Source organism: Streptopelia decaocto, assembly GCF_964273445.1.
Source record: "Streptopelia decaocto genome assembly, chromosome: 6".
NCBI classification, from domain to species: Eukaryota; Metazoa; Chordata; class Aves; order Columbiformes; family Columbidae; genus Streptopelia; species Streptopelia decaocto.
This window is the reverse complement of record NC_138660.1, coordinates 30,095,460-30,302,355: the sequence shown is the minus strand read 5'-3', so window position 1 is coordinate 30,302,355 and position 206,896 is coordinate 30,095,460. Positions and strand designations below refer to the sequence as shown.

General features: G+C 42.0%; 6 protein-coding genes across 25 annotated transcripts; 3 read left to right on the top strand and 3 right to left on the bottom strand.

The window, feature by feature from the left end:
- Positions 1–9,997: 9,997 nt before the first annotated feature.
- CYP20A1 (cytochrome P450 family 20 subfamily A member 1) lies at positions 9,998–23,711 on the bottom strand. The gene is made up of 13 exons (XM_082057126.1): positions 23,567–23,711; positions 22,917–22,966; positions 22,663–22,829; positions 18,295–18,440; positions 17,456–17,623; positions 16,715–16,793; positions 15,921–16,036; positions 15,472–15,526; positions 14,126–14,246; positions 13,174–13,285; positions 12,470–12,534; positions 10,517–10,606; positions 9,998–10,351 (listed from the first exon to the last, which is right to left on the bottom strand). Exons 1-13 carry the CDS (start codon positions 23,636–23,638, stop codon positions 10,201–10,203), a joined length of 1,392 nt encoding a protein of 463 aa, XP_081913252.1. The 5' UTR covers positions 23,639–23,711; the 3' UTR covers positions 9,998–10,200.
- On the top strand, positions 23,655–31,976 carry LOC309441889 (alpha-aspartyl dipeptidase-like). Its single transcript, XM_082057127.1, has 8 exons — positions 23,655–23,813; positions 23,896–23,984; positions 25,180–25,254; positions 25,843–25,922; positions 27,319–27,492; positions 28,926–28,985; positions 31,010–31,092; positions 31,476–31,976. Exons 1-8 carry the CDS (start codon positions 23,713–23,715, stop codon positions 31,552–31,554), a joined length of 741 nt encoding a protein of 246 aa, XP_081913253.1. The 5' UTR covers positions 23,655–23,712; the 3' UTR covers positions 31,555–31,976.
- On the bottom strand, positions 31,965–116,302 carry NBEAL1 (neurobeachin like 1). Of its 9 annotated transcripts, XM_082057125.1 has the most exons (56): positions 115,464–115,554; positions 114,633–114,935; positions 101,894–101,985; positions 97,058–97,219; positions 95,702–95,783; positions 95,382–95,509; positions 93,305–93,387; positions 90,937–91,022; positions 89,115–89,421; positions 88,035–88,141; positions 85,362–85,448; positions 83,807–83,890; positions 82,928–83,026; positions 82,240–82,820; positions 80,428–80,560; positions 79,704–79,823; positions 78,480–78,783; positions 77,520–77,605; positions 77,126–77,215; positions 75,269–75,437; positions 74,103–74,236; positions 72,374–72,533; positions 72,175–72,277; positions 70,234–70,390; positions 69,508–69,666; positions 68,996–69,155; positions 68,611–68,699; positions 66,765–67,346; positions 66,075–66,250; positions 65,563–65,716; positions 63,566–63,694; positions 62,038–62,343; positions 61,791–61,940; positions 60,622–60,779; positions 59,912–60,036; positions 58,225–58,351; positions 57,527–57,675; positions 56,532–56,665; positions 55,637–55,738; positions 54,882–54,977; positions 54,656–54,780; positions 53,282–53,422; positions 53,055–53,185; positions 51,729–51,838; positions 51,036–51,153; positions 50,245–50,342; positions 49,792–49,908; positions 49,203–49,292; positions 48,027–48,136; positions 47,235–47,407; positions 46,695–46,789; positions 44,665–44,781; positions 43,025–43,186; positions 41,781–41,929; positions 40,965–41,100; positions 31,965–38,443 (listed from the first exon to the last, which is right to left on the bottom strand). In XM_082057125.1, the coding sequence occupies exons 2-56, from the start codon at positions 114,681–114,683 to the stop codon at positions 38,342–38,344; spliced, it is 8,175 nt and encodes a 2,724-aa protein (XP_081913251.1). In that variant the 5' UTR covers positions 114,684–114,935; positions 115,464–115,554; the 3' UTR covers positions 31,965–38,341. The 9 variants fall into 9 exon arrangements, with proteins under 9 accessions (XP_081913251.1, XP_081913244.1, XP_081913243.1 ...); XM_082057118.1 differs by lacking the exons at positions 85,362–85,448; positions 115,464–115,554 and adding an exon at positions 116,204–116,302 and having other exon boundaries at positions 40,871–41,100; XM_082057117.1 differs by lacking the exon at positions 85,362–85,448 and having other exon boundaries at positions 40,871–41,100.
- A 453-nt stretch (positions 116,303–116,755) lies between these two features.
- LOC309441161 (uncharacterized protein) lies at positions 116,756–125,581 on the top strand. Of its 2 annotated transcripts, XM_082055647.1 has the most exons (9): positions 116,756–116,941; positions 117,043–117,146; positions 118,387–118,562; positions 118,824–118,886; positions 119,488–119,582; positions 120,391–120,659; positions 121,278–123,158; positions 124,337–124,454; positions 125,247–125,581. In XM_082055647.1, the coding sequence occupies exons 2-9, from the start codon at positions 117,065–117,067 to the stop codon at positions 125,449–125,451; spliced, it is 2,889 nt and encodes a 962-aa protein (XP_081911773.1). In that variant the 5' UTR covers positions 116,756–116,941; positions 117,043–117,064; the 3' UTR covers positions 125,452–125,581. The 2 variants fall into 2 exon arrangements, with proteins under 2 accessions (XP_081911773.1, XP_081911772.1); XM_082055646.1 differs by having other exon boundaries at positions 116,756–117,146.
- A 1,952-nt stretch (positions 125,582–127,533) lies between these two features.
- Positions 127,534–141,137, bottom strand: IDH1 (isocitrate dehydrogenase (NADP(+)) 1). Its single transcript, XM_082055650.1, has 9 exons — positions 141,004–141,137; positions 138,349–138,476; positions 136,443–136,734; positions 135,022–135,127; positions 132,283–132,460; positions 131,646–131,797; positions 130,423–130,563; positions 129,488–129,650; positions 127,534–129,005 (listed from the first exon to the last, which is right to left on the bottom strand). The coding sequence occupies exons 2-9, from the start codon at positions 138,468–138,470 to the stop codon at positions 128,912–128,914; spliced, it is 1,248 nt and encodes a 415-aa protein (XP_081911776.1). The 5' UTR covers positions 138,471–138,476; positions 141,004–141,137; the 3' UTR covers positions 127,534–128,911.
- Positions 141,138–141,198: 61 nt separating this feature from the next.
- Positions 141,199–203,830, top strand: PIKFYVE (phosphoinositide kinase, FYVE-type zinc finger containing; the record flags this gene model as incomplete). 11 transcript variants are annotated; one of them, XM_082055630.1, is made up of 43 exons in its annotated part: positions 141,199–141,333; positions 144,751–144,932; positions 146,428–146,607; positions 152,608–152,726; positions 155,077–155,248; positions 155,978–156,185; positions 157,947–158,036; positions 161,263–161,401; positions 163,648–163,805; positions 164,587–164,698; positions 166,398–166,545; positions 167,035–167,202; positions 172,496–172,558; positions 174,497–174,626; positions 174,964–175,144; positions 176,462–176,536; positions 177,184–177,291; positions 178,408–178,548; positions 178,809–178,935; positions 180,081–181,267; positions 182,603–182,703; positions 183,861–183,932; positions 185,507–185,678; positions 187,035–187,213; positions 187,693–187,806; positions 188,695–188,803; positions 188,916–189,070; positions 189,599–189,689; positions 190,497–190,557; positions 191,116–191,259; positions 191,422–191,542; positions 192,221–192,280; positions 192,648–192,743; positions 193,457–193,540; positions 194,019–194,110; positions 194,754–194,918; positions 195,500–195,559; positions 195,949–196,125; positions 196,813–196,916; positions 197,142–197,270; positions 198,545–198,806; positions 200,112–200,186; positions 201,133–203,830. In XM_082055630.1, exons 2-43 carry the CDS (start codon positions 144,761–144,763, stop codon positions 201,246–201,248), a joined length of 6,417 nt encoding a protein of 2,138 aa, XP_081911756.1. In that variant the 5' UTR covers positions 141,199–141,333; positions 144,751–144,760. The 11 variants fall into 11 exon arrangements, with proteins under 11 accessions (XP_081911756.1, XP_081911758.1, XP_081911757.1 ...); XM_082055632.1 differs by lacking the exon at positions 192,221–192,280 and adding an exon at positions 191,927–191,965; XM_082055631.1 differs by lacking the exon at positions 192,221–192,280 and adding an exon at positions 191,927–191,971.
- Between the last annotated feature and the right edge of the window lie 3,066 nt (positions 203,831–206,896).

Sequence of the window (206,896 nt, the reverse complement as noted above, 5' to 3'; positions counted from 1 at the left end):
ATCCTGTCCTGTTTGTAATCATACTTTTATCACACAAACCACTTCAAAAAGTTTGCATATTCTTAGGAGCCACCAAACAAATGTGTGTTGTTCCTGGAATTAGCATAACTCTCTTGCATGACATCTGTGAAGTCATCTTTCCTCCTTCCATCATGCATCCAGTCAAGTAATCCCCTTTCACGAGGCTACGAAGGCTGCTCCTGTTTGCACAGCTTTTGTTCACTATCACAGTTTGCATCTCTCTCCTCCTAACTGCTCTGTCCCCCCACTTGGCTAACACATGGGAGCATTTCAGCCCTTTCTCTCCCCCACAGCTATTTTTGACAGTATGGTACCAGCACAAATCTCAGCGATGCAGTGCTGCCCAACAGGAGATGGAGGCTGATGGTCACATTGGTCACAGCAGCTTGACCACCTCAGCCTGAGTCTGGTTGGACTGAACATTTATGCGCAGCCAGGCCTCCTGCACTGTCTCCTCTGAGACGGAGCTGAAAGGTCTCATTTATTTCAAAGGCAAAGACATCTCTGAACCCTATGAGTGAGCTTTTAGTGGGAAAGAAAGCCTAAGCTGTACCCATCCTGCTACAAACCAAAGTCACAACCTCTACACCCTGGAATATAAGACAGGACCTAAATGACCAACTATCATGTCAGCAAACAAGGTTTGATCTGTCTCATGCAGGCATCAGGATTTATTTTTCCATCTTTGTCTCGTTAGGACTGGGCTTTTGAGGGAACATGACAGAGCGAGCTGTTCACACCCCTGAATTCAAATGGGGCAGGATATTTAACCTACAAGGTGTTTCAAAAAGATGGAACCAATTTGAAATCACTATATCGCTGCAACCACGAACTGCCTGTGAGCAAGGGAACATAAAGCATTTCTAAAAATATTACTAAAACTTGATAACTCATTAAACCATTTGTAATTTTTTGTGTAATTGTAATATGTTGCCATCATTAAATATACTGCTTTGAAGTTGTGTTGATATTTGAAGTTGTGTCGATATTTGAAGTTGTGTCGATATTTGAAATTGGGTCCATCTTTGAAACTGGGTCCATCTTTGAAACTGGGTCCATTTTTTTGAAACACCCTCTATTTTGCAGATGCCAACCTGAACTAACAAGCTTCTGGTGGGCTGGGGCTCAGCTGGGTGTACAGCAGCTTGTGACACAGGTTTCAAAAGCCCTTGTCAGCCTTTTGCTTCCCCAGCTGGGGAATGGGATTGCTGTGGGAGACAACGGTGCAAGACATTGGTCACCCTTCACTGAATGGGGGCTGAGGTTGGGCCATTACCCATAGATTAATAAAACGGAGCTCTGCTGTTCAAAGTAATCATACAAGTCTGTGCAGATCTCTGGCCTCACATAGCGATTTATTTGACTCAAACACCAAGGCAATTCATCCTCTCTGAAGAGCCTTATTCCCTGCTCTGTGTGCTCACTACCCATGGAGCCCAGCTACGCATTAGTTCCCTTCCTTCCCTCTCTGTGCTTCTCTGCAGCATGTATTCGCTAAATATAACCTGACAGCTTACTTTCTCAGGTCCACAGCCTCAACACCCATGCATTTCTTCTCTGTGCCGAAGCTCTGTTTTACAAGTCAAGCTGTAGTCTCCCTCCCAGCTCATCTTGCATGACGGATGAGCACATCCTTGTGTCCTCTCCTTTCTCACACCCATCACTGTTGCTGGAAGGGGCTCGCACAGCCAAAATCTAGCAGCCTCAGAGCCAGGCAACCAAGAGTTAACTGTTGTGGTTGTTTTGCAAATGCCAGCTAGCCCTCAGCTCTCATCAGTTTGTCCGCTTCCACTGCTTCCAGTTTTGGCTTAATTCTAAGTCTCTTTGAAGCCACCATATATGTATCATTTCATTGCACAAGGGAGTTCTCATATCCAAGTAGTATCTTACTGCTCCTCAATAACTTTCGGCCTTACCAACTTCAAAAAGGGCCGTATGTGCACTCACTGAAATGTCATTGAAATCTGCCTTCTAATTGTATTGCCTGACCTATTGCACACCAAATCTCAAGGGCCGATTATTTATTCCAGAAAAATCTGGTCCTTGCCAGTATATGGGCCACTTCCAACCCAAGGGCTCATTTAGCCACTTGCTAGCTGTACTCCTTGATTCAGGAATCCAGAGTTCACTGGGCTATTGAGCATTGTTTAAGTACATACATCACTAGGATAAAGAGATTATTTCAGGGCACAGACTGGCTATCATCTCTAATATGTAGGAAGAGGAGCAAATATATACAGCTGGTGTGCTTTTGTTCTTCTACCGCCGATCTGATTTTCCAAGCTATTTTTATACAAATGAAAAAGGAGAATGGATAAATCCTTATTTTAAAAAAATGGCTGGCAGCTCAGCAAATACAGCAGCTCTAAGGATAAAATATCCGCAGTAGCCTTCCCCCTCCCCTGCCTCCTCAGGAACCTGCAGTATTTCTCCCAGCTTTCCATTAACTACTTTTATTATCTGAACGTCTGCCCACATGAGTAATTGAGTGAGTCACATCAGCAAAAGACTTGGTGGAGTTTTATGGGGAAGCTGCACTGTAAAATTTTTTTAAATCACAGTTTAATTGACAGAATGAGGATTTTTTCGCTGTGGTGACAATTTAAAGACCAGTGCTGCAGTAGTGGGAGAAAGAAACACAGAGGTGATAAAGATTTCCAGTTCTTGAGGGTAACTGAGAAAATGTGATTGCTCAGCTCAGTTTACCACACTGGAATAGTAAGGCTACAAAATATATAAAGGCTAGTGCAGGATGTATGTTGGCAGTATTTTTACCTTTACGGTGTAAAAGTTGCCATCAAGCTTTCTCAGGCACAAAAGAGGTTCACTACGAACTACGGTGTATATATAGCAACAAGCCCTAGCTAGTTATCACTGCTGGGATATGAAACTGGAGGCCTGATCCAGCAAACCCTCTACATCATTTTCTATCTCTTTGCATTATGGCAACACTAGACTTACAAAGACATCTAGGCATTTGAATAGTCAAGTAGATGCCTAATGCAATATTCAAATTCCAAACACCCAAACAGCTTCAAAAATTTGGTTTCTAATGATTGAAAGCCACCATCAAGATTTATGTGCAACTGTGCTAGGCCAATCTGTGAAAGTCAGTGGTATTCAAAGCAATCACACAACATAAATAATAGTCAGAGTCATACAAAGGTTTGCAGTCCCAGGCCCACGCCTGAGGTTAATTTAGAGCAGTATGTTAGCAAGCAATTTGCTCCTTCTTTTTACGAGAACAATACCATCAAATCGTGGCACAGGCTCCAGCAAGTTTAATACACATTCTGCACAGTGGAAGGACTAAGTGCTTCACACACCCTCTGTTCCTGACTATCTTGCTCACCAGTGAATGTGGGGCGGCTGCAACCATTCCTCCAGTTGGTTTTCCATCATATGTGATGGTGTATTCTTGCAGGCATGCTTGTCAAGTCCCATTAACTCACACAGCTCGCTCCTCTTCTCCCAAGGCACCTTTCCCCCATTCAGACTCCTGGAATAGCTTGCAAAAGCAGGACAGCCAGCTCAGAGATAGGGCATGCTCAGAAACTAATCTGCCACACAGTGGGCAACCTCCTTTCTCCCCACACTGGACAGTGGCAGGTGGTCGCCAAGCTCCCAGAAGCTTTTTGGCCAGGAAACTATTTGCGGAAGCTTAGAGCTGTGTGAGAATGCTCATACATGCTGCAGCAAGGCAGCAGTTCTTCAGTCCCCCGCACAGCAGCACTCCAGTTACTGCCAACACCCATGGTGCCCCGAATCCCATCCTTGTACCAGGCTGACTCACAAGAACCTGAGGACGCAGCAGGAATCAGCTTGTGACATATTGGATACTGAAGGCTGCTGAGCAGGGGTTGAAGTTGCTGCATTTCTGTTATTTAGGTGTTGTGGAGTTCCTGCATCTCCAGCTGTAAGGCAAATGCATGGAGTTACAGCATCAGCGCGTAGCACAATATCATCAATAACTCACAGCTAACAAGTCCTGCATGAGTAAGTCAGTTGCTTTTCAGTCCAAGAGACTACAAAGCCAGAGGACGCATTTTCATGTTAGTGCTGACATCAGGGCATGAGTATTATTCCCAGAATTAAAAATAAAATATCCAACAACAGTGAATTCCAATGGAAGATCCAACAGTGCCAGGAAAAGTGCAGTTTTTTTCCGTGCTGCCAGTAGGCTTTATCAATGAAGATGCAGGGAAGTTGCCAAGGGTAATGAAGTCACCTTAGCTAGAACTGAGCTTTGCTTATTCTGTTTCAGTGTCTCGACCAATTTAAAGCAATGCTACCAAGTGCCAATTTCCACACTCTGACAATATGAACTTTGCTTTTTTAGACACCCTTATTTGATTACATTCCCTCACCCCAAAAGATAAATTGCCAAATATGACAATGTTTTTCTCTTACTGTTCCAGTAGATTTTTGTTTCTTTCCTGGATTCACAGCCTAGGGAGATGTGGTCAGGGCAAGAGCCTTAATGGGTGAATAGCACATGGTTTAGTGCCAGGGTTAGGTTAATGGTTGGACTCAATGATCTTGAGGGTCTTTTCCAACCAAAATGATTCTATGATTCTATATATGACTATTAATTTCCTTCCAGCCTCCCGTCCGCAATGCTTCTGAACACAAAGTACTTGTAGGGGTCATCTAGTGTATCGCTGAAACACAGCCCATAAGCCAGCAGGTACACAGCACTGCTGGAGCATCTCCCTCCATCAGATAAATTAAAGAACTCAATCCAAGTGATGGCTGGGGCCAGCAAGCTCTCTTTTAGAGAGGACACCCAGGGCCTTCAGCTGTAAAGCTCTGAAGGGGAAGATGATCATTTACCCTTGCTGCAGTGTCTGAGTCATTACTGAGCTGGAAGCGACTGTTAAAAAAAAAACAACAAAACCTTTTTTGGTGAGACTAGAAAGTTGGCAGCCAAGCAGGCACAGCATTGGATGTCTCAGTGCCAGGCTGGTGACAGAGCTGACCTGCCCGGGTGCCAGCAGGGATGGGGAGCAGAGCAGAGCGTGCCAGCGCCCGGGAGCTGCTCAGCACTGCAGAGGCTGGAGCAGAGCAGCTTCAGAGAGGTTCAGAGGTGGCCCCAGCACTGACAGCCTCCATAAGGAGCAAACATTTCCTGCCTAATAGTATCCCTGGAGCATCACTTCACCACCTACAGTAATGCTTCACTGTTGTTGAGGTATCTGAGACACTCGCCAGGGACGTATTTTACCTGCTTCCTCTGCCCTTGCAGTTCTGCATCCTCTCCTCTTTGGCCAAGGCAAAAGGCCTCAGCTACCTTACCACCACTACTATCACTTATCTGTATGTCAATTATAATTAAGATTTTGGTCCAAGTTACATTGGTTTTAATCTGGAATCCTGCAAGATTTGTCCTTGTGACTTCTTACTGGCCTGGTATTGATCTATTTAAACCATGTTTACCATTAGAGAGATAATCAAGCGCTTGTGCCAAAGATGTTGGTGCAGATACAGAACTATGACTGATGCTTTTTGCCTCCTGGAAGGAAGGCTTTTCTTTACAGGAGCATGAACACCAGAGCAATTGCACGTACTTCATTTATCTTGGGCTCAGGCTCCTCTGTAAAAAAAATAAGAATGACCTGAAAAGTAGGGGAAAAATTCTTTCCACTCCAGCCCTCCCTCAAATCTTTTTGTGGAAAACACAACTGTGTTTTGAATGCTAAAATTCACACAGATTTAAAAATACTTATCTTCAAGGAATGTTGCCATGGAAACCCCTATCTTCTCTCCTTCCCCACCCTCCATATGTGAGGAACATTTTCTTCATCTTTTTTTTTTTCCCTGCATGTGGTAGTTCCTCTTCCCCGTCTGCTACCGCCAAAAACCTGGCACTGAATCCTAAGAGATGTCAAACACGCCTTTTGTTTAGTTGAAAAGTAATTGCTAAAAACCAGTCCTGAGCTCAACTAGAGAGGGATGCCAAGATGGGTATATACTCTCAGGCTCCAGAGAAAGATGCCTGGAATATTTTCCAGCAATTCCTGCTTCGGACAGGTGGAAAGAAGCAGCAAGAGTTGCCACAGTCATTACAACAGTTCCGCTTCTTGGTGGCATAACTCACAAGTGATGAAGATTTTCCTTCTCATTAGAAGCCTTTTTTCTCCTTACCTGTCGCTTTTGATAAAAAGGGCAGGGAAATGGGTGAAGTCCCATATGCTCAAAGAGCTTTCCTGAAGGTAATGCTCCACCCCATCATTTTGCCCCACAGTTACAAGAGGATCTGAGCACAAAAAGGAAGCCAATAAACTGCAGACAACACTCTGCTGATCAGGATATAACTACATCTAAGGGCCAGCGTCAGGGTGCCCCTTCTGTAGCATTAGCAGAAACCTTGGGAAGGTCATATATGGCCCTGCTGAGGGGTGAGACTCCACAGGTATCTCCTGCTGTCAATGAGAAATGTGCACACCATATGGAGACAGAGTGAGAAGGCAATGCTATTTACCTGTGAGCTGAGCAGTACCAAAATGTTCAGAAGCTACGCAGGTGAGACACATACGGTTTTCCCAGTTGGATTGCCAAGCAGCCCCATAGAACTGTACAGCTAATGGGGAGCTGGCACGAGAGCTGCCCAAGGTATTTTAAATCAGCGAGCGTCCACTCTGCTCAACAACCAACATTTGTGTTTGCAGCAAGTAGGACAGAACTTGCCAAGATCATCCTTTCCATTTAATGATGGAAAATAAAACCTACAGCCCTCAACTCTTGTGCTGCATGCCACAGCCATTACCAGCAAGTCCTTGAACTGCTGGGAACAGAAGGATATTACTAATTTGCAATAAAGGCCCTATGTGCAGCTGAGGTTAATTAAAATCTATTAAACACCATTCATGGATATTTTGGAGGTAGTGGGGGTTTGGCTCAATAAGCTGTCTGCTGTGCTCAAAGTTTTGTTAACAACTGTCTCACTAGTTGCGACCAGTTCAAGAAGCAAAAGCAAATGGCTTTGTCAGCCAGAAACAGCCGTGACAATCCATTAGCGATGGCCTGACCACTGCCAGCACCTGTGCTGGCTGCCTGCTCGGAGAGCAGCAGGTTGCATAGGCACAGAAATAGATTTAGCCTCTCATATTCTGGGAGTTTATAGCCCACTGTAGAAGCTACAGTAAGAGTCCAAGAAATGAAACAACTGCTTTTCTGTGTGCTTTTCAAAACCTTCTTGTGGAATTTGTGAAGCAGCCTTCTGGTGTAGCGCAGGAATACGAAGCACAAAAGCAATAATGCCCTATAATACAGAAGCAACCTCCTCCTCTTGGCTTTGTTTCTAGACTAAGGTATTTTTCTCCGCAGGCTGCAATGCTTGTCTGCACCCCCATGTTACAGGCAGAAGGGATATTTGGGCTTTAGCTGTGTCCTCAGTGCGTGGGGCTGAGCAGCAGCACTGACAAAACTGTTCTCTATTGAGAATTGAGATTTCAAACCCCAACCCCTGTCAATGCAGCTGATTTGGCCCAAGGGCTCAGAAGTTTCTTCTTGTGAGAAGGGGAAAGGGAAAATAGCCAAACGTAAGTGGGGAGTGGGGCATGCTCTACCAACACAAGTCTGCCTTAGGAAGTCAGGCCAAACAAGAACCAGCTGACAGTGAGGGGAGAAACGGGACAAAGCTGGTATTTCAAGCTTCCAATTCAAATAGATGAAAACTTCACCAGAAAGCTCTGACCCATGAATATTCCCATACAAAATGGGGGTTTGGTGCACAAGAAAAGGATCCACAGCTGGGCTGGTGAGTGCTGCAATGATTCTTGCTGGTTAGGCTGTGTGAAATGTCTGATACACAGAGTGCGGAATGGAAAATTACAGACTTCAGCAAACAATGTGGCTGTGACCTCAGTGTCACTCCAAGCAGCACATAACAAATGCTTGAGAGCACCTTGCCCCCCTCCTTCCCCTCCATGCTCAACACATTTCCTTAACTGATGAGTCAGGGTGTTTTCTTGACAGCAGTTTTGAGCAAACACAAAGTAATTGTTGACTTTCTCCAGCACTTTGGGCCACATTCTTCTCCCGTTTCAGTCACAAGTTCCTGTAGCATGCTTGGTTACTGGCCTGGACTGAGAGCACATTCTTACGGGATGCAATACCTGCACAGGCTGACAGAAAATTGGTAACAAATTATATGGAATTATTCCAATTTTTGTTTCCTGTAACTGGGGAAGTGCTGTTGTGAGGCAGTTGGCCTGTACAGCTCCAGCAAGGCAGAGAAAAGCTGTAAGAGAAGTTTGGACTATGACACTTGGGAAGCTTTTCTGGTGTCTGAAAGCTTCACTCCTACATGGCTACTAGAAAGCAGATCTTCACCACTCAATTATATGACAGTGAGCTATTCTTTGTCCAGTTCCTAGCGTGGACAGTGATATCCTACCATTTTTCCCCAAGAAGGCAATAACTTAGCCTCCATTTTGCCTCCTCTGCACACCAGGGATCTTTAAACTAAAATCCTTTACCACACTGCTTTGTTCAGTTTGAGGAAACGTCTACAACCTTCAAGAAAAACAAGCCTTTTTGCATAAGCAGCGAAGCAAAGCCTAACATGAATTGCCATCTGGGGACACAACTAACCTTCAGTTAAATGGAGGTGAGATTAGCAAGAGCTTTCTTGCAGTTCATTATAAAAATCAATGCAAGAGAGGCAGCAGGCTGGACTGCACAAGCCTCCTTTTTCTGCCCAGTAGACAAGAAACAGTAGAACAGCATTTCTGTCTCACCTCTTCCCCAACACAAACTGCACTGGGGGATGATGTGGATCTCTACAGCTCCACCAAAAGCCGAGCTGACACGTTAAACCCAAGAGCAGAATTTTCGTTGTCTCCTGCCCGCAGAGGCAGGCATCCATTGTTAACTCCATAGGAGCTGACAGGACTGTGTTCAGGCTGGAACTCGGCAGCGATACAAGAGCCAAAACATTTTGATGAGAGCAGCAGATTTTCTGACCTGGAAGGTGCCAACAAAAGGAATGATGACTCTAGAAATGGGATTTGCAGCTACCAGGTAAGTGTCCCCTATGTGAAGTGTGCCCTGTATGCAGAGGCAATCAAAAGTAGCCCTGTTGAGAGGGCTTGCAAGCCCTTCAGTGGGGCTCTGAAAAATCCTTCAGGAGCTGGCGTATGATGGCCAAAAGAGAAAGAAAGAAGCAGGTGAAAAGCAGGGGAACATGTGGCATGCAATGCTGCTTCGGCTGGCACCCGTTTTGGAGACGGAAAAGGACTCTTTGAAAGGCTTTTAAGTTCTTAAGTACAACATTAATCCCTATAAAATCAGCACTCTCTTTCCAGTATTTGAATGACCAGTTTCAGGCTGCCCCAGTGCTGAATGAATCATATCTGTCCATTGCTGATGCTGATTAGATTAGACACTGCCCTCAGAACTGCCAGCATAGAGTATCCCCTTCTCAGGGCTTTGTTCTGTGGTTTTATTTCATTTCATTATATTATTCCTGATGCTTCTGTTTTCTCAGGGGCCAAATCAATGTTATTGCTCTTGGTTTACTAGCATTTCTCAGTCATCCTCCTCTTGCAACCCCACAGCATGGCAAGATTACACAGCAAGAGAACCAGTGCTGTAATTCCCACCCCACTTTTATTTCTCTCTTTCTTTCACACACACTCACACATACTTCACACCAGATATATCTGCTTTTCTTGACAGTTATAGCTATAGCTGAAGGGAAGGAAAGACACTTTGAATAAAAATACCTATATATAAAGGCTTTGTCCTTGAGTCTCCAAGGTCTTATCTAGCTAGGATCCATGAAGAGGCATTCCACTGGATAAGAGAGGTGCTTTGATCCAGCTCTGGCTGCTGTTGCAAAGGGGTTGGATTAACCAGAGCTCTGGTCTTTGACTAGCTGGCACCCAACCCTTCATACATACATCACTGAAAGGTTTTTTGCTTCCTTTGCAATTATTTGGCTAGAGGTCCAAAAGCCAATGTGAAAAAGGCATACAGATTAAATCTACTTTAATACGACTACTGGTTGAGTTAGAAAAAGTACCCAAGAGAGGTATGTGGTTAAGAATGTGGAAGGTAACAAAATCGAGATGTAAAATTCCTTGGCTGAGTCAGTGTGGCACCAGTATGGTTCCCCCTAAGACTCTTGCTCAGAACTTCACTGCTGGCACATTCAGCGCCTTGTTTTGCTTGCTCTTAGCTTCTCTTAGATACCGTTATCCAGGCTTCCTCCTTTGGTGAGGTTACCAGCTCATATTTGGTCTCCATGACTTGTCCTTTCACTGGGTGGAGATGTAGTTTCCTTACCAGGACGCTCAGCAGAATTGTAGCCACCATATAGGCAAACCTGAGGGAAGAGATAGGAGAAAAGAATAAAACCTTGCTGTGATGTAAATCTGCCAAAGGACGACTGCCAGCTTGGACAGATTGTCCCAGCAGTAATAGGAAAGGGCTGAAACCACCTTCTCTTCTGTCTGTCACAGAGACACACAAAGACCTTCCCTATGCTCACCTCAACTCTGGGCACTCCTGGCTCCCCGAAAAACCCAACAGGGAGAGGTTTTTCATGGCAGATTCCTCATTGAATCTCTCTGGGTCAAACCTGTGAAAGACAAAATACACTGAGCCTTTCTGTGTAAGCACAGGATCCTTTCCCCAGACACATGTGTGTGCACACACGTGAGTAAGAAACTGGCAACCAAATACAGAATTTCACTAATTCGCTGTCTATAAATCATGCTGAGTAATTCCACACAGATACGTGACGGCAGTTGTGCATCCACTCCATCTATGTTCCCAAGTGGTCAGCTGTGTCTAGGCTTGGTCAAAATGCTGATAAATCGAGTTAGTGTGACATGGGGCTGGAACTAATGTGCATTACCTCTCAGCAGTGGGTATTTAGCTTGAGTACACAGCTGAGCTAATGCTGCTACCTGCCCTCTGTTCCCCTCCAGGGCACACACCATCTGTTGTGTCTCCCCCTCTCTCTTCCCCCGTGTCCCTTCCTCTCTCACATCCAAAGTTATTTCCCTTTTCTCCTCGCACCTCACCCTTTTCTTCAAGCAGCTGGTGTGTGTATGTGAGGGGGAGGGAAGCTGGTGACTCATTCGAGTGAGAAAAGTGGTTTCCAGCATTAGGATGGTGGAGGCTGTGAGAAAACTATTATCCAGGACTGGCATGAGTTAAAACAAGATTCCCATAATCAACTAGCCACAGGGAGACTAATAAAATATCATCCAATTTAAGTATAAAAAAATAAACAGGAATTTTGATGGATGGAAGGCAGTTCTCTTTTACTTGCTGCTAAATATTTCTGCTTATACTTCAAACCTTTGGCACCCTGCCTAAACATGCAAGCTCTGCTTCTACCAAGGTGAAAAAGCATGTGGGTGCTGACCCTCAGTAAAAGCAGCATCAAACTTGCATTCCTCCTGAAACGGCAAATTACAGATGTTGGAATAGGAAAGAAAATGCAGCTGCGCAGCAAAAAAATAGGGAGGGAAAAGAGCTGCACACAGTGTTTTTGTACAGTGTGCAGGTGAAAGGATCATAAAGAGCTGATCCTCTAACTCCATCACCAAAATACATATCCACCTTGGGCTAATTCTCAACCTCCTTCCTCTTGGAATAAAGACAAGGTGTTCATAGCAGTCCTCCCTGTCCCTCCCACGAGGCCTCAGCAAACCCTTCCCCAACAGTGCGTGTCCTCCTCTGGTTGGCAATCCCTGCCAAGATGCTCGTAGATCAGTGCATCAATGCTTGACACTTTTGTAAGAGCTACACCTGCGGAAGAGGGCAAATGCTGTTCTAAAGGCACTGTTCTTTCTCCTAAATCTCAGCTCCTTGTTCTGTCTGTCTAGAATAACTGACCCAGATTTTTTCCCAGCCCAAGTGAAGTAAGTCAGATACATGTTAGTATTTGCCACCTGGAGGCCACAGGACGCTACAGCAATTTTTTTTTCTTTATCCTCTGAAACACTGGCTTGGATCCAGTTTTGTTTTCACAGATAGAAGTAATGAGGTATTAATTTCCTTCCCCCTGAGAAAAACCAAAACTTCAGACTGACATTTCCTCCTTTGCATCATTGTTTCATGATGACAAGCAGTGATTCCAAAGCCATTCAAATCACTGTTTCTCTCTCACAGAAAACCTTAAAAAGAATTTACCATCATTTGCCAGGGAAGCCCTGTGTGTGCACAATAAAAATTATTATTAAGCTCTAACACATATGCACAGACTGGAGCAGGGGAGGATCATGACTTGATTTGCCCCCAAATCCCACCCATGGAGACAAACAACCCAAGACCTTCATAAACTGCCTGTCTTATAGGCTCCCTTTCATCTCCAAAATCTGCTTAAAGCAGTCCCTGCAGCCAAACAGGCTGTGCTGTATGTAAGATCTAAAGAATATTAATTTAAAAAAGGAAAGGAATTCATTGCAATAAAAGTCTTGATTCTACATACTTGTATGGTGATGGCCATGATGAACTATCCTGCAGCATCACACCAAGAGCATAAAGCACAAGTGTCTGCAAAGAAAATTAGGAGATATATGTCAGAGCAGAAAGAAATACACAATTAAAGACATCTCTGGACAGCCGTGCTGGATGATGATTATTCTGTAGACTACTCGTCTTCATTAGGTGGATTAAAAAGATAATATGCTATATTCATCTACAGATTTCCATAATCCATGCCCAGATGTTAGGATTTTAACTTCTAAGGCCAATACCACAACAGCTGGTGGTTAGAGAGGGCCTGATCCTGCTCATTTCCTCTTCCTGGCATATATGTATGGACTATTCGTTCTCTGCAACGGAAGGTACCATTCTGGGAAATTTGGGTGATACGATCAGGCCTGAAATCATGCTCTGTTATGCACAACTGAACCCGTAAGCCCCTTCAAAAGACGATTCACCCCTGGTGGACCCAGAACTGGAAGCAAATCTGCTCAGGAAGAGACCATGAATTCCCAGAGCCTCTGCCACAGAGGAACTACAGGGCGAACTTCGAGCTAAGCTGTACTTTGAGATGCCAGAGAAGCTGCTCGGGTTCAACAGCGTCAGAAGACATGGTCTTCCCACCTCACCACCCTGCAGGAAGAAGAGGAAACGGCAAATTCCCCTCCAGGAAAGGAACGTGCTCTGGTGCTCCCAGTACTGCCCTACCTCTTTGGGGATGGTATGTTGGTCGACTCGTCCCTCCAGCTCCTGCAGCTGTGCAGCAATGGGAGTGAGCTTTGCCGTTCGCACTGTCTCACACAGGACTTGCCGACAGTACCTGCAACCGTAAGACTTGGTCAGTTTAACCCTCCCAGAGAGAAGTTTGTCCACGTCCTTGTGGTGGCACCTGCTGCACTGGGGCCACAGTCTGCTCCTGGAGCTCTCTCAAGCCACACCGAGGCACTTCATTGTCGTTTTTCTGGCAAAGAATCCCAGCATCTTCGCAAGAAGCATTGAATCTCATTATCAGCTTTTAGGGAAGGTTACTGAAATCTCTCTTCACCACACTTTTTTCTGATTTTAAGCCAAACTGACTCTGCTTAAAAGCATAAACACACCAGTCCTTATCCTGAACCTCTCACCCATACAAGAAGGGGCAAGAAACCCACACACTCAATACTCCCTTACTGAAACTCTGACATTAGTCCAAATACAAAACGTACCCAGTTGCACCAACAGATGCATGAAAAATAAAGGCACACTGTTGACCAGTCATCATCCTAGTTCTGTGGCCCTTTTGAAAGAAGATTACTCCATGCTTTCTCTCTAGATATGTCTAAAATGAATCCAACCATTAAAATGACTGATAACTTTTGGAAAACCAGGAGAGAAACCAAACAAAACAATAAGCAAAAAAATTTCGGCCTGGCAGCCCGGGCACTGATTCTGTGCTCTGCCAATGAACCTAAAGGGTTTCTTATAGACACCCTGAAGACAGCAGCTTGGTCCCCATGTCTGGAGCCCTATGGCAGATGTGGTTTGATCACTTCCAGAAAAAAAGAACAGAGTAGCTCTGGGATGCCTTCTCCTGTCCCAGTGTAGGCTGGGCATCAGGTCCAGTACATGAAGCCCCTATCCCCACACAACCTTCCTCCGCAGTTCCTTCCATAGGACCCACCTGAGCTGCTCGATTTTCTCATGTGTAATTGGTCCCTTCCCCAGAACGCCGTCCATCTCCTTGTAGAGATTCTGCTGAACATCTTCGGAGGTTGTCAGGAAATAGACTGCCCAGGTACACACTGGGGAAGAAATCAATATAAGACTGGACCCAGAAAATTCAATCCTTTACAAACTGAATTCAGTTTTCTTACCTCTTGTATTTGCAACATTACTTTTTGGCACAGAAAAGGATGACCCTCTGGTCACGGCAGGCTGGGGAAGGGACCACACAGCCCAGCAAACCCTGGGGAACCAGGGTTTTAGGCCAGCCACGCAAATGAAAGGCTGGTTTGTCCAAAGCATCAGAAAATTCCCTTATTTAGGGGGCTTCCCCAGCACATCTCAGGTGGGTACTCCAGACAGCCAGCGTCTGGGGCTCCTGACTGGGAGCAAGAAGAGCAGCAGAGCTCCCTGCAGCAGGCTGGCCAGCACTTGTCTCCCTCACATCTACAGCTATTTTGTGAGGTATTCAAGAGATATTTTCAATAGCAGAGTGAAACAGAAACCTTGCATAAGAAATAACTGTGTAGGATACAGTTTTCCTAAAGCTACAAGTAAATGTTCCTACCACTCCAACCTGTCTATTCATTAGAACAATCTGGAATCCCTGAGGAGTCGAGCCCCTTAAAATTGGAGAGGATATTCTCTGGGAGGAGCATTATCATATTTGCCAAATTTACTTTCCACATTCTTTAACACCCAGCTGCACCTGGGAGGTTTCCTTTGGAGTTCCAGCCCATTGGCTGAGATACATGGCCTGATAACCATCCCCCATCATAGAAGATTTTACACAGCTCCAACTTATTTATATCCATATTTTTTTTTCCATAATCTTTGCACAAATCACAAAGTAGCTTATTTGAAAGCCTTCCATACACAGAGCACACCTATCCTCCAGAAATTCAAACCAGCCAGTCAAATCCAGCACTCTGCTCTAATTTCCTTCCCACGTGCCAGAGCCCATTTTACAACATGATCTTTGTGGCTGACATCTTTTGGTGCTTTTTCACGAAATTTAGCATCACTTGGCTGAGTTGAGAGTGCAAGCGAAAAACAATGGGAAGAAAATCTAAGGTTCACCAAAAGACTGGGAAGGTTGTCAAACACAGCTTAGTTTCAAATCACTAGCTGTGAGGCTGTGTCAAGAGTCCGCTGTAAAATTAGCGTGTCCTACACATCTGTAGCTCAGGAGAAACAGAATGATTACTATAATTTTTTGTTAGCCTAGAATAAACCTCATGTCATCACACAGAGCTTCAGACAGCTGAATCTGAGGATGGAAAGTTACTTACAATCTGTACTTACAGTTAGCAGTGATTATGCATCCTGCCAAGGAGAAGATCATGGTATCTTCCAGAATCTAGGAAATAAAATCTACTTCAGAGAATGAAGCTCATGAGACTGTAAAGATAAAAAAGAAGTGGCACATTCTCCATTCAAGCGCATGAAATCCCTTTAGTGCAGAGAGCAGGAAATACATCTAAAAGACACGGAGTGAACTCTCCACAGACCTTGCACTGGGATGGCACGAGCCATGCATAATGCTAACATACTTCTGGCTTATAAAAATAGCAATGAAGCGGTGGCAAGGAAGCTACCGAAGCCTAAAGCAATTAAACATTGTGGGGACGGAAGAAGAACAAGAAACTCTGCTTTAGTAAGGAATCTGATCTAAGATGCAAAAGCTTAAATTAATCAAAGGCTACAATGTAATGAGCAAGTCCATTAGTGTGTAATGACTTAGCTGCACAGACCTGCTGGTCACTCAGGCTCCCCTGCAGCAAGGTGTCTATAAAGACGTGTCTGTTGAATGATCTCCCTCGGCGCTCCTTTGTAACTTTCCTTAAGGTGGATTCCATCTCCATCAGAGCTTTGGAAGAAAAAAAAATGTTTATTTTAAAACCTGGTCATTCTGAGTGCTGCAGAGAAGCAAATCCATCTCCCCAAGCAGATTTTCAGACCAGCTGTCCCTGCTGGGCTCACTTACAGAAGCAGCCTCTGTTACATGTTGCTGTCAATTTGGAAGGCAATATCTCCAATTTAGTTGAAAAGGTAGGAACGAAGCAAGACAGGTTGCCTATAAAAAGCCAACCTTACAGGTATAACTGAGACATGTACTCAATGAGCTGAAATCAGCAACAGCTAAACACCAACCTGCACTACCTGGAGTTTGTGAAATTGTGTCCTAATGCATCATACTGCTACAACTCAGCAACAGGCCTGAACAAGTGCCCATGAGAAAAGCCCATTTTAATGGGACGGTAGTTGTCCTCAGGTTCTGAAACCCAAAGAACTAACAACAAAAAAATGGAAACACTGGGTTTGGAGGACTAACAAGCAAATCCTTAGTTCTGGATACAAACTGCTTTTAACATCTTCTCAATCAATACTGAAAGGCTTTAACTATTTGTGACAAAAAAGACAGGACAACTGAGAAATAAAGTAACTTACTGTGAAATATATGAGAAATAAAAGCACTGCCATAACAGGCTTGAAAATCAGTATCAATCAGAGTGGAAGGAAGACTCCAATTTTGGGAGGTACCTACCATCTTCGTAAAGCTTTTTCCTGGCCATGTTTTTGTCAAGAGACCCATCCAAGAAACCTTTCCCAATCTCTGACCAGATCTGAAAGGACAGAGAGAAGAGCAAGCTGAGACCCTTCTATTCTTCCCCTATTCAGTAATACGAAAACACCAAATCAAATGAAGACTTCCCGTGAATACAAGACTGGTCTCCTCTCTAGGACATTCCAGATATTATGATAGCTGAAACTGAGTTGAAATGAAACAACTGTAATGACAACTGTAGGAAAAAAAGCATGGGAATCTTTAATGGGAGATTAACTATTTCTTTCCTACCCTATCACCAGCAGATTTAACATCCCCAGATGAGGACACAGCTTGGGACCTTCTCCGATTTTCCTGTCTCCACAATGTCCCAGAGCCTTCAGAAGATCTTTGAAAAGCGGAAGTGCCATTAGCATTCCCAGTAGAGTTTAACTCACTTATGTACCAAACACCTTTCAATTGCCATTGGATCTGGGCTCCTGATCCCCATAGATCCTTTAGAAACGTCTTAGACTAATGACAACAGGATGAGCAGTAGGATCTTTCTGACAGTTTCAGCTTGGGATAACTGAGGCAGAGCCCTCGGGCTCTTAAACTTAATGTTAACTTAATGTTCAAGTCTCAGCAGTAGCTTGTACTAAACTGTACACAGACACAAGCTGTGTGCTGCTGGCGTGGAAAAAGATAACAGGAGATTTCCTGGCTCTTTGTGACACTTACTGCATCGTGGTGCCTGCGGAATCGGATAACTTCCCGGTCATCTTCAAAGCTGCTGCCCATAGCTGTCTGCGTGACAGCCTTCATGGCAAAGCCCAGCATGTGCTGGCAGAGGGGCACGTGTTGCGCCTCAGGCAGAGACAGCCATTTGGCTAGCAACTCTTCTGACAGCTGGAGAGGGAAGGAACCATTAGTTGGCAGTAATATCAGCAGCCTATTTACCAAACATACCCTGGAGACATTCCCACCCAGTTCCTAGGGCAGACCACATTTTCATGGCTATGACATGAAGCTACACTCTTTCCAGGGTTTCCTTCCATTAACTTACAAACAGTAACATTTTAGCCTCAAATCTTGTGCCCCTTCCCAAGGTTTCCCAACAAGGTAGCCCTGTCCTCCTCTCCTGCTCCCTCTATCACAACAGAAGCCTTACAACCTTTAATGTTAGTAGCTCCAGACTGAGAAAACAGATCAAATTCGGGCTGCTGGACTTAGTCAACAGAACAGTTCTTCACCTGTTTGTGATCCCAAGAGCTGGTTCCTTGCTCCCCCCTCCTGTCCTGGGAAATAAATCTAGAATCCAGATGCTCCAGTATGTTTAACTGCATCTGGTATCTTGGCATAAAAAGCCATCAAGCTGAGCCTTACCCCTAACCCACTGGAGCTAAGAGAAACCAAATATTCACACCATGCTTGAATGGGCAGAGGCTGTTTGCTGTCTCAGACGCTTATAGTTCCAGCACTAATGTGAACACAGCTCCTTTATCCTAGTGATGATTCTCACTAAACGTTCCCCTGTGAGCCACACAGGGCTTCTCTGCTGTACAAAGGCAGTTACGCACTTTCTGGATGAGAGCAAAGTTACTTTGCAAGGCCTTGTTGACGCCATTTTCATACAGCTTTCTCCTCATGTGGCTCTCTCCTGTATCCGCATTCAGGCTGGACTGGTACCTCAAGAGCGACTTCAGCATTGTCTCAAAAGGATCCGCTGAAAGCAAAAAAGGAAACGCCATTCAAAAGTCAGGCAGTCATACCACACAGAGATGATGAAAACAGCAACCTCTTTAATCAGGCACTGTTACTTGTGCACCTCTTTGGGCCTTCCATCTTCTCGTGCTCAGTGGGCTGGGACCTCATAAGGTCTCTTCTCAGGCAGAGCACCATCCTGTGATCAGCAACCCCTGCAGAGGGGGCCTGTTGGCTCTGCCAAGGAACTCTTTAGCAGTAACACCTCAGAAGCTTGTTTCCAGCTTTCCAGTTCCCAGCTGGTGGTGTCACTGACGTGGTGACACCAGTGAGCGTGGTGTGCTCCTCTCCCTCCTCCTCCAGCCTGACCTGCAGCCCCTCTAGCACATTCCCTCTTGACACCTGGTGCACTCTCCTGCCCTGACCATGTGTGCTGTGTGCTCAACACAGATCAGCTCCCACCAGAGACTGGGCCAAAGGTTGCTCTGTGTGCTCCTCACCTTGCTTCACGGCCCAGCAAACCTCAGCTGACACCCTACTGCTCCTGCATGATTTCTCTTGCATTTACCGAGTTCCCTGCTGATGAGCTCTTCCCAAACTAACACCCACCTTTCTCAGTCAAGGGCTGCCTCCAGCAGAGCTCAGACAGAAAACAGTGCCCCACGAAGCTACAGAATACTTTGTACTTCTAATTGCCTTACTTCCCATCTTCCTTCTGCACAGACGCTTGCAATGGTGTAGAAACTAGACAAAACCACACATCCTCCATCTTTCATATCCACAGCTCACTTCAGTTAGATTTTTAACTCTGAATTTCACCACCAGGGGCCTTTACTTAATAAATTTGCTAAGGTACATTAGATGTCAAGTCAAAACTATACAATAAAGAATGGCATATACTTTTCCCTTTCTGTAAACTTTTCTGTGGGCCTTGCAAAACTGGCAGAATCTTTAAGGAACTACTTAGAAGCAGCAATCAGGGGGTTTTCAAGAGGGATATTTTATGAGAGTTTGTTATTTCTCCCAGATGGAAAATGAAACCTCTGAGGCATCAGAAAACATCAAGGCTGAGCTAGACACATATGACTTTACCAATTGTGGCTGTATTTAGGATTCCCAGCAGAGATCAGAGCCTCATTGCACTACTAGACAAACATACAAGACAATTCCCACCTGCAGAGGTCTTACTACCTAATGACATGGAGGTAGCTAATGAGGCCATGAATATGGTAAAATTTCCTAAATACTTTTCTCTCATATCATTTCCCTTCCAATGTTTTTAAGCTCTGCATCTCACCCTCTTTCCCACTTTGAATGACAAGGAGTACGTGTGTGTGTCTTTCGGCAGAGCAGATGGTACCGGTGGCTCTCCATGTGGAGCAGGCTGTTATGTGACTCTAGCTGCTGCTGCCAATTCCTCCTCCGAGCTACTTTGCCATGGATGGGCTGCTGCTATTCGTGCCACAATCGCCCGCTAACTGGTCCTGGCAGAGCGAGGTACAGTGCTGGGGTAGCCAGAAAGACACATGGTTGGTGGTGAAGCCCACACGGCAAATCTGGCAAGCAGATGCATTGGGAGAGGCCAGAGGATGCTTAGCACCACCACCTGCACAAACTGCAAAATTCTCCTGGTGCAGATGAAAGAAAACTGCTGGAGCAAGCACAGGCTCTTTTTGTCTCCCCTGTCTCTGGTGCAAAATGGCAGTGCCATGCCACTGACCCAGCCCGTGCTGTGCGCTCAGCACTGCAGAGCCCATGCTGCCCTTTGCTGAGGGCTGGCCCTGCCTCGCAGCATTTGGGAAACGGCTGTTTCTCCACAGGGACTCCACAAGGCACAAACAGTCTCTCAGAGATAGAGCTCTGTCCTGCGTCAGCTTTCACGGACTCCTTCCTTTGTCCTTGTCTTGAAAACATCTTAAGGCTACATTTTCAGTCCTCTCAGTGAAGCATATAAAAATTTTAAATGTTCCTTCCACTTACAAGGAAATCACCCTCATTCCATGAGCCTCAGAGTGTTGTCCTGGACATCATTATAAGTGAATGTGGGGAAAAGATCTAACCCTAGACAGTCGAAACAAATGCCAAGCAGAACTGAGTATCACAAATGGAAAGGACCTCTGAACCTGCAGAGAACAAATGCACACAGAACAGCAATAAAGCAGTCCTTAAAGTAGTCCTGCTCAAACAGGCCAGGACCCATAGCTCCATCTCCAGCACTCAATGTGCATCAGGTTCATTGTCCCAACCCAAAAGGTGACATCAGCTCATGGGAGTTTTCCAAGTGGGTCTCTGAACACACTGGTCCTGGCAATCCTGAGCTAGTCCACCCTTTTTACACCCACACCCTTCGCAGTCCTGCTTCCCCGGAACATCTCACAGGAACTGCCAGTCCCAGCAGCAAAGTTTTACTTCCTTTGAATTCTCCTTGCAAACTAATCTCAACAAAGCTCTAAGAGGCCACGAAAATGTACCAACTTCAAACACTGCCTTAAACATAAGGAAAAAAAGTCTCCTGGCACTAGGAACCTATTAATAACTGTGAATGCAATTAGTCCAACTTCAAGGCTAGCAGCCTGCCTTTGCACTTTCTTTATTCAAAATTGCTGAATGCAGGGGCCAGAGCCATACACAGGATTCCAGGTCTGGCTCATGTTTCATCATCCTTTCCTCTCTCTACAGAAAATACATGCACTCTTTTCTTTTTTTCCGTGGCCATGTCATCCCGCAGGCCATTAATCCAGCTCTTGTTCCTCCCCTTCCTGTTGCTGCTGCCCCAGCCCCAGGGGTATGTGTTTCCTTGCCCTGACACTCTGCTTCCCTGCGCTGGCAAGGGGTCCCAGTGTGACGCCATCAGGACAGGCTGCCAACCTAACTGGGAGTATTTAACCTCCCCAACACAATCCAGCCTTGCTCCCACTTTTCATATCCCTTTGCCTCCACCTTCAGTGATAATCCAAGCGGTGTCCAAGCAAATTCTGAACTGAAATTCTGACAGAAACACAGTTCTATCACTTTCCTTGTCTAGAAGTCCAATTATCAAAGGAGTACAGCATGCATTTCCTATTTATCCCCATGCTTAACAAACCTGTTTAGCCCTTGGGCATAGCAGGATGCCTGGGTCACTTCATTACCTGTATTTTAAGTCCAGGCACTGTATTTGTTTTTTTTCCAGTATGTGGGTACTCCAAAATTCAGTACATTTCTGAGAACTTCCCTGCTCAAGTGCCTGTCACCACTTCTCTGAGTGTGGAGAAAGTGACTGTCTGCTCAATTTCCCAAAGACACACAAGTGCATTCAGCTCCTTCAGAGTGGGTTTCCACCTTCTGGAGTGTCATTGCTATCTACTGTGTCTTGCTGACCTTTGCTAACTCCCACACCTTCCCCAGATTGTCACCGTTTTTTTTTGAGTCCATCATGCAATTGCACAAAAAGCTTACCCGTCATGACCCCAGCACAAAGCGATGCTGAGATATGTGCCTGTGCCTATGGACAGCTTACAGTGTCAGGTCAGAGCTGTGCAACCAGCACCTTATTCAACCTTATAGGATGAAAACTGGAAAAACAAGAGGTTAAAGCCAAACGTCAACTGAGTTAACTTATTGTCTGGCATCACCTTAGGAAGAAAAGCACCCACTTAAGAGGCTTACACCATAAATTCAAATACCCTCCCAGGACTAAGATGGTGAACTCAGCTACCAGCACCACTGATCACTTCCAAGTCTGGAAGATCATTTGAAGCTTTCAGCACAAAGTTCCACACACCAAAGGAAAATGGAAGTTAAAGCACTTCAAATACTACTTTAAAAACCTCCACACTGAACCACACAAGCGAGCTACCACAATCTAGCACAGCTGTTTTCAGACTTAATTTAGCAAAGTTCCTTCTCTTATCTTGTATTTCAAGCTGTTTTTAAAATGTTTTCCAAATGGCTCCAGGATCTTCACCTTGCAGTTTCAAGTTACTAATGAGCATTACGTTTTCCATCAACATTTGCTTGTAGGGAGATGGTAAAAGAGACAAGCATGCTAATTTCTTGATGGCCATTGGACAGCAGCAACTCTTGGTCACTGATGCTCAATTCCAATAAGAAGGACCAAAGACATACCTGACCCACCATGACAGCTACAAACTAAGTCTCATTTTCTTTCTACTTAGAATGAAGCCCCAGCTTCCTTTGACATAGGATGCCAAGCAAGGCCAGAAGGAACAAATGGACTCAAAGACAAAGCAAAGGACACTTACACAACCGGTTGGGGTTGATATGTTGTTTCAGGAGATCAATGGAGCCAAGGCTGACAACAAGACGCCTTCCAAACCAGAAAGAGACCAGTGGGCCATATTTTTCATGAAGGTTCACCAGGAACTCATGCAAACTGCTGCTGGCAATGATGTCTGGCAAGTTGCCATCCCTGAGGAACACAAAGAGGGTGTCTGGTCATGAGCAGCATCCTCTGCCAATGCTGAACTTGATCGATACAAAGACAGAAAGCACTTACTTTTCATCAGTTGGAGCCAGCCCAGGGATACCTGATGCTTGCCTAGATGCCTAGAGAGTAAAAGGAAATGGATCAATCTCCTTGAATTTAAGATTTTAAGATTAAGCTCTCCAGCAGGAGAGCTGGATTTTCCACATCAATACTGCTGCATAACTTACAAACATTAAACAAAAGCTGGATAAGCCGCATCTTCAGGCCTCAAACCTACTAAGGCTTCTGAAGCAAATCAATTGTGTGTGCCTGGTCTCACTGGCTAAACCATGATTATATACCTAGTTGAAAGATTCCTGCGTAAAAATTTTAACGTTCAGGTTTGTGATGTAGATCTTACACCTGGATTTTGCCGTGGACAGCAGCATACGTGCAAAACTCCAAGGTGTGAATCCCTTTGTAAGCGGGATTGAGCGGGGCACGTAGAACACGCGGTGTGCCGCAGCCTGCGGCCGGGAACGCCCTGCGCAACGAGCGCTCCCGGGGGCGCCGGCCACGTCCCGCCGGCCCCGGGGCAGCGAGCCCGGCACCGCCCGAGCGCAGAGGCCGCGGGAAGGGAAGGGCCGGGGCCGCACGGGGCGACTCAGCCCCACAGCCGCTCGCTCCCTGCGCGCCGGGCCGGGCCGTGCGCCCCCTTCCCCCGCCGCCGGCAGCATTACCGGGTAGAGGTAGAGCACGGCGCCCACCAGGATGAGCAGGAAAGTGACGGCGAAGATGGCGAAGTCCAGCATGGCCGGGCCGGTGGGAGCGGCGGCGGCGGCTCGGCCCCACCCCGGCGGGGCAGGAAGGGGCGGGCCGGGCCGGCATGGGGGGCCCGCGGCGCCTGCTGCTGGTGTCCAACTCCACCCTGCACGGAGGGGGGTACCTGGGACACTGCCAGCAGCACATCAAGAGCTTCCTGGGCGAGTAAGCGCTGCGGAGGGGCTGCGGGACCCTGACCGGGCCCTCCCCCGCCGCGCTAAGCGCTCTCTCCCCTCTCTTCTCCCAGGAAGGTGAAGCGGGTGCTGTTCGTTCCCTACGCCCTGCACGACCGAGATGCCTACGCCCGGACCGCCAGGGAGAAGTTTGAAAGCCTGGGTAAGGCTGGAGCGCCCCGGCGCAGAGTCCCGCGGGCAGCTGGCGCGGAAACGGCGCCTTGGCCGAGGGAGCGGCCGTGCCGGGCTCCGGCCGTGCCGGGGGCAGCCGTGTCGGGCTCCGGCCGTGCCCGGGACCGGCCTCGCCAGCCGCTCCTGTAAGAGGAGCCGGGGTGGTGAACGCCCCTGGGCATCAACGCTGCCACAGTCCGTTTTCCTGGGGTCCGAACGGGGGTGGTGCTGCAGAGAGGGGTTTGGCCGGCTCTGCTGTAACTGGAGGGACTGCAGCACGGAGCTGTTTGCCGACTTGTGCCTAGAAGTCCATGCTTTAGAGGCCTCCGGAAGAAATCTTGTTGCAAACACTTTGTAACTACTTCAGGGAGGAAGTTTTGGTTCCTGAATACTAAGTGGCATCTTTTTATCCTCCTTAATCACATAAGGGAATGTTTCTTCCCATGCATCTTAAACCTCTGCTCAAGCCGTGCAGCTACTGGGGTTAAGTGAAGACTATAATGCATTTCAACCAGCCAGATATTTCCATGATGAACAGCAACTTCGAGCAAAGATCTTTTCAGAGCAGCCTGCAGCAACACCTCCGTCTAATATCTATCACCTTTCAGGATAACTTTGGACCTGTTACTGTAGTAATAAGCAGTACTCACTTCCTTGGGCAGCACACCTTGCTCCTTATCTTGCAGAGGTTGCTGCTATCAGATGTCCCATGTTCTTCTGGCTCTCCTGGTACTTCCTGCACTTAGTGAACCCCAGCAAGGCAAATCTGTCAAAGCCAGACATTTTAACTGTTACCGAAAAACAAATTACAAAGATCAGATATTTGTAGTAATGCTACACATCACAGACTCAGAATCAAGCTGAACACTGACAGCTTTTTCCTTCTCATTTTCTAGTGAGCCGGTAATGCTCAGGGGGACTTTGTACCTCAGGTGGCACCTGCTGAGTGAAGTGCTCTGCTCTTAGACACTGAGCATGTGTATCCATAAAGCAAAGGTTTGCTTCATAAGCCCTGCACTAACATAGGACATATACAGTTTTGTGGTGTAGAGTTCTCCAAAGTTTCCCTGGTTGTCTGGTGAGATGTTTGTCTTGAGTGGGGTATGGGGAGAAGGCAGAAGGGGTCTGAACATACCACATTCTTCTTCCAAACTGGAGTGGCAAAAGTGAATACTTTTTCATTTAAGGGTATGGGCTGGACAGCATTCATGAATCCTGTGATCCAGTGGAAGCTGTAAGAAAATCTGAAGCAATATTTATTGGTAAGTTTTACTTTTTGCTCCCTGATGAGGGTTTATAAAGGGCACTGGATTAGTCCTGCTCAGAGCTGGCACTGTAGAGACAACAATGAAAAAGCTGGGCCTAGTGATTACTAGAAACTACAGAAAACAGTGCTTTAATTGGGAACAGTAAGACCCTGAATTTAGTGGTGGAGGGGGAAGCAGGAGAAATTTATCAATGGAACTTCATCTCCAGTAAGTTTTAAGTTATTAATTTGAACAGTACTTCAGGGTTTAAAACGTGATCACAGCAGCTGTATGAACCTTACGAAGTCTGGAAGATGCAGGTCCACCGTGCTTAAACTGCGCAGAGTCCTAATGCCACGCTCCTCGTATCAGAACAGTATCTGCTGCCAAACAGCCAGCGTTGGTGTTACAAGGACAACTCAGGGCACAAGCCCATGGCCTGCTCAGTGACCATTTGTCTGAAGCTTCTGGTTTTAGTGCTGCTCAAATCAGGATAATAGCCTGAACAGAGCATAGAAATCACTGGGTCTGCCTAGTTTATAAAGGCTTCAATTAAAACTGTTGGTGAAAGCATGTTAAATAAGCTGGACTTTCTTTCTGCAGGAGGTGGGAACACATTCCGTCTCCTGAAAGCTCTCTATGACAACAGCCTGATACAGGAGATCAGGAAAAGAGTTCTTGAGGTAAAAACTACAGGGTTTGGGCCAAGTCTGAAAGGCAGGATCTCATGTACAAGCTCTTGTTCAGACAAATACGAGTTGATTCCACATATTTATTTTTAATATACTTCAAATATTGAGCCATCTCATGCAGCCTGACGAACTGAAATCTGTGGCCAAATAAGGCTGTCATTAATCCTTGAAGCCTGAAAAGAAGGTCAGCAATCTGTCTGTCTAGAGCAGTTTCCCACATGTGGAACTGTAAAACCTTAGGATCAACAATGCTGCACAGCACCTTAGAAGGAAGCCCATCAACTTTAAATACTAACGAAGGATTTAATCTATGTCCAGAAACTCTGGTTTTCAGCTTGAGATATCCACTTTGTATCTTGTTAATAGATACAGATGTGTTCAAGTTACAGGTTGTCTGCTAATAAACCAGCAATAAAGCTGGATCCATATCTGCCTTCTAGACAACACCCTGTTGATGTTGAAAGTGGTGTAATTACCTTGAGTACCTCTTTGACCTGGAATTGAGAGGTACGAGTGCCATTGAGCCCTTCTGGTCAGCAGCCCCGTTCTGGCTGGTGAATCTCATAAGGCACAGCAAAGAGATGCCGTCCATGGAGGAGAACAGAAGCAAGGTGTTCCTGTAGCACTGTGGAACAGCAAATGACTTCAGGCAGATTTATGCAAGCGCAGTATCTGAAAAGGCCAGCTGCCAAGAAGAAAGGTTAGCCAGGCTGTCTTAATATACAGAAGCTCAGTGCCTGTTGTGGGCAGAAAAACCATAAAATGTTGGGCCCCCAGTGAAATCTAGATAGGTATTTGGTTATATTCACACCAGTTCTCTCCAGGTAGCTTATTCTTACAAATTGTTTAGCATTATCCATACGCTTGTATGTTTGTGTGGAATCCTTCCAGGTACAGCATAGTACATACTACTATGTACATAGTGCTATGTACATAATAGTAATACCTAAAGCGGTCATAGTACTGGTAAGTTGATGCTGTGGCAACATTGTACTCAGCTTCAGGTGGCCCAGTCTCCTCAGAAGGTAGTTAAAACCTAGTTCAGATATTTCCTCTAACTGCAATGTAGACAAGTTTCTCCTCTCTTAATAGCAAAGTCTAATATATGCACTGACTACCTTATAAGTTCTCTCTTGTGATGGGGTCACAGAGCTGCAAGTGCAGGACATTCAATAGCTAATTCTCCAGCAATCACAACATATACAAACTATTGCACACCTCAAAAATCTGAATTCTTGTTTGTCTGCTTTTCACTTATGAAGTCAGCAGTGAAGTGAGCTAAAGTACTAAATCTGATCTGATCGCTGAGTCTCTGAGATTGATGGATGCTATAAAATGCAATTCCTAGTTGCGATACTGCATACTAATCATTGCTTTTGTCTTCCAGGATGGGATTCCTTACGTGGGATCCAGTGCAGGAACCAATGTTGCTACAATCAGCATCAATACTACCAATGACATGCCAATTGTTTATCCACCTTCCCTGCAGGCCCTAGGCTTAGTGCCTTTTAATATTAACCCCCACTACCTGGACCCAGATGTGAAGAGCACTCACATGGGTGTAAGTAAATCATGCCAGAGCTAATGCAGTAACCAGGGTGCAGCGGTGTAACAACAGTCTGAATTTGTGAGGCCTTACAAAGCTATGTAACTCTAACAGCTGCTCTCTAGAGCAGCTGGAAATGTGAGTGGGGCAATGCCAGTGAGGCAGTAACATTGTACTCCTTCCTAAAGCTTTCCTGTGAGTGGGAAGAGGAGTTGGCAATAGTATTAGTAAGGTGGAACAGTGTTTCTCACTGATACTTTGCAATGTCTGAAATACTGTTGCTTCATACCTGGTGTGAAATTTGGGGCAGGGCAGGGAGAGAGAAATTTGAAATGTTAAGGTGCAATGCATAGTGTTTCTGGAAAGTTCTGCCATAGGCTGTCTTACCTGCTGCTTCAGAAGACATAACTTATACGTTAAAAGGCTTAAATATCTGAAGGACCCATCAGAACAGGGAGATCTTGAGATTGCATGCAAACCTGTTGTGTGAGAAAATACTCAGGCGCCAGTGTCCTTGCAGAGAGCACCCCCTGTCACATCCATCACTGAGCACGCAGGTGTACTGGTGTGGCTGAAAGAAAAACACTTTAACCATCAAGGAGCCGATTATTGAGGAGCCTGCCAGGAGCTAATTCCTCAGGGAACAGTTTCTATGGTGTGTCTTTTAACAGGCCAAATGCTTATAATCAAATTTCTTCGTGGGTAGAGGAAGTATTAAGAATTAGGGGACACTAAAGAGATGGAGGATCAGGGTGTGCTTCTAGAATTTAGATTAAGTTATAGGTACTCAATTATCACTAGATAAGCAGGCAGTCTTTTCCCTATAAAAAGCTTTTGCTGTTTCTCCCGGAGGAGGCTAGAAGCTCTATGCTGTACCAAGTCCCTGCTGTGTTCCTGTGTTTCCTTACCAACAAATCCTTCTCGTTTGATTTAACTACTGTTGCTCAGTTCAGCAGCAAACCCTCAGAAAACACGGCAGAGCTGTTCACAGCACGAAACTCTTCAGTGCATTACCTACTGAGGACAAAACAAGCAGATATGTAATCAGTGGAAATCCATACCCTCTTTCACAAAGGTTGGCATCACAGGCGTTTGCTTCCACCACTGTCTCAGTGCTCTTGTTCTGAGAGTGATCATGAAGAGATAGCATTAAAAAAAATAGAGCTGGATGAATTGAGTGGAAGTAAAATTTAAGGCTCTTCAGGCTAGGGATTGTGTTAGTTCTGTTTGATCAATCTACAGCAATTGCTGCTAGTGAAGAAGGGTAAAATATGTATCTATTAAAGTAAATCCTGCCACTACCTTCAATACATTAGTCTAATGAAAGCATTCTGCTTGAGGGGAAGTGCCTGATTTGTTTAATGTTATGAAATTGCTTTGTGTCATGCTACTTGGATAGCTCCAAGTCCTACCTTACTGCCTGGGCAGCTCATCTACACTCATTGCAGGAGACAAGAGAGGAAAGAATTCGCCAGTATCATGAAGAACCAAACACCCCTCCGGTTCTGGTGAGTAGTAGTTCCCAGTCAGGAAGTTCATATCTGTAGCACAGTAAATATTTTAAATGCATGCTTGCTAGCTTGCAGTGGAGATTGCCCTGCCTGACAAGCCTTACAGAACTGGGGCACAGAAAGCTAAGAGCTTCAACCTTGGGTTTTGCTTACGTGCAGAAGATGTGTTAGAACAAATGAAATGCATTCTGGTGATTAAATGTGTGGAGTCCTGTTGCCAAACACATTTTAGGCAGCTCTGATCTTTCCAATCACTGGCCAGTCATATGGTGTATGTTGGGGGTGATATGCATACAGATTGTAAGATACCTGCCCTGAATCTTATTGCAGATATTCTTAACTTTACATGATGTTTTATTCTCTGGAGGTTCTGAATTTGCTCATTCAGTAGTAATTACAGTACATCTGCCTGGGGAAATGGGACCTCTGGGTTTCCTGTCCCTGTGCTTCAGCTTGGAGTATAAAGTTTGTGCTCTAACAAACCCAGCTGGCTGGTGCTTGGCCCAAAGTGCATCTAAGAATGGTGGCAGCACAAGTTCAGGGTGTTTCAAAAAGATGGACCCAATCTGAAATCACAACACAAGGTGTTTTGGGGTCTGTCTTTCTGAAACACCCTGTAACTGGTGTAAAAAAAAATAGTAACTGTCCCGTCCCAACAGTTGGGATGAGTTAACTCTAGACACGACATGCGCCCTGACTCAACAGATGAGAACAGGTGTGAGTTAACTCTGGGTTAATTCTGTGCGTTTATGTGAAGTGAATGACAGACAATCACCTCCGGGGTCCAATTCAATTGTGAGTTTTACTAAAAGTTCTTGTTGGAATATTGGTTACAGTGAATGGTGACTTGGCAAAAGTATAACACAACTTATCAACACATTAACAGCGAAAATCCTACTGCAAGCGATATGTTGGCAACCATCAGTAGCTATAATATGAAATTTAATCAAAAGTCAACAGCAGAGCTTAAAGATGGTGTTATCCTTATATGTTCAAAAGGGAAAGGGAGAAAGAGACTACTGAAGGAGAGACAAATAAATGGGGGTATAGAAAAAAGGAGAGAAGGAAAGAGCAGAGAGAAAGGAAGAAAGAAAAGAGTGAGTGATCCAGTCTCTTACGGCCCCACAGTGTGGATGACAGGACTTGTACGATGATGTGTAGCCTTGGTGTTCCACGGTGAGGATGCCGGGGTCAGGAGCGCAGCGTCCTGCCATGTTTGGTTCAGAGTGAGGGTCCTCAGCGTGCTGGTATTGGTGAGGCCAAGCTGGTATTCCCTTTGCTGAGACTGGTAGACTGGTATTCCCTTGGCAAGGCCGAGCTGGTATTCCCCAAACCGTGCTGTTTTAGTTGAGCTTTTTATAGCTCCCAGAGTAGAGGAAAGTCTTGGGGCAGGGGGGAAAGTGGTGATTGTGAAAGAGGGACAAGTCTGGACAAGTCCTGGGCCACACTGAGGGTCTATGGCTTGCCCCTTTTGTGTCATGCAGAAATCAGGGGGAAGTGGTGATTGCAAAAGATGAACAAGCTTCGACAAGCCCCGGGCTATGTTAAAGGGTCTCAACTTTTCCCCTTTGTTTGCCAAGCTGGACATATAACAAGATGGGGCTATGTGCCCTCCAGCACATCGTCCATCTCTGGTCGGTCAACCGGCCTGACCTGTGGCTCCTCAGCTCGTCATTGATGTGTAGATCGCAGTTTCCCCTGCTCTGAATGTGTCTTCTGGCTGAACTAGTTTTGTCACAATGTTTTCAGCCATGATCCTTATCAATGCTCAACAACTGGAAAAACACATTTTCTTTTTCTCCTTAATGGTTTGTCCTTCTTTAAAAGGGAAAAATAAGCAAGAAAAGCAGCTTCTAAAACAAGATAACTCACCTAAATTTGTCTTGGCAACTTTGTTAGAAATAAATGAGTGAGAAAGTCTTGTTGGTAGTCATGGCGAGCTGCACTAAAACTGCTTGTGACAAGCATTCTAGCCTTTCAAATAGCTTGAAAATAATATTAAATGTTTACACCTACATTAGGGCTTGCGGGAAGGTGCGATGCTGCTAGTGGAAGGAGACAAAGCCACCTTGCAAGGAGTGACAGGAGCACGTCTGTTTTTGAGGTAAATGCTTCATTTGAATTGAAATGGATATCCTCCTTCAGACAGATAGGAAGAGAGACTTCTGTTAGACTCCTTGTCCACGCTGCCTGCTCCTCACATCAGAAATTAATCCCTTGTTTCCCTTTCCCATTCTCTTTTTGAAGGCCAGAGGAATGCCAGTTGGCCCTAACGTGTTCAACTCTAGAACACGGGAACTCATGTCTTTAGTCATATGAACGTTTACCAAGAAATCTAATATATCTTTCCCGTGACACAGGCAAGGAAGAGAGTCAAAACTCTGCTTGTTATGAATAAGGATGCTTTGTTCTATCCCTCGTAACAGATGGAAGCACAGTTGTCCTAGCTCCTGTTAAAGCTCACAACATGTTTTGTCTCGTTTACAGGGGTAAGAAACCAACTGAACATGAGCCTGGAACAGATTTCAGTTTCCTCCTGATTGACAGTAATCTCCAGAATCTGTAGCCTTGCATATTCTGCAGCAAAAGTCACTTTATGGGAATGCAATGAGGAGGAAGCAGAGAGATGCTTCTAGTTCCAGGGTGGGTGGAGAACCTTATCTTTATAAATAAATATGCATTAGTGGGCTCTTCTCCCCAACCTAACTCATGTCTTGGACAACTCTACCAGCAAAAAGTCAAATTTTATTGCAATACTTGAGTAATCATAGCTATTCTTAGTCTGAAAGTGTCTGTACCTCCATGTATCCACTTTGATTACTTCCCCACCAGAAGAAAGTTATTTCAACACAACCAAGACTGGATAGCAAGTCAGCTCTTCCTGCTGCCCAGCTTTACCTGCCAAATGAAATAATTGTTCCTTTAGTGTACTCCACACCATTAGTTTCATTTTTGCGCTGTTAATAAAGGGAGAAGTTATGCATTCAATTACTTTTATTTGCTTCAGACTCATGTTAAATATATACAATACTAATTATGTACAAAAGTGTGCATGTTAAAAATTGTCAGGTTACAAACTTGCAAATTCTAGAAAAGTGCAAAATTTTGAAACATCTTCCACCATGCTGTACAGAAAGAAAATCCATCGTTAGCCAATATACACACTCTTAAAACATACTGATCGAAACAAAATAAGACATATAGTATACTCTTAAAGCACCCAGAAGGGAAAAAGATATTGCACAGAAGACTGTCAGCAAGTTCATTACAGTGCCTGAAGGCTCATTTTGAAAGTAGATATTTACAACACTCCCCACTACCTAACATTTAACTCTTAAAAAAGGCATTTTTTTGGCATTTAAAAATCCATTTATAATTGCACAATCTGTAAGAATTATCAGAAAATATGGTTAACCGCTGCTGTAAGGCCTTTGTTTCCACTCTCTCCTTAGCTTTAGTAAAAATCCATCAAGCAAGCTGAGCAGCATCACAGCTTCCACCAAAGCACTGACTGAAGGGAGGCAAATCTTAATGAGCAGCGTTTCTCTAATCTTAGATTAAGCTGCTTCTGTGAAGAGTTGAATCGGAACACGTATCGCAAGTTTTCCTTGATTTTTTTCCCCTCATGGCTTTCTTCAAGCAATAGCTCACAGCTACATATGACTAAAGCAGCACTGTCAGGTGCAACACTAAGTTTATTTTTAAAAGTTACTACTTCAAGGCAAAAAATATGGCTCACCCAAGAGGAAAATACTGACTGAGACAGGAAGCTAAATAAACAAGTGGCCTGTAAATTCAGTTAGGTCTCTGATATAGATGGCTGGATGTTTTATATTTCAATCTCAAAACACCTTAGCAGCTTTAAACCATAATCTTTACTGACAATCATGCTTCTGGGACAGAAGACATGTTTTAAAACTGTGTCTGTGCTGAGTATAATCACAGACCTAAGCTCCTGCCAAACTTCCCAGCCCAGCAGATGAAAATAAAAAGAATACACAACTGGAGGAACGCTCTCCTGAAGAAAAGCAGTGCAACATCTATTTTATGTGTGCTATTTGGGTAAATGGTAACTCAAAGAAACACACACGAGTTTTCTTCCACAGATGCACAGTGAAAAGGTGAATTAAAACCAAAGGGTACCTTTGAATTAACGCTACAAGCAGTTCCTCGCATCTGGGGTGTTCAAGCCTGCCGTAAGATGACCAGCACTCGGCTCAGGCTCTGCACAACATGCTGTGCTGCCTTCGGAGGTGTTTCTGCATTCAGGCATCTGATGGCTATTTTAAACCGTAGCTTTTCAGAAAACCCTTGCTTCCTATGACAGTATGTGCCAACAATGGCAATCAGTAATAAGAAGGAGAATTTGGCTCCTTGGGATGGAAGGAAAGACATCTTCCCAATGCTTCAGTTGAGTCTAACGTTGGTGTACAGTGAACCCAGATGCATATGACTGCGCAAAAACTATTTCCGCCAAAGGAGACCGCTAACAAGTGTCTTTACAGCTGGAACTGACACAGTCTTTTAAACCAAAAAGCATGAAAAGCTCATTCTAGAAAGCACTGAAGCACACGCTTGAATTTCCACCCAATTAAATATAACCCTATGTTGTGCTTTCATCTAACAGTATTTAATATATCAGGCCTTAGGTTCACATTAGGATATGCATTCATATGTTGTTTTTTAAAATAGATTCCTTGACAGGAAATAAAAGTATTCACAGCACGTAGCCTCAGCATCTAAGCCAGCTATCAAGGTGCCGCTAGCGGTGGAACAGAGGAGTCCCTTCAGGTGACAACACAGAGCATGTGTCTACACAGACTCAATGCAGGAGCAGAAGGGCTGACATCTCCTCTACTGCCCTCCCCAGCTCTAAAGCTCCCTACCATACCATAATTCCTACAGAGATACACATTTTCAACTAAATACAGATACACAGTAAAAGCTCGGTGAAGCATCTGGCTGCTGTGCGTGTATTTGGTAATGATTTTGTTAACTGAGATTGGGAAAGACAGAGGAAACAGGGAGGAGGGAGCCATGGTCTAGGGAAGTGAGCCTTACAGCTCCCATTGATTAGGGCATGAGTTAAAAGACCTACCTAATTATTGTGCATTACAAATAAATTCATAATTCCTGCAGACTACCTTAAAGCAGACTGATGTAGGACTGTTATCAGTTGCATATAGAATTTTTACAGTGCAGAAACTCAGTTCTTTGCACTTAAAGGACGCAGAAATACAACTTTAAAGAGGATCCTTATGAAGCAGCCAATTGACAAGACTATTTAAAGCCTCTAAAGACTTTGATAAACCTCTTTTGTGGTAACATTCATGATCTAAGGTATAACAGCGGGAAAAATGTTTCTTTATATCAATGTTGCAGATGAGCAAAGCAACTGTAATGTGTGTGTTAGTGCCTTTTCTTCTTTTCTTTTTAAAAGAAAACAGGCTTCCTAAAACCTGATTTCCACAATGTGTATTAACCATGAAGAGAAGTGGAGTTAGTTTAAGATTGGGAATATTATTTTTTTGTTGGTGTTGGTAAAGTACATGGATAATAGAAAAGCTGGTTTTTAGATATCCTATTAGTGAGTATTAGATAACAAGTAAATTGATATAGAATAATTGGCTTAAGTCAGATGCTAACTTGAACAGCAAATATTCTGCTTTCTGAATGCTCGTATAGTAGAAAAACTGCACAGACTAGATAAGATTCTTCACTATAGATGAAAAGACAACTAAAATACTACTAAGAATTACAAGTGAATTGATAAAGAGAAATTTAACAAACATTTTACTTGAAATAAAGGAGAGATGTCTTCTAAATATCATCCTTTGGTATGCAAGTTCAGAACTGTGCTAAGGAGAAGTGACTCAATGCTGCAAGCTACTTGTTCTCATCTATATGCAGCTATGAAAAGAGTCAGTTTGCAGTTTCTTTTAGATATCCATATTACACTCCTACTTGCTCAGCTTTGAATGTAAGCATATCTTAAGCTTTTATAAATATCATTAGGGTTGTTCCAAAAAGCAAAAGAAGGAAGATACCACCAAGAAGATCTTGACAAGTGTAGTGTTAGGAAACAACTGTCGCTTCAGATTATTTTATTCTGAATTCCTGATCAGAATGCTCTCATCTCACAGCTTTAATTTTTACAATTAAATAAATCTTGTTTCAAAAGCAAAGGAAAATCTTATTTCACCAATCCTACATGAAGAACAAAATGCGATCCTAAGCTTTAATGACTTGAGGAAATCAAAGAATCATGAAAGTCAGTTCACTAATTCACAGTGCACTGCATAACAGACTGCAATTCAACCAACGTGAACAGCTGATCAGAAAAATCACTTTCTACTTTTAAAAAGACTTACACAAATACGTTAAAACTGAAAGAAACAACACACCAGCTCATGCTCATTTACCACCTATATCTTTCAATTAGAGCTGGGTTTAGATAAAAGCAAAGTGCAGACCTTCAAACCTACAGGGGTCTTTCCAGAGAGGCTCTGGCAAGAGCTGGTGTGCACCTCCCATCCTCGAGGAGCAGATAACAGATCCAAAGGTGATGGCTGTTGCTGTTGTGCGTAGAGCACAAGGCAGCTCCGAGCTCACCCGTCCCCTCTTCATTCTGCTGCTTCGTGCAGAGCACAAACCAGGCTCAAGTCTGAGCCTGAGAACTCTCCACATTCAAACCCATCCCAGGTATTTGTGAAGACCACCTAACACTTGTGATGCACTAAAACGATGGTATTCAAATGTCAAAGCTCTTCACCATTAACTCTTTCATCCCCAATTATTGCAACTACATGATATTTTACTTAAACTGACAGAGTGTATTCAGTATTCTTTAATATTAAACTACTAACAACATTAATTCAACTGTTGTATAAACATACCTAAACCACTGTAGGACGTTTTCAAACCCTCTCTGTGCAAGTCACAAAAAAACCCTGATGCTCTCACCAAACCTATCGTCTCAGTTTTTCCACTTGATTCTACCAGCCTGAAACGTCATCATTTCCTGCCCCCTTCCCCTGCAAGTAAACACTTAAACTCATCTACGCGTTTAAACAGAACATATATGCATTCTTCTAAAACCCACCAACTCAATGCCCCAAATGAGTTGTTTTCAGCTTCCCATAATACAGGAAAATCTCCGAGCTGAACTGAAATTCTTCTCAACTGCTCCCGAAAGAGCTTCCCTGAAATTCTTTCTTCATGAAATCAAAATGGACAGACAGACGTCACATTCTCATATACACACTTAATACTTTCATAGTATCCTTAGTATTCTTACTGGATAGGTAATTGATTAAAAATAGTATTTTTCACTTCTCTATAGCTTATTTGAAAATAGGGGATGTGGGTTTTTTACGTACATCGAGCCTCAAAATAACCACACCACTCTATTTCTTGAAACTTAATGCTCTCTCGTCAAGTGACTCAGGGAAAAAATTCTTATTTTCTCCTAACTTTCCAGACAATCCAGTCTCTCACAGTGATTAATCAGAATATTGCAACTATGCATAGACCCCACTTGCTCACTAGTCTGATTTATTATCTCATTTAGAAAAGTTAAGAAGCAGCAACGCAACTTTCTTTACACAGCACAGTAATCAGTCATTAAGAGGGATTTCTTTTTCCAGTAAAGAAATTGAGGAGAAGAAAACAGTTTGAATGAGACTAACAGAACTTGTGAAGGTTCTCCTTTTGCTGGGTAAGGAGGTATTACTATTTCTACAAAGTTAATAAATATTGTGCTAAAAGTTAATGAAATGAGATTATACCCTATGGAGTTCCTCAGGTAGTTCAACAGCTCCCCAGACACAGGGAGTATCTGGTAACATTTATAGGAGATACAACACACATTCATTTCCATAAATAAATAAAAATGACAAGAAAAGTGATGGTAGGGGGAAGAAAGCAATAGCCAAAAGGGAACATACTAGCCAACAATCACTTATAGTTTTGTCTTATATCTATATGCCCCTTACCCCATGATATTTTCTCCTTTTAATAGACATACATACATGTATATACATATATACACACAAACATACACACATCTATACACATGCACACATACTTTCGTACGCCGATCCAAAAATTCCTATTTTTCCCTCAGTACTAGGGTTTTCTAACAGTATGGGGTTTATCATTGTAATCAACACTATAAAAATGTCAGAATGACAAGGAAATACACACCCTTCTATCACAATGTATTGCTAAACCAAAAAACCCACCAGTAATGGCTTCTCCAAAATACAGCATAAAATCCATAGCTATTTTGTTGGATATAGTGCACATAAGGATCTGATATTTTCTGCTCCCAGGTCTTAAACACATCTTGAAAATGGATACGTTGTTGCCCTGCTTTGTTTTACAGAAAAAAAAAATACGGCTAAGAACTAGTTTGCTGAACATCAGGCCAAGAAACAAAAAGGTGCCATTTAACTAAATTGTGCTGCAATGTTGTCGAAATGATTTTGCAGTGGAAATTCATCTTTTGTTGGTACGAGTTGCCTTACTAATGAAGCAGATTGATCTTTGACCAATACAGATACTGATTCTTTCTCTGTATTTTTTCAAGATATTAAATATATTACGGTATTTCTTGGTGTATTTCTTAGTCTACTTAACAACATAAATAATTTCCAGCAGCAAGTATTTCCTACCTCCTTTAGCTCCTTCACCACCTTCAATTCCTTTGAAGTTATTCATGGCTGTGCTTTAACCAATTTCTGATAATCAAGTAGTGCAACACAAGTGTTCCTTGCAGAACAGCCTAAGACTGGAGCTACAAAAAAGATAGCAATAGCCATTTACAGGAACAAATTGCAATAAATTGTTCATTGGGCTAAAAACATATTGAAAAGGTTGTAACTGTCACCTATCTCAATTCTGAATCTGACCACTGCAACTGCCAGAATTTTAATTTACTGCTGGGGAATTACAATGCTGTCAAAGCAAAGCCAAATACCCTCTTTGTGATCAAGGAACATCTGGCCCTATGCAGCTTTACATCAAATGCTACTTATCTTAAATTCAATTAGCAAGCTTGGGTTTGGAGGTTTGGGTGTCTTTGTTTTTGTTTTATTTTCTTTCATTTTTCTTCTGAAACACAGTTATAGCAGCCTTTTAGAGAGGGATTGTGCTGTGAGCAAGTCAACACCGTTAAGGAAAAATATGCAAGCAAGCTAACTTGCATGAGTACATATGCTTATTACTGTACCTCTACCATTGGTTCATCTTCAACAGATTTAAGAATCAAGCCCCTGAAAGTTGAGATACACATTTAAAGTGACCAAAAGATTAGACATGTTTCTGGAATCCACAAGAGAAGGTAGCAGCAATCACTTGGAATCTTGAGTGTTATATTCAGTCTCTCCTGATGAAATCTGGCTGAGCCGTTTGCTTGATCCCCACAGCTTTCGGGAAAGCTGACCTGAGCGCATCTGTTTAAAAGTAATTCAGAGAAACAAAAGGAGGGGGAAGGGATAAGGTGGATAAATTAAAAAGGAATTCAGACACTGATTCTGGTGAAATGCAGACACTACAATGTACTGCATAAACAAAATTAGACCAACAGAAATTATTTGAAAACAAACCAAAAGTTACACATAGGGATGATTCTTGGGACTGACAAAAAACAACAGACAAAACACTGATCAAAGTCTTCTCTGATTTTGAACGGTTAATGGGTTATTACCAAGTAATGCAGACTTATTACTTATCCTATTTCAAATGGCTTAGAAACAGTGTTTCGATTGCTATTTTGATAGGAAGGAAAAGAGGTGAATGTGAAGCAAAAAAGAACCAAAGTAGAAGAAAGGACATTTTATTTTAGAGATTTCAAACAGAAATTGCTAGAAGTGAAAAGGAAAAGATAAGCAAAATGCAAGGCAGTGACAGCAGAATGAAGGAAAGAGAGAAAGGTTATCTCCTGGTGTCAGATTTATACAGTCTTCCAAAGATCCTGGGTGAAGGGCCCAGAGTAAAATTTAAACCAGAAGTAATTCATATGGAGTAAGTATACAGAAGTATAGACAGATAACAAGCAACCAGAGGCCACGTTAAACCCAGCACCTGGTAGGTTTGCAATCTGACAACAATTTGTAAGAAACTGTTTTAATTTCTTTCTTAAATATAAGGCTTAAGATTGGCCAGTAGCGATTAGCCTGGCAGCTAATTAGGTTGTGAAATCCCTCACAGTCCAACAAACAAGGTGCGTGTCTGAAGAGCACAGCTTTGAGAATGGCTCCCAGCACTCGGAACTACAAGTTAAGCTTGCTCAACAATGGTGTCATTGCAGCAGCAGCCGGCTAGAAAAGGCACAGGGATCGGCACGGACGGGTGAGCATCCCCCAGACCGCTGCAGCGTCCCAAACAGCCAAGTCATTGTTAAAAATACAACAACATTTGTTATACTTCGCTTCGTACTGGATACTGTCAATGCAGAAACACTAAAGGCCAATCTTAATACCAAGCAGCATTTCACCATATGGACAATAAAGTTGGTCTCTCCCTTTATCCCAAGGATCAGCATCACCACTAAAAGCCAGAACTACAACACTGTCTTCTGTATAAGGATAAAATTCTAGTAATTAATATATTCCTTCCAAACTACAAATAATTCAAAGAAATACCCCACATACATATACTTTTCAAATATATTGATTGATGGCATTATAGAAAACTAGAAAATCTGGGACATAATATTGTTCCTTTAAAAAAAAAAAAATCTATTCACATAGATATTAAGCTTGCAGATCATCTGAATTATAAACAGATTATCCTGAAAAAGAATTCATATAAGGAATCCAGTCTTTGGAACAACACTTTCTCCATAGTTAGAAAAATAGATGTGATTAACAGCTGAAAGAAAAAAAGCCTTCAGTCTAATGATATACATACATTTCAGCCTACAAAAGATCTTTGCTAAGGAACAGGATGCTGAGAAATGACAGTGACATTAAAACTGTCATTACAAATGTACGTTTAACCCCATCAGAAGCACCTCTCTGTCAATTGTGCAGTAGGACAAAGTACAGCTGCAGGTCAGTGGGAACCTCCCTCCCCATCTGCTGCAAACAAAGTCAGGCTAACATTGTGGGAAGCCTGGTTCAAATATTAAACCATGTATCTCCTACCTAAACACTTTAAACTACCAGCAAATAAAGTCGCTCTGTTTTCACAATTAAAATATAAAATTAAATTAAGACACTTTTCTGGCATTTACTAAAGGTCATGCAAAAGTGGTAATCACATGTTCAAATAAATACACTGCAGCACAATGGAGATTGGGTTATAAAGAGAAGCAGGTTTAAACTAACCCAAGTACTTTGAAAATCATGACAAGAAGTACTTAAAGCAAAATCGTTCTGCACAAGCAAAATTGGGCACAGCTATTTGACAGATGGATGCTCTGTATTTGATATTGCATACGCAGTACCAACAAGTTTATATTCACCATATGGAGCACAGAGCATATTGGAAACCTACACAAGTGATTCTTTGTGCACTGTAATTAGAGACTCTGAACAGAAAGCAGTAATATTTTTTTTCCCCAGTGTCAATCAATGCGTATCAAAAGATCTGACAGAAAGCATGAGAAATAAAGTAGCTTGCTCTCTTTCGCTTCCAATTTTCTTCTGGAAAATTATTTCATCAAGAAGTGGCTGACAACACTATCACGTTCAGAAAAAGTTAGCTACTATGACTTTGCTTATTCAGATACGAGTGATAAAGTTTGCAAGTTAGTCCAGCTGAGCTTCCCATCTGTGATCCCTATAAACCTTTGATTCCTAATGAGAAATTTCAGTAGAGCAGTCTCAAAAGTTATTTTTTTCCCACTGAAAACTGAAACTTGCTCTTAAATTTACCCTGCCATAGAGGAGACCTCTTGCTCAACTGGAAAGCAGATATAAGTGAGCTTCCCACTGTTCGGTAGAAAAAGTTCTTGATGGTGGGTTTTACCTCTGCGGGCTTGCCAACACCGACGATAATCAACTTGCCATCCTCCAAGCCAACAAGGATGTGGCTGTACTCTTTGGTGACAGAAATGCAGTGAATTGGCAGTCGCATGGCTAAGGGGGAGATGCTCAGGCTCAGGCTGCAATGATCAAAAACCACACAGACAAAGCTCATCACGTATTTGTTTGCACATACTGCAAAGAATCACGCTGCAGTTGAAATTGTTGTCTGTGGGATGCACTATAAAACACAGCTTCTCGATATCCAGTTCGCTATTTCAATTATTGTAAACTGCTATGGAATTACCTAGTCATACTCCAGAATGGAGTTCAAATAACAAGAACAGGCATAGATGTGTCAGTAAATTAAGACATTTTCACTGAAGAACAGTAACATTACGCCCACAACTGCCTAAATGACAAAGATCCCTCCCATTCTGAGGAGCAATGGAGCTCTACAGAGTGCAGCAGTAAGGAGAGTTTGAAACTCAGTGCAGAACTACATGAGACGTGACCCTGCAATTGCTGAGCTCCCAGTGACTAATCAGACATGGGAACAATCACAGCTCGCAGATGTCAGACACAGCTCTTCCCAAATTCTGTCAGTTCTAGGTGCATAATTGGGACAAATGCCTGGTATAAACTCCCATTTTTCTTTTTTCCTTATCTTAGTTCCCTCATAGAAGAGTTCTTTCAGGAATACAGAAAAAAGCAATGGTTACCACCTACAGCACCAACCAAAGCCCACATTACACGGCCATTTCTCAATAAATCTTTATATTTGCATCTCGATAATAAACTGCTGATGCTGGTACACTACCTGTAGAGATCCCGTATGGAAAGAAATCCCTGTAAGCTGCCCATCACTATATACTCGCCAGTCACACACATATCTGATACTTCCTCCTTCAGAGTCTCAGAACCCAAATATTTTCCATTGACAGAATAGAGATGTAATGCATTCTTATCCTGAAAAGATCAAAAAGGATCCAGTCAGTTCTCTGTGACATTTAAGATGGTATTATTTGTGTCTTTAGCTCACTAACAGGAGCTAACTTGGGTAATAACCCACAGATAAAACTGATGACAACAGTTTCCTTGTCAAATGATACAGGACTACCGAGCCTATACGCAATGTGTATGTACACCAGGTGCTGTATGGAAATTTTTGAAGTTATTTCTCATCACCTGTTGATGTAACATGGTAACGTCTTACCTATCCATCTAATCAATTCCAAATTTTCTGAAAACATTCACGGATTTAATGGACATGTCCCTATTTTATAAGGGTTTTTATTAAGGAAGAAGAAAGGAAAAGAGCACTCTTACTGTCAGCCCCGCTGCCACCCTCCCTCCCCCAACCCAAACTGAAAAGCAGGAGGAAATAGGTATATTTCCACAGAGCTACATCTAGAAGTACTTTCTGGACAACGCGATGAATTACTGATTGATTAAAGACATAGCTAACATGACCATCTGAAGTTCTTTCAGCCTGACAATACCTTGGTCTCTTCTGTCCCCATCTTCCCATAGCAGCTAGCATGCCTACATCCAATAAACTTGTCTTCAAGAAATTTTCCATGTTCATAACACCTCTACCCTTATTAAAGCAACTACACAGCTACTCAATGGACAGAATAAGCTACACTGTGAACCTTAGAGCTCTCCCTCTAAAACTAAAAAACCTCAGTGTCGTCACTAAGCATCTTACACCCCGAACCTACTGCTCCCCTTGCAAACTTCAGTTTCTCTGCACAGTGGAACTTGTTTCCCCTAGTTTTCAACTTCAAAGCAGCTCTCCCACGAAGATTCATTAGGACATGCTTGGGCATCTTCCTTGCAGGTATTGGGAGATTTTAATTAAACTTACAGGTGCACAGTGTGTCTGTGACTTAACCTTTAATCCAATTTCACTCACACAGACTAGCAAAATAAAAAAAATATGGAAAAAGACACAGGATGCTCAAAAAGTCTTATTACTTTAGAAAATAAGGATAAAGTTAACAACATTTCTGACTAATGTCTTCAGAGAAAGAGAGAGAGGTATTCCATGAACCTAAGTACCTTAAGAGTGGTCTTTCCTTCTATGCTGGTGTGGACAACTATGTGGCCTTCCCAGGACACAGCCAGATTGGGAACAGACAGCAGGAGAGAACTCTCACATGGTGGTCGCAAAGTCCTCACGTACTGACCTTTCCGAATAGTGTGGACAATAACAGTTCCATCCTGCAGTCAAATTTAGGTAAGTGGTTACTCAGCAGGTAAGTTACCGCAACACACAGAAAGAATATTTAAATAGAGAGGGAATATTATGAAAGCACTTAAATCCTTAACTGGAGATCGAGACTCCTGAGCATTAGGAACGCTACACAAAGAAACCTTCCCCTCAAGGCAACGTACTACAGGCACATGAAAAAACAAATGCAAATAGGGCAAGAGGGGAAGGATAGGCAGCAAATCAGCCATTTCATAGGTCACATATATGAGTAAGAATTAAGTGCAGGATAGAGTCAGAGTTCAGCAGCCTGTCAGAGTCATACAGTAAGGTAGAATCCCAGAATGTCAGGGATCAGAAGGGACCTCAAAAGATCATCTAGTTGAATCCCCCCGCCGGAGCAGGAACACTTACATGAGGTTACACAGGAAGGTGTCCAGGTGCGTTTGAATGTCTCCAGAGAAGGAGACTCCACAACTGCCCTAGGAAGCCTGTTCCAGGCTCTGGCATCCTCACTGAGAAGAAGTTTCTTCTCAAATTTAAGTGGAACCCCAGTTCCAGTTTGCACCCATTGCCCCTTGTCCTACCATTTGTTGTCACCAAGAAAAGCCTGGCTCCATCCTCCTGACACTCACCCTTTATAAACAGATAAACTTTGAAGAGATCACCCCTCAGTCTCCTCCAAGCTCCAGAGCCCCAGCTCCCTCAGCCTTTCCTCACACGGGAGATGCTCCACTCCCTTCAGCATCTTTGTTGCCCTGCGCTGGACTCTCTCCAGCAGTTCCCTGTCCTGCTGGAACTGAGGGGCCACAACTGGACACAATATTCCAGGTGTGGTCTCCCCAGGGCAGAGCAGAGGGGCAGGAGAACCTCTCTGACCTACTGACCACCCCCTTCTAACCCACCCCAGGTACCATTGGCCTTCCTGGCCACAAGGGCCCAGTGCTGGCTCACAGTCACCCTGCTGTCCCCAGGACCCCCAGGTCCCTTTCTCCTACACTGCCCTCCAACAGGTCATTCCCCAACTTATACTGGAACCTGGAGTTGTTCCTGCCCAGATGACAGACTCTACACTTGCCCTTTTTATATTTCATTAAATTTTTCCCTGCCCAACTCTCCAGCCTGTCCAGGTCTTGCTGGAACATAAATAAGCTGCACAGAACCTTCAAGGTTAAGGAAGCAGGCATGAAACTATCACAGAATTGTTCCTATGAGAAGCTTAAGATCTCCAAATAAGTGCACACTCGTTAAAGCTCATCTGTGCAGAATAACACAACATGGTAGCTGAGGCCCATGCTGTGCAGAGCAGTTTGAGACAGCCCAGTTTAAGCAGGCAGCAAGGGAGAGGATGCATAGCATCTTGATGTCCAAGGCTGAAGAAAACATCATGAAACAGCCACATTTTTATATTATTCTTCATCAACTTCAAACATGCTGTATGGTTTGAGTAAAGAAAAGGCGAAGAAGGGAAAAGTATGACAATGCTTACCCTGGATCCTGACACTGCCATATCCAGCTCAGTGCTGATGCCAACACTCGAAACTTCATCAGTATGCCCGTAAAGGATCTGTAACGGCTTAGGTGCTAGACCTACAGGCACTCCTCCCTGAGAGTAACAAAAAGTGCAATGACACATTCTCTTGCAGCTGAAGGACAAACAAAAAATAAATTTCTGGTATCTTCACTATCAGTTGTGGGAGATGTATATTTGACATAAACCAAAAGCGAAGGCATAACTCATCTGTTCCAATTCCAATTTTTTGCCTTTTATGTCAGCAGTGCTATTTACTGACATCACAAGAATGAACGAAGGACATGTGAAAGACAGAGTTTTTTAGTTGCCTTGTTTATATCCCTTCAGATGTCCAGGTTACACCACAGTTAGCAATCCTAATAGGAGTTAGGATCCACTCATCTACCCACTTTTTCTTCATCTGTGTATCAGGGCTTGTTCAGTTCTTACAGTTTACGTTGCAATTAAGCACTATGTTCACAGCCATGCTTAAAGAACTTGAAAGTTATTTTCCTTAAAATTACAGCAACTTTGTTCGATCTTCTAAGGAAGAGCTAATATTCTTTCTCAGTGACTACCAGTAGTACAATATACAAAGGAAATACTGTAATAATGTTCATTAAAAACAGTAATTTTCCCACATGACTGCAGGGTGTAAAAAAATCATTTAGTACTTTTGTTCCAATGAGTATCAGCATATACAGACATCCTCAGACCAGTCCTACGGCAAGACCTGTGCTTAGTGAGAGGGTATTAGTAAATAGTTCCAAGAGGACTCTTTATTGTCACTTCTGTGATAGAAATTTGACAGCCAACCAAGGCCAGGGAGCCTGAAGAATGCAGGAATGCAGAACAAGTATCAAAATACAGAGCTGGGAAAAAATGCAGAGCAGACAAGTAGAATGGACGTGACAGCATGCAGTCATTGCTGCCACTCTGTAAAGACCAAGGGAAAATTCTCACAAGAAGAATTTACAACACATACAAGATATTTAGATATACATTAAATAATAATAAAAAAATACATGAGAAGTCTTAAGAAAAAGCAATTCTAAACAAATATCATCTCCAAAGGATGACTTATTTAACTCACACTAAGATAAACTAAAAAATGCTCAACATTTATCCTCACTTGAGACAAAAAAATACTGTTGTGAGCACTAAGGTCTCATCTTTTTGACCAAACACTATTGCTACAAAGTACTTCTTGAAAGAATTCTAAATGTTCCCACCAAAAAGACGGCTTCCACAAAAAGACATCCACAAAAAGACACGCCACTCTACTGGTTTTATGTGCTGACTTCAGTTCAATTATAACAAGGTGATCTGACAAAATGTACTGTCCATAATATGACAGCTCCCCCTGCAGTTAATCCTACTCATGTTACCTGTAATGCAGCAATCAGAAATGAACATTTAAATGCTTAACAATGGAAACGGCCTCACGTTTTGTGTGTGAGTACACACATGCATCACACAACCGCTTTCATTGTGTGAAAGCACAAGACCAATATTAAAGAATTCTGAAATGCCAGCATAAACCCAGGTCACAGACTAGTGTTGGCTTTGCTAACTCCTAGTGTACTCGTTCAACAGTGCAAACAATATGCTAAAATGCAAGTAGTACACAGAACAGCAGCCTAGAAATGTAAAAATCCCCAACTATAAACACTGTTCTAACAAATTTAGGTAGTCTCAAGTACCGTCTCTTTTTTGTTCTTCTATCTGTACAACAGGGAATAATATTTGCCTACCCTGAAAATAATCTATGACATCTTTAAGAGTGCCTCTGAAATACTGTACTTCAGCTGTAAAGTAACTAACGTGTATAGTGAATATTTCAAATACAGAAGACAATGGGAGTAGTAAAATTAGTAAGCTAATCAATTTTAGTGGACTGTCTTCCCTGCCAACCTGAAAGGAAATCAATAAGCCATCACAGCAAGACAGAGGAGCACAAAAAAGCATTCAGAAACTGCTTCTCAGAGTATGCCTAAATAACCTACCTGCTGAACTATTTGCCATATCATGCAGGTAGTGTCTCTGGAGCCTGAAATTAAATGAATTCCACAGTAGTCTATTGCCAAGCAGGTCACAATATCTAGATAAAGGAAAGAAAACACAAGGTTATCATCACATAAATATTTAAAACTGATTTCCCACAGAGTGACAATGTGCATGTAATAGACCAACAACGTATCCTGATTTGCAGTCAGTTCACTGTGATAAGGGCTGATGAGACTATATTAAACAACGAAGTCTTGTACAGGTGTACCAACCTGATTTAATCACCTTTGCTACCTAAAACCAGCAGTCAAGCCTTCTTTTGAAACGACATTAAACCATCACTCCAATGACTAAAAAGTCATGCTGAAGTATTTATGTATAATCATGGTTCAAATGTTCTTCTGTTCTTATGTTTCCATTCCTTTATAACAGCTGGGCTTGTCCACTCGAGTGCACTGGCTACAATTATTTCCAAGAAGACCAAACATCAAGGCACAATAAGTAAAACCTTTCATTTCACGATATAAACGATTACTAACCCAAGTGCCTGATGTGCTGTCCAACCAGCTTGCCTTTCGTAAGAGATGTCACTCTGATGCTGTTGTCCCAGTGTCCTCCACTAAAGAGCAGCTTTGCATCATGGGACACTGCAAACAACTTGGAGGTGATCTCCAGCCCCGGTGCAAAGGGACCACTCACATTGCGTTGGGTTCTGCAGGCAAATGATGAGCAGTTAAGGGTAGCTTTAGTTCAGACCAATGTATTTTGCACTTCCTATATCCTTAAAAATTAACAAGAAATTCCATCTATAGAGGAGGCTATATCTAAAAAAATAATTGGTGAAATTCTGGCACCCTGATATCCAGGGCAATACTCTCACTACCAGCAGCAAGTGGAAGCAAGATTTCACCTTAGATCTTTTCAGTCTTTCATGCAATTTGATCCTGTATGAATAACTCATGTCCCTACTAAGTATTGTTACAATAAAGAAAAAAAAGAATATTCTAAAAACTGAAGAAGCAAACCCACCACATATACCTGCACTATAGCGTAAGGAAGTATGAAGACTGACCATCTCAGATTCAAAGATGAGTATTTATTTTTAAAAGTTAGAAGTACATCTAAGAATGGAGAACCTTGAAGTACTACTTAAATAACTCTTTACTAGAACAGTATTACAGATTAGAGGTAATATTCTTGAACATCAGGAGATGCATTCTTATGTGAAAACTCAGCCAATGAAAACAGTATAACCCACGGACTGTTGAACAATTACTGTGTTTTATTAGTGTAGATGCATTCATCTGCACCTCGCCTCATCACATGCTTACTTGGGATTTGTCACTGTGGTATCTCTGATGAATGTAAAATAGTTGGAGATATTTTTATCATAAGGCAGCCAACCATGAGTTCCAATAACACAGTTCAGACTTGCTGTTACCTAAAAAAGTTTGAAAGGAAAATCTGTGAAACGCAGAGGTATATTTTCTGCTTGCCTTTGATGGCAATGGAGCTTGCACAAAATACAGCATGGCCTATTACACTTCCATCTACAAATCAAAAGAAAAGTCCAGCTGAGGTGAGTTAATGCACATGTGGTACATATTACCAAATTAGAATAGTGTGTGTTCTGGATACATCAGAGAAGTTGAAAGCAGGGAGAGGGAACATGTAGCAAGGAGGTAAAATACAAAACACCCAGAAAGCTGCTGCTTCTCTTATTTGAAATAGCAATCATTAAACGTTAACATATTAACACAGGAAGATGATTTTTTTAAAAAATTGTACTACAGTTCTATTTCTGAGAAATAAGAAAGGAATGTCGAGGATATTTTCATTAGTTATTTAGAAACAATAAAATGAGAATTTTAGACGCGTCCAAATTCTAAATTATATATGCACATACCACACTAAGCCAGGACAGTACATTTGACCTACAAAGTAGGAATATTGGAAAATATTCTTTCCTGCAAAACCAAGGTATTATAGCACAGGGCCCGTATGCAGACCATACATACAGATGTAAATACAAAACCACCCTCCTCTTTTCATCATTTGGCCATCTGCCATAGTGTAAGCACAGAAGTTAATTTCAGCAACAGTGCCAGCCTTTGAAGTATGTATATGTGGCATACAGTATAGTTTAATATATGGGTCAGAAAGTAACGATAAACATAATGGTGCCATGAAAAACTGTCATTTTCAAGCTGGGCTGCACTGCATTAGGGAGTTGATTGCTATTATGGAAGTGGATTGAGTGGGCAACTTACACCACACCTCACAACAACTGACGCTCATGTCTCATCAGTTCTTAAATGCCATTCAACAAATCAGCCTGGTTTCTCTACAGAAGACAAACGTTTAACTTATAGCTGACATTCAGTATGGGTTAAAGGAACACATTTGAACAGGAACAGTTAAGAAGTGTTTCTCTACAAGTTGTATGAAACACACACACCTATTTGACTGTCTGCAGTCTAAGAATAGTATTGACACATGCAACTCACCAAGATCTCTGGGCTTCCCTGAGAAATAAAGGAACGTGCCTGATTCCTGGGGACAACAGCTTTGATGATGGGCACACCATCACTGATTCCCTAAGAGAAAGGACACAGTTTTGGTTTGATTTTATATAAGAGCTAAAGGACAAATCTGGTATCTGTGGAGAGTAAAACCCAAAGGCTCTGGAGTAACGTCAGACATGTAGAGTCCTCTAAGGCACCGGAACACACATATCCAGTTCTATCAGGGATGCTTTGTTGCAGACACCAGAATGAAACCCTGGCTCTGTCCTAAATCAGGGAGTTTAGCTCCCATGTTCAGTGAGTCCTCAGGTGCCACCAGTGATGTTCTTAGTTTTCTTAGCATCTTAAGACTCAAAAAACACCCACACAAGCAGCCAGAAGATACAAATTTAGGGGATTCAACCTCTATGAAACTAATTAAGAAGACAGAGCTCATTTTAGACACATTTGCATTTTAAAACCGTTTTCTTTAAATAAGAAGCATGTTTATTTTCATCTAGGTTGTGACCTTTTGTTTCAAGTACGTCAGAAATTTCAGATCAGATTTTACAAAATTTCAAGTAACATCTACCTCGATGAAGAATGACTTCAGTTCAGTGAGGTGCTGAAAGAGATTCAGAGTGGAGGTGTCACTTTTAGTCAGTCTTTGCACCACCTCTTCTGCTGACAGCCTCTGGGGATGGGGCTCCTAGGAGACAATATTTGAAGGATTATCAGGTTACACAAATTTATTCATTTGTTCAAGTCACATGATACTCAGAAACTTATTGATAATCAATGGGAAAATAGACTCTTGAGCACCTAATTTCCCTTGGTAAAGTATATTAATTTCTTTCGAAAATGGTATGTTAAATTTCCATCAGTGTGACCTTTAGCAGTGGTAATGTAGCAAAGACTTAAAATTCCTAAAATTACACACTGTTCTCTTAGAAACCATCATCTTTTCATTCTTTTTCCAAAGTCCTTTGTTACTCAGTTGGATTTAACCACAAAGGTCTCATTGAGAGGGAACAAAGAGCATTACCTTTAACAGCTGACATGGAGTTTGCCCAAAATTGTTTATCATCCCTTCTAAAGCTTTCCTTTCTTTCTCATCTGTTAAAGCATCCAAATCCACAGCCCCTAGATCACAAACAGAATGATGAAGGGTAGAAAAATGGAAAAAGAACATGATCCAGACAACTTATTGAGAACTGATAATGGTCAACAAATGTTGTGAAACTTAGTTTAATTGCAGTGTTATCACATTTTACTCCAGAAAAGCCTTCAAACAATGCCCTCATGTTAAAGATAATCTGAAAACTCCACTCAGTAAGTGGAATTTTAAGTGTATCTGTAAGTGCAAGAATTGCAGGCTTTTTTCTTATCAAACAAATTTAATATACATCATGCATGCAACACATTGCATATAAAAGCCACTCAAAATTCAGCTTTGGAATTAACAGTCTATCATTTATCTTCAATATTTGTTGTTTTTAACCAACTTGCCTTGTCTCCTAAACCACAAGAAACCTCTTCCCACAAATGCTTTTAAGCAAGCAAGCAACAAAACCCCCCAAGCACTTTAAGAAACAAAATACAAGTGACAGGAACAGCTGCCCTTTGAAAAGCCACCTTTATTAAAATTTCAGGTTTGCAACTTCTGAATCAGATATTCTGGTGGTTTGATGATAAACTGCGAGTTATGCTTCATCTATAATTCTGTTGCCTTACCATAGGCTACTATATGGCATGCTCACAAATCAAGTGTTTTCTGTCTAATACTGAAAATCCCCAAGTCTGATGACAATGACAAGAGAGCATACTGCTTTGTACCTTCATAAGTACAATAATAGAAGACATTGAGTGCCTCCACTGCAGCTGGTCCCCTCTGCTTGTAGCCAAAAATCAGATCTATCCATTCATGAAGATGAGCAGAAACATACTCAGATTCCTAGAACAGAAAAATACTCTTGTAAGAATAAGAACTGCTGCTTTCTTGAAATATTTATTATTTTCTGTGAAAGAGATTTAATTCCAAAAGATATTTAATTCCAAAACTAGGTATACACCAATATATAGGGCAGAAGTCTAAGAATATCCATGTACGTTAAGGGTAGTAACCGCCAGTAAGAGGGAATATTAATCCAGCACAGCAGCACATCTAGACTATTGAAATGCAAATATGCAATGGAAGGTAAGCTGCTAGCTCTCTAGAACCATAAAGCATAATCTTTAAAAAGCAAGGGAAGCCTTATCACCTAAACTCACCTAATTCTGCATTCTATGTCTTAGGGCAGCAAACTCCCACATGATTCGTATCTTCAAGCTCTTCCCTTCTTTTTTTTTTTGAGCATTTTATGGACATACATAGCGCTTTTAACTGAAAGTTCTAATGGTACTTGTAATGTCAAATGCAACCACCACCCTAGTTCAAATGTAGCCTCAGTAGTTCACACTTAAGCCACAGTGACGATGTGTAGGTGTACCTGCTTTATCATTATTTCACACATATAAACCCCATCTTACCAGAGCCTTCCTGTGTTTATAAATGAAGTCTTCTGGGGAGTGAGCCCATTTGGGGAGAACAACATCATTTACCACCTCTTTGGATATTTGAAGCTGACCTAAGTTAAAACCTAGTGAAGAATTTGGAGAATTTTAAGAGTTACTACAAAATATTTCAAGTATCTTGATACCTCAATAAAAATTGAAAAGCATTACTATCTCAATACAAGGGAAGGATATTGAACAATTCTTAATGTATATTTCCAGCAACGCTACCACCAAGGGCAAGTTCTTCCTGAATGTTTAAAAAGTTAAATAATGCAGGATAACAATTGTCCGAAGTACCTAAATTATTCCAAAGCTGAAGTCCCAACCTTAAAAGTAGCATTAATCATTTACACAGCTACCTGTGAACAGATTGGCATTTGTTTTCTTTGAGCAGGACTAAGAGTCCAAAGCATTTCAATGAGGTTATTCATAAGAATGAAGTTACTTTCAGGTTTAAATGGTTGTAGTATCAAGGCTTCAAGAAGCCTTAAATCCCACCAGGTTTCACTAGAACGACTCTAAATACTTAAATCACTTTTGAAAGTGTGACCTGGATGTTTCCAATTTTTATAACTTAGAACTTTTGTAGATTGTAGCTAGCAGAATAAATTAGCAGCAACACACATACAAATCCATTTTTAAATTGTGTAATAAGTAGAAAACCCATTCACTATGCAATAAATGTGAATTAAAAACTGGCTAGGAGTCTCACATCAGAATGCAGGATGCTGTCTTTGCAATCAGCATTATGAGTCATTTTTTTTTACTTGTTATGGGCACCGAAACCTTACAAGGCTCTAAAATCAGGTGATTTAACATTACATTGAAAGGTAACTGTAGCAAGCAGAAAATACGTTGGTTGCCTAGAGCAAATAAAAGATCTCACATGTTTGAAGATGTCCAAACTCTATCATCCAATGAACCCAGTAAAAAGAATACTAATTAGCCTATATTAAAATTTGCTAATTATTTAATCAGTATTAACTGCTGTAATTTTTTTTCTTTTTCAAACATCCAAATGATCATCTCTGGTATTTTACATTAGGTAAACAACAGTATTTTTAGCCATCCTTAAGTCCCTAGTCTGAATTTATCAACAACATTGAGGCTGTTGCTTAACACAACTGATGTCTTCATTAAACAATCTGAAGCCAGCATGATAATTAAAGTAATTTCTACAAGCACACTATAAAGTTTACATAGGAAGTGTTCCACAGCATTCACAAATGGTTGTAACAATTCTTCTCTGAAGAACACTACAACAGCTTTCTATGAGAATATTTGGCGTAGTCAGTTTACCATTTTGATTCTCCAGGAACTCTGGAAAGTAGAAGAACTCTGGGATAAGTTCCTTGACATCATTGGGGTTGTCCATGAGCGCCTGCCATGTAGCAGGAATAGAGTGGAACTGCCTGTCAGCACAGTCAAACCTGCAGATCAGAAATCCCAGGTTAGGCTTGGTTCATTCCCTCAGTAAACTGGTAATGAAGAAAAATGAGGGTGCTGCTCATTTGCTCACAGTATACCTGCCACTTTGAAGCTGGATATGAAGTGTTGTGAAAGGTTCTACTCGAATGAGGTAATGCATGACACCAGCAGCATTTGAGTAGTGTGTCCCATAGTGAAATTTGTCAATCATACCCAGGGGATCCTCGAAATTCTCATATCTAAAACAAAATATTTATAAATGCAACTGAGCACTACAGTTGATTGACATGTGGATTATACTTATAGGAGGCAAGGATTCAAAAGAAATGATCACAGCATTCTATAAGAGAAAAATACATTGTGTTTTGTTAAACATGAGGACTTCAATTCTGACTTCGAAAGTCCCTAAGAAAAGACTTCTGAAAGACAGAAATGTACACCAGATGAAGCCTTTGCATACCTGTTCTTATACTCTTCCCTAGGCATTTGCTATCAGCTGTCAGAAACTGCATCAAGGGCAAGACAGGACTGATTTAGTATGACTTAATACAACAGACAACCCCCCCTACATCACTAAGCTGTACAGATATTATTGAAGGGACTTGTCACAGTTTCTTGCAAGATTTAAGAAAAAAAATAGAAGATAAAAAGATTGTGTGTGTGACTGTGTCGAGATGCAGAAAAGAGATTTAATTGACACTTTTCTACAGGCAACCTCACTGTACATTGCCCCGCCACCATCTGGCTGATATATTGCTCAGTGGCACAAGGCTGGTAAGAGAAATTGGTTCTCCAGCAGTACGACTAACTACAATTTCAATACAGTCAAGGGCAGAGCCTAATCATTCAAAGAGTATTCTCCACGTTCCAAGTTTTCTGAAGAAAGCTGGTTTTGGAAGCTGTCTGACGGGTGCAATGTGGTATGACGGACGGCACACTCACTCCCCACACTAGCAAAAAAAGAAGGATTGCTACACAGATGTGTGGGTGTAAGTAAGTACTTGTCATTCCTACCTACAGAGGAGTTGCTGGAAGTCACTGAGTTATATTTTATTTCAAAGATAATAATCTATGCTTGAAAAAAAGAGCAGGAAGCACAGACTCTGGTTCAATGTTACCTCTCAGCACAGGCAGCTCAACTCACAGTATGATTTTGCATTCCTTATCTTGAAGCAGACATGGGACATAGTATTCTCTCTGCAAGCTGCTGGGTCTTTAAGTGTTTCTCCAGCCTTTTAGTGTTTTTATCTCCACATCTCAGAAACAATTGAAAATTTGTCCTTTCAGTGCCATCTAAGCTAACTAATCTGAATACAGTAGGAACAACAAATCACAACCTTTGCAAATGCACCTGTGATGTTATAAAACTAGTTTTTAAAACTTTCACTGTCACAACTTTATTTTTGAAATATGTTATTAGCCTGAAGGCTCAGAAAACATAGAGAAATAGAACAGAGTGTTCTGGTACATACTTCTCTTTCACAGCCTTGGCATTCTTTTCATTTACCACCCCTATGGGTTTGGACAGATCTCTAAAGACTGCAGGATTGTTCAGGTCCAGTTCTTCTGAAGTATAATCTCGTAAAATCCAAGGGAACTATAAAAGAGTCAAAGATAAAATTGAGATTAAAAATCCATCTTTCAAAATAGAAAAAATACATCTGGCAAAACCCCCAAAAAATATTCTTTTTTAATTACCACAGGATATTGAGCAAGGTCATTGTAAGTTCGTCCTGCCATTGTGTTCAGCTGAATAAGGTAGTCAAAGTTGGATATTTCTCTATTCACCCATTTCTGAAAAACAGAAAAAGATACAATGGAAGTCACTACATGAAAGATACCACCATTGCAAATTACATGTTGTGGCAGTGTTTATCTGCCAGAGGACAGCACTGGCAAGTGAAAGACACACAACTGCAAGAATGGTATGAAGAGATGGAAATTAAAAACACATCTACTACATTTAAAAATGTATCCATATTTAGGGTAATACAGACACTTTGACATTTTCCTTTTATACCAATGTTACTAATTCCCTTAAGATCATATTTCCTGCTTAATCTTCATAAGTTTCATTGAAAGCCCCATCATGAAAAGGTAGCAGGGAAAATTATTCATGCATGTAGTGAAAAAAGTTCCAAAATGAGTACTCAGTATCATGGACTGAAAATAGAAGCAGGTCTGCTACATGTTTTCTACTCTTGTGGAACCCTTGTCACAATCTCATCAACAAGAGGCTGCTCCATCCGTTTACCTCACTGACTGTACACAACGGAACACAGTGATTCTAAGAATATGCATGTGAAAGTTCAGGGGCGAGACCGAAGGTACAGAAATTGCCAGTCGCCATCTAAACACTGGGGAAAAAAAGCCAAATCAGTAGTCCAGGATGTTCCAGGACTCCTTCAGGAAGCAGAGGAATGCTTCAGACCCTTTGTGCTGAAGTCTCATACCTGCATCAGACCTGAAGCTTTAAAAAGTTCCTGCGGAGATCTTGTCCCAGAAATATTTGGAGAACGCAGTGACAATATTCGACTATATACTTTGTTGCGTACCTGTTAGAAAGCAGCATGAATAAAACAATTATTCTAGAGACTGAAGCTGACAAGTAAACAACTTCTCTGCTACTTAAAACATGAAATAAACGGAATACAATTATGCTTTAAACGCTTCTATCTCTTGCTGCATAAAACATTTGGACATGGATGGACATGACATCCTTCAATTACAGGATACAAAGGCAAGAAATAACATGAAGCAGATTTTTTTACTTTTGTGTAGATGCTACACAGAAAAAAAAATCACTGTTGCCACAAGTCTTCTAGGAAATACTGCTGCCGTTCAAATAAAATTATACCAGTGTTTTTCCTACAAAATTATTGCAAAGGTTTATTTGCTAAAAACGAACAAACAAAACCCACAAACCCAACTCTCCACAACATTTTATCGGAGCTATTCATAGACTGACTGTGGCAGAATGCAAGCCCCTTCTCTCCCCCTCCCTCCTTTGATATGGAAGGAGTAGACACATCTCCCTCTCTCTCTGCTGCTTGAGGCCAACAACTTCTTTTGTTTGACCCCAGAGCCCGCTGGCCAATGTCATTAAGAGAAGGGAGCGCCAAGGCGCCAGGGAGCCGCTGGGCGCCCGCAGCCAGTGTGGGGGATGTTTGGAAGCTTCAGGGGCACCCACAGCCAGGGTGGGGGTGCAGAGAAGCTTCTGGAATGCCCACAGTCAGATATGATCAGGCTATAAAAAACGAGATTCTTGTCAAGGCTCCGCCCCTTGCACACGACCTCTTGGAGTTAAGAGCTGAACCACTGCCACCGGGAGCCACTGCCACTGCCTACCTCCTTATTGAAGTTGAGGAAATAGTTGGTTTGGTCGGTCAGGAAGATCTCCAATGCTGACCTCCTCAGGTTGTACCGACGCAAATGGATCTCTCGAATTTGAGAAAGGTGCCATTTGAAATCAAAACCTACTCCTAGGAAGACAATTTTGATTGTTGACTGGGCTTATATCAAAAACTTTTCATTTAGACATAATGCAGTATCATTTCCAATCACCCCAGAGTTATTCCTAGAAAAGCTCAATTTTATGTGCGGCTTGATTAACCATCTTACTAGGAAAATGTAACTTCAGCTATTGTTCTACTGAAAGAAAGAGGCAGCAGGGAATATCTGATGGAGTGTATAATTGTTTTTGCTTTCTGATCAAAGTCACTTCATTAATGTATTCTGTTGATAAAAAATATGAACCAACCCCCTTCAGTCTCTTAAACAGGCTTGAATAGAGGCTTTTATGTTTAGAATTCCCAAAAGGTCAACTACTTGATATACTGGTTTTGAAAATTTTACCAGTATTTGTCAAACATTTCAGTCCACTGTTTTCATACTCAACTATGTATATTCTATTAAAGTTCACTGAATTAGTATACATGATTGATGTTCACATACTACTACCTTTTAATCATCACTTACTACCACTTTTTGATCAATGTAAAAGTGAAACATTTGTCAGGGAGAACATGGAGGTGCCATTTAAGCAAAAATTTAGAGGTAATGACATTTTGTAGCCAAACTTAATTTTTTTTAATAGGTTAATTTTTTAAAGAAATACTCAGAATGGTGAATCCATTTAGCAGCTCAGCAAGTACAATTCCAGATCCTTGATTCTGAAGGGATCAGCCAGCTACTGATCAAGTACAACATTAATTTCAGTACTGATGCACAACTTGTCTCTTCACAATTAGTTTGACACTCAGTCTCAAAAAAAATCCAACTCAGCCTACTGAAAGCAGAATGCTGAACTGCACTGAACAGAAAGAGACACTGATCACACTCACCTTCCTCTTTTTCAATGCTGCTGTCAAAGAAATAGATGTGCTGGGTAGTGATCTCCAGCCTGCCAGGTATCACATCAATTACTGTAATGAGTTCACAGTCTTCAGACAATATCAGCTTTTCTTTCTGACTTTGCTCATCCTTCTCATCCCTATAAAAATACCACTAAGTGTTAGGAAGATTACACAGTTGCTTGGGTACTTGGTAAGAGTACAGTTCAGAAAATAATTACATTTGAATGGCATTAAAAGTACAACATAAATGACTATACGAAGGTACTTCCATCAGCAGTCTTGCATGTTTCAGACTAGACTACAAAACACCATTTCATAGCAGCACTTTTCAGGCTTGATATTTCAGTCTCAGGCACAATGGACTTGACCTCCCCTGAAGTACAAAAACATGAGGCTGCATTTCCCTTTCTTATTTAATTGCTGGGTGCTTAAATTATCTGGCCCAGAGCAGAGCTAAGTCCTGGTTCATGTGACTAAAGTTACCTTCACAAATATTTGAAGTAATGGTTACCCAGAAGTCTGCAGACGTGACACACCAAAAACAAGCGTTTAATTACCTTTATGGTACAAGAAAATACATGAGGATCATTCAGAGAAGCGCCACTTCTCTGCTGGACTTCAACAGCACAGACACACATAGATGCATGCACAACATCACATGCCCAGTCCTATTCTGCTGTACTTACAAATTGGAACTGGCTGCAGTGTCTTCTTCTGGTAGTTCAAGAACATCATCTTCCAAGTCACTCACTTTCACCTGCTTCACCACCTCCAGCAGCAGAGAGTCACTAGAAGGCTGTGTCTGGTGCACACCTGTCAGAAACAGATACTGCAGCTCACAAAATGTTTGCTACAACACTTTGGGAAAGCTGAACTCCTGAGTGTATCTTCTGCTGTCAAATCACAGAATCCCAGAATGTCAGGGATCAGAAGGGACCTCAAAAGCTCATCCAGTGCAATCCCCCCATGGAGCAGGAACACCCAGATGAGGTTACACAGGAAGGTGTCCAGGCAGGTTGGAATGTCTGCAAAGAAGGAGACTCCGCAACCTCCCTGGGCAGCCTGGGCCAGGCTCTGTCACCCTCACTGAGAAGAAGTTTCTTCTCAAATTTAAGTGGAACCTTTTGTGTTCCAGTTTGAACCCATTACCCCTTGTCCTATCACTGGTTGTCACCGAGAAGAGCCTGGCTCCATCCTCCTGACACTCACCCTTTATATATCTGTAAACATTAATAAGGTCACCCCTTGGTCTCCTCTTATCCAGCTCCAGAGCCCCAGCTCCCTCAGCCTTTCCTCACACGGGAGATGCTCCACTCCCTTCAGCATCTTGGTGGCTGCGCTGGACTCTCTCCAGCAGTTCCCTGTCCTGCTGGAACTGAGGGGCCACAACTGGACACAAGATTCCAGGTGTGGTCTCCCCAGGGCAGAGCAGAGGGGCAGGAGAACCTCTCTGACCTACTGACCACCCCCTTCTAACCCACCCCAGGTACCATTGACTTCCTGGCCACAAGGGCCCAGTGCTGGCTCATGGTGATCCTGCTGTCCACCAGGACCCCCAGGTCCCTTTCCCCTACGCTGCTCTCTAATAGGTCATTCCCCAACTTATACTGGAACCTGGGGATGTTCCTACCCAGATGTTGGTTTTAACTGAGTGAAAAATAACCAGACTTCTTAGATACTTTTTGGAGAAGCAGAACACTAAAGATACTCCCTGAACTACATGACATACATGTCAAATCGTAACAGTGCAACAGGAAGACACAAACACATTAGAAAACTGAATTTTGATGTGGACATTTCCAACAAAATATTTTGCAGTGTTCTGTCAAACATGGTTAAAGTGTGCAGATTTCATGGAAATACACTGCATTTATTTTTTGCTTACTTGGGTTTAAAAGAGTTATTTTTTTGGTTCGAGTCTTGACATCCAACACACCTAACTTAAATAACAGTTTGCACCCCTAACTCTGCTGTTTGGCATATTTCTGAAACAAAGTGCTTCATATCTACACATTTTAACTATAAGCTCTAAAAGGTTGTAAAGAAATAGTGCCTGCATACTCTGATCTCATTGTGTCCTTTTCTTGAAACAATCTTAAAGCTGTGTGACTGTTTATTTTAAACCAAAGGCTTTCTTTAACTTTTTGGCACGAAAACTCACATTTGAATAAACAAGGGGAAATTAATTCTACTCAGTAGGAAGATGGTGTTTCAGGTGAAAGTACCACTCTTATGTCATATATTTTACTATAGAGAAAATAAATACAAAGAGTATTTAAATACAATTCTTAAATACAAAGAGTAAAGTGTGTATCTTTCTTCAGTAAAGACTGAAGAATCCCAAGTAAAATAGCAAATATAATCCAACTTTACCTAAATTATCTCTCAGGTCACTAGCATCCTGATGAGAGTTGAAGTTGTAATTCTGCACCAGTTTTAGTTTCATACGTGAAAAATTTTCCACATTTGAAAGTTTCCAGTGAATAGGACGCTGTTCCCTTGGAAAACAAGAATATCCATAAAAACAGCTAAAAGAAGGTAAAGACCTATGTGAATTCATTACAAAACAGTACATATTTAGAAAAATACTGGTCATCCACTTGTACACTGTAAAACAGAAAAGCAATAAACTGCATTTTAATTTTATATTTCATCTTGCAGGTCTGATCAACCTAAAGTACTTTGCAAACAGTATTTATTTTCTACTATTATTATTTTAAACTGAAACCAACTTAACGCATGAAAACTCAAAGTCTTTATTAACAAGTCTGTTATCTCTTTTCCAACAGAACCACCTATCTGTAGGATGTCTCAAAAAGTTTTTGCAATCACTTCACTGATAACTAATTTTTTTGGTCACTTGGCAAGAGTACCCAGAAAACTACCTCAGCACTATGCTTCAAACTTTGCATTTTGGTAACTAAATGCAGGACACGTTATAAAAGATGCACTGAACGTTAACTTTACATCTCAAGAATTGTTATTGGAGTCAATCTGCCAAGGTTCACATGAAACAGTTAAATTAGTCATGTGAGCAAACTCCTTCTAAGTATCAAATACAGTTTGATTTAAAAACTTCTTACATCTCAGCCCAAGGGCCACGTTCAGAGAGGAGGTAGAGCTGGGCTGCTCTCCACTGTCTCAGAGTAGCTGTGTGTTGACCGTGAAGTTGCTTTAACATACTATTGTAGCGCAGATTTTCCTGTCGAGCTTTTCTGCTGAACGGTTCCACAAAATGCTCCTGAAAGACCATTAAAACCAGATCTAGCACTGAAATAACTCTGACCTTTGAAAACACAGTTTTGTGGCTTGCAAGAATTCTCACAAATTAAGAAGGAACAACAAAGCCTAAGCGGTAAACATGTCTGAAAATTTAAGGTAATGCTTACAAGGAAAATTTTAAGAAGCTTAGTGCTGGAAGAAATGGCACCAAACTTTGACTTTAAGATGTGAAGAAAGTATTATCAATTCTGAATCCATATGAAAAGAATTCTTCGTCATCAGAAAAGTGGTCAGTATGGTAATCCTATTGTCATAGGTAGGATTTTTCTTTAAACTCCTGTTCTAGAATGTGACTCATATTCTATCCTTCCTTTAGCTACTTGAATAAAAGAGGACTTACTATAAGGATACTTATTAAGTAGACAAAGAGAAAACAAGAGAAATGTAACTTAGTTATATTTGCTGTAATTACTGGTTAATTCTACTGCTTAAACTGAGTCAGTTGAGAAACAGTTTTTCCAAAAGTTTAATGTTAAATAAGAGCTGTTCATTATTTTAAACACTTTCATTGTATTGAAATAGGGTAAACAACAACCACCACCAAAACCAACAAAAAAACAAACAAAAATGAAACAAAACGAAACCAAACAAAAAACCCACACAAAACAAAACATACACACACACCACACACGCTGACTCATCTCATAATGGATAAGAGATTTTAATAATTCAAACCAAAGTAAAAGAACATGCAGCTTATATCTGAGCATAATTCCAGGTTGCTGCACTATGAGAAAGGCCTCATGTTCTTAAATAATTCTGCTTACAGATGAGACTCTTAAATAGAAAGAACATAATTAAAAAGCATATCCTACAAGTGTATCAAGTCACATTGCCCATAAAATCTTAAAATAATCAACCTGCCTGCAATCACTTGAATTGGAGCATCCTGGAATTCAGTTTCTCCATCTTTTAGAAGGCAACTCCCAAGATAGTTCTAAGAGAAACTTGCACTCACTCAAAACCTTACCTGAAATTTAAGCTTACTTTCTCCTCTCTCCCGGTCTCGCTTGTGCATGTTCACCATAAATGCTTCATAACAATCCCTCCAATAAAGTGTCATCTGCTCGTGATCATGTCTGAATGAATTCTCTTCATACTGCTTCATATTTGGAATAATCTGGTTCCAGCAAAACAAAAAGCACAATGTGATTTCTGAATGAGTTTCTCTGCTTTCATGGCTAAAAAGAGAGGATGGAAAATAATCTACTACTTACATATTTGCCAATATACACTTGCCACTCAGCAGAGCTGCAGTATTCTTGAAAATCCTCAAAGAAAGATGGGCTGCCGTTGGTAGGAGGCAATGAAGGGAGATGCAGGTTCATGAAAAGAAGTTCATAAATCTTGGATACCAATGTCCGAACAAGGGGAATCAAAAATGAGTAAGTTTCTGTCTTCTTTTCAATTGATCTACTCAAGATGCCTTCCAGCTTCCCCAGGATGTAGCACGCTTCGGGTTGGCTCTCAACTACTTTGGTCTGAAGAAGTGTGTTTAGTTTGGCTGCTGCCATAGCACAGACCTACACAAAAAAACAACAAAAAATGAATGCAATACTCAAAATAGTGATTTCGAGCACAGGAATATGTACATATTCTGGCTGCATCCTGGGAAGCCTAAGGCACACATCCATCAAATATGGACACTGACCACTTATCCATCCTGTAACAGACCGAACCTGAGTCCACTGCAACCACAAACAGCTGCATTAAGACAATCCCAAACATAAACAGGCCTGGCTTTTCTGAAGGGCTCATTCCAGGCACAGCCCTGCTAACTTTGCTCCAAATGTTGATTTGGCAGAACAGTCCAGGTTCACGTGCACTTAAAATACATAAACCCCAAACTACAAATAGATGTATTTTATGGTAGAAACAAAAAGTCACAATCAGAATCACTATCTTACTGCCACTAGTAGTGCCTACATAGCCCCAGCTTCCAACGGCTTGGCCTCTACCTCGTTCTCATGCTCGGAAGGTGCGCATTGACAAGATTGCGGGGTAAATTTGCAAATGGTAAGAATTAAGACAAACATCTTCCCTGTACAAGGAGGAAGGACTGCCATCAGACTCACTAGATGTCAGCTAAAGCCTTCTTATTAGCTGCATTTTCCTGAAAAGCCAGATACATATTTTGGTAGACATAGCAACGGTATGCAAGGTCACTGATAAGGATGGATGCACATCTCACAAGAGGGGCAAGGAGAAATAGGTGACCAAAAATGGACCAACTTAGTATAACATCCCATTCACGTGATACTACATATAAAAGTGGGAGATCACAAGGATTCTTGTCCCTTTTCCTTGTGGCCGACATTAGGAGAGGACCTTGTGAGTCGTCCCTGCGAACTGAGGCCTAGTGACAGACTGAATCCAGCTCCGGTTGGCTGCAGAGTTCAGTCCAGGACTTCGGGTGCTGGCTCTGCAGTTGCTGGGACTTTCAAGATTGGTTTTGTATATTTTGTTTTATTTTCTCTATTCTTATTAGTAGCATTAGTAAAACAATTTTAATTTTTCCAGCTCTCTTCTCTTTGTCCTTCTTTCCCTCCCAATCGCCTGTCCTGAGTGGGAAGAGGGGAGAGGGAGGAGCTGAAGGCAGAAGTTGTGGGGGAGAGGAGGTTAACAATACATCTGCCACAGTTTTATTGTCACCCCACAATCAAAACCTCAACACCCATAAACCACAACAGTTACAACAAACATGCGCTTAAAACACAGCACTACTAGTAGGAATTTGCCACCAACCTGTAAGTTATCTTGTGCAATGAATCCAAGGAGCAACCGGACTTGTACCTGTGAAAGCCTGTTTGCCTCTGGGCCAGCAGAGTACCAGATGGACAGGCTGTCCATGAGAGTCACCAGTTCTTCCAAGAGCTATTGTAAAAACAGACTGGCGTGAAATAAAATTCACAACAGCTACTCCAGCTGGAAACATAATAATTTCAACCACCTGAAGAAGAGGCTGTGTTCACAGTTCTAACTTACCCAAATCCAGAAAATCATCCCAGAACACCGCACTGCAAAACAATTCCTGACTACAAAAAAATATCTCTAGCCCCATACGGTAAACTTAAGTGTCTCCCCTGAATAAAGCCCAAACCAACATGTGGTATATATGCATATGTTTTTTCCTATAATTTATGTCTAGTAAATGTCATTTCCTTAGGAAAGCTAAAGACTCCACAAGTAGGATTACTACAACTGAAAAGACACTATTACTAAATAGCACAGATCTCACACCAACTTGCAATTTCTGCGTTTAGTATATATAGGACTTCATTCTTTTGCTTTGTATTTTAAATTATTTGACTGTAATGCTAGTAATTTACCAGCAATAGCAATGCACAGAGTGCCTTGAGAAGGAAAACAAGGCTTCTTTCATGAAAATCTGATTTAGTGAAATACCTCAAATTGTATAACAAGCTATAAATGTCTTTAAAAAAATATAAAAAATATAGGAGGCAATCCTTTCTGTCAGTATTTCTACACCAGGGTAGGTATTTGCAGGTAAATGGCACATTTCACTATCCAGATGTATTTGCTTAAAACCACTATACCTTCATACATTCCCTAATAAATTACTGAAATGTAAAAGAGTTCTTTTGTTAAGCCCCAGAATCACAGGAATGCTTCTGGGGCAGACTGAAGGTTGCCCTGCTTAGAACATTACAGTGTATTAAATTCTCCCCAGGCACTGGGGAAGATAATTTATGAAAGTAGTGTTATTTTCAATTCAGATTTGGCAATAAGCACAGCTCTCATTACTCCAAAGTTCAGATCTCGTTTCTCATTAGATTTCACAAAGCCAGATCACAACAGAAGGCAAAGCTTTTAGCAAGAAGAGACTTTTTAAAACCAAATTATTAAAAGCTTTGAGATCAAGCTATGTTAACTTATAAGCAGGTATTTTGGAGAACAGTTTAGGAATTACTGTGTTGATGACTCTCAATATCACACTTTTTTTTTTTTTTTCCAAAAAGAGTAGCCTTAAAAACCCTGATTTTTTCAGGATTTATCATGAAATAATGGTGGCTCCATATAATGCCTCTCCCCTTTAGCCTTGAAAAATGGAAAAGCAATGACAGCTCAGCAAAGGAAACAAGACTACTGCCAGAAACGACACAAATGCTGAGGTAAATGATGGGGATCTAAAAGGCAGGAGAAAGAGCCAGATGGCAGAAAGCTCCTTTACGTTACCTATTGTGTTGACTAGTAATTTTCTTCCACAGATCTCACGTTTCTGACTCTGATATAGAAAATTGAGCTATTTGCATATATATGCACAACCTTATGTTGAACTTCCAATAGGGGTCAAAGCCCAGAAGTGACATTTCTCAGCTTGAAACTGAGAGCAGAGTTTTGGCTGTTTTTTTATTCAGGACACACACAATGCATCATACCTGCTGTAAAACGGTGCAAAATCTGCTTAGGCTACAACTGACGCTGTTTCATTAGCTCCTACATTTTCTAAATACCTCTCCAGTCTGAAAATACCTGGATTTTCAATAAAGAGTACCACTTATAGGCCTATTTAATTTGCAAAATTAACTATATTCCCTGTAGTAAGTATTCACGCTTTTTTACTCCTTCAGGGGCAATCTAACTCATTCCACTGCAGACGCTCACTCTGTAGTATCTACCATTTAAAAACAAGCCTAGAAGGAACAGCAGTATCCAAGCTGACAACTTTTTCAGTATTATTTAAGCCTATATACAGTACTTCCACTATGCAGTTACTGTACCTTTTCTGTCCATAAATTTGAATTAACTAGTCCTTCTGCCTGCAGGAAATCTTGTACAATTAGCAAGAGCATGAAGGCATTTTCAGCATGTGCAGGGAGAGCTTTTGAATCTCTGTTGTCAGTGACTGACCATTCTAACATCTTCTCCAGCAAGCTGCATGGAAAACAAAATCCCAAAGTAATTATTATACGTTCTAAGTGTAAGTGGCCTAAAAAAAATCCAATTAAGTATTTAATTGAGCATCTTAGTCTGCAGTGACATAACTGTCATCTTCTCGATAAGTCAATGAGGTAAAAGAGATTTCGAAAAGCTCACGAACCCAGCGATACATTTTCAAAACCTTATCACCATGTGACACTACTAAATAGGTAGCAGAATATACTTCTGACAGTATGTGAAGAAAAGCACATCTTGTTGTGAAACACCCGCCCCTTCCCTGCTTCACTAAAGCCCCTTTCCCTGTTTTCCCTCAAAAGAGATGAAACAATCCATCCTTGAACTGGACACTCACTTGAGTTTTATTTCATCAGAAGGTCGCAGCAACTCATTAGACATCCCCAGTTTGGTCAGTGCAGAAAACACCTGCCCTCTCTCAATCCAAGCAGCAGCATCAGATTTTTCAATGCCTTTCCACATTATACACAGTAGGATGTCTGTAAGTAACTGTATGAGTTCAATATCACCCCCCTACAAAAGAACAGAAATATTTACAACCCTTCTAGTCTAGACAAGCTCCAAAACCTTTGTCCTTCATCACAGTCTACGTTTGCATGCTTCAGTGAAAACTCTGCAGTCTAAAGTCCAATGGCCACATACATGCAAATGCAAAGATAAGAGACCATGGCTTGCTTGTATGTTGTAATACATACTGACTTGATTCCCACATCATTATTTCAACCTGACCTTTAGTCTGCTCTATGCCTCCTCTGGAAGATAAAGGATGTTGAAATATAGAAGGAGGGGGGAGTTTGTAGTTTTCTTTGTTTTAACATCAAAGCTATTGCAACCAGAGAACCATAAAAAGGAGACATGTTACAAAAGGAAGTACCTCTATAAAATAGCTATATTGTTTGCTCTTCTGTTGGAAGATAGGAGGGGAAAAAAACCCTACAATAATTATGCATTAGGAAGATTATTAAAAAAATAAACAGCAATTGCAGACATTTGGAAAAATTAACCACATAGAGAGTGCATTACTTACTCCTTGGTTTTCAAATAAAGAAAGATCGGCGGCAAAGCCCACATCATTTGAAAGAGCCAGCTCTTTGTCAGGCTGCCCAGAGAACGCCTTTGTGTTCTCTATGGGTGAGGGTGTGCTGGGCTGGCTGTCTGTCAGCCGATTTGCAGCGTCCGCCAGTTCGTAAGAGTCAACACTGGAGAGATCTAAGCTCAAATGCGAAGGATTGCTGTGCCACAATTCCTCCCGCTCCTCCAGCCTAAAAGACATCTCCGCTGTGGACGCGACTTCCAGTGGCATGACAGAGAAATGAGCAGGGACATCCAGGGATTTGGTGTCTTCTAAACTCCACTGATCAAACAGACCATTAACACATGCAAAGCTGCCAGTTTTGTCTCCCTCTGTCTTATCAGGTTGACGTTTCTGAAGCTCTTCAGCAGGAAGCTTTTTTTCCTCTTCCCTTGAGGAATCAGCCCTGGTCTCTTTCAAGCCAATCTGGACAACTGAGTTTTCTTTCAGGAACAGTCGAATCAAAGTGTCCTGCCAGCCCAACTGCTGAGAAATCTGCTGAGCTGCATCCAACTGGGAATGCAAAAGGTGCAAAACCTGAGGACAGCAGAAGATACCCCATGATTATACATTAATTTTGGTGTGTAACTGCATTCATTCTAGCTTTGCAATTAGACATTTTACAATCTACAACTTTTTGCCTTTTTTAAGGCTCTTGTAAAAGACCCACAATCAGTTAATAATAAGCAAACAAGCCATAAAATAATTTTTCTCATTAGAAATAGTATATTTTGAAAAAAAAAAAAGGAATAAAGAAAAATTTCTCAGGAGCAGGGAAGAAAAGCTTCCAAAGCATATTGCTAAGTCCTCATATTCCAGCCACTCTTCTGTACCAATTCCAGCAAAAGCCAACTATCCCAACAAATAATCCTAATTCAGCCACTAGTCTGCAAAAAAAGAAATCTAGACCAGAAAATACGCTTGATTAGGAACTACTCAATAGATAAAAGTAAGAAAGCTGCGATATTAATAGCTTTCCGATAATGTATATTATAATTTCACTTTTTTCACTTTGAGAAACCTTAATAGACAATATAGTGCCTCACAGCTACATTCACTACTACTAATTTCGGCAATAAACGTCAGAGAAAGCTTGGTTTAGAAAAAGTCGCTGCTTCTTCCCTATCTCTTCCCTGCAGCCACAACCACTCTTTTGAATCATAATATATTATTTCGAAAAAAGATATTAAGAATACAAAACTTTGATCATGGTCTTACATGAGAAAACTCAGTATCTCAAGGAGTCTACAATCTCTAACTTGTAGAAAATACAGCTATTTGAGAATCATGACAGACGCTTTGTTTTGTGTTTTGGTTCTTAAAAGGACTTGGATACAGAAAATTCAACATTAAGTGACAGATGGGCTTCATTTTTAAGGTAAATCATTGCTAACAAAAGCAGTAGCAACAAATAAAGCCTCAAATAATTAAGATATCACAAAGGGTGAGTGTCAGGAGGATGGAGTCAGGCTCTTCTCGCTGACAGCCAATGATAGGAAAGGGGTAATGGGTTCAAACTGGAACACAAGAGGTTCCACTTGAATTTGAGAAGAAACTTCTTCTCAGTAAGGGTAAGAGAACACTGGACCAGGCTGCCCAGGGGGGTTGTGGAGTCTCCTTCTCTGCAGACATTCCAACCCGCCTGGACACCTTCCTGTGTAACCTCATCTGGGTGTTCCTGCTCCATGGGGGGATTGCACTGGATGAGCTTTCCAGGTCCCTTCAAATCCCTGACATTCTGTGATTCTGTACAGCTTATGGGCTTAAAGGACAGTATTCCTGTTTAAAGCAGACTACTAACCTTTCTACAGATGACCACTCTCATGTTTATATCTGATCTATGAGCCAAATGTACTACAGCTAGGAGATCTTTATAATTCACAGCAGGATCTGTAGGGCAGAAAGAAAAAACAACACAAATTATATCATGCAAGAGAATGTGACAGCTAAATATTACAAATTGCCTTGGAGGTCACTGCTACATTCAGGGGTAGTAAAGGGAACAAACTTCAGGGAACTAACACAATATTAGCTGAGACTAATGGGAACCTTGAATAGAAAAGCTCTGTAAAGTAACAGCTCTGGTTTTCCTTGAAAACAAAACAAAGCACAAACAAACAAAATCAATAAGTTTGCCTCTGAACAGCAGGAGTTTATTAATGGTAGACACAACACTTGCCAATTACCTGCATACAGAACTTGGTTAAGAAGGTTTTTAATAAGAGAAACAGTAAGCGCAGATTCATTCAGAAGGAGCCCCAGTCCAGAGTACCCCACCTCCCTGAGTCTCATTCGGTGCTTACTACGTTCATAAACTTTAGTGCATTTTAGCATCTCTTCCACAATCTGCAAGAAAAAGCACACACAAATGCAAAATAAACACAAGGGAGCATCCAGACCTCTTCAACTTCATATGTATGATATAACATGCTGGTCCACTGGTTTTAAGTTTACTTTGTAAGCTAACTCAAGCAACATGGACTGTTTTTTTAAAGGTATCGATACTTTAAGAGAACAATAATTCCATTGCGACTATGGCAGTAAACAATAACAGAATAGCTAACAGAACAGAAAAAATTAAAACTTGGAGGATGAGTATCTTTGCAATTGCATGCACGTCTGCAGTGTCAGACTACAGACAAAACCACAAATTTATGTTCAGTTGATTGATTTAAGAACATACAATTCAATTCATTACCTTGAAAACAAGTTCTCTAAGTCTGTCAGAGTATCTTTGGTGCAATAACAGAGCGTAAAGAATATCAGCATTCCCTGGTTCAAAGAGCAACAAAAAAAGCTGGTCTGGGGCTGGGCTGGAATGAAGTAGGCTGAAGAGAACATCCAGAATTCCATAGAGCTATAAAATTAAGACAACTAAATTAATCCACAGCTCATTCAGACTGCATACTCCATTTGGGGGACGTTTTATTGGCTTTGAAATTTTGCCTTTGGCTTGTTACAAAATAGATATTTTGTCTACTCAATATTACTGCATTTAAAATTACATTTTTTTGATACCTTTTTTGCCTCCTTATAGGACACCTTATCAAACTGTAATTAGAGTTCAAGTTCAGTTGCCATTTACAAAATAGAAACCACATTATTACAACTTCTGATGAGTTGAAGTCCAGTAAATTTGGTTTTGTAAATTAAGAGAATTTTTCTAATGGCAGTGTTACATATCATGTCCTTTCTGCCCTATTCAGGGAAAAACAATAACCTGTAAAGTATGGCCATCTGCAGAGCACCGCCAGGTTTCGAGTGTGCTCCTATACCCTGCCTCAGCATCAAATAACACTTTGCTTGTGTTAATAACACTTTTCCCCCCCTCTTTTAAGCACACTAGACACAAGATTTCTAAACACCAAATAACAAAAACAAAATGTGTACAGTTTAAACAACTAATTTAGACCATATTGGATACCTGCTCCTCTTCAGTGGTGGCAGCTATGTATCCTACAATGCTCTGTATTTCTTCATGTGTTCCCCCTTTGCTCAGGAAATACCTGATCAGTCCATAGAGGGATGTCCGTATTGTTCTCAGGTCATCAGGAGCCAAATCACTGTCTTTACAGCCACTGCTACACATGACAGAAATGAAAAGCAAAGGAAGTTCTTCATGCCTCATTAACAGTAATTTCGTTGTGCTAGTTTTGTAATTTTGTAATTTTTCACCTACCTATATATCATGGAACAGGTCACCAATTTTTACTGAAGTAAGGCAACCGAATAGTAATAAGAAATAGTAGATCAGACTTACCAAGTCTATAAGGCCCAGAAATGTAGACTTGGACTGATCTGGATACAGGTCAGGATTTCAGGTCCCTCCCACCCCGACCCTCTAAAGCAAAGAGCAAGGTCTCTAGCCAATCTTCCTCAATGACGTAACTACATTCATACAGATACAGACAGAAATCACCAAGACTGAAAGCTAAAATTCTGAATTCCTAAAAAAGTCCTACTTCAAATTCTACAAGGCTATAAAAAAAAAAAAGCTTAAAATGATAAACACCCTCTCTTTTCATAATGATAATGATCTATGACTTAATTTGCATTGTTGATAAAATTACAAGATTGAATCACAGAATCAACTGGGTTGGAAAAGACCTCAGAGATCATCAAGTCCAACCCTTGGTCCAACTCCAGCCCATTGACTAGATCATGGCACTAAAGTGCCATGTCCAATCTCAGTTTACAAACCTCCAGGGCCGGTGAGTCCAGCACCTCCCTGGGCAGCCATTCCAATGCCTGACCACTCTCTCTGCAAAGAATTGCTTTCTAATCTCCAGCCTAAATTTCCCCTGGCAGAGTTGAAGCCCATGCCCCCTTGTCCTACTGCTGACTGCCTGGGAGAAGAGACCAATCCCCACCTGGCTAGAACTGCCCTTCAGGTAGTTCTAGAGAGTGCTGAGCTCACCTCTGAGCCTCCTCTTCTCCAGACTAAACAAGCCCAGCTCCCTCAGCCTCTCCCCATAGGGCTTGTGTTCAAGTCCCTTCCCCAGTCGTGTTGCTCTTCTCTGGACCCACTCCAGCACTTCCATCTCTTTCCTGAACTGAGGGGCCCAGAACTGAACACAATACTCTAGGTGTGGCCTCCCCAATGCAGAGTACAGGGAAGGATCACTGCCCTTGTCCTGCTGACCACGCTGGTTTGGATACAGGACAGGACACCATTGGCCTTCTTGGCCACCTGGGCACACTGTTGGCTCATGTTGAGCTTCCTGTCCATTACTCCCCCCAGGTCCCTTTCTGCCTGACTGCTCTCCAGCCACTCTGCGCCCAGCCTGGAGCGCTGCAGGGGGTTGTTGTGGCCAAAGTGCAGGACCCGGCACTTGACCTTGTTGAACTTCATCCCATTAGAATCAGCCCATTTTTCCAGTCTATCCAGATCTCTCTGCAGAGCCCTCCTGCCTTCCAGCAGGTCGACACTCCCTCCCACCTTGGTGTCATCACCAAATTTGAGGATGACTTGTTATATTTGTTGAAGGACTTGTTAACAACCTTTCCAAGTGTTTCTAGTGTCATTGACCTAAATTTTATGTAAGCCTATCATAAAAATTAAAGTCACGGAAAAGTAGGAAATTAAATGGAAAAATTAAAAAAAAACCCTGAATTTTGAAAGTTAAATCAACTACCAAAAGCCAACCTGCAGTTTTATTTATTAATTTGCTCACTAGGATGTTGGGGAAAAACAAACAAAAAACAAAACCTAAAACAATCCCCTCCCGCGCCCCCCCCCCCCCCCCCCCAAACAACAAAACCCAAACCAAACAAAAATACCCCCCAAACAAACAAACATATACAAACAACAGCCACATAAAATAATAGAAAATAAGAAGGAGTTAAGAAGAGGTGAAACTCATACCCATAATAAATCCTGAGTGTGTCTAGAAGAAACTGCACACCATATTTCTTCCTGAAGACTCTTCTACTGTCTTTGATAATGGTAGAAAGATACTGTATATGCCCTACAATATAAAGTTTTCTATTAGAACCCAGATAAAGGTTTATGTGACGTGAAGGGTACTGTGTCTTTGCACAGTTGCCCAAGTTGCAGAGCTCACCAATTCTGAAGGGGAAGTCCCCGCTGTTCCAGATACTGAAGTCAAAAAGCAAGTGTTGATACATCTGCTGCAAAAGCTGCATGTTCTTTTCTACTGAAACTTGTTCTATCAGCAACTGCACAGCCATCAGTACATTCACATCCATTAAGTTGCTTGGCACCTTTCAAAATAACAGCAGCTGTTAGCATTCAAAATATTCAATCTCCTAACAAACTTCATTTTTTTTCAAGCCAAATTTTGGGATTCTTTGTCTTCTACAGCAATGTCTTCTTCCATTAAAGCAATACAATAAACACAAACCCAGTGTAGTTTGAAGAATCATACAGAGTATCTATAACAAAAAAAAGCAGAACATAAAAAAAAGAAGACAAAACACCAGCTTCTCATGTGTGTCTGTTTTCAGAAACATGAGAAAGAAAAGTATGTACTAAGGGGACCTTTGAAGACCCTCGCATCCTGGCCAAACTAAGAACTTTTCCAAGAAATCAGGACCTCATCCCTAACTTCCATTTCTAAAGGATGTTTCTCAAACATGGCTTCACCAAGGGGAAGTCGTGCTTGACCAACCACATTGACTTTTATGAGGACATAACAAGATGGATGGATGATGGCAGAGCAGTGGACGTGATCTGCCTTGACTTGAGTAAGGCATTTGACACAGTCTCCCACAGCATCCTCAGAGCTAAACTGAGGGAGTGCGGTCTGGATGAGCGGGTAGTGAGGTGGACTGTGAACTGGCTGAAGGGAAGAAGCCAGAGAGTCGTGGTCAATGGGGCAGAGTCCAGTTGAGGCCTGTATCTAGTGCAGTGCCTCAGGGGGCAGTGCTGGGGCCTGTATTATTCAATATATTCATCAACGATTTGGATGAGGGAATCGAGTGACTGTTAGCAAGTTTGCTGATGACACCGAGCTGGGAGGAGTGGCTGACACGCCAGAGGCTGTGCTGCCATCAGAGACCTGGACAGGCTGGAGAGTTGGGCGGGGAAAAATTTCATGAAATATAACAAGGGAAAGTGTGGAGTCTGTCATCTGGGCAGGAACAACCCCAGGTTCCAGTATAATCCTGGTGGACAGCAGGATGACCATGAGCCAGCACTGGGCCCTTGTGGCCAGGAAGGCCAATGGTACCTGGGGTGGGTTAGAAGGGGGTGGTCAGTAGGTCAGAGAGGTTCTCCTGCCCCTGTGCTCTGCCCTGGGGAGACCACACCTGGAATATTGTGTCCAGCTGTGGCCCGTCAGTTCCAGCAGGACAGGGAACTGCTGGAGAGAGTCCAGCACAGGGCAACAAAGATGCTGCAGGGAGTGGAGCATCTCCCGTGTGAGGAAAGGCTGAGGGAGCTGGGGCTCTGGAGCCTGGAGGAGACCAAGGGGTGACCTTATTAATGTTTACAAATATATAAAGGGTGAGTGTCAGGAGGATGGAGCCAGGCTCTTCTCGGTGACAACCAATAGTAGGACAAGGGGTAAGGGGCTCAAACTGGAACACAGGAGGTTCCACTTAAATTTGAGAAGAAACTTCTTCTCAGTGAGGGTAAGAGAACACTGGACCAGGCTGCCCAGGGGGGTTGTGGAGTCTCCTACTCTGGAGACATTCAAAACCCACCTGGACACCTTCCTGTGTAACCTCATCTGGGTGTTCCTGCTCCGGCGGGGAGATTAGACTGGATGAGCTTTCGAGGTCCCTTCCAATCCCCGACATTCTGTGATTCTGTGATTCAAACATGCTCACCTTCTGTAACAAGGCTCCTAGGGTGGCAACTCCATGGGAGTGAATGAGATTTTCTTGATTGACATGGTGTTTCTGAATAAAGTGTTTTATCATCAAGATGAAAGTTGCAACAACGTTCTCCTCCAGGCGAGCTTCTGCAAAACAGAACAGTAGCCAAAGCCTCATGGTTTATTGTTGGACCACTGCATAAAAGTAGAGGGGAAGAAGTAAAATCAAGAGTTTGTATTCCTCACTATTTCCTGAATGTTTCAACTCTTTTTCTATTCATTCCCTAGCTGTAGGTTGTATTTACATTTTTCCAGTGCAGAGTCACAGACATTCCATGCCACTCCAGAATAAAGTGACCCCAGTCCTGACTTTAGTTTCTTTATCCATCTGGCCGTAGGTTACAGACAACCTTCTCTTTCAGTTACAACATTTTACGTATGCTGCAGTTATTCTCCCTCTGGAGTTGCAAAGTGACACTTTCTAGCCATGAGACAGACAGACATTTTATTTACTTTACTTCATCATCTAATATTTGAAACAAAAAAATGTGTGTTTTCCTTGCAAGGTCTGATTTCCCAGTGCTTTCTGTTGAGATGAAAGTTCACTCTTAATATCAGGACAGCTTTAAAGAATCTATTCTTAAAGCTTCCTTTTCATTTTCTAAAAAAATTAATACTAAAATCTGACAGCGTGTGGAAGAGGTAGGTGTCTGAGCGTTTTCCTAAGAAAATAAAAGTTTGGCTAATGGCTAAACAGTACTGTGCTGATGCTGCTAAGTCTTTGTGTGGCTTTTGGACCCAGTGCTCGAGTTGTAGGAAAGCTCTTATTATTGATATTGGTAGGCTTTGCATCAAATATAATTTCTCAAAATAATCAGAACAAACTTTTCAGAACAGCAATTTTAAACCTGCATACTTTTACACTAATGTAATAGTAAACGATGAAAAGGAAAAATATGCTATTAAACATAACTATATTTGAAATATGCTAGTAAGTTAATTTTACATAATGCTGAACTCCTAGTATTCAGCATCCATGTCAGATACCCAGGAACAGAAAGAGCCTTTCAGCTTTGCATACTAAAAAAGCCAGCACATAATCAAACAGCTTTCTGTCATTCACAGAAAGACTCTTTAAATCAATCTTAAAAATCTTTCAGTTCAGCTGTACTTGCCCACCTGACGCCTTTGTGGATGGCATCACCACCCAGTCTCTCTCTACAGGAGTAAGTAGTTCTGGAGGGAGAGTTTCCCCTTCAGACTTCTCCGGTATCAGCCCACCAAGAAAACTGATCTGCTCCAGCAGTGGAAACAGCACATTTATTCCACCAATACAGTTGATCATATCCTAAATCAAGAGAAAAAGGAGGGAAAACATCAGCATAAATGAAATCCCCAAAACTATGTAAAAGAAATTTTCTCCAAATAAAAGGAACCTCAGGGTTTTCTCCTCAAGAGGGTGCTAAACCCCACCACGTTTGTTAATGAATGATTCTCCTAAAACCTGTATTCACAACATAGAGCTAGAGATATAAGCACTCCGCACCCACCCACCCCTCTTCCTGCTACTGAGTCTTTTCAAACTGTTTGTATCATGGCAAAATCAACTAGCAAGAGTCTGAATTTTCTTAACATTAATCTGAATAAATCAGCATATGCACAGTGTAGATCCAACAATATTTCCTCAGTAATTAGTTTGCTAGTAGATTATTTATTTGTACATACATTTTTCCTTAAAGAAAAAAGAAAGTGGTATTCTAGTGACAAGTTTTCTACACTCAGACTTTGGATTTTATTTTTTCTTAAAGCTAAGAGCCTTTAATCGAAGATTCTGCCTATAAAACAGAATTGGATGTATTCTACCTAAATTTAAAATAAATAAATCCTTATTTGTGTCACTGTTTCTGGATCAAACTCTGATGCTGCACATAGCTTGATTTCCTCATGCACAGAGCAAGCCTGACTTATTTTTACATTAATATGTGCTAGTGATCAGGGAACAAATAAGCAGACAGGTACATGGTGGTATTTATTAAGCTGGAGTGCGTTTCATGGTTTCCTCCTCTTCTCCATGAACCAGCAAGTAGAGGCTATTTGCTATTTTACACAGAAGACATCCAATGGACATAGAACACTGTCAGTGGCATGAGACTATGAAATTAACTGCTTTATCAGAAGGACATAAGGACCTTATGTGTTGGTTAAGAAAACAAAAATCAAGATATAGGACAGTTTTGCTATAACAGAATGTTTGAGCAGGAGACTACAAGCAGGTTTAGCCAGAAAATGTTAATTCTTAAGCTCCAATACTAATATAACAGTATTGCTGTGATTACAACTGCTAGCGAAAGTTAAACAAAGATGATTTGCATAGCTTGTAAGAATCAGATATCCCAATGTATCCAATAATAAGGAAAAAGTATTGGTCAATTAGTGTACAGCAGAGACAGAATAAGGTCCAACACTTCAGTGAATATTTGTTGTTTTCTCTGAAATGAGGCTTTTGGACTGTGCCAGCCCAAAACCAAAAGTAAATAAGATAACTAGATTAACTTCTCTCTTTAAAAAATGCTAGATTCTTGTACTATTTTAACTCCAGACCTTGTCATCTGTAATTCAAGAATATTTTTTATATGTCTAACATAGCAGAAGTCCCAAGTGTTAACTTAACCCCACTAATCTTAATCTAATTCAGAGTTTAAGACTGTAAGAAAACCATGACAGAATTCCCTAGAGATGATGAAATGTTTTCAATATGCAACATGCATTGAATAGGTTATGAGGAATAGTCAGCTACCAATATAACTTAATGCATTACCTGTGACATTAAGAGCAGTAGGACTTGTAAGTTCTCAATAAGTGTAATACTACTCCAGCTACAGGATTAACCCATTCATGCCCATTACAAAAAACATGCTGTGTCTGCTAAATGTCATTTGCAGTATGATAACTTCCAGCATTCCAAAAGTTAGCTGAACATATACAACTTCCACTGCCATATTTACATCAGGTTCTGCTTCTTCAGTATGCATTTACCTTGATGTCCCAGTTTACTACTTTGTTTCCAGTTAGTCTTCCATGTAAAAGATTTGCAGACAGGTCAAGACAAATTTGGTTTCTGCAGGCCTGTTAAACAAATGAAGAGGCTGAAACATCATATATGTTATCTTAGATTTGACATTCACAATTGTACAAGACAATTCTGTTCTTTTGCCAAACAAGAGAAAAATCTTTTATCTCTGCAAAAGACTACAGTTTAAGAAAGCTCTTATTGCTCTTTATCTTCCCAAAATAACCACAGTGTAAAGATGGTATGCTCACCTGTTCTACGAAACAGCAACAGCAAAAAAAAAAAAAGAGACCATCTAGAACATATTCTGAGATGACTGCACGCTGTGAAATCACAGAGAAGCTATGTATTATTTCATACCTTCGGTGTATAATGAAGAAGAACCTTACTGGGGAGATCTGCTACTTCAGCCTCTTGAGACTTCCATGGAGTTAAACAGTTTGGACCTATTAAAATATAAATATATACATACATCTAAAATTATACATCAATTATATCTTTATAACATATATATTTAAGAGTACACTGGATATCAATGCAGTTCATTAATTCACAGATTTTATTCTACTATGCTTTATTGGAACACACAGGGTATTCTAAAGCATACCTAAACTATACAAAGGGTTTGTTTGTTTGTTTTTTTTTACATTCAAACAGATCTAATATTTCTCTCTTTACAAATATCTACCTTGTATTTGTCAACAATCTCTGTCATCAAGCCCAAATGTTCAGAAAATCAGTAACCTTCAAGAGAGCTTTTGTTTAGTAATGCAAAATATTTCCTTTAAATGATGGAAGTGTTTTCATGCTAATCTCTAACAACCTCAAGTCATTATGAAATTTAATACCTTAACACCTTGAACTATAAAACAGAGCTTATCAGAATGTTTCTTAAAAACAACCCCTTAATTATCAATTAATTCTTATGGAAAAATCCCAAAGCGTACGTCACCTGTAAGTAGCCTATCAAAACAAGGGCAATACTTTAAAGAGTCTCAATGGTAAACTCAACTGTGGGCAAACAGTAGCAAAAATTAAGAACTTAAAAATGAAAATACTACCTCATGTTTATATTTTTGTAGGTCTGTGCATATGACAGATAGATGAGCTTATTGCAAACGTAACACTTTAAATAAAAGTAATAAAATATTTATCGTTACATTTTAAGCTTATTTGTTATCAGGTGCTCTCACTCAGGCCAGCTCTGCAATTCTTCTGGATTGTAACTTCTTTATGTGTCTATGTAGAGCTAAGCTCCACAGGGTCTTCTCCATAACTCATCCCTTTTATTCCACAAAAACTAGTACAATCACCACTTACCTGCTAAATACAATGCTTTCACCTGAGGAGGCTGCAGTGCTTCATGAAAGATGATCACTGACCCAAGGTGGCCCTCCAAGGATGTTGGACATCCCCATTCACTGTCCTGAGTCCCTGCTGAGATCATCTTGGTGATGAGCTCTGGTTTTCCGAGCATCCCGCCCCAACTCCCAGCAGAGAGGATGCCCCCGAGCGACGTCCGATGGGGCAGCACAGGGGAGGAAAAAGGTGGATCTGGGATCTGAGATGGAGGAGGAGTAGTTGTTCTTTGGCCAGCAGAACCAATGCAGCAAGACGTGAAAGACTGGAAAGTCACACATGGAAGAAAGAAAACAAAACACATACTGTAAATCTAACCTCTTTTTTCTTTTTGCCACAGTCGACAAAGTAAATCTAACTAAATAAACCTTACCTGCCATGGTTTTAGCTACCTTGGTGTTTACAGTGCTTATTCTAAAGATGGGCCAAAATCCAGAGTTTTATCTTGCAATGGAAATTACATTTACACTCATTTTTAAGTGTTATACTAATTTTACTACGATTATGTCCGATTCAAGTGTTTGGTCAACATATTTAACAAATACCAAATTGGGACTTAAAAAAGACAGAGAATATTCAGTGTTGTAGCCCAGGTTAAATGGTATTTGTTCCACAAAAAGGAATGGACAATGCTTATAAAGAAAACTAAACTTGACATATACTATGCTTTTTTTCCTTTTTTTAGGCTAAATGAGGACACGTTCAGATGGTTAGATTAACTGTGTGTAAACTGCTTATCCAGCTAACAAAGCAGGCATGAGATTAGGCTATTAAGGGAACATACAGAAAATACAAGTAAAAAAACATTACTGTTGAAAACAACAGGGAATATTCCTCATTAAGTACCGTCACATCAATCCTGAGGGCAGATGAGTGGTTTGTTACGATTACCCATCATAAATTATGTCAGTATTCTCAGGTAACGATGTTGGGGAAAACCCCACAATCTAATCATGGTAATCTGTTATTTCGTTTTTAAACTGAGATGACTAAACAAGCAATAATGAATGGTTATATTCCAAACTGATACCCTGGACTCTGTCCAAAGTTGAACAGTAGTTTATTAGCAGTAGGCTAAGCTATCTTAAGCTCTTACACAATTTCCAAAATGAAAAAAGCCAACTATGTTCTCAGTGTTCCATGAGAGCATGTCGGGACAGGGTATGACTCACAAGCTGAACTTACTTCATTCATGGCAGGGAATCGAAGTGGGGCAGAGACCTTCTGCTGCCCGTTGACATAGATGTACACGAGGCTCTGACCAAAGGGCCTCTTGCCAGGCATGTGAACAATAGTTACGTTGTGCTGGTTAAGCAACATAAAGGAAGGAGGTCATTATTAAAAAGCAGTGAAATTACTGTATGGTACTGTTCAACTTCAGCTCTACTAATCTGGTGAGGAAATCACTTAAGAGAATAAATCCAAAATAACAACAAGATAAGACCACCTGTCAGCTGCTTCCATTTTAAAGTAGTTTACATGTAAACAGGTTTTTGAAGGGAGAGAGATACAGCTCTTTCACATTAGTGCTTAAGTATGGGAATAGAAAAAGGCAAGGAAGAAACAAAGTAGCACATTTTATCAAATTACATAGCACCGCAGCCACCTATGCTTGTTATAATTTAATATAAAAGAATTCTGCATGCTAAAAAGATCTCTAAGCACAATGCTGTAACCAGCTTATCAATAACAAATACCTAATAACATAGCCATAACTTAGCTCAATCAATCACTAAACTACATGGAAATTGCTTGCATTATTAGATATTAGGTCTGTTCTTATGCAATGAATTATTTAAATACAATAAAATAGACCACTTGTAAAACAACCAAAAAAAAAAAAAAGGACTTTGACTTCTGAGCTATCAGCACTATCCTGAACAAAGAGTTTTTCAGTATCAAATCTTACCCAGAGAGAGTCAAAAAAACAGTGGTCAGGCAGCATCACTGTAGCATATTCCCTCTTTGTGCAAACTGCAACCACCAGTACCCCAGAGCATGTAATAAATGCTTCAAACCCCATGCCACTTCCTGTGAAAAAGCTAAAGAAAAAGACAACAAAACACACAATCAAGTACATACTTCATCAAAACTATTAGAAATCACCTAACAGTACATTCAGTAAGGAGCGAACCAACTTAAGTCGTTGTCACTGGTCCAATATATACTATTTGACTGGCTCCTACTATTATTCCAGAGAAAACAAGATGAAGAAGTGCCTCATAGAAGGGACCCCAAGGCACAGGACATGCAGGCTAAAAGGTGATCCACAAAGCTCGCAGAGCAGCTTGTAGCATCCACCTTTTACTTGAGAACATAACCTTGGTCCCAACAAATAATGCTTCAGTTTGACCCACACAGCTCAAGCTGGTTCTGCTGCAAAGTCCTGCCCGCTGCAGACTCTGGAAGCTACAATATTGTAACAAACAGACTGGCCTGCAACCTCTGCTGTTTTCTATCAGTGAAATTGTGTCTGACAGCCCCTGGTAGAGCTGCCAATATTGAGAAACCTTCCAATTTTTAAGCACTTGAGTACAAAAAACTATATATAAATTTTGAACAGCTATCAAAACCTGCTACACATCCTTAGGCACCAGTATTCAAAGTGGGTGCTTTAACTACTGCACTATCAAATATCTGCATCTATCAATAAAAAACACACATACACACACAGAGCACGTGAATATTACAGGCAACCTCAACAGATATAAGCTATCTTACAGTTAAACACTGTAAAACATACCAGCTAGATCAAATTTTAATTATTTACATTTAGTTCTGTGTTTAGCATTTCAAGCTGAAACTGGAATATTTAAATATTTCCTTTTAAAATTATTATTCATTTCAATGCACTACTGTTCTAGATTCCCAAAACTAGAATGATGCCTTCAAAATTGTACATAAAATGACAGAAAAGCAGTCAGCTATTGGTATAATAGCATCGCATGGAAATCCAATCACAGCTTTTTTACTTTGCAGGGCAATTCCACTGCAATTTTCTAGAACTACAGTCTACTTCAGAACTGCAGTGGGACTCTGCTACCCAAACACACAGGGCAGCCATGCAAATCCAAGGGGTCGCCACCTGCCTCTGTGGTTACTGATAAGCAGAAGTAACACTCTAAGACACAGGGGGTTTGAAAATACTAATTCTGTTACGACTAGAATTGCATTCTTCAACATTTCCCTTGAAACTGCCGTGCAGTAAAATGGACTGAAGGGAGCAAAAGACTCTTCAGCTGGTATTCTCCCCTTCTGCATTTTGTTTGCTGCTGAAGGCTAGTACCTAGAAAGATAAATTATACTGAGAACCATCTGTGTCAATGACTGCTACTTAAGCAAATGAAGGTGTCCTTTTATTGCACTCTAATATAGGAAACACACTTCATTACCTTTACAGGACATAATGGGAAGGTTGCTCTCTTTTGGAGTGTGGGTTTTTTAGCTTTTTTTTTTTTTTTTTGGTTGAGCTATGAACCTTAATACAATTTGGAGTTGAAACCGTAGACAAAGAAACATTACAAACTGAGAAACTACCAAGCTTGTTTCTGTAACACAGCGTTGCTCTGGTGACAGATGACACTGCTCCTTTTCACAAACCAAGCGCTACACATCGCATCCTATGAAGATAAACAGGAGTACCACATGTCATAGGGAACCATATGCCACAGGGAAGAGATGACCCAGATTTGTGCTGTTCAAGCAGTTATAGTAACTATACCTATAGAGTTGCTTCCTCTTGCCACTTTTGCTGGTCATGCTGGGGTCCACCCGGTCCTGGTCAAGGCAGAGCCAAGCGTTGAAAGAAAACGCAGATCCTGGCCACTTATGAATTGATGGAACAGCAATTCCGGCCATGCTGTGGTTCAGGTTGAAATACTGCAAGGCACTGGCCATGCCCTGCTTCCGCGCCATCGCCAGAATGGCTCGCATGGTTGGAACAACGTAAGGGTGAGCTTGTTTCGGTTCCTCAGTCCTCAGGAGCCGTACGAGTTGAAGCAGTTCTTCTGAGCCCATTGACTGGCTCCCCAAAGAGCCCAGAAGGGCAATCAAGTTCTCTGCACAAGTACAATGGAGCGCTGAGTGGGAATTTAGTGTCTCAATGATCCGGATGACCATGTTCGCATTGACACACGTGGCGCGACTCTGTCTGTTAATACAGCAGATTAGCCTCAACCAATTTGAGATGAAAATCTGCAGGTCGTGTGATTCTAGTTCTGGAAGCCACTGGATAAGCAGCAATAAGGGCTGGACGTTACTAATGCCAAGCATCCCAACAGCCATGTGGTCACCTTCAACAGCCTGAAAACCAGCAGAGAACTCAGACATGAAATACAATAAAATAGAGCCAGAGGACGAAAGCTTGAAAAGATGTAAGCATTTTAGCATTCAAAGCAAGCATGTCTCACCATATTCATAAGTTCTTCCAGCAATTCTCGTGAGGGCTGACCCAGCGATTTTAGTACCTCATATATGTGTGCATAACCAATCCTCTCCTTGAAGACCTCCTGAGGATAAAAATCCCAGTCTCACTAACAAATAAAACGGACACAAATTGCTCATCTACTGCAGCAGGTTCTAATTTAATACAATACTAGATACAAAATAATTAGAATGCAAGAAAGACATTCACAGGCTAGCAGTCTCTTTTTGATAATGTCCACTTTGTGATGGCCAGCATGCCGCAGATGAGAAGGATCTCACTGCAGCATGCAGATAAACAAAAGATCAAAGTTATATTTTAATAATTACCTATAACATAATTCCTTTGGTATAAGCAAAATGTTAATTCTATCACAAAATACTAACAGCTTTATTTTTCTAATGCGAAATATAATGCAAACTACACCATGAAATGATTACATTGAGAATTAGAAGTTTTCAGACATTAATTTTTGAGTGAAAGGTTTTCCTAGACCAGCTTGATTAAAAACTACCCATTCTAAACACTTCAAAAATTAGAAAGTGTTCTAAGGAAGTTTTCCTAAAAACTAATTCTACCCCACAGGTTCTTGGGGCAAGTAACCATGTAATTCCTTTACACAGGTTCCAACTGCCATTAACGCTTTGACCTTCTAGTTCTGATAGAAAGATGGGTCAATGTCCAGCCTTTGGACACATATAAAGGGATAAGGGATGTTAATCAGCTATTCCAATCTGGCAGGAACGTATGACCATAATCCGCACACCTTCATTAGCAAGGTTCATCAAGATATGGTGATAAAAACACTAACTGGGAACAAGATCAAGAAGCCTCCTGCAAGCAGACCTCTCATAGATACTGTTACCTTAGCAGCTGGAGACTTGTGCATGACTGCAGTGAGGGCTTGAATGGTTGACACTGCCAAGCGGTCTAGGTGGCCCTGAAACACCTGAAAGCAGCAGGTACAGAAGTTATATACAAATGCACCAAGATTGTTCAGCTCCAAAATCTATACGGTGCCCTCCTGCCAGGAGGGAAACCAAGAGCTCGCTAACATGCTTCCAAAAATCATCTTCCCAGCAGTCAAGATTTCATAAGCCCAAGGTCTACACAGAAGTACATAACAGACAACTAGGCACACACTTCGAGAGAAAAGCAGCATTTACAACACACATCACTCTTCAAATATTCTTACGGACAAACAAGTTTTCCTCATGCGGCTAATGGACAACCTCAAGAGGGAGGGAGGAACACAAACCAGGAAACCCCTTGCAGTATGTGTGTGTGTGTGTGTGTGTGTGTGTGTGTGTGTGTGTGTGTGTGCTGCTGGACAACCAGGCACCGCCAGCTCAAGTAAAGCGTCTTCTTTTCCTTCCGAGTCCCTACACACCAGTGCAACACACACACACAAATTAGAAGAGAGAAGTCACACCAGCACAGTAAGGGGGCTGCCTCACCCCTGCCCTCATCACATTGACCACGATCTCTTTTTCCAATTTAACTTATCTTTTGAGGGTTTTTTTCTATCATTCTTGTTCATATTGATATTTTCATGGTGGTTGTAAGGACAAAAATGTCAGAGCACTGTTTCACATCCATCAGTAAACCTAATTAGCAAAACTGTGCAAACAAAATCTGTTTCATCATCTCTGAAATATATGCGTATCAGACATTTTGAAAACGAAGTATCAAGAATTGAAGACTGTGTTAGATGTGAAGAAACATTTACATGTGGTTAGAGTGTCACCCTGCGTTTCTAAAAAAGCCAAACCTATTCGTTAGAATCACAATTTGTAGATTACTATACCTTGTATTTAGCATTTCTTTACATTTTTAATTAGAACAAATCATTCTACTATAAAATTAATACAACAACAATTTGCACTTGAAACTTTCCACAATATTTGGGGAAAATTAAAGCAACAGGCTATTCCTACCTCCCTGATTCAGCCTGTCCATTGTTCTGTGAACATCTGTTCTTGATGACAAGCAAAGAATCAGGACATCAAATACAACCATTGAGATTCACAAACAAGGCCCCAGAATCCAAACCACCACAGTGCTGAGACAAAGAAGCAAAAAAAGAGGAAAGGGAAGGGGAAAAAAATCACCACCAGGTTGATAGAATTCATTTGGATTCCATTTATGTACTTCACCTTTTCCTTAATAAAAGCATAACTGAGGCTCAAGCTATTGCAAATATCTGCAATTTGAAGCAGATGAACAAAACTGAGGTTGATTTCAATCTGTTATTCAGAAGAATTATTTTCCAGAGACAGGAAATACTGATGCATGCAGCAACACAAGTTCATCTTGCTGCAGAAGGCTTAAAGAAGATGGTTAAGGTGAAGCACAAGAATCAGTTCTCCTGTGATTGTATCTTGAGTTCAACTGGAGCAAAAGACAGGTTAGGTAGGTACCTGGTCCTCATTCATTTCTGTCAGTAATTTGTTGGCAAGGTCTTTCTCACTCTTGTCTGCCACTTTATTGTTAGCATTTAAAAACAGCTGTTAGAAACAGAGACAAAAATAATGGATATAATTGCATTAAACAGTTACCCGCAGCCAGACCTGTGGAGGCTGCCTTGGACTTGTATTTCACATACACACCGAAAAGAAGAATTCTCACACCAGTGAGACACAATCCTCCATTAATCTGTATTTTTGCTAAATAGTTAAAAAAAAGGAACAATACTTCTTTTTCCTCATACATTTTGTTCCATTATGTGCTAGATAGTCTCTCTGACGAGGAACAACCTGAGAAATCAACTTCCATAAATCACAAGAAACAGAAGAACAACACTCAAGATACTACTTGGACTTACATAGGTGTGAAAGCACATAGTTAGAAACACAAGTCATTTTGAAAGGTACTTCACGGTCAAGGGCACCTAATATGTCAGAATAACAATAACATGCCTCAGAGGATTATAACATTAACAATCAGAAATAAGAACAAAGGGAAGCAAACACAGACACGTGAAAAAAAAATTCACATGGGTTACTTCAATTCTGATAACACATGTAAAATGGATGCATAAACTTGTATTACAATGCCCAGATGGTTTTAATTCTTCTATTTTAAAGCTGTTCAGAAAATAATTTTTTTTTTTTTTTAACCAGGCATATTGCTAGAGGTCATTGTGCTTTGATCAAAGTTTGACCTTTAAGAGAGTTTAGGAGATAAGAAAAGATTCAGGCCCAACAAAGCAGCTTATTAAATGACCCTCAGTATATGATAAGCACCCCCTGGTACCTCCAAAGTACAGTCCCTCTTTTGGATGTTGCAGGAAAAAGCAACATTCAGATCATCAAAACTTAACCGAGTGGTTTCAAAAGGCTGTTGTGCAGATCTCTAACCCTAGAGCATAATTAAGGGAATACAGTTTGCTCATAAGCCTTAAAAACAGCAAATATGAAAGAAAAAAAAAAATGCAAATAACTAGGAAGTATGACTACAAGTATGGCCCCAAATACCCTAAGTTCTCTGGGATTTCTATAGCAGATATAGCGGTATGGATTTTCGTCACCCCCTCCTTTCCATGGAAGTTTCTTGCACTTCACATTTGCTGCAGATCCATCAGCTTCCTGAGTTCCAGATCCATATCTGGACTCTTCTTGCTGACTGTGGAGCTGCAGAACTGCACTTTACACTGCTTGCTGGTGAATCCAGTAGCAAAAGTTTCATAGGTAAAGAAAAAGATCTAGAAAGAGGGTCTCTACCCCCAGCTAATAAGGAGAAATCCTAATTCCACAGCTAAATTCATCTTCCCTATTTGGCTTTGAAAAAGAATGCAGATACAGTATATTGGAAAAGACACACGACTTCCCAGCCTTCACCCTCTCCACACTTCTCATCTTTGGGGATATTTTGACTGTAAAAGGTTAAAAAAACCCACTATGTAGCAAACTGGCAGCACTGATGTCCAATCACAGTAATATGTGAAACTATCACCGGAAAAACCCTTAGAAGAGTGTACATAGGCAGAATAAAAATAAAAGGAGCAAGCTGCAAAAATAGCGTAGCTGTTCCTGCTTTCTTAAATTTCACAACTTGTTCATATGAGAGCAGGAACACAGAGTCTCCATAAATAGGTAAACATCGCACTGCTTGATAATTTAGGAAGAAACTAAAAAATACATTTCTTACAGAGTACAAGGTCAGTACAAAAATAGGCACAGACTTCTAAACAGAGGAGAATGGAAAGGTCAAGCAATGTATTTTCACAAGAAGATTAAAAACCACATACAGTATTCAAAACACTTCAAGTCAGTTGGCATTCTGCCACTGATTATAACTACAGCTAAGACATAATCCAAGCACATTTATTTCTAATATATCACTGCACTATGTTCTAATCCAAAATCTAAATGGATTTGAATCAAATTGCATACTGTAGCTACCATTAAATTATCTAGCATTAGAAGAGCTCAAAAGAGCTATGTGACCAACATATTACAAAAAGAGAATTAAAATATTCCACAGAGTTACATCACAGCTACATCCTTTTGCACAGGGAAAAATGAAATCTATGAAGCAATTAGTGGAAGACACTATAGCTTGCATATTATAATATGACCATCTGGGACTGAGATGAAAACACAACATCTATGTAAACACTAATCCTACAGAGAAGAACAATTGAAGAACATTTGTAACAGCTTGAGCTCATGTTTTATGTCAGCTACACAAGACCCAAATATTTTGAAACACTTAAAGGCACACTGGCAAGGTCTTTTTTTTAAATAGAACAATATCCCGCTGAAATTAGAATTCACACCTCCATCTGGCAGCACCTGGGACTCCCTAGCAATCCGGTGACAGAACATTAAAACCAAAACCAAACAAACAAAACCACACACACAAAATAACCCTCATAACAACAACAATAACGACAAAAAGATTTTAAAGTAACTTGGATCTTTCAGAACTTTCATGGCATTAGTGGCGCTAATTGATCCAAAGTTTTACTTCTAGTATGTAGACACTATAAAATTGCATCTAATTCAGACAGAAGACATAAAGGTAATGAATATATCTGCAATACTACAGGATAGATTTTGTTAAAAATTTGCTGATAAGGGAAAATTTACCTTGCAGTTCTGCAACAGTCGAATGAGATGCTCAAAGCAGTTACTGTTAAGGAAAATCGCCTGCAGAACAGGCCTATCTGTGCAGTCTAACATGGCTGTGATGGTATCTATAAAATTAAAACAGAACTGGCATCAAAGACAAAACACTTCCCAAATCCATCAAGCATTTTTTCTGCACATTACATAATAAATATGAAGAAAAAAAAAAATGTATAACGAACTGTGCTGTGAATTCTTTTATAAAGAATGATGTGCATTTTAAGCACAGGCCTAAAGCTACATGTTTTGATGCTGTAAAAATTATCACGTTACCTACTATACCTAGAGAAAAATTCAGCTGCCAAATATCTTGGATTGCTTTGGGGCTCTGTTTAGAGTTACTGCCATTTGTGAGTACATAAGCAGCAGGCCTTTTATTTAAAACACAAATGCTCGCTTTCTCATCAAGCCATTACTGTGCATTCTACAGCAGCCTTATATTGTACGCATTCTTCATTGCCTTGGTACTATTCCTCAGTTTTCTTGGAAGTTTGTGAAAAGAAATACCTTTATTTATATTACCCATTGTGAACAAAGTGGAAAAAAATCCAAATCCTAAATCCTTATCCAATGACTTAAACCCAAGTGTTTCAGACCATGACCTTTGGCCAATGTTTACAACAGTGCCATTTAAAGGCGAACAATCACAAAACAGCCACCACATGGGCCTTTCAGTACAGACCCATCTTATTCTGCCATTACTAAGGTGCTGATCAGTATTAGCTATTGCCTGGCAAAAGTTGTTGTTTTTTTGGGTTGTTTTGCCTTTTTTTAAATGGAGATGGGCAGTCTGTGAACCTTGATGCCCTGGTTAAATGGTAGCAATTCAATATGGTTTCTTGTGTTGTTTTTTGTAGTGAATGATTAAATAAGAATACATCTGAAGTAATGTCAATGATGACACATGCAAAATATTTCAATTGCTTCTCCAAGTCAACGTTTTTAGTGGAACATTCAGTCGTACTACTATCACGGTTCAATCATTGCTTGCTTCAGAGTTATCAAGAGATATTTAAAGGAACTGCACAATTGAGTACTTACTCAGCATTTGGATCTGCAGTGCTATGAACCTGCTTTCCCACTGCCTGCATTGCCTGGGACTAGGTAAAGCTGAATGGTCTGAATTAAGCAACTTGAAATAGTTCTCCAATATTGTGCTTGTCTCCACTTGCCGCTGGTCAGAACTGCTGGTCAGGAGAATATGGACAACTTCTGTCAGGCACTTCAGAGTCAGCTCTGCCTTCCTGCTCACCTCCTCGGGGCTCCTGTCATCCCAGTTGTCACAGTCGGCCAGAACACGCATCAACACCTCCATGGTGGCAGGAGATACTGCTTGAAGAGCATTCCTCTGAAACCCACAGGTAAAAACAATAAAGGAAGAAATACAATCAAACCAGCAGTTTCAATGTGAGTTATCCAAATCATGGAACATCTGGGATATTGTGTCCAGTTCTGGGCCCCTCAGTTCCAGCAGGACAGGGAACTGCTGGAGAGAGTCCAGCGCAGGGCAACAAAGATGCTGAAGGGAGTGGAGCATCTCCCGTGTGAGAAAAGGCTGAGGGAGCTGGGGCTCTGGAGCTGGACAAGAGGAGACTGAGGGGGGACTCATTCATGGGGATCAGTATGAAAAGGGTGAGTGTCAGGAGGATGGAGCCAGGCTCTTCTCGGTGACAACCAGTGGTAGGACAAGGGGCAATGGGTGCAAACTGGAACACAAAAGGTTCCACTTAAATTTAAGAAGAAACTACTTCTCAGTGAGGCTGACAGAGCCTGGCCCAGGCTGCCCAGGGAGGTTGTGGAGTCTCCTTCTCTGCAGACATTCCAACCCGCCTGGACACCTTCCTGTGTAACCTCATCTGGGTGTTCCTGCTCCATGGGGGGATTGCACTGGATGAGCTTTCCAGGGCCCTTCCAACCCCTGACATTCTGTGAACATTCATTATGTCTCTTAATGCCCTGTAATTGTTAACTAAATAGGAAACATTCTACTTGGATTATATTGATGGCTACAGATGAAATGCACCCCATCTTGTTCACTTAACTATGCTTCCTTTTTCAATGAGAATGCTTATAGGGAAAGGGAAGTACAATTTAAATGCATGTTATAAAATTCTAATAAGGTAGCCTTGATAAACTGATAATTCTAGGTAAATCTTCGCTTGTATTTTCATTTTACATCAAGAGATTCATAATACTTCAAAATTTTTGAAAAGAACATAATAATTGGTAAACATTTCTCTGTGTCCCGAGTGCATTTCCCTCACTTCTCTTCCTGGCCTGCACAGGGTCAGGGCCAACTCAGATCTGGGGCAGGAGCCCAGCCTCACAGAAACCTTTAAGAAGCCTCAGGAGGGACTCCCAGCCTTCTCTAGGGAGCTGCATTCAAACTGCGGCTCTCAGCCTTTTACCTGCCTGCGCTGCACTGCAGCCAGAGAAACATGCTCTTTTCTTCCCTTTTTTCCAAAGATTTTTCAACAGCTTCCAAGCTCTAAAGGCCCTGTGGCTCTTTCTGAAGCAGCTTACTTCCGGCATGTGTTGATTCAAAATGTGCACCTTTGCAGGTGGAAACTCCTAATCTAGTTACCCACACTTTTCTTCATGACACGAAAATATTACAGTAAGTTCATATGAATGTGTAGTTACTGTAGACAGCAAATGGCTACGGTTATTTGAAAGCAGGACCTAGCTTTTAGCGTTTAGATACTACTGCACAGAATGTCCCCAAACTTCGTAAGACAAACAATTCATAGTCAATAATAAATTCTTCTCATTTATGGGTAATAATATGGGTATTTATAAGCCTTAAACAATGAACAGGCATCTGGAGGCTTCAGCAGCTGAAAAGATTTCAGAACATCCTTACCTGACCACCAGCCACAATAGCTCCAAAGAGATGTAGCAGACAACATTTTAGGCTTTCCTTGAGATGTTCACTTTCTTGAAAGCATTCTGATTGGAGTAAACAAAAAAGAGAAGTATTCCTTACTTTGGTCATATAAACTATACAAAGCTTTCCCTCTCAAAAAAAACCCAACAAAAACAAAAACCCAAAACAAAACACCAACAAATTAAATTATTAAAAAAGCTCCTCTACTCCCTGTTCTCATGCAAATTAAAAAAAAAAAAAAAACAACTATATTATCTCCACTTCCTTTTACATAAATCAGACACAAACACATTCATTCCAGCATTATCAAAGTCACACGACAAGTCCACATTTACCAGGAGTTCACAGGGCCAGACATTCAGCTTGGATAAAACTTTTCATGCAGGCTGACAGAACTATAGACATACAACGACTGCCGATCTGATCCATAATGTCAAATCAGCCTGTTTTGTCCATACTAATGAGAAACAGAAGGCCATGCTAACACGTAAGCAGTCAGCATGCATGGCAAAAGTCAGAATGATTTTGGCACAGAAAGTCTGACACCATTTGCACAGTCCCTGAGCTCGCTGCCTTTAAGCCACACTTCCCTGCAACCTGTGCAGGTCTGGAACCTTTCCAGCAGTGGTCTCTTTAAAGATAATTATCCTGCATTTCTTCTCATGCCATATCTGATATAAATTAGTTATAAACAGCCTCAGGAACTCTTCTTGGCAATAGATATAACCTGGATACTGTTGCTATAGCGGTAACACTAGACTCAAAGTAGCTGCAACAAACTACAAAGGATTATTTTATTTGGCATTAACAATCGTAAAACTTTCAATAACTTTGAGATAGAACTGATAATGTAAAAACCGAGATTTTAAAAACAACAATAGATACTGAAAATGCCAGAAATCTAGATTCATTAAAATAATAATATAACCTTTAACACCATTACCAATTTTTGCCGAGTAAGACTTCTGACTATATGTATGCATAAGCCCGTTTTTAAAGAAAATTGCACAGCTATTTTTTAAATTTAGTCCTCAAAGGAAACAAAGCTTAGATGATCACACTATTAGTCTGCTAGTCCCCCCACTCCCTGACTTAGAGTCTCTAAATCTTTTGGGGAACCTCAGACAAACTCAAAAGAGCAGTTTGTAGCAGACTGTGAAATCATTAGGCTGGGTAGATCAAAAAAGCCTCAAATTAGTGCTGCTATGGCAGAAGGTCTAAAGCACATGCTCAGCAATTTCTTCTTGTGTCTTTCCTGCCAGCTGGCCACCCCGCAGATGAGTATCTGCCAGCTAATTAGTACATTTGCAGCTCAGTCACAGTATAATATTTAAGCGATTTTGGAGGAACCAGAGTGCAATGCAGTGAATGGGGAGGAAAGGACCTGCAGATGCCATTTCTCAGTAGCAGCTTTTAGAGTGAGTTTCCAGCGCTGTGGCACAAAGATAATGGCGTTTTCCTGGCATCAGCTCTTTGGTCTTTTTGGCAACTACCCTGTTTTACACTCATAGAGAGGGAAGGTCAAAGAACAGGAGGAGTATGTGACTCAAACCAAATTCATAAATAGTACCACTCCAGGAAAAGAACCTTCCTTTTTTCTTTTCAATTAAAGCTGAGTTAATGGATAGCTTCCAAAAGGGCTGATTTCACTCATATACCCACCTCCACAGCATATTCCCACTGCTTCAATTCTGTTGGCACTAGCACTTCGGTGTGCTAAACTGGTAAACTAGCTGGACATCCCATCTTCCTAAGATTTAAGTACACAACATACCCACATACATCCTCCTCTTCCACACAGCCAATCTGCAGTGTCAAGAACACAGGAATTCCAAAGTAGCCATCATGATATTTAATGACTTAACCAGAGACAACACAGCAGTTTCCCAAATTGCAGTCCAAGGAGCACTGCGTAGTGGGATGGCACAGAGTTTCCTTCTTTCTAGCTTTTAAACTATCTTAAGAGACAAAAAAATAAACGAACACTTCCCTAACATTATTTTTCCATGCGAGTTATCATTACAGTTGCTACAGGGATCTTACAAGCAATCACTGTATGTACCCTAATAAATGGGAAAGTTGGCAATTCACAGAGCCAACCCCATTAAACCCTGTTACATACCAAAAGAGTCTGAAAAAGCAAGGCTTTCAAAGATGAGTAGGAATGGCACAATGGTGATGGCCAGAGCAAAACACAAGCAAATTAAGCAATCCACTTCACTGAGCCTCAGAAAGTAAGGGGCTTTTACAGGTATCAGGCATTCTTAAGGGAGAGGAACGTGGAACCACTAATTTCACTCCTTCAAAGATGGCTATTGTTAAACATGCTGTTGATGATACTTACGGTAAAAGAAAGGGACAAACTCAACAGTGAGGGAAGCTGGTTTATACTTCTGTCTGCTCTTTTCAACTGTACCAAGGAAGCGTCTGCAAATACATTAAAAGATACACCAGAGAAATTAGATACGGTACCTTTGTTTATTACACTTAAGACTTCATAATAGAAAACACGGCCAAAAATCAGGAGATACCTTTTGCCTACAGGATCAAAAAAATAGTAAAGTAGTATTTCATCCTGAAAAAATGAATCACAGCTAATCCCATATTTACTGTTCTGCTCCTAGAAACACCTTAACTATTTACAACACAGTATAGTTGTGGAAAAAAAAAAGCATCAATCTGTTACGTAGCCCTTGCTTATTGTAACTAAGCCACTAGCAAGACTGCCAGATTTCTTAACCATGCAATATGAAATGGGCACAAAACACTATTATGGGTTTATTAGGGGGTGGGAGGGAACCATCCAATTAAAGGGATATCTTTCTACTGATATAATTACAAACATCTTTTCAAAGATGCAACATATCTAAACTGTGATCTTCAATAACTTATTTTGCCCTAATTCATCCAGGTCTGCCTGCCCTATTCCTTTTGGCTTCTTTTTTCCACTAGTTTAGAAAAATGGGCCAGTTTTTGAAAGGGGAAAGCAAGAGAAGGTCAGTTAAACCAAACACCTCTTAGTGTATCCTCAAATTCAATTTTGTTCTAACTTTTAGACCGCCAGTAAATACATTATAATTTTAAAAAGGTATTTAAATCATAACCAGTTTCAGAAAGCATAACGCTTTTCTGTGGTGTGGTTATATTGATTCATTGCTAAATTCTACACCTTTATTTGTTGTAAATTCACTGATTTTGAGCACTTATACTCTGCCTAGGACACGACGAGATATGCTGGCCTTACCTACACTAAATCTGAAGACAGCTTGGCAATACGCTGGCAAGCCATATGTGACAACTGCTATCAATTCATGCTCCTAGAAAAGGGGAATTCTCACATTGCACAAAAATACCAGAAGTTGTGAGCTTGCTCCTTAAAACTTCGTGTGCAATGAGTGAGGCTGTTACTGAGAATACTACCTTTTGTTTCCACAATAGCCTCACAAAACCCGCAGTCCACGCAGAATTCTGGCATACTGCAGGTTTCCAGCGACAATGCAAGCCCTGCAGCCAAGGAACGCAGCTCACACGATCCCCACTCTTTGCACAGAGTCAGACGAGTGATTTGCTGCACAAATCCAAGCCACAGAGCCAGCACAATGCTGTGCTACCTCTGCAGAATGGATGTGTGAGAACAGACCTGAGGTTTTACAAGCCCAGCTAACATGAGATATGATCTCTCTATGCCTTTAGTTATTTGCTTGTACAGGTCCAACATTTGATGCATGTCAAAATGGTCCTGATGGAAATAAAACTGAGGACCTGAAGGCAATGCAGCAAGGAGCAAACAACAACTTCAGCCCTTGTACACACAGCAGAAAAACATGTTAACGATATAAGGCTGTGTACATTTAACATTACTGTAATTAATTTGGGGCTAATAAGGGAGAACTGTACATGAAAAAGATCTCACAGGAATACGTAGGATGTCTCTGAAGAGCCAGATGAAGTGAATCACTGGCAGTTTCAAAGAACAGGGCATATGCCTAGAATGACAGTAACTAAACATCTTGGAAAGCCCATTTCCTGGTTCTCTACACTTCCCAACTTTCAAAAAACCTCACGACTCCCCTTTCCACTAAATGGAACAGATATTAGTACTGTGACAACTTTGGTGGCAATGAAGTGCAGTTTCAAGCACACCTGCTTCATTGTGTTAATTTCGATAGGAAAAACTACTTCCTTAATGCTATTCTAAAGAGTGCACCTTTGGGAAAAGAAAACCTAGAACACAGTAGCAAGTGCTCAAGGCTGTCAATTCTATCAGTTGTAAACAGCAACAGCAGAAAAATATACACATAACTACTTTTTATTTTAGTTTGACATCAGGCAGCAGTAGTTCTGTCAGAAACTTCACATATTATTTATCTAAGGTTATCATAAACCGCAGTATTTATAATGCTGTCCTAGTCCACACATACCCTGCAATTCGCTGCCTCCAGTTTCGATATGGATCGTAGAGACTTTCACAAAAAGCCAATGCATGTCTCACAAATTCTTCTATAGGGGTCTGATCTGCCACTTCTTTTTCTTTTGTTTTGCTTTTTAACTGAGGAAAAAAAGCAAGCTGTGGTCAGAAGACTTGTAGAAGTTGAAGATTAACCGTGATCTCCTCCAGAACAGTTCTGAGCTCACAAATTTAAATTGTTGCCCACATAACAGTATTATTGAAATAAATGGATCACATAAGCCGGAAGCATCAGAAGGCAAAAATAACAGATGAGAATTGTTAAACACATACCTGTTGAATGTATAACGTAGTCATGGTGATAACATGGTTAACGTATGAACACATCCCAATCTCCTCCACATTAGCCAAATTTCTATGAAGACAACATCAAAACCACAGAAATGTACACAGTGTACAATTTGAGGCTAGTTCAAACAATGTTTGTTTTAGTGTTCTGTCTATAATCATACAAAAGTATATCAGCACTTCCCTCCAAAAGACTGCATGTATTCAAATGGTTATTTCTGCCACAGTAACAGAGTTCACAAGTTTTCTTCTAACAGGAAGGAAAAGAAAGGCCTGAGTCACTCTGCTGTAGGCCAGTTCTAGCTGGAATTTGGGGGTTCAGAGGTTAAGTAGATTCCCAGGACACTCTAAATAGAAAGCTCAGAAATGGCATCTGAAAACAAAGACAATAACTTCCACTTCTCCCACATTACTAATGCATACGCTTTCTAAAGCTTTAGCAAACATATTACCTAGAAGCAGTTATTCACTCTGAATTATTCCAAGGAAAACAAACATCTCATAAATTATTTTAGAACCTAAATAAATCAATATCAACAAAAAAACAGCATGTGCATATTATTTCTCAGTCTTGAAAACAATTCACAAAGATCAGATAATGAAGTGATGATGTAAGGAGAACTTTTCAGCACGTTACTGTCATCTACTCAGCTTACATTTAATATTCCAGGATACTTCAACACTGTCCTGCAGCCCTTTGTATTGTGACAAAGGACTCAAAAAAAGTTGCTTCAAATAATCCTCAGAAAAGGAGACTCCCTTTTATATTTTATTCCCTTCCTCTCTCAGTGCAGTTTAAAATAGAAGACTGAAGAAATAGTGAGGAATAGATCCCTAAGAACAGTTTATTCACCTGTTTCAACAGAATTTAAAAAGTCATAAGTTTCAGAAAGAAGCCAGTTGCACTAATAGTGTAACAAGTCAGTTTCCTAAGCTGTTTATGGAATTATAAGCATGTTAAGAATGTGAAACTGTTCTTCCTGTACAATTCTCTCTCAGTTTATTTCACAGCCAACACTTGTTAGAGTGTGTGTTTTCTTTTCAAGTATTTTTTATACCAGGTACACCATACCTTATGTAGATACAAGGAATTTAATGTCTAATCCCCTTCTATTCCATTTCTCATGGCAAACGTTATTGCTAAGATGACTGCATTGCTCTCCTCTCTCTCTTTTATTCCCTCTGCCTTTTTTTGAAGATTGTGAGAAGCGGCATTTCTCTGTTTCTGTTAGGAAGTGCCAGATCACATTGCTTATGTCATTAGAATCTATATCTATAGGCTTCATCACGATTCCTTAAACAAAACAAGAGCCTTGCCAAGGTAACAATCAGAACAAATACCTGCAAAGGATGATAAAGAATTTCACAAGTAAAAGCGACAGAGCCTGCTGCTGCTCTTCTAGTCCATCTGACATTTTCTGGACGCACTGCAGCAGCTGGAGCCTGACGACCTGAAGAATGTTATCGGGAAGCAGCGATATTCCTGGAGGAATGTCATCCACTCTAAAGAGAAAAGCCACACACAAACCTGTTAATCATGCAAATGACATGTTATCCATCAATTCCACCGTGTTCCTGTAGTGTTCCAATAAACCTACATAAGAAAGGTTACTGAACTGATGGCTCACAAACACTTTCTAATGAACCCCAAGGAAACGCCTGGTGGCAATATGCCAGTTTGAGCTTCTTTTTCCCCAGCAACAAACTGCATTGAAAAAAAAAAAGTGTTAAAAATTCATTAAGTGGATTCCTAAATGCTCCTCCATGCAACGATCTGCCTTAACTGCCACAGAGAAATTGCATGATCTTCAGCAGGTAAATGGGCAGCCTGGGAAATCCCTAAATAAGGAATGTGATGGCCACAATGGAATGGAACTTGAAAACTAAACACAAGGGGAACTTTTTCAACTTGCTACTGAAGATTAAAAGTGCCCAAAGAAATGTGATGCCAATTATTAAATAGTTATTGAAGCCCAATTGGTGTAATTCACAGTGTAACTCATGTCTTTCTTACATCAATTACAAAAAGCCTTACAAAAGAAAACTAAATGTAAAAAGAAAGCTGTTCAGAATAAGATTAAAACAAAGGAAGCCTTGAAAAATCAGTGTTGAATGTGCAGGAGAGAAAGGTCTCAAAAATCCTTGTGACTCTTGGTACACTGATTTCCAGGAACAGCCATATAGAAACCCATTTCAGCAACAGTATAGAAATATATAGCCATGTTAGAACATTCTCTGGGATGACAACTGTTGATCCACTGCTGCAGGTAGTAAAGAGGGTTTGCCTTTGGCATCAGCTGTTTACCCTGACACATCCTCTATGAACTCTACACAGGGGCGGGGAAAAAAAAGGCATGGAGAAATGCAATGATGGGCACTAAACACTGGGATATAGATTATTTGAGGGAAATTGGGAGCAATAGGTTGTTTAGCTGCTAAAGTTGAAAAGGAAGCCTACATAAAAGGGAAAAGCTAAGATCCAATTTAGCAACTAGACAGGTATAAGTGATAGCAAGCTCCCACATCCTAGAAAACAAGTGTTACCTACACAGATACAGAGGGCCCGATACTGTTCATTCCCTTCTCTCTTCTCAGAGTTACACAATTTGCTTTTCAGATTCTGGGATTCAGAATCTCAAGGGATACAGAAAGTTTTAACACAAACTTTATAGGGGCCTAGGCCCTAAATTAATAGAGACACTTTACCACAAAACTGAGAACAGCTGCTCTTTCCCAACACAACTGCCAAGAAAGAAATTGTAATTTCTGTGATAGCAGCTTCACCCCTCAAGACACCAGCAGATCTGTACCCTCTGGGACTGCAAGCATGGCTCCTAATGATCCGATCATTCACTATCTCTGTATTAGGAAGACCCTCATTTTTGACAGCTGAAATCATATAACCAAAAGTTATTTCCCTAAAATGGCCAACAAGTCTTTTTCAGTAAGATCATAAAATGCTTCACGAGAGAGCAAACAGCATACCCTTCATGCCTCACGGCCCAAAGAATGTTTGCTCTGCAGTAGCTGCCTGTCTGTGCTATTGCACAACCCACGAGGATGTACGGCCCTATGCGAGACTGGCACGAGAAATCCCAAGTGGGATTACTCACACTGAATATATTATACACTATAGAAATAAATATAAATATTTAGAAGTAATCAAACTTATTTTCACCTCAGGGCAAATTACTATTATATCACCACAAAAATCTAAAAGTTAAATTTGTAGAGGTTTCCCAACAAGACTAGCTATGTAAACTAAGTATTCCAAAAAGAATTAAAAAAAAAAAAAAAATCTCAAAATTCATGCCTTAACTGACATTCTTATTTGACGGCTGGGACCTTACAATAAAAATGTGAAAGGGGCCTTGACACATTTGGGTTCTTTTTACTTACAATTTCCTTGCATTACCTTAGCAGGGTTATGCAGCAATACAAACCGCTATCTCAGGCGTCTGAAAGGAAGTTAAATTCACCTCTAAATTGTATTCACCTGTTACGGCCCAAACTCACACGCTGCAACTTTCAACGTCTCCTCTGCCAGCAGCAAACACTTTGGAACAAAGTGCTGTGGAAAACAAAGCTTTACTTTTCATCAACCATGAAACCATGCAATCAGCATTCCTATCCGGATTCCTGCATCATTTTTATGTGGGTTTGAAGTCAATGAATTAATAAAGTACTGCTCCTATGGTACTTTGAATGGGTTCCCTTTAAGCTCCTTTGCTCAATCGAGATCATGCAAACCAAAAGCAGAAAAAGAGCACAGCAACACTCTGGAGGCCTTTTTGTTTCTAAAAGTATCAAACCAAATGACAATTCCTCTCCTTCAATGAGGGGGAAAAAACCTCCCACCAGCTGGTAAAGGTTTTATCCTTTTCATCGTAAACAGATATGAGATGACTAAATGTTTTTAGGGAAAGGACAGGTGCACTCATCTTTTGTGCTCAATTCTCAAAGCCATCAGCATAACTGTTTTCACCTTTTCAGTAAAATCCCCTCACCTTTTCAGTAAAATTGTTGAAAACACCATTAGTGAACCATTTCACTGAAAAATACATGGTAGACGCACAAAGATGGCGGTAGAACTGAAGCTGTATAAGCCTATAAGCTGCGTAACTGTATAAGCTCTACTTATATAGTCAAATCATACCACTTGATATGCTCATCCTCTATATTTACAGATTTCCTAATGCTGCATTAGGTAGCGACTTTCAGATTTCCAAAGCAGACTTCAGGAAATTATATATTTTGATGTATAGACAAAACACTCTTATGAGTCAAATCAGCAAGTGACAGCACCAGTTAAAAGTCCTTTCAGAAAAAGAAACAAAAAACCCCAACATACTAACAGTTTCATTACATGCTAAAAAAAGCCATTGAGTCCACAGGGTCCTGTGGCCCCAAAAGAAGTCACTGAAAATCAGTATTTGGTGGTTCCACACTGACCTACTTGCTCTTTTATGCAGCCTCAGTAATACCAGTTCCACAATATAAATTGACAAATTGACAAATCAATTGATAATTGCAACATAAATTAACAAATCCTGGAAAGATGCCACTTTTCACATGCCTGATTATCTCACAAATTCAAATAAGGGCAGAAACTGCAATTCCTTGTTAATTCTAGTATCTGCTCTCAGTGTCATTTTTAATCCAGCCATCAAAGCACAGGAATGATTTGCCTTCATCCCGACGCAGTTTTGATACGTTTTCTCTACATCTGTTACGCGAATGAGTCTAAATCCACATGTGCCTATTCTTCCAGACTAAATCACTAATCCTGTCATTAACCTCAGAAGAAGACACTATTTTAATGCTCACAAAGCGATCATTTAGCACAATGAAGATGCTGCTGTTGTTCTGCACAACTAAGCTTCATGTTTGTTTTTTAACTTTTATTATCTTTGTTGCTGCTAAAAAAAACCCACATAAACAAACAAACTAAAAAACAGTTAAAACCCCCAAAGTACCACTATACTCTTCTCTTCCACTGTTCAGATTTCAATATTAAATAGTATGTTAAAGATAAAAAGTTTATCCTTTGACACAGGTTTCCTTAACTAAACACAGAAAGATGCATTTTGGACACTGCAAAGAAAACAGATCTTCTGAATGAGCACAGAATTAATTTGAAGGTCTTGCTTATTGATAATAGGACTATATATTTTGCATTCATACAGGCATGAAGAAAATTTTAATACAAAGAGCTGAGAAGCCCAGTTTTTACCCACTGAGATCCAGTTGCAGCATTCTTCGTTTCCTTCTAACAGCGGAGGCTATCGCTTACGCTTCAAACAGGATCTGACCCAAGCCTATTACAGAATTTCCATTGATTTCACCAGGGCTTGGATCACAGCCATCGTGCAGGGAGAGCCACTCTTTGTGTTCAAATACCAGTAGCAATAGCAACTCTAATACTGACACCAGTTCTTATGATTTCTGAATCCTACATTAGTTTTTTCTTAAAACCCTTAGTTCAGGCAAACATCTCAAAAGCAAGATAAAACATCCAGTGTCTAAGTTTCTACTCCTTAGAGCACAGCAGACAAATTCAAGATGCTAAATATGGAACTCTGAAATTAGACTTCAATGACAACTTATGATTGTGTCTGAGAACTTGTGGCCAGCAACACAGGTGAAGTCAGCAACACTCTTGCCCTGAACTGAAGTCTTCATTGATATAAACAAAGAAATCACTTGAAAGTCTATCATTCGTACATATTTTAAGTTTTAAAAGGTTTTCAGCTAAGATATCCAAATCTTTCATTAAGCATTTAATCTCATCTTTAATCTTGAATCAACTCCTGAAATAAAATTACAAAACTCTTTACCCATACCTTACTTCTGCCGATGCAGATACCAAGCACTAATACTATGTCGTATGCAACATTTAATGAATACTCATTCAAAAAAATGCGTAAGGAATAATTATTATATTTCTACAAGCCAGAACAAGTGAATATGCATGCCATCTCCTGATACAACACAAATACCAGCATTTGCCTAGTTTCATCATTCGCAGCCCAACTTGACCTTCAAAAGAATGGGAGCACCACTCAACTAAGTCTTTCTTGCGTTTCAAGGCAGTATTGTTGTTGAAGAAAACTGGGCTCTCAGCCAGGTCTGTTTCAGTTATCAAAGAAAGATGAAAAGGTCTGTAAATGTACATACCTAGTCGGCAGCTTCTCAAAGTCCACATCCAGAAACTGTTCATAGCTAGAAACAAAACTGTCCAACCAGAGCTTCAGGTAATCTGGATCTTTCTGTAAAAAAGAAGAGGAGAACATCAGGCAATATTGCACTCAAGGTTATCCGTCCACAACTAGCTTGAATGGAAAGCTTTTCTTCAATGCATTTCAACTGGGAGAAAGGAGAGAATACACAGATTTTTAGGACTAAAATAAAACAAACAAACAAAAACAACCCCAAACAAAAAAACAGCCCAACAAAACCACCTAATAGAAGTATGCCACCTTTCCAGAAACAAACAAAAATGAAGACTTTTGTCTTAGAAGGACACCATTCCAGGAAAAAAAAAAGCAACTCAATATTTAATGGTTTTGCTACAAATTAAGACATATAAGTTATTTCAAAGATGCTGGAAACAGAAGTTAAAAACAGCTTTCAAACTTTGAATCTGGACCAGGTTTTCCTTTTACTTTATTAGCAGCGATCAGCTCAGGCCCCATGTACCAGTCATCTGTTGAAAGATGTGAGAAATCTAAATTTTACGAAGCAGTTTTAAGAAAGGAAACTTATAATGGTGTTACCCACGGCAAACCACACAAAAATGTTCATTAATAAAACATGGCTAAACACACACCTTTCTGAAGACCAGCCTCTGTGTTTCAAAGGCATCTTATATTTTCCCAAACCAGAAGCGGCATGACAGTTTAGGAGAAAAACTGTCTTTTTACATTGGTTTAAAATTTGAATTTCATGATAAAAACAGACAGTAGTAATGAGCATCAGCTGCTTCCTTCAATACCACATACACTGCAGTTATCCTACCCAGCACCTTCTTGATCTTGAACTGAACTTTTTTTTGACATCAAGTGCTGCCATATAATCTGAGATTTAAAGTCAGTGGATTTTAGAATTTATTTCTGTTGAGTTCTCTTCCCACCACCTTTTCAACTCTCCTCTGTTTCCTCATGACAGAAATGGTAAACTAAATTAACAGTACAATAAAAATTGACCTAATTTTAACATGAATACATTTATACTCTCCAGTGCCAGATCAACCTTCCAAGCCAGTACTTGTTGCAATCTGACAAACATGTATGTTACCAGGCGGCAGAAGATTGTAGCCGGTGGGTATGGTAATATTTCAGATGTGTGTTGCTACTGAGAGCAACAAATCACTTAACTGCAACCCCTGCTCCAACTGATTCACTCTAAGTTGTTAGCTACACAGGTATATCTGCAGTCTCTGAAGGAAGATGTGTAACTCAGCCAGACCATAATAAAGCACCTGAAATACTCAGAAGCCTTATTACCAGTAAAAGCAGTGAAGCCTGTGGAATATATTATCTTATTCCCCACTTGGATAATTACCCTGTTGTCATTCTGCAGACAGGTAGCTGGAGGCTGTATGGCAAACAGCAGCTCCAAATTGTTTCCCGTGTACGCCATGCTCTGAAAACACCACTTACAGAGTGATATATGTTTTGGTAACACACCACAAGGACAAACCGTGATAAAGCAATTTTCGATTGGTGTTCTTTTCCAGCCCCACCACATACGCTCTGCAAAAACGCCTTTTGAGATCAGCAAGAAATGCAGAAGCAAATTTCTAATTTGTACACAGCAGTAAAAGCAGAAAGCAGCTGTATGTGGTAATAAAACACCTTGTACTAGTTACAACTTTTAATCACTAGAAGAGAAAATGTTGATTTTGGAAACCTTACAGTTTTCTCAGTCAAAGTCTAAGAATTTCATTGATTTACCTGAAGCTTGCCTAACTTTTGAGGACAACAATTTTCTGTATCTTATTTGAATAATAATTCATACATATAAACTGCATGCCTTAAAACTTCTGGAAGATAATTTCTCCACAGCTTGAAATACCCAGAAGCTAAAAATCTAACTTAAGTTAGCTATTTCTCTTCATAGTGACAAACTGAAACAACCACCAGAGGTTTCACAAGACGATCTTAAGGGTGCCATTGTAAGGATATGTGTGAATCTTAAAGAACAGAAAGTAAAAAGCCATTTAGTTAACAATTATGCACAAGCCACAAATCTGTAGAGCCTAAGCTTAGGCATCTGAGCTCAACATATTGTAACGAAAGCCTGTGAAACTGCTATAGCAACACTCATTCACCTGCACTAAGGAAAAAAAAAAAACGTATTTTAAGCCTATCACATCAAATGTAGCTTATACCACCTGGAAGTGAAAATACTTCCTTGTTCCTTCCCTCCCTTAAATACTTTTGGTATTTAACCAAACTAAAACAAACAAAACACCCGCAAAACAACACAACACCCTTTGGGCCTCCATTTTCATAAGATCCTTTTGGTACAATAATAGTTGAATAGTTGTCATAGCTCTTTGCACTTTAAAAAGAAAGACTGCCAGGTCTGAGCAGTATAGTGTTTCTAACAGGTACCTAAAACACCAAATAAAACACCAAACACAGCACCACACCGAAACCCCCCACAAAAGACTAAGAAAGAGTGCGCATTTCTGTTGGGGTTTGTGGTTGTGTTTTTGTTTGGTTTTCTTTACCAACACAGCACAATGCTAGAAAGAAAAAAATGTTGCAAAATGAAACCAGTTGGTTTTCGCACTCACATACCAATATTGTGGCCAAACACTGCCAAGCAATTAGCAAGTATCCCAAGTGTGTAACATTTTAACAGTTGCGATATACGTACATACAAACTCTAGTGGCTGTCCTTAGACTTGGCGTATCTGGGAAACAAGCTCTCAATGCCAACACCAACTTTAGTGGTGAAAACACCACTGAAACTAGAACAACCACTGATAGGAGGAGCAGTCTGATGCCCTCTGAACGATATGACATTCTCTAAGGCAAATCACTAACAAGAAAATATAACTAAAATCTACACTAACTTGGGACGGGCTCTCTCGTCTCTGATATACTAAATTACCTAGAAATTACAACAGCTCTAGTCTTTATGAAGACTGATTAAATGAATGACAAAGAAATGTTCTAATCCAGTCTTTTTTTTCAGTAAATAGTTTGCCTATACAAGAGGGTCAACAAGAAAAATCATTTTTTGCACCAGTAATAACATCTTAAAAATGGATAACAAGCCAGTTAGTATTAGACTCTTACAGTTTGCTTTAACTTGAATGAAAACATTTTACACAAGTCTGGCATTGAAGTCCTCACACTGCAAGTCTTTAGACCTGCGCTTGTGGACTGCGGGTATGTTTACCCAGGGTTTCAAATCCACACTATTTATGTTTTTATATACATTTTGCTTTTAGATTTAACAGTAACTTCCATTTCTACTATGGCTCCAAGCAAGCAGACACAACCAGAAGGGCAAAGCTCAGTACAATTTTTACAGCTGTGTTCAGGAAGCGTGAGTTGCTAAAAACAAAAGCCGGCTCTGCCCAAGGCTGTTTGCAGTGTCACATTCCATGGGCTAAAGGCAAAAATCCCTGCAGGGCAGTCCAGAGTCCGGCTGTCAGACAAGCCTGACTTGTCTGATGGGACAGTTGTTTGAAGTCGTTAAATTTAACATGCAGTTATAAAATAGCCGGCCGGGTCCGGCCACTGTGCGCAGCAGCCTGTCAATCTTCAAAGGGAATTGCAGCTTCCAAGCGCTACCATAAAATCTCACCGGCACTGGTATTAAAGCAAATAATCCCCTGCCCCCAAGCATTGTATTTAAAATATGAACAATCCCTTGGTGTTAAGGCTGAATTAGACCTACAAAAAATCAGCGTTAGGAAATTAAACACAAAATGCTGCCTTTAGATCACTGGCGAGTTTAATAGTCTTAAAACTAATTGAAGTAGTCTGCATAATGCAGAATTGTAGAACATTCCTCACCACTGTCTGAAATAAACTATTCATCAAGGGATTAGAAGGTTTGTTTTAAGGGAGCCTTTTCCTCTTCGTGTTTCCAGAAATGAGGTCAGAGTTCTGTAAGTAACACTCTTGTTCTCTATACCCTGCTTTATTCTCAAGAGCTTTGCCCATTCAGTACAGTGAATGATGCAGTATCCTGTGGAGAAAAAAATTGCACCTAAGTCACTATACTTGTGGCCATTTTTGAGACCTGGGTTATTATACACAACAAATATTAAGGACCATCCTTCTCATCATCATATTTTCTCTCCCAAATTCCAAGTTTGTCCTTAAAGCATGTGAACACCACAGATCTAACTAAAATTGTTACAAAACAAACAAACAAAAAAATAAACCAGGAACTTCAAATAAAACATTTTCCTTCCTTGCTTCTCAGAACATTCTAAACCATTTAACCTTTAGTTCCCTTGAATCTTCAGTCATTTATAATGTAAAATGTTGATTCCAGCTAGTCCTAAATTCAGCAAAAGCAGCAGTAAATGAATACCAAGTTTTCTCGAATTGAATGCATTAGCCAGGCAGCTATTGACAGAGTTGCTAAGGTGACTTACAAGCAGCCTGCACATACCACAGCCGCTTGCTACACAACTCACGAGGATTACACCACTGGAAACTCTGGGCCGATGCCTCACGTTTGTCGGTCAACATTTCCAATCGCTCTTCCACAGAAGAGTGATTCTTATAAATTCTTCTTTCCAATACAAGTGCTACCTTTTCAGCCTCTGCCTTCACTTCCTTATGAGTTATTAAATGTCTTATGGGATGCTCCTGCAGGTTCTTATGCAGATTCTGGTGACCGATAATTGACAATAAAAAGAGTATCAATTCTCCCTACATTCATAAATAAAAGCAAACTCATTTGCTGTTTTCATTCAGATTTCAGGAATATGTCCTCAAAGATTTGTCTCAATCTCTATCCTCCCAACTTCAGTCTAAAAGCCAGAATTACTAGGAGGGTATTTTCCATGGTAAATTGCTATCTATTAGGTAATTGAAGGTTTAGCATCTGCATGATTTTATGCTCTCTTTCTGCTATGTAACAGTAGTATTTAATTGTTAATTTATTTTGAGGCTTTGTTTCTGCCTCCTTCAAATGTCCTTTACATAAAGCATTCAAAAGCCTTTAAACCCTTTGTAATTTAACCTCCTAAACATCCTCACTGTTTTAAAATATGCTTTGCTTTTAGACACTAGTACAGTTAAACTTAATTCCTAATTAACAGCCATAGTTAGCAGCGTTACTCAGTGGTCAAACAATTATTTAATGCCACTTACTCCTACTCCTTACTATAGGTACATGCAATCCTCAATCATAAATCAGACAAACATCATAAATGCTTTAAATATCAGAGAAATCATCAACAGACATACTTTATCAGCATGGAAATCTAACAGCTAATGTTTAGAGTTGCAGATGCACAGAGGACCCTTAGTGAGATGTCAAACTTCAAACAGTGTTTATGGTTAGAATAATCAAGTATAGTTCTAACTTGTTGGTGTTTCCTGTTTACCTTCCATCCTCCCCTACTAAAGCTTCCCATTTACTACAAGATAAATTGGAAAAGTTAACTGAACAAAATGACTTTTTTAAAAAAAACAAGATGCTTATCTGCACTGCTGAGATGTGTGCATGCTTTGGTGGGTGTTTTCTTTCTTACATATATCTCTTTCATCTCATCAGCTCAGTAATTAAAGAAGCTCTTCTCTTTTCTATGGCAGCTGTTTAACCTTTCTGAAGCCTGTAAATATTTTAACAGTATCTATTGACAACATTTGGATTCAGGCATTAAGCTACAATGCTGTTCAATGGGCAGCTGGCAAGCCTTTCTCTCATTTCCGTATTACAGCACAAACATATTGCATATTTGAGCTGATTCCGCAATATTATTTTATCAGGACACATGCTATCCCCGGATATGAACCAGATGACCAAGTTAGAAGTGCCATAATTCGGAAACCACACAACAGCCCAGTGTTTGTTAAATTCACTCTTACATTAGTATGTCAACACACAGAACCAAAAGTCTGTGTTTCTAGCTTTGTGATAAATCATTCCATTTAAGAGGCACTCGATTTTTTCATTTCCATAAAAGCTTGATCTGAAATAAATTTGTTGGTATGTTCAGAACTGAACATTTCTCATTTGTTCTGTAAAGCACTAATCCACAAACGTGTGAACATGTAGAAATTTCAGCCTTATGCTGGACACCAGTAAAACTCTAAACTGTACAGCAAAAGCATGGACAAACCTCAGAGCAGCTACATATATGTATTGCCAAATACATTACCGAATGATAAGAAGCAAAAATAATTTCTCTATAACAAGCAAAATGTGATGGTTTTCTTCCATCTCTCTCTGTTCAGGTCTATGTGCTGTCTCATTTGAACCTGAAGTCTGCATGCTCTGTGTCAGTCCCTGTTCTGTGTCTGAACAACCATCAGCACAAGGTTGCCCTGCTTCATAATTAAGGAAGGTAATGGCTACTACAAGTTAAGAGACCAATGTCTTGCATGTACATGTCAGTTATTTATATGAAAAGTTCTATATTTATAAATACCAGAATTACGTTAGTTGTTAGACTATGAGACATCTCTTTAAATAGCAGACAGTGAATTCAGAACTGAAAACCAACAGCTCTTGTTTATCTATATCTATTCTTAGTTCAGCATCTCACAAAGACAGAACAAAGATATTTCCACCAATACATGGCCACAAGTGACATGCTCTATTACAAGTTATACTCTCTCAGAATGCAAAGATTTAAAACAATCTGCAGAAAAGATTTTACACAGCAATTGTTTGATGAATTTTCACTCGCTAGTTTTAGCAGAGGCAAGAATTTACACAACAGTGACTTATGAAAAACTGCTTTTACTGAACACTTGGTTTGCTCAAGCATTCATCTAGCTGCAAGCTGAATACTTCTTTATCTAATATAACAAAGGCAATATATAGTGATGTGATATGAATCACTGGCCAATCGGCAATGGTACAAGAAGGAAGATGCACACAGTCAGGATGAGATCATATTTGGGGTGCAAAGGTCAGTGTTTCACACAGGGTTCACAGTTGAACAAGGACAATATTCTTGTTGAAATATATACATCTCACCACAACTAAGTGTAATTTTGGTTGAAATCACGTTTCTTTGAGAAACACAACTACAACATCACTTAAGTGAACAAAGCCAGTTCAATCATCCTGCTTTAAGCAGACCTACAATAGTCATGTCTAAAAGCTGATCTCGTCACAAATGATTTTAGTTTATTTACAAATACTGTCTGATTTTATACAGCAACAGAGGTTAAAAACATCTTACAAGCAAAAACTCAGATTAACTAACATACAGTGATTAATTATCCCTTGCAATTTCTTCGGGAAGGTACACATTCGCTGTCACTTGCTGAGCATCCTATTAAATGCCCAAATCTTTTGATGCAGGTGACTGAGGGATTCAATTGAGCTATAAAATACTGTCTGCGAGGCCGTACTTTGTAATACAGTAATGAAGGGACGCTAACGTACCAGCAAGATTCCTTTTGTCACTGACAGTTAGTAGGTCAGCTTAGCAAAACCGTAACATTATACACTGAGAGAACTGGCATGTTCTTGCTCCAAGCCAACTCTTTTGACTATCAAGATGGCCCTCTTTTTTGTTAGCTTTGGACCAGCATAAGGTGGTTGATGCTAACAGAATTCCCCTCAAGGAGCACATCCTTGAAAGGATCACAGAAATTTATTCTCACAATTCAAGGTCAAATTTATCTGAATTCTATATAGCGTGTTAGAATTAAGATACAGGAACGAGGAATTAATGGAAATCATTCTCTTTCACAGACTCTTCTCACAGCGCAGAGTACACATTAATTCAAATCACCTGTTTAGTCTTCATAATATAAATGTAAGTTTAACTCAACCCAATTATGTTTATATGTTAAAAGTTCAACTTCTAAGTATTCATATTGCAATAGCCTTCTGAACATGGAGACAGCCACATAATTACAGACAGGCTGGCACTACCAGCACACCACAGTAGAACTTCATTCATCACAGTGGGCAGCTCTTGACTAACAAAGAAATCATGATATCTCCCAAGACCACTTATTTTCTCATCTAAATCTTCTTCTGATTTCTGTAAGGCAGGCTAAAGACCCCACAGGAGGACAAAAATAACTCAAAGTAACAGGGCTCTAACCACTATAGGACAATATATACAGTCACATGTAATGGGTTTTTTCTGTCCAGTTTTTGATCTAGTACTAGAAAATGCTCTTGAATAAAAAAAAAGTAACACATCTCTTTCTATGCTACAGCATTAAACAATAAGGTTTTAAAATATATAGAAATCCTTCACCATGCCAGAGAAAAAACTACAATATATTTATCTCAATACAATCAATTTTTGTCAAAACACAAAAGAAATACAACACAAGAAATGCATTTAAGATGACAGCTTATACACAAGTCTGCTGCTCTTAACACAGCAAGGGATGCGATTGTCTCAGCTATCTCCGGTAGTTAAACCAGAGCCTTACAGTGAGCTTTACAGCTGCTAACACAGAGTCCCTACTGTATTAATGACACTAAGTTTGAATGTCCTCTCTTTGAAATGTGAAGTGCAGGCTAGAAACCGGCTGAAAGATAGACTCTCAGCTTTCCCTTCAAACTATTATATCACCTATAAAATAGGGAAGTGTTTAAATGAAATCAGGGTTTTACTGAAGATGAGAGTTAAGAAAAAGCTCAGAACCACTGCAATACAATGAAAACTGAAGGTTTCCTGAGGTGCACATGGCAGCCAAGTGTCAGCATTTACACCTTTGAAACGCCTCCTGAAGATAATTGGGATTTTTTTTTTTTAATTTAAATAGAGAAGAAAAATAATCTCTTTCCATATAAAAGGATAGCTGATCACTTTCTGAGTAAAATAAAAAAAAGACAAAGCACATCAGGATTTCTGATATAAGAGTCTGAAAAACCTACCAGAACAACTGGGGAAGATTAAATACACGTAGTTAAAATCTTGCAGATAAGACACAGGTTCAACCTTTTTAATTTCAATCTGCACTAACAGTTACTGCAGAGGATTATAAACATGAATTAATTTGGTATACTGATACATGACTAACATCTAAGACAAGGTTAACCAACTAATACTATAATAGCAATATTATTACAGCCATGGTGGTCTGAGGCTACAAGTTAAAACTGGTAGAGACGGCCTCAGTCACATGAACAAGAAAAGATCACAGATGCAGACGAAAGCATGTCCTTCTCCCTGACTACTTCAGTTCACCTAGTAAAGCTCTTCTGCCATACACTTACATTACTATTTTCAGGTATCTGCTGCATTTGCACTTACATAACAAGTGTTTCATGTCCCTGTGTAGGTTATTGAAGGGTTTGAACCGACAATCAACACACTTGATACTACTACTGTCTACCTAGACTACTGGAGAAAATTTTTCCTAGTGACTACTGTAGAATAGGTAACACAGGCCCTTTCTGCATACATAATTCAACTATCTTGAAATGCACACGTGCCTACATTTGGGTGAGAGGACAGCAGCTTACACCCATATCAATATTCAAGTGTATAACAGCATTGTACAGAGAATTGAACGGGAAAACAAACAAACAACAACAAAAACCACAGTTGAAACTGAAAATCATGAAAAAACATACCAGCAAGCTGCATCCTTAACAAACACCTCAAGGCAGGAAGAGCTCAATCCACTAACAATACAACACTGCAATACAACCCCAGTGACTCACATCTAACTTCACTAAATTTAATGAATTTTTAAACTGCTTCCATGCATCATCAGGACCATAAATCACGTGTAGCTACTACTTTCACTGGGCATCTTAAACAGCAGACTGTGATCTGCAGCTTTGGAGCTCTTGCCCTACAGGATAGCTTTTAGGGGAATAGGAGCAGGAAAAAAGAAATCCAACCTTAGATTAGAAACTGCCAGATGAAAAGTAACTGTAAAAATGAACTTTTGCAGCCACTGAAACATAATCTTAAAAGAAAGAAACAAAGAAAAATAAATCAGCTTATACGTGGTATCAAAGACTGCTTCTGCAGAGATGCTAGTGACATGCTGCCGTCTGACCAAATCTCCAACTGCTAAACTTCAAAAAAGGCAACGAAAATAGAGAAATGCCTTCCTAATATTACTTTGCACAAAAGTTATTGTAGCAACTGGCACACTGCCAGCAACGTCAAGTGATCACAAGAGTCGTGACCCAGGATAGATAGTAAGATGGTAACAGAGCATTATCCATCACCTCAAAGTTCTGGACAGCATTGCTGCTGTAGCACAGGGTGCTATATTTAACTTACTATCACAAAAGACCTGATTATCTAAAAAAGGCAAGACAAACAAGACTACTTAATAGCAATAATCTGAAGCATCGCACAAAAAAGGAGCTTGATTTCATTGTAGCTAGCAAGGCTGCAAAAGCTAAAGCCACACATTTAGGATTTGTGGCACAACAACTTGACAGCTTACTCAGGTGTGGCTCTCCAACAGGTTTTGCAGTTTGGAAAAATTGCCTGGCTTCCCTTCCCAGGATGGCACAACAAGGTCACGACAGCGCAACATACAGGATTTGCTACTACACTTTGCTAGGCAGTGCCAGGTAGAAAGAGACTTCTCTGTGTCCTGTCACTGCTGATTATTTATTGCTACACCTTCCCATTGAGCTAGATGCTCTGAGGAGAACAACGTACAGCACACATATGTTTTCAATACATGACGGAACACTCTAATTTACATTTAAGGTTTCACAACATTTTACATCCTAAGACCTAACTTCTTCAGTTGCTCTTAACTTCAACAAACTTAATCCGAGATGAAATACTGTTATACTGGGTGCCTGCCTCAAGCAGAACAAGGTATCGTTTTAACCTGAACCAGTTGAGAGACAGAGGGAAAAACCAGTTTTGCCTCTAGTACTTTTTCAAAAAGTGAAGACTCCTTTTTTGGAGTTACTCTGGTTGACTTCAAATTCAGAAGACAAGTTTTTTAATGTAAAAAAACAAAACAAAACAATTTTCCTACTTAATAACAAATCCTTATCAAGATACGAATCCACCTAACTATGCCCTTAATATATGGATCTGGAAGAAAAAAGGCCAAAAATGTCACTGAAAGCTCACGGAGGCTGACTATACATTTCTTTTTTTAAAGGTCCATCCTCCACCACCTGAGAGCTGACTAGACCACATAGACATCATTCCCATAAAGAAACTGAACATTCTCTAAGTGAGGTAAGCACACATTTTAACTAGAACTCTTTTATTTATGCAAACTTCCTGCTATCATGCAGCCAAAACAGAGATGGAAAGCATACAATTGGAATGAAAGGCTCAAGCAAAGGGAGAGTAGGTATAAGACAGACAAAAGAATTTTACAAATAACTAAGGAGGAAAGAGACAAAGACTGGCTGGGCACAGGAATTCAGAGCTGGGCTCATCTCTGCAGCCCTGCGTCTCCCAAAGCTGAGGAAAGCCTGGATTCTTGGAGTCTGTTCCAAGCGCCTTTGTTCTTCTCACACCGATGAACTCACTGGCAAAACATCCATCTCCTCCAGCGCTAGTCCATTTCCTACTGCCATTGGCATTACTACATTAGTTTAAAAGGCAAAGGTCCATGCAAATATGCTTCAACCCAACCGATCTCCCACACGGGTAGCAGAAGTCATACCATGCTGTTATGTTTGCACTAGTTTTATTTTTAACTACATACAAAGCATTAGGCTTACAAACTCACACACACACAAACGAGAAAAAAAATAGGAAAAGCTACAGTTAAGACTACTTTGTGCAACCTTCATCCACTGCTTTGTGCACTGGTGTTGTTGAGATGGTCTGTACTTAAAACTATGCTCTCAAGATGGGCCTTCTCTAGAAATGAACTGGTAAGAAGAATAAGAAAATGATTGTTTCACCCTTTATGTTTGAAGAGCAAAATAAACTGTGATACATACAAAGCATGAGACTGCAAAGAGAAAAGCCAAAGAAAACCAGAGAATAAGGCCACCAAAAGCTATCCTTGCCACTGAGTTCCTACATGGCAGTAGGCCAGTCCTTTCCCTTGCCTTTACAGTTATTTTTCGTACATTCCTTATTTTACAGATATCTATTTAGATAATCTGCAGTACAATTTGTGTACATACTCAGCGTGCCCAGCAGCAATTAGGACCTGTGCTTTAAATACATGAATTGTTCTACACTGCAAAATGCCAATGGAGACAAGATGGTATTTTAATAACATTCCTACCAGGTGAAGTAAATTAATTATTAATGGAGTAAATTATTATTAATGGAGTATTTAGATGTTATAGTGATAACCAGCAAAGGAAGACTCGGGAGTAACTTAAATCCGCTCTTTGGGAAGGCTTTTGCTAATCTAGTTTAAATGAAACTGGAACTGCACAGAAAACAGTAGGTATAAAGCTAAATACTACACAGCTGTGAATTAAGTGAATACAATATATCTTAATGCCACAGCCCTACAAAAGAAAGAATTATGTGAGCATATACATTCACATAGTTAAAAGATACAGCTACAATAACTGCTTGAGCTGAGCCATGAACACTGTGCAATTCACATCTCGCACACAAAAAAGCCCAACCTGAACAGCAAATCAAGAGATGGGGTTGTAAATAGTCTAAGAAGTGCAGTTATACCCTTAAAGAAACCAGACAGGCCTATGCAACTTCTAAGAAAAAAAAAAAAAAAGTGTTAAAAGATGTTAAAGACACATTTTAAACACCTGACTTCCAAAGAAAACAGGAAAACGACAAACAACCCCCCCCAATATTTACCTTACTGCAGTAAAGCATCCAAAGCTCATACAGCCTCTCTCGGGATGCCATTCCTTCCCTTCCTTTTTTTCGTCAATAGCAGCTACTTTTCTTCAAGATCCTACCATGCTCAGTTCCCAGGTGCAATTTCCACAGTTTTTGCTTTATTATTACGGTTATACCATAACCCGAGAAGAAGTCAAGGATCCAAATAACACAGTCTCAGTCTCTCCTTTTCGGGTAAATAACGTAGCGCAACACAAGCGACTGTAGACAAGTGCCAAGCATGTCCGTTCTTTGCCAGAGCTCCTTCGGTTTTAATCTCTGAAAGTGAAAACACACCCCTCAGGCTTTTGGTGGAGGAAGGAAAAAACAAATCCGTACTTAAAACCCACAGACGACTTGGGGAAATAAGCAGCGGCAGGTCGCGCTGCTTTCGTCTCTGATAGTGTTACCCCTAAGGCGCAGAAGTCTGTTTTCTCCATTTTGTGGCCCTTTTTCGCAGGGAGTCAGCGGGGGAAGCAGCCGGGCTGCTGAGGGGACGCGGGGGAGGCGTCGCTGGGGACGCGGCTCAACCCGCACGCCGGGACCCCGGCCCGGCACTGACAAGGGCCATATCCTCCCACTCCCGGGGTCCGCAGCCGGCCCCGGAGCCCGGCGGGCCCAGGCAGCGGCGTTTACCGCAGATTAGCAGCTGCCCAGGCAGAGACGCCGGCCGCGGCCTCTCCCGTTCCCCCGCGCTGCCCCGCCGCCCGCTCCCAGGCCACAGCAGCCGCCCCGCGCCGACACCGACCGAGCCCTCGGCCTTCCCCAGCTCCCCCTACGCCACCGCGGCCTCTCCCCGCAGCCTACCCGGCCCACGGCGGGTGGCGGCCGGGCAGTGCCGCGCGGCAGCCGGGCGGCGGAGGGGGCCGGGCCTCGCCACATCGCCCGCCCCGCCCGCATTCCGGCACACGCCCCGGGCCGCCGCCGATAGGGAGGGGAGAGGCCGCGGGCGCCATCTTGGCTGCGGGCAGGGGTAGCGCCTCCCTCGTAGGCGGAGCGCTCGGGGCCCGCCCGGCGGCTGTGGAGGGGCGTCTCGTTCCGGACCGCTTGCCGGACCGGGGGCAGGCGTGCGGGGGCCGCTGCGGAGAGCCCCAGCGGAGAGCCCTAGCGGCAGAGCTGCTGCGCAGCCCACGGCTCCTCACTTGAGGGGCAGCCGGTCCCGTGAGGCGTCCCCACGATTCCCGCGGGAAACCTCCGCGCCGCTTTACCAGCGATGAAGGACATCGAGCACATACGTGTGCTTCACATATGCGCCATAGAGTTTAGGAGCCTGGATAAATAAATACATAACACCTGCTACCACTTTAAGACAGCCCCGTTTGCAGAGCTTGCTGTCAAGCGTTGTAATAAATATATACTTTTTCTCTGTCAGTATAAGCCGTGTATGACCAACTAGACCTGCAGAAGGACGCTTCCGGTCCAGCCCCGGCGCTAAATAAGAAATGCTACTTCTAAAACCCTAAAACGTGGTTTTAAGAACTTAATAATTTTCCGATTTTACGGTATTACGGGCTTCCCTGATGTGAGAAACCAGGATAAATTCTTACATGAGCTTGAGACACTGAGGCACTCCAGGAGCGTTTTAGCTCGGCGTGCCCGGGTCAACCTGGCGGCAGCAGCGCCGAGACCCCGCGGAGCCGCCTCCCGATCACGGCCTGAGCGAGGTACGTCCAGCCGGGGAGACAGCGAGGCCGCAGCGCCCGAGCAGGAGGCGTTCCAGGGTGTCCTGTGCCCGGGAGGGCGGGCAGCTCCCCGCGGCGGCAGCGCGGCCCAAGATGGCGCCGCAAAATGGCCGCACGGCCCGGCCCGGCCCGCCCCGGCGGCGCGGGTGCCGCGGTCCCGCCGCACACGCAGCCCCGAGCGACGGGGGAAGTAATGTTCCCGCTTCACTGAACCATAACGGGAACAAAACATTCGCGCACTCCCAGCGTTCTCGCTGCTTGCCCGGCGGACAGTTAAAACACGCCGCTCCTCGCGGGGCGGAGCGAGGGGCGGGCTGCCTGCCTGCCTTCCCGCTTGTATTCAAAAGTCTTCCGGCGGGCAAGGCTCGTTTTGCCCGGTATCTTTTTCCTCTGGCCGTGGTGGGGCACAGGCGCCCACCGTCCCGCGGGGCTCGCCGCGCCGGAGGGTGCCGAGGCTGCCGCCCCGCTCGCAGGCGAGGCGAGGGGCGCTCCCGAGGGCGGAGGGACCGTTGGTGGGGGAGCTGTAACGGCCCGGGCGCGGTGCCGGGTGTGTGCGGCCGCGTCCTCCTGACAGGCCCCGAGGAGACGGTAAGGTCTCGGCCGGTAAGTACTTTCTGAAGAGAAAAAGGTGGGTGCTACCGCTGCTCCGCGTTTCTCTCTCCAGCGATGGCATCTCGGGAGGCTTTGGAAACGTCCTTCTTCAGCCTGAGCGGTGTGAGAGAGCGGATGCGGGAGAAGAAACATGGAGCCTTGAAGACTGCGAAGCTGAACGCCTCACTTGCATCAAAAATCAAAACGAGGATCATCAGTGAGTGCATTTTACCTTTTAGTGTGTACAGAGGCTGGCAGCTGTGGCAGCTTGTAACCATTAATAGTGGCTTCTCTGTCTCTGGGTTTCTAGTGAATTCGGTACCCTGCAAGTAGCAATCCAAAGCGCAGTCTGAAAAACAAATGCAAACTGTCTACAACTGCCTGAAAGGTTGTAGCATGGAGGGTGTTGGTCTCTTCTCCCAAGTAGCAAGTGACAGGACAAGAGGAAACGGCCTCAAATTGTGCCAAGGGAGGTTTAGATCAGATATCATGAAAAATTTCTTCACTGAAAGGGTTGTTGGGCATTGGAACAGGGTAGTGGTGGAGTCACCATCCCTGGAGGGGTTTAAAAGCATTTAGACAAGGTTCTTAGGGACATATTTTGGTGACAGTGTTAGGTTATGGTTGGGCTCAATGATCTTGAGGGTCTCTTCCAACTGAGATTATTCTGTTATTTTATTAAATGAGTGTCAAGTGCCACTTGAGGTGCCCAAAGGTGTCTGTGACCAGTAGGTTTAATGCAGAATATTTGAAGCAGCAGGTGGGGCCATCACAGGCTGCTGGGGAGAATCTCAGATGGCATTAGACAGCGGTGTCTGGGTAAGGTAACTAAGCCCTCAGGGTCCAAACAGCAGAAGTAAGAGGTGTTAGAAGTTTAGTGTCGATGCAATCCTGTGCGGAAGCTAGCCCAACTGTGATTTGTTTTTATAGGGAAAATAATGCAACAATAGTACAGGAGATAATTTGGACTACCTTGAAAAAGTTAAATATTTCTGTTACTTTTATTTGTTTGTTTTGAAATTGGGAAACATGGATCTAAATCTGCTTAAGGGCTACTATGGAGGAAAGTAGGTTTTCCTTCCTCTTTTGGATGGAGATGAGGACTCAGAGCTATAAGTGACTTGTTCAAGTTCAGCAGCATATCTTTCTAAACTTGGCACCTGACCACACCATGTTTCATTAAGAACTGAAGTAGTAGCTTGCTGATTGAGCATGAGGCTGGAGATGGTGTCTGTCTGAAGCATTGCAGGTTATTATGGAAAGTTTTTCCTGCTGTTCTCTGGAGACTTCAATTGCTGGAAGGAATTAAACTGCTGAATTTGTGTCAGGGCTATTGAGTTGTAGAGAACTGAGCCTGAGGAACGCTATTCTGGGAAGAGGAAGCAGTGTGATGAGAGAAGGGGCATAGATGAAAAATTGGATGCTGATTCTGTATGATATTTCTCTATCTCTTACAGACAACTCCTCCACTATTAAAATCTCCCTAAAGCACAACAATAAGGCCCTTGCCCTGGCCCTCAATGCGGAGAAAGCCAATGCAAAGCGGCTCACCCAGGAGAAGACCATCTTGCAGAAGGAGGTGGAGCAGTGTCACTTCCAGAATGCTGTGCTGCGGCACAGGCTCTGCTGTCTGGTATGGCACTAATGGTGTGGCTGGCATGGGGAGGGGTGGTGAGCAAGCTATGCAGCGCTAGCATTTCAGCCTGGGGAGAGGGAGCTGGCACTGATTGCCCATACTCTTTGCACATGAAAAATATCACTATTTAATTGCTTACTCTTTCTACCTAGTTGTGTTCTCCCTAGAACATGCCTTGCTCTGGCTATCAGCATCCTGTTGGAATAGATATTTTGATTTAATATCTTTGTTTTTTCTTTTTTTATTACCTCAACACAGAACAACACCCTGAAAGAAATTGAAAACCTTATGGCTGCAGTTAAGATGGACCGGCTGTCTGAGGTAAGCCATGGGAAATGTGAGCACACTGCTCTGGGAAGGCAGGTTGTGTTTGGCTCTGTCTTTTGTTTTGTCTAGCCTGCTCACTTCAACTGTTTTTCTTTGCTTGCTTGAATTGTGCTGGCTGCATCTTCATTTTTAGCTCGGTGTTAATCATTTCCAGGGTAACATCTTCTGTAGGAAAGGCTACAGTTTTAAACTGCCTTCCTCTGGGTCACTGGCTGCATTGGCCGGTAGGCTCTTCTGCTATGACAACTTGTGACTTTTTTCCCATTTATTTTTTTAAAGTGTTGCCATGGCAACTTGGGATAGGGAATAGGACATTCTTCCATATGTCCTGTCTCATAGGTGGGTGGGAAAATATTCCTGCTTCCTACTCTCAGAGTATCTGGACTAGTTTAACGTCATCCTTAAACCTGTAGAGACCGAATCTGACTCCGCTGCAATTTGTTCCATAATTTGTGCAATTTTCAATGGGAGAGGGTCACCAGCGGTATTTGGCATACTTGCCAGGATGAAACTGAGCTGCTGCTATTTCTGTGCAGGGCGTCGCACAGGACATTGCAAGAGCTTTAAACCACCCTTCCATTTCTCTGCTTTCCAGTTCAACACAAGTTCTATATTCTTGCCCAATGGCCGGAAGAGCAGCACGACTGAAGAAAGCTGGGCTGATGATATTGCAAATGGTCAGCTTCTGAGGTGGGCCTTAAAATGTCAGATATTACCAAGCTTGTCCTGAATATCTATATACTGAACTTCCCCTTGTGTTTTACATGTGTGCTCAGTTGTCTGTTTTACATGAGATGTCTTCTCTAAACCACCACTGCCTGACATCTTCCTTTACTCTGTGTCTTTCTGCTGCCACTCCTTGTTTTGTTTGTCCTAATGCCAAGTCTATGCATAAACTGGTCCTTCTCTGTTGCTTGAAAGTGCATTGCTTTTAGGCAGTTTTTCCTTTGTAGCTGGTAAGCACTGCAAGATTTTCTCAAGAGAGTGAGTGCCATAACCGGCTGCTTTGTTTGTTAGGTATAAATGCTTAATAGTCATCTGCTTGTATGATGTAAATTTGTGTTTTGGAAAGAAGGTCAGAACAGAATCTCTTGAAATACATTTGAAGTTCTGTTTCTCATCTATCGAGTCTCCCCTTTGAACACAGGGAAGCCGTTGGAGCTGCTCACACACATACCTCCAAGCAGCCACATTGGTGTTCCACAGCGACGCCAACCTGTAGTCAAACGTGTGCACTGGAAGGCATTCCTTCCTTGTTCCCCAGTGTACTTTTCTCCTGCGTCTGTGTCTGCAGCAGTTTGCTTTCCTCATGAGTTGTGCTTGCACAAAACTGGGCAATCTGTCCTGGCAGGGCAGGGTGTGTTCTTCAGCACTTGAAGCCTTCAGAAATGTATTTCAGCAGCTCTTGACGGAGGTGAAAACTGTAGCTATTCTGCTGGATTCTGGGGCCTGTCTCAGGTAATGAACACGCTCCAGTGCCGTTATTCCTTCCCACCAGGGCTGCAGGGATGCCAATGAGGGTGCCCGTTTCCAAGCTCTGTGATGCAGGGCAGCAACGTGGCAGCTCCACAGTGGTACAGACACCCTCGCTAGATCTTCAGAAACCTGCTACTAACGAGCCCCTGGAAACTGTGCCTGTTGCCTCCAAAGACACTTTGCCACTAGAGCCTGCTGAGAAGCCTCAGTCCCACCAGCAGCAGAATGGGAACAGGCAAACTGAAGCAATGGAAGCACAAGAGGCTTTTCTTGACTCTTGCATCTTTGGAGGTAAATGTGCATCTTCTGCTGTTCTTCTGGTATGACTTCATGTGTTTCTCTTCAGAAATAAATGAGAGCAGTGCTGTAGCTCCAGTTAGCTCCTAACCATTGTTGCAGCAGCTCCTAATTACTGTTAAGAGCTGCATGCTTCCGTGATGCTGATATAACTAGAATTACCTGTACTCCAAAATGGGATGTCTTGGTGGGGATATTTGGCATGCTTGCAATAGCTCAAGATAGCTCATTAGGCTTTCAGAGCAACAGGCACTGAGCTTAGATAAGATTTTCAGAAATGTCTGAAGGTGCAGAACCTGACTAGATGTGCATCTTCCATTCCTTGTAGATTTGCCATCTAAATAATGACTCTCATATAGATCGTGAGCACTCCTAAATATTAAGGCTGGTGAAGGGATCCTGCTTTGGGCTGCCTTTCTGTTCTGAGAGGAGCCAGCTGAGCAATTTTGTTACACAGTATGTTTGGGGAGTCCCTGTAGAGACAAAATCATGCTTTTTCTATGCTCTAGATTCATGGCAGTGTGTGGGGCATGGCTTTTAGTGCTATGGGGAAACCTGGCATTTGCCTGCTGCATTTCTCAGTCTTAGCAATGAATTTTGTCTTTCCAACAGAGGCCTTGTGTGCCACGCAAGAAAACCTCAATAATCTGCCAGCGCTTGCCAGGGAAAGTCATGCTCTTTCATATGAGGGTGATGAGATGGGAGAACGTCTCTTGGATCGTCCCTCACAAGTGCACATTACTCAGAGGAGGAAGCGTTCCACCCTGACTGCAACAAGCACTCCATCTTCTGGTGTGCATATCTCCCCGCTTGGCGTTTCCACTCAGGCAGCTCGGTGGAGTGTCACAAAGGACAGCGGCAGCTCCAGCACAAGCAGCGCACAGCCACAGCTGACATTGCAAAGCTGCCTGGTTTCGCCTATTGAAACCACTGTAATTCCTGATAGAAAATCTTTGGGTAAAGAGGTTTTCTGTGATCAGCCACAGGCTAAAGAAATTGGGTGTGGTGTTGAAACGGACCCCAGCTATAGCCAAGGCCCGGAGTTTGTTCCTGTAAAGGTTAAAAGCAAACGTAATTGTAAAACCGGTGAGAAAGCAACTGTTAAAAAAGCAAGCACAGGAAAGAAGAAAACAAATGCAATTAAAAACAATGCAGAAAGTTGTCCTGATCTACCTCAAGGTGAAGAGAGTGCTCAAAATGCAAAGGAGCTTATTCAGCCAGAAGTTGAAACATGTTCTAGCGAATCTGGAGTTTCTGAGATGAAGCAGAAGGCTTGTGAGGGGGCTTTCGACAGGAAGAACAGGGACTGTGGTGCAAAGGAGCATTCCCGCTCTCATGATAAAGTCCGAGATCTCAGAAGAACATATGTGGTGCATCCAGAACAACTGCATAGTCTTGGAAGTGGTGACTCACTGCAGCAGGAGGAGATCCAAAGTGCGGAGAGCTTGTCAAAAAGCCCACTTTGTACCTTCTCAAGTCATGAAGTTCCATCAGATGCTTCCAGTCTACAAAATTCAGTTTTCTTGAGGAAAGAGACCTCAAGTACCTGTGCTTCGCAAGAGAACTCAAGTGTGAGTGCAAAGAGCATCAGACAGAAAATCAACAGAAAAACTAGAGTAATTAGGCAAAGAGATGACTGTGATAAGAATCTGCCAACCAGTGTGAAAATCCCAGAGGCCAAAGCTGAAGAACAGCCTAAAAGAAGCCAGACAAGGAGGAAAACAGCTATCAGGGAAAGAAGTTGTGGCGATCAGAGAAATAATGTTGATGGTTTTGGGCCACATGTAGATGTTCGAGAAGTAGCTAAGCAGAGCACAAAGGATTCACCAGCTAATCTTAAATGTAGCAGGAAAACGTACATTGTCCATCCTTTGAATCTTACAGAAAACTTGGGCTGTGTCCAGACATATTTCAAAGGGGATGAAATTGTACCTACCATGTTGATTCCTGAGAGCAAAGCTAGCAAAATCCCCAGAGTTCAGAGGATGGTAGCTGCTCAGAGCAATGAAAAACAGACAGAGGACCTTCAAGAAAAGGAGCAAGCTAAAGTTCACAACATGAAGGCTTTGAAAAAAGAGGCTTATGCCAAACTGAAGCCTCAGAGGAAAAGGAAAATCTCTAGTCCTCCAGAGACTGATTCCCTGGCCAAGCAAAGTGTCCTGACAGGGAAGTTTTCCAGCATTACGGATCTGCTGTCTGGGCCAGATGCCTTCCTGGAGGAGCAGATAGCTGAGATATCGCTTGCAAAAAATCTTCTGGATGTTTCGTGCAGTTTTGAATCCTCCTTTGTGACCTGTTCTCCAGCTTCGCCTGTCAGCTCCAGGCTTACAGATGTTTCCAAGAGCTTAAGTACTGAGGGCAACAGAATGCCAGAGAGATCCTCTGTTCAGTCAGAAAGCCCCCTGATAATTAAAGAAATTACTTCAGATGAAATACCTGGGGAAAGAAAGCAGGTTGAGTCAAATTCTCAGAGCACACCTTCACGGGAACCTGGTAAGTCATAGGGCTGGGGAGGGCACCTGTGTTTGGAGATGAATGCCAAAAATCCATGCAGCAAGTGCTTATGTTTTCCTTCCCCTCCTCTGTTTTTTCAGAGTTAAAGATCGGTGTCCAGTACACCATTTACGCTCCCACTTGTGCTGGCCAGTCATGTCTGTGGCTGCATTTACTTCTAGTTTATCAGCATTCTTATCAGAATTTCTGGTCACTTGTTCATGGGTGGTTATTGGGAAAAGACTAGGAGTATGTGCTCTGAGTCCTGTTTTACCACTCCTGTTATCTACAGGGCATGCCTGTCAATTTAGATAATCAATTACTCCAGCAGTTGAAAAGTATGATTTGTTGCTGACCCTGCCTATTAGAATCAGCATTAATTGTGGCACAGAATATGATGAAGATGGCGGGTTTTTGGTCCAGACGGGTTAGCACTGCAAGGATTCAGAGTTTATACCTCTAGGTGGTGTCCTCAATGGAAATTCATCGGGAGCTACCTACATTCTCTTGGTTGTGTTTCTTTGGTTTGTTTTTTAAAAGGATTTGGACGGTGTATCCCTTGGCTGGTAATACAGCAGTTAAGCTGAGCCTTTTTGGGAACTTACTGTTATTGGATACTCTGTAGAGTTGTTCTGTGGGGTGTTTTCTTCCTGTAGCTGTTGACAAACAGGGCTGTTGCAGCTAGAGTGCACTACACTTGTAGAGAGGGAGGGAGTTTATTCTCTTGTCTTCCCTGTCTTGGCCAACTTCACTCTGACAGCTGCAGTGAACCCTGGCAGGGTCCTGTGTCTTGCTGGAAGTCTCGTAGGTTTTTTTGGGTGCTATAAGCTTGCTTTCCCTTCCAGGCTGTAAGGTCCTGGGCATTAGAACTATCAACTATCACTGTTGTATAATTTTTCTACTACATCAGGGTCCAATGATGCCAGCAGTATTAGTGACCTGTATTTTTTTCAGTGAGGAATGTAACTTGGTTCATAAGCTGACTTTTGAGGAGCAGGTCTTGGATTTTTAGACAGAAATGATCTCCTGACTTTAGAGGTTTGGATTCAGGACTGTGCAGTATTCAGAGAAACCTGGTAATGTAGCCCTTCTCTATTTGGCAGCTGTATTTCTTAGGATATCTGGAAATAATTTGGAAACACTTTGATCAACTCACGTGTGAATGTCTCCCTTTGCAGAGATCAGGCCGCTACAGGACTTGACCAATGCCAAGACTCCATCCATCTCAGAAGTGTCAGGGCGCCCATCCAGGCGGAGGCAGGACCCAGGCTGCTATACAGAGCCTAAACTCAACAGGTGGGGCTTTAAACTCTTCCTTCCCATGACTGTCCCCACGTTGCAACCCCTGATTTGCTGTCATGTGCTCACTCTCCAGGGCTGGATACTCTGTCACTCTGTTTTTCTTTAAGTTCCTCTTACCCTTTGTGTTTCTCTGACCCTCCTCTTCTACTACAGTGTGGTTAAGCCAAAATTCTGCATTAGCACAGATGCATGTGCAGGCTTCTGTTAACAAGCTACCAACAATGTTATTTCCCTCACTGAATCAAGTACATCTCTTAGCAGACTGCACCTGTTATACTCCAGTGCTAATGAAAGATTAGCATGAGGATAAAATACAGGCTAATAAAGACAGCTATGTGGAAGCCCTAATTTTACTTGCTGCCATTCTGTGATATCTGAAATTCTATAAAACAACTGAGTAATACTTCAATTTTAATCGGATTTCAGTGAAGGAAATTCTAGGTTTTGAGGAAGGTTCTCCCTTGTGAGCAGGCTGTATTTATATTTGCTTTTTCTGGCAGATACGAGTACCTAAATAAGTAGCTGTATCTTTTCCCTAAGAAACTGTAGATTCAGTACATTTGATGGCTACTGTACAGAACCATTTAACTCCTAAAATGATGACTTTGTTGTTATGCTACTGGGTAATACTGTGTTTTCCCTGAAAAGTGTCACAGTTTGAACTTTCAGTGAGGAGTTGGTTATACTGGGTCAGAAGGTATTCTGTCATAGAGCAAGCATTTCAGTAAAATCATATAAGTATTCAAGAAATGCCTTTGGTTCAATCTAACCCTTTTGGTTCTGCAGTAAACTGAGGCAGGGTGACCCATTTACAAACATGGAGTTCTTCCACTCCCCTCTCTGTAAAAACAAAAAGAAGAAAACTGCCAAAGCCAAGGAAAGGACCAAGAAGATCAAAGAGGAAAAAGAAGGGCTTCTGAAAGGATGTCCCAGCACCAAGGCAGGCAACCTAGTAATGCTTCCCACGGACACGATGCCAGAAGTCAACTAGTGATTGAACAGGCAGCCCCCAAGCTCCTAGGGGCTTGTGCATGTTTGCTAGAATAATTCCAATGTTTTGTATAGCTTATTCTTTATTTTGATTTTAAAGTATGAATAAAGTCTACATGGTCAGTATAAAAGCTTTGTGACATTTATTCCCTGCCTTCCCCTGCTACACGTTTAAATGCTGGTGCGCTTGTCTGCAAAGTCTTGGTGTGCAGATGCTTGTGGCACCCCAGACAGGTGGCTGGCTCTGCCAGTTCCCTCCTGGCCCCACACGAGGCTGGGGACACTACGCGTTAAAGGGCTGATCCTCTGCCACTGCAGATACCCACCAGAGCTGCTGAAATGGTATAAAACGTTGCAGCAGCCCAGGCTCTGACAGCCAGCAGAAGAGGCATATGGACATACTGCCCAGTGTTGTCTCCTGTATGAGGTGGCTTTTGTACAGGTAGAGCAGCTCCCTGGGAAGTCACATTTCAGGTTGACTCAAGCCTTAGGCAGCCCCAGAAGTCAGCTGTGTCAGAAAACTGGTACACCCCTTCTCACTGTATTTGCTGTCAGTGAGGATTTGCAGAACTCTGGAGTTGAAAACCAAGCCTTCCACTAGACCTGGGACACATGCACACATCTAACTACAACAGTGTCTGCACTAAAGGTAAGCTAGGCTATACATTGATCAAAATCAACTTTTGCTGGGCTCTGCTGATGGGAGTGTTGGTGCAAATGGCTGTCACTGGTGGTGGGAACTACAGTGGACCTGCCCAAGAGCTCTGTGGAGCAGCTGGTAGACTGCAAAGTAGACAATCATTTTGGTAAATCCTGTGCTCTTTTCCATTGTGGACTGAGTACCTACTGGCCTCCAGCACTTGATTTTTTATGGTCTACTGGTATCTAACTTTGAAGGCCATTGATACTAAATGTTTGAGGGAGTGGTAGGGACAATAAGTGATCATATTAGTGGTAAGTGGGAATGGAATGTGCCTCCTTGGAAGCAAGAAAAAGGTTTCCTCTTTCTCCATGGCAGAGCAGGGAGAGGGGTGCTCTGTTCTTATGATTAATTACACTTACTGCTGCTTCTTCCAACACTGAGAACTGAGACAAGTGTTCCTCTTTCTCCTTAGCACTGCAGCAACATCTATCAGCTCATGAGGACAGAATGGGTCTTGCTGTACTCTGTGGAGTCCTCCAAAAGATGGAAACTTTGTTAGTACAGAGGAAAAACAGTGTCATCCGCATTCAGGTAAATGCTACTACACTGCCTACACTTAGGCTATAATTCTAAGTCATTAAAACAAACAAAAACTGTAAGATTTTAAAGTAACCCTTTATTTGTTCATTTTTCTAAAATGTACTAAGGTTTCTCTGCTAATCTGTAATGCCAGAAGCCAGGAAGGAGCTAGTAAATAAAAAAGGGAGTTTGTTAGAGATGCTGTTTTAGTATGACCTGACTGCACAGTAACTTGAGCTGCTGGTGTCAGAAGCCAGGCAGGAACATGGAACTCCAGATGTTTGTGATTGTTTCCACTGCTTCTGTGGGTCAGCAATGGGACTTCTATCAGCTGCACTTCTTCCATGCTTGAGCTAATAACAGAATAGCAGACTGTGTTCAATCATATTGAACACACAGTGACAGCCACCAGCAGTTGTAGAGCTGTGTTTCAAACATATGCTCATCTCAAAACTAGCATGGTCTTTTAAACATTTAAAAACATTGCATTTCTATCCTAACCAACACTTGCAGTTAGTCAGCTGCAGGGTGAGCGTTGGTCTGGTATAACCAGTTTCTGATCTTTGAGTGGTGATACACCAGTTTGAGTTTAAAGTAGTCCCAACCCAAAATTTCCTTTTTAGTGGTACCTTTAAGTTTAGATCTTATGCATTACCTGATGCTTACCACCACACTACAGATCACGTCTTGCCATGAGCCAGAACAAATAAAAAATCTGCTCTAAGAAGGGAGAGATTATTTTGTGTTCCTATCACATTCCAACAGTCTGTCCCAGCTTGTACTGGACTGTGCTAAAAGGTACTGGAGTCTGAGACAGAATTTCCCCATATCTGCTATTCACACAAAAGAAGGAGAGACAAATAATGTTAGTTGGCTTTTATTTTAGTCTGAACTAAAATATGCTTTAAAAACCCCAAACACAAAACCATGGATGGAATAATCTCAGTCATAATTTCACAGACATAACTTGACTTGCTTTATCACAACAGGAAAGGTAAGTAAGAACCTAGCAACTGGAGGAAAGTTTTGCACTTTTATGAATTGTGGGGTGGGGGAAGAGGTAACAGTTCCTATGCTTCACATCCAGTCAGAAGGAGTATAACTAAATGCAGGGCCTGCATCTAGGCACTGCATCATGGCTTTATTAGGCTCTGAGCCTATAGGGCTTGTTTCCAGCATTTACTAAGTGCTTCTTCTCAAGTGCTACAGTCCTGACTGTAGTAATAGGACCAAATCCCTTAGTATCAAGACACAATGCTTTGGGTCCCTCACTAAAGACAGACATTGAGGTACTAGAGAGAGTTCAGAGAAGGGCAATGAAGCTGGTGAAGGCTCTAGAGAACAAGTCTTACAAGGAGTGGTTGAGGGAACTGGGGTTGTTCACTCTGGAGAACAGGAGGCTGAGGGGAGACTATCACTCTCTACAACTACCTGAAAGGAGGTTGTAGCATGGAGGTTGTTGGTCTCTTCTCCCACATAGCAAGTGATAGGACAAGAGGAAATGGCCTCAAGTTGCACCAGGGAGGTTTAGATTGGATATTAGGAAAAATTTCTTCATGGGAAGGTTGTCAGGTATTGGAACAAGCTGCTCAGGGAAGTGATGGGGTCACCATCCCTGGAGGTGCTTAAAAGATGTGTAGATGAGGTTCTCAGGGACACAGTTTAGTGCCTGTGTCACGTTAACAGTTGGACTTGATCTTGAGGGTTTCCTTGAACCAAAATGATTCTATGGTTCTGTGCTCTAGCTGGCACTAGAAGATGAAGTAAGAGATGGGCTGTAGTAGAGCTGGGACAGCCCTATGAGCTCACTTACATTCAGTGGATAGTACAGGAGATAAGGACGGTTCTGATTTCTAAAGGTCTGTCAGACAGTAAGTCACCACTGGTTTGACCAGGGCTGTGATACAGACGGGCTTTCAGTCTGACAGGAAGAGGGAAAAGAAACACAGATCACAAAGTCATAGAGAGAAATCTCAGGTCTGCTGTGAATTATGTTAGGAATCCAGACCCACATTTAGCTTGAATACTATCACATTCAACTGCTTAGCAAAAATAAGGCCTAGCCCAGCAGCTCAAGGGGTTTAAGAAAACATGGTCTTTTAAACGTTTAAAAAAAAGTGTACACGTTCATTTTTTTGTCTAGTATTTGAAATGTTACACAGAGTGTGATACAGTGCCACTTACACTCTGGTGTAAGTGGGAGACACTTTCTTAGTGGAACTTGAGTAGAACCCATGCCTTAAAGTTTGGGCAGAGAAGCCAGCCTCCCCTTCAGGTTTTCAGCAAGCTTGTCCATGAACTCAAAGGTGTTCAGGTAGTCAGAGCGTGTGACACTGAGGGGGGGAAACAAAACAAGACAGGCATTAGTTGTAAAGCCACTCAAATGCTCGAAGCAGGTGAAGACTGTTCAAAGAACTCTAAGTCTGGCCTCTAAAACCAAGAGAGTTCTCTCCTAGTCTTCAAGCTGATGATTTTTTGCCAAAAGGCTCCAGAGAAGAGCTAGCCAGGTGGTAGTTTGTAGTGAAGTATGTCTCCATTCTAATAAATAGGGCAGGATCTGGCCACTGTAGCCAGCCTGTCATAAGAGACATTGTTGCAGTTCCTTCTTTATTTTTCCCCATGTATTTGGTACAATAGAAGGAACAGAGCAACCTACACTAAGCTACTTGGGGCAGGGAGTCTCTGTACAGCAATGGGTACAGATAAGCCCCGTTCTGTGACCAGACTCCAGCAATTCTTCACCATACTAAAGTAACTTTCCAGCAAATGCCATTCAGAAACACCTCCAAGCACAGCTGATACTTCATACACTTACTTAGGTAGACCTTTGATACAGGCAGCAAGGTCCTTTGTCATGAAGCCAGATTCAATGGTCTCAATGCAGACTTCTTCCAAGGCAGCTGCAAAGTTCTTAAGGCTAGTGTTGTTGTCCAGCTTAGCTCTGTGGGCTAGTCCTCTTGTCCATGCAAAGATGGAAGCTGAGAGAGAACACAAGATTACTCCTTCTAGAACTCCCTAGACGTTGTTCTAAACTGTCATGTGGAACGTTTTTTTTTTAATATTAATATTAAATATTAATAAAACAGAAAACAGAAAAAATAAAAAATACAGTATGGGAAAGAACACTTGTATTCATCTAGGCATTCTTTGCATTTTGCACAGCTCTAAAGAAAAGCAAACACTAGAAACTACTCACTGCCTCTAGTAATCTCTATGTGTGTGCCATTTTATCTTATTTTGTTCGTGTCCAAGTCAGAAACGATGACTGGTGGTAGGACCTTGTTACACAGAAAGTTGTTCTTATGATAAAAGGGTGCAGTCTTCTTCCTGTATTACACAGGACGCTCTAGTCCCTATGCAGTTGTAGAGGATTCTTTCCCTCACATCCCATTCTAGATGCACTTACACTTTAAGTACATACATTGTTTGGAGAGTGGCTGGGTCTTGAAGCATCAGGAAGACGAGTAAAATAAATAACCAACCTAAACCTTGAGGCCACTGTGGCTATAAGCTATTGTTTGCTGAAGAATGAGCGCATGTCTCAAAGGCTAGCTTAGGTCTAGCTCACACTCCATTCCAGCCTGGTTTTGCCCCAGGCTGCAGCTGTCTCCATGGAAGAAAAACGCATTATGAACTACCAGTTCCACCACTCAGTGGTACAATTCTCTGCAGAAAGGATGCAGATGTTCTTACTCCAATCCTGTTCTTTCATGTGTAGAGATCACTCAAGAGCAGTGAAAAGCATCTCACCAATGGGGTTAGTGGAAGTTTCTTGGCCCTTCTGGTGCATGCGGTAGTGACGAGTAACTGTGCCGTGAGCCGCTTCTGCTTCAACAGTCTTGCCATCAGGGCAGATCAGCACGCTGGTCATCATCCCCAGAGAGCCATAACCTACAGAATACACAGTATAACAAGTTCAGTGTCTCCTTCAGACAGCTCCCTTAAATTCCTCTTAATCCCCCCATGCTACAATCCCCCCTACATCCTCCCAGCCTTGATGCGAGTGTTCCTGAAGAGCAGCGCCGCTGCTGCAATTAACTGCCTAGTCCTCACACATCAAAATAACAGCTTGTCTGAACAGAAAGTGCTGCTGAACCATGAAATATAGATATGCAGACATTCTGCACCATTTCAAGAAAATCAGTATTCTCACCTAACTTGCTGGACAGATTTTTACTGCAAAGGTGCAGTATGAGAACAAAGAATCCTAAATAGGAAGAGTTGGGTTGACAATCACTGTTTTCCCCACAGGGTGAAAAGAAATAAACCTACTTCATATCAAATGCTCTGGTAAAAGGAACCATAAGCTGGCAAAACTGGACATTCACATCACTTCTAACCCTGGAGGTTTTGGAGATCTGTGTCTTTGAAAGCTTATTTATTCAGTGCTCCAACACACAATGCTGATCCTGTGGGAGGCAGTTTACTGGCACGACTTTAGAAAGAGCATATTACATAAAGCCGCTGTGGGGTTCTGCATCTGTATTTGTTTTGGCACCAGGCAGCCCGGTTATATAGGATTTTGATCAAGCACTACAAGTCTGTAAAGTCAAACATATCAATCTCTCTCTTTATACCTGACAGGTAGCTTTAGGTCATGAAGGTTTTCTTATCTGTAGAGCATCTGCCAGTTTGCTCAGCACCAGTCAAGCTTAACTGAAGCTCTTAGTGACAGAATTTTAGCTGTCTCGATACCTTGCATTAGAGTAGAAAACCTATCAGTTGTTATAGTGGTAGGAACTGCCATCTCATAAAGAAATGCAACTACACAGTCTGCATTCAATGGATTTTCTTGTAAAAGTGAAATTAGAAATTCTTTGCCTGCCTGATATCTCCATGACTGGCCACAGGTTTGAAATGTGTAGTAAGTTCTGAGACCCAAGGCCACCTCCTTGGCAATTACAGAAGATATGACACAAGATCACAAGAGACTGCTGAGCCTGCTTCAGTGTAGCACAGGGAACATCTCATACCTTGCGCAACGGAGTCAGACTGCACATCTCCATCATAGTTCTTGCAGGCCCAGACAAAGCCTCCTTCAGATTTCAAGGCCTGAGCAACCATGTCATCAATAAGCCTGTGCTCATACCAGATCTTTTTGGCTTCAAACTGGGATTTGTATTCTCTGGAAGAAAACAAACAAATGAACAATAACAGATTGACATATAGATAAATACATGGATTGCACAATTTATGTAAGCAATTGAGTAATTGTGCCAGTGAGGTGCATAGACATACGAGTAAAAAAAACAACCAAAACCCCCCCCAAAATAAACAAACTTTAAATAATTTTGCAAGCCTTTTACTTTCTTTTTTTGCCTCACTTGCTTTGCTAGGCTATTGCAAGTCTGCTTCAAAGTCACAGAGGAGCCCATAGAGAATCTGTGACTCTCTGTTAGGAGAGATGAGAACCAGAGCCACATTTAGAGCTTTAAGCACGGAGTCCTGCACAACACGGGAAACTGCGATAGGGAAGGAGCACAGCCCCCACAAAGTACTGCTGAGTGTCTGAAAATGCTGAATGAACTGTAGCAGCTCACAAGGCTGGAGAGGGAGTTCCTGCTGCAGACTTACGCACTGTGGTAGGAAGTACACAACTATTCTAATTACCTGTCATAGATGTCTTGGAAGATGTCTTTAAAGCGGCCATCGTATCTCTTCAGGATGGTGTTCTTGGTGCTCATGTAGAGGGGCCAGCCTTTAGACAGTGCCATTTGGAAGGAACTATGGGCAAAATCCTTGATAGACTGGTCAAGGTTGTACATTCCCATGGCTACACCACCACAGCCTGTTAGTGGAGGAAGAACAGGTAGGAATCAACTAGATTTAGTTTTGCTTAAGGATTTGCCAGTCTCCCCATAGCATACGCTGGCAGGCACCCTGTTGTTATCCCCAGGTGTCTTGACACAGTTGTCACTTTAAGGCTGGTTCTTGCAGAATATTCACTCTGCACTACCAGCTCAAAGCTCCAACAGTCCTGTGGCACATGGATAGGAAGGTGTGTTTGTTTTACAGCTAGGTACATCTTAATAGCGTGATCTAATACTCCTAAGAAGTTTCTTCCTAATCCAGCCTAAGCAGCAAAACTGTGAGAGGAGTGAGTGTGCCTGGACTCCTACTACCCAGATAAATAATACAAAGTATTGATTAACAAAGCAGCAGGCAGCAGTTTGGAGCAAGAGTCTCGGTCAAAGCTAGAAATTGGCTTGCTCCCATCTTAAGTGCCTTGTACCTTCGGGCTTCGGCTGCATTGCAGAACCAGCTCCAGCAGTCAGAGGCTGCTTTGCCTAGCTCAGGTAAACAAGTCCCCACATGCATTCCTGCATCTTTTCAGTACATGTGTTTGGCCTCCCTGCAGCTTGGTTCCACCTGCTCAGGCTCACTTCCAGCAAGCTGTGGGAAGAACATGCCAGGCATCTGGGTGAAAGGGAAAGTCCTCAGACAGCTCTTGTCACTGTTCACATGACTTAGACTGTGTAATCCAGGTGTGTTAGCAGCCTGAATGGAAGTGCCTTGAACCTCCAGCCCAGCTCACCTTGGGAGAGCAGCATTCAGACCACGGGAGAGGGTGAAAGTAGGGTCTAGGGCTTCATGAAAAAGCCCAATCATCTTCAGAGCACAGGTCTTTGTGTTTCTAGTGAAAAGTAGATACCATGTACTTAATTTTAAGCACCTCACTACCAGCACCTCTCAAGTCTGTTGTACAATGCATTTATTAGGGATCTTTGTTCTGGAAAGAACTCAGATTATTTTAATTTTATATTTTTGAAAATATCCTTTACTTATATCCATTTGCCTCTAACTCCAGATGGTTGTTACTATATGGACACATATGCAGAATAAAGACAAGAGGCCAGAGGTGGTTTATCTGCTTGCCAAAACAGCAACGTCATTTAAAGTTGATACTGGCAGGGAATGAAATTCCTGCTGTTACCAGCAAAAATACACATTGTCCTCCTGCCTCCCTTAGTGAGTCAAGGACAGAACAGAGTCTGATCAGCTACAAAGACTCCGTGTGCCCTTTGGAGCCATGGTGACAGCTATGAAGTTTTCAAATACTTGCATATAAATAAAAAAAATAAAACAAAAAAACCCAAAACATTGTTGCAATCATAAAATCCTACTGCCTATTGACATATCTTGATTCAGTGTCGAGGTTGACCATATTAGTATAGCAATAGGACAAGTTTCCCTTCTGCAGCAAGGAGATATGCTGGCACAACAGTTATCTGTGCTAGGAGAGTTACAGCAGTATTACAGCAGCAATTTGCCATCCTCGCACTTCCTCGCTCTCTGCTCACAGACACAACGCAGAGCAGTGAATCAGACTGGCAGCTGGAACCGCCACGTGTCTCTAGCGCAGGCTCACCAGTCGCCTATCAAATCAGATTAGGACTGGCAGTGAAGCAGGTGAACTCCAGATGAAAGAGTGTGCAACAGGAGGCAGAGATTTAGGTTCCTGTGAGCAAGAATGCCAGAGAAATCAAGCATTACAAAAGAGGGTCATGTGGCAGACTTGGTACCTGCTTGCCAAGCTGACTGCGTACAAACCAGGATTCTGTGGTTTACATGGATCTCTTAGGTCTTTGTAGCTAGAATCAAAACATTGCACTCACACAGGTCACCAGAAGGCTTCAAATCCTGAACCCTTTGATCACTAATAGGCAAGAGAGATGACTTGTGTGAGTTTTCCTGAATTTTGCCCCTAGAGAAACACCCTGGGTTCCAGCAACAGGTGTGTAATTGTTTTCATGCAACACAGCTCAGCAATGTCAGGACTCCTCCTGAGCCAAGCAATGTCTACACCAGCACAGCAATATTGCTAGAAGGGACGCCAATGCCTTTGGAACTGCATCTGTTAAAATATTTAGAGCCTACACAGTTAGGAGCATCCTTGTCAAATCTCCTTTCCACCTTGCAGAGTAAGTATTAGTTCTCATTTATATCGAAAAAAAAGACTGCCTAATAAAGATTAGTACAAACTGCAAAGGTATATAGAACCCAACAAGACAAACTAAAAGTAGAAATAATTATACCCAAACTGCCCCCAAATATATCCTCCCTTAAGTGAAGCCCTGTTTAGACAGCAAGCTTCCCTCTGATCAGAGTGTAAAACATACGTGTCTCATCATACACAGAGCATGACAGGTGACCAGCCTAGTATGATTGTGTTTGATATGTCTCTTCAATGTCAGGAAGATTTTAAGTAACTTTCCATACTTCCAGATAAATGAAGAAGGCCCAGACCTTCTCCACCTCAGTCATATTTTACCATCAAACAGATACAATTTCAAGGTTGAATTAAACCAAAAATGTCAGTTTTAATCACGATTAAGAGATAATACCTACTTTCAAAATTATGGACCAGATATGTGACTGGTTTGCCTCCATCCTCTGGAGTGTACGTCATCTCCACTTTTCCAGGCCCAGGTACCACAAAATCAGTTGCTCTATACTGTTAAAAAAATTGCCATGATGATTTTATCTATCAGGAGGACAGAACCATAAAAGACAACCTGCATTTGAGAGGACAGGGTACAGAAAAGCATAAACAATTGTACAAAAAAACCCACACTGAACAGGCTCTGTTCACTCAGCCATGAGGTAACTGAATTATTTTACTAGAGATTAGAAAAACAAGTAGTCAAGAGTCTGCCTGCTTCAGAAGAGATCTTTCTCTTTAAGGGAAAAAGCTTACAGGTTCTTGGGCCCCACCAATTGGCAGAGCATGTATCTTTGCAGATGCAGTGAAGTTTTAAAGTGCAAGGTATCCAGAGGATTGTGTGGTCAAATAAAGCCATTCATGTGACAACTACTGATCTCATAAATAAGGGAGAACCATACAGCACCTTAACAGAAGCCATTATTTCCAACCATCATATGACATTTGAAAGACAGTTCTGTAGCAAGACTTCTTTGAATTCAGTAAATGGGTACACATTTTGCTCCTCTGAGTTACACAGACTCAAAAGAGCCAAGATGTACTTCGGGTTTTTAAATAGTGTCTCATCTTCCCAACTGTCCCAAACAGTACTATTTAAGGTTACACTTCCTTGAAGCTCATCATCCTTTTTCATATAGTTTCCCTCCTATTGAGCAAATTGGTTCCCTGAGCTGTTCTGAAGTTACACAAGTATCTTGCTCATGTGTCCTTTATATGTTCTTGTATTATTCCTTTCACTTTAATCTCATACTTTGGCAGGCTTTCAATCCTCTCCTTTAATCCATTGTTTCCCATTATTATTTTGACCTTCTCAATTATTCAGTACTGTTAAGGATGTTGAACCCCATTCTTCTCTAGTGTCAGGGCTCTGAAATTATTTTCCTCTTGGAAATTTATTATTTTCCTTTCACACCCCAGCTAATCTTCTGACTTGCCCTCAGTTTGTGAGTTTACCCATCTATTCAAGCACTTGGCTCTTCTAGAAGACTTTTTGTCATGTTTGGCTGCTTTACTGCTATGTAGGGAGCTCTGCAGGTGTAAAGAAAAATAACTTAGGAGTTATACCCTTTAAGTATAGCCCTGTTTCATCCAAGCACAGACCCCTGAATGCTGTTTATACAGCTACACTGTCTAAGGAAGAGGCATGAACCAGCCTCTCCCACACTTCACCAGGTGCTGTACAAACAAAGCTCTAGCAAGTACCCACTCCCAGGTGGGGGGCAAGGGATAAGGCAGCAGCACAGGCATGTCTAAGTCCCTGCAGGTCTATATCAGTCAGGACTAAACCTGTTCAGATAAAAGAGGGGTAAGCACTGAAGTGACTCACTTGATCCCCATAAGCGTGACGGCCAATGACAATGGGTTTCACCCATCCAGACACCAGCCGGGGAATGTTCTTGCAGATAATAGCTTCCCTGAAGACAGTGCCACCGAGGATGTTTCGAATTGTCCCATTGGGAGACTTCCACATCTGCTTCAGCTTGAACTCCTCCACTCTCTTCTCATCAGGAGTTATGGTTGCACACTTTATACCAACGTTGTATTTCTTTATGGCTTCAGCAGCTTCCACGGTTACTTTATCATTTGTAGCATCACGATGCTCAATGCCCAGGTCATAGCTGTAACAAACACAAAGATGGTCAGAACCACACAGGACTTTTGTTCATGTCCACCAGGAAAGAAACCAGACCCCATATGGACCTGTGAGTGTAGTTCTAGCACTCTGTCATAACTGAAGTCATCTTTCCTGCTGGAGTGGAAGAAAACATAAGCTCCTATACTGGTACTTCTGCTGCTGGTAGGAGGTTGGAGAAAGGACAGTTTCAGTTTATGGCTGAGGCTTTCTGCCAGCATGGGACATAGCCAGTATCTCCTCTGCCTTCCCTTCTGAGCTTCCTGGCAGTGGAAGCTTTCAGTCTGGGATTCTAATGGTATAGACCAGCACAATCCCCTGAAGAGTACAGGCTTTTATTTCAAACCTCTTGTGCTGAGGGTTCTGGCTTCCTTCATATACTGAGCATACACTAGGCTTCAAATAAAAACTGCTTTGACAATGGACCCACAATCCTGCTCTGGCAGCAAAACTGCCAATATTCTTCCCCTCAAACAGTCAGAGGAAGCCCATTTCCCACACTCTGTTTTAACAGCTTTTGGAGAACAACGGGTGCCCCGCAGGGGACAGCCCTGAAGCACAGCCAGCTGGACATGAATCTGGCCATTGTGCTGCCCCAGCCAGGGGTCTGCTTTCCCTCCTCCCATCCCTCTTTGAAAAGGGGTGTTTTCTCCAGACTGTGGGCATGTATTATGCTGCTGGGTTCCTGTTTGCTTCATTCTCAACACCAGCAAGCAGAAAGCCTGATGTAGGTGGCATACAAATGTCAGGGGAAGAGGTCAGACTGTGGGTTTAATAATGGCAGATACCACTGAAGGCCTCTGCCCACACAGCTAGGACCAATGCAGCTGGATGCTTCTCTAATAATTCTAGCTTAATGGCTAGAAAAGGAAAGGTTATTTGTTCTGCTTGACCAGATGCTGTAGATAGCATGTCCCTTTTGCCATACCAGCTGCTAGTATTTGTTTTTTTCCAGAATGGCATGTAGAAGCACAGCTTAAGCTTGGGGAATAATTGCAATAGTTAGCTCACGCTGCCAGCAGAGTTTAGGTTTAGACATCAGGACAGAGTCTGTGCCCTACAACCACCCTTTTGCCCTCTGGGCAGACCTTCAAACACAGATGGCAAGAAGCCATAAACCTGCTCAGAGTCCACAGATGCTAGGATTCAAGTCAGGGAGTGGCTGAAACACCCCCATTTCTAATTGTTTAGGCTACAGAAAGCCAGGCTTTCCAAGTGCTGGAAAGCCAAGGTGTTGGAGACAAAAATGCTGACCATGTCTGTGAGAGGCCTTCTTAGAGGCACAGTACAGAAAAAAGCTAGCTTGCTATTAAGCATTCACTGCTTACTGCTGTGAGGAACCCCAAAGGGGATGCCAACAGATTTTGACAAAATACCATGAGTTTATGCTTTCCAGAGTGCTTAGTGAGGTTGGCCCTTAGGTGAGTTAAGCAGGGAAATCTGCTGGCAACTTTACCAGCCTAAAAAGGGCTAGTTAGCCTCTCTGCACTAGTGCAGGAGGAGCTATAAGGCTCTCAGTGCTTAAGCAAAACATGTTCAATGCCTAATGACACATTCAAATTGCAGTACAAAGTGGCTGTGTGTCATAAAAAGCCATTACCTGTGCAAATCCAGATCTACATAAGGAAAAATCAGCTTTTCTTTAATTAGCTCCCAGATGACCCGAGTCATTTCATCTCCTTGCATCTCCACAACGGAGCCTCCATGGATTTTTTTAGACATCTTGAGCTGCAACAGACCAAAAAAAAACAATCTGAGTTAAAAACTGCCAACACACATCACCAATATATGTAGCCTGCATTTTTACAACAGAACTAGGAAAGAAATACTAATGTAGTATACAGGATCTCTCCTAAAATCTTGAAAATAACATTTATCCCTAGTTTCATGCTAACCGGTATTTTTCTTAAAACCCAGGTCCTAGAGAGATCTATCAGAGAATAAAATTAAAGGTTAACATCTGAGATTTAAGGGCATGTGTTCTAAGGGCAAGAGCTTTAATTATGGTTGTACAAAGGAATTTAAAAACATGACCACACTCTTCCCCCAGACTCCACAAACACAGATGAGCGCTGTTTATTTTTTAATGCATTTCATGAGTTCTAGTGCAGTTGCCTGCTTCTCCTGAAAAATGGGGGTTAATGGACATTACTTTAATGACAGCTCATATTGCCGGCACTATTAAGATTAATACATTGTCAGCTTCTTTATTACCTTCCTTCCCCAGGAAGGAAGGAAACAGGTATGGAAATCCAATGGCCACATCAAGCGTACTTTCTCCTGGCAAGCTTTATTTCTGCTGCTAAAACAAATACTGGACAGATTTGTGTTCTGTACAGAACAGAGGATCCCCAAGACATTTGTTCACAAAGCCTCAAAAAAATAAACCTGAACTCTGCCCTTCTATTTGCACTTTGTTCCTCCGCAAAAAAACAACCCCACAAGCCACTGAACTGCTCTAACACATACCCTGCTTTCTAACAGCCACAGCTCGGATTATGCAAGAGCTATGAGTTGGCAAGTCCTTCCTCCCAAGACAGCCCGGTTCTTGTTCGTAGCTGTTAGGATACTACAGTGAGATACCAAGCCCTCGTGCCTGAGGTTGCAGTCTCACAGACACCAAATCCATTAATGGCTTTATCCAGAATGAGGGGTCCTGCTATACACAGCATCTGTTCATCCAGGTGAAGTTACCCAGAGGTGTGAGGTTTGCCACACAGCAGCTCCACATTACAAGCACGTGTGGAGACTGCTCCCCAGTTCAATTTTTTTAATTATTATTTTTAAATTAAACTAACTTGTGCTGTATTTCTAAAATACAATCCATTACACATTTTTAGCCTGAGAAGAGAATAAACTTTCTAAGATATGTTCTAGCTACTGCATTAAGCTTTTCCAAACTTTTTAGAGAGCAAAAATTTGAAAAAGCAAGCAGTAAAATGAGGTTGTGAGTTACCGAGACTCTATTTACTATGAGCACATACACTTGAAAAATTAACTAGTCTGAGACACTCCTATCCCAATGAAAGATAATATCTTGGCATGTATTAGGACTCTCTAGCTCTCGTGGGAATCTTTAACTTCACATGACAACACTCTCTCTCTGAACTCAGTTTATTTATGCAAGTGTTGTAGGCACAATTTTCCATTGTGGCTATCTAAATAATGACTATATCACACTCCCATGGCCTGGGCACGGGATTACTACTCCGTTTTGCTTTTGACACTTACACGGTCTGATTCATTTAAGCCAAAACGTGCACAGGCACCCACCTACCACCACTTTTTTTGTGGCTTGGTCCCTACTTAAATAAGACAAATCAGATTATGTTTTGCAAAGCTGGCTTCAGACCTCTATGGTGCTGCTGTCACAATGGCAACACAAAGGTACATGAGACGCATCTCCAGTGATACATCTCCACCAACATGTGGAAACAGCATCTTCTTAAACAACTCCGACAGCATCCTACATGTTTAGCTGATCATGGCCTCCAGACTTCTCTCCCCAAAACCAATGTCCCCAGTTCCTCTATGAACAAGGGCAATGCTGCAGTAACATCCATCTTCCACACACCACAGCCAACATAACAAGAAGCTCCTCTACAGATCACACATTTCCCGGGAGTTCAGCTCTTTCTGGCTTTGCTTTTTTAAACACTCCAGAACTATCAAAAGTCAGCAAGGCCTTTCTCCTACAGCAACCCTTCTTTAAATACACTCAATCCAGGCACTCAGCCAAAGCAGCTTAAAAGAAACTTTGTGAATTTCCAAATACTCCTTGGTCCTCGGGAAGGACTCGGGGCCTACAGGCAATAATTAACTATTGCGACAGCTCCTTAATTCAGATTTATGGAAGATCTGTTCCCAGGAAAAGGGGCGCAGACGGCTGTCGCTAACCGAGATCCTGCCGCCGCACCCGCCTGAGGTGACACCACCGACGGGGACCTGTGCTAAGAGGGGACAAAACCCGGGCCCGGGAAGCCGAACCTGGGGTGCTCGCACTCCCTCAGCACCCGGAGCGCCTGCAGCGGTACCTGCGGCAGGAAGGGGTGCCGGGCGGGCAGGCTGCACCCCGAACCGCCACAAAAAAGCCCTTGGAACGCAAACTCGCCCTTTCAGGGCCCCTCTGCAAGGCGGTGAACGCCGCGCCCAGGAGGGGAAGGACAAAGGGCGCGCGTCCTCGCACCGCAGCACGGTGTACGGCGGCACACTGCGGGCCCATCCCGCCCCGCCGCGGGGCCCCGGGCGCCGTTACCTGCGGTCAGTACCGGTCCGGCTCTCACGGCGATGCGGGTCCGACCGTGCGCGGGGCCTTTTATGGAGCCGCGCCCCCGCCGCTGCGGCGCCCCCTGTCGGCCCCGCCCGGCCCCTCCTCCCGGTGGCGGGGCGGGGTCGGGCCGGCCCCCGGAGCGGCTGCTCGGCCCTGAGCCGTGGCTCTCCGACCGGCCCCCGGAGCGGCTGTTCGGCCCTGACCCGCGGGTTTTGCGCGCTGATGCCTCCTTGTGAGGAAGCCGCGGCAGCACGTAACGCACCGCGGCCGTTCCGCCGGGCCGGGGCGTTTCCGCGCTCTCCCAGCACAGCCGCAGTAAGTGGCCTGCGCCGCCACACGGCAGCCGATGGCGCTGGCGGGCACGAAGGCCTGGGCGTCGAGGGGCTGGAGCGCGGGCGGCCATCCTGCCCTCGGCGCTGTGCGGGCCTGACTCCGCGGGGTTCGGCGGCACCGCCCCGCGGCGCAGCCCAGGGGACACGCGAACACACGGGTGGGCACGGACACGCACACGTTCGCTGGCGCGGCAGCGGCCATATCGGCACGACAGGCCCGCCGAGCAGCGGGGCTGCCCGCCCTGAGGGGGAGGAGAAGGCGGCCCTGTGGGAGCCGGGGCGGGGAAGCCGGGGAGGAACCCCGCGGGGGCACGCCCGCCTCCCGGGCTGCCTCCGCTGCCAGGCAGGCGGCGGCTCCCGCTGTGGCGGCCTGGAACGGTCCCGCCCGGGAGGCGCCCCTCGCAGCGCGGAGCCGGAGCAGCGCCGCGGGGGAGGCGGAGCACGGTGACGGGGCTGCGGGGCCGGCGGAGCGCAGGGCCCCGCCCCGACGGCCGCTGCCGGCGGGTGGGTTGGCGCGGAGCCTCGATTGGTGATGCCTCGGTGAGAAGCGCCGCCATCGGCGGGCGATTGGGCAGGGCTGGCGGCGGGTTGGTAGGGCCGGGCCGGGGGTGTGAAAGAGGCGGCGCGGAGCCGGGTCTGTGGTTCGGTACCGCGGGGAGCAGGTGAGGACACCACGGCCGGGACCGGGCGATCCTGCGTGGGCGCGCAGTGGTGGCTCCCCGGGTGTGTGAGCTCTCGCTGTGGGGCCAGGCCTATGGCGGCGCTGCTGCCCCGAGGCTGCCCCGGCGTCGCTGCGTGGCCGCTGCTCCGTCCCTCCCCGTCCCGCTCAGGTGATGTGGGCGCGCGGCTGAGGCGGGCGGGTGTCCCCTCGCTGAGGGGAGCGCGCTGAGGTTGTGTGAAGTGTGTGAGTCACGCAGTCGTTTCAGTCACAGCTGTTCGGGTTTTCCACCCCGGGTGCGCCTGGAGGTGACTGGTTCTGGGGGTCCAGGAGCCGTTCTGGATGTAAATGCTGAACGTGTGTGGAGGTTCCACCCGTGCTCGCGCTCCGTGTTTCATGGGCGGTGAGTTGGTGATTGCTGAAGGTGTTGCAGCCCGAAGTGGCTGTGAATAGATCCCCTGAGGCTGTTTGCTGTGCATCCTGAGGAAGATGCAGTCTGTTTTGTGCCTGTTGACTGATACCTGTGCCTTGCTTTCTGATTTCCCACAACATACAAATAAGTGACTGTTCCCCTGTTTGTTGAGGGTGGGGAGGGGGGGTTTTGCTTTTAGTGGGAGAACTAGAAAGGGTGATACCCTCTGTGGCTAATGTATTGTGCAGCACAGAAAATCCAGGTGCTTCTGGAGCTAATGCCAAGTACAATGCTCTTCTTTTCCATCTGTTTTAATGAGACCGTACTGCTGCCACAGAAGTAATTACTGTGTGGTGTTGTTTTTTTTTTTTTTTCTTTTTCCTTGAAGCTAAAGTTTATTTTTCCATAGTTGCTTATGTGATGTATGCAAGTTCAGAGACTTCCCTGTTTTGTTGTCTTGCCAGGCTGTAGCCACTTGCTGAGAGACGAACATAGTTTCTTATAAAACTTCTGGTTGACTTCATAACAGCATTTTTAATGGGGTGCATTCAGCATTTCTTCATAACAGCATTTTTAATGGGGTGCATTCAGCATTTCTTCATAACAGCATTTTTAATGGGGTGCATTCAGCATTTAAAAAGCAAGTTATCAGTTGTCTTAAGTATTGAAGAAACAACTCAAAATTTACCTGAAGACATGCTCTTGAAGGCATTTGCCATGAGCTCTGGTGTTTAAGCATGTTCAAATAATCTATTGCTTGAATAATATTGCTGAAATGCACAGCAGCAAAATGTGCCACGACTTACAGGAGAAAGGGATGCAAAAGCGTTCCAGACTAAGACCCAACCTTACATAAAGAACATGACCAAAGCTTTTCTCGAAACTTTCTGAATGGTGTCTCTCTGTTTTCTTTCTTAAGCATATGTGAATATCAGGAGAAACTCTGAGCTAAAGGTGCTTAATATACAGAGCAAGAAGCTGAAGTCCCCTGAGAAGTCATCTGATTGACTTGCAGATACCATCTTTCATGCGTTTGTTGTAGAAGTGGTCAAACCTTGTCACATGAGCACCGTACAGTTTGCTGGCATGTGGATTTTCTCTGCACTGCATAAGTTTTTAGTGTGGCTTCTTAGAACTTGGAAGAAAATGTTCTAGTCAGCAAAATATGCCTGTAGATTGTAGGAAGCAGTTGTGGAAACTGGTATTCCATGAAGGAGCATGTATAAGCTGCTGAGCAGGAAGTAGACTCTTGTGAGGTTTTATCCTTGACATGTCAAGAATATGTCAAGGTCAGCTGTCACTCATAGATTCCTTCAGCTCCCAGTGTTCCTGCTCTGCCAAATGTTTCACTAAGTCTTGCTTAAACAAAGATGGAGGTAGTAAGCACCTTAGCCTCGCAGGCTAGGAGTGCAGGCTTAGTGGGGTGGAGTGGAAGAAATCAGGTGTGTATTGACATTAAAGAATATGGGCCATGAGAAAGTATGATTCTTGGTTGTATGAAGGCTTTGGTACACAGCAAGTAGGTTTAACAAGTATGGCTTCCCCTAATAGAGACTGTGGTGTGGTTTTTGTTTGTGTTGAAATCTTTTGTTTGTGTGTGTTGGTTGGTTGGTTGTGGGTTTTTGGTTTTTGTTTGTTTGGGGGTTTTCATTTGTGTGGTTTCGTTTTTTTCCTTAATGTAATCACTCTCAAAAATGAGGAGGTTTGGAGATGTTAGATATGACAACAAATAAGCCGCAGCTTGGGTTGCTTGCCTGGTAACTTGCACAAGGTCCTGTATTGTAGTGTGGAGGGGAAGGAAACAGTGTGCCACCAAACTTAATCTTTCAGTCTTGCTTTTGTTTGCAGTTTGTTCTGAAGTTAACCTGGCCAAACAACGAGTATGTCTTGTGCTTCCTCAGGTGTTTCTGTCTTCAGTTTTCTTGTTAATGAGGGCTGCAGAAGTCGCAGCATTGACAACTCTTCTCTTGAGCTGAAGTTAAAACTTCTTTGTGGTGCACATGCAGGGTCCCCATTTGAAAACTTCAAGTTCCCATAAAACAGCAACCAGAGTGTGTTGTCGGACGGTGTAGTTGCTGTTTGCCTGCTTTCATTGCTCGGGATGTTTAATTCGGGGCTCTGAATTGCTCTCTGCAGAGATGCTGGTCTCTTGCTGGTGACTAGGCAGGGTACGTGGGCTCCGAATTCTGGCACTGTTGACCTGTGCTAATTGCAGATGTCTGGGGTAGGTGGGATGAATGCCCATCTAATGAGACACCTTCTCTTCAGTTGACTGAAGATGTTCTTTTTTACTTCCCTGTGTGTAATGCACATTGTCGAACTCTTTCCAGGGCACCTGAAATGGCCGCAGATGACAAACGGTCTCCAACGCTGGACTCCGCCAGTGATCTACCTCGTTCTCCTAGTAGTCCATCTCATCTCACCCACTTCAAACCTCTTACTCCTGACCAAGATGAGCCTCCTTTTAAATCAGCCTACAGCTCTTTTGTAAATCTCTTCCGTTTCAGCAAAGGTAAGTTCTTGGGGGACCGTGTGTGTGGATGGTGCGTGCTGTCTGTTTTATTGATGCCCTCTGCTGCCACATGAACTTGTAAAAACACCTCTGGATATAAGAGCATAATGTCAAATGGCTGGGCAAATGGATGGTGAGTCAGTTCTTTTGTGGGAGATACTGCGTCTTGCTTTTGGGTGACATAGTAGAGCTTTGCTGGAGGAGAAGATAGCTGTCATCTTGCAGCTGGAAATCTGTGGCTGTCTGTGAAGGTCAGAGACAAGCCAGTTAGCAGATAGTATTGTATAGCTTCTTAGCTGGGCATCTGGATTTCTGTTTGTATGAAGTTTTGGGGGTTAAAAGCAGGAGTAACCCTCTGCCAGCTTATATGAGCAAAATGTGTGCCTGTCCTTCCAGTGCAAGTTCCTACTCTGGACTTCCTCCACTCCTCACCTTCCTGTGCCTCTTGTACCTTCATCTGGGTGGCAGCTGAGCTGCAATAAAGCTGTGTTTACAGAAAATCTGCCTTTAATTTGCATGGCTGAGGTGTTGCCCATCAAGAGATCTGAAATGTCATGCAAGTTTTGTATATTAAAAACTACTACTTGATTTTGGCCTTTGTGCCATGTGTATCATGAAACACATTCTCAGTAGGCAGGCTCTTAAATAACTATATGAGTTTTTCTTTTTTGTTTCAAAGAAGTATACTGCGAAGAATGGTGAATGAATGCACCTTGATTTTGTACAAAACTTTTTGCTGGAGATGGCAAATTGTTCAGCTGCTTTTGTTTAGTCTTTTCGTTATCCAGCTCTGCTAAGCAATGTTTGGGTTAGGGAAAAAGGATCTAGATAGCTTTTTGCACAAGTAAACAGATCTGTTCAGACTCTCATGCGGAATTAAAAATAATTACTTGGTATGACTGTGATTAGTTTGCATAGTAGAATATGGCTTGTCATTATTCATTTATTGAAAGTAATGTAAAATGTGGTCAATATTGGCTTCACTTGTTTGTCTCTGACAAATGTAGCTGGAGTCAGCAAAGTATTGTGTTGAAAGAATGGGAAAACAACCTTGAAACGGCACATGAAATGGACACGTTCCTGGAATCAGCGAGAACCTGTCTGTACTTGATCCTCTGATGGAAAAGAGTGGTTTATTAAAGGCTGTAGTAGCTTTAATGTGGCCTCAGCACTGGCTTCTAACATAACAGAAAAACTCTTTCCAGGGCAGAAGCTGATAATGTAGCAAGATTAATTCACGCTTGCCAGTTTGGTTTTTTTAGACGCTTTTCACAATAGGGATATTTCTGAAAAAGCCTGAGCCTTGACAGACAAATTCTACATGTTTCCTTATTTTGCATGATATTTTTCAGACTAAAAGTTATTGTATTTTGTTATGTATAATCATGACCCAAATGCTCTATTTATGAGAATTTCTTACTATTAGTTTTGCATGCACTATTGGTTTTCTTTATCATGTCTGAACAGTTGGCTTCTTGCTTTTTGTTAACTCCAGATGATGGCAGGCTTTCATCCCCGACAGAGCGAGCAGAGGCAGGACAGAATGATCCGCAAGTGTTGAGTGGTGGCTGGTCCAGTCCTCAGCATCCGACCAGGGCTCAGTCTCTGAGGTCACCGATTCCTTACAAAAAACAACTGACTGGCGAGCTACAAAGAAGATCTTCTACAACCTTGGGTAATTTCAGCTCTTTGTGCTACAGGGGGATGTTGTACTAGCCAGTCTGGGAGGCTTCAGAGTGAGGCAGAAAGAGGTGAACAAAGGTCTGTTGACTGTCCAGCTTGATAGCAGAATTTGGTACCAAGCTCCACTGCTTCTGTTAGTGAGGTTGCACTTTAACCTCAGAAACATGTTTTCTCCATGCTTCCTAGTGTTCCAGCAAGAGACAGTTGTTGGGGCTCTGTTCTTTCAATTGCAAAACAGTCTGGAGCAAAAGAGGCTGCCAAAACAGATCCAATGTCTTAAAGTCATTTGAACCTTGATCCTGAAAATTTTTGCTTTGTCTTGAGAGACTTCAGTTTCTTAACAGCCATGTGCAAACTCTAACTTTAGAGCTCAGTCTGAATGGGGTTGATGTTTGTGTCTTCAAGGGAGTTATAAATGCAGGTTTTTGTTTGTACATGTTTTGAGAAGCATTTAACAGGAACTTGTGTCTAAACCTTTTTTTATTCTTAACTTTGGAAATATTGCCAGATTCAATACTGAATCTCTTTAGCTGGAATGGGAATTGAATGTTATTTCAAAGGTGCAACTGTGTAATGGCTTTATGAAGATCTGGAAGAACTAGTAAGTAGATTGCAGGGGTCACTCTTGATCTGCCTGGTTACGGTTGGCTGTCTGTGACCGCCTTAAGCAAAACGCTAAGTTGGGTGAAAATCCTGTGGAAGATGGTATTTGCAAGAGTATGGTACCTAGTGCAAACAGATTGGATCTTAAATGTTGTTAATGTGTATGGGATTTTTAGAAAGATGTCTAGTCTTGGTAACTAGGCAAAAGTCCGGTACAGATAACTAGTATTTTCATTTTTGTCATTTGCATTCTGCTATAGCTGAACACATTCACCATCTTCCTCCTTGCCCTCTAGTACTGTTTGTGCTATTCAGTTGTACCTGTCACAACAAACCAATTAAAGTGTGGGTTTTTTATTTTGCTTTTGTATTTTTTTTCTTTAAGGCTTTCTCTCAAATGCCCGAAGTACAGCAGTGTGCTCTTGCCTGATTTGCCAGTTTATTTTACTTCGTCCTTAGTTACCTCTTTTAAATCACTTGGAAGTTATCTGGGGATTACACATTAGAAACCTTTAGGTGAGGTGGGTTGTTTGGTACTCAGAAGGCAGAAGTAATCCTGCTCTTTGACTTCACTGGGAATAGGCAGCCAGGGAAATGAGACTTAATCTACAGTGTGGGGGAGGAACTGTTGCTATGTTATTCAAGCTCCTTTTCAGGACTTCCATTCATGTCCCTGGGTTTGGATGAAGGTACGCTTAGGAAAATGTGAGGGTGAATCAGCCTGGAAAGAAGTTAGACCAAGCAGGAATTGCTGCTCGTTTTTGGAAGAAATTTCAGTGTACTGGATTGGTGGGGAGGTTTCATGGGAGATTTTCAAGTCATCTTACTGTATTTAAAGAGGGGAAAAGTACTTGCATCTTCCCTCTCCAAAAAACAGGCATTGTTTTTGTTCAAGCAAACTTTAGAAGGCATGAAAATTAATTTTCTATTGTCTTAAAAGTTGCTGAATAATCAGGTCTTTGAGGATTTCTGAACATTGAGCAGAGGAGAATTTTACTTCTGCCATTGCAGCTGATGCTTGGCTGCACAAATAATCTTAGAAATTATTCTCATATCTAAAGAATGAAAAGGATGAAAATAAGTGATGTGATTTACGTAAACACGTGGTCAGTTCACCCACTCAGTTCAGTGACATGTCTAATACAGTTGAGTCTTCTTGCAGCCTTGGATCTGCAGGACTGTAAATGTCTCTGGGCTTGGCTATTACTCAGATACTTCATAACATTGATAAGTGTAGGCAGGAAAATGCTTTAAGTCCTTCACAAAGGTCTCCGTAGCCTACTTGGGTTTAAATAACGTGCCAAGCTTAAGCAAACTGAAAGGAATAAATAAATAAAAGGCTGCTGGTGCTTCTAAATAGTGATGGAATGAAATTGTGCCTGAAAATGCTGACTCCCATAGCTTGTCCGTCCATTAGCTTGCACTGTCTGCAGGGCAGATCTTCTCACTGCTCAGGGGCCTTGCTGGTTGACAACTGCAAGTGCAGAACAACATGGAGGGATGGTGGCTTTTGTAGGAAAGTCTCTACCATCAAAGTATGTAGGATTTCAGTTGTGCGCATCCCTTCAGGACTGCTTACGTGAAAAATGTTATAATAGCACCTTGCTGGCTTTGTGAAAACAGGAGAAGGTGCTGGATGCCTGGCTGACATCAAAGATGCCAGCTGTATGGGACTGCATGTGCTGTACTGAACCAAAATAGTCTTGTACCAAGATAGTGTCACAGCTGGCAAATCCAGTTCAAGGAGAACTAGAAATGCTGACCAATTGAAGAGGGAGCATTGGGAGTAAAAGCACTTCTAGCTTATTACCCTGTCATGCAGGATAATGCTGTTAATGCGAGACAATTGCAGCAGGCTGGCAGTAATAGGGAACGGCAAAGGAGCTTAGGAGAAGGAAGGAAAGGCCAACGATCATATGAGGGGGGAAAAAGGCCTGAGGAAAGTATGTGGTGGTTACTGGGAATCATAAGGGACACATCTTATTACCAGAGAGCATCTTTTGGAAAATGAAAATGCATGTTGTAAAATGAAGTTAAGGAGAGCTTTCATACTTCTCATGTCAGTACTTTGTGTAGCAGTGACTTGAGGAAGATGCAATGTTTGAACTATGATAGTGAACTTTAATTTGAAATGAAATGCTTTGGCAGTGAACACCTAGAAAGCAATTGATGTTGATTCGTATAAGCAAAACTCTGGTATCCCTGGTGGGTGTATCTGTTTATTGTTGAAACTCTGTTGTACCTCTTTTGTAAGTTTATGGTCAACTCTCTTCCTGTAAACTGAAACTAGTAGTAACGTTGCAAAAAAGTAGTTATTGTTGTGTTTTTGACTTGTTGTTCACTGTAAAATCTATGCTAAAATACATAGGGTCATGAAAGAAACCCTAGAAAAATATATTTCAATAATTCAGTAACCGAGGATGCAGATGAATTGCATGACTTACTGAGCAAATCTTTCTGTGACCTGAACTCAGAAGAATGTACTGAGTAGGTAATTGTAGCTGGAATGGTAATGCAGGTTCTTTCCCAGTGATCACAGTTCAAATGGGGAGAGCAGGAAAAAGAGGAAAAAAACATACATTAATAGTATTGCAGAGGATGTATAGGTTTTGCCAAGCATCAGCAGCCATGAGTATATATAGGAAGGAGGAGGGTTGATGTGTTACACTGGAGGGCTGAGATGCAGCTGGCTTTCATTTATTAAATGCAAAATGGTATCAAGTGAAAAGTGACTGTCTTGTGTGAGCGAGCGTTTGGCTAGGGATGAAGACTAAATGAATGAAGAGATTGTAGAGCTGTGAACTGAGAAAGCTGCAGGACTATGTATCAAAACCATGAGGAAGCTTGTCCAGGGTGGTGGTGGATGCCCCATCCCTTGGAGACATCCCAGGCCAGGCTGGACAGGGCTCTGAGCAACCTGAGCTGGTGAAGATGTCCCTGCTCATGGCAGGGGGGGCACTGGGGGAGCTGGGAAGGTCCTTCCCACCTGAACTAGTCTGTGATTCCTATGGTTTCCTACGGTTGTTTTTGCGCTGGCTGGACAATGACAAGCAAAAATTTGTGGAGCTGATCTGGTTTTCGTAACAGATTAAATAACACTTAAATCAAGTTTAATTTTATTTTAAAAACCTAATTTCTTATATGTAATTTTAATTGTGGCTGGTGGGGTGCGTGAGGTTTTGTGTGTGTGTGTGTTTTTTTCTTTTGTCTCATTTTTCCTCCAGTAGCATATACTGAATTTGCTGCTTCAGAAGCACTAAAAAAGGTTACCACTACTTAGATGTGTGTATGTCATCAACCCTCTTGGGATCAGATCAAAAGAAAAATTAAATCTCTTCAGAAGGGCAGCTGATGGCAGTTGGGATGATGATGTCAGCAAAGCAAGAAAAGTACTCTGAGAGTTTCCGTGTTTGTGGAAGGGAACATGAATTTTGAAGATTTAGTGGTGAAATAAGGAAATACAGTGCTCGAAAACATATACATTTGTTAATTGTGCGTGCGTTACCTGAGAAAATGGCTGTGGCATTTATAGTGTTGGAATGTGGATCAGGAGTAAGAGTTAACCTAAGATTGCTACATGGGAATTGTTTTATAAAGATAGTGTGTTAGACACAGTGTGTCCTGGACTGCAGGAATAACCTCTTCCATTCTTGCTATACAGTGTGTTTCCCCCAGAAAGGGAGAAACCACGTGATTGAGAAGAAAAAGAGCCAAATGAATTTTAATCTGAGAATCAGTCAGCTGCTCTAATATAAACAAGCAAGCCCTGTGCTCCAGCTGCTGATGGTGTGCTTTTTCTAATGGAGGTGACATCCTTCTGACATTGTTTTATGTAACACAGAAAAGGGCATTTAACTAACAAGAGAACCAGTGTGTAGTTACTGGGGTGTTTCCTCAGTGCTGTGTCTGTTCATACTTTTGGAATCACTTGCCTGATGAGATTTATAGCTAATTAGGAATGAAAGGGCTATAGTAATTTTCTGAATTGGAAGGAACATTCCTGGAAAGAAGATACTCTTGAATTAAAAAGTTACAGCAGGGAAGTCCAGGAAGTAAATGCAGCGTAGATCTTGTGACAGAAGTGAGGAGGAGCCGAAGGCTTCTATGGTATTATCAATGTTTTCTTGAAATATTAAAGTTCCTTTAATCACCCTGAATACTCAATTTGTTGTTGTCCAAAAGTATATTTATTTGATTTTTTTCTTTTTTTAAACCAAATTCAAAGTGGCTAGCCACAGAACTGGGTTTAAGCACCCTAGAATCTCTTTAAAATCATCTCTTGTTATGGACTCTTTGCTGTACATGGGTCATTAAGCAGCTATACGTGGGCTGATTAACTAAAAATATCTATTAAGAACATGAAGAGGAGGCACGGAATCCCCCAGTTTTAATGACGTATACTTAAGGGTTTTGATCTGCACACAAAGGAGCGGCCTCGTCGTTACTGCACGGAAACAGTTAACAGGGTTGTGCTGGTGCTGCCAGTCCCGCTGACATCAGTGGGAGCTGAAGCAGTAAACAGAACAGCCATGACTGTTCATCCTGTGTTGGGGGATCGCAATAAAATGCTGGTCAGATGGAGAGCAGCGAAGCTGGTAAGGAACTTTAAACTGTAGAAAAGTGACTCTGAAGATGTTTAAATGTTTGGGTAGATACAGTGCTGCGTTTGCAGATCCTTCTGGAGAGAAGGATCCTGTTTATACCTTGTACAACAATGCTTCGAAGTAATTAGTATTTTATAGGAATGAAATTAGCTGCAGTATCTTTTTATTCAGGAGTCTCTTTGCTATAGTTAATCAAGAATGACTGTACAAGTTCTTAACAACTTGACTTTTTTTCTTAGAAAATAACAAAACAAAACAAAAAACCTCAAAAACATGAACTGCTGTATGCATTTTATTCTGAGTTACTGTTTTTAATAGAAACTGAGCAATTGAGATTTGCTGTAGTCATTTATAAATAATTTCAGGTTAAGGTATTGACTTATTCCAATACTAGGGGGAATGTGAATATTTTTGCAATTATTTTCAAGTACTAATATCCTAGAGGGCATTCTGAAATGAGACTTCAGAGCTTTCTAGAAGGCTATTACAAGGTTCAGATAATAGGTTGAAAATCGCTTCTTTAAAATATGTTTTCATTCTCAGAGAGCTTTAATCGGTTCTTGCAAACACAGAGGATGGTATTTAAAATGTCAGTCAGAGCAAGTGATCTGGCATCAGAAACTCCTGCTGGGAGAGGAGAGTGCAAGGGCAAGAAATTATACATGCTGTAACTTCATGAAGTGCAAACATATTTGAACATTTCTCCCTCTGATGGGGTTTTGTGTTGTGACGTGAATGTTGATGTATCGTGGAAGAAATGAATGTTACTCTCCCTTCCCTTCCAGACAATCGAAGAAAAGTAGAACCACCTCTCGGAGGTCATGATCCTCGAACAGCAGTTCAGTTGAGAAGCCTCAGCACCGTTTTAAAGCGCCTCAAAGAAATCATGGAGGGGAAGAGTCAGGTACTACTTCTGAGGGATTTGTAGGCTAAACTGTCTAAAACCCGAACTGTTACTGGTTTTCTCGGAGCTTCATTTTTACATGCATCATGGGGATATTTTCAGATGCTTGAAGGATGAGTGAATAAACTCAAAACTCACTGTGTGAATGCAGGGGAAGCAATTCAAGTGGATGCTGACTTTTGACTTGTCAAACATCTGTCATATTGTAGGAGTGAAACATTGCAGTTACTTAGCATCTTGACCTTGAAACAGATGCTCTCATTGTAGACTCCTTCCTACTTCTGTATTACCTGATTTTTGTTTTTTTCCCCTTCAAGGCTAAGCATGAGTAGGTGAAACACATTGGCTGTCACAAATAGTAGTGAGAATTCTGAAGATGAATTAAATTTGCTACTTAGTGTGGTGATGATCAGTCAGCAATATTTGCTTGAAAGGCTTGTCCTGTTAATCAGTTTTAATTTGTCTGGATAAGGGTTTGGTGGTTGCTACTGACTTGCTGATTTCAGCTCCCTGTGCTGTGTTGGACCATGCCTTTAAGGGCAGGAGCTAGCTGAGAAAAGAAGCCGCAACTATTTATAAGTGACGCTATAAATAGCTGTGTCTGGGAGCAAGACATGGACAAGCAAAAGTGTGTTTAATTAAACTCAGTGAAGAGGAAAAAGGCTTTTGGCTTGGTACCTTTTACAGGTAGACTTTGAGTAAACTCAGCTTTCAGTGCTATTCTGCTTGTAAGAGTAACTTTGCTTTGGTAGGAAGGGTGATATTTTTGAGGGTAAACTAAAAGCCTTTCATTGCAGTAAGCAGGGCATTGACTGTGGCCCCTACTAATATTTCAGTTTGTGGCAGCTTCTGAAGGCCCTGGAGATTTTCAGCAGTCTTCTGAGGCAATTGGAGAAGTGCTCACACACACAGAATGCAGCAGTAAATGAACGTGTCTAGATCTTTCTCTGAAAGCGATGTGTTAATTGTCAGCATGCTGACTTGAGGAACAGCCACTCTCTTGGTGGCAGAACCTGAGGCTTGGCTTGTCCTGCAGAGCCACAGCAAGAGCTGTAAATTGTCATCCCCTGCAGCTTTGCAGCAGTTCCTTGGCAAAGCTCCTCACTGCATCTTTCCAAGCTTAGTGTTAATTTAAAAATTTCTAGGCTCTCTTGAACACTAGACTGCCTCAAGCAGTCTTTGACCTCTTTCTGTATGAGTTTTCTTACAGGAGGACAGCATGAGATTGTTGTCTTTTTGATCATAGCTGTTTTGGTGTTAAAATTGGGCTAGCAGCTATGTCAAACTTCACTTTGTAGACATCCAAAAATAAACTCCAATTCAAGGTATGCCTTTTTGGTTATGTGAAAAGCAGAGTTAACCTTTCTTCTCCGTGGTTACTCTCTTCTCAGGTTGTTTTGAGAAAATTTTTGCAGCACTTTCTTTTCCTAAGAAAAATGCAGAGTATTCAGTCCCTCTGAAAAGGCGTAATGAACACTGCACACTGGCAAAGAGTGTTTCATGGTCAGAGCTGTCTTGTGACCACTAGCGGTTGTCTCCATCTGTGGTAATTGTAGCTGGTGTGCTCAGAATCATAATTGAGAGATTTGTCTTGCTCTGTTCATAGCTGCAACCCCAAAAGGAACTTTTAACTACTTGTTTTCAAGTCTTAAAAACAGACAAAAATTCCTGTGGCTGCACCCATGCTGTAAACCAGTAAATGTCATTATCTGCTGAATGTATATTCCACAGTTGTCTTCACATAGCAGTTAACCTAGAGTTTTGAAACATCATCAATCTGGAACAGACTCTTACAACTGCTTACTGAGGTTTTGAAGAATTTGATCATATAAGAAAATTTTTTACATGTACCTATAATCCTTTCAAAGTACATCCCAGTGTTAGCTGTTGAAATGATCTTCCTGCACTGATAAATCCTGATAACTTGATTTACCCCTGGATAACAGCTTCAACTAATGTGTGGTGTGTGTTTTTAAAAAACTGTGCTAGTTGAGGGCCTGTCATTTGCTCAGGGCAAGTGAGAGGGAAGAGCGAACAGCACTTCATATGTTTGTTTCTTCTTGACCTTTATCTACAGCTCATGGTAGTTTTATCTGCTTTGCTTCCATCTTGTATGCAGAATCCAAAGGCTTACTCGATTTATTCTCACAGCTAAAAACTCACTGAGCCTTCTGGCTCCTTATAAAACCATATGAAAAATCCTTTCTGTGCATGCGTGTGCTTATACACAAGAGTGCGCGCACACACATACACACATATATGTGCACGATCTACAAAGCAATCATGAGTCTAAACGTCCTTTTTCATTTACAAAATAAAGGTGGTTTTTCTCTGCTGCCTTCCCTTTTAGGACAGCGACTTGAAGCAGTACTGGATGCCTGACAGCCAGTGCAAAGAGTGCTACGACTGCAGTGAGAAATTCACCACTTTCCGGCGTAGGCACCACTGTCGACTTTGTGGGCAGATCTTCTGTAGTCGATGCTGCAATCAGGAAATCCCTGGAAAATTCATGGGCTACACAGGTAGGGTTTATCTGTCGAGATGCAGAACATTCTCTGTATGCTCAGCTGTGTTTGCACTACTGCATTTTAGATTCTGGCATCTGCTAGAGAATGCTGAACAGGTCTCTAGTGGGCTTAGAAATAAGCAAAAAAGAATCACAGGACTTAATTCTGTCAATTTCTTTGTGCACAATGATAGATTATGCCATGCCGCTTACTTTCACCAACGCTATGTCCATGATGACAAAACAAATATGGCCACTACTTAACAAGGATGTTCACTGCTAAGTGTGTGCTCAAGTGAAAGCTGCTCTTAGTAATGGTAGTTTTAAAATGTAATGAGCTGGATGTTCTAATTGAGGGTGAGGGAAGTTCTTTCAAATACCAGTTACCAAACTCTAGACATCTCCTGATGGAGGTGATGATTTCCAGACATCAGCTGGTACGTCATACCTGACTGGCTCCTGTTGTACCATGATTTCAGTGTGCACATGTACTCTGTCTCTCTCCCCGCCCTCACAACCTGACTGTCTTTTTGATCATGTGTTATGTATCATTAGACTTGGAGAAATCCCCGGAGTGTGTAATTATCTGGGGTTTTGCTCTTTAAGGGAATATGAGAACTAAACGTGTAAAGAGGTTTTGAAACAGGAAATCCTTCTTTTCCCACTGCGAAACACCTCTGATCCTGCAGTAACAGAGCGCTATTTGTTCCTGTTCACTTACACTTTCTGGTTCCCCTTTCCATAGGGGATCTCCGAGCCTGCACTTACTGCCGCAAAATAGCCTTAAGCTACGCGCACTCCACAGACAGTAACTCCATTGGGGAAGACTTAAACGCTCTGTCGGATTCTGCATGTTCTGTGTCAGTGCTGGACCCTGGGGAGCCACGCACACCGGTTGGGAGCCGCAAAGCCAGCCGCAACATCTTTCTGGAGGAGGATCTAACCTGGCAAAGGTAAACTGAATGGCTTCATGCTCAGCTCTGGGATCTTAACTGTGTTTTCAAGCTGGTGCTTTCCATCTAGGAAACTTAGAAGTGTGTCTTCTGTAAAAAGAATCTAGTCCTGTGCTTGCTTATAAAGTTCTTCAAGTTGAAATGTGGAAACTGTTCTAGTGGAGTTTTGTATTATTTGCAGTTTTTCCTTCAACCTGTTGAATCAGTGATTCTATACCAGTGACAGAGCAGGCTTTTAGTTTCAAAGTTTAAAAAGACAGAACCAAAAGACATTCCTTCTAACCACCAGTGTGTTGAGACAAGTCAATGTAACGCTGATGCTTTACCTCTCAGGTTTTGGATTGGGCAAGAGAATATAAGAGGTGCTGTTTATGTAAATAAGAGAGAAATGGTGGAAGTAACCACCTGTTTCAGCTGAAATGGGATTGAAAGGAGAGCTATAAAGGTTCTCTGATCTCTTTTCAAAGTATATTTCTTTTTCTTACTCTCGAATGAAGGGATCTTTATTTTTGGAAGATGAATAAAACAACACTGTACTACTTCTCAAGTCGTATGCAAGTTAATTTCTGAGGACCTCAATTTAATTTAAGGTAGGGGGAGGAAGAAATAATCAGATGTGTGTGTGTGTTTGTGCTCATTTCCCTAAAACAGAAGAACAGGCAGGTGTGAAACTGCTGAGGAGGTCTTGAGTCGGAGCCTGTCTTTAACGAGGGGTGGTGTTAGTTGTGTGTCTCTCCCAGCAGATCTCTTCTAGTGGTTCTGACAGGATTAAAAGAAAAAACTCGAAAACCGTCTGTCTTCAGAAAATGCCCTGACTCTTGCTTTGCATGTTGCCTTTCAGAGCATGGTACTCCTATGTGGAAACAATTAAATAATCAGCTTTAGGCCTAAATAAATGAAAGTACTTCTGGTTTAACGTCATGGTCAGCTAAAGCAGTAACGTTGCAACGCATGGGATAAATATTACAAAATTTTGAACTAGGGAATAAGTATGTGTGCTCGGAATGCTTCTCTTCAGGCCTATGAAATAATAGAAGGTATCATTAGTTCTGTCTTCTAATGTGTTATTAGTATCTTTATTATGGAAAGTCAACAGCTTGGAGACATAACATGTGAAGAAAGGATTTGTATCTTTATTTTGGGCAGCTTGTAGCACTCGAGAAAAGTACTGCCCATTCTTGGAAGTCTGATAACTCTGTCTATACTGGAACTCTTACGTCTTGTTGGGAGTCACTGAGTAAACATGGGCTGCTTTTGTTTGTGAGAGGGAGAAAGACTGAGATTAGGTAGTTTATGGTTGCTTTAGGAGAATTAATACTTTCTTCAGTGGTTGTTGCTCTTAAAATGTAAAACTTTGCAGTGGGCTACAGTGCGCTTTTTTTTTAACACTTAGATTGCAAAGATGGTGCGCTGGGGAGATGGGGACAATGCCTCTGCCTCCAAAGCATGGAATAACAGCCTGTAAAGGAGAATGTGTAAGAAAGGGATAAAGGGAGGATAGGAAGGCAGGATAATAGGAGCAGTAGCAAGAGGCTGTATTGTCCAGCACTTGGGTCTGAAGGGAGAAGGCTTGAGCACTGTCCTCCAGATATCATTGGCCTATAGGTGGGGAAAGATTTCCCTGTTTCATCATTGATTCAACAATCGTGGGTGTGATGAGATGTAACATTATAATTAACTGTATTTTAATTCTAGCTGTTCTGACGCTGCTGCATGCGGCAAACCTCTCAAACATCTGTAACGTGCTACTTTTCCTTGCAGTTTGATTCACCCAGACTCCTCAACTACCACGTTGTCTGCACGCCTTGGGTCTGTCCAGGAGGATGCAGGGAAGTCACCAGCTAGGAACAGGTAAACTGATTATATCTAAGTATTTTCTGTTCTGGATAAACTCCTAGCACATTCTTCACTGTAAAGCCTGTATTTTGGTGTTTATTTTTACTGAGCATGCTGTTTCATGTCTAAAATGGAACACCCCATTATCCATATGTAATGGTAAGGAGAGACCATCCACGTACATATTCTTATTAATAAATGTACTGCTATGAGGAACCTGCTGAGTCAGTCAAACAGAGGTGGTGGTAAAGAGGACAGAAAGGGAAAGAAGTGGCTAAGAAGGTAGAGTTCTGAGGAAGGTGAAGAAAAGGGAGTAACAGAGCCACGGTAATGAGAGGCAAAGACTGAGGTCATTGAGGAGCAGGGGTGTAGCTTTTGCTTGTTTTGTGGAGTCTTTCCCACCCCCCCCCTCTATCTGTTCCCTCTGCTCTTCCATTCAGTATGATCTTGTTTAAGTTACCAGGCTTCCTTAGGCTAAAATCCCATCATATGTCTTTATGCAAGAGTGTTAAAATGAACTTGGAAATGTTCCTGAGAGCTTTAGTATAAAATGTGAATGCTTGAGCTTAATCCCACTCAGTAGGCTGGTATTAGAAGAACAAGTAATTTCTACTTCACAGTGTTCCTGCTACGGTTGTGGTTACAAATCTGCAGTTAAGTTGGGGAAATAAAGGTGAGGCAAGGATCTGAGGAACAGAGCAAAGATAATCCAAATTTCAGTGTTGGAGTCAGGAGATATTCAGAAAATTCTTTGCGTTGGTGTTACAGGAATGCAGAATGTTTAGCAGTTTGGAGGCATTTGGCAGGACCAGCGGAGATGGGGGAACTCAGCTGAGAAGGATGCTGGGTGTGGCATTCAGGAAACAGACTCACCTGTGTGATGGGGTGGTTCGGAGGAAATGCACACGGACTGTACAGCTGAGAACCAAAGATCTCGCCTAGGGGGAGTAAAATACTGGGGAATAAACTAGTACCAAAAATAAATTCTGGGCAAACATGGCAAGGAGTCCAGTTAAAAGTTCAATGCTAAATAACTGCAATGACGTCAAGAAATGTCTGAAACCTTGAGGATGCTCTTTTGCTTCCTGTTTGACTTGATATTGTCTATTTTAAAAGGCCTTTGCTGTTTGCTCACACGTGCAATAGTCGTAGGGTTCTAAGCTGGACCTGGCAGGCCCAAGCTGCTCATTCAGGTTAAAATTTAACTCTCTGGCTATTCCTGGCCTAATCATCGTACTTACCTGTCTAGACTCACATTCGAGAAGTAAGGATAAGACACCTATCTGTGTCAAAATTCTGAACCTGTGGAAACCAAGCTATTGGCTTTGGGCTAAGCAATGCTGGTGTTCAGGTCTTCTCAAAGCAGCTGGAGCTTTGAAACAAGCTTGACCATGCCTCTTTCTAAATGAGATGAAGCAAAAAAGGTACAGGTTGAGTGCATTTTGGTGCAGGTAGCAGAAGTTACTTAGTATTATTTGTTTTCCCTGTAGGTGGGGCATATGTGTTGTTTTTTCCTCAGACTGGTTATTTATGGGGAAAAAAATGGCACAACAGTCCAATATTGCAAGGAGAGGGATTTGAACTTCTCCATTGCAGGTCCCCCTAAAGGACAGAGATTTTCATTGCAAAATCTCCCCTTCTGGTTTTAGAAAAGATAAATGAAGTCCCAGGTGTAACTGGTGCTGATAAAGACACAGATATGAAATCTGACTGTTCTAACTCTTGCTTACTGCCCTTTTACACAAATTAAAACCACCTACTGCTTACAGATAGGTGGCTCAGTTAAAGTAGCTGTTGTGCAACAGCTGGGAGGAGTGTTTAATGACGGGCTTGCATGTCAGCCTTATCTTCCACATGAGGATGATTTCTGTTAAGCTGCATAACTCTGCTTGTTCTAACTTTGTTTAACTTGAGAACATCTGAACAGTGGAAGACTGGCAGAGCTTTAGCTTGCATTGAGTGCCTGACTATGGCAGAAAGTTTTTGCTTATCGCCCCTAGATGTATGTGGATGTAGTGCCAGTGTAGTTTCCTTTGTTTCTGCATAAATGACTAAAAAGGACCTAAATAAAACCCTTTACCAGCCTGTTCTTCCTCCTGAAGATACAGAGTAGGAATCAGCATTGATTTTTGAGACTGCCGTATCTTCAGTGCCCACTTCCTTGCAGCACAAAAGCTGAAATAGAGTAGCGTTGCTATTTCATGTCTGGGCTCCGCCACATCATCCACTGAGAATTCTTGGGAACAAGTAGTGTCTGTTAGCCAGTTAGCAAGCTCTGTGATGTTATCTGAGTTTCCTTCCAAAGACTAGAGGCTGGCAACAGTTTCCATTGCTGAGACTGCTGCAAGCCTCTTGAGTCACTTCAGCATTGGCATTTTGAGCTTCCCTGTTGCTGTGTGCAGAAGCATTTTCCATCCTCATTCCTTGGAGCACTGTTAACACAAATAGCTTACACTATGTGCTTTTTGCTGCTGAAGTGAGAAGTTGCACTCTGCTTATTCAGAGACTTTGCCTAGTTGTGGGATATTGGAGCAGAGGGTATCTGGAAACTTGTGTTTGCATTTGTCGCTTTGCAATGATTATTGCAAAACGGTGTGTTTGTGCTGCAGTACATAACCAGGATTTCCTAACAGCTGGGCTGAGATCAGGCGGATGCTCCATATCGCAGTACAAGGAAGACTGTCAGCTGGAGTGACCCCCAGCTTCAGCAGACAGTGTAGCCACCCTTGGGAACAGGTGCTCAAAATTCTGGACTCTGCAGGCGGTGTATTCCAGAGACCTGAGGAGAGGGAATCTTAAATGGTTCAAGGAGATGGGGAAATGTCAGTGTCCTGTTACAGGGATCCTGGTGCTGGCCGCCCTTGCTGTCATCTGTTTTACCTCAAAACTATGGGAGCTTCTAATTACCCAGCATCCAACCCCTTCCCCACTCTATACAAATGCAGACATATTTATTTCTGTGCCTAAACTTAGTTCTAACTGCTTCCTACAAAGAGTTTCACAAAAGTCTGTGTTTAAATTAAATGTTCCAAAGCAATACACTTGCTTCCTAGGGATCCTTTCTTCTGCTTGGACAGGGGAGGAAGCGTTAAGTCTGTATTGAAGAGAATGAACAACATCACAGGTTTAAGTTCATTTTTAGCATGCTACAAGGTCGATGCCTACTCTGAGGAGGTGTTCATATGATCATATGTTTATATAATGAACGCTTATACTTCAATTCTTCTCTCTTCTACTACAGGTCAGCCAGCATCACTAACCTGTCACTGGACCGCTCAGGTTCACCAATGGTCCCTGCCTATGAGACGTCCGTCAGCCCCCAGGCCAGTCGCACACATATGAAGGCAGAGACCAATGAGGATGAGCGCAAAATCCTTCTGGTACCTTTCAGACTTGTGTTTGTCCTGTTCTGTGAAGGCAATGAAGTTTACCTTTCTTGAGTCATGCAGCAGGAGCCTTTGGATATTAGGGAAAATTCTTCACAGAAAGGGTTGCCAGGCATTGGAACAGGCTGCTGAGGGAAGTGGTGGGGTCACCATCCCTGGAGGGGTTTAAAAGGTGTTTAGACAAGGTTCTTAGAGACATGGTTTAGTGCTAGAGCTAGGTCAGGTTATAGTTGGACTTGATGACCCTGAGAGTCTCTTCCAACTGAAAGATTCTGTGATTTAAAAGCTCTTGTCTGAGCACTCGTACCTGGACCCGTCCTCCTGGTGCTGTAAGGATGGAGTATATTGATGCTGCTTTGGACAATTCCGTCTTCCTGGAGCAAATCGTAGTTTCATGTGGTGTTCCCATAAAGGTGTTTACAGTTTCACTCTTGGGAAGTGTGTTATGTATGGTGGAGTTGGGGCATGTGGCTTCTTGTGGGTTAAACCCTACAACGGTTGCAGCTGTAATGCAAAGCCCTGATTCTGTATTTCTCCAAGTTCAGATTTTCCCTTTCATAGGCCACGTAATCGGAAGCTTTAAATGGCTGCGTCAAGGTGGTTGCACTATGGTGAATGAATTTAAGCTGTTACAGCTTATCGGCCCCTCTCCTTGTTTGCAGAATAAATATAACATTTTGTAGAGGGTTGTAGTGACGTACTTGTTCGAAGAAAAGCCAACGTGCCACAGTGTTCTGTGTAATCCTATTGTCCCCCCCTGACAGCAGTGTTGTAGGTGGCAGTTACTGGACAATGTTCAGCAGAAAACAGTGGGTTTTTTCTTTGAGGGTGAGGAAGTGTTTCTGACAATTGAGGCAAAGATGATGCAGAGAAAGGAGGAGAGTGTTTTTCACACATTAAAAGGTTCAAGATTGCCAATTTAGAATCAGGAAGACTAATTTCTGTGTTGTCAGGTATTTTCCTGCTGTCAGCAAAGCACATTCTTGAGGGTGCAGAAACACTCTAGTTCCTGCTCACTTGCACAACTCCTTCCAGTGTGCTCTGTAAATGGATAACGACGTGAAGGAGAAACATCCTTAAGGCACATCTTTACACCACCTTGACCAGCGTGTGTATGTTACTGCAGGAAAAATGAAATTTTAAATACTATGAACACAACTTGGACCAAGATTATCAAGTCCCAGTGCACTTCAGCTTCACATGGTTTAATTTCTGTCTGTTTCCTTCCCTGGGGAAAAAAGAGGGTTTGTAGTATTGCTTCTGTTCAGCTAAGAGCAGAAGATGTGTTGTCAGTTAATGAAGGATTTTTTTGTGAATTCCCACTGTTGGTTTAATGCACTTTGCATGTGGAGCTGACTCTATATCAGGAGTTAAAGTTTAATGTGTTCCATTCAGAAGATTAATGAACTTTGCTCATGAAATAAAAGGTCGGGGAGGATGTATGTACAGTGAACTAAGCACATACTTCTGTGAACTAGAGGTCAAAATCCTGTAGTTGAAAGGATTTGCTGTTTTCTGCCAGTTTGTCCAGTTTACTGAATTCGCCGTGTGAATTAAGGGTAAACTACAAGGCAGTTGAACTGTGGAATCACCAGTAGGATCAAATCTTATGATGCTGTGACATATTCTGTTACTGATCCATTTGACTCTATACCTGGTATGGAAGGGGAGCTGCTGACATTGGTTTTAGGATAATACCCAGGACAGCCGGTGCTGGAAATAAAAGCAGAAAGCCAGTCCAGTTGCAGAAGTGGAGCAAAACTCTTGGATCTCAGGGCACCTTTGGGAAGTGCAGTAATGTGGGTCTGGCAGTTAACTGGAAGGCTGAAGCCAGTTAAAATTTAAATAAAGCACCTTTTTGTGTGTATGTTTCTCCTCTCCTTATTTGTCTTCTTCAACAAAAATCGAATGAGTGAGGCATTTGAGACAGTGAGCTGCAGTGCCTCTTCTTCACCCCTTGGGGTGTTCTGTTCTCTCTCAAAATAATCCCAGATCTGAGGATACCCACTTTTTTTTCTTCCTTATTCTCAACTCTGTATGAAAGGAAGGATATAAAGAAGCTGGTCTTGTGTCTACTGTTTCTGTTTACATCTTCACGTAGGTTGTGCAGAATGGCTTAGATTTTATGCCTGTTTGTGGAGGGCTCTTGATCTAGAAGCTGATCTGAGGGCACAGGCTGATGCCCTTAAAACCAGTGCTAAGATCAGACTACTCAGTAACTTGCACACCTCCTTGTCCAGGATTCGGTCCAGCTGAAAGATTTGTGGAAGAAAATCTGCCACCACAACAGTGGGATGGAGTTTCAAGACCATCGCTACTGGCTGCGGACACATCCCAACTGCATTGTTGGAAAAGAGCTGGTCAACTGGCTCATCAGAAATGGGCACATAACCACAAGGTAACCCTGAGGCTTTAGGACAGCAGGTGTCGTCTTTCTCTGTGACAGGAGGTTGTGAATTTTAGCTGATATAGGATGTCTTAGAGGGCAGAGATAGACCCCTTTGCAGGGAGATGACAAAGAAGGAGAATTCAGATCTCTACTGGCAGGGTTTTGACTCTGTGTGGCCCAAAACAACAGGGCACAGGAGGTGTCTACTTTGGGAAGCAGCTTTTGGGACAAGTATCACTCAAAACAGCTGGAGAATAGTGAGTGTATTACGAAGACTGTCCAGAAATGTTCACTGGTGCTCTGAAGTGCAAGTCTGCCCCTGTAATCAGATATCACTAATAGTGTTTGTTAGCTAAATTTTTGATGGGCTGGCAGGCTATTAACCTTGTGAGTATAAAGGATCTGGTGTATTTAACTATGCAAGAGGAGGATAAAATTGATATGGTTCTTTAGTGAGAGCAACAGTCCTTGCTCAGCAGAGGGGCTCACTATGTATAACTCGAGCTAACAATATTGGAGGAGCACATACAATATTTCTCCGTTGCCTGCTGGACACCTCAAGTGAGTGTTCAGAGTCCTGGCAGTCTCTGTCTCCTTGTCTAGCTCCATGCTTGATCCAGTACAGTCTGCTGCCTCTCCACAATATTTTAAATAGTGTCTGGTTAAACATGGCAATGGGATATTGTTGAGTCAAATAGTGTGTAGCAAGCGACTCTTTGTAGCATGTTTGTTCCATAAACCATATGTGTTTAGAACTAGACTTAGAAAACATCTTTTCTTTTACCTCCAGGGTCCAAGCTATTGCAATAGGACAAGCGCTGGTTGATGGACGCTGGCTAGAATGTGTCAGTCATCATGATCAGCTCTTCAGAGATGAGTATGCTCTCTACAGACCGTTACAGGTAAAAGGACTAGGAAAGCTATGGTACTTGCTGAGTTTGGCTGCTCGCTAGAATCTTTTCTAATCCTGTTCTCAGCAGCCATTGTATGTTTTCTAAATAATATTTTTTGTACAGAGAATTGGAGTCTTTAGTGGTTTAAAGCCTGAGGAAGCTGCATTTGCCCAGAAAGCTTTGGGGTGTCCTCTGTGGAGGCTGGGCTGTTGCATGTAGTGCTGCCTAAAGTGGAGGAAAGGGCCTCTTATCTAGGCCGGTACCTCTTGTGGACACCTTCCACAGAGGCCCTGGCGTGGCACAGTCTGTGCTTGTGGTAGCTGTGGTATCATGTGCAGAATCTGAGACACAGCGGTGGTATTCTACTTCTATTTCAAAACTCCTTATTTAAAAACTTCCAAAGAATGGATATTTTAGATATACAGTATGGGATCTTCTCATTTATTGTATTGGTAACCACCTTCTGATCTCCAGTGATGGCAGTAAGAAAGAATTCAGTACCTTAGCCACATGATGCGAGATTGGGAGGGGTTCTTTGTCGTGCCTCCGAAACAGGGCTGGCTAGCTGAGCGGGAGGCAGGGAGCCAGTGACCAGAGGTGCTACCCTACTGCATTCCATTGCAATTAAACTTGCTGAGTGGTAAAAGCAGTCACTGGCCTGAATGACTGGATTGTTTTTTTTAACTTGAAGAAGATATCTCTGTGGCCTCTCCCACCTGAAAGCATTCAGTTGAGAGTCTTCCATGTTCTGCAGCTCAGCTGTCCCGTGGACCTCAGTCAGAAAGCTTGTAGCTGTTAGCATCTTGTCTTCCTCATGCATTTCATCTCTTGGCCACAGTCACATGGTTTTCCATTGAGATTGCTCTGGGCTTCAGCTGGCATCTCAGCTAGTTAACTGTTTGCTAGTAAAAGCTTGCCCTTAACTAGCAAGAGCTTGTGGATCCCTGTTCATAACTATTTGTAAGGGGCTTATGTTATGCAAGGTTTAAAGCCAATTTTTGTTCTCATCAGCTGAAAGCACTGTCTGATGTCACTGCTCCTGAACAAGAGTCAGGAGAAACAGTGTCGTTGACTCAGTTGCTTGCTGTACTCACTGTAGCCAAAGGAATGATAGTGAGAACTTCCTCTTGAGGAGACTGGAGGCATCAGGATGGCTGATGGAAATTGTTTAGATGCTCTCCAGGTTCTCTGGTACTCTAGCCAGGCTTTGTTTTGACACAGTAGCCCCAGCTAGAGTCTGACTTGTGAGTGAAACTCTTGGAGCTGCTTTGATCAGTCACAGAATTGTTCCAGTAACTTAGAATTAGCCTCCACCAAAAGCTGCATGTATATGCTGGTTTCTGGGCAAAGGATACAGTCATCACCCCCCTCAGCTGGGAATAGGAAGCATTCAAAACTGTTTAGCTGGATGTGGTGACAGAAAATGTGCAGTAGAATAAAACTGGCCTTTCATGCCACTCAGTCACAACTTGTGTGGAGGTGGGGAGGACGCAGAGACTAAGCACATGGGAAGTATAAAGAAATACTTGTTTCCTGTCCCAGTTCCTATTTTGTGCTGAGAAGGGTGGCTCTGTGACTAACCTGGATCAGCCCACTGAGAATATCCCCTAATTTTTAAAATGTCTGATCTGCGTTTGTAGCAGGCTGCTTTCTAAGGCTGCTTAATATTTCAGCAGAGCTGCATTTCTACACCTTTTTTTCTTCCTAGAGCACGGAGTTCTCAGAAACCCCATCTCCAGACAGCGACTCTGTGAACTCTGTAGAGGGGCACTCTGAGCCATCCTGGTTCAAAGACATCAAGTTTGATGACAGTGACACAGAGCAGATTGCCGATGAAGGAGAAGATAACTTGGCCAGTGAGTTTCACCTGAGTCTTGTTCTCACTCTGCCTTCTCCCCTGCTGTCCCTAGTCCTTTGGGACACAGTACTTTAACCATGTCTTGCTTTATGTGTGTGTGTTTGTGTGCGCGCATGGGGCTGTAAGGATCTAAGCAAACTATAAGCTAGCTAGTCCTTTTTCTTACGATGGATACAGTATTTTAGTATTTAGTGGAACTGATAAAGCTTCATACTTCTAATGGAGGAGAAGCATGTAAATTGCTGCCGTCTGTTTCTTAGGCAGACTTTTGCTTGATTTGGACCCTACAGTAATGCACTAAAGAATGCCCAATATGTCAGCATGCACACATGAAGATAAGATTGGAACTATGGAAATACTGTGTTCCTGTAGTATTGCACACTGGTCTTTATGTATTAAAGACAATTTTTCTCCTCTCCGGTACCCTCATGATACCCATTTGAACCCTTCTCCTCCCCATATCTTCCCCCTTACCCAACACTAAAAGACTCCGCCAGCCCTAGCAAGCGCACTTCAGTCAGCAGCTTCCAGTCCACAATGGACAGTGATTCAGCCGCCTCCATCAGCCTGAACGTGGAGCTGGACAACGTGAACTTCCATATCAAGAAGCACTCCAAGTACCCACATGTGCCCCCTCACCCTGCCGACCAAAAAGGTACGAGGTAGTCACCAGCTGGAGTTGCACATGATGGAGAGAGCTGGGCCCTAATAATACTGACCTGTTTGGACACTACTTTTGTAGCTGTCTTACAGAGGGGAAAATATGATGTTTAGCTGGCACTCACTTGCAGTTTTGATGTGCTCACCTCTGAGGAGGCTCAGTAGACCTGTCAAAACACCTTCTCTGCAGAGTGTGTAACTTCCCCTGTGACTTTCTCTTTGCAGTTGAAGCAAAGTGTTTGGCCCATACATAATAGGGCAGATCCACAGATACAGTTTCTGGCTAACTGGGGTGGAAAAATAGTCTGTGCATAAACCAGTTTGATATGTGTCTCTACAGTCTGAGATTAAACTGGAAAAGCAAGCAAGAAAGAAAAACCCAAGCATCAAGTGAACAAAATTAACTTGGAAGAGCTCTGTGCTGACTTCTAATTGTACCTTAATAAGCTTACCTTTGACAGAAGAATCTTACTGGTGTGCAATAAAGCCTAACTTAGTCCATATATGTACCATTTGTTCAAAAGCAAACATCCACTTAAGCGAAGTAGGAAGAAATAAAATGCTCAGTGTTGAAGACTTCTTTTGGAAGTTTTTTTTTTCCTCCTAAATAAATATTAAATTGGAATACTCTAACTATAAGCACAATTCTTATAGGAAAAATAACGTGCCTGCCTGTTGACAGTTGCATTTTCTAAACTGGACAAGGGCTGACTGAAACCAGGGCTTGCCACTGGCTTGGGTCTAGTATATTCTAGTTGCTTTACATGCTGGGTTGCAATTGATGCCTTTGCTCTGCTTCCTTACCTAAGGTTACATCAGCTTTGTAGACTTCTATCTTTGCTGCTTCTGAGGAGTTTCTTATTCTTCAATATTTTCACCCCACCCCTTTGGTATATCCAACCTTAAAAGATGTTCCGTTGTTAAATAATGTAGACTTTTTCTAATGATTTCATTATTCTGTAAAGTCTAATGGATCTCTTCTGTTGTTGTGGATCAGAATGCAAGGTTTTTTTGTGCTTGCTTACAGATTGAATTTTCTGAAATGGTCATTGAAGAGAGTAGGGCAGGAGAACTGGTCATAGCTGACTTTTGATGTTAGAAATGGGAGCGAGAGTGAGGCAAATTAGAGCGGGCATATATATCAGTGCCTATTGTAGTCACCTTTTATTTGCTAAAAATTTGTCTAGAAGAAGAAAGTCAAACTGCTTATTTTTTTTTCCCCGAAGAGAGGAACAGAGCAGGTTTGAAATTTGAGCTGATGTCAGATGACTCAACAGTAGGAACAGGTTGTCAGCACTACTGCTGGATTAAATGAGCTTGAAACAGGCCCAGGTGTGCTGTATTATCATATGAATTTACAGCTGTAGCAGGTTTATCTTTATCAGCGTGTGTTAAAGGACTTGTAGAGTGATAATCCTGGTTTCAAACGTATCTTAGTCTTTATCTCCTTATACAAAATGCGGTACATGATGAAGGGGGAACGTAAGAGAGTCTGCCTCTCTCAGAAACTTTTGGCCAAATCAAGGCTTTTTATAGCCAGAACTGAAGTTCTTATGAGAAAGATTTTGGTGACGGAGAGCTCGAAGAAGATCAGCGGAAAAGGCAAGTGGTGAGGGGACTGAAAGGAGACAGACTTTTGCCTTTGAATTATGTATGTTGGTGGCACTCTGCTACCTTTGGTGAATCTCTGCTGACTGATTTTTGTTATCTGTTCCTGAAATGTGTGGATTCTTAACCAGGTTATTCTGTAGGAGCGTAATTCATAGTAGAAAATTGGGAACAATTCCTTTTAAGAGAATGGATTTCCCTTGAGGGGGAAGTATCAGTAATATGCCCAGAACTGGGATAGACTGGAGGTGTGAGTCACTAAAATGCACTGTGGAGTGGTAGGGATTATCCTACAGTTTAAAAAAAAATCTGTATCCTCTGCAAATACAGAGGACTTACTGTACATATCTTTTTTTAATTTTTGGCATGAGAGTTTCTAGAGGAAAGACATAACTAGGGAGCAACAAGTTAAAATTAATGACAACATCTTGGATAGCCAGAAACACTTCTTGGCAATAGGGAGACTGAAATTTTGTAAATGTATGTTATTAAAGGCCTTCAAAAATTAGGACAAAACCCTATGGTGATACTGCAGTGCCTAGAGCAGTGAAATGATGATTTTAAAAACTTTGTTCTAGAAATATTAAAGTCAGAGTGTAAAGACCTTGTGTTCCTGATTTATTCTGGCTATATTAAACAAAAGATGTCATCCAGGAGGTTATGGAGTATCACAACGATTAGACAGTCAGGACTAGATCAGCTTCGGTGTAAAAATGGGACATGGTTATTTTAAGAGCAGAGCACTGTAGTCAGTCAGCGACATGAGGTGTTTGCTGCTGTCAGGGGTCAGTGACTTCCATATGACCGTGATAGACACATGTATTTGGCTTGATTTCTTTGGAATTGTCTTTTGTCCTTAGACTGGATGACAGTGACTTATTTTTCTGTGAAATAATGAAGTAAAACTGAAGATCACACCCACCTTTTGAGGCTAGAAACTCTATTTCCTCACAACTGAGTAAATTATAGTCATTGGGGGAGTGGCTGACAGGACAAAACATCAGTGCTAGAAGTGCAGGTCAACTTGAGTCCAAGTGGTTAGTAGATTTCTTGAAATGATTAAGAGAGATTCAATTTCCACCAGTCACAGAGGTCAGCTGCTCTGAGGCAATGGCCTGCGAGGTACCAGCTGTGTTTTAGAGCAGAGTGGTTTGTATATAGTCTGAGTCTAACAGCAAGATTTCTTGCAGTGTTACAGGCTGACTAATGCCTGGTGTGTTGCCATGAAATTCTAGTGACTTCCAGTTAGCTGGCTTGTAGTATCTCACAAGTGAGAACAGTGACTCATTTGTAGTATTGTTTGCCTAAAGACAGTGGTACTTTATAGTGTGTATCAGAGTGGGAAACAAAATAAGTGCATTTAAATGGGGGGACGAGATTAAGTGACTTATTTTAAATGTGGGCTCTAGTTACTATTTTTAAAGAGATACTGTTGCCAATACGGGAAGATTTATTTTCTAAATGCCCTTGCAGCCCAGTATCCTTGATCCTGGCAGCAGGTATTTTGGGTAGTTTTTGGTGCCTGCGTCTAGTTAGGAGGGGGAAAGAGAAGAGAATCTGAGTAACCACGACACAGTTCCTTATCACCAGTGCTTGCCAAGGCTTAGCATGCTGCTGCCAGGGGCCCTTTTGATGCACCTTCTTTGGCAAAGGTGCTCCTCAGTTTTCAGTGTGTATCTGTGGATGCGTGCATCCTCTTTTGTGTATCTAGGGGAAAAGCTGTGGTTGCTGGCCAGTCTATTTTGATGTTTAACCAGGGCAATGTGTAAGCTGTATAAAATCCATACCTGCTGGTTTCTGTTGGAGACCTGCAAATTTCTTTGCGCATTTTCATATTTGCTTCCAATAATGCCCTTGAATATCCAACCTAGGAATTTGTATGTTCTGGGGTGGGGTTTTTTGGTTCTTTCTGTTGTTGTTTTGTTTTAGTGAAGCTGTTTAGGGAGCTTGTAAGATACTCCCTTGATACTTAACTGCTTGCAGACAAGGCTACAAAATATGCTACAGGAACCTCCTCCCTCCCCACTTCTGTGGAGTGTGATGCATAGAGGGAAGATGTGAGGTAAGAGATATGTGTTTTAGCCACTCTCACCATCTCAGACTCACACCTCTGAGTGTGCTGTCTAGTTGAGGTTTTTTACCTTGTCAGGAATTTCCTCTGGGGCACAACTGGAAACAAAGTTATAGGAGGTCAAGCTGTATTGGAGAGAAGCGTTCCTAATTTGGAGGTGTCACCTGCGTCTTTGTCCAGAGCATAACTAAGGTTAGGTTTCAGCTGGGATTAACTCCTGCCCTGGCTGTACCAGTCAGGGGTATGTGTCAGACCTAATTTGAGTGTGTTTGCAGTAAGAGCTGGTGCTCTGAGCTGTCACAAAGTGGAGAGGGATGGAGGTGCCAGTAGGCGTGCTCATGTGTAGGTACAGCATGACAGAACTTTCTCTACGTAGTCTGTGGGTGAATGAATGCTGAGGGTGAGCCAGCATTTGTCAGGCAGTAGGTTGCTTGTAATGCTAAACTCTTCATCTAAGCAAGAGATGAAAGGAATCTGAAAATAACCATCAAGCTGCAGAGATGTTTGCAACCCCTCTTTGGTATATCAATCATCTTTTGAGTATGTGTTTGCGAACTCGGCATCTGCAGACAAGCTCAGACTTTTAAACTGGTGGCATGTAAAGTGTCTCTTGAGTGCTGCTGTTCAGACTTGTGATGGCTTGTGTCCTGTCAACATTCCGTTGCTTTCTGTTGATGTCTGAAGCTGCCTGGCCTTGTGTTCCCTTTGTGGCGGTAGGTCTGGACTGTTCTCAGGGAAGGTGATGAAGGCTTAGCTTTGGACTTCAGATCATCACGCTGTATAAACAATTGGGCTAATGCTCTTGTCTTCCCACTCTACAATCACTTTTTGTAGAAGCAAGGAACCAACTGAAAGCACAACAAGCTAATAGTCTCGGGAGAAAAGAAGCTTTTTGTAGGTAGGCAGCCAGCCTGCATGGAAGATCAAGCTCTGGCAAGCTGAACAAGTGTAGTTGATGGAGCTGCATTCTGTTTCCGACATGTAAAGTGAAATACAGCTCTTGCTTTCCTTTGTTGCTGGGAGTCTGCCTCTGTCACCATGGATTCCTCATAACACTTCAGGCTGGCTGAGATTTTAGACTTCCAGCTCTTGAAAGGCAGGCTGTCCTCTGTTCCTTCACTGTGTAAAATAAATCTTATGGATGGGCTCCCTTGATCGGAGATATTTTGTTGGAGTGTGAGAGCAAAATGGCTTCTGAAGCTGCATTTTTAGAGCAAAGTGAGGAGGCTGTTCCCTGTCTGGGTGTTCTCATGGTGTTTACTCACAGCTTAACACATTTGAATTCAGACTTAGAAAAGTGCAGTGTGGTTCAATTGGAAGCGCACACTCTTAATTCCTGTTCATTCCTTGCTTGTCTCTAGTTTGTTTTGTTTCTTCGCAGTAGTAGGCACTGTTTTCTTGCAGTCTTAGAAGTTTTTGATAGAACAAGAATGAGAGGATATTCTTGTCTTGACCACTCACCAAGCTGTTGCTAAATTGGTGACTGAACACTGAGATGAGTAATGCTGCTGCTTCTGGTGTGGGCGTGCACATTGTAATTATACAGGCGCACCAGTGTAACCTGTCATTGCTTTGTCTCCGCCTATCTCCCTCTTCTCTCTTCTTTCAGAGTACTTGAATCCTGAAAACGGAGGGCAGCAGATGTTCTCCATAAGTGATGCCTTTATTAAAGGTAAGGAGAAACTTCAGATATTGCTGGTGTGGGGTTTTAGTATAATGGTGAAAACTCAATACTCCTTTAATAGAGCGTTGACCCTTTAGAAATATTTACTTGACAGTAAATCTGAACTTATTTAGTGGCAAAACTTATATATAAACTATACTGTAACTTTTTTTGAATGAACTTTGAAGCTTTAATTTGTTTGAATTCTCAAATTGCTTCTTTCAAAAGTACTCAAAAGTTTTTACTTTTTTTTTTTTTAATAAGCATAAGTGGCAAGTCTGTTCAAAACTTCCCTACCTACAAACATATGTAACAGACACCAATTTTAACTTTGTGTGCAAGCAAATCAACACGTGATGTGATTAATTGCGCTGCTTCCACAGAGCAGTTTAAAGCTTCATCTCTTAAATCTTTCTGGGTTTCCTGCCACCACCACCATCCCTACCGCTACTGCTTCTGAAATGAAAGGCAATTAGATGCAGTTGTGAGTTTTAAAGCCCATGTGCCTTCCAGTATCATGGGCAGGTGTCCCTTGGGGCTTTTTTTTTTTAATTTTCCTAGTTAATGATGTTGATTGTGGTGATCTCATAAGAAGATGAAATAAGGGGGAAACCCCAATGTCTATGCAGCCAGAAAAACAGCGTCTTTGCTTAGTTTTTAACTGAGCTTTTGCAGGAGAAAGGAAAGGGGAAAAACCGATGTAACTTCTGCTAATCTTCTACACAGCTAATTTTGGATAGGGAGAGTCTAGAGGAGTGTAATTGTTGTTTTCAAAGAGTTTTTTTCAGTAGTCCTGCTCAGATTACTATTGTATAAGGATTTTGCAGTCGTGTCATGCACTCTGAGGAGTTTGAAGCTTACATACTTGCTGATGAAAAGGTATACGCTACTAGCATAAATTACTTATAATATAGTCAGCCATTATTTAGAATGGGGAAGTTTATAACTTCCCTCTATAATATCATAATACCTGTGTGGGAAATAACCTAACTACTCTTTCAAAGCACAGAAACTGTGCCAAAATAACCTCTCCTCTTGGCGCTGGAAAACACAGAACAGTTCTAAGGGGTTACTGGACAATACAGTAAGTGAAAGTGGTGGGCCCCCTCCCAGTGAGGACTGTTTTACACTGTTGAAACATGCTTTGTGCTTCCAAAACCAGAAATGGGTATAGTTCATATACTTGTGTATATGATGGTTCGGTGGATGACGGTGAGAAGATATGCTGAGATATTTTGTAAAGCTTGTGCCACTTTCTCGACAGAAGTTCCTTGAGAATTCTGTAGTATTAAATACTGAGACATAGGTGAGATGAACCAGCCTACTGGCAGCAAAGAGGGGCTGTGTGTGGGATCAGGGCTGCAGGTCACATAAAGGTTCAGAAATCTGACATATGGATTGGTAGCATAGCATTTCTTTAACAAGGCCTTTACCAAGATATTTTTGATACTTGTGCTGCAGCTTGAATGAAACAACTTGATCTTTTAAATGCCACTTATACACAGATGTCTTCAAATCAGCAGCTTCTTATGGATCAAATTAGTGCCTTTGACCAGTGTCCTAAGTCTAAAAGCCATTATGATTGTGTATTATGAATATACATGATATTTGGAATCAGCTGCCTATTTACAGGCAAAACTGAGGTTTAAGATTTTTTCTTTTTCCTTGTCTTAACAAACTTGGTAACAATTCAATTCAAGAAGAGAACCCTTTGCTCTGTACTGGTGGTACAAGAATTTTAGTAGCTCACTTTTCCTTTGTACACTCACCACTGTTACACTCAATAGCGTTTGCTGCATCATGTTAGCATGACGTCTAGCACAAACTCATTTCAAGAAGCTTAGACTTACGTCTTAGTATATTATTTCCTTTTCAAAGTAGCCTTTCAGAAAGGCACAGATGTTCCACTGTGACCTTATACTAACAAGGTTTGTTCATCTCTTGCAGAGTCATTATTCAACAGGAGGGTGGAGGAGAAGTCCAAAGAACTCTTTTTCACGCCTCTAGGCTGGCACCACAGCAATCTGGAGCTGCTGAGAGAAGAGAATGGGGAGAAACAAGCCATGGAAAGGCTGCTGTAAGCAACATGTAGAAAAAGGAATTTTGAAATCCCGAGTAACATTTCCTGAAGCCCCAATATTCCACCAGCTTTCACTGGGACTTATTGTAGTGTCTACTTCCTCAATTTGCATTAAGAAAGCAGCATTTTGACAGTATATTTTGATTGGTTTTTTTTACTGTGATTTTTCTATACTGAAGTACAGGACCAGTTTACTGTAGAAGGTTCTAGGCAGCTGTTTGTTCAGAGGAATTCTGCAGTATAGATGTTAAAAAAACTACTTCTGAAATATGATATCAAATTGCTGCTCTGTATTCTTCTCACAACGAATCTCTTTGTTTCTCCTCTTTTACAGATCTGCTAATCACAACCACATGATGGCACTGCTTCAGCAACTTCTGTACAACGAGTCCCTGTCACTGTCCTGGAGGGACATTATTGTGCCTGTGGTGTGCCAGGTAGTTCAAACTGTACGGCCTGATGTCAAGAACAGAGATGATGACATGGATATCCGCCAGTTTGTCCACATCAAAAAAGTAAGTTCCAAACAGTGCATGTAGGGAAACAAAAGGATGCAGCTGCTGGCAGCACCCCTTCTTCAAAGAAAAGAGCCCCTTCCCAGTGCCCCTGGCATGTCCAGTGGTGTAATTGGCCAACATGGCCTTTGGTTAAGATGGGGTTCTAGAAAACGTTGCACAGAAGAGATGTTGCATGCTGTAAAAGGTGCTTTAATGCCCTGGAGGTGACCTCTTCTTCCAGGCTGTAGGCTGCAGAAGGTAACGAAGAGCAACACCTCTTCTGTAATGACTTGCTTCCTTTTTTGGTTTCTGCTTGGACTGGAAATGTGCTGAATACTGGATAAGTAGCTTGCAGGACTCTGTAGCAATCTATTGCCCTGTAACTATCCATTGTGGAGGACTGAGCTCCTCCTATGCCAAGTACAACAACTTTCTTCAAGAGGAAAACTTAATTGTTATGGGATGGTGCATCCGGTTCTGCTGGATGCCCCTGTGTTGACATTGCTGAACTGTAAACCTGGAGTTGTGGCATACAGAGTTTCTTCTGGGAGGCTGATGTGACAAGAACATCCAAGGAGCTGCTGTGACTGAGGATCAAAGGCTTGGTCTTATTTCTCTTTGGCAAAATTTACCTTGGGAGGCCCCTTTTGTTTGGAAAACATGTAAAATATAAGAGCCTTGTGATGCCGGTGGCATCTCTTCAGACAGCATCAGTTGTGGCTGTGTCTCCTGAAACTCCAGTTCAAAGAACAGATGTTCAGGGGTGAAAGCTCTTGTGAAGCTTTGGTGAAAGCTCTTGTTTTCACATACTGATAACAGAAACGTCCTCTGAAAAACAACTTATTCTGAGACCTCTTTCATGTTGTTTATTACTCTTGTGATTGGTTGTGACTGTAGGCACACCAGTCAAGTATTTGTGTTCAAATAGTAAGCAGAGGTTTACTTGGTTTTCTTTTTTCGTTTGTTTTTTTCTTTCTTTCTGTACAATTCTTGTGTTGTTAGTAGAATTAGCATGTGAAAAAGTGTATGCTTTCCATGGCCTATAGAAGTTGGGTTCCCTTATTATATTCCAGAGTGTTCCCAGTTTAATAAATATGCATCTGTCGGGAGGGACATAGAGATCCGGGAACTTAGTACTTGTTTTCATGTTGTCCTTAGTTCACCAGACTTTAAAGAGTTGTATCCAGCATGACTGTATCTGATCTTTCATCTGATAATTGAAGATGTAGCTGAAACTCACACATCAGCTACAATAGGTATTCTATGTATTATTGTGACTGCATTAGAAGGTATGGGACTGTATGACAGTTCTGAAAATGTTATTTGCTTTATCAGATCCCTGGTGGAAAGAAATTTGACTCCATGGTGGTGAATGGATTTGTTTGCACTAAAAATGTTGCGCACAAAAAGGTAATGCAGGCTTGATTAATCAAATGCTGGTTGTAGTGCATTCTGAGGAAACAAGTGTGCTGTGACTTGCTTTTTGGGGTTTGAAGTTTGTCTCACTACTCAGGAGGTTTCTGAGCTTTCTCTAGTTTGAGACCCTAAGCAAGAATGACTTTTAAAGCATTTTTTTTTTCAAGCTGTTTTCTTTTAGCCCGGGGATTCTAAGTGGGAAGCTTTCCTCATACATGCATAAAAAAACATCCTTTGACCCTGGGTAGTTGCCTCAAATTTTAACCCAAAATAGGCATTTGTAGTTCTGCCTTATGACAATATAGTAAAGCATGACTTTAAATAAGGCAGGAGGTCAAGGCAGAAGTGACCTGGTTGGAGGCTCCAAGGTGTATCAAGAACTTCAGGGTTCTTGGGGGTCACTGTAGAAACCTCTAGTGTTGCACTTACTGGACAGTAGCTGTAAAATTCCAACAACTGGGTGTAACTTCTTTGTAAGGAGGAAGAACGTGTGATTGTGTCTGCGGGGGCGGGGAGGACAATGGAGACTTTTTTTGGGGGGGAAAAAGTCAATCATGAGAAGTCTGTCTTTTTTTCCTTGTCTACTTTTTTCCTGTGCAGGTGTTTGTATTTTCACTTTAACTATTTTGTGTCTTTCTTAGATGAACTCCTGCTTAAAAAATCCCAAAATTCTTTTGCTGAAGTGCTCAATTGAGTACCTCTATCGAGAAGAAACAAAGTTTACCTGCATAGACCCTATAGTACTTCAGGTGAGAACATGCCTTTGTTCTTGGTTAAAATTGCCTGAGGTCTCGTGATGCAAACAAAATGATGATCTGGGCACATCTGGTTTTGGTGTTGTTTTGTTTTTCGTTGTATAAGCTGGAGTTGAGTGAGTGGGATTGCATAGGAAAAACTTCCTCTTCTAGCAGTGAGCTAAAAAAACTGCTGCAGTAAATGCAGTACAAACTTGCAGTCTTGGGCTGAGAGGTTTTGTTACGTGTATTGAGAGTGATCTTCTGATCCTCACAATTAAATGCAACGTTTTAGGAAATGCTTTTTGTTTTTAATGATACATTGTATAAGGAACATAGAGTTCAGAAGGTCAGTGCTAGATATGGTTTAGGTGCGTGAAGAAACATTGGAAAAGTTGGTGTAGGTAAGGATTAGGTTGCACCCATTTCTTGTCAGGCTTGAAAAAATGGAACAACCGCCAACCTAATGAAGTGACAAACTACCAAATGTCACTTGGGAACATGTGCCTTGCCCTGTAAGCAGGGAGGTGCCTAAAGTATGAAAACACTGGAATGGCTAGAACTTTGACACTGTGTTCTTGTCTGAGAGTCAGTCTTTAGGTGTTTGCCAGGACACTTGTAACAAGGTGCCCTACTGAGCTTGGCCCATAACGTTTGTTTCTGTATTTGACTCTTTCCTTAGCAAGTATTTAAGATCGCTTCTGTTTGATTAATAGACAGGATTACAGGTATGAAAGCTTTAGCAATAAAACTTCTCTGCCTAGTGAGTTGGTTTTCTAGTAGAAGCTTAAACTGGGACCTGTCCTTCGTCTGATTGAGGTAGATGTATCTGCTATGCTTTCTAAATATTGATCTCTGTGATTATTTCAGTGCGTTCTTCAGCACATGATCATAAATATTTGTATATCTGCGTTAAAGTCCTATAGGACCTTCTAGCAAAAGCTTTGTTTTTGCGACACTGACATGAATGTTTAGGATGCTCTACTTCTAGCACTTTTCAAACATATAGGAAAGGTTTTATAGGAAAGGTCAGCATAGAAATGAAAAAAAAAAAGGTAATATTAAGCATTAAGTGTTTTTTTTCAGATGGGTTTGCAGCAGTTAACTGCCATACTTTTTTCCTGTCTGCAGGAAAGGGAGTTCCTGAAGAATTACGTACAGCGGATAGTTGATGTCAGACCTAATTTGGTCCTTGTTGAGAAGACTGTGTCCCGAATTGCCCAGGACATGCTCTTGGAACATGGTATCACTCTGGTCATCAACGTCAAACCGGTGAGTGCTTCCTGTCAGAGTCAGACTGGGCCTTGTCATGGATCTCTGTAATTTCTCCTTGTAGCAAATCCCCAGAAAAAGCAAAAAGTTGTCTGATTTTTCTCCCCTAACCAAATTCTTGTATGTATTATGGATGTGTGTTTGTGTGACTGGGTATAACCCAGAGTTTATGTCTCAGCGAGAGGTTTCCTGGATCACACTGGCTTTCTATTTTTTCCTCTTTGCACTTCACATTCTTACTGTTCTTTCCATATTTATAGCAAGTGTTAGACCGTGTGAGTCGAATGACCCAGGGAGACTTAGTGATGTCAATGGATCAACTGTTGACCAAGCCACGTTTGGGAACGTGTCATAAATTTTATATGCAAGTTTTTCAGCTGCCCAATGGTGAGTAAAGCTTGACGTGTCTGAGCTTGTGTGTGAAAGGATAAATGCTTTGCTCTTCTCAACTAGACCTGAACTTTTGGGTACCTTGTGTGATCAATTATTATCTTTCCTACTCATCTTTCTTCTGTTAGATCTTAGCACTACGGTGAACTGGCTGTGGACAAAAACGCATGATCTTACTAAGATAAGACACACTAAATTTTAATTAGGCTGGCTTCTTCCTTCCTAACTGTTTTTTCTCTTCCCACCACTCTGGAGTTTGTCAGGTCCAACTTCCTGTTCAAAGCAAAAAAGACTAATATCAGTGCAGGATCAGATTTCTCAGGGCTTTGTCAGCCAACTGTTGAAAATATTGCAGAACAGAGATTTCATAGCCTGTCTGGGCACCTTTTCCGTTGCTTAGCCATCCTCCTCATTAAGAATTTTTCCATGTGGGTACAGAGAATCGTAGAACAGCAGAGACTGGAAGTGACCTCAGAAGAGCATGTGGTCCAACCTTAACATATCCAGTCAAAATTTGCCTTGTTGCAAGTTGTGCACGCTGCCCCTTGTCAGTCATTGTGCACCTTTGAGAAATCGGGTTCCTTTTCCCCTGTAACCCCTTTAGGCAGTAGAAGTCTGCGAAGGAAGAAGGAAGAGGTGCTGCTTGGCAGGTTGACAGTGGTGCCGGCACACATAAATGCTGTTGATGCAAATCTCTGTGGAAATGCAATCTTTACATCTCTTCCACTTCACCGTGCCCCTTTCCAGCCTTTAAATTTCACTCAAAATCTTGTAGGCTTTTGACTTGTAAGAGTGAGCAAATGTGCCTGGGAGGACAGTGGTTCTTCGGCTTCACTGCTGCAGAGTCCACAGTGATCTTAGAATATGCTGTTTAGACCAGTGTGTTTTGTGTGGCCTTCATTTGGACTTTATGATGCCTTTTTTTACAAAACTGGAAAGTTTTTATAGAAAACGCTTGTTTTACTTGCAAAAATAAGTTATTTCTGTACAGCAGTGTGAATTTATGCACCTGAATTGTGGTACCAGTGTTACTTGCTCTTAGCTTCTCTGAGTCTCTTCAGCATGAGATATGCAGGAGCAGGTTAACTATAATTGTCATTCTGACTTCTGTGTTTGTTTTGGGGTTTTTTTTTGTCTTCTAGATCAGACAAAAACCCTGATGTTTTTTGAAGGGTGTCCCCAGCACCTGGGTTGCACGATCAAGTTGTGTGGTGCTGCGGAGTACGAGCTGGCTCGTGTGAAGGAGATCCTGATCTTCATGGTCTGTGTGGCTTATCATTCCCAGCTGGAAATCTCTTTCCTTATGGATGAGTTTGCCATGCCTCCAACTCTGACCAAAAATGCCTCCTTTCACTCCCTGATTGAGGAGCCAGGAGATGAAAATGAAGAACAGAACCTCTTCAACGGTGAGGATTTCAGCACAGCAGTCAGAGACATTGAACTGTCCTCTGAAAAGCTGCCTGTGATCTGTGAGTCAGTGCCCTCTGATGAGGTCAGCTTGCTGGAACAAAGAGGTTTGTTTGAGAGAGGCGACCAAGAAAACAGTCAGCTGGAAATGGTGTCCTCAAAACAGCAGGAGCACCACAAAGCGGAGTCACCATTTCCAGTGTTCAACTCTGTACCCGCTGCAATACCTGAAACATCCCTGCTGCCTCTCCATGGCATGGACCAGCACTTGGGCACTCTGGATAGCCAGCCACTGGAGCCTCTTCAACAGGCGGATGATCTGCAGGAGCCCAAGAGTCAGATGAGAGTCTTCAGAGACCCTCTCCAGGATGATACTGGTTTATATGTCACAGAAGAGGTGGCTTCTTCTGAAGATCGTCTCAAGACTTACTCTGCAGCATTTAAGCAGGAGCTGAAAGATGTCATTCTCTGTATTTCTCCTGTAATGACATTCCGCGAACCATTTCTTTTGACTGAAAAAGGCATGAGGTGCCCTGCCCGGGAATACTTCCCCGAGCAAGTTTATTGGTCTCCTCTCCTCAATAAGGAATACAAGGAGCTGGAGAGCAGAAGGAAGAGACAATTATTGCGGGATCTCTCTGGACTACAAGGGATGAATGGGAGTATCCAAGCCAAGGCTATCCAAATCTTACCTTCTCACGAGCTGGTTAACACTAGAATAGCGGAACATGTAGGTGATAGCCAGAGCTTGGCCAGAATGCTGGCTGACTATCGGGCCAGGGGAGGGCGGATACTGCAGAAAAGCACAGATCCCTTTGCCCAAAGTAAGGATGTGTCTGGTGTCCCTACTGGAAAAACTGGGTGCAGAACTGAAGAGGATGAGAAGGGACTGGCTCAGAGTGAATCCTCGTGGTCTCATAAGGTAAGGTTCAAAGCTATGCTGCTGGAAACCAAGGTTACATCAGTTTCTCCTGGTAATAGAGAAGGTTTGTCTTGTATTAAATGTCAAACCAGAGTTGTTTGTTGTTGTTTCTTGACTGGTTCAAAACTGTGGTTTAGATTGCAGTGCTCTTGGCACTTAAGCCAATATAACCAGGGACTGTGTGGATATGAGAGAGCAGAACAAGAGAGTGACTGCAAAATTTCCCTGAGAAGGGGTTTTGAGACTCCACTTTCTGAGAAATGCACAAAGTCAGCCCAGAATCAGCGTGTACATGGCTGATTTCTGAAAGTGAGTACATCAAGGTGGAGCAAACTTAAGTTTCTGAAGCTGCGCTTTCTTGATGCTTGTAATGGTAATTTCTAAAAGTGTAACATTTTCATCTTTGGAGGGCTTAGTGTCATGGAAACATCATTAGACTGTAATTACATTAAAGTGTGTGTTTGCAAGAGTTTGGGTGATCTGAAGAAATGTGAGAATCTCATAATGGAGGGGTAGAATCATCTTTGAAATTTCAAAGCAAGGCAGTATGTGCTTGTAATCAAAATATTTAAAGTTTTGGGAAACTGCCATGAAGGCAACAAACTTGTATCTGAGGAAAAGGATCTTGGGATTTTCTTGAGCTGGAAGCTGTTCTGGAAAGAATTTATGAACAAGAGCAGCAGAACTCATCTCTTGAAATAGTCAGACGTTTTTAGTCCCTGAGCCAATCAGCCTCCAAGTTCATGAGAAGTCACTTTTTAATTGTTGCTTAAATGTAAATCTGTATAGCTTCATAGGCCATAATCTTACAAACGGTAAGACTAGCCCTTGCTCTGGATCAGATTGGTTGATGCTGCTTTAAATTTATTCAGTGATCAAAGAAAATTATTTGGTAACCTCATAGTTCTGTAGGGTGTGGAAGGGAAAATGACTCCATTCCAGCAGCACTGTGGTAAATCTCTTTACAGAGGAGAGAAAGTTGGAATGACCAATTGAGGTATCATATATTGGCGGAGTTTTGACTCTATGGTGTCCTAAACTTTTGGAGATTCTGGGTATTTGTCTTGGGGCTTTTGTTGTTTTCTGTTCCTCTTAGCTTGCTTTCCGCAGAAATACGTGTGAGTGCATTGGTTTCATTATGCATATTAGTTATGCTGTTCTAAAAATGACGGTAATTATACATGGCACATGTCTGCCTGAAGCTCAGAGATAATACAAGGTTAATGTGTACAAAAGGAGTAAGCAAAGATTTCTCTTTAAATAAAACTACTAGAATAGAATTTTGTCATCAGGAAGTGTCTGTAACCAGTAAATGGGTTGTTTTCTCTCTGCCAGGTGGATTGCCTGAGTCCAGTAAACCATCAGAGGCTCTGTGTTCTCTTCAGTAGCTCTTCTGCTCAGTCCAGCAATGCTCCAAGTGCCTGTGTTAGCCCCTGGTATGAAAACTGCTCCTTTCTAGCTTGTGTCATGGCTGTGCTTTTTCCTAAGTCAAGATCAGCGCTCGCCTCATAGTGCTATTGTATTTCTTTGAGGACTCCTGGGTAGGTTGTGCCCATCCTGTCACAGGAACTGTTGCCAGAAGAATTTTGGCTGGCCTGGTCAGGCGGATCCAGAGCAGGATCCCACAGCCGGGGTCATCCCCAAGCACGAATGAGAAAGCCCAGCCTAAAAGTGAATGCTTGAGCTGATCCTTTCACTGCAGAGTAACTTATATGTGGGGAGGGCACTGCATGCAGTCTTGTGGGGAAGAGTTGGTGATATAAACACAGAAGGATGTCCAAGCACAAAAATAAGCCTTGAGAGAATCTCAGAATACTTCTAGATTGTATTATCTGTGAGTGGCATTTGACTATATTGTTACCTTTCTTGTATTATAGTCAGGGGCATTAAGAGCCTTAACTGTATGTCCAGCTTAGGGGGTTTTAATGTATTAATTGTGTGCAACATTACATGGTTTTAGCTCTGCTAAACAGGAGAGGTCTTGGTGTTTCATCAGCTAGCTCAGGAGAAAATATAGAGATGGCTCTCTTACAGTGAAAGCTCTGAAGTTCCTGTAAAAGCTTAGGAATGAACCAAAGAAAGTGGTAATAAGCTCACTAAACAGCAACAATAAGAGGATGTAAATTATTGATATTAGAGATGCCTGAATTGTGATGCTTAAACTTCCACATTTTAAGTGGCTTGGTCACATCAGGTTCTGAGAAAAGTTACTATTAAATTTTCTAGGAGAATAAGGTTTTTCTAAGGCTTTTTTCATCTTCTATATGTACCCTTTTTGTAACTGTTCATATGTTTGAGGCTTCAAGCTGTCCAGATTTTTGTGCCTAGATACTCTTGAGCATGATCTTCAAAAGTGCAGTTGAATTGTACGTGACTTTTAAATGTCAAGTCTAAAGATGTTCTAGTAAGACCCTGATCCCATTATTAGGTAACTTGACAGGAGGGATCTAGGAAAGGTCATCAAGGGGTTAAAAAAGCCTTTGAAGGTACCCAGGCTGAAAACACGCCAGCAGTGGGTACAGATCTCTGCATTAAAGGCCATTGCTGCAAGTGGCAGCATCCACCTTCTAAAGCTTTTATTTGTCTGCTTTAGGATTGTGACCATGGAGTTCTATGGGAAAAATGACCTGACCCTAGGGATTTTTCTGGAGCGGTACTGTTTCAGGTGAGGAAGAACTTATTAGAAATCTCATTCTAAACAAAACAAAAGCTTTCAATAGCTCTGTGAAGTTGACCTGCTGCTGTCTTCATAGACTCGACTTCTGTGCAATTAGATGAATAGCATGCGGAGCTGGTTGTATCCTAGTAAAGCTTACCACTTACATCTTTTGCTCCTTTGACTTTATTATCATGCTGTAGTGAAACAGGACCTGGATTTAAGAATCCACTTACCCATGCTCACTTCTGACAAGCAAACACATCCCCTGCTTTCCCACTTTGGCCTTGTCCCTCTTATTTCCATTAATGAGGAAGTGGAAGAGATTACAAAACAAGCCATATGTTCATAAAGGCAAATATATTCATTTAGCACTTTCTCGTAGCAATTAGGGCTCTAAGGACCTAGGTAAGAGTCTGAGCATGTATTCCGAATTGCTGTTTTTTTCCAGATGAGCAGCTGCACTCATCTGATGTTCTGAAGTTCCTATTTGAACTTTCATACAATTTCTGGAAAAAATACCTATTCCTTTAGTGTTATCTGAAGGTCTCAGAGTAACGCTTTGTCATATCTACAAGGTGACTAATTTTAATGGTCCAGAACACTTTCAGCCCTGACAAAGTACTGTGTCATTTATTTAATCTGAGAAAGGTGCTAGTTGTTACATTTCAGTGATAACCAGCACTGCCAGAACCCCATACAGATTCTCAGCAGGCTGTGAAGCTGGATAGGCAGCCTGTGTCTCCTCAAAGGACAAGATTGCTCTGTTCTCTCCATTGGCTACTTGCAGTAGCAAAATGCTCTTTACGTTCAACCTTTTCTGGAAGAACAAGTATTTCTGCTTGTGCTGATCAATGAGGAGGAGCTTAACTGTCCACTTTTCTTGTTGCTCTCTGCTGACTAGCTAGTGTGTGCTACAGTGAATGCTTCTCAATCTCTATGGTTTCAGTAGGTTTTTTTCTTTTTTCCATTAAGTAAGTAGGGTCTGGGCTTTTATAGGCCCTTTCAATTTTTGAAGAATTGCCTATTTCACTTTGGTACCAAAACAATTCAGCTTTTATTTTTTTACTGTCAGTCTCTGACTTAAACCCATCCAAAGAAAGGTCATGTTTTTTTCTGTTTAAAGATGTTATCTGGCACCATTTTGCTCACCTCTTCCTTCAGGAGCTGAAACGTTACCATTTTGAAGGCTCTTTGGCACGTCTTTGTACTCAGTAGCCTTTGCTACACTGGCAAAGGGGTCTTCTAATTTGGTGCCAGGGGCTTCCAGATGCCTGATCCATATTTTGTGGACTGTATGGAATATGTTGGTAGAAAGTGATTCATTGTAAAAAGATTATGAAAGCAACCAGTATCCCATCGCTGCTTTTGGGACTTATACAGCCATTGCTGGCAAGGGAACTTCCCTACACACTGCTTCTAAATGAGTATAATACAGTTCGCTCGGTAGAAACAACCTCTGCTAAAGGCTTAAGAAACTTGTACAGTAAAGATAAATAGTACCATGATATTAGAGATGTTGAGTTGGTTCTTCAGCAGTGCCTAGCACATGATCATTCACATGTGTTGTTTCTCTCTGTAAGGCCCTCCTACCAATGCCCCAGCATGTTCTGTGAAACACCGATGGTGCACCACATCCGCCGCTTTGTTCATGGGCAAGGCTGCGTGCAGATTGTGTTAAAGGAGCTGGACTCCCCAGTCCCTGGGTACCAGCACACCATTCTCACTTACTCCTGGTGTAGACTGTGCAAACAGGTAAGGATATGGACTTAAGAATCATTGTTGTTCCCCTTTAGTATTCCCATTGTGACTGGCCTTGTATGAAAAGGCAGTTTTTTTGAGAAAGTGTTCATCTCTGGAGCTGTGGCTAAACTAGCACAAAACCTGTAACTGATACAGATGTTCTCACTTACCTACAAATTCCTCTTGTAAAATTGGGGCTGTTGAAGGTGAAACTTCTTGTGTTAAGTAGTACTGTTGGGAAGTGTCCAACCTTGCTCTGAGAGGGTAGGTTTAAGTGAAGCTGAAATATTGCTGGAAACTGCTTTCTGACCCACGGGAAGAATGGAGTTGCCCTCTTAAAGGTGAAGAGTGTGGTCCCTGCCCTGCAGTGAATCAGTACGAGCATCAAAAGAATGTGTGTATGGGGAAGGGCAGACACTGAGACCTACTGGCTTAGTAACTGGCTAAAGCCACGTGGTATTCTTTGATCTGCTGTGGACTGGACGGTCTGCATTGCGTCAGCATGATGTCTAGACTTCCCGTAGTATTCATTAGAAAGTAGGTAAAATCATTCATTAGAGGAATGATAAATTGCTTTAAAAAACACGAGATAGTAACACTGTATATTATCTGGAACTTGTTCTGTAATTTAGCTAAGAAAACATTACTGACTGGATACTCATCTCGAGCTAAACATTGTAAAATTTAAGAGCCTTTAAAGAGACAAGAACAACACTTAATTAAAAAAGATTCATACAGTGCCTGACATGCAAAACATCTCAATTACCCATGTGGATGACTCATTTCACCTACGTATGCTGCCTTAAACATGGGTGTTGGATGTAAAGATACCTGGAGAAAATTAATGTAATTGCTGAAGGCAAGCCCCAAGCTGCTGTGTATACACCTGTTCTATAACCTTTTATTTCCATGTGCTCCTGTAAACACTAATATCTCTGTGGCAATTATGTATGTATGAAGCAGTGGCTACTCTAAGCTTGTAAGCGCTGCTGAAGTTGAAATATAGAGCAATACCAAGGTATTTGTAGCTGAAGAATCACCAGGGAAAGAGTATATGATGAAACCACTGCTGCTCAGTGGGTTGCTTGGAAATCATCTTTATGCAGAGAAATGGCATCCCAGATACATCAAGGTTATGTTTGTACCTCCCCAGTTTATCACTTGTCATCATCAATTAGCAGTTGTTTATCCAATTTATTGTAACTATGTGTTGGCCTTAGCTGTGCAGAAATGCTGTGTTTATTGTTGAGTGTGTTTCAGGGTCATGGGCTCTTCAGGTACTAGAAATACTAGATTGCTCTCTAGGTTAGCCTGACCTTAATCTTGGTTGAAGGATGAAACTAAGACACTTGGTTTTCCATTTTTCAGGTGACACCAGTTGTTCCTCTTTCCAATGATTCTTGGTCTATGTCTTTTGCAAAGTACCTTGAGCTGAGATTCTATGGGCACCAGTACACTCGAAGGGCCAATGCGGAGCCTTGTGGTCACTCCATTCACCATGACTATCACCAGTATTTCTCCTATAACCAGATGGTGGCATCTTTCAGGTGAGGTCCACTGCTGAAAACTTCCTTCTCTCTCTAGTACTGTGTGAAGCATAGAGCTCCAGTAAGGATTCATCAGGCCTGTCCTTCACTTCGAGTATAGCATGGGGTAGCGTATCTGCACGAAAACCACAAGTGCAGGGTTGCGTACTGGCTTACAGGGTGCATTGTGGGTGCTGTCACTGTCCTGGATGGGGCGGGCAGTGTTCCCAAGAATGGGTGGTTCCAGTTCGTGATACAGAAGGAGAACGCTTTTCCCTGTCTAATCTCAAACTTCCATAATTTTCTTTTTGCAATGTCATCTGTGGTTTTCCTCTTTGCCTAGGAGATAAATGAACAGGGTGTTACTCCTAGTAAAATAACTAAAGCCCTGGACACGTTGGCAGTGCCCCTATTCATATAAGGGGCACAAACCGCAATATGGTGTAGAACTAGTACTGTGGGGGTGAGTTTTGTTAATAACTGTTGTATTGCCTTCTCAGCTACTCTCCAATCCGGCTGCTTGAAGTGTGTGTCCCACTCCCCAAGATCTACATTAAACGGCAGGCTCCATCAAAGGTTACTATTTTGCAGGATCTCAAGGATTTCTCTCAAAAGTAAGCTTTGTTTTTAATGCCTTCCTCAGCTTATTTGTAGTTTGGACTTGTATTAGCAGAACACAAAACTGGTTTTGGTAGTATAGATAAGACTTGCTAAATATTAATTTCTAATACAAAAGTAATGGTTTTAAACTCATTTATATGTGCTTCTAAGGGAGGGTGATACAGGAATCTTCTTTATTACCTTTGCCTCCTCTGTCTATACTAATGACTCACCTTCTCATCTGGTAATAATTCAGCTTAAACACAGCCAGTAGAAACTAAGATTCTTCTCTTTTCCACCTCTGAATGTTGCACTGATATTTGAGTGATGTAGCATGTTTCTGAATTATGTTGCCAATAGCCACTGAAAGGTTGACTGTCAGCTGGTGTCTAAAGTGTCACCTTTTCTTACTAAATGCCTTCTCAAGCACAACTGAAGTATTCCTAATTCCTCCTGCTAGTATTAAAAGTGGAACAGGGAAGGTGGTCCTAGAAGGCTTAATCTGAAAGCTGCAGCTAACACTATGTGCCCTTACCCTAACATTCCTTTTTGAAAGATCTGACCAAGTTTAAATCCTGTCTTCAGCCCAGAAAAAGTGCAAAAGCATTGCTCAAATGTATTGTCTGAATAGAACTGTTTTCATTATATTGGTCATGTGGCAACTAAACTCTGTACTGTGTTGGAGACATTGCCTTTGTTAACTGTTGAATATGGCAACAGCAGTCAGTCCAGTATCTTCTTGTCGTCTTCTTGTATTCAGTGGGACAACCTACGTTAGAAGACTGTCATATATCATCTTTTGTATTCTTAAATGCTAACCTTAACACATTCAGACTTTTACTAAAGAATGTTGAAGGTGTTCCAAGTAGTCACAGCTTAACTCTTTGCACCCCTATCGACAGGGTGTCACAAGTGTATCTTGCTGTTGATGATCGCCTTGCTTCTCTGAAAACGGATACTTTCAGCAAAACAAGAGAAGAGAAGATGGAAGACCTCTTTGCCCAAAAGGAGGTAATGGACTGTTTCTGCATCAACAGGCTGTAGGCTGCAAAGTGTGTGGAGAAGCCACTTGGATCTGGTGTCACCTCTGGTCACAGAACACTGACAGTTTTTCTTTTGGCAGATGGAAGAGGGAGAGTTTCTAAACTGGACTGAGAAAATCCAAGCGAGGCTGCTTTCATCATCGTTAGACACTCCTCAACAGCTGCAATCTGTTTTTGAGTCTCTGATAGCTAAAAAACAAGGACTTTGTGAGATGCTACAAGCATGGAATAATAGGTAAGAGGACACATGTTGGAATCATGAGCAACACTGATATTGTGTTGATTACAGAAGGGAAGAAGTTCTTCTGTACTTCCTGTAGTGCAGTTGCTATATATAGTGTTTTATGACAACTTGTGGTCAGTGTCCTCTACTGGTTAAGACCACAGAGCTGGTGGATTGAAGCAGAAAATAATTTTGAGGCCAGATAATAAAAGTATTATGTTGCAGAGGACAACTTAGATCTGAGAGAAGAAAGTGTTGTTTGAATAAAGGGGGAAGAAAGGGGAAGAGGGAAGGATGGGAACACAATTAGTAGGGTAAAATTATCTCTGAGGTAAAGAAAATGTTCTGCTTTTGGCCATTTGAAAAATAGCTTTGACACATATTAGCAATCATCTGTCAAGACTTGTGAAGGCATGCTTGGCTCTCTTCTAGTATGGAGAAACTTCAGAATTTGTGCCTTTCACAGCTAATAGCTGTAACATATTTTGATTCATTTTTCTCTTTTTGTATGTGTTTTGTTTTTTTTTTTTCTTTTTTAAGATTACAGGATCTCTTCCAACAAGAGAAAGGGAGAAAAAGACCATCAGTACCACCCAGCCCTGGGAGACTGAGGCAAGGTGAAGAAAGCAAGGTATGAGTAGCAGGCTAGAAGCTACTTGAACTTCTTTTCTGGGACAACACAGTAGTCTTAAGACTAGCTTCAGTTTTACTGCATCATGTAGTTTTCAGCTGTAAAAGCTGGAATTGTGTGTTAGTATGTGTATCTTTTTTGTGTATCTTTTCCTAAAGATGTGAACCAAGAGCAGAAGAAAACAAAGCACGAATAGGCTTTGATCGTTGTCTGTGGCGTTGATGTAGTGTTAATCTGAATATCAACAGCAGAGAGCTGCGTTCGTTGTCAGGTGTATGCCTAGATAGGAAGGAGGTCACCTTGTTAGGCCTCAGGCTGTTGCCCATCAGGTTTATCCCTTGTGAAAAAGAAAAGGCAAAAAGTATCAGGAGGTGCAGAGCAAACAACACAGGAAGGACTAATAGCGAATCTGCAGGTTCATCTCTGTTCTGTGATTTGGCTTTGGAGATGTATAAATAATCATTGAACTGCTGGATTTGCTCTACTGCGTACGTATGTGTCCTTTCCACTTAACACACATTTGTCACGTGCTAGAACGCACTTAACCTTGATCTAGCAACAAGTAGGTTTATATAGAGGAAGGGTGTACTCTTCAGAGCAGCATACAGAGATGACAGCAGTCATACGCATCTTGTGAAGTTGAATTGCTCTTGCCTTGTCTTTTCCCTGTGGTGGCAGATGCAGTGACAGTGCAGTGGGTGGGAGCACTCTCTTGTGGTACATCTGCTTTTGCAAGTGTTCCACAGAGGAAGGCATACAGCCAGAAAGAGCTTGACATCAACATTGGTATTTTGTTTTTCTGCCTAGATCAGCAACATGGACGCTTCCCCACGCAATGCTTCTCCAGCACTGCAAAATGGAGAGAAAGGTCTGTTTGTGTGTTTATTTATTTATCTGGTTATTTTCCTTAGGCTGCCAAAAGAAGATTGTTGTAACCCTTTACCTAACATAACACAAGAGCCTTTGTCAAATTTGACAATTTTGAGAAAGAGTGAACCCTGCTTACTATTACAAAAAGCCAAGTCTGCTTCTAATATGAAGCTGAATTACTAATGATACTACACTGGCCAGCAAGGGTTTTCCTTTGAACTTGAGTTTAAAAATTTTCAGAGGCTTTCTAAATAACTGAATAAATATATGGAATTTAGGAAATGACCCGCGTCTCTTCTGTGAAGTGGTTATGGGTGCTGAGAGGCATATCAGCAGTTTGTGGGAACTGAAGGTAATGGATATAAATGTATGCATCTTCTGGAGCTTCTATGTGCTACAGCGACCAGACCACCTATTCCTTTGCTCTGGGTGGCCTTACCTGCTTTTGAAGTAAAAACTTCTTGAAAGTAGATGCTGGTGACAGCTTAGCCTGAGAGCAAGCGGTGCTGCTTCTGCCAGTCATGTAAAATTCTTTCTTCTGTCCTTGTTCTCTCAGAGGATCGTTTCCTGACTGCTTTATCAAGTCAGAGCTCCACAGGCTCCACCCATCTTCAGCTGCCCACCCCTCCAGAGGTGCTATCGGAGCATATGACTGGTGCCAACACGCTGTCTGAACAGGATACAACAAGCAGCTCAGAAGGTATAGTTCAATTGTGGTCGTGTATTCTTGCTTCTCTGTGTCAAGTGTTTGAGATCCGTTTAGGAAATGGCAAATCTGGTAACTGTGGTCTGCAGCCTGCCTTCTGAATTTACAATTTGAAGTTTGGTATTGTGATGCAGACTTAACTTACCTCTGTTCCAGATGTGTTTGATGGACACTCACTGGGATCTACAGACAGCCAAGTGAAGGAGAAGTCTACTATGAAAGCTATTTTGGCTAACTTTTTACCTGGAAACAACTATAACCCCATTCCATTTCCCTTGTAAGTACAGCATAGTATATATGATGTACAAAACTAGCAGCCTGATCAAATTGCACACAGAACCCTGCACGCTTCCTCTGCTCAGTATGTAATTTAAGTCGTCACTTGGGTTTGCCTCTGAGTAAGCTATAGAACTTTCTCAAGGCAAGGTTTTCTGTGTCCTTTCTAGGTGTTTGTAGGTTACCTGCTTGTCTTATTAATGCACCCTTGTGCATATATGTTATCAGTTTCTCCTCCTCAGAACTCCTGTGGAAGGAAAAGGGGTGGTGTGGAGGGGGGAAAACAGTGCCTTCTAACTTCATTGCTGCAGGGAGGGAGCAGAAGTGTCCTTCTGTAGCAAAGACTCACTAAAGCTACATGCTTGCCTCTTGTTTTTGCTTCCAGACCTCTCCCAAGGGTTGGACTCAAATTGGCATTGTTTGGGTGTAGGTCAGGTTCAATGGCTACTGCATGTGCCCTCAAGCCCCCCTCTCATGTGAAAATGGGCAGGCTGGAAAGTCTTTCAGCTACTTGGTCTGCGTGCTTTGTAGTGTTTCTTGTTTGACGTGAGCCTAACGTTTGGCAGCCTGACTTTAGCTTCTTAATCCTACCCCTGGGGCAGCAGTGGAGGCCATGGGCTAATGAGGTGAAATTAAATGACTGGACCCTACAGAGAGTAAAACAAAATCAATCTTACAGAAATCCAGGAGGCTTTTGGGAATTTTCTGTGCTAAACTGCCTGTTCAGAAAAGAATCCAGGTTTGTCCCCAAACTTCACTCAGCAGGCTATGCTGCAGGACAGTCAAAATAACCTCAGGCAGGTTTTGGTGCCATTAGAAACAGCGGCTGCTAAACAGAAATACATTCTAACTTGGAGCTGGTCTTCTGATATAAGGAGCTTGCTTGAAGTGCTAATTGTGCTAACGTGTTGCCATTTAGATTTAACCACATAGCTCTGAATGTGTTTGTTGGGAGCTGATCTGGGGAGCTTTGGTTCCATGCTGAGATTTACAGCTTGTGGCTGGGAGTGCAGTGATGAGATCTGGGTTTTGACGAACACTTAACCTTTACTTTCCACAAACTTTTACAATCTACTAACAGCCTCCTTTGTGTTGTTTTCATTTAGCGAGCCAGATAAGCACTACCTAATGTATGAGCATGAACGTGTGCCTATTGCAGTCTGTGAGAAAGAACCAAGCTCCATCATAGCTTTTGCTCTCAGGTACTGGTGTGATTTTGCTGTTCATCTGACACATTTTTTACTTTTGCAGCTTTTCTGTGCAAGGAATATATAAATCCTAGTGGTAGGGAACAAGCATGACAGAATTTCTTCACTTAGCTGTGTTGAGAGTTTCTGCCAGAGCTGAAGTTCTCTTCTTTTACTACTGAGATATGGAATGTAGATTTTTTCCTACTTGCAGCTGGATTTTGGGCTTTTCTTGCTGAACTATAGCAGACAAAAATTGTGTAGTGTGTTCCCTGTAATGTGATATTAGAGAAAGAACTGCAACTAAACTTTGCTCAGCTTTCCAGCCTGGAGGAAGTTCAGCTGAGCTAGGGAACAACAGTTAACTACTCATACTGCAGTCTGTGCCTTGCCTGCCTTCAGATGGGGCAGCTCTTGAGACACCTCAGCTCACCAAACCAACTGGTGCAGTAAATGCTGGGGTTTGTGTCTCAGGAAACAGCAGGCTGTTAACGAAGTGGGAGAGGGAGAAACAAGGAGGAATTTTTCCTGTAGTAGGACCTAGAGCAGCTTCTGTTCTAAGGGAGCCAAATTCCAATTGTAAGAAAAAATGAAAGGAAGGGTGTTTTTCCTACTGTGGGCTTTTGTTTCTGGTGGTTGTCTGTGAACTGAATCTTTGGGTAGTTTTACAGAGTCTCCCAGCTGACTCTTTTTTTTTCTTATTTTTTAAATTTTCTTTTCCCCTTCAGTTGCAAGGAGTACAGAAATGCCCTGGATGAGTTGTCCAAAGCATCTCTGAAGAACAGTTCTGAAGAAGGACTACAGCCAAACAGGTTACATGCAGGAGCTACAGTACCTAAAATGTGGGAACAAGCCAAAACTAGGATGGGGAAAGACCCTCAAAATGTGCCTCTGTTCAGATCTCTGCTTTCTGATGGATTCTAACACATTTCATGTAACCAATAGATACTTGAAGTAGCTGAGTTTCCATGTCATGCTGGGGACTGTGCTGGCTCCATCACCCGATTCCTTGGCCATGTGCGTGGCAGGGATTACTGGGCCTGCTGACGTGTCCTGTGGTGATGGATGGAACTGTTGCTATGGAGCCCTGAGAGGTTTTTCTCAGAGAGGTGGAGAAGCACAACTTTGCAGAGTCCCACACTTTGACAACTTTAAACTGTATCCTCTGCCCTTAGCAGTATGTGGTGTTAGGCATGGAGGAGAAATAAATGGACAGGAGTATAGCAATAGTGTCTTGGGTGGCAGTATTTGTTGGACTCATTACTTTTATTCTTTTCTTTCTCCTTTCAGCACGTCAGACAGCAAACCAAAGAGCAGTAGCCCTGTCCGCCTGCCTGAGGCTAACGTGGGTTCTTCAAACCGCGGTGCAGAACCAGAACAGCGTAAGACCGTTTTGTCAAAATCCTATCTATGGTACTAATCTCAGCTCAGACTTGAGTCCACTTAACCTGGTTTCTGGCTCTTGTGAAAGTTAATTTAGAACAAAGAAAATGCATTCAGAGTTAAAACTCTGACTAGTCTTAGAGTTGACTTGATGTAGAACATCGGGGGGTGTGTGTGTGTTTTTTGAAGTCTGTGCCTGTGGTGGCTTTCTCCGATTCTTAGCAAATCAGGGAATGATAGCCTGATCTTATATGTTATGATGTAGTGAACCTTGGGTGGTTTTTTGGTCTAGCCTGTTCAGTGCAGTGATGCCCATGTATCCTGACCTTTTTTGGCACTGCCCTGTTTAAAAAATGGCAGTTAAAATCTTTTGAAATGGAGAAGTGAGCTTCTTACTGTGTTAAAGATGCTCACATTTGGTTTGTGTTTTCAAATAACATAGTGTTCCAGAATGCTACTCAGAACACTAAATCAGCTAAAATTATGGACCTTAGTATCCTGAAGACTAGCAAATGAGTTACAGTTGAATGGCATCACTCCTCCAGTTAGAACAATGAATGGAGAATACTCGTATGAGTCATGCTTTTATTAAACTGCCTGTGGAAATGCCACAGCAAACTTCTTAATTCCTTTTCACTGTAGCAAAGAAACCGTCTGGTGTTTTGTCTTTCTTCCGTGGCACGGGAGGGAAGAGCCCAGACCTGTCCTCCCAGAAGAAAGAGACCTTACGTGGTGCTGACAGTGCTTACTACCAGGTTGGGCAGATGGGCAAGGAGGGAGCAGAAAACCAAGGAGCAGAGTCTCAAGGTACAAGGCTCAGTCCATCTTCTGTCTTAGACTGTTATTTCTCACCAAATCCATTTGTACTTGCAAGGCCCAGAATGCATTCCTGCTCAGACTTTTTCAACAGTCCAGGATTACTCAACATATATTGAAAATGAATTATTTGGGCCTCAAATGTAGATTTCTCCTAAAGATACTGCTTTGCTTTATGAGAAGAGTAATGGGGTCTTTCAAACCATGGTGACTGTAGGAGCATTGAGTGGTCTGGGCTTGAATGCCTTTGGACTGAGTTGACTCTAGTCAAGCAGCCCAGTCTTTTGTCTTTGCCTCCTGTTTAACTTTCATTGCTTCAGCTCATGGAAAATGAATGAATGGAAAACAAAGAAAGCTTGTACTTATGTGTCCCATGAATAGCAGGGCCCTTCTAGCATGCATATCTTATCATACAATATAGCTGTGTCTCTAGTTCCCTTTGTATAGTTCCTTCTATATTCTTGAAAAAAGTAAATATTTTTCTCATAATGCGAGTTTACAAGTAGTATCTTACGTGGCTTTCTCAGTAAAAATAAAGAACAACCCTGACTGAATGACTTCTATGCCTTCAGATGATGTAGATGGAGGAGATGGACAAAAGAAACAGCTGGTGAATCCCCATGTGGAACTCCGTGAGTAACTTGAAGTCTTAGTTGACAAACTCCTTTCTGCATTTTTTCTTTGTATTGGGCAGGAAGGAAAAACAAACCAAGAATAGAGCAATGCAATTTCTACTTATTATAATCGATCTCTCTGCAGAAATACCCCATAACACTTTCTTTAAATTTTGTCTGGACACTTTCCCATGGCATATACTACGAGCTAACCTAAAGGGAGTTGACTTTCCTGATCGTTTTCCATTTAAATCATATTGGTTTAAAGTTCCAAAGTACAGCAGGTGTGAGACAGGAATGTTTAGCACAATAGTATTCTTCTAGACATTAGTAAAATCTCTGAGTGTCAGCTCAGGTAGTCAGTGAGTATTAAATGCTGTTATTGAGGAAGAATTTTGTTTTTTCAGAGTTTTCAGACGCGAATGCCAAGTTCTACTGCCGGATTTATTACGCTGGGGAGTTTCACAAGATGCGTGAAGTGATACTGGGGAGCAGTGAAGAGGATTTCATCCGATCCCTCTCTCACTCCATGCCCTGGCAGGCACGAGGTGGCAAATCTGGGGCTGCATTCTATGTGACTAAGGGTAAATGCAGCTTCTTCCTCCTTTGTAATTAAAGCATGATGTTTTAATGGGGGTGCTGGTTAGTGTGTAGTTAAATCCCTGATCACCTCTAGCCAGTTAAGTGGATTGTCCTGGCGTCTTCAACATCAGATTAGTTGTCTTTTTGTATGTGCAGGAGAACAAAATGTACTTGTGTTTTTCAGTAGTAGTAGCTAGGGAGGCCAGTTGAGCAGAAGGGTTGTGCTCTCTCAGGCAGGCTTCAGAAAACAAAACTTGAGTATAATTCAAGGAAATCTGGTTATTATAGGCACAGTGTTTCTTATAATCCCACATGCTGTAGTTGATTTTTAGGATTTTTTTAAACTGTGGCTGATTCTAGGCCCCTACTTAATCAAGTCTTGAATGGAAGGGTCTGTATGTGGTTTCTCTTGTCTGTGTAGGAAGTCCATATAGCTGACGAAAATGTAGCTTAGGCAGTCTCTTCTCCCAGATTTGCTAGAAAGATTCATGAAATCCAGAAAGGCTGAAATTCAGAATACATGAAGTAAGAAAGTTTCTAGAAATGAGCTTCTGTAGCCAAGCATTTAAGAAAATTGCAGTCCTTTAATTTTTCAAACCACTTGAGCTGTGTGACAGTCCTAAAGAACTTGCAAAGAATATATGGCTTACTGTATGTAACCCTGCTGCCTCTGTCTGATGTTAAAACAGATGATAGATTCATCTTGAAGCAGATGCCTCGTCTGGAAGTCCAGTCGTTCCTTGACTTTGCTCCGCACTACTTCACTTACATCACTAATGCAGTTCAGCAGAAGGTATTTTAAAAAATTGCCTTTTATTTTAGGCAGTGTCCTGTATTTTACAACTAGAAACAGTTTGCATTCACCCCTTTCATTTAAGTAAATGTCAGAAGGTGAAAAGTGGGGATTTTCTTGGGGTTTCTAAGCTGTAACACAGTCAGACAGAACAGTGGCACCTCTAGTATTGGATTGCTGACTGCCTGTACACAGAGATCTTACCCCATGTCTTCTCTTCATCAGAAACCCACAGCACTGGCCAAAATCCTGGGGGTATATCGAATTGGATACAAGAACTCTCAAAACAACACTGAAAAGAAGCTGGATCTGCTTGTCATGGAAAACCTTTTCTATGGCAGGAAGATGGCTCAGGTGAGAACCAAGCATCTGTTCCCTTGCAGCGCAGTTCTGAACCAGAGCAAGCGCAGGGTTACCGGGAGCCGTCTGGGTAACTTCAAACTTTGCTTGTGCTGCTCAAAGGTGACAGTTTGTGCCTGTTTCCTTGCTCTGTGATCCTCCGTGACTTCATGCCTACGTTGGCTAGTGCAGGCTTCAGTTTTTAGAAGTCTTCTTTGTCCCTGCATCTCTAGTGTCTGAGAGAGCATCGCCAACCTGATTAGGAAAATGTGAAACCTTTTTGCAGAGTTTTTAGAAGAGCTGAGATTGCAGGCTAATTTGTTTAGAAGGAAGATGGTGAGCTACTGTGTAGTGGGGGAGAAAATAACAATGTTTTGAACCTGCTGTTTTCTTTCTGAACTGCTTCATGCGTGGGACAAGATACAGAGTTCAGTCTTGTTCTTAGTAAAGTGACCTTTATGAGGCAATAGAATGAAGATCTTAAAATGATTGGGGAAAATTATCTTCAAATACAGAGGTGATGCTGAAAAGCTCAAACAAATGTCACTTATAAAACTAGATAGTATCAATTCTTTCCACCTTCCCTCTGAGTGCCTGGACTCAAACAAGATGTTTATGGGAGGAAGTCAACTGGGGGAATTTTATACAGGTGTGAAAGATATTATGGGTTTTCTTTTTGTTTGTCTGTTTTTTTTAAATCAGGAGAGTGGTCAGGAACTAGAACAGAGACCAAACAGCCTGTGGACTATATCCCTGAAGCTGGTCGAATCTTGACTGGACAGGGCTTGAACAACCTTCTCTATCAGAACCTGCTTCAAGCAGGACATGGGACTGGAGACCTCCAGAGATCCTTCCCAGCCTAATGATGGTCGCTATCTTGCCTTGCTGACAGATGTTTAACAGTTTTTCATGCACCTCCCTCTGCAGTGGCTTTACTTTTGTCAGCATTTGAGTCTGTAGAAGCTGGCCAGAAAATTGAGTTTACCCATACAATATAAAAATAGGGACACCCTTTCTCCCTTAAATGAGGCTAAATATTAGTGAAATAAGTCGCCTAAAAATTGTGAATTGAGGTGGCAGAGCTTTCATGTGGGGCTTACATGCTACTCTCCACTCAGGAAACTTTTTAATTTTGTAGTACAAAAGTGTTATTTGTTAACTGTGCTCTTCCTGCGGAGGAGGAAAGAGTTGCCCTGCTGTGCTGCCTTCTCAAACACTGCAGTTAGGTGTGTTGAAGTCTTAAACCTCACAGAACAAGGGGACAAAGTAGTGCTGTTCTCCATTTGCAGGTTTTTGACCTGAAGGGCTCCCTCCGGAACAGGAATGTTAAAACAGACACAGGCAAGGAAAGCTGTGATGTAGTCCTGTTGGATGAGAACCTCCTGAAGATGGTCCGGGACAATCCTTTATACATCCGTTCCCACTGCAAAGCTGTGCTGAGAGCTTCCATACACAGTGATTCCCAGTTTCTCTCCAGCCACCTCATCATTGACTATTCCCTGCTGGTGGGTCGTGATGATACCAACAATGAGCTGGTTGTTGGGATCATTGGTACGTTATATTTTATATTTTACTACTTCTAGCTGGTGAAACTCCTTTCTGCTGGTTTAGATGTTTGTAATATTCTTAGATGTGTACCACCAGCACAGAGATGTGTGTCAGGAAAGCTTGTCTTCTCCATGGTAGAATCCCACCCTCACCTGCCATAGGTATTCAAAGTGGAGGCAGGAAATCTTCTCTCCAGCTATTGGATGGGCTTGTGTTAGTGTTTGCACTATGAAGAATATATGCAGGAGGCATCACAGGTAGTGAAAAAGCAGTTAAGTTGGTGTTTAACCAACGCTTTGACTCCAGTTGAAGTAGGGGAGGTTATTTGTGTACTTTTATGTGTTTAAATTTAAGTTCAGTAACGTTTATGTAGCCATTGAAATTTCAATGAGTGGAGGGGATCCAGTATTGGTAGACGATAGCTAAACATCACAGGATCACTTGTGATCGAGTAGTCTGACCTATATATTGACGATGGTAACACAGTCATTACGTTGCCACATCCTCTGACTTGTGGCTGTAAAGTAGAGCCTCATCTTCAGACAGACAAACCTGTATTGTGCAAAAGACTTTGAGATAAAGCCATTTTGCAGGATATGGAAGTGACTCTTGGAAATGAGATGCTTGGAAATTAGATGCTCCAGATGAGATCTCAAGCCAGGAGCTCTGGATTACTGTTTTTCTGATAAAGCTTGAAAGATATTCCAATAACATTTCCAGTTGAGAATTGAAGTCCCAGCTACAAAGAATTGCAAGTCGTTATTACTTGCTAACGTTGCATACTTCTGAATGTTTGGGTAAATGAGGCGAGACTCTGCTCCTTCTATATATGTGGCTTTTTGCTGTCCTATGCAAAGTCTTGTCTGATTGAAGTGTATATTTTACATGATGTTTAAATCTAACAGTTCCTTCAATGTGGTGATAACAGCTGTTCATGATCCGAAGGGGCTTGTTTAACACAAGTATCTTCAAGAAGAGAGAACACACCTGCTGTATCAGACTATTGCGATGTTCGCTAAATGAAACCCTGAGAACTTAGAAGGTAGTTAAGCTAAATTTGTGGTGGGGCCAGAACAAAAAAACATTAGCTTGGACTGAGTTTGAATCTGAGGTCAGAATCTCTACCTATTTTAGATCCTAATGTGATACAGGAAGGTTCGGTCTGTGAGGAGCTGTGGAGACTTATTTTATTTGTAGGCTCTGTTGTGCGGGACTCTGGGCCTTGGGGGCACAGTAACGGTAGTTAATGCACAACCTGATATAGCAGATATGACACGCTCGTATGTTTATTTTTTTTTATTGCAACAGACTATATTCGCACTTTTACCTGGGACAAAAAACTTGAAATGGTGGTGAAGTCAACTGGCATCTTGGGAGGACAAGGTAAGTGCAGAATGAAAGCAAAACTTTTGATTGTGTTTCCTTGTTATCTGGAAGGTTCTCATAACTGTGCTGCTAAAGCCACAACTTTCCCACTGTGCAGATTTGCCACACTAGAGTAAGTTGTCCAGAACAGGGGAAGGAGTAACAAGCTTCAGAAAAATTAATATATTGATCTGCCTCCATGAGTGGCCCTTTAAGTACTATAATTACTGGGAAATGAGTAAATGTCATTTACTTATCAGGCTGTTCTTTTCTGTTTCTTAGTTACTGACTACTTACATACAAACTTAGTCATGCATACAGAGATACTGGCAAAAGTCTTGCTGCCTGGTTTCAGAAGATGTTTTCTGAGTCCAGAAAACCAGGTACACTCTGAGTTAGTGTGGAGGAATCCTTATCAAATGATTGACTACTGGCCATATTTTGAGGAGCTGAGGAGCTCTCTGTGTGGAATTGAGTAGAGGACCTTTTGTGCAGCATTGCCTGGTGTTGGCCACGTGTTAGTAGGAGGGCTGGAGCTAGAAGGGAAGGCGAACACATGATGTACCACTGCTTAGATGGAGAAGATGGAGCATGTCCGTAGAGTGACATTTTTCATAGGAGAAACTTTGATCTCTGCTGGAAAACATCAAAGACCTGTAAACAGAAGAACAGAAAAATAAACTGGTTAGGGCTGATGCAAAAAGCCTAGAGGGTCCTCCAGCTTCAAGTATCTCAGTTCAGGGATCCAGACCTTGAGCTGTCTTCTCTCCTAAATGCTTAAAATAAAAATTTTAAAACAAAACAAAACAAGGCAGCTGGTAATGCTTGTTGGTTCCAAGACCATTTCATGTGCTGTATGCCTTCATGATGATGCTGTCTGGTGTTGTAATCTCATGTGGTGTGTGTTTGTACTGCAGCATCCTCTTCAGCCCATTTCTAACTGCTCTTGACTCTTGTACATTAGGTAAGATGCCAACTGTGGTCTCTCCAGAACTGTACCGGACCAGGTTTTGTGAAGCTATGGACAAGTATTTCCTGATGGTGCCAGACCATTGGACAGGACTGGGCCTGAATTGCTAAGCTAAAGCCCATATTGGGAAAGCACAAGAGGACAATGACATTATAGGCCACTCTTTTCCTGTGGTCTGTCCAGCAGTAAGCAAGAGGATTGCAGTTCCATGTTTACACTGACCACGTGCATCATGTTGTGAAGTATGAAATTTGCTTTTTGCACTTTAATCCTCTCCTGGAGGCTGATAAGCAAACCAGCCTAGCTAAGGATCTGAGCTGTAAGGTACCACTGGAGAGCATTGACAAGAGACATTCCCTCCGTCAGTAGGGAAGGTGATGCTATCTCCATGTAAGAGCACTGAAATGGATACTTTCCAGTTCATGATGGTGTAGAAGAACCTGATCTCTGTAAGTCTTGCACTCCCTAAGCGGAGTTCAGTATGAGCAGCTCATGTTTCTGTAATGGACACGTGATACTACAAATGTGAAATAAACCCCCCGATGGGTGGGTGAATGAGAGAAGAATGAAGTCAATTCCTGAGTTCTGCTATTGTTGCGGTGGTCTGTAGTTGACCTGTTTAGGATCCATGAATAACTTGTCCTGCTTATGCTCTGTAGCTTCAATTTTTCCTGGGTTCTATCAACAGTATTTTTGTTAAAGGCAGCTCCACAGCTGTAATGCTGTATCACTGTATCTTTTAAGTTATATTACTGCAGTACAACTGTGTTTATCTGTCATCATTTCATTTTAGCTGAATCCCACAAAAATGGGTTTTCAGTCATCAGTGTACTGCACAACCTGAAACATATTCCTTCAATCCTAAACAGTACTTTGATCTGAATGTTGCCTGAATCCCTAAAAATACCCCCATTACCCTTTCCTTAGCAGAAGGCACTAAGTTGCTAGACAAAATGAAGCATTACTGCCTTAGAGTGACAACGTTCTCCTTAATGAAACCATCGTTCCTGGCAGATCACTCCGAATCCATTTCAGTTCCCCGGGACTGTCAAACAGCGCATTTACCTCATGGTGAAACTTGGCCAGGAGAATGTCTGTCTTGCATTCGTGACACGCTGATGAGAATGAGCATCCAGATCTCATCCCGCTGTGTAGTCCTAATGGAAAAACTGTTTCTTCAGCAGTATTAGATTTTTCTTTTTGCACCACTGAGATGAATGTAGTCATTTTTTTCTGAAACAAAACAAACCAACAAAGACCTGAACTAACAGGTATCTTGTATGATGGATAAGATGCGCAGAGATCTGTGAATCTCTGTTATGACAATAAGCACTTCTTTCCATTTTTATTAATTTTTACCTGTTTTTGTAGGTGAAGAGTTTACTTTTTAGCTCCACTATAATGTAGGCCAGTAAATAAGGTGTTTTTTTATGACTTTAAGAGGGAAGAATGCTGTCTTTTGACTTCTAGTCTGTAATGGAAGGGCTTCAAACAAGCACAGAGTCTGGGACAGCGTAGCTCTTTATGACCACCTGCTCATTCTGACCAGTTGCCTGGTAACGCAATCTTCACCGTACCTGTGGATTCAGCTGTGCATTTCGCTCACTCCTGTGTTCAGTGTTTCCTTCAGCAGCAGATGGTGCTGGCTCTGTTCAGGACACAGGAGAACGCCAGCAGGGAGAATTGAACTGCTGGCTCCAGAAACCACCAGTGCAGCTCAGGTCTGAAGAGTCATTGGTGTTGGAAGTCGTCACCCCACTCCATTGCAAAGCCCGGTTGGAAGATGAGCAGAGATGCTGACCTTGAAGCAACAGAAATGAAAGTATTCTCACTTCCTCTGTGCAATGCAATCGCTATTTCTGCGGGTGCGGTGTTGAAGGCTGCAGTGATGCGTGCTGTGGGAAGGCGACACAGTACTCCTTGCTTCCTCTTGAATCCCTCGGTCCAACACAGTGCATCAGGTACAGCTGGCACTTCTGGGACACGTCTTGCCTCCTGTGTTGAAACGCACTCTCAGGATGGCCGGCTGTGTGTGGGACCTCGTGTAATGAGGAACCAACCAGTCCATCAGCTCAATGCTGCTCTCATTTTCTGTGCTTCTACCTTCTTCCTTGGTCCATCGTTGTGAAAGAGCATGCCATGCAGCCTGATTCTTTTCTAGTCTCAGTTTAAGTTTACATGTGTTGTTCTTTCCCTCCTAGAGTTTACAGGGAAAAAACTTGACTTGCTTGACCAGCTAAGGTGACCCTACAGCAGCTGGTTAGTTATGTTATGTTATGTTATCTTCCACATTTGTCAGTCTGTGGATTGGTTGATGGAGCAGGATGTGGCTGACGGGCTGGTCCTGACCAAACTGGAGTGAAGAAGAGCAGACTGTTAATCATAAGTAACACAGTAGCTGCAATATCAACTGGAATTGAGACATTTTTTGGGTGCCACGTGACACAAACCTGTAAGCATTTCTAGTTCAAATCCTAGCAGCTGAACAGATCTCCTCAAACCATTCCCTTTTCAGAATAAGAGTTGTCCTGGCATTTCACTAGCTACGAAGCTGGCTGTCTCAAAAGGAGAGTGATACTTTGTGCAGAAGAGATCTTTGAGAGCTCCTTGGGGGGTGTTGTGTCCCTGCAGCATGCCTAAGGATGTCCTGGGGGAAGGCCCTAAGTATTACATAAGCCTTTTGATTAGATTTTTTTTTTTAAATTCCTTTATACCACAGGTTTAGCATATACATGTGTAAACAAATCCCAGTTGCAAATGAAGACTGCATTTCTTCAGAGCTACACTGGCTCTTCTGTGGTTTTGATCTGAGGCCTTGTGACAAATGTCTCAATCTTGTCGCAGTCAGAAGCGGTGACTTGAGGACAGTAGAATGCCTTGTAGCAGCCTAGTGACGTGTTCTGTCCCCAAAAGCACACGAGGGACTCTCGCTGGGTAAGTAGCTCTGCTGGGCTCAGGGGAGTTACTTGTGGAGTGGACGCTCCTCTGCGAGAATGACCAAAACCAAACGAATCACTCACTAGCAGGTGGCCAGACTGATCGTTATTCAAAGCACTTAATGTACCATAATGTATGTATTTCTAATCTACCTTGGTTCAGCTGTATTTTATAAAACTGATGTACTAAACTGTTTGAGAATAACTGCCTTGACTACTTGGAGAATCAAAATGTAATGTATATAGATACAAATAAAGTGACTAAAATGGACTTGAGTGTGTTCCCTGTGGTGGAGCAGTTGGGTCTCATAGCATCCCATGTGCTTGCTCTGCAGCGCTCGCTCTGTTGGGGTTGCCAGCTTTGTGTGCAGTGTCAGCATGTCTGCTGTGTCTCTGTGCCTTGCAGCTCGTCTCTTGGAAAGCAGCAGCACCTCTGGGCAGCTCTGCAGGTCAGCGGCAGGAGAATGTGCGAACTGCTGTTTGCCACGCGGTGCTGTGTGAGACAGGGAGGCAGGTTTGTCCAGCAGATGATGGTGTTGCTGTGTCCCAGTTACTCCAGGAGGTGGAACAAACTCCTCAGGAAAAATCTCCAGGTATTTCCATAGTCTTAAGGGGACTAGGTAAAGATCCAATGAGGTCTGAAAATTGTTGGCGTGTCTTGGTTGCTTCATATTAATTGGGTACATAGTAACCTTCTTTCTTAAAGCTAAAATTGATGTGTGATTTGTTCTGGGAATGGGACTTGGTCGTTATTAGAATATAAAGCTCAAAATCTAAAACATAAGGATTTTACCTGTGTTATGTGTCATCACCGCTTTTGCCAGATGAGTCTGAGTTCTTTAAGTATGAACTGCATCAGCAGCTGTCCCAGCATGGGCCGAGGGGGGGTGTTTCCCATTCCAGCTCAGTTGTATAGTAAGAATTCACCACAATTAACTTGTTTTTACTGTGTATCATATTTTAAAAAGCCCCAACCCCTACTTAATTAAGCTCTTGAATGTTTTTTTAAATGCTGATATTTAAGTAAGGTACATGTTCTCTTACAAGATGTGTTGGCTTGTGAAGAATACACACCAGATGTTAACAGGCATGACTGTTGTAGTCCTAGTCAAGAAATAGTCTGCAGAATACACTGATCTTATGCATTGATTTAGGAAACATTCTTCTTTATACCCAACTAACTAATTAATTTATCTTGGCAGCTGGGAACATATAGAGCACTCAATTAGAACTTAGAAAGTCAGTGGTACAAGGAGGTGTTTGTTTATTGTGGGGGGTTAATATCATGTTGATAATTTACCTTTAGCTGTTTATTATCTAAAGTGTGGTGGTTTACACATAGATGGAAAGAAGAAGAAACTAGTAGTGAATTCTAGCATAGAGAAGACCAAGGTTGAAAGTATTTGGACTTGTAACATGTTTTCAGATGTAAAGTTTCAGTAAATGAAGTAAGTTTGTTTTGTGCATTCCTGTTGCAAGATTTAAATATTAGAACATTATAAGTCTTTTTGTAACCTGATAAAAATAGATGGAACTTCCACAACTACTTAAACCTGAAGCATGTGCACAAATGGAAAAAAAATCAAACTTGTCAAGTTGGATTGAAACATCATCTTTCCAACTGCAGATGCTATAAAACCAAGATACTGCTTCAAACTTTTGCGATATTATCTCTATTCAATTTTTGCGTTTTAGCAGCAGAAACTAACGGGGCCAAATGTATCTTGGGAACTTGGTTCTTTTAATCTAAGGCATGAGAGCTCATCAGCTCAGTAACACTGAGGAGCCATTGGCCTTTTAATTAAAGTGAAGTAGGATGCCAGAGATACATTTTAAAGCCATTAGGCCACCATAGGTACTAGGGCACCTATTCTGCAGCAGATGTGTATCTTGTGTTGTATTACGTGTTGCCCTTTCTTTGGGCACATGTAGTTTGTTGCTTCGATATGTGAATTTGAAGGTTTTTATTTTAAAATATGTTTTGATACTTAAATTTCTTTTCAGTTACCAAAATACTACTCTAATTTGTTTAGAGATATGTCTGACAGTGGGGTGGGGCGTATATTCCAAAATAGCTGTTGACCAATATGATTCTTCACTGCGTTGTGAGATTTTTTGGGTTTGGGTTTTGTGGCTTGGTTGGTTTGTTTTAATTCTGAAGAATGAGGCAATGCTGACATGTCCGTGATGCTACAGGAGAAAAGGGAGGGACTTGGCTACCTCAAGATGTTCCTATTTAAAAAATAGGAACCACCTCACTTCCCGCCACCCCTTTTTCTTTACATCAGAAAGATGATAGGAAAGATAAGAGAGACTTCAAGTTGGAGAGTTTTAGAGGGTTTTACTAATGCTACTAATAAATAGAGAATATATAGAGAATCTATATATACAAAATATAGGAAACTACTCCTGAGTGCTTGAGGTGGAGTTGGTGTCACTCCAGCAGCAGGAGCTGGGTGTGTCCTTAGAGGCTGGAAATACAACTCTGCATTTCTTTGTATGGTTAGGAATAAAGGTAAGATTTTTCTTAATGCATTTCCCCTAAACTGCTTATTGAAAACTGTCAGAAAGGGCAGATAGGGGGGAAAAAACCCAAAACAACCTTGGAAAAAATTCTTAGAAACCTACATCATCTACAGCTCTCTGCCTGTACACATCCATTTGGTCTCTGCATCCAATTGTTTTAATTTCTAAGCTAAAGAGAGTATCACCATAGAGAATTAAATCTTAAAAATTAATTTTATTGATACTGAAACCAAATCCTTTTCCCCACAGCCTAAATGAATTTCAAAACCAGACAAAGTAAGTCAGTGGAGAAGATA

Coding starts and splice junctions, on each gene's coding strand:
- CYP20A1 (XM_082057126.1), bottom strand. CDS start 23,638: ATGCTGGACTTCGCCATCTTCGCCGTCACTTTCCTGCTCATCCTGGTG. Junction 22,967..23,566: donor CCGTGCTCTACCTCTACCCG/GTAATGCTGCCG, acceptor TTTACTCTCTAG/GCATCTAGGCAAGCATCAGG. Junction 10,607..12,469: donor TCATGGCCATCACCATACAA/GTATGTAGAATC, acceptor TGTCTTTCACAG/GTTTGACCCAGAGAGATTCA.
- LOC309441889 (XM_082057127.1), top strand. CDS start 23,713: ATGGGGGGCCCGCGGCGCCTGCTGCTGGTGTCCAACTCCACCCTGCAC. Junction 23,985..25,179: donor GGAGAAGTTTGAAAGCCTGG/GTAAGGCTGGAG, acceptor TTTTCATTTAAG/GGTATGGGCTGGACAGCATT. Junction 31,093..31,475: donor GGAGCACGTCTGTTTTTGAG/GTAAATGCTTCA, acceptor TCTCGTTTACAG/GGGTAAGAAACCAACTGAAC.
- NBEAL1 (XM_082057125.1), bottom strand. CDS start 114,683: ATGGCATCCCGAGAGAGGCTGTATGAGCTTTGGATGCTTTACTGCAGT. Junction 82,821..82,927: donor TGGAAGAACTTATGAATATG/GTGAGACATGCT, acceptor GCTGGTTTTCAG/GCTGTTGAAGGTGACCACAT. Junction 51,154..51,728: donor ATAAACACAGGAAGGCTCTG/GTAAGATGGGGT, acceptor TTTCTGTTCTAG/GAATCTGAGTATGTTTCTGC.
- LOC309441161 (XM_082055646.1), top strand. CDS start 117,005: ATGGCATCTCGGGAGGCTTTGGAAACGTCCTTCTTCAGCCTGAGCGGT. Junction 118,563..118,823: donor GGCACAGGCTCTGCTGTCTG/GTATGGCACTAA, acceptor ACCTCAACACAG/AACAACACCCTGAAAGAAAT. Junction 120,660..121,277: donor TGACTCTTGCATCTTTGGAG/GTAAATGTGCAT, acceptor TCTTTCCAACAG/AGGCCTTGTGTGCCACGCAA.
- IDH1 (XM_082055650.1), bottom strand. CDS start 138,470: ATGTCTAAAAAAATCCATGGAGGCTCCGTTGTGGAGATGCAAGGAGAT. Junction 131,798..132,282: donor TTCCAAGACATCTATGACAG/GTAATTAGAATA, acceptor GTTTTCTTCCAG/AGAATACAAATCCCAGTTTG. Junction 129,006..129,487: donor TGTATCAAAGGTCTACCTAA/GTAAGTGTATGA, acceptor TCCCCCCCTCAG/TGTCACACGCTCTGACTACC.